The sequence below is a fragment of the Arctopsyche grandis genome, chromosome 11 (genome assembly GCF_051622035.1).
Source record: "Arctopsyche grandis isolate Sample6627 chromosome 11, ASM5162203v2, whole genome shotgun sequence".
In the NCBI taxonomy this organism is placed as follows: Eukaryota; Metazoa; Arthropoda; class Insecta; order Trichoptera; family Hydropsychidae; genus Arctopsyche; species Arctopsyche grandis.
The window spans coordinates 26,300,817-26,589,174 of NC_135365.1; the positions used below are offsets into that span (position 1 = coordinate 26,300,817).

Consider the following 288,358-nt stretch of genomic DNA (forward strand, 5'->3'; position numbering starts at 1 on the left):
TTAGGTTAGGTTAGGTTTTGTGAGGTTAGCATGTTTTAGGGATATTTTTGCAATGTCGAATTCTTTGATTTCGGTGATGGTTAGGTTAGGTTGGGTTAGGTTTGGTGAGGTAAGCTCGTTTTTTGTATATTTTTGCAATGTCGAATTCATTGATTTCGGTGATGGTAAGGTTAGGTTGGGTTATGTTTGGTGTGGTTAGCACTTTTGTGGATATTTTGGCAATATCGAATTCTTTGATTTCGGTGATGGTTAGGTTAAGTTGGGTTAGGTTTAGTGAGGTTAGCACGTTTTGTGTATATTTTTAGAATGTCGAATTCATTGCTTTCGGTGATGGTTAGGTTAGGTTGGTTTAGGTTTCGTGAAGCTAGCACGATTTGTGTATATTTTTGCAATGTCCAATTCGTTGATTTCAGTGATGGTTAGGTTAGGTTGGGTTAGGTTTTGTGAGGTTAGCATGTTTTGTGGATATTTTGGCAATGTCGAATTCTTTGATTTCGGTGATGGTTAGGTTAGGTGGGTTAGGTTTAGTGAGGTAAGCACGTTTTGTGTATATTTTTGTAATGTCGAATTCATTGCTTTCGGTGATGGTTACTTTAGGTTGGGTTCGGTTAGGTTAAGTTAGGTTTCGTGAAGCTAGCACGATTTGTGTATATTTTTGTAATGTCGAATTCATTGCTTTCGGTGATGGTTAGGTAAGGTTGGGTTAGTTTTAGTGAGGTTAGCACGTTTTGTGTATATTTTTAGAATGTCGAATTCATTGCTTTCGGTGATGGTTAGGTTAGGTTGGGTTAGGTTAGGTTGGGTTAGGTTTCGTGAAGCTAGCACGATTTGTGTATATTTTTGCAATGTATAATTCTTTGATTTCGGTGATGGTAAGGTTAGGTTGGGTTAGGTTTGGTGAGGTTAGCTCTTTTGTGGATATTTTGGCAATGTCGAATTCTTTGATTTTGGTGATGGTTAGGTTAGGTTGGGCTAGGTTTGGTGAGGTAAGCACGTTTTGTGTATATTTTTGCAATGTCGAATTCATTGATTTCGGTGATGGTTAGGTTAGGTTGGATTAGGTTTCGTGAAGCTAGCACGATTTGTGTATATTTTTGCAATGTCCAATTCTTTTATTTCGGTGATAGTAAGGTTAGGTTGGGTTAGGTTTGGTGAGGTTAGCTCTTTTGTGGATATTTTGGCAATGTCGAATTCTTTGATTTTGGTGATGGTTAGGTTAGGTTGGGCTAGGTTTGGTGAGGTAAGCACGTTTTGTGTATATTTTTGCAATGTCGAATTCATTGATTTCGGTGATGGTTGGGTTAGGTTGGATTAGGTTTCGTGAAGCTAGCACGATTTGTGTATATATTTGCAATGTCCAATTCGTTGATTTCGGTGATGGTTAGGTTAGGTTGGGTTAGGTTTTGTGAGGTAAGCATGTTTTGTGGATATTTTGGCAATGTCGAATTCTTTGATTTCGGTGATGGTTAGGTTAGGTGGGTTAGGTTTAGTGAGGTTAGCACGTTTTGTGTATATTTTTGTTATGTCGAATTCATTGCTTTCGGTGATGGTTTAGTTAGGTTGGGTTAGGTTAGGTTGGGTTAGGTTTCGTGAAGCTAGCACGATTTGTGTATATTTTTGCAATGTCCAATTCGTTGATTTCGGTGATAGTTAGGTTAGGTTGGGTTAGGTTTTGTGAGGTTAGCATGTTTTGTGGATATTTTGGCAATGTCGAATTCTTTGATTTCGGTGAATGGTAGGTTAGGTTGGGTTAGGTTTGGTGAGGTAAGCACGTTTTGTGTATATTTTTGCAATGTATTATTCTTTGATTTCGGTGATGGTAAGGTTAGGTTGGGTTAGGTTTGGTGAGGTTAGCTCTTTTGTGGATATTTTGGCAATGTCGAATTCTTTGATTTCGGTGATGGTTAGGTTAAGTTGGGATAGGTTTAGTGAGGTAAGCACGTTTTGTGTATATTTTTGTAATGTCGAATTTATTGCTTTCGGTGATGGTAAGGTTAGGTTGGGTTAGGTTTCGTAAAGCTAGCACGATTTGTGTATATTTTTGCAATGTCCAATTCTTTTATTTCGGTGATAGTAAGGTTAGGTTGGGTTAGGTTTGGTGAGGTTAGCTCTTTTGTGGATATTTTGGCAATGTCGAATTCTTTGATTTCGGTGATGGTTAGGTTAGGTTGGGCTAGGTTTGGTGAGGTAAGCACGTTTTGTGTATATTTTTGCAATGTCGAATTCATTGATTTCAGTGATGGTTAGGTTAGGTTGGATTAGGTTTCGTGAAGCTAGCACGATTTGTGTATATATTTGCAATGTCCAATTCGTTGATTTCGGTGATGGTTAGGTTAGGTTGGATTAGGTTTCGTGAGGTTAGCATGTTTTGTGGATATTTTGGCAATGTCGAATTCTTTGATTTCGGTGATGGTTAGGTTAGGTGGGTTAGGTTTAGTGAGGTTAGCACGTTTTGTGTATATTTTTGTAATGTCGAATTCATTGCTTTCGGTGATGGTTTAGTTAGGTTGGGTTAGGTTAGGTTGGGTTAGGTTTCGTGAAGCTAGCACGATTTGTGTATATTTTTGCAATGTCCAATTCGTTGATTTCGGTGATGGTTAGGTTAGGTTGGATTAGGTTTTTTGCGGTTAGCACGTTTTGTGGATATTTTGGCAATGTCGAATTCATTGATTTCGGTGATGGTTAGGTTAAGTTGTGATAGGTTTAGTGAGGTAAGCACGTTTTGTGTATATTCTTGTAATGTCGAATTCATTGCTTTCAGTGATGGTTAGGTTAGATTGGGTTCGGTTAGGTTAAGTTAGGTTTCGTGAAGCTAGCACGATTTGTGTTTATTTTTGCAATGTCCAATTCGTTGATTTCGGTGATAGTTAGGTAAGGTTTGGTTAGGTTTTGTGCGGTTAGCACGTTTTGTAAATATTTTGGCAATGTCGAATTCTTTGATTTCGGTGATGGTTAGGTTCGGTTGGGTTAGGTTTGGTGAGGTAAGCACGTTTCGTGTTCATTTTTGCAATGTCGAACTCATTGATGTCGGTGATGGTTAGGTTAGGTTGGGTTAGGTTTTGTGAGGTTAGCATGTTTTGTGGATATTTTGGCAATGTCGAATTTTTTCATTTCGGTGATGGTTAGGTTAGGTTGGGTTAGGTTCAATGAGGTTACCACGTTTTGTGTATATTTTTGCAATGTCTAATTCTTTGATTTCGGTGATGGTTAGGTTAGGTGGGTTAGGTTTAGTGAGGTTAGCACGTTTTGTGTATATTTTTGTAATGTCGAATTCATTGCTTTCGGTGATGGTTAGGTTAGGTTGGGTTAGGTTTAGTGAGGTTAGCACGTTTTGTGTATATTTTTAGAATGTCGAATTCATTGCTTTCGGTGATGGTTAGGTTAGGTTGGGTTAGGTTTGGTGTGGTAAGCACTTTTGTGGATATTTTGGCAATGTCGAATTCTTTGATTTCGGTGATGGTTAGGTTAGGTTCAGTTAGGTTTCGTGAAGCTAGCACGATTTGTGTATCTTTTTGCAATGACCAATTCTTTCATTTCGGTGATGGTAAGGTTAGGTTAGGTTAGGTTTCGTGAAGTAAGCACGTTTTGTGTATATTTTTGCAATGTATAATTCTTTGATTTCGGTGATGGTAAGGTTAGGTTGGGTTAGGTTTGGTGAGGTTAGCTCTTTTGTGGATATTTTGGCAATGTCGAATTCTTTGATTTCGGTGATGGTTAGGTTAAGTTGGGATAGGTTTAGTGAGGTAAGCACGTTTTGTGTATATTTTTGTAATGTCGAATTCATTGCTTTCGGTGATGGTAAGGTTAGGTTGGGTTAGGTTTGATGAAGCTAGCACGATTTGTGTATATTTTTGCAATGTCTAATTCGTTGATTTCGGTGATAAATAGGTTAGGTTGGGTTAGGTTTTGTGAGGTTAGCACGTTTTGTGGATATTTTGGCAATGTCGATTTCTTTGATTTCGGTGATGGTTAGGGTAGGTTGGGTTAGGTTTGGTGAGGGAAGCACGTTTTGTGTATATTTTTGCAATGTCGAATTCATTGATGTCGGTGATGGTTAGGTTAGGTTAGGTTAGGTTTTGTGAGGTTAGCATGTTTTAGGGATATTTTTGCAATGTCGAATTCTTTGATTTCGGTGATGGTTAGGTTAGGTTGGGTTAGGTTTGGTGAGGTAAGCTCGTTTTTTGTATATTTTTGCAATGTCGAATTCATTGATTTCGGTGATGGTAAGGTTAGGTTGGGTTATGTTTGGTGTGGTTAGCACTTTTGTGGATATTTTGGCAATATCGAATTCTTTGATTTCGGTGATGGTTAGGTTAAGTTGGGTTAGGTTTAGTGAGGTTAGCACGTTTTGTGTATATTTTTAGAATGTCGAATTCATTGCTTTCGGTGATGGTTAGGTTAGGTTGGTTTAGGTTTCGTGAAGCTAGCACGATTTGTGTATATTTTTGCAATGTCCAATTCGTTGATTTCGGTGATGGTTAGGTTAGGTTGGGTTAGGTTTTGTGAGGTTAGCATGTTTTGTGGATATTTTGGCAATGTCGAATTCTTTGATTTCGGTGATGGTTAGGTTAGGTGGGTTAGGTTTAGTGAGGTTAGCACGTTTTGTTTATATTTTTGTAATGTCGAATTCATTGCTTTCGGTGATGGTTAGGTTAGGTTGGGTTCGGTTAGGTTAAGTTAGGTTTCGTGAAGCTAGCACGATTTGTGTATATTTTTGCAATGTATAATTCTTTGATTTCGGTGATGGTAAGGTTAGGTTGGGTTAGGTTTGGTGAGGTTAGCTCTTTTGTGGATATTTTGGCAATGTCGAATTCTTTGATTTCGGTGATGGTTAGGTTAAGTTGGGATAGGTTTAGTGAGGTAAGCACGTTTTGTGTATATTTTTGTAATGTCGAATTCATTGCTTTCGGTGATGGTAAGGTTAGGTTGGGTTAGGTTTCGTGAAGCTAGCACGATTTGTGTATATTTTTGCAATGTCCAATTCTTTTATTTCGGTGATAGTAAGGTTAGGTTGGGTGAGGTTTGGTGAGGTTAGCTCTTTTGTGGATATTTTGGCAATGTCGAATTCTTTGATTTCGGTGATGGTTAGGTTAGGTTGGGCTAGGTTTGGTGAGGTAAGCACGTTTTGTGTATATTTTTGCAATGTCGAATTCATTGATTTCGGTGATGGTTAGGTTAGGTTGGATTAGGTTTCGTGAAGCTAGCACGATTTGTGTATATATTTGCAATGTCCAATTCGTTGATTTCGGTGATGGTTAGGTTAGGTTGGGTTAGGTTTTGTGAGGTTAGAATGTTTTGTGGATATTTTGGCAATGTCGAATTCTTTGATTTCGGTGATAATTAGGTTAGGTGGGTTAGGTTTAGTGAGGTTAGCACGTTTTGTGTATATTTTTGTAATGTCGAATTCATTGCTTTCGGTGATGGTTTAGTTAGGTTGGGTTAGGTTAGGTTGGGTTAGGTTTCGTGAAGCTATGTCGGGTATGAGCAGCCGTGGTGAGCGGACGGGATAGCGGCGGTCTTTGCTGCTTTTGCTGAAGCTGACTGCAACTGCTCTCCAACGTCGCATTGCGGTGTCCAGAGGACTTCATTGACTCCAAAGTAATGTATTAGCATTCTAATAGCATCTGCATCAGCTCCAGACGAGGTAAGGAATCGAGGTAAGTTTTCATTAAAAATCCGTTACGTTGCATAGATACGCTAACCTTGTTTACAGCTGGCTACGCTTGCGGTTGATCATAATACCACTAACTCCGAACAAGTGAAGCATTGCGCATGCGCGTGTTCAAAAAAAAAAAGTAAATAAAAACCAACGGCTACGAAGAACTTTGCGTCGAAAAAATTGCAATCTGCGATCACATCGAATACATAGAAGACGTTGCATGGAAGCAATCAAGTTTATTTCATTATCGTCGCGGTGAATTTTGGGACTGTCAACTGGTGCTAAAAGGCATAGTTGGCGTTCACATCTCAATCACAACACAAACGCCCAACGAAAAGGCATCGATAACAATTGTGTTGCTAACAGCTGTTTTTTAACAGTGCAATCGAGTGCCGATTGAAAAATCAACGACCACGGTGAACGTTGTATCGGAAGGCTTACAACAGTCTTACAACAGCTCATTAATAACAATAACAACTACGTTGCTAACGACTTGTTGCGATTACGGCAGATCAAAGTACCACTAACAACGACCAAAATAAATAGTGTGCGAGCGCGTACCGATTGAAAAATTAACGATCACGGTGAACTTTTTAGTCGGAGAAATTGGAATAATGACATCAATGGCTAGCATATCTTTGGAAATGTGTGAGATTACTGCTAAAGAAGCTCTCGAGCAGAAGGTATTCCACAAATTAGAATTAATTCTAATTGATCTCAATAGCAAAATACGTAAAAATACCTACGTTCCAATCAAGGATGGAATTGAAGAGGCAATGATAGCCTTTAATACATATAAAGACATAAAACTAGACCTGTTAAAGCATAGATTACAAACTAAAACACTAATAGAACTCAATCCCACCTCGAGCGATGTTTTAAAGAATCCTCCAAATGCTTTAATACCGGAAAATCCCGCAATCATGGACTCGGCATCCTCACTAGATCAACCAAAAGAGGATTCCTGGAAAGAAGTAAGGTCAAAAAGAAGGCGGAATAAAAAGAATAAAAGAACAAATGATACAAAGAACACCAACAACAACAACGATCGGCGTCAGCCAAACATTGAAAATAGCTTTCAAGATCGATATGCGCGATTTCCACCAGGCCCCAGAAATGAGGCTATAACAATAAAGTCAGACGGCACGGTGACATATGCAGACACCTTAAAGAAAATCAGAAAAGAAATTCCAATGGAGAATGTAGATGTTGCCGCTATTCGTCAAACAAAGGGTGGAGAAGTTCTTATAAAAATGCAAAAAGGAACAACAAAAACGGAAGAGCTAATGGGTGCAATTTCCGCGATTCTGGGCAATGGTGCGACTGTGAAGAAGCTCGTCCCTGGAGTCGTCATTGAAATACGGGACATCGATGGGGCCACGGATGAGACAGAATTGATGGAGGCATTAGCAAGCGCTTCACCACATGTGGTGAGAAATGCGCGATTGATCACGTTCAAACCGGCTTATGGAGGCACTCAGATTGCGATGGTCAAACTCCCGAGAGACGATGCCACTGAATTGATTAAGGCCGGAAGAATTCGAATCGGATGGGTCAATTGTCGTTTGAGGCCCCGAGTCCATATAATAAGATGCTTCAGGTGTCGGGGATTCGGACACATTGCGGTAGAATGCGCCAGCAAACAAGACAGAAGCAAAGAATGCAACAAGTGCGGCCAGGAAGGCCATAAAGCTGTGATTTGTAAGAACGACCCACACTGCAGCATTTGTGAAGGAGAAAAAATAAACAGCGGTCATCAGACTGGTAGTCGAAGCTGTGCAGCCCTCCGGACTGCTCTGAAAGGACGAACACAACAATGATCCGCATACTCCAGATCAATCTGAATGGATGCCAGGCGGCGCAGGATGTGATGATACAGACAGCAGAGGAGCGGCGAGCGGACCTCGTGATTGTGTCTGAACAGTACCGCAACATTCCTCATCGATGGTATTCGGATGCAAGCTCAAGATCTGCAATCTACACACCAACTGCCCACCTGCGAATCACGAATGCTGTTTCAATTGGCGTCCAAGGCTGGACATGGGTGGAGATGAGGGGAGTGAGGTTCTATAGCTGCTATTTTTCTCCTAGTGCAACAATAGAGGAGTTCAAGAGAGATCTCGTCTGCCTTGAAGATGACGTGAGAACATCGACCTTACCTGTTGTCGTTGCCGGAGATTTTAACTCAAAAGCTCCAGAGTGGGGCTCTCAAAAAACGGATCGCAGAGGTATTTTACTCTCTGAAATGGCATCGCATTTACATCTGCATGCGGCCAACGTAGGAAGTGCTTACACGTTCGTTCGGGGCAGCACCGGATCGGTCATCGATGTCACATTTGCAGGTGAAACAATAATTGGCAGGATCCGAAAATGGCAAGTGCTTGACAGCTACTCTCACAGCGACCATCGCTACATTGGCTTCGAGTTGGAAGATCGCCTCGCCGGGCCACAAATGTTACCTTCTAGTTCTGGCTGGGGAGCTCGTAAGCTGGACATCGTAGCTTTGGACGAAGCCGTTGCAGAACTAAGATCAAAAGTGACTGACGTCGCAAGCAGCGGGGTTGGAGCCGAAGACATTGCCAACTCATTAAATGACCTATTGAGTGAGAGCTGCGACGCATCGATGCCGAGACGCGGAGGTAAAAAGAGGCGCCCGGTCTTCTGGTGGACCGAAAACATCGCCATACTTCGCCGCGAGTGCTTAACCTGCAGACGCCGAGCACAACGACGGTCAAGCAATGAACAGCACAGAGTGAAATATCAAGAAGCCAGGATAGCTTTACGAAAAGCTATAAAAGAAAGTAAAGAGAGATGCTGGAAAGAGCTCTGCAAATCGATTGATGTGAATCCGTGGGGGAGCCCATATAAGATCATAAGGAAAAAGCTCCGAATTGGAACTGTCGATCCATATCTTGAAAATAAGGCGAGTCTTGAATTGGTCATAGATGGCCTCTTTCCGCAACACCCAGTGATGGAAAGACGATCGGCGAGCAGTACTGGTGATGAGATGCCGATTTTCACGGAGGAAGAAGTCGTAGCAGCCGCCAAACGAATAAATATTGAAAAGGCGCCGGGACCGGACTGCATTCCAAACGCAGTTATTAAAAGAATTGCCTTGAGCGATCCTGCGTTGCTGTTGACGACCTTCAATGCTTGTCTGTCGGAAGGAACCTTTCCAAAACCATGGAAAAGACAAAAACTCGTGCTGATTTCAAAAGGAAAGGGAGGCCCACCAGGACCTTCATCATACAGGCCACTCTGCCTACTTGACGGGGTAGGAAAGTTACTAGAGAGACTTCTCCTACAGCGACTACAACAACAGCTAGAAAACAGCGACACAGGACTGTCATCGCAGCAATTTGGATTTCGACCCGGTCGCTCAACTATTGACGCGATCAGTGAAGTCGTAAACACCGTAAGACTTGCATGGCGTGGGAGCGTCAAGGCGAGCAAACATGTTGTGATGATCGCGCTCGACATAAAAAATGCATTCAACACTGCCAACTGGGGAAGGACTCTCGATGCATTAGTCACTATCAATGCTCCGGAAAAACTTATCAAGATGATCGAGAGCTATTTTTCGGACAGAATCCTTCTGTATGAATGCATGGGCAAAAAATACGAACGATCAGTCACTGCGGGCGTACCACAGGGATCGGTCCTGGGCGCTTTGGAATGTAATGTACGACGGCTTGTTGAAGATCCCAATGCCAGATGAAACGAGCCTGGTCGCCTTTGCTGACGATGTCGCGTTGCTTGTCACCGCAAAGAACACAACATCTTTACGCCTAAGAAGCGAAGAAGCCATAAGAAGGGTTAAAAAATGGCTCGTGGATGCGGGCTTGGAGCTCGCCGTCCAGAAAACCGAAGCTGTATTCTTCACAAGACGTAGAAAGCTGCTGCCTCCTCAAATAACAGTCAACGGTTTTGAGGTGACGTTCAGCAGATCACTGCGGTATTTGGGAGTGCAGTTAGATGACAAACTACGCTTTGCAAAACATGCGGAAAAAGCGGGAGCTAGGGCGGCCCAAATAGCAGAAGACCTCGCCAGACTGATGCCCAACATCGGTGGACCGAAACAGAGGAGAAGAAAACTATACTGTGAAGTAGTACACTCAGTCCTCCTGTACGGTGCTCCGATTTGGGCGGAAAAAAACAAAGGTTGAGAGGACGAGGCTCAGCCTCGCTAGAGTACAAAGAAGAGCTGCATTAAGAGTCGCAGCGGCATACCGTACAGTATCTGAAGATGCCATCCTGGTGTTGTGCGCCATTCCACCGATCGACTTACTCGCTCTAGAACGACAAGCGATCTACAGAGGTGAAAAGAAGAGTGCAGCCAGAGAGACAACGATGATCAAATGGCAAGACAGATGGAACAACTCAGAAAAAGGTAGATGGACACACCATCTCATCGGAGACCTAAAAGCGTGGTGCCAAAGAAAGCACGGCGAACTGAATCACCACACGACCCAAATACTCACAGGTCACGGGTGCTTCGGGACCTACCTACACAAAATAGCAAAGGAAACAACTCCGAAGTGCCACCACTGTGAAAACGAGAAAGACGACGCGGCCCACACAACCTTTGATTGTCCAGCATGGGAAGACGACAGAAGAACATTCAGAACTGTAATCGGCGTAGAACACCTGACGCCGATAAACATAATCTTCGTCATACTGGATAGCGCAACTGCCTGGTCAGCGTGGGAAGCATTTGCTTCGATGATAATGAAAAATAAAGAAGAAGCAGAAAGAACCCGAGAACACGAAGGAAGAGCCATAAATGGCTAAGAAAAAACTGCTTTCCCGAAGCAAAACATGAAAATGTGTCCGGGGAGCAGGGGAGTCAAGGGGGTGGGGTTTAGTCGGTAAAAATCCGACACTATCCTCCAGTTCGGGCTGGAGGATGTCTTTGGAAGATTCCCCACCTCCGACGATAAAAAAAAAAAAAAAAAAAAAAAAGGTTAAGTTAGGTTTCGTGAAGCTAGCACGATTTGTGTATATTTTTGTAATGTCGAATTCATTGCTTTCGCCGATGGTTAGGTTAGGTTGGGTTAGGTTTCGTGAAGCTAGCACGATTTGTGTATATTTTTGCAATGTATAATTCTTTGATTTCGGTGATGGTAAGGTTAGGTTGGGTTAGGTTTGGTGAGGTTAGCTCTTTTGTGGATATTTTGGCAATGTCGAATTCTTTGATTTCGGTGATGGTTAGGTTAAGTTGGGATAGGTTTAGTGAGGTAAGCACGTTTTGTGTATATTTTTGTAATGTCGAATTCATTGCTTTCGGTGATGGTAAGGTTAGGTTGGGTTAGGTTTCGTGAAGCTAGTACGATTTGTGTATATTTTTGCAATGTCCAATTCTTTTATTTCGGTGATAGTAAGGTGAGGTTGGGTTAGGTTTGGTGAGGTTAGCTCTTTTGTGGATATTTTGGCAATGTCGAATTCTTTGATTTCGGTGATGGTTAGGTTAGGTTGGGCTAGGTTTGGTGAGGTAAGCACGTTTTGTGTATATTTTTGCAATGTCGAATTCATTGATTTCGGTGATGGTTAGGTTAGGTTGGATTAGGTTTCGTGAAGCTAGCACGATTTGTGTATATATTTGCAATGTCCAATTCGTTGATTTCGGTGATGGTTAGGTTAGGTTGGGTTAGGTTTTGTGAGGTTAGCATGTTTTGTGGATATTTTGGCAATGTCGAATTCTTTGATTTCGGTGATGGTTAGGTTAGGTGGGTTAGGTTAAGTGAGGTTAGCACGTTTTGTGTATATTTTTGTAATGTCGAATTCATTGCTTTCGGTGATGGTTTAGTTAGGTTGGGTTAGGTTAGGTTGGGTTAGGTTTCGTGAAGCTAGCACGATTTGTGTATATTTTTGCAATGTCCAATTCGTTGATTTCGGTGATAGTTAGGTTAGGTTGGGTTAGGTTTTGTGAGGTTAGCATGTTTTGTGGATATTTTGGCAATGTCGAATTTTTTGATTTCGGTGAATGTTAGGTTAGGTTGGGTTAGGTTTGGTGAGGTAAGCACGTTTTGTGTATATTTTTGCAATGTATAATTCTTTGATTTCGGTGATGGTAAGGTTAGGTTGGGTTAGGTTTGGTGAGGTTAGCTCTTTTGTGGATATTTTGGCAATGTTGAATTCTTTGATTTCGGTGATGGTTAGGTTAAGTTGGGATAGGTTTAGTGAGGTAAGCACGTTTTGTGTATATTTTTGTAATGTCGAATTTATTGCTTTCGGTGATGGTAAGGTTAGGTTGGGTTAAATTTCGTGAAGCTAGCACGATTTGTGTATATTTTTGCAATGTCCAATTCTTTTATTTCGGTGATAGTTAGGTTAGGTTGGGTTAGGTTTTGTGAGGTTAGCATGTTTTGTGGATATTTTGGCAATGTATAATTCTTTGATTTCGGTGATGGTAAGGTTAGGTTGGGTTAGGTTTGGTGAGGTTAGCTCTTTTGTGGATATTTTGGCAATGTCGAATTCTTTGATTTCGGTGATGGTTAGGTTAGGTGGGTTAGGTTTAGTGAAGTTAGCACGTTTTGTGTATATTTTTGTAATGTCGAATTCATTGCTTTCGGTGATGGTTTAGTTAGGTTGGGTTAGGTTAGGTTGGGTTAGGTTTCGTGAAGCTAGCACGATTTGTGTATATTTTTGCAATGTCCAATTCGTTGATTTCGGTGATAGTTAGGTTAGGTTGGGTTAGGTTTTTTGCGGTTAGAACGTTTTGTGGATATTTTGGCAATGTCGAATTCATTGATTTCGGTGATGGTTAGGTGAAGTTGTGATAGGTTTAGTGAGGTAAGCACGTTTTGTGTATATTCTTGTAATGTCGAATTCATTGCTTTCAGTGATGGTTAGGTTAGGTTGGGTTCGGTTAGGTTAAGTTAGGTTTCGTGAAACTAGTACGATTTGTGTATATTTTTGCAATGTCCAATTCGTTGATTTCAGTGATAGTTAGGTAAGGTTGGGTTAGGTTTTGTGCGGTTAGCACGTTTTGTAAATATTTTGGCAATGTCGAATTCTTTGATTTCGGTGATGGTTAGGTTAGGTTGGGTTAGGTTTGGTGAGGTAAGCACGTTTCGTGTTCATTTTTGCAATGTCGAACTCATTGATGTCGGTGATGGTTAGGTTAGGTTGGGTTAGGTTTTGTGAGGTTAGCATGTTTTGTGGATATTTTGGCAATGTCGAATTTTTTCATTTCGGTGATGGTTAGGTTAGGTTGGGTTAGGTTCAATGAGGTTAGCACGTTTTGTGTATATTTTTGCAATGTCCAATTTGTTGATTTCGGTGATAGTTAGGTTAGGTTGGGTTAGGTTTTGTGAGGTAAGCACGTTTTGTGGATATTTTGGCAATGTCGAATTCTTTGATTTCGGTGATGGTTAGGTTAGGTTGGGTTAGGTTTGGTGTGGTTAGCACTTTTGTGGATATTTTGGCAATGTCGAATTCTTTGATTTCGGTGATGGTTAGGTTAGGTTCAGTTAGGTTTCGTGAAGCAAGCACGATTTGTGTATCTTTTTGCAATGACCAATTCTTTCATTTCGGTGATGGTAAGGTTAGGTTAGGTTAGGTTTCGTGAAGTAAGCACGTTTTGTGTATATTTTTGCAATGTATAATTCGTTGATTTCGGTGATGGTAAGGTTAGGTTGGGTTAGGTTTGGTGAGGTTAGCTCTTTTGTGGATATTTTGGCAATGTCGAATTCTTTGATTTCGGTGATGGTTAGGTTAAATTGGGATAGGTTTAGTGAGGTAAGCACGTTTTGTGTATATTTTTGTAATGTCGAATTCATTGCTTTCGGTGATGGTTAGGTTAGGTTGGGTTAGGTTTCATGAAGCTAGCACGATTTGTGTATATTTTTGCAATGTCCAATTCGTTGATTTCGGTGATAAATAGGTTAGGTTGGGTTAGGTTTTGTGAGGTTAGCACGTTTTGTGGATATTTTGGCAATGTCGATTTCTTTGATTTCGGTGATGGTTAGGGTAGGTTGGGTTAGGTTTGGTGAGGGAAGCACGTTTTGTGTATATTTTTGCAATGTCGAATTCATTGATGTCGGTGATGGTTATGTTAGGTTAGGTTAGGTTTTGTGAGGTTAGCATGTTTTAGGGATATTTTTGCAATGTCGAATTCTTTGATTTCGGTGATGGTTAGGTAAGGTTGGGTTAGGTTTGGTGAGGTAAGCACGTTTTTTGTATATTTTTGCAATGTCGAATTCATTGATTTCGGTGATGGTAAGGTTAGGTTGGATTAGGTTTCGTGAAGCTAGCACGTTTTGTGGATATTTTGGCAATGTCGAATTCTTTGATTTCGGTGATAGTTAGGTTAGATGGGTTAGGTTTGGTGAGTTAAGCACGTTTTTTGAATGTTTCTGGAATGTCGAATTCATTAATTTCGGTGATGGTAAGGTTAGGTTGGGTTAGGTTTGGTGTGGTTAGCACTTTTGTGGATATTTTGGCAATGTCGAATTCTTTGATTTCGGTGATGGTTAGGTTAGGTTGGGTTAGGTTTGGGGAGGGAAGCACGTTTTGTGTATATTTTTGCAATGTCGAATTCATTGATGTCGGTGATGGTTAGGTTAGGTTGGGTTAGGTTTTGTGAGGTTAGCATGTTTTGTGGATATTTTGGCAATGTCGAATTCTTTGATTTCGGTGATGGTTAGGTTAGGTGGGTTAGGTTTAGTGAGGTTAGCACGTTTTGTGTATATTTTTGTAATGTCGAATTCATTGCTTTCGGTGATGGTAAGGTTAGGTTGGGTTAGGTTAGGTTGGGTTAGGTTTCGTGAAGCTAGCACGATTTGTGTATATTTTTGCAATGTCCAATTCGTTGATTTCGGTGATGGTTAGGTTAGGTTGGGTTAGGTTTTTTGCGGTTAGCACGTTTTGTGGATATTTTGGCAATGTCGAATTCTTTGATTTCGGTGATCGTTAGGTTAAGTTGGGTTAGGTTCAATGAGGTAAGCACGTTTTGTGTATATTTTTGCAATGTCTAATTCTTTGATTTCGGTGATGGTTAGGTTAGGTGGGTTAGGTTTAGTGAGGATAGCACGTTTTGTGTATATTTTTGTAATGTCGAATTCATTGCTTTCGGTGATGGTTAGGTTAGGTTGGGTTAGGTTTAGTGAGGTTAGCACGTTTTGTGTATATTTTTAGAATGTCGAATTCATTGCTTTCGGTGATGGTTAGGTTAGGTTGGGTTAGGTTTGGTGTGGTAAGCACTTTTGTGGATATTTTGGCAATGTCGAATTCTTTGATTTCGGTGATGGTTAGGTTAGGTTCAGTTAGGTTTCGTGAAGCTAGCACGATTTGTGTATCTTTTTGCAATGACCAATTCTTTCATTTCGGTGATGGTAAGGTTAGGTTAGGTTAGGTTTCGTGAAGTAAGCACGTTTTGTGTATATTTTTGCAATGTATAATTCTTTGATTTCGGTGATGGTAAGGTTAGGTTGGGTTAGGTTTGGTGAGGTTAGCTCTTTTGTGGATATTTTGGCAATGTCGAATTCTTTGATTTCGGTGATGGTAAGGTTAAGTTGGGATAGGTTTAGTGAGGTAAGCACGTTTTGTGTATATTTTTGTAATGTCGAATTCATTGCTTTCGGTGATGGTAAGGTTAGGTTGGGTAAGGTTTCATGAAGCTAGCACGATTTGTGTATATTTTTGCAATGTCTAATACGTTGATTTCGGTGATAAATAGGTTAGGTTGGGTTAGGTTTTGTGAGGTTAGCACGTTTTGTGGATATTTTGGCAATGTCGATTTCTTTGATTTCGGTGATGGTTAGGGTAGGTTGGGTTAGGTTTGGTGAGGGAAGCACGTTTTGTGTATATTTTTGCAATGTATAATTCTTTGATTTCGGTGATGGTAAGGTTAGGTTGGGTTAGGTTTGGTGAGGTTAGCTCTTTTGTGGATATTTTGGCAATGTCGAATTCTTTGATTTCGGTGATGGTTAGGTTAAGTTGGGATAGGTTTAGTGAGGTAAGCACGTTTTGTGTATATTTTTGTAATGTCGAATTCATTGCTTTCGGTGATGGTAAGGTTAGGTTGGGTTAGGTTTCGTGAAGCTAGCACGATTTGTGTATATTTTTGCAATGTCCAATTCTTTTATTTCGGTGATAGTAAGGTTAGGTTGGGTTAGGTTTGGTGAGGTAAGCTCTTTTGTGGATATTTTGGCAATGTCGAATTCTTTGATTTTGGTGATGGTTAGGTTAGGTTGGGCTAGGTTTGGTGAGGTAAGCACGTTTTGTGTATATTTTTGCAATGTCGAATTCATTGATTTCGGTGATGGTTAGGTTAGGTTGGATTAGGTTTCGTGAAGCTAGCACGATTTGTGTATATATTTGCAATGTCCAATTCGTTGATTTCGGTGATGGTTAGGTTAGGTTGGGTTAGGTTTTGTGAGGTTAGCATGTTTTGTGGATATTTTGGCAATGTCGAATTCTTTGATTTCGGTGATGGTTAGGTTAGGTGGGTTAGGTTAAGTGAGGTTAGCACGTTTTGTGTATATTTTTGTAATGTCGAATTCATTGCTTTCGGTGATGGTTTAGTTAGGTTGGGTTAGGTTAGGTTGGGTTAGGTTTCGTGAAGCTAGCACGATTTGTGTATATTTTTGCAATGTCCAATTCGTTGATTTCGGTGATAGTTAGGTTAGGTTGGGTTAGGTTTTGTGAGGTTAGCATGTTTTGTGGATATTTTGGCAATGTCGAATTCTTTGATTTCGGTGAATGTTAGGTTAGGTTGGGTTAGGTTTGGTGAGGTAAGCACGTTTTGTGTATATTTTTGCAATGTATAATTATTTGATTTCGGTGATGGTAAGGTTAGGTTGGGTTAGGTTTGGTGAGGTTAGCTCTTTTGTGGATATTTTGGCAATGTCGAATTCTTTGATTTCGGTGATGGTTAGGTTAAGTTGGGATAGGTTTAGTGAGGTAAGCACGTTTTGTGTATATTTTTGTAATGTCGAATTCATTGCTTTCGGTGATGGTTTAGTTAGGTTGGGTTAGGTTAGGTTGGGTTAGGTTTCGTGAAGCTAGCACGATTTGTGTATATTTTTGCAATGTCCAATTCGTTGATTTCGGTGATGGTTAGGTTAGGTTGGGTTAGGTTTTTTGCGGTTAGCACGTTTTGTGGATATTTTGGCAATGTCGAATTCATTGATTTCGGTGATGGTTAGGTTAAGTTGTGATAGGTTTAGTGAGGTAAGCACGTTTTGTGTATATTCTTGTAATGTCGAATTCATTGCTTTCGGTGATGGTTAGGTTAGGTTGGGTTAGGTTTCATGAAGCTAGCACGATTTGTGTATATTTTTGCAATGTCCAATTCGTTGATTTCGGTGATAGTTAGGTTAGGTTGGGTTAGGTTTTGTGAGGTTAGCACGTTTTGTGGATATTTTGGCAATGTCGATTTCTTTGATTTCGGTGATGGTTAGGGTAGGTTGGGTTAGGTTTGGGGAGGGAAGCACGTTTTGTGTATATTTTTGCAATGTCGAATTCATTGATGTCGGTGATGGAAAGGTTAGGTTGGGTTAGGTTTTGTGAGGTAAGCATGTTTTGGGGATATTTTGGCAATGTCGAATTCTTTGATTTCGGATATGGTTAGGTTAGGTTGGGTTAGGTTTGGTGAGGTAAGCACGTTTTGTGTATATTTTTGCAATGTCAAATTCATTGATTTCGGTGATGGTTAGGTTAGGTTGGGTTAGGTTAGGTTGGGTTAGGTTTCGTTAAGCTAGCACGATTTGTGTATATTTTTGCAATGTCCAATTCGTTGATTTCGGTGATAGTTAGGTAAGGTTGGGTTAGGTTTTGTGCGGTTAGCACGTTTTGTAAATATTTTGGCAATGTCGAATTCTTTGATTTCGGTGATGGTTAGGTTAGGTTGGGTTAGGTTTGGTGAGGTAAGCACGTTTCGTGTTCATTTTTGCAATGTCGAACTCATTGATGTCGGTGATGGTTAGGTTAGGTTGGGTTAGGTTTTGTGAGGTTAGCATGTTTTGTGGATATTTTGGCAATGTCGAATTTTTTCATTTCGGTGATGGTTAGGTTAGGTTAGGTTAGGTTTGATGAGGTTCGCACTTTTATGGATATTTTGGCAATGTCGAATTCTTTGATTTCGGTGATGGTTAGGTTAAGTTGGGTTAGGTTCAATGAGGTAAGCACGTTTTGTGTATATTTTTGCAATGTCTAATTCTTTGATTTCGGTGATGGTTAGGTTAGGTGGGTTAGGTTTAGTGAGGTTAGCACGTTTTGTGTATATTTTTGTAATGTCGAATTCATTGCTTTCGGTGATGGTTAGGTTAGGTTTGGTTAGGTTTAGTGAGGTTAGCACGTTTTGTGTATATTTTTAGAATGTCGAATTCATTGCTTTCGGTGATGGTAAGGTTAGGTTGGGTTAGGTTTGGTGTGGTAAGCACTTTTGTGGATATTTTGGCAATGTCGAATTCTTTGATTTCGGTGATGGTTAGGTTAAGTTGGGTTAGGTCCAGTGAGGTTAGCACGTTTTGTGTATATTTTTGCAATGTCCAATTCTTTCATTTCGGTGATGGTTAGGTTAGGTTGGGTTTTGTTTCGTGAAACTAGCACGATTTGTGTATATTTTTGCAATGTCCTATTCTTTCATTTCGGTGATGGAAAGGTTAGGTTAGGTTAGGTTTGGTGAGGTGAGCACGTTTTGTGGATATTTTGGCAATGTTGAATTCTTTGATTTCGGTGATGGTTAGGTTAAGTTGGGTAAGGTTTAGTGAGGTTAGCACGTTTTGTATATATTTTGGCAATGTCGAATTTTTTGATTTCGGTGATGGTTAGGTTAGGTTGGGTTAGGTTTCGTGAAGCTTGCACGATTTGTGTATATATTTGTAATGTCCGATTCGTTGATTTCGGTGATGGTTAGGTTAGGTTGGGTTAGGTTTTTGAAATTAGCATGTTTTGTGGATATTTTGGCAATGTCGAATTCTTTGATTTCGGTGATGGTTAGGTTAGGTGGGTAAGGTTTAGTGAGGTTAGCACGTTTTGTGTATATTTTTGTAATGTCGAATTCATTGCTTTCTGTGATGGTTTAGTTAGGTTGGGTTAGGTTAGGTTGGGTTAGGTTTCGTGAAGCTAGCACGATTTGTGTATATTTTTGCAATGTCCAATTCGTTGATTTCGGTGATAGTTAGGTTAGGTTAGGTTAGGTTTTGTGAGGTTAGCACGTTTTGTGGATATTTTGGCAATGTCGAATTCTTTGATTTCGGTGATGGTTAGGTTAGGTTGGGTTAGGTTTGGTGAGGTAAGCACGTTTCGTGTATATTTTAGCAATGTCGAATTTTTTGATTTCGGTGATGGTTAGGTTAGGTTGGGTTAGGTTTCGTGAAGCTAGCACGATTTGTGTATATATTTGCAATGTCCAATTCGTTGATTTCGGTGATAGTTAGGTTAGGTTGGGTTAGGTTTTGTGAGGTTAGCATGTTTTGTGGATATTTTGGCAATGTTGAATTCTTTGATTTCGGTGATGGTTAGGTTAGGTGGGTTAGGTTTAGTGAGGTTAGCACGTTTTGTGTATATTTTTGTAATGTCGAATTCATTGCTTTCGGTGATGGTTTAGTTAGGTTGGGTTAGGTTAGGTTGGGTTAGGTTTCGTGAAGCTAGCACGATTTGTGTATATTTTTGCAATGTCCAATACGTTGATTTCGGTGATAGTTAGGTTAGGTTAGGTTAGGTTTTGTGAGGTTAGCACGTTTTGTGGATATTTTGGCAATGTCGAATTCTTTGATTTCGGTGATGGTTAGGTTAGGTTGGGTTAGGTTTGGTGAGGTAAGCACGTTTCGTGTTCATTTTTGCAATGTCGAACTCATTGATGTCGGTGATGGTTAGGTTAGGTTGGGTTAGGTTTTGTGAGGTTAGCATGTTTTGTGGATATTTTGGCAATGTCGAACTTTTTCATTTCGGTGATGGTTAGGTTAGGTTGGGTTAGGTTTGATGAGGTTCGCACTTTTGTGGATATTTTGGCAATGTCGAATTCTTTGATTTCGGTGATGGTTAGGTTAAGTTGGGTTAGGTTTAGTGAGGTTAGCACGTTTTGTGTATATTTTTAGAATGTGGAATTCATTGCTTTCGGTGATGGTTAGGTTAGGTTGGTTTAGGTTTCGTGAAGCTAGCACGATTTGTGTATATTTTTGCAATGTCCAATTCGTTGATTTCGGTGATGGTTAGGTTAGCTTGGGTTAGGTTTGGTGAGGTAAGCACGTTTTGTGGATATTTTGGCATTGTCGAATTCTTTGATTTCGGTGATGGTTAGGTTAAGTTGGGTTAGGTCCAGTGAGGTTAGCACGTTTTGTGTATATTTTTGCAATGTCCAATTCTTTCATTTCGGTGATGGTTAGGTTAGGTTGGGTTTTGTTTCGTGAAACTAGCACGATTTGTGTATATTTTTGCAATGTCCTATTCTTTCATTTCGGTGATGGAAAGGTTAGGTTAGGTTAGGTTTGGTGAGGTGAGCACGTTTTGTGGATATTTTGGCAATGTTGAATTCTTTGATTTCGGTGATGGTTAGGTTAAGTAGGGTTAGGTTCAGTGAGGTTAGCACGTTTTGTGTATATTTTTGCAATGTCCAATTCTTTCATTTCGGTGATGACTAGGTTAGGTCGGGTTAGGTTTGGCGAGGTAAGCACGTTTTGTGGATATTTAGGCAATGTCGAATTTTTTGATTTCGGTGATGGTTAGGTTAGGTGGGTTAGGTTTGGTGTGGTTAGCACTTTTGTGGATATTTTGGCAATGTAGAATTCTTTGATTTCGGTGATGGTTAGGTTAAGTTGGGTAAGGTTTAGTGAGGTTAGCACGTTTTGTGTATATTTTGGCAATGTCGAATTTTTTGATTTCGGTGATGGTTAGGTTAGGTTGGGTTAGGTTTCGTGAAGCTAGCACGATTTGTGTATATATTTGCAATGTCCAATTCGTTGATTTTGGTGATGGTTAGGTTAGGTTGGGTAAGGTTTTGTGAGGTTAGCATGTTTTGTGGATATTTTGGCAATGTCGAATTCTTTGATTTCGGTGATGGTTAGGTTTGGTGGGTTAGGTTTAGTGAGGTTAGCACGTTTTGTGTATATTTTTGTAATGTCGAATTCATTGCTTTCGGTGATGGTTTAGTTAGGTTGGGTTAGGTTAGGTTGGGTTAGGTTTCGTGAAGCTAGCACGATTTGTGTATATTTTTGCAATGTCCAATTCGTTGATTTCGGTGATAGTTAGGTTAGGTTAGGTTAGGTTTTGTGAGGTTAGCACGTTTTGTGGATATTTTGGCAATGTCGAATTCTTTGATTTCGGTGATGGTTAGGTTAGGTTGGGTTAGGTTTGGTGAGGTAAGCACGTTTCGTGTATATTTTAGCAATGTCGAATTTTTTGATTTCGGTGATGGTTAGGTTAGGTTGGGTTAGGTTTCGTGAAGCTAGCACGATTTGTGTATATATTTGCAATGTCCAATTCGTTGATTTCGGTGATAGTTAGGTTAGGTTGGGTTAGGTTTTGTGAGGTTAGCATGTTTTGTGGATATTTTGGCAATGTTGAATTCTTTGATTTCGGTGATGGTTAGGTTAGGTGGGTTAGGTTTAGTGAGGTTAGCACGTTTTGTGTATATTTTTGTAATGTCGAATTCATTGCTTTCGGTGATGGTTTAGTTAGGTTGGGTTAGGTTAGGTTGGGTTAGGTTTCGTGAAGCTAGCACGATTTGTGTATATTTTTGCAATGTCCAATACGTTGATTTCGGTGATAGTTAGGTTAGGTTAGGTTAGGTTTTGTGAGGTTAGCACGTTTTGTGGATATTTTGGCAATGTCGAATTCTTTGATTTCGGTGATGGTTAGGTTAGGTTGGGTTAGGTTTGGTGAGGTAAGCACGTTTCGTGTTCATTTTTGCAATGTCGAACTCATTGATTTCGGTGATGGTTAGGTTAGGTTGGGTTAGGTTTTGTGAGGTTAGCATGTTTTGTGGATATTTTGGCAATGTCGAACTTTTTCATTTCGGTGATGGTTAGGTTAGGTTGGGCTAGGTTTGATGAGGTTCGCACTTTTGTGGATATTTTGGCAATGTCGAATTCTTTGATTTCGGTGATGGTTAGGTTAAGTTGGGTAAGGTTCAGTGAGGTTAGCACGTTTTGTGTATATTTTTGCAATGTCTAATTCTTTGATTTCGGTGATGGTTAGGTTAGGTTGGGTTAGGTTAGGTTGGGTAAGGTTTCGTGTAGCTAGCACGATTTGTGTATATTTTTGCAATGTCCAATTCGTTGATTTCGGTGATAGTTAGGTTAGGTTGGGTTAGGTTTTGTGAGGTTAGCATGTTTTGTGGATATTTTGGCAATGTCGAATTCTTTGATTTCGGTGAATGTTAGGTTAGGTTGGGTTAGGTTTTGTGAGGTAAGCACGTTTTGTGTATATTTTTGCAATGTATAATTCTTTGATTTCGGTGATGGTAAGGTTAGGTTGGGTTAGGTTTGGTGAGGTTAGCTCTTTTGTGGATATTTTGGCAATGTCGAATTCTTTGATTTCGGTGATGGTTAGGTTAAGTTGGGATAGGTTTAGTGAGGTAAGCACGTTTTGTGTATATTTTTGTAATGTCGAATTTATTGCTTTCGGTGATGGTAAGGTTAGGTTGGGTTAGGTTTCGTAAAGCTAGCACGATTTGTGTATATTTTTGCAATGTCCAATTCTTTTATTTCGGTGATAGTAAGGTTAGGTTGGGTTAGGTTTGGTGAGGTTAGCTCTTTTGTGGATATTTTGGCAATGTCGAATTCTTTGATTTCGGTGATGGTTAGGTTAGGTTGGTCTAGGTTTGGTGAGGTAAGCACGTTTTGTGTATATTTTTGCAATGTCGAATTCATTGATTTCGGTGATGGTTAGGTTAGGTTGGATTAGGTTTCGTGAAGCTAGCACGATTTGTGTATATATTTGCAATGTCCAATTCGTTGATTTCGGTGATGGTTAGGTTAGGTTGGATTAGGTTTCGTGAGGTTAGCATGTTTTGTGGATATTTTGGCAATGTCGAATACTTTGATTTCGGTGATGGTTAGGTTAGGTGGGTTAGGTTTAGTGAGGTTAGCACGTTTTGTGTATATTTTTGTAATGTCGAATTCATTGCTTTCGGTGATGGTTTAGTTAGGTTGGGTTAGGTTAGGTTGGGTTAGGTTTCGTGAAGCTAGCACGATTTGTGTTTATTTTTGCAATGTCCAATTCGTTGATTTCGGTGATAGTTAGGTTAGGTTGGGTTAGGTTTTTTGCGGTTAGCACGTTTTGTGGATATTTTGGCAATGTCGAATTCATTGATTTCGGTGATGGTTAGGTTAAGTTGTGATAGGTTTAGTGAGGTAAGCACGTTTTGTGTATATTCTTGTAATGTCGAATTCATTGCTTTCAGTGATGGTTAGGTTAGGTTGGGTTCGGTTAGGTTAAGTTAGGTTTCGTGAAACTAGTACGATTTGTGTATATTTTTGCAATGTCCAATTCGTTGATTTCGGTGATAGTTAGGTAAGGTTGGGTTAGGTTTTGTGCGGTTAGCACGTTTTGTAAATATTTTGGCAATGTCGAATTCTTTGATTTCGGTGATGGTTAGGTTAGGTTGGGTTAGGTTTGGTGAGGTAAGCACGTTTCGTGTTCATTTTTGCAATGTCGAACTCATTGATGTCGGTGATGGTTAGGTTAGGTTGGGTTAGGTTTTGTGAGGTTTGCATGTTTTGTGGATATTTTGGCAATGTCGAATTTTTTCATTTCGGTGATGGTTAGGTTAGGTTGGGTTAGGTTTGATGAGGTTCGCACTTTTATGGATATTTTGGCAATGTCGAATTCTTTGAATTCGGTGATGGTAAGGTTAAGTTGGGTTAGGTTCAATGAGGTTAGCACGTTTTGTGTATATTTTTGCAATGTCTAATTCTTTGATTTCGGTGATGGTTAGGTTAGGTGGGCTAGGTTTAGTGAAGTTAGCACGTTTTGTGTATATTTTTGTAATGTCGAATTCATTGCTTTCGGTGATGGTTAGGTTAGGTTGGGTTCGGTTAGGTTAAGTTAGGTTTCGTGAAGCTAGCACGATTTGTGTATATTTTTGTAATGTCGAATTCATTGCTTTCGTTGATGGTTAGGTTAGGTTGGGTTAGGTTAGGTTGGGTTAGGTTTCGTGAAGCTAGCACGATTTGGGTATATTTTTGCAATGTATAATTCTTTGATTTCGGTGATGGTAAGGTTAGGTTGGGTTAGGTTTGGTGAGGTTAGCTCTTTTGTGGATATTTTGGCAATGTCGAATTCTTTGATTTCGGTGATGGTTAGGTTAAGTTGGGATAGGTTTAGTGAGGTAAGCACGTTTTGTGTATATTTTTGTAATGTCGAATTCATTGCTTTCGGTGATGGTAAGGTTAGGTTGGGTTAGGTTTCGTGAAGCTAGCACGATTTGTGTATATTTTTGCAATGTCCAATTCGTTGATTTCGGTGATGGTTAGGTTAGGTTGGATTAGGTTTCGTGAGGTTAGCATGTTTTGTGGATATTTTGGCAATGTCGAATTCTTTGATTTCGGTGATGGTTAGGTTAGGTGGGTTAGGTTTAGTGAGGTTAGCACGTTTTGTGTATATTTTTGTAATGTTGAATTCATTGCTTTCGGTGATGGTTTAGTTAGGTTGGGTTAGGTTAGGTTGGGTTAGGTTTCGTGAAGCTAGCACGATTTGTGTATATTTTTGCAATGTCCAATTCGTTGATTTCGGTGATAGTTAGGTTAGGTTGGGTTAGGTTTTTTGCGGTTAGCACGTTTTGTGGATATTTTGGCAATGTCGAATTCATTGATTTCGGTGATGGTTAGGTTAAGTTGTGATAGGTTTAGTGAGGTAAGCACGTTTTGTGTATATTCTTGTAATGTCAAATTCATTGCTTTCAGTGATGGTTAGGTTAGGTTGGGTTCGGTTAGGTTAAGTTAGGTTTCGTGAAACTAGAACGATTTGTGTATATTTTTGCAATGTCCAATTCGTAATTTCGGTGATAGTTAGGTAAGGTTGGGTTATGTTTTGTGCGGTTAGCACGTTTTGTAAATATTTTGGCAATGTCGAATTCTTTGATTTCGGTGATGGTTAGGTTAGGTTGGGTTAGGTTTGGTGAGGTAAGCACGTTTCGTGTTCATTTTTGCAATTTCGAACTCATTGATGTCGGTGATGGTTAGGTTAGGTTGGGTTAGGTTTTGTGAGGTTAGCATGTTTTGTGGATATTTTGGCAATGTCGAATTTTTTCATTTCGGTGATGGTTAGGTTAGGTTGGGTTAGGTTTGATGAGGTTCGCACTTTTATGGATATTTTGGCAATGTCGAATTCTTTGATTTCGGTGATGGTTAGGTTAAGTTGGGTTAGGTTCAATGAGGTTAGCACGTTTTGTGTATATTTTTGCAATGTCTAATTCTTTGATTTCGGTGATGGTTAGGTTAGGTGGGTTAGGTTTAGTGAGGTTAGCACGTTTTGTGTATATTTTTGTAATGTCGAATTCATTGCTTTCGGTGATGGTTAGGTTAGGTTGGGTTCGGTTAGGTTAAGTTAGGTTAGTCGGGTATGAGCAGCCGTGGTGAGCGGACGGGATAGCGGCGGTCTTTGCTGCTTTTGCTGAAGCTGACTGCAACTGCTCTCCAACGTCGCATTGCGGTGTCCAGAGGACTTCATTGACTCCAAAGTAATGTATTTGCATTCTAATAGCATCTGCATCAGCTCCAGACGAGGTAAGGAATCGAGGTAAGTTTTCATTAAAAATCCGTTACGTTGCATAGATACGCTAACCTTGTTTACAGCTGGCTACGCTTGCGGTTGATCGTAATACCACTAACTCCGAACAAGTGAAGCATTGCGCATGCGCGTGTTCAAAAAAAAAAGTAAATAAAAACCAACGGCTACGAAGAACTTTGCGTCGAAAAAATTGCAATCTGCGATCACATCGAATACATAGAAGACGTTGCATGGAAGCAATCAAGTTTATTTCATTATCGTCGCGGTGAATTTTGGGACTGTCAACTGGTGCTAAAAGGCATAGTTGGCGTTCACATCTCAATCACAACACAAACGCCCAACGAAAAGGCATCGATAACAATTGTGTTGCTAACAGCTGTTTTTTAACAGTGCAATCGAGTGCCGATTGAAAAATCAACGACCACGGTGAACGTTGTATCGGAAGGATTGGATTCGTTTTACATATTGCACAAAAGCACTTCAACTTTTGTAATTTATAGCTGGAATTGGAGGCAAGAGACAGATTTGGGTTTCATTTCCTCAGCACAATACAGGTGGCTAAGGAAAACTTATCGTTACCAACAACAACTACGTTGCTAACGGCTTTATGCGCTTGCAGCAAAACGAAATAATATTAAATATGACCAATGCGCATGTGTGTGCTGTATAAATAATAAACGGCAACGGTGAATTTTTGCATTGGTTAGATTGGATTCGGCAAACGAATTAGACACATTGCTTTGAAAAACTCGAATTACTATCATTTACACACACCCACGGTGAATCGTATCACTGTTGACTGGAGACAAGAGACAAAGTTAGTGTTAAAGTGTCCATCACAACATAAACGTCTTACAACAGCTCATTAATAACAATAACAACTACGTTGCTAACGACTTGTTGCGATTACGGCAGATCAAAGTACCACTAACAACGACCAAAATAAATAGTGTGCGAGCGCGTACCGATTGAAAAATTAACGATCACGGTGAACTTTTTAGTCGGAGAAATTGGAATAATGACATCAATGGCTAGCATATCTTTGGAAATGTGTGAGATTACTGCTAAAGAAGCTCTCGAGCAGAAGGTATTCCACAAATTAGAATTAATTCTAATTGATCTCAATAGCAAAATACGTAAAAATACCTATGTTCCAATCAAGGATGGAATTGAAGAGGCAATGATAGCCTTTAATACATATAAAGACATAAAACTAGACCTGTTAAAGCATAGATTACAAACTAAAACACTAATAGAACTCAATCCCACCTCGAGCGATGTTTTAAAGAATCCTCCAAATGCTTTAATACCGGAAAATCCCGCAATCATGGACTCGGCATCCTCACTAGATCAACCAAAAGAGGATTCCTGGAAAGAAGTAAGGTCAAAAAGAAGGCGGAATAAAAAGAATAAAAGAACAAATGATACAAAGAACACCAACAACAACAACGATCGGCGTCAGCCAAACATTGAAAATAGCTTTCAAGATCGATATGCGCGATTTCCACCAGGCCCCAGAAATGAGGCTATAACAATAAAGTCAGACGGCACGGTGACATATGCAGACACCTTAAAGAAAATCAGAAAAGAAATTCCAATGGAGAATGTAGATGCTGCCGCTATTCGTCAAACAAAGGGTGGAGAAGTTCTTATAAAAATGCAAAAAGGAACAACAAAAACGGAAGAGCTAATGGGTGCAATTTCCGCGATTCTGGGCAATGGTGCGACTGTGAAGAAGCTCGTCCCTGGAGTCGTCATTGAAATACGGGACATCGATGGGGCCACGGATGAGACAGAATTGATGGAGGCATTAGCAAGCGCTTCACCACATGTGGTGAGAAATGCGCGATTGATCACGTTCAAACCGGCTTATGGAGGCACTCAGATTGCGATGGTCAAACTCCCGAGAGACGATGCCACTGAATTGATTAAGGCCGGAAGAATTCGAATCGGATGGGTCAATTGTCGTTTGAGGCCCCGAGTCCATATAATAAGATGCTTCAGGTGTCGGGGATTCGGACACATTGCGGTAGAATGCGCCAGCAAACAAGACAGAAGCAAAGAATGCAACAAGTGCGGCCAGGAAGGCCATAAAGCTGTGATTTGTAAGAACGACCCACACTGCAGCATTTGTGAAGGAGAAAAAATAAGCAGCGGTCATCAGACTGGTAGTCGAAGCTGTGCAGCCCTCCGGACTGCTCTGAAAGGACGAACACAACAATGATCCGCATACTCCAGATCAATCTGAATGGATGCCAGGCGGCGCAGGATGTGATGATACAGACAGCAGAGGAGCGGCGAGCGGACCTCGTGATTGTGTCTGAACAGTACCGCAACATTCCTCATCGATGGTATTCGGATGCAAGCTCAAGATCTGCAATCTACACACCAACTGCCCACCTGCGAATCACGAATGCTGTTTCAATTGGCGTCCAAGGCTGGACGTGGGTGGAGATGAGGGGAGTGAGGTTCTATAGCTGCTATTTTTCTCCTAGTGCAACAATAGAGGAGTTCAAGAGAGATCTCGTCTGCCTTGAAGATGACGTGAGAACATCGACCTTACCTGTTGTCGTTGCCGGAGATTTTAACTCAAAAGCTCCAGAGTGGGGCTCTCAAAAAACGGATCGCAGAGGTATTTTACTCTCTGAAATGGCATCGCATTTACATCTGCATGCGGCCAACGTAGGAAGTGCTTACACGTTCGTTCGGGGCAGCACCGGATCGGTCATCGATGTCACATTTGCAGGTGAAACAATAATTGGCAGGATCCGAAAATGGCAAGTGCTTGACAGCTACTCTCACAGCGACCATCGCTACATTGGCTTCGAGTTGGAAGATCGCCTCGCCGGGCCACAAATGTTACCTTCTAGTTCTGGCTGGGGAGCTCGTAAGCTGGACATCGTAGCTTTGGACGAAGCCGTTGCAGAACTAAGATCAAAAGTGACTGACGTCGCAAGCAGCGGGGTTGGAGCCGAAGACATTGCCAACTCATTAAATGACCTATTGAGTGAGAGCTGCGACGCATCGATGCCGAGACGCGGAGGTAAAAAGAGGCGCCCGGTCTTCTGGTGGACCGAAAACATCGCCATACTTCGCCGCGAGTGCTTAACCTGCAGACGCCGAGCACAACGACGGTCAAGCAATGAACAGCACAGAGTGAAATATCAAGAAGCCAGGATAGCTTTACGAAAAGCTATAAAAGAAAGTAAAGAGAGATGCTGGAAAGAGCTCTGCAAATCGATTGATGTGAATCCGTGGGGGAGCCCATATAAGATCATAAGGAAAAAGCTCCGAATTGGAACTGTCGATCCATATCTTGAAAATAAGGCGAGTCTTGAATTGGTCATAGATGGCCTCTTTCCGCAACACCCAGTGATGGAAAGACGATCGGCGAGCAGTACTGGTGATGAGATGCCGATTTTCACGGAGGAAGAAGTCGTAGCAGCCGCCAAACGAATAAATATTGAAAAGGCGCCGGGACCGGACTGCATTCCAAACGCAGTTATTAAAAGAATTGCCTTGAGCGATCCTGCGTTGCTGTTGACGACCTTCAATGCTTGTCTGTCGGAAGGAACCTTTCCAAAACCATGGAAAAGACAAAAACTCGTGCTGATTTCAAAAGGAAAGGGAGGCCCACCAGGACCTTCATCATACAGGCCACTCTGCCTACTTGACGGGGTAGGAAAGTTACTAGAGAGACTTCTCCTACAGCGACTACAACAACAGCTAGAAAACAGCGACACAGGACTGTCATCGCAGCAATTTGGATTTCGACCCGGTCGCTCAACTATTGACGCGATCAGTGAAGTCGTAAACACCGTAAGACTTGCATGGCGTGGGAGCGTCAAGGCGAGCAAACATGTTGTGATGATCGCGCTCGACATAAAAAATGCATTCAACACTGCCAACTGGGGAAGGACTCTCGATGCATTAGTCACTATCAATGCTCCGGAAAAACTTATCAAGATGATCGAGAGCTATTTTTCGGACAGAATCCTTCTGTATGAATGCATGGGCAAAAAATACGAACGATCAGTCACTGCGGGCGTACCACAGGGATCGGTCCTGGGCGCTTTGGAATGTAATGTACGACGGCTTGTTGAAGATCCCAATGCCAGATGAAACGAGCCTGGTCGCCTTTGCTGACGATGTCGCGTTGCTTGTCACCGCAAAGAACACAACATCTTTACGCCTAAGAAGCGAAGAAGCCATAAGAAGGGTTAAAAAATGGCTCGTGGATGCGGGCTTGGAGCTCGCCGTCCAGAAAACCGAAGCTGTATTCTTCACAAGACGTAGAAAGCTGCTGCCTCCTCAAATAACAGTCAACGGTTTTGAGGTGACGTTCAGCAGATCACTGCGGTATTTGGGAGTGCAGTTAGATGACAAACTACGCTTTGCAAAACATGCGGAAAAAGCGGGAGCTAGGGCGGCCCAAATAGCAGAAGACCTCGCCAGACTGATGCCCAACATCGGTGGACCGAAACAGAGGAGAAGAAAACTATACTGTGAAGTAGTACACTCAGTCCTCCTGTACGGTGCTCCGATTTGGGCGGAAAAAAACAAAGGTTGAGAGGACGAGGCTCAGCCTCGCTAGAGTACAAAGAAGAGCTGCATTAAGAGTCGCAGCGGCATACCGTACAGTATCTGAAGATGCCATCCTGGTGTTGTGCGCCATTCCACCGATCGACTTACTCGCTCTAGAACGACAAGCGATCTACAGAGGTGAAAAGAAGAGTGCAGCCAGAGAGACAACGATGATCAAATGGCAAGACAGATGGAACAACTCAGAAAAAGGTAGATGGACACACCATCTCATCGGAGACCTAAAAGCGTGGTGCCAAAGAAAGCACGGCGAACTGAATCACCACACGACCCAAATACTCACAGGTCACGGGTGCTTCGGGACCTACCTACACAAAATAGCAAAGGAAACAACTCCGAAGTGCCACCACTGTGAAAACGAGAAAGACGACGCGGCCCACACAACCTTTGATTGTCCAGCATGGGAAGACGACAGAAGAACATTCAGAACTGTAATCGGCGTAGAACACCTGACGCCGATAAACATAATCTTCGTCATACTGGATAGCGCAACTGCCTGGTCAGCGTGGGAAGCATTTGCTTCGATGATAATGAAAAATAAAGAAGAAGCAGAAAGAACCCGAGAACACGAAGGAAGAGCCATAAATGGCTAAGAAAAAACTGCTTTCCCGAAGCAAAACATGAAAATGTGTCCGGGGAGCAGGGGAGTCAAGGGGGTGGGGTTTAGTCGGTAAAAATCCGACACTATCCTCCAGTTCGGGCTGGAGGATGTCTTTGGAAGATTCCCCACCTCCGACGATAAAAAAAAAAAAAAAAAAAAAAAAGGTTAAGTTAGGTTTCGTGAAGCTAGCACGATTTGTGTATATTTTTGTAATGTCGAATTCATTGCTTTCGCCGATGGTTAGGTTAGGTTGGGTTAGGTTTCGTGAAGCTAGCACGATTTGTGTATATTTTTGCAATGTATAATTCTTTGATTTCGGTGATGGTAAGGTTAGGTTGGGTTAGGTTTGGTGAGGTTAGCTCTTTTGTGGATATTTTGGCAATGTCGAATTCTTTGATTTCGGTGATGGTTAGGTTAAGTTGGGATAGGTTTAGTGAGGTAAGCACGTTTTGTGTATATTTTTGTAATGTCGAATTCATTGCTTTCGGTGATGGTAAGGTTAGGTTGGGTTAGGTTTCGTGAAGCTAGTACGATTTGTGTATATTTTTGCAATGTCCAATTCTTTTATTTCGGTGATAGTAAGGTGAGGTTGGGTTAGGTTTGGTGAGGTTAGCTCTTTTGTGGATATTTTGGCAATGTCGAATTCTTTGATTTCGGTGATGGTTAGGTTAGGTTGGGCTAGGTTTGGTGAGGTAAGCACGTTTTGTGTATATTTTTGCAATGTCGAATTCATTGATTTCGGTGATGGTTAGGTTAGGTTGGATTAGGTTTCGTGAAGCTAGCACGATTTGTGTATATATTTGCAATGTCCAATTCGTTGATTTCGGTGATGGTTAGGTTAGGTTGGGTTAGGTTTTGTGAGGTTAGCATGTTTTGTGGATATTTTGGCAATGTCGAATTCTTTGATTTCGGTGATGGTTAGGTTAGGTGGGTTAGGTTAAGTGAGGTTAGCACGTTTTGTGTATATTTTTGTAATGTCGAATTCATTGCTTTCGGTGATGGTTTAGTTAGGTTGGGTTAGGTTAGGTTGGGTTAGGTTTCGTGAAGCTAGCACGATTTGTGTATATTTTTGCAATGTCCAATTCGTTGATTTCGGTGATAGTTAGGTTAGGTTGGGTTAGGTTTTGTGAGGTTAGCATGTTTTGTGGATATTTTGGCAATGTCGAATTTTTTGATTTCGGTGAATGTTAGGTTAGGTTGGGTTAGGTTTGGTGAGGTAAGCACGTTTTGTGTATATTTTTGCAATGTATAATTCTTTGATTTCGGTGATGGTAAGGTTAGGTTGGGTTAGGTTTGGTGAGGTTAGCTCTTTTGTGGATATTTTGGCAATGTTGAATTCTTTGATTTCGGTGATGGTTAGGTTAAGTTGGGATAGGTTTAGTGAGGTAAGCACGTTTTGTGTATATTTTTGTAATGTCGAATTTATTGCTTTCGGTGATGGTAAGGTTAGGTTGGGTTAAATTTCGTGAAGCTAGCACGATTTGTGTATATTTTTGCAATGTCCAATTCTTTTATTTCGGTGATAGTTAGGTTAGGTTGGGTTAGGTTTTGTGAGGTTAGCATGTTTTGTGGATATTTTGGCAATGTATAATTCTTTGATTTCGGTGATGGTAAGGTTAGGTTGGGTTAGGTTTGGTGAGGTTAGCTCTTTTGTGGATATTTTGGCAATGTCGAATTCTTTGATTTCGGTGATGGTAAGGTTAGGTGGGTTAGGTTTAGTGAAGTTAGCACGTTTTGTGTATATTTTTGTAATGTCGAATTCATTGCTTTCGGTGATGGTTTAGTTAGGTTGGGTTAGGTTAGGTTGGGTTAGGTTTCGTGAAGCTAGCACGATTTGTGTATATTTTTGCAATGTCCAATTCGTTGATTTCGGTGATAGTAAGGTTAGGTTGGGTTAGGTTTTTTGCGGTTAGAACGTTTTGTGGATATTTTGGCAATGTCGAATTCATTGATTTCGGTGATGGTTAGGTTAAGTTGTGATAGGTTTAGTGAGGTAAGCACGTTTTGTGTATATTCTTGTAATGTCGAATTCATTGCTTTCAGTGATGGTTAGGTTAGGTTGGGTTCGGTTAGGTTAAGTTAGGTTTCGTGAAACTAGTACGATTTGTGTATATTTTTGCAATGTCCAATTCGTTGATTTCAGTGATAGTTAGGTAAGGTTGGGTTAGGTTTTGTGCGGTTAGCACGTTTTGTAAATATTTTGGCAATGTCGAATTCTTTGATTTCGGTGATGGTTAGGTTAGGTTGGGTTAGGTTTGGTGAGGTAAGCACGTTTCGTGTTCATTTTTGCAATGTCGAACTCATTGATGTCGGTGATGGTTAGGTTAGGTTGGGTTAGGTTTTGTGAGGTTAGCATGTTTTGTGGATATTTTGGCAATGTCGAATTTTTTCATTTCGGTGATGGTTAGGTTAGGTTGGGTTAGGTTCAATGAGGTTAGCACGTTTTGTGTATATTTTTGCAATGTCCAATTTGTTGATTTCGGTGATAGTTAGGTTAGGTTGGGTTAGGTTTTGTGAGGTAAGCACGTTTTGTGGATATTTTGGCAATGTCGAATTCTTTGATTTCGGTGATGGTTAGGTTAGGTTGGGTTAGGTTTGGTGTGGTTAGCACTTTTGTGGATATTTTGGCAATGTCGAATTCTTTGATTTCGGTGATGGTTAGGTTAGGTTCAGTTAGGTTTCGTGAAGCAAGCACGATTTGTGTATCTTTTTGCAATGACCAATTCTTTCATTTCGGTGATGGTAAGGTTAGGTTAGGTTAGGTTTCGTGAAGTAAGCACGTTTTGTGTATATTTTTGCAATGTATAATTCGTTGATTTCGGTGATGGTAAGGTTAGGTTGGGTTAGGTTTGGTGAGGTTAGCTCTTTTGTGGATATTTTGGCAATGTCGAATTCTTTGATTTCGGTGATGGTTAGGTTAAATTGGGATAGGTTTAGTGAGGTAAGCACGTTTTGTGTATATTTTTGTAATGTCGAATTCATTGCTTTCGGTGATGGTTAGGTTAGGTTGGGTTAGGTTTCATGAAGCTAGCACGATTTGTGTATATTTTTGCAATGTCCAATTCGTTGATTTCGGTGATAAATAGGTTAGGTTGGGTTAGGTTTTGTGAGGTTAGCACGTTTTGTGGATATTTTGGCAATGTCGATTTCTTTGATTTCGGTGATGGTTAGGGTAGGTTGGGTTAGGTTTGGTGAGGGAAGCACGTTTTGTGTATATTTTTGCAATGTCGAATTCATTGATGTCGGTGATGGTTATGTTAGGTTAGGTTAGGTTTTGTGAGGTTAGCATGTTTTAGGGATATTTTTGCAATGTCGAATTCTTTGATTTCGGTGATGGTTAGGTAAGGTTGGGTTAGGTTTGGTGAGGTAAGCACGTTTTTTGTATATTTTTGCAATGTCGAATTCATTGATTTCGGTGATGGTAAGGTTAGGTTGGATTAGGTTTCGTGAAGCTAGCACGTTTTGTGGATATTTTGGCAATGTCGAATTCTTTGATTTCGGTGATAGTTAGGTTAGATGGGTTAGGTTTGGTGAGTTAAGCACGTTTTTTGAATGTTTCTGGAATGTCGAATTCATTAATTTCGGTGATGGTAAGGTTAGGTTGGGTTAGGTTTGGTGTGGTTAGCACTTTTGTGGATATTTTGGCAATGTCGAATTCTTTGATTTCGGTGATGGTTAGGTTAGGTTGGGTTAGGTTTGGGGAGGGAAGCACGTTTTGTGTATATTTTTGCAATGTCGAATTCATTGATGTCGGTGATGGTTAGGTTAGGTTTGGTTAGGTTTTGTGAGGTTAGCATGTTTTGTGGATATTTTGGCAATGTCGAATTCTTTGATTTCGGTGATGGTTAGGTTAGGTGGGTTAGGTTTAGTGAGGTTAGCACGTTTTGTGTATATTTTTGTAATGTCGAATTCATTGCTTTCGGTGATGGTAAGGTTAGGTTGGGTTAGGTTAGGTTGGGTTAGGTTTCGTGAAGCTAGCACGATTTGTGTATATTTTTGCAATGTCCAATTCGTTGATTTCGGTGATGGTTAGGTTAGGTTGGGTTAGGTTTTTTGCGGTTAGCACGTTTTGTGGATATTTTGGCAATGTCGAATTCATTGATTTCGGTGATGGTTAGGTTAAGTTGTGATAGGTTTAGTGAGGTAAGCACGTTTTGTGTATATTCTTGTTATGTCGAATTCATTGCTTTCAGTGATGGTTAGGTTAGATTGGGTTCGGTTAGGTTAAGTTAGGTTTCGTGAAGCTAGCACGATTTGTGTATATTTTTGCAATGTCCAATTCGTTGATTTCGGTGATAGTTAGGTAAGGTTGGGTTAGGTTTTGTGCGGTTAGCACGTTTTGTAAATATTTTGGCAATGTCGAATTCTTTGATTTCGGTGATGGTTAGGTTAGGTTGGGTTAGGTTTGGTGAGGTAAGCACGTTTCGTGTTCATTTTTGCAATGTCGAACTCATTGATGTCGGTGATGGTTAGGTTAGGTTGGGTTAGGTTTTGTGAGGTTAGCATGTTTTGTGGATATTTTGGCAATGTCGAATTTTTTCATTTCGGTGATGGTTAGGTTAGGTTGGGTTAGGTTTGATGAGGTTCGCACTTTTATGGATATTTTGGCAATGTCGAATTCTTTGATTTCGGTGATCGTTAGGTTAAGTTGGGTTAGGTTCAATGAGGTAAGCACGTTTTGTGTATATTTTTGCAATGTCTAATTCTTTGATTTCGGTGATGGTTAGGTTAGGTGGGTTAGGTTTAGTGAGGTTAGCACGTTTTGTGTATATTTTTGTAATGTCGAATTCATTGCTTTCGGTGATGGTTAGGTTAGGTTGGGTTAGGTTTAGTGAGGTTAGCACGTTTTGTGTATATTTTTAGAATGTCGAATTCATTGCTTTCGGTGATGGTTAGGTTAGGTTGGGTTAGGTTTGGTGTGGTAAGCACTTTTGTGGATATTTTGGCAATGTCGAATTCTTTGATTTCGGTGATGGTTAGGTGAGGTTCAGTTAGGTTTCGTGAAGCTAGCACGATTTGTGTATCTTTTTGCAATGACCAATTCTTTCATTTCGGTGATGGTAAGGTTAGGTTAGGTTAGGTTTCGTGAAGTAAGCACGTTTTGTGTATATTTTTGCAATGTATAATTCTTTGATTTCGGTGATGGTAAGGTTAGGTTGGGTTAGGTTTGGTGAGGTTAGCTCTTTTGTGGATATTTTGGCAATGTCGAATTCTTTGATTTCGGTGATGGTAAGGTTAAGTTGGGATAGGTTTAGTGAGGTAAGCACGTTTTGTGTATATTTTTGTAATGTCGAATTCATTGCTTTCGGTGATGGTAAGGTTAGGTTGGGTAAGGTTTCATGAAGCTAGCACGATTTGTGTATATTTTTGCAATGTCTAATACGTTGATTTCGGTGATAAATAGGTTAGGTTGGGTTAGGTTTTGTGAGGTTAGCACGTTTTGTGGATATTTTGGCAATGTCGATTTCTTTGATTTCGGTGATGGTTAGGGTAGGTTGGGTTAGGTTTGGTGAGGGAAGCACGTTTTGTGTATATTTTTGCAATGTCGAATTCATTGATGTCGGTGATGGTTAGGTGAGGTAAGGTTAGGTTTTGTGAGGTTAGCATGTTTTAGGGATATTTTTGCAATGTCGAATTCTTTGATTTCGGTGATGGTTAGGTTAGGTTGGGTTAGGTTTGGTGAGGTAAGCTCGTTTTTTGTATATTTTTGCAATGTCGAATTCATTGATTTCGGTGATGGTAAGGTTAGGTTGGATTAGGTTTCGTGAAGCTAGCACGTTTTGTGGATATTTTGGCAATGTCGAATTCTTTGATTTCGGTGATAGTTAGGTTAGATGGGTTAGGTTTGGTGAGTTAAGCACGTTTTTTGAATGTTTCTGCAATGTCGAATTCATTAATTTCGGTGATGGTAAGGTTAGGTTGGGTTAGGTTTGGTGTGGTTAGCACTTTTGTGGATATTTTGGCAATATCGAATTCTTTGATTTCGGTGATGGTTAGGTTAAGTTGGGTTAGGTTTAGTGAGGTTAGCACGTTTTGTGTATATTTTTAGAATGTCGAATTCATTGCTTTCGGTGATGGTTAGGTTAGGTTGGTTTAGGTTTCGTGAAGCTAGCACGATTTGTGTATATTTTTGCAATGTCCAATTCGTTGATTTCGGTGATGGTTAGGTTAGGTTGGGTTAGGTTTTGTGAGGTTAGCATGTTTTGTGGATATTTTGGCAATGTCGAATTCTTTGAATTGGGTGATGGTTAGGTTAGGTGGGTTAGGTTTAGTGAGGTAAGCACGTTTTGTGTATATTTTTGTAATGTCGAATTCATTGCTTTCGGTGATGGTTACTTTAGGTTGGGTTCGGTTAGGTTAAGTTAGGTTTCGTGAAGATAGCACGATTTGTGTATATTTTTGTAATGTCGAATTCATTGCTTTCGGTGATGGTTAGGTTAGGTTGGGTGAGGTTAGGTTGGGTTAGGTTTCGTGAAGCTAGCACGATTTGTGTATATTTTTGCAATGTATAATTCTTTGATTTCGGTGATGGTAAGGTTAGGTTGGGTTAGGTTTGGTGAGGTTAGCTCTTTTGTGGATATTTTGGCAATGTCGAATTCTTTGATTTCGGTGATGGTTAGGTTAAGTTGGGATAGGTTTAGTGAGGTAAGCACGTTTTGTGTATATTTTTGTAATGTCGAATTCATTGCTTTCGGTGATGGTAAGGTTAGGTTGGGTTAGGTTTCGTGAAGCTAGCACGATTTGTGTATATTTTTGCAATGTCCAATTCTTTTATTTCGGTGATAGTAAGGTTAGGTTGGGTTAGGTTTGGTGAGGTAAGCTCTTTTGTGGATATTTTGGCAATGTCGAATTCTTTGATTTTGGTGATGGTTAGGTTAGGTTGGGCTAGGTTTGGTGAGGTAAGCACGTTTTGTGTATATTTTTGCAATGTCGAATTCATTGATTTCGGTGATGGTTAGGTTAGGTTGGATTAGGTTTCGTGAAGCTAGCACGATTTGTGTATATATTTGCAATGTCCAATTCGTTGATTTCGGTGATGGTTAGGTTAGGTTGGGTTAGGTTTTGTGAGGTTAGCATGTTTTGTGGATATTTTGGCAATGTCGAATTCTTTGATTTCGGTGATGGTTAGGTTAGGTGGGTTAGGTTAAGTGAGGTTAGCACGTTTTGTGTATATTTTTGTAATGTCGAATTCATTGCTTTCGGTGATGGTTTAGTTAGGTTGGGTTAGGTTAGGTTGGGTTAGGTTTCGTGAAGCTAGCACGATTTGTGTATATTTTTGCAATGTCAAATTCGTTGATTTCGGTGATAGTTAGGTTAGGTTGGGTTAGGTTTTGTGAGGTTAGCATGTTTTGTGGATATTTTGGCAATGTCGAATTCTTTGATTTCGGTGAATGTTAGGTTAGGTTGGGTTAGGTTTGGTGAGGTAAGCACGTTTTGTGTATATTTTTGCAATGTATAATTATTTGATTTCGGTGATGGTAAGGTTAGGTTGGGTTAGGTTTGGTGAGGTTAGCTCTTTTGTGGATATTTTGGCAATGTCGAATTCTTTGATTTCGGTGATGGTTAGGTTAAGTTGGGATAGGTTTAGTGAGGTAAGCACGTTTTGTGTATATTTTTGTAATGTCGAATTCATTGCTTTCGGTGATGGTTTAGTTAGGTTGGGTTAGGTTAGGTTGGGTTAGGTTTCGTGAAGCTAGCACGATTTGTGTATATTTTTGCAATGTCCAATTCGTTGATTTCGGTGATGGTTAGGTTAGGTTGGGTTAGGTTTTTTGCGGTTAGCACGTTTTGTGGATATTTTGGCAATGTCGAATTCATTGATTTCGGTGATGGTTAGGTTAAGTTGTGATAGGTTTAGTGAGGTAAGCACGTTTTGTGTATATTCTTGTAATGTCGAATTCATTGCTTTCGGTGATGGTTAGGTTAGGTTGGGTTAGGTTTCATGAAGCTAGCACGATTTGTGTATATTTTTGCAATGTCCAATTCGTTGATTTCGGTGATAGTTAGGTTAGGTTGGGTTAGGTTTTGTGAGGTTAGCACGTTTTGTGGATATTTTGGCAATGTCGATTTCTTTGATTTCGGTGATGGTTAGGGTAGGTTGGGTTAGGTTTGGGGAGGGAAGCACGTTTTGTGTATATTTTTGCAATGTCGAATTCATTGATGTCGGTGATGGTAAGGTTAGGTTGGGTTAGGTTTTGTGAGGTAAGCATGTTTTGGGGATATTTTGGCAATGTCGAATTCTTTGATTTCGGATATGGTTAGGTTAGGTTGGGTTAGGTTTGGTGAGGTAAGCACGTTTTGTGTATATTTTTGCAATGTCAAATTCATTGATTTCGGTGATGGTTAGGTTAGGTTGGGTTAGGTTAGGTTGGGTTAGGTTTCGTTAAGCTAGCACGATTTGTGTATATTTTTGCAATGTCCAATTCGTTGATTTCGGTGATAGTTAGGTAAGGTTGGGTTAGGTTTTGTGCGGTTAGCACGTTTTGTAAATATTTTGGCAATGTCGAATTCTTTGATTTCGGTGATGGTTAGGTTAGGTTGGGTTAGGTTTGGTGAGGTAAGCACGTTTCGTGTTCATTTTTGCAATGTCGAACTCATTGATGTCGGTGATGGTTAGGTTAGGTTGGGTTAGGTTTTGTGAGGTTAGCATGTTTTGTGGATATTTTGGCAATGTCGAATTTTTTCATTTCGGTGATGGTTAGGTTAGGTTAGGTTAGGTTTGATGAGGTTCGCACTTTTATGGATATTTTGGCAATGTCGAATTCTTTGATTTCGGTGATGGTTAGGTTAAGTTGGGTTAGGTTCAATGAGGTAAGCACGTTTTGTGTATATTTTTGCAATGTCTAATTCTTTGATTTCGGTGATGGTTAGGTTAGGTGGGTTAGGTTTAGTGAGGTTAGCACGTTTTGTGTATATTTTTGTAATGTCGAATTCATTGCTTTCGGTGATGGTTAGGTTAGGTTTGGTTAGGTTTAGTGAGGTTAGCACGTTTTGTGTATATTTTTAGAATGTCGAATTCATTGCTTTCGGTGATGGTAAGGTTAGGTTGGGTTAGGTTTGGTGTGGTAAGCACTTTTGTGGATATTTTGGCAATGTCGAATTCTTTGATTTCGGTGATGGTTAGGTTAGGTTCAGTTAGGTTTCGTGAAGCTAGCACGATTTGTGTATCTTTTTGCAATGACTTATTCTTTCATTTCGGTGATGGTAAGGTTAGGTTAGGTTAGGTTTCGTGAAGTAAGCACGTTTTGTGTTTTTTTTTGCAATGTATAATTCTTTGATTTCGGTGATGGTAAGGTTAGGTTGGGTTAGGTTTGGTGAGGTTAGCTCTTTTGTGGATATTTTGGCAATGTCAAATTTTTTGATTTCGGTGATGGTTAGGTTAAGTTGGGATAGGTTTTGTGAGGTAAGCACGTTTTGTGTATATTTTTGTAATGTCGAATTCATTGCTTTCGGTGATGGTAAGGTTAGGTTGGGTAAGGTTTCATAAAGCTAGCACGATTTGTGTATATTTTTGCAATGTCTAATACGTTGATTTCGGTGATAAATAGGTTAGGTTGGGTTAGGTTTTGTGAGGTTAGCACGTTTTGTGGATATTTTGGCAATGTCGATTTCTTTGATTTCGGTGATGGTTAGGGTAGGTTGGGTTAGGTTTGGTGAGGGAAGCACGTTTTGTGTATATTTTTGCAATGTCGAATTCATTGATGTCGGTGATGGTTAGGTGAGGTTAGGTTAGGTTTTGTGAGGTTAGCATGTTTTAGGGATATTTTTGCAATGTCGAATTCTTTGATTTCGGTGATGGTTAGGTTAGGTTGGGTTAGGTTTGGTGAGGTAAGCTCGTTTTTTGTATATTTTTGCAATGTCGAATTCATTGATTTCGGTGATGGTAAGGTTAGGTTGGATTAGGTTTCGTGAAGCTAGCACGTTTTGTGGATATTTTGGCAATGTCGAATTCTTTGATTTCGGTGATAGTTAGGTTAGATGGGTTAGGTTTGGTGAGTTAAGCACGTTTTTTGAATGTTTCTGCAATGTCGAATTCATTAATTTCGGTGATGGTAAGGTTAGGTTGGGTTAGGTTTGGTGTGGTTAGCACTTTTGTGGATATTTTGGCAATATCGAATTCTTTGATTTCGGTGATGGTTAGGTTAAGTTGGGTTAGGTTTAGTGAGGTTAGCACGTTTTGTGTATATTTTTAGAATGTCGAATTCATTGCTTTCGGTGATGGTTAGGTTAGGTTGGTTTAGGTTTCGTGAAGCTAGCACGATTTGTGTATATTTTTGCAATGTCCAATTCGTTGATTTCGGTGATGGTTAGGTTAGGTTGGGTTAGGTTTTGTGAGGTTAGCATGTTTTGTGGATATTTTGGCAATGTCGAATTCTTTGATTTCGGTGATGGTTAGGTTAAGTTGGGTTAGGTCCAGTGAGGTTAGCACGTTTTGTGTATATTTTTGCAATGTCCAATTCTTTCATTTCGGTGATGGTTAGGTTAGGTTGGGTTTTGTTTCGTGAAACTAGCACGATTTGTGTATATTTTTGCAATGTCCTATTCTTTCATTTCGGTGATGGAAAGGTTAGGTTAGGTTAGATTTGGTGAGGTGAGCACGTTTTGTGGATATTTTGGCAATGTTGAATTCTTTGATTTCGGTGATGGTTAGGTTAAGTAGGGTTAGGTTCAGTGAGGTAAGCACGTTTTGTGTATATTTTTGCAATGTCCAATTCTTTCATTTCGGTGATGACTAGGTTAGGTCGGGTTAGGTTTGGCGAGGTAAGCACGTTTTGTGGATATTTAGGCAATGTCGAATTTTTTGATTTCGGTGATGGTTAGGTTAGGTGGGTTAGGTTTGGTGAGGTAAGCACGTTTTTTGTATGTTTTTGCAATGTCGAATTTATTTATTTCGGTGATGGTTAGGTTAGGTTGGGTTAGCTTTGGTGAGTTAAGCACGTTTTTTGAATGTTTCTGGAATGTCGAATTCATTAATTTCGGTGATGGTAAGGTTAGGTTGGGTTAGGTTTGGTGTGGTTAGCACTTTTGTGGATATTTTGGCAATGTCGAATTCTTTGATTTCGGTGATGGTTAGGTTAAGTTGGGTTAGGTTTAGTGAGGTTAGCACGTTTTGTGTATATTTTTAGAATGTCGAATTCATTGCTTTCGGTGATGGTTAGGTTAGGTTGGTTTAGGTTTCGTGAAGCTAGCACGATTTGTGTATATTTTTGCAATGTCCAATTCGTTGATTTCGGTGATGGTTAGGTTAGGTTGGGTTAGGTTTGGTGAGGTAAGCACGTTTTGTGGATATTTTGGCATTGTCGAATTCTTTGATTTCGGTGATGGTTAGGTTAAGTTGGGTTAGGTCCAGTGAGGTTAGCACGTTTTGTGTATATTTTTGCAATGTCCAATTCTTTCATTTCGGTGATGGTTAGGTTAGGTTGGGTTTTGTTTCGTGAAACTAGCACGATTTGTGTATATTTTTGCAATGTCCTATTCTTTCATTTCGGTGATGGAAAGGTTAGGTTAGGTTAGGTTTGGTGAGGTGAGCACGTTTTGTGGATATTTTGGCAATGTTGAATTCTTTGATTTCGGTGATGGTTAGGTTAAGTTGGGTAAGGTTTAGTGAGGTTAGCACGTTTTGTGTATATTTTGGCAATGTCGAATTTTTTGATTTCGGTGATGGTTAGGTTAGGTTGGGTTAGGTTTCGTGAAGCTAGCACGATTTGTGTATATATTTGCAATGTCCTATTCGTTGATTTCGGTGATGGTTAGGTTAGGTTGGGTTAGGTTTTGTGAAATTAGCATGTTTTGTGGATATTTTGGCAATGTCGAATTCTTTGATTTCGGTGATGGTTAGGTTAGGTGGGTTAGGTTTAGTGAGGTTAGCACGTTTTGTGTATATTTTTGTAATGTCGAATTCATTGCTTTCGGTGATGGTTTAGTTAGGTTGGGTTAGGTTAGGTTGGGTTAGGTTTCGTAAAGCTAGCACGATTTGTGTATATTTTTGCAATGTCCAATTCGTTGATTTCGGTGATAGTTAGGTTAGATTAGGTTAGGTTTTGTGAGGTTAGCACGTTTTGTGGATATTTTGGCAATGTCGAATTCTTTGATTTCGGTGATGGTTAGGTTAGGTTGGGTTAGGTTTGGTGAGGTAAGCACGTTTCGTGTATATTTTAGCAATGTCGAATTTTTTGATTTCGGTGATGGTTAGGTTAGGTTGGGTTAGGTTTCGTGAAGCTAGCACGATTTGTGTATATATTTGCAATGTCCAATTCGTTGATTTCGGTGATAGTTAGGTTAGGTTGGGTTAGGTTTTGTGAGGTTAGCATGTTTTGTGGATATTTTGGCAATGTTGAATTCTTTGATTTCGGTGATGGTTAGGTTAGGTGGGTTAGGTTTAGTGAGGTTAGCACGTTTTGTGTATATTTTTGTAATGTCGAATTCATTGCTTTCGGTGATGGTTTAGTTAGGTTGGGTTAGGTTAGGTTGGGTTAGGTTTCGTGAAGCTAGCACGATTTGTGTATATTTTTGCAATGTCCAATACGTTGATTTCGGTGATAGTTAGGTTAGGTTAGGTTAGGTTTTGTGAGGTTAGCACGTTTTGTGGATATTTTGGCAATGTCGAATTCTTTGATTTCGGTGATGGTTAGGTTAGGTTGGGTTAGGTTTGGTGAGGTAAGCACGTTTCGTGTTCATTTTTGCAATGTCGAACTCATTGATGTCGGTGATGGTTAGGTTAGGTTGGGTTAGGTTTTGTGAGGTTAGCATGTTTTGTGGATATTTTGGCAATGTCGAACTTTTTCATTTCGGTGATGGTTAGGTTAGGTTGGGTTAGGTTTGATGAGGTTCGCACTTTTGTGGATATTTTGGCAATGTCGAATTCTTTGATTTCGGTGATGGTTAGGTTAAGTTGGGTTAGGTTTAGTGAGGTTAGCACGTTTTGTGTATATTTTTAGAATGTCGAATTCATTGCTTTCGGTGATGGTTAGGTTAGGTTGGTTTAGGTTTCGTAAAGCTAGCACGATTTGTGTATATTTTTGCAATGTCCAATTCGTTGATTTCGGTGATGGTTAGGTTAGGTTGGGTTAGGTTTGGTGAGGTAAGCACGTTTTGTGGATATTTTGGCATTGTCGAATTCTTTGATTTCGGTGATGGTTAGGTTAAGTTGGGTTAGGTCCAGTGAGGTTAGCACGTTTTGTGTATATTTTTGCAATGTCCAATTCTTTCATTTCGGTGATGGTTAGGTTAGGTTGGGTTTTGTTTCGTGAAACTAGCACGATTTGTGTATATTTTTGCAATGTCCTATTCTTTCATTTCGGTGATGGAAAGGTTAGGTTAGGTTAGGTTTGGTGAGGTGAGCACGTTTTGTGGATATTTTGGCAATGTTGAATTCTTTGATTTCGGTGATGGTTAGGTTAAGTAGGGTTAGGTTCAGTGAGGTTAGCACGTTTTGTGTATATTTTTGCAATGTCCAATTCTTTCATTTCGGTGATGACTAGGTTAGGTCGGGTTAGGTTTGGCGAGGTAAGCACCTTTTGTGGATATTTAGGCAATGTCGAATTTTTTGATTTCGGTGATGGTTAGGTTAGGTGGGTTAGGTTTGGTGAGGTAAGCACGTTTTTTGTATGTTTTTGCAATGTCGAATTTATTTATTTCGGTGATGGTTAGGTTAGGTTGGGTTAGGTTTTGTGAGGTTAGCATGTTTTGTGGATATTTTGGCAATGTCGAACTTTTTCATTTCGGTGATGGTTAGGTTAGGTTGGGTTAGGTTTGATGAGGTTCGCACTTTTGTGGATATTTTGGCAATGTCGAATTCTTTGATTTCGGTGATGGTTAGGTTAAGTTGGGTTAGGTTTAGTGAGGTTAGCACGTTTTGTGTATATTTTTAGAATGTCGAATTCATTGCTTTCGGTGATGGTTAGGTTAGGTTGGTTTAGGTTTCGTGAAGCTAGCACGATTTGTGTATATTTTTGTAATGTCGAATTTATTGCTTTCGGTGATGGTAAGGTTAGGTTGGGTTAGGTTTCGTGAAGCTAGCACGATTTGTGTATATTTTTGCAATGTCCAATTCTTTTATTTCGGTGATAGTAAGGTTAGGTTGGGTTAGGTTTGGTGAGGTTAGCTCTTTTGTGGATATTTTGGCAATGTCGAATTCTTTGATTTCGGTGATGGTTAGGTTAGGTTGGGTAGGTTTGGTGAGGTAAGACGTTTCGTGTATATTTTTGCAATGTCGAATTCATTGATGTCGGTGATGGTTAGGTTAGGTTGGGTTAGGTTTTGTTGGGTTAGCATGTTTTGTGGATATTTTGGCAATGTCGAATTCTTTGATTTCGGTGATGGTTAGGTTAGGTGGGTTAGGTTTGGTGAGGTAAGCACGTTTTTTGTATGTTTTTGTATTGTCGAATTCATTGCTTTCGGTGATGGTTAGGTTAGGTTGGGTTAGGTTTCGTGAAACTAGCACGATTTGTGTATATTTTTGCAATGTCCAAGTCGTTGTTAGGGAAGGTTGGGTTAGGTTTGGGGAGGGAAGCACGTTTTGTGTATATTTTTGCAATGTCGAATTCATTGATGTCGGTGATGGTTAGGTTAGGTTGGGTTAGGTTTTGGGAGGTTAGCATGTTTTGGGGATATTTTGGCAATGTCGAATTCTTTGATTTCGGTGATGGTTAGGTTAGGTTGGGTTAGGTTTGGTGTGGTTAGCACTTTTGTGGATATTTTGGCAATGTCGAATTCTTTGATTTCGGTGATGGTTAGGTTAGGTTCAGTTAGGTTTCGTGAAGCTAGCACGATTTCTGTATCTTTTTGCAATGACCAATTCTTTCATTTCGGTGATGGTAAGGTTAGGTTAGGTTAGGTTTCGTGAAGTAAGCACGTTTTGTGTATATTTTTGCAATGTATAATTCGTTGATTTCGGTGATGGTAAGGTTAGGTTGGGTTAGGTTTGGTGAGGTTAGCTCTTTTGTGGATATTTTGGCAATGTCGAATTCTTTGATTTCGGTGATGGTTAGGTTAAGTTGGGATAGGTTTAGTGAGGTAAGCACGTTTTGTGTATATTTTTGTAATGTCGAATTCATTGCTTTCGGTGATGGTTAGGTTAGGTTGGGTTAGGTTTGGTGAGGTAAGCACGTTTTGTGTATATTTTTGCAATGTCGAATTTATTGATGTCGGTGATGGTTAGGTTAGGTTGGGTTAGGTTTTGTGAGGTAAGCATGTTTTGGGGATATTTTGGCAATGTCGAATACTTTGATTTCGGTGATGGTAAGGTTAGGTTGGGTTAGGTTTGGCGAGGTTAGCACGTTTTGTGGATATTTTGGCAATGTCGAATTTTTTAATTTCGGTGATGGTTAGGTTAGGTTGGGTAAGGTTTTGTGAGGTTAGCACGTTTTGTGGATATTTTGGCAATGTCGAACTCTTTTTTTTCGGTGATGGTTAGGTAAGGTTGGGTTAGGTTTGGTGAGTTAAGCACGTTTTGTGTATAATTTTGCAATGTCGAATTCATTGATGTCGGTGATGGTAAGGTTAGGTTGGGTTAGGTTTTGTGAGGTAAGCATGTTTTGGGGATATTTTGGCAATGTCGAATTCTTTGATTTCGGATATGGTTAGGTTAGGTTGGGTTAGGTTTGGTGAGGTAAGCACGTTTTGTGTATAATTTTGCAATGTCGAATTCATTGATTTCGGTGATGGTTAGGTTAGGTTGGGTTAGGTTAGGTTGGGTTAGGTTTCGTTAAGCTAGCACGATTTGTGTTTATTTTTGCAATGTCCAATTCGTTGATTTCGGTGATAGTTAGGTTAGGTTGGGTTAGGTTTTGTGAGGTTAGCACGTTTTGTGGATATTTTGGCAATGTCGAATTCTTTGATTTCGGTGATGGTTAGGTTAGGTTGAGTTAGGTTTGGTGAGGTAAGCACGTTTTCTGTATATTTTTGCAATGTCGAATTCATTGATTTCGGTGATGGTTAGTTTAGGTTAGGTTAGGTTTCGTGAAGCTAGCACGATTTGTGTATCTTTTTGCAATGACCAATTCTTTCATTTCGGTGATGGTAAGGTTAGGTTAGGTTAGGTTTTGTGAAGTTAGCACGTTTTGTGTATATTTTTGCAATGTATAATTCTTTGATTTCGGTGATGGTATGGTTAGGTTGGGTTAGGTTTGGTGAGGTTAGCACTTTTGTGGATATTTTGGCAATGTCGAATTCTTTGATTTCGGTGATGGTAAGGTTAAGTTGGTATAAGTTTAGTGAGGTTCGCACGTTTTGTGTATATTTTTGTAATGTCGAATTCATTGCTTTCGGTGATGGTTAGGTTAGGTTGGGTTAGGTTTCATGAAGCTAGCACGATTTGTGTATATTTTTGCAATGTCCAATTCGTTGATTTCGGTGATAGTTAGGTTAGGTTGGGTTAGGTTTTGTGAGGTTATCACGTTTTGTGGATATTTTGGCAATGTCGATTTCTTTGATTTCGGTGATGGTTAGGGTAGTTTGGGTTAGGTTTGGGGAGGGAAGCACGTTTTGTGTATATTTTTACAATGTCGAATTCATTGATGTCGGTGATGGTTAGGTTAGGTTGGGTTAGGTTTTGTGAGGTTAGCATGTTTTGGGGATATTTTGGCAATGTCGAATTCTTTGATTTCGGTGATGGTTAGGTAAGGTGGGTAAGGTTTGGTGAGGTAAGCACGATTCGTGTTCATTTTTGCAATGTCGAACTCATTGATGTCGGTGATGGTTAGGTTAGGTTGGGTTAGGTTTTGTGAGGTTAGCATGTTTTGTGGATATTTTGGCAATGTCGAATTTTCTCATTTCGGTGATGGTTAGGTTAGGTTGGGTTAGGTTTGATGAGTTTCGCACTTTTGTGGATATTTTGGCAATGTCGAATTCTTTGATTTCGGTGATGAATAGGTTAAGTTGGGTTAGGTTCAGTGAGGTAAGCACGTTTTGTGTATATTTTTGCAATGTCTAATTCTTTGATTTCGGTGATGGTTAGGTTAGGTGGGTTAGGTTAAGTGAGGTGAGCACGTTTTGTGTATTTTTTTGTAATGTCGAATTCTTTGATTTCGGTGATGGTTAGGTTAGGTGGGTTAGGTTTGGTGAGGTAAGCACGTTTTTTGTATGTTTTTGTATTGTCGAATTCATTGCTTTCGGTGATGGTTAGGTTAGGTTGGGTTAGGTTTCGTGAAGCTAGCACGATTTGTGTATATTTTTGCAATGTCCAATTCGTTGTTAGGGTAGGTTGGGTTAGGTTTGGGGAGGGAAGCACGTTTTGTGTATATTTTTGCAATGTCGAATTCATTGATGTCGGTGATGGTAAGGTTAGGTTGGGTTAGGTTTTGGGAGGTTAGCATGTTTTGGGGATATTTTGGCAATGTCGAATTCTTTGATTTCGGTGATGGTTAGGTTAGGTTGGGTTAGGTTTGGTGAGATAAGCACGTTTTGTGTATATTTTTGCAATGTCGAATTCATTGATTTCGGTGATGGTAAGGTTAGGTTGGGTTAGATTTCGTGAAGCTAGCACGTTTTGTGGATATTTTGGCAATGTCGAATTCTTTGATTTTGGTGATAGTTAGGTAAGGTGGGTTAGGTTTGGTGGGGAAAGCACGATTTTTTTATGTTTCTGCAATGTCGAATTCATTTATTTCGGTGATGGTAAGGTAAGGTTGGGTTAGGTTTGGTGTGGTTAGCGCTTTTGTGGATATTTTGGCAATGTCGAATTCTTTGATTTCGGTGATGGTTAGGTAAGGTTGGGTTAGGTTTGGTGAGTTAAGCACGTTTTGTGTATAATTTTGCAATGTCGAATTCATTGATGTCGGTGATGGTAAGGTTAGGTTGGGTTAGGTTTTGTGAGGTAAGCATGTTTTGGGGATATTTTGGCAATGTCGAATTCTTTGATTTCGGATATGGTTAGGTTAGGTTGGGTTAGGTTTGGTGAGGTAAGCACGTTTTGTGTATATTTTTGCAATGTCGAATTCATTGATTTCGGTGATGGTTAGGTTAGGTTGGGTTAGGTTAGGTTGGGTTAGGTTTCGTTAAGCTAGCACGATTTGTGTATATTTTTGCAATGTCCAATTCGTTGATTTCGGTGATAGTTAGGTAAGGTTGGGTTAGGTTTTGTGAGGTTAGCACGTTTTGTGGATATTTTGGCAATGTCGAATTCTTTGATTTCGGTGATGGTTAGGTTAGGTTGAGTTAGGTTTGGTGAGGTAAGCACGTTTTCTGTATATTTTTGCAATGTCGAATTCATTGATTTCGGTGATGGTTAGTTTAGGTTAGGTTAGGTTTCGTGAAGCTAGCACGATTTGTGTATCTTTTTGCAATGACCAATTCTTTTATTTCGGTGATGGTAAGGTTAGGTTAGGTTAGGTTTCGTGAAGTTAGCACGTTTTGTGTATATTTTTGCAATGTATAATTCTTTGATTTCGGTGATGGTATGGTTAGGTTGGGTTAGGTTTGGTGAGGTTAGCACTTTTGTGGATATTTTGGCAATGTCGAATTCTTTGATTTCGGTGATGGTAAGGTTAAGTTGGGATAGGTTTGATGAGTTTCGCACTTTTGTGGATATTTTGGCAATGTCGAATTCTTTGATTTCGGTGATGAATAGGTTAAGTTGGGTTAGGTTCAGTGAGGTAAGCACGTTTTGTGTATATTTTTGCAATGTCTAATTCTTTGATTTCGGTGATGGTTAGGTTAGGTGGGTTAGGTTTAGTGAGGTTAGCACGTTTTGTGTATTTTTTTGTAATGTCGAATTCTTTGATTTCGGTGATGGTTAGGTTAGGTTAGGTTAGGTTAGGTGAGGTAAGCACGTTTTTTGTATGTTTTTGTTTTGTCGAATTCATTGCTTTCGGTGATGGTTAGGTGAGGTTGGGTTAGGTTTCGTGAAGCTAGCACGATTTGTGTATATTTTTGCAATGTCCAATTCGTTGTTAGGGTAGGTTGGGTTAGGTTTGGGGAGGGAAGCACGTTTTGTGTATATTTTTGCAATGTCGAATTCATTGATGTCGGTGATGGTTAGGTTAGGTTGGGTTAGGTTTTGGGAGGTTAGCATGTTTTGGGGATATTTTGGCAATGTCCAATTCTTTGATTTCGGTGATGGTTAGGTTAGGTTGGGTTAGGTTTGGTGAGATAAGCACGTTTTGTGTATATTTTTGCAATGTCGAATTCATTGATTTCGGTGATGGTAAGGTTAGGTTGGGTTAGATTTCGTGAAGCTAGCACGTTTTGTGGATATTTTGGCAATGTCGAATTCTTTGATTTTGGTGATAGTTAGGTAAGGTGGGTTAGGTTTGGTGGGGAAAGCACGATTTTTTTATGTTTCTGCAATGTCGAATTCATTTATTTCGGTGATGGTAAGGTAAGGTTGGGTTAGGTTTGGTGTGGTTAGCGCTTTTGTGGATATTTTGGCAATGTCGAATTCTTTGATTTCGGTGATGGTTAGGTAAGGTTGGGTTAGGTTTGGTGAGTTAAGCACGTTTTGTGTATAATTTTGCAATGTCGAATTCATTGATGTCGGTGATGGTAAGGTTAGGTTGGGTTAGGTTTTGTGAGGTAAGCATGTTTTGGGGATATTTTGGCAATGTCGAATTCTTTGATTTCGGATATGGTTAGGTTAGGTTGGGTTAGGTTTGGTGAGGTAAGCACGTTTTGTGTATATTTTTGCAATGTCGAATTCATTGATTTCGGTGATGGTTAGGTTAGGTTGGGTTAGGTTAGGTTGGGTTAGGTTTCGTTAAGCTAGCACGATTTGTGTATATTTTTGCAATGTCCAATTCGTTGATTTCGGTGATAGTTAGGTAAGGTTGGGTTAGGTTTTGTGAGGTTAGCACGTTTTGTGGATATTTTGGCAATGTCGAATTCTTTGATTTCGGTGATGGTTAGGTTAGGTTGAGTTAGGTTTGGTGAGGTAAGCACGTTTTCTGTATATTTTTGCAATGTCGAATTCATTGATTTCGGTGATGGTTAGTTTAGGTTAGGTTAGGTTTCGTGAAGCTAGCACGATTTGTGTATCTTTTTGCAATGACCAATTCTTTCATTTCGGTGATGGTAAGGTTAGGTTAGGTTAGGTTTCGTGAAGTTAGCACGTTTTGTGTATATTTTTGCAATGTATAATTCTTTGATTTCGGTGATGTTATGGTTAGGTTGGGTTAGGTTTGGTGAGGTTAGCACTTTTGTGGATATTTTGGCAATGTCGAATTCTTTGATTTCGGTGATGGTAAGGTTAAGTTGGGATAGGTTTAGTGAGGTTAGCACGTTTTGTGTATATTTTTGTAATGTCGAATTCATTGCTTTCGGTGATGGTTAGGTTAGGTTGGGTTAGGTTTCATGAAGCTAGCACGATTTGTGTATATTTATGCAATGTCCAATTCGTTGATTTCGGTGATGGTTAGGTTAGGTTGGGTTAGGTTTTGTGAGGTTAGCATGTTTTGTGGATATTTTGGCAATGTCGAATTCTTTGATTTCGGTGATGGTAAAGTTAGGTGGGTTAGGTTTAGTGAGGTTAGCACGTTTTGTGTATATTTTTGTAATGTCGAATTCATTGCTTTCGGTGATGGTTAGGTTAGGTTGGGTAAGGTTAGGTTAAGTTAGGTTTCGTGAGGCTAGCACGATTTGTGTATATTTTTGCAATGTCCAATTCGTTGATTTCGGTGATAGTTAGGTTAGGTTGGGTTAGGTTTTGTGAGGTTAGCACGTTTTGTGGATATTTTGGCAATGTCGAATTCTTTGATTTCGGTGATGGTTAGGTTAGGTTGGGTTAGGTTTGGTGAGTTTCGCACTTTTGTGGATATTTTGGCAATGTCGAATTCTTTGATTTCGGTGATGAATAGGTTAAGTTGGGTTAGGTTCAGTGAGGTAAGCACGTTTTGTGTATATTTTTGCAATGTCTAATTCTTTGATTTCGGTGATGGTTAGGTTAGGTGGGTTAGGTTAAGTGAGGTGAGCACGTTTTGTGTATTTTTTTGTAATGTCGAATTCTTTGATTTCGGTGATGGTTAGGTTAGGTGGGTTAGGTTTGGTGAGGTAAGCACGTTTTTTGTATGTTTTTGTATTGTCGAATTCATTGCTTTCGGTGATGGTTAGGTTAGGTTGGGTTAGGTTTCGTGAAGCTAGCACGATTTGTGTATATTTTTGCAATGTCCAATTCGTTGTTAGGGTAGGTTGGGTAAGGTTTGGGGAGGGAAGCACGTTTTGTGTATATTTTTGCAATGTCGAATTCATTGATGTCGGTGATGGTAAGGTTAGGTTGGGTTAGGTTTTGGGAGGTTAGCATGTTTTGGGGATATTTTGGCAATGTCGAATTCTTTGATTTCGGTGATGGTTAGGTTAGGTTGGGTTAGGTTTGGTGAGATAAGCACGTTTTGTGTATATTTTTGCAATGTCGAATTCATTGATTTCGGTGATGGTAAGGTTAGGTTGGGTTAGATTTCGTGAAGCTAGCACGTTTTGTGGATATTTTGGCAATGTCGAATTCTTTGATTTTGGTGATAGTTAGGTAAGGTGGGTTAGGTTTGGTGGGGAAAGCACGATTTTTTTATGTTTCTGCAATGTCGAATTCATTTATTTCGGTGATGGTAAGGTAAGGTTGGGTTAGGTTTGGTGTGGTTAGCGCTTTTGTGGATATTTTGGCAATGTCGAATTCTTTGATTTCGGTGATGGTTAGGTAAGGTTGGGTTAGGTTTGGTGAGTTAAGCACGTTTTGTGTATAATTTTGCAATGTCGAATTCATTGATGTCGGTGATGGTAAGGTTAGGTTGGGTTAGGTTTTGTGAGGTAAGCATGTTTTGGGGATATTTTGGCAATGTCGAATTCTTTGATTTCGGATATGGTTAGGTTAGGTTGGGTTAGGTTTGGTGAGGTAAGCACGTTTTGTGTATATTTTTGCAATGTCGAATTCATTGATTTCGGTGATGGTTAGGTTAGGTTGGGTTAGGTTAGGTTGGGTTAGGTTTCGTTAAGCTAGCACGATTTGTGTATATTTTTGCAATGTCCAATTCGTTGATTTCGGTGATAGTTAGGTAAGGTTGGGTTAGGTTTTGTGAGGTTAGCACGTTTTGTGGATATTTTGGCAATGTCGAATTCTTTGATTTCGGTGATGGTTAGGTTAGGTTGAGTTAGGTTTGGTGAGGTAAGCACGTTTTCTGTATATTTTTGCAATGTCGAATTCATTGATTTCGGTGATGGTTAGTTTAGGTTAGGTTAGGTTTCGTGAAGCTAGCACGATTTGTGTATCTTTTTGCAATGACCAATTCTTTTATTTCGGTGATGGTAAGGTTAGGTTAGGTTAGGTTTCGTGAAGTTAGCACGTTTTGTGTATATTTTTGCAATGTATAATTCTTTGATTTCGGTGATGGTATGGTTAGGTTGGGTTAGGTTTGGTGAGGTTAGCACTTTTGTGGATATTTTGGCAATGTCGAATTCTTTGATTTCGGTGATGGTAAGGTTAAGTTGGGATAGGTTTGATGAGTTTCGCACTTTTGTGGATATTTTGGCAATGTCGAATTCTTTGATTTCGGTGATGAATAGGTTAAGTTGGGTTAGGTTCAGTGAGGTAAGCACGTTTTGTGTATATTTTTGCAATGTCTAATTCTTTGATTTCGGTGATGGTTAGGTTAGGTGGGTTAGGTTTAGTGAGGTTAGCACGTTTTGTGTATTTTTTTGTAATGTCGAATTCTTTGATTTCGGTGATGGTTAGGTTAGGTTAGGTTAGGTTAGGTGAGGTAAGCACGTTTTTTGTATGTTTTTGTTTTGTCGAATTCATTGCTTTCGGTGATGGTTAGGTTAGGTTGGGTTAGGTTTCGTGAAGCTAGCACGATTTGTGTATATTTTTGCAATGTCCAATTCGTTGTTAGGGTAGGTTGGGTTAGGTTTGGGGAGGGAAGCACGTTTTGTGTATATTTTTGCAATGTCGAATTCATTGATGTCGGTGATGGTTAGGTTAGGTTGGGTTAGGTTTTGGGAGGTTAGCATGTTTTGGGGATATTTTGGCAATGTCCAATTCTTTGATTTCGGTGATGGTTAGGTTAGGTTGGGTTAGGTTTGGTGAGATAAGCACGTTTTGTGTATATTTTTGCAATGTCGAATTCATTGATTTCGGTGATGGTAAGGTTAGGTTGGGTTAGATTTCGTGAAGCTAGCACGTTTTGTGGATATTTTGGCAATGTCGAATTCTTTGATTTTGGTGATAGTTAGGTAAGGTGGGTTAGGTTTGGTGGGGAAAGCACGATTTTTTTATGTTTCTGCAATGTCGAATTCATTTATTTCGGTGATGGTAAGGTAAGGTTGGGTTAGGTTTGGTGTGGTTAGCGCTTTTGTGGATATTTTGGCAATGTCGAATTCTTTGATTTCGGTGATGGTTAGGTAAGGTTGGGTTAGGTTTGGTGAGTTAAGCACGTTTTGTGTATAATTTTGCAATGTCGAATTCATTGATGTCGGTGATGGTAAGGTTAGGTTGGGTTAGGTTTTGTGAGGTAAGCATGTTTTGGGGATATTTTGGCAATGTCGAATTCTTTGATTTCGGATATGGTTAGGTTAGGTTGGGTTAGGTTTGGTGAGGTAAGCACGTTTTGTGTATATTTTTGCAATGTCGAATTCATTGATTTCGGTGATGGTTAGGTTAGGTTGGGTTAGGTTAGGTTGGGTTAGGTTTCGTTAAGCTAGCACGATTTGTGTATATTTTTGCAATGTCCAATTCGTTGATTTCGGTGATAGTTAGGTAAGGTTGGGTTAGGTTTTGTGAGGTTAGCACGTTTTGTGGATATTTTGGCAATGTCGAATTCTTTGATTTCGGTGATGGTTAGGTTAGGTTGAGTTAGGTTTGGTGAGGTAAGCACGTTTTCTGTATATTTTTGCAATGTCGAATTCATTGATTTCGGTGATGGTTAGTTTAGGTTAGGTTAGGTTTCGTGAAGCTAGCACGATTTGTGTATCTTTTTGCAATGACCAATTCTTTCATTTCGGTGATGGTAAGGTTAGGTTAGGTTAGGTTTCGTGAAGTTAGCACGTTTTGTGTTTATTTTTGCAATGTATAATTCTTTGATTTCGGTGATGTTATGGTTAGGTTGGGTTAGGTTTGGTGAGGTTAGCACTTTTGTGGATATTTTGGCAATGTCGAATTCTTTGATTTCGGTGATGGTAAGGTTAAGTTGGGATAGGTTTAGTGAGGTTAGCACGTTTTGTGTATATTTTTGTAATGTCGAATTCATTGCTTTCGGTGATGGTTAGGTTAGGTTGGGTTAGGTTTCATGAAGCTAGCACGATTTGTGTATATTTATGCAATGTCCAATTCGTTGATTTCGGTGATGGTTAGGTTAGGTTGGGTTAGGTTTTGTGAGGTTAGCATGTTTTGTGGATATTTTGGCAATGTCGAATTCTTTGATTTCGGTGATGGTAAAGTTAGGTGGGTTAGGTTTAGTGAGGTTAGCACGTTTTGTGTATATTTTTGTAATGTCGAATTCATTGCTTTCGGTGATGGTTAGGTTAGGTTGGGTTAGGTTAGGTTAAGTTAGGTTTCGTGAGGCTAGCACGATTTGTGTATATTTTTGCAATGTCCAATTCGTTGATTTCGGTGATAGTTAGGTTAGGTTGGGTTAGGTTTTGTGAGGTTAGCACGTTTTGTGGATATTTTGGCAATGTCGAATTCTTTGATTTCGGTGATGGTTAGGTTAGGTTGGGTTAGGTTTGGTGAGGTAAGCACGTTTCGTGTTCATTTTTACAATGTCGAACTCATTGATGTCGGTGATGGTTAGGTTAGGTTGGGTTAGGTTTTGTGAGGTTAGCATGTTTTGTGGTTATTTTGGCAATGTCGAATTCTTTGATTTCGGTGAATGTTAGGTTAGGTTGGGCTAGGTTTGGTGAGGTAAGCACGTTTTTTTTATATTTTTGCAATGTCGAATTCATTGATTTCGGTGATGGCTAGGTTAGGTTGGGTTAGGTTTGGCGAGGTTAGCACGTTTTGTGGATATTTTAGATATGTCGACTTCTTTGATTTTGGTGATGGTTAGGTTAAGTTGGGTTAGGTTTTGTGAAGCTAGCACGATTTGTGGATATTTTGGCAATGTCGAATTTTTTCATTTCGGTGATGGTTAGGTTAAGTTGGGTTAGGTTCAGTGAGGTTAGCACGTTTTGTGTATATTTTTGCAATGTCTAATTCTTTGATTTCGGTGATGGTTAGGTTAGGTGGGTAAGGTTTAGTGAGGTTAGCACGTTTTGTGTATATTTTTGTAATGTCGAATTCATTGCTTTCGGTTATGGTTAGTTTAGGTTGGGTTAGGTTTGGTGAGGTAAGCACGTTTTGTGGATATTTTGGCATTGTCGAATTCTTTGATTTCGGTGATGGTTAGGTTAAGTTGGGTTAGGTCCAGTGAGGTTAGCACGTTTTGTGTATATTTTTGCAATGTCCAATTCTTTCATTTCGGTGATGGTTAGGTTAGGTTGGGTTTTGTTTCGTGAAACTAGCACGATTTGTGTATATTTTTGCAATGTCCTATTCTTTCATTTCGGTGATGGAAAGGTTAGGTTAGGTTAGGTTTGGTGAGGTGAGCACGTTTTGTGGATATTTTGGCAATGTTGAATTCTTTGATTTCGGTGATGGTTAGGTTAAGTTGGGTAAGGTTTAGTGAGGTAAGCACGTTTTGTGTATATTTTGGCAATGTCGAATTTTTTGATTTCGGTGATGGTTAGGTTAGGTTGGGTTAGGTTTCGTGAAGCTAGCACGATTTGTGTATATATTTGCAATGTCCAATTCGTTGATTTCGGTGATGGTTAGGTTAGGTTGGGTTAGGTTTTGTGAAATTAGCATGTTTTGTGGATATTTTGGCAATGTCGAATTCTTTGATTTCGGTGATGGTTAGGTTAGGTGGGTTAGGTTTAGTGAGGTTAGCACGTTTTGTGTATATTTTTGTAATGTCGAATTCATTGCTTTCGGTGATGGTTTAGTTAGGTTGGGTTAGGTTAGGTTGGGTTAGGTTTCGTAAAGCTAGCACGATTTGTGTATATTTTTGCAATGTCCAATTCGTTGATTTCGGTGATAGTTAGGTTAGGTTAGGTTAGGTTTTGTGAGGTTAGCACGTTTTGTGGATATTTTGGCAATGTCGAATTCTTTGATTTCGGTGATGGTTAGGTTAGGTTGGGTTAGGTTTGGTGAGGTAAGCACGTTTCGTGTATATTTTAGCAATGTCGAATTTTTTGATTTCGGTGATGGTTAGGTTAGGTTGGGTTAGGTTAGGTTGGGTTAGGTTTCGTTAAGCTAGCACGTTTTGTGTATAATTTTGCAATGTCGAATTCATTGATTTCGGTGATGGTTAGGTTAGGTTGGGTTAGGTTAGGTTGGGTTAGGTTTCGTTAAGCTAGCACGATTTGTGTATATTTTTGCAATGTCCAATTCGTTGATTTCGGTGATAGTTAGGTTAGGTTGGGTTAGGTTTTGTGAGGTTAGCACGTTTTGTGGATATTTTGGCAATGTCGAATTCTTTGATTTCGGTGATGGTTAGGTTAGGTTGAGTTAGGTTTGGTGAGGTAAGCACGTTTTCTGTATATTTTTGCAATGTCGAATTCATTGATTTCGGTGATGGTTAGTTTAGGTTAGGTTAGGTTTCGTGAAGCTAGCACGATTTGTGTATCTTTTTGCAATGACCAATTCTTTCATTTCGGTGATGGTAAGGTTAGGTTAGGTTAGGTTTTGTGAAGTTAGCACGTTTTGTGTATATTTTTGCAATGTATAATTCTTTGATTTCGGTGATGGTATGGTTAGGTTGGGTTAGGTTTCGTGAGGTTAGCACTTTTGTGGATATTTTGGCAATGTCGAATTCTTTGATTTCGGTGATGGTAAGGTTAAGTTGGGATAGGTTTAGTGAGGTTAGCACGTTTTGTGTATATTTTTGTAATGTCGAATTCATTGCTTTCGGTGATGGTTAGGTTAGGTTGGGTTAGGTTTCATGAAGCTAGCACGATTTGTGTATATTTATGCAATGTCTAATTCGTTGATTTCGGTGATGGTTAGGTTAGGTTGGGTTAGGTTTTGTGAGGTTAGCATGTTTTGTGGATATTTTGGCAATGTCGAATTCTTTGATTTCGGTGATGGTAAAGTTAGGTGGGTTAGGTTTAGTGAGGTTAGCACGTTTTGTGTATATTTTTGTAATGTCGAATTCATTGCTTTCGGTGATGGTTAGGTTAGGTTGGGTTAGGTTAGGTTAAGTTAGGTTTCGTGAGGCTAGCACGATTTGTGTATATTTTTGCAATGTCCAATTCGTTGATTTCGGTGATAGTTAGGTTAGGTTGGGTTAGGTTTTGTGAGGTTAGCACGTTTTGTGGATATTTTGGCAATGTCGAATTCTTTGATTTCGGTGATGGTTAGGTTAGGTTGGGTTAGGTTTGGTGAGGTAAGCACGTTTCGTGTTCATTTTTACAATGTCGAACTCATTGATGTCGGTGATGGTTAGGTTAGGTTGGGTTAGGTTTTGTGAGGTTAGCATGTTTTGTGGTTATTTTGGCAATGTCGAATTCTTTGATTTCGGTGAATGTTAGGTTAGGTTGGGCTAGGTTTGGTGAGGTAAGCACGTTTTTTTTATATTTTTGCAATGTCGAATTCATTGATTTCGGTGATGGCTAGGTTAGGTTGGGTTAGGTTTGGCGAGGTTAGCACGTTTTGTGGATATTTTAGATATGTCGACTTCTTTGATTTTGGTGATGGTTAGGTTAAGTTGGGTTAGGTTTTGTGAAGCTAGCACGATTTGTGGATATTTTGGCAATGTCGAATTTTTTCATTTCGGTGATGGTTAGGTTAAGTTGGGTTAGGTTCAGTGAGGTTAGCACGTTTTGTGTATATTTTTGCAATGTCTAATTCTTTGATTTCGGTGATGGTTAGGTTAGGTGGGTTAGGTTTAGTGAGGTTAGCACGTTTTGTGTATATTTTTGTAATGTCGAATTCATTGCTTTCGGTTATGGTTAGTTTAGGTTGGGTTAGGTTTGGTGAGGTAAGCACGTTTTGTGGATATTTTGGCATTGTCGAATTCTTTGATTTCGGTGATGGTTAGGTTAAGTTGGGTTAGGTCCAGTGAGGTTAGCACGTTTTGTGTATATTTTTGCAATGTCCAATTCTTTCATTTCGGTGATGGTTAGGTTAGGTTGGGTTTTGTTTCGTGAAACTAGCACGATTTGTGTATATTTTTGCAATGTCCTATTCTTTCATTTCGGTGATGGAAAGGTTAGGTTAGGTTAGGTTTGGTGAGGTGAGCACGTTTTGTGGATATTTTGGCAATGTCGAATTCTTTGATTTCGGTGATGGTTAGGTTAGGTGGGTTAGGTTAAGTGAGGTTAGCACGTTTTGTGTATATTTTTGTAATGTCGAATTCATTGCTTTCGGTGATGGTTTAGTTAGGTTGGGTTAGGTTAGGTTGGGTTAGGTTTCGTAAAGCTAGCACGATTTGTGTATATTTTTGCAATGTCCAATTCGTTGATTTCGGTGATAGTTAGGTTAGGTTAGGTTAGGTTTTGTGAGGTTAGCACGTTTTGTGGATATTTTGGCAATGTCGAATTCTTTGATTTCGGTGATGGTTAGGTTAGGTTGGGTTAGGTTTGGTGAGGTAAGCACGTTTCGTGTATATTTTAGCAATGTCGAATTTTTTGATTTCGGTGATGGTTAGGTTAGGTTGGGTTAGGTTTCGTGAAGCTAGCACGATTTGTGTATATATTTGCAATGTCCAATTCGTTGATTTCGGTGATAGTTAGGTTAGGTTGGGTTAGGTTTTGTGAGGTTAGCATGTTTTGTGGATATTTTGGCAATGTTGAATTCTTTGATTTCGGTGATGGTTAGGTTAGGTGGTTTAGGTTTAGTGAGGTTAGCACGTTTTGTGTATATTTTTGTAATGTCGAATTCATTGCTTTCGGTGATGGTTTAGTTAGGTTGGGTTAGGTTAGGTTGGGTTAGGTTTCGTGAAGCTAGCACGATTTGTGTATATTTTTGCAATGTCCAATACGTTGATTTCGGTGATAGTTAGGTTAGGTTAGGTTAGGTTTTGTGAGGTTAGCACGTTTTGTGGATATTTTGGCAATGTCGAATTCTTTGATTTCGGTGATGGTTAGGTTAGGTTGGGTTAGGTCCAGTGAGGTTAGCACGTTTTGTGTATATTTTTGCAATGTCCAATTCTTTCATTTCGGTGATGGTTAGGTTAGGTTGGGTTTTGTTTCGTGAAACTAGCACGATTTGTGTATATTTTTGCAATGTCCTATTCTTTCATTTCGGTGATGGAAAGGTTAGGTTAGGTTAGGTTTGGTGAGGTGAGCACGTTTTGTGGATATTTTGGCAATGTTGAATTCTTTGATTTCGGTGATGGTTAGGTTAAGTAGGGTTAGGTTCAGTGAGGTTAGCACGTTTTGTGTATATTTTTGCAATGTCCAATTCTTTCATTTCGGTGATGACTAGGTTAGGTCGGGTTAGGTTTGGCGAGGTAAGCACGTTTTGTGGATATTTAGGCAATGTCGAATTTTTTGATTTCGGTGATGGTTAGGTTAGGTGGGTTAGGTTTGGTGAGGTAAGCACGTTTTTTGTATGTTTTTGCAATGTCGAATTTATTTATTTCGGTGATGGTTAGGTTAGGTTGGGTTAGGTTTGGTGTGGTTAGCACTTTTGTGGATATTTTGGCAATGTAGAATTCTTTGATTTCGGTGATGGTTAGGTTAAGTTAGGTAAGGTTTAGTGAGGTTAGCACGTTTTGTGTATATTTTGGCAATGTCGAATTTTTTGATTTCGGTGATGGTTAGGTTAGGTTGGGTTAGGTTTCGTGAAGCTAGCACGATTTGTGTATATATTTGCAATGTCCAATTCGTTGATTTCGGTGATGGTTAGGTTAGGTTGGGTTAGGTTTTGTGAGGTTAGCATGTTTTGTGGATATTTTGGCAATGTCGAATTCTTTGATTTCGGTGATGGTTAGGTTAGGTGGATTAGGTTTAGTGAGGTTAGCACGTTTTGTGTATATTTTTGTAATGTCGAATTCATTGCTTTCGGTGATGGTTTAGTAAGGTTGGGTTAGGTTAGGTTGGGTTAGGTTTCGTGAAGCTAGCACGTTTTGTGTATATTTTTGCAATGTCCAATTCGTTGATTTCGGTGATAGTTAGGTTAGGTTAGGTTAGGTTTTGTGAGGTTAGCACGTTTTGTGGATATTTTGGCAATGTCGAATTCTTTGATTTCGGTGATGGTTAGGTTAGGTTGGGTTAGGTTTGGTGAGGTAAGCACGTTTCGTGTATATTTAAGCAATGTCGAATTTTTTGATTTCGGTGATGGTTAGGTTAGGTTGGGTTAGGTTTCGTGAAGCTAGCACGATTTGTGTATATATTTGCAATGTCCAATTCGTTGATTTCGGTGATAGTTAGGTTAGGTTGGGTTAGGTTTTGTGAGGTTAGCATGTTTTGTGGATATTTTGGCAATGTTGAATTCTTTGATTTCGGTGATGGTTAGGTTAGGTGGGTTAGGTTTAGTGAGGTTAGCACGTTTTGTGTATATTTTTAGAATGTCGAATTCATTGCTTTCGGTGATGGTTAGGTTAGGTTGGTTTAGGTTTCGTGAAGCTAGCACGATTTGTGTATATTTTAGTAATGTCGAATTTATTGCTTTCGGTGATGGTAAGGTTAGGTTGGGTTAGGTTTCGTGAAGCTAGCACGATTTGTGTATATTTTTGCAATGTCCAATTCTTTTATTTCGGTGATAGTAAGGTTAGGTTGGGTTAGGTTTGGTGAGGTTAGCTCTTTTGTGGATATTTTGGCAATGTCGAATTCTTTGATTTCGGTGATGGTTAGGTTAGGTTGGGTAGGTTTGGTGAGGTAAGACGTTTCGTGTATATTTTTGCAATGTCGAATTCATTGATGTCGGTGATGGTTAGGTTAGGTTGGGTTAGGTTTTGTGAGGTTAGCATGTTTTGTGGATATTTTGGCAATGTCGAATTCTTTGATTTCGGTGATGGTTAGGTTAGGTGGGTTAGGTTTGGTGAGGTAAGCACGTTTTTTGTATGTTTTTGTATTGTCGAATTCATTGCTTTCGGTGATGGTTAGGTTAGGTTGGGTTAGGTTTCGTGAAGCTAGCACGATTTGTGTATATTTTTGCAATGTCCAAGTCGTTGTTAGGGTAGGTTGGGTTAGGTTTGGGGAGGGAAGCACGTTTTGTGTATATTTTTGCAATGTCGAATTCATTGATGTCGGTGATGGTTAGGTTAGGTTGGGTTAGGTTTTGGGAGGTTAGCATGTTTTGGGGATATTTTGGCAATGTCGAATTCTTTGATTTCGGTGATGGTTAGGTTAGGTTGGGTTAGGTTTGGTGTGGTTAGCACTTTTGTGGATATTTTGGCAATGTCGAATTCTTTGATTTCGGTGATGGTTAGGTTAGGTTCAGTTAGGTTTCGTGAAGCTAGCACGATTTCTGTATCTTTTTGCAATGACCAATTCTTTCATTTCGGTGATGGTAAGGTTAGGTTAGGTTAGGTTTCGTGAAGTAAGCACGTTTTGTGTATATTTTTGCAATGTATAATTCGTTGATTTCGGTGATGGTAAGGTTAGGTTGGGTTAGGTTTGGTGAGGTTAGCTCTTTTGTGGATATTTTGGCAATGTCGAATTCTTTTATTTCGGTGATGGTTAGGTTAAGTTGGGATAGGTTTAGTGAGGTAAGCACGTTTTGTGTATATTTTTGTAATGTCGAATTCATTGCTTTCGGTGATGGTTAGGTTAGGTTGGGTTAGGTTTGGTGAGGTAAGCACGTTTTGTGTATATTTTTGCAATGTCGAATTTATTGATGTCGGTGATGGTTAGGTTAGGTTGGGTTAGGTTTGGTGAGGTAAGCACGTTTCGTGTTCATTTTTACAATGTCGAACTCATTGATGTCGGTGATGGTTAGGTTAGGTTGGGTTAGGTTTTGTGAAGTTAGCATGTTTTGTGGTTATTTTGGCAATGTCGAATTCTTTGATTTCGGTGAATGTTAGGTTAGGTGGGTTAGGTTTGGTGAGGTAAGCACGTTTTTTGTATGTTTTTGTATTGTCGAATTCATTGCTTTCGGTGATGGTTAGGTTAGGTTGGGTTAGGTTTCGTGAAGCTAGCACGATTTGTGTATATTTTTGCAATGTCCAAGTCGTTGTTAGGGTAGGTTGGGTTAGGTTTGGGGAGGGAAGCACGTTTTGTGTATATTTTTGCAATGTCGAATTCATTGATGTCGGTGATGGTTAGGTTAGGTTGGGTTAGGTTTTGGGAGGTTAGCATGTTTTGGGGATATTTTGGCAATGTCGAATTCTTTGATTTCGGTGATGGTTAGGTTAGGTTGGGTTAGGTTTGGTGTGGTTAGCACTTTTGTGGATATTTTGGCAATGTCGAATTCTTTGATTTCGGTGATGGTTAGGTTAGGTTCAGTTAGGTTTCGTGAAGCTAGCACGATTTCTGTATCTTTTTGCAATGACCAATTCTTTCATTTCGGTGATGGTAAGGTTAGGTTAGGTTAGGTTTCGTGAAGTAAGCACGTTTTGTGTATATTTTTGCAATGTATAATTCGTTGATTTCGGTGATGGTAAGGTTAGGTTGGGTTAGGTTTGGTGAGGTTAGCTCTTTTGTGGATATTTTGGCAATGTCGAATTCTTTTATTTCGGTGATGGTTAGGTTAAGTTGGGATAGGTTTAGTGAGGTAAGCACGTTTTGTGTATATTTTTGTAATGTCGAATTCATTGCTTTCGGTGATGGTTAGGTTAGGTTGGGTTAGGTTTGGTGAGGTAAGCACGTTTTGTGTATATTTTTGCAATGTCGAATTTATTGATGTCGGTGATGGTTAGGTTAGGTTGGGTTAGGTTTTGTGAGGTTAGCATGTTTTGGGGATATTTTGGCAATGTCGAATACTTTGATTTCGGTGATGGTAAGGTTAGGTTGGGTTAGGTTTGGCGAGGTTAGCACGTTTTGTGGATATTTTGGCAATGTCGAATTTTTTAATTTCGGTGATGGTTAGGTTAGGTTGGGTAAGGTTTTGTGAGGTTAGCACGTTTTGTGGATATTTTGGCAATGTCGAACTCTTTTTTTTCGGTGATGGTTAGGTAAGGTTGGGTTAGGTTTGGTGAGTTAAGCACGTTTTGTGTATAATTTTGCAATGTCGAATTCATTGATGTCGGTGATGGTAAGGTTAGGTTGGGTTAGGTTTTGTGAGGTAAGCATGTTTTGGGGATATTTTGGCAATGTCGAATTCTTTGATTTCGGATATGGTTAGGTTAGGTTGGGTTAGGTTTGGTGAGGTAAGCACGTTTTGTGTATAATTTTGCAATGTCGAATTCATTGATTTCGGTGATGGTTAGGTTAGGTTGGGTTAGGTTAGGTTGGGTTAGGTTTCGTTAAGCTAGCACGATTTGTGTATATTTTTGCAATGTCCAATTCGTTGATTTCGGTGATAGTTAGGTTAGGTTGGGTTAGGTTTTGTGAGGTTAGCACGTTTTGTGGATATTTTGGCAATGTCGAATTCTTTGATTTCGGTGATGGTTAGGTTAGGTTGAGTTAGGTTTGGTGAGGTAAGCACGTTTTCTGTATATTTTTGCAATGTCGAATTCATTGATTTCGGTGATGGTTAGTTTAGGTTAGGTTAGGTTTCGTGAAGCTAGCACGATTTGTGTATCTTTTTGCAATGACCAATTCTTTCATTTCGGTGATGGTAAGGTTAGGTTAGGTTAGGTTTTGTGAAGTTAGCACGTTTTGTGTATATTTTTGCAATGTATAATTCTTTGATTTCGGTGATGGTATGGTTAGGTTGGGTTAGGTTAAGTGAGGTTAGCACGTTTTGTGTATATTTTTGTAATGTCGAATTCATTGATTTCGGTGATGGTTAGGTTAGGTTGGGTTAGGTTAGGTTGGGTTAGGTTTCGTTAAGCTAGCACGATTTGTGTATATTTTTGCAATGTCCAATTCGTTGATTTCGGTGATAGTTAGGTTAGGTTGGGTTAGGTTTTGTGAGGTTAGCACGTTTTGTGGATATTTTGGCAATGTCGAATTCTTTGATTTCGGTGATGGTTAGGTTAGGTTGAGTTAGGTTTGGTGAGGTAAGCACGTTTTCTGTATATTTTTGCAATGTCGAATTCATTGATTTCGGTGATGGTTAGTTTAGGTTAGGTTAGGTTTCGTGAAGCTAGCACGATTTGTGTATCTTTTTGCAATGACCAATTCTTTCATTTCGGTGATGGTAAGGTTAGGTTAGGTTAGGTTTTGTGAAGTTAGCACGTTTTGTGTATATTTTTGCAATGTATAATTCTTTGATTTCGGTGATGGTATGGTTAGGTTGGGTTAGGTTTGGTGAGGTTAGCACTTTTGTGGATATTTTGGCAATGTCGAATTCTTTGATTTCGGTGATGGTAAGGTTAAGTTGGGATAGGTTTAGTGAGGTTAGCACGTTTTGTGTATATTTTTGTAATGTCGAATTCATTGCTTTCGGTGATGGTTAGGTTAGGTTGGGTTAGGTTTCATGAAGCTAGCACGATTTGTGTATATTTATGCAATGTCGAATTCATTGATGTCGGTGATGGTTAGGTTAGGTTGGGTTAGGTTTTGGGAGGTTAGCATGTTTTGGGGATATTTTGGCAATGTCGAATTCTTTGATTTCGGTGATGGTTAGGTTAGGTTGGGTTAGGTTTGGTGTGGTTAGCACTTTTGTGGATATTTTGGCAATGTCGAATTCTTTGATTTCGGTGATGGTTAGGTTAGGTTCAGTTAGGTTTCGTGAAGCTAGCACGATTTCTGTATCTTTTTGCAATGACCAATTCTTTCATTTCGGTGATGGTAAGGTTAGGTTAGGTTAGGTTTCGTGAAGTAAGCACGTTTTGTGTATATTTTTGCAATGTATAATTCGTTGATTTCGGTGATGGTAAGGTTAGGTTGGGTTAGGTTTGGTGAGGTTAGCTCTTTTGTGGATATTTTGGCAATGTCGAATTCTTTTATTTCGGTGATGGTTAGGTTAAGTTGGGATAGGTTTAGTGAGGTAAGCACGTTTTGTGTATATTTTTGTAATGTCGAATTCATTGCTTTCGGTGATGGTTAGGTTAGGTTGGGTTAGGTTTGGTGAGGTAAGCACGTTTTGTGTATATTTTTGCAATGTCGAATTTATTGATGTCGGTGATGGTTAGGTTAGGTTGGGTTAGGTTTTGTGAGGTTAGCATGTTTCGGGGATATTTTGGCAATGTCGAATACTTTGATTTCGGTGATGGTAAGGTTAGGTTGGGTTAGGTTTGGCGAGGTTAGCACGTTTTGTGGATATTTTGGCAATGTCGAATTTTTTAATTTCGGTGATGGTTAGGTTAGGTTGGGTAAGGTTTTGTGAGGTTAGCACGTTTTGTGGATATTTTGGCAATGTCGAACTCTTTTTTTTCGGTGATGGTTAGGTAAGGTTGGGTTAGGTTTGGTGAGTTAAGCACGTTTTGTGTATAATTTTGCAATGTCGAATTCATTGATGTCGGTGATGGTAAGGTTAGGTTGGGTTAGGTTTTGTGAGGTAAGCATGTTTTGGGGATATTTTGGCAATGTCGAATTCTTTGATTTCGGATATGGTTAGGTTAGGTTGGGTTAGGTTTGGTGAGGTAAGCACGTTTTGTGTATAATTTTGCAATGTCGAATTCATTGATTTCGGTGATGGTTAGGTTAGGTTGGGTTAGGTTAGGTTGGGTTAGGTTTCGTTAAGCTAGCACGATTTGTGTATATTTTTGCAATGTCCAATTCGTTGATTTCGGTGATAGTTAGGTTAGGTTGGGTTAGGTTTTGTGAGGTTAGCACGTTTTGTGGATATTTTGGCAATGTCGAATTCTTTGATTTCGGTGATGGTTAGGTTAGGTTGAGTTAGGTTTGGTGAGGTAAGCACGTTTTCTGTATATTTTTGCAATGTCGAATTCATTGATTTCGGTGATGGTTAGTTTAGGTTAGGTTAGGTTTCGTGAAGCTAGCACGATTTGTGTATCTTTTTGCAATGACCAATTCTTTCATTTCGGTGATGGTAAGGTTAGGTTAGGTTAGGTTTTGTGAAGTTAGCACGTTTTGTGTATATTTTTGCAATGTATAATTCTTTGATTTCGGTGATGGTATGGTTAGGTTGGGTTAGGTTAAGTGAGGTTAGCACGTTTTGTGTATATTTTTGTAATGTCGAATTCATTGATTTCGGTGATGGTTAGGTTAGGTTGGGTTAGGTTAGGTTGGGTTAGGTTTCGTTAAGCTAGCACGATTTGTGTATATTTTTGCAATGTCCAATTCGTTGATTTCGGTGATAGTTAGGTTAGGTTGGGTTAGGTTTTGTGAGGTTAGCACGTTTTGTGGATATTTTGGCAATGTCGAATTCTTTGATTTCGGTGATGGTTAGGTTAGGTTGAGTTAGGTTTGGTGAGGTAAGCACGTTTTCTGTATATTTTTGCAATGTCGAATTCATTGATTTCGGTGATGGTTAGTTTAGGTTAGGTTAGGTTTCGTGAAGCTAGCACGATTTGTGTATCTTTTTGCAATGACCAATTCTTTCATTTCGGTGATGGTAAGGTTAGGTTAGGTTAGGTTTTGTGAAGTTAGCACGTTTTGTGTATATTTTTGCAATGTATAATTCTTTGATTTCGGTGATGGTATGGTTAGGTTGGGTTAGGTTTGGTGAGGTTAGCACTTTTGTGGATATTTTGGCAATGTCGAATTCTTTGATTTCGGTGATGGTAAGGTTAAGTTGGGATAGGTTTAGTGAGGTTAGCACGTTTTGTGTATATTTTTGTAATGTCGAATTCATTGCTTTCGGTGATGGTTAGGTTAGGTTGGGTTAGGTTTCATGAAGCTAGCACGATTTGTGTATATTTATGCAATGTCGAATTCATTGATGTCGGTGATGGTTAGGTTAGGTTGGGTTAGGTTTTGGGAGGTTAGCATGTTTTGGGGATATTTTGGCAATGTCGAATTCTTTGATTTCGGTGATGGTTAGGTTAGGTTGGGTTAGGTTTGGTGTGGTTAGCACTTTTGTGGATATTTTGGCAATGTCGAATTCTTTGATTTCGGTGATGGTTAGGTTAGGTTCAGTTAGGTTTCGTGAAGCTAGCACGATTTCTGTATCTTTTTGCAATGACCAATTCTTTCATTTCGGTGATGGTAAGGTTAGGTTAGGTTAGGTTTCGTGAAGTAAGCACGTTTTGTGTATATTTTTGCAATGTATAATTCGTTGATTTCGGTGATGGTAAGGTTAGGTTGGGTTAGGTTTGGTGAGGTTAGCTCTTTTGTGGATATTTTGGCAATGTCGAATTCTTTTATTTCGGTGATGGTTAGGTTAAGTTGGGATAGGTTTAGTGAGGTAAGCACGTTTTGTGTATATTTTTGTAATGTCGAATTCATTGCTTTCGGTGATGGTTAGGTTAGGTTGGGTTAGGTTTGGTGAGGTAAGCACGTTTTGTGTATATTTTTGCAATGTCGAATTTATTGATGTCGGTGATGGTTAGGTTAGGTTGGGTTAGGTTTTGTGAGGTTAGCATGTTTCGGGGATATTTTGGCAATGTCGAATACTTTGATTTCGGTGATGGTAAGGTTAGGTTGGGTTAGGTTTGGCGAGGTTAGCACGTTTTGTGGATATTTTGGCAATGTCGAACTCTTTTTTTTCGGTGATGGTTAGGTAAGGTTGGGTTAGGTTTGGTGAGTTAAGCACGTTTTGTGTATAATTTTGCAATGTCGAATTCATTGATGTCGGTGATGGTAAGGTTAGGTTGGGTTAGGTTTTGTGAGGTAAGCATGTTTTGGGGATATTTTGGCAATGTCGAATTCTTTGATTTCGGATATGGTTAGGTTAGGTTGGGTTAGGTTTGGTGAGGTAAGCACGTTTTGTGTATAATTTTGCAATGTCGAATTCATTGATTTCGGTGATGGTTAGGTTAGGTTGGGTTAGGTTAGGTTGGGTTAGGTTTCGTTAAGCTAGCACGATTTGTGTATATTTTTGCAATGTCCAATTCGTTGATTTCGGTGATAGTTAGGTTAGGTTGGGTTAGGTTTTGTGAGGTTAGCACGTTTTGTGGATATTTTGGCAATGTCGAATTCTTTGATTTCGGTGATGGTTAGGTTAGGTTGAGTTAGGTTTGGTGAGGTAAGCACGTTTTCTGTATATTTTTGCAATGTCGAATTCATTGATTTCGGTGATGGTTAGTTTAGGTTAGGTTAGGTTTCGTGAAGCTAGCACGATTTGTGTATCTTTTTGCAATGACCAATTCTTTCATTTCGGTGATGGTAAGGTTAGGTTAGGTTAGGTTTTGTGAAGTTAGCACGTTTTGTGTATATTTTTGCAATGTATAATTCTTTGATTTCGGTGATGGTATGGTTAGGTTGGGTTAGGTTAAGTGAGGTTAGCACGTTTTGTGTATATTTTTGTAATGTCGAATTCATTGATTTCGGTGATGGTTAGGTTAGGTTGGGTTAGGTTAGGTTGGGTTAGGTTTCGTTAAGCTAGCACGATTTGTGTATATTTTTGCAATGTCCAATTCGTTGATTTCGGTGATAGTTAGGTTAGGTTGGGTTAGGTTTTGTGAGGTTAGCACGTTTTGTGGATATTTTGGCAATGTCGAATTCTTTGATTTCGGTGATGGTTAGGTTAGGTTGAGTTAGGTTTGGTGAGGTAAGCACGTTTTCTGTATATTTTTGCAATGTCGAATTCATTGATTTCGGTGATGGTTAGTTTAGGTTAGGTTAGGTTTCGTGAAGCTAGCACGATTTGTGTATCTTTTTGCAATGACCAATTCTTTCATTTCGGTGATGGTAAGGTTAGGTTAGGTTAGGTTTTGTGAAGTTAGCACGTTTTGTGTATATTTTTGCAATGTATAATTCTTTGATTTCGGTGATGGTATGGTTAGGTTGGGTTAGGTTTGGTGAGGTTAGCACTTTTGTGGATATTTTGGCAATGTCGAATTCTTTGATTTCGGTGATGGTAAGGTTAAGTTGGGATAGGTTTAGTGAGGTTAGCACGTTTTGTGTATATTTTTGTAATGTCGAATTCATTGCTTTCGGTGATGGTTAGGTTAGGTTGGGTTAGGTTTCATGAAGCTAGCACGATTTGTGTATATTTATGCAATGTCTAATTCGTTGATTTCGGTGATGGTTAGGTTAGGTTGGGTTAGGTTTTGTGAGGTTAGCATGTTTTGTGGATATTTTGGCAATGTCGAATTCTTTGATTTCGGTGATGGTAAAGTTAGGTGGGTTAGGTTTAGTGAGGTTAGCACGTTTTGTGTATATTTTTGTAATGTCGAATTCATTGCTTTCGGTGATGGTTAGGTTAGGTTGGGTTAGGTTAGGTTAAGTTAGGTTTCGTGAGGCTAGCACGATTTGTGTATATTTTTGCAATGTCCAATTCGTTGATTTCGGTGATAGTTAGGTTAGGTTGGGTTAGGTTTTGTGAGGTTAGCACGTTTTGTGGATATTTTGGCAATGTCGAATTCTTTGATTTCGGTGATGGTTAGGTTAGGTTGGGTTAGGTTTGGTGAGGTAAGCACGTTTCGTGTTCATTTTTACAATGTCGAACTCATTGATGTCGGTGATGGTTAGGTTAGGTTGGGTTAGGTTTTGTGAGGTTAGCATGTTTTGTGGTTATTTTGGCAATGTCGAATTCTTTGATTTCGGTGAATGTTAGGTTAGGTTGGGCTAGGTTTGGTGAGGTAAGCACGTTTTTTTTATATTTTTGCAATGTCGAATTCATTGATTTCGGTGATGGCTAGGTTAGGTTGGGTTAGGCTTGGCGAGGTTAGCACGTTTTGTGGATATTTTAGATATGTCGACTTCTTTGATTTTGGTGATGGTTAGGTTAAGTTGGGTTAGGTTTTGTGAAGCTAGCACGATTTGTGGATATTTTGGCAATGTCGAATTTTTTCATTTCGGTGATGGTTAGGTTAAGTTGGGTTAGGTTCAGTGAGGTTAGCACGTTTTGTGTATATTTTTGCAATGTCTAATTCTTTGATTTCGGTGATGGTTAGGTTAGGTGGGTTAGGTTTAGTGAGGTTAGCACGTTTTGTGTATATTTTTGTAATGTCGAATTCATTGCTTTCGGTTATGGTTAGTTTAGGTTGGGTTAGGTTTGGTGAGGTAAGCACGTTTTGTGGATATTTTGGCATTGTCGAATTCTTTGATTTCGGTGATGGTTAGGTTAAGTTGGGTTAGGTCCAGTGAGGTTAGCACGTTTTGTGTATATTTTTGCAATGTCCAATTCTTTCATTTCGGTGATGGTTAGGTTAGGTTGGGTTTTGTTTCGTGAAACTAGCACGATTTGTGTATATTTTTGCAATGTCCTATTCTTTCATTTCGGTGATGGAAAGGTTAGGTTAGGTTAGGTTTGGTGAGGTGAGCACGTTTTGTGGATATTTTGGCAATGTCGAATTCTTTGATTTCGGTGATGGTTAGGTTAGGTGGGTTAGGTTAAGTGAGGTTAGCACGTTTTGTGTATATTTTTGTAATGTCGAATTCATTGCTTTCGGTGATGGTTTAGTTAGGTTGGGTTAGGTTAGGTTGGGTTAGGTTTCGTAAAGCTAGCACGATTTGTGTATATTTTTGCAATGTCCAATTCGTTGATTTCGGTGATAGTTAGGTTAGGTTAGGTTAGGTTTTGTGAGGTTAGCACGTTTTGTGGATATTTTGGCAATGTCGAATTCTTTGATTTCGGTGATGGTTAGGTTAGGTTGGGTTAGGTTTGGTGAGGTAAGCACGTTTCGTGTATATTTTAGCAATGTCGAATTTTTTGATTTCGGTGATGGTTAGGTTAGGTTGGGTTAGGTTTCGTGAAGCTAGCACGATTTGTGTATATATTTGCAATGTCCAATTCGTTGATTTCGGTGATAGTTAGGTTAGGTTGGGTTAGGTTTTGTGAGGTTAGCATGTTTTGTGGATATTTTGGCAATGTTGAATTCTTTGATTTCGGTGATGGTTAGGTTAGGTGGTTTAGGTTTAGTGAGGTTAGCACGTTTTGTGTATATTTTTGTAATGTCGAATTCATTGCTTTCGGTGATGGTTTAGTTAGGTTGGGTTAGGTTAGGTTGGGTTAGGTTTCGTGAAGCTAGCACGATTTGTGTATATTTTTGCAATGTCCAATACGTTGATTTCGGTGATAGTTAGGTTAGGTTAGGTTAGGTTTTGTGAGGTTAGCACGTTTTGTGGATATTTTGGCAATGTCGAATTCTTTGATTTCGGTGATGGTTAGGTTAGGTTGGGTTAGGTCCAGTGAGGTTAGCACGTTTTGTGTATATTTTTGCAATGTCCAATTCTTTCATTTCGGTGATGGTTAGGTTAGGTTGGGTTTTGTTTCGTGAAACTAGCACGATTTGTGTATATTTTTGCAATGTCCTATTCTTTCATTTCGGTGATGGAAAGGTTAGGTTAGGTTAGGTTTGGTGAGGTGAGCACGTTTTGTGGATATTTTGGCAATGTTGAATTCTTTGATTTCGGTGATGGTTAGGTTAAGTAGGGTTAGGTTCAGTGAGGTTAGCACGTTTTGTGTATATTTTTGCAATGTCCAATTCTTTCATTTCGGTGATGACTAGGTTAGGTCGGGTTAGGTTTGGCGAGGTAAGCACGTTTTGTGGATATTTAGGCAATGTCGAATTTTTTGATTTCGGTGATGGTTAGGTTAGGTGGGTTAGGTTTGGTGAGGTAAGCACGTTTTTTGTATGTTTTTGCAATGTCGAATTTATTTATTTCGGTGATGGTTAGGTTAGGTTGGGTTAGGTTTGGTGTGGTTAGCACTTTTGTGGATATTTTGGCAATGTAGAATTCTTTGATTTCGGTGATGGTTAGGTTAAGTTAGGTAAGGTTTAGTGAGGTTAGCACGTTTTGTGTATATTTTGGCAATGTCGAATTTTTTGATTTCGGTGATGGTTAGGTTAGGTTGGGTTAGGTTTCGTGAAGCTAGCACGATTTGTGTATATATTTGCAATGTCCAATTCGTTGATTTCGGTGATGGTTAGGTTAGGTTGGGTTAGGTTTTGTGAGGTTAGCATGTTTTGTGGATATTTTGGCAATGTCGAATTCTTTGATTTCGGTGATGGTTAGGTTAGGTGGATTAGGTTTAGTGAGGTTAGCACGTTTTGTGTATATTTTTGTAATGTCGAATTCATTGCTTTCGGTGATGGTTTAGTAAGGTTGGGTTAGGTTAGGTTGGGTTAGGTTTCGTGAAGCTAGCACGTTTTGTGTATATTTTTGCAATGTCCAATTCGTTGATTTCGGTGATAGTTAGGTTAGGTTAGGTTAGGTTTTGTGAGGTTAGCACGTTTTGTGGATATTTTGGCAATGTCGAATTCTTTGATTTCGGTGATGGTTAGGTTAGGTTGGGTTAGGTTTGGTGAGGTAAGCACGTTTCGTGTATATTTAAGCAATGTCGAATTTTTTGATTTCGGTGATGGTTAGGTTAGGTTGGGTTAGGTTTCGTGAAGCTAGCACGATTTGTGTATATATTTGCAATGTCCAATTCGTTGATTTCGGTGATAGTTAGGTTAGGTTGGGTTAGGTTTTGTGAGGTAAGCATGTTTTGTGGATATTTTGGCAATGTTGAATTCTTTGATTTCGGTGATGGTTAGGTTAGGTGGGTTAGGTTTAGTGAGGTTAGCACGTTTTGTGTATATTTTTAGAATGTCGAATTCATTGCTTTCGGTGATGGTTAGGTTAGGTTGGTTTAGGTTTCGTGAAGCTAGCACGATTTGTGTATATTTTAGTAATGTCGAATTTATTGCTTTCGGTGATGGTAAGGTTAGGTTGGGTTAGGTTTCGTGAAGCTAGCACGATTTGTGTATATTTTTGCAATGTCCAATTCTTTTATTTCGGTGATAGTAAGGTTAGGTTGGGTTAGGTTTGGTGAGGTTAGCTCTTTTGTGGATATTTTGGCAATGTCGAATTCTTTGATTTCGGTGATGGTTAGGTTAGGTTGGGTAGGTTTGGTGAGGTAAGACGTTTCGTGTATATTTTTGCAATGTCGAATTCATTGATGTCGGTGATGGTTAGGTTAGGTTGGGTTAGGTTTTGTGAGGTTAGCATGTTTTGTGGATATTTTGGCAATGTCGAATTCTTTGATTTCGGTGATGGTTAGGTTAGGTGGGTTAGGTTTGGTGAGGTAAGCACGTTTTTTGTATGTTTTTGTATTGTCGAATTCATTGCTTTCGGTGATGGTTAGGTTAGGTTGGGTTAGGTTTCGTGAAGCTAGCACGATTTGTGTATATTTTTGCAATGTCCAAGTCGTTGTTAGGGTAGGTTGGGTTAGGTTTGGGGAGGGAAGCACGTTTTGTGTATATTTTTGCAATGTCGAATTCATTGATGTCGGTGATGGTTAGGTTAGGTTGGGTTAGGTTTTGGGAGGTTAGCATGTTTTGGGGATATTTTGGCAATGTCGAATTCTTTGATTTCGGTGATGGTTAGGTTAGGTTGGGTTAGGTTTGGTGTGGTTAGCACTTTTGTGGATATTTTGGCAATGTCGAATTCTTTGATTTCGGTGATGGTTAGGTTAGGTTCAGTTAGGTTTCGTGAAGCTAGCACGATTTCTGTATCTTTTTGCAATGACCAATTCTTTCATTTCGGTGATGGTAAGGTTAGGTTAGGTTAGGTTTCGTGAAGTAAGCACGTTTTGTGTATATTTTTGCAATGTATAATTCGTTGATTTCGGTGATGGTAAGGTTAGGTTGGGTTAGGTTTGGTGAGGTTAGCTCTTTTGTGGATATTTTGGCAATGTCGAATTCTTTTATTTCGGTGATGGTTAGGTTAAGTTGGGATAGGTTTAGTGAGGTAAGCACGTTTTGTGTATATTTTTGTAATGTCGAATTCATTGCTTTCGGTGATGGTTAGGTTAGGTTGGGTTAGGTTTGGTGAGGTAAGCACGTTTTGTGTATATTTTTGCAATGTCGAATTTATTGATGTCGGTGATGGTTAGGTTAGGTTGGGTTAGGTTTGGTGAGGTAACCACGTTTCGTGTTCATTTTTACAATGTCGAACTCATTGATGTCGGTGATGGTTAGGTTAGGTTGGGTTAGGTTTTGTGAAGTTAGCATGTTTTGTGGTTATTTTGGCAATGTCGAATTCTTTGATTTCGGTGAATGTTAGGTTAGGTGGGTTAGGTTTGGTGAGGTAAGCACGTTTTTTGTATGTTTTTGTATTGTCGAATTCATTGCTTTCGGTGATGGTTAGGTTAGGTTGGGTTAGGTTTCGTGAAGCTAGCACGATTTGTGTATATTTTTGCAATGTCCAAGTCGTTGTTAGGGTAGGTTGGGTTAGGTTTGGGGAGGGAAGCACGTTTTGTGTATATTTTTGCAATGTCGAATTCATTGATGTCGGTGATGGTTAGGTTAGGTTGGGTTAGGTTTTGGGAGGTTAGCATGTTTTGGGGATATTTTGGCAATGTCGAATTCTTTGATTTCGGTGATGGTTAGGTTAGGTTGGGTTAGGTTTGGTGTGGTTAGCACTTTTGTGGATATTTTGGCAATGTCGAATTCTTTGATTTCGGTGATGGTTAGGTTAGGTTCAGTTAGGTTTCGTGAAGCTAGCACGATTTCTGTATCTTTTTGCAATGACCAATTCTTTCATTTCGGTGATGGTAAGGTTAGGTTAGGTTAGGTTTCGTGAAGTAAGCACGTTTTGTGTATATTTTTGCAATGTATAATTCGTTGATTTCGGTGATGGTAAGGTTAGGTTGGGTTAGGTTTGGTGAGGTTAGCTCTTTTGTGGATATTTTGGCAATGTCGAATTCTTTTATTTCGGTGATGGTTAGGTTAAGTTGGGATAGGTTTAGTGAGGTAAGCACGTTTTGTGTATATTTTTGTAATGTCGAATTCATTGCTTTCGGTGATGGTTAGGTTAGGTTGGGTTAGGTTTGGTGAGGTAAGCACGTTTTGTGTATATTTTTGCAATGTCGAATTTATTGATGTCGGTGATGGTTAGGTTAGGTTGGGTTAGGTTTTGTGAGGTTAGCATGTTTTGGGGATATTTTGGCAATGTCGAATACTTTGATTTCGGTGATGGTAAGGTTAGGTTGGGTTAGGTTTGGCGAGGTTAGCACGTTTTGTGGATATTTTGGCAATGTCGAATTTTTTAATTTCGGTGATGGTTAGGTTAGGTTGGGTAAGGTTTTGTGAGGTTAGCACGTTTTGTGGATATTTTGGCAATGTCGAACTCTTTTTTTTCGGTGATGGTTAGGTAAGGTTGGGTTAGGTTTGGTGAGTTAAGCACGTTTTGTGTATAATTTTGCAATGTCGAATTCATTGATGTCGGTGATGGTAAGGTTAGGTTGGGTTAGGTTTTGTGAGGTAAGCATGTTTTGGGGATATTTTGGCAATGTCGAATTCTTTGATTTCGGATATGGTTAGGTTAGGTTGGGTTAGGTTTGGTGAGGTAAGCACGTTTTGTGTATAATTTTGCAATGTCGAATTCATTGATTTCGGTGATGGTTAGGTTAGGTTGGGTTAGGTTAGGTTGGGTTAGGTTTCGTTAAGCTAGCACGATTTGTGTATATTTTTGCAATGTCCAATTCGTTGATTTCGGTGATAGTTAGGTTAGGTTGGGTTAGGTTTTGTGAGGTTAGCACGTTTTGTGGATATTTTGGCAATGTCGAATTCTTTGATTTCGGTGATGGTTAGGTTAGGTTGAGTTAGGTTTGGTGAGGTAAGCACGTTTTCTGTATATTTTTGCAATGTCGAATTCATTGATTTCGGTGATGGTTAGTTTAGGTTAGGTTAGGTTTCGTGAAGCTAGCACGATTTGTGTATCTTTTTGCAATGACCAATTCTTTCATTTCGGTGATGGTAAGGTTAGGTTAGGTTAGGTTTTGTGAAGTTAGCACGTTTTGTGTATATTTTTGCAATGTATAATTCTTTGATTTCGGTGATGGTATGGTTAGGTTGGGTTAGGTTTGGTGAGGTTAGCACTTTTGTGGATATTTTGGCAATGTCGAATTCTTTGATTTCGGTGATGGTAAGGTTAAGTTGGGATAGGTTTAGTGAGGTTCGCACGTTTTGTGTATATTTTTGTAATGTCGAATTCATTGCTTTCGGTGATGGTTAGGTTAGGTTGGGTTAGGTTTCATGAAGCTAGCACGATTTGTGTATATTTTTGCAATGTCCAATTCGTTGATTTCGGTGATAGTTAGGTTAGGTTGGGTTAGGTTTTGTGAGGTTATCACGTTTTGTGGATATTTTGGCAATGTCGATTTCTTTGATTTCGGTGATGGTTAGGGTAGTTTGGGTTAGGTTTGGGGAGGGAAGCACGTTTTGTGTATATTTTTACAATGTCGAATTCATTGATGTCGGTGATGGTTAGGTTAGGTTGGGTTAGGTTTTGTGAGGTTAGCATGTTTTGGGGATATTTTGGCAATGTCGAATTCTTTGATTTCGGTGATGGTTAGGTAAGGTGGGTAAGGTTTGGTGAGGTAAGCACGATTCGTGTTCATTTTTGCAATGTCGAACTCATTGATGTCGGTGATGGTTAGGTTAGGTTGGGTTAGGTTTTGTGAGGTTAGCATGTTTTGTGGATATTTTGGCAATGTCGAATTTTCTCATTTCGGTGATGGTTAGGTTAGGTTGGGTTAGGTTTGTTGAGTTTCGCACTTTTGTGGATATTTTGGCAATGTCGAATTCTTTGATTTCGGTGATGAATAGGTTAAGTTGGGTTAGGTTCAGTGAGGTAAGCACGTTTTGTGTATATTTTTGCAATGTCTAATTCTTTGATTTCGGTGATGGTTAGGTTAGGTGGGTTAGGTTAAGTGAGGTGAGCACGTTTTGTGTATTTTTTTGTAATGTCGAATTCTTTGATTTCGGTGATGGTTAGGTTAGGTGGGTTAGGTTTGGTGAGGTAAGCACGTTTTTTGTATGTTTTTGTATTGTCGAATTCATTGCTTTCGGTGATGGTTAGGTTAGGTTGGGTTAGGTTTCGTGAAGCTAGCACGATTTGTGTATATTTTTGCAATGTCCAATTCGTTGTTAGGGTAGGTTGGGTTAGGTTTGGGGAGGGAAGCACGTTTTGTGTATATTTTTGCAATGTCGAATTCATTGATGTCGGTGATGTTTAGGTTAGGTTGGGTTAGGTTTTGGGAGGTTAGCATGTTTTGGGGATATTTTGGCAATGTCGAATTCTTTGATTTCGGTGATGGTTAGGTTAGGTTGGGTTAGGTTTGGTGAGATAAGCACGTTTTGTGTATAATTTTGCAATGTCGAATTCATTGATGTCGGTGATGGTAAGGTTAGGTTGGGTTAGGTTTTGTGAGGTAAGCATGTTTTGGGGATATTTTGGCAATGTCGAATTCTTTGATTTCGGATATGGTTAGGTTAGGTTGGGTTAGGTTTGGTGAGGTAAGCACGTTTTGTGTATAATTTTGCAATGTCGAATTCATTGATTTCGGTGATGGTTAGGTTAGGTTGGGTTAGGTTAGGTTGGGTTAGGTTTCGTTAAGCTAGCACGATTTGTGTATATTTTTGCAATGTCCAATTCGTTGATTTCGGTGATAGTTAGGTAAGGTTGGGTTAGGTTTTGTGAGGTTAGCACGTTTTGTGGATATTTTGGCAATGTCGAATTCTTTGATTTCGGTGATGGTTAGGTTAGGTTGAGTTAGGTTTGGTGAGGTAAGCACGTTTTCTGTATATTTTTGCAATGTCGAATTCATTGATTTCGGTGATGGTTAGTTTAGGTTAGGTTAGGTTTCGTGAAGCTAGCACGATTTGTGTATCTTTTTGCAATGACCAATTCTTTCATTTCGGTGATGGTAAGGTTAGGTTAGGTTAGGTTTTGTGAAGTTAGCACGTTTTGTGTATATTTTTGCAATGTATAATTCTTTGATTTCGGTGATGGTATGGTTAGGTTGGGTTAGGTTTGGTGAGGTTAGCACTTTTGTGGATATTTTGGCAATGTCGAATTCTTTGATTTCGGTGATGGTAAGGTTAAGTTGGGATAGGTTTAGTGAGGTTCGCACGTTTTGTGTATATTTTTGTAATGTCGAATTCATTGCTTTCGGTGATGGTAAGGTTAGGTTGGGTTAGGTTTCATGAAGCTAGCACGATTTGTGTATATTTTTGCAATGTCCAATTCGTTGATTTCGGTGATAGTTAGGTTAGGTTGGGTTAGGTTTTGTGAGGTTATCACGTTTTGTGGATATTTTGGCAATGTCGATTTCTTTGATTTCGGTGATGGTTAGGGTAGTTTGGGTTAGGTTTGGGGAGGGAAGCACGTTTTGTGTATATTTTTACAATGTCGAATTCATTGATGTCGGTGATGGTTAGGTTAGGTTGGGTTAGGTTTTGTGAGGTTAGCATGTTTTGGGGATATTTTGGCAATGTCGAATTCTTTGATTTCGGTGATGGTTAGGTAAGGTGGGTAAGGTTTGGTGAGGTAAGCACGATTCGTGTTCATTTTTGCAATGTCGAACTCATTGATGTCGGTGATGGTTAGGTTAGGTTGGGTTAGGTTTTGTGAGGTTAGCATGTTTTGTGGATATTTTGGCAATGTCGAATTTTCTCATTTCGGTGATGGTTAGGTTAGGTTGGGTTAGGTTTGATGAGTTTCGCACTTTTGTGGATATTTTGGCAATGTCGAATTCTTTGATTTCGGTGATGAATAGGTTAAGTTGGGTTAGGTTCAGTGAGGTAAGCACGTTTTGTGTATATTTTTGCAATGTCTAATTCTTTGATTTCGGTGATGGTTAGGTTAGGTGGGTTAGGTTAAGTGAGGTGAGCACGTTTTGTGTATTTTTTTGTAATGTCGAATTCTTTGATTTCGGTGATGGTTAGGTTAGGTGGGTTAGGTTTGGTGAGGTAAGCACGTTTTTTGTATGTTTTTGTATTGTCGAATTCATTGCTTTCGGTGATGGTTAGGTTAGGTTGGGTTAGGTTTCGTGAAGCTAGCACGATTTGTGTATATTTTTGCAATGTCCAATTCGTTGTTAGGGTAGGTTGGGTTAGGTTTGGGGAGGGAAGCACGTTTTGTGTATATTTTTGCAATGTCGAATTCATTGATGTCGGTGATGGTTAGGTTAGGTTGGGTTAGGTTTTGGGAGGTTAGCATGTTTTGGGGATATTTTGGCAATGTCGAATTCTTTGATTTCGGTGATGGTTAGGTTAGGTTGGGTTAGGTTTGGTGAGATAAGCACGTTTTGTGTATATTTTTGCAATGTCGAATTCATTGATTTCGGTGATGGTAAGGTTAGGTTGGGTTAGGTTTTGTGAGGTAAGCATGTTTTGGGGATATTTTGGCAATGTCGAATTCTTTGATTTCGGATATGGTTAGGTTAGGTTGGGTTAGGTTTGGTGAGGTAAGCACGTTTTGTGTATATTTTTGCAATGTCGAATTCATTGATTTCGGTAATGGTTAGGTTAGGTTGGGTTAGGTTAGGTTGGGTTAGGTTTCGTTAAGCTAGCACGATTTGTGTATATTTTTGCAATGTCCAATTCGTTGATTTCGGTGATAGTTAGGTAAGGTTGGGTTAGGTTTTGTGAGGTAAGCACGTTTTCTGTATATTTTTGCAATGTCGAATTCATTGATTTCGGTGATGGTTAGTTTAGGTTAGGTTAGGTTTCGTGAAGCTAGCACGATTTGTGTATCTTTTTGCAATGACCAATTCTTTCATTTCGGTGATGGTAAGGTTAGGTTAGGTTAGGTTTCGTGAAGTTTGCACGTTTTGTGTATATTTTTGCAATGTATAATTCTTTGATTTCGGTGATGGTATGGTTAGGTTGGGTTAGGTTTGGTGAGGTTAGCACTTTTGTGGATATTTTGGCAATGTCGAATTCTTTGATTTCGGTGATGGTAAGGTTAAGTTGGGATAGGTTTGATGAGTTTCGCACTTTTGTGGATATTTTGGCAATGTCGAAATCTTTGATTTCGGTGATGAATAGGTTAAGTTGGGTTAGGTTCAGTGAGGTAAGCACGTTTTGTGTATATTTTTGCAATGTCTAATTCTTTGATTTCGGTGATGGTTAGGTTAGGTGGGTTAGGTTTAGTGAGGTTAGCACGTTTTGTGTATTTTTTTGTAATGTCGAATTCTTTGATTTCGGTGATGGTTAGGTTAGGTGGGTTAGGTTTGGTGAGGTAAGCACGTTTTTTGTATGTTTTTGTATTGTCGAATTCATTGCTTTCGGTGATGGTTAGGTTAGGTTGGGTTAGGTTTCGTGAAGCTAGCACGATTTGTGTATATTTTTGCAATGTCCAATTCGTTGTTAGGGTAGGTTGGGTTAGGTTTGGGGATGAAAGCACGTTTTGTGTATATTTTTGCAATGTCGAATTCATTGATGTCGGTGATGGTTAGGTTAGGTTGGGTTAGGTTTTGGGAGGTAAACATGTTTTGGGGATATTTTGGCAATGTCCAATTCTTTGATTTCGGTGATGGTTAGGTTAGGTTGGGTTAGGTTTGGTGAGATAAGCACGTTTTGTGTATATTTTTGCAATGTCGAATTCATTGATTTCGGTGATGGTAAGGTTAGGTTGGGTTAGATTTCGTGAAGCTAGCACGTTTTGTGGATATTTTGGCAATGTCGAATTCTTTGATTTTGGTGATAGTTAGGTAAGGTGGGTTAGGTTTGGTGGGGAAAGCACGATTTTTTTATGTTTCTGCAATGTCGAATTCATTTATTTCGGTGATGGTAAGGTAAGGTTGGGTTAGGTTTGGTGTGGTTAGCGCTTTTGTGGATATTTTGGCAATGTCGAATTCTTTGATTTCGGTGATGGTTAGGTAAGGTTGGGTTAGGTTTGGTGAGTTAAGCACGTTTTGTGTATAATTTTGCAATGTCGAATTCATTGATGTCGGTGATGGTAAGGTTAGGTTGGGTTAGGTTTTGTGAGGTAAGCATGTTTTGGGGATATTTTGGCAATGTCGAATTCTTTGATTTCGGATATGGTTAGGTTTGGTTGGGTTAGGTTTGGTGAGGTAAGCACGTTTTGTGTATATTTTTGCAATGTCGAATTCATTGATTTCGGTGATGGTTAGGTTAGGTTGGGTTAGGTTAGGTTGGGTTAGGTTTCGTTAAGCTAGCACGATTTGTGTATATTTTTGCAATGTCCAATTCGTTGATTTCGGTGATAGTTAGGTAAGGTTGGGTTAGGTTTTGTGAGGTTAGCACGTTTTGTGGATATTTTGGCAATGTCGAATTCTTTGATTTCGGTGATGGTAAGGTTAGGTTGAGTTAGGTTTGGTGAGGTAAGCACGTTTTCTGTATATTTTTGCAATGTCGAATTCATTGATTTTGGTGATGGTTAGTTTAGGTTAGGTTAGGTTTCGTGAAGCTAGCACGATTTGTGTATCTTTTTGCAATGACCAATTCTTTCATTTCGGTGATGGTAAGGTTAGGTTAGGTTAGGTTTCGTGAAGTTAGCACGTTTTGTGTATATTTTTGCAATGTATAATTCTTTGATTTCGGTGATGTTATGGTTAGGTTGGGTTAGGTTTGGTGAGGTTAGCACTTTTGTGGATATTTTGGCAATGTCGAATTCTTTGATTTCGGTGATGGTAAGGTTAAGTTGGGATAGGTTTAGTGAGGTTAGCACGTTTTGTGTATATTTTTGTAATGTCGAATTCATTGCTTTCGGTGATGGTTAGGTTAGGTTGGGTTAGGTTTCATGAAGCTAGCACGATTTGTGTATATTTATGCAATGTCCAATTCGTTGATTTCGGTGATGGTTAGGTTAGGTTGGGTTAGGTTTTGTGAGGTTAGCATGTTTTGTGGATATTTTGGCAATGTCGAATTCTTTGATTTCGGTGATGGTAAAGTTAGGTGGGTTAGGTTTAGTGAGGTTAGCACGTTTTGTGTATATTTTTGTAATGTCGAATTCATTGCTTTCGGTGATGGTTAGGTTAGGTTGGGTTAGGTTAGGTTAAGTTAGGTTTCGTGAAGCTAGCACGATTTGTGTATATTTTTGCAATGTCCAATTCGTTGATTTCGGTGATAGTTAGGTTAGGTTGGGTTAGGTTTTGTGAGGTTAGCACGTTTTGTGGATATTTTGGCAATGTCGAATTCTTTGATTTCGGTGATGGTTAGGTTAGGTTGGGTTAGGTTTGGTGAGGTAAGCACGTTTCGTGTTCATTTTTACAATGTCGAACTCATTGATGTCGGTGATGGTTAGGTTAGGTTGGGTTAGGTTTTGTGAGGTTAGCATGTTTTGTGGATATTTTGGCAATGTCGAATTCTTTGATTTCGGTGAATGTTAGGTTAGGTTGGGCTAGGTTTGGTGAGGTAAGCACGTTTTGTTTATATTTTTGCAATGTCGAATTCATTGATTTCGGTGATGGCTAGGTTAGGTTGGGTTAGGTTTGGCGAGGTTAGCACGTTTTGTGGATATTTTAGCAATGTCGACTTCTTTGATTTTGGTGATGGTTAGGTTAAGTTGGGTTAGGTTTTGTGAAGCTAGCACGATTTGTGGATATTTTGGCAATGTCGAATTTTTTCATTTCGGTGATGGTTAGGTTAAGTTGGGTTAGGTTCAGTGAGGTTAGCACGTTTTGTGTATATTTTTGCAATGTCTAATTCTTTGATTTCGGTGATGGTTAGGTTAGGTGGGTTAGGTTTAGTGAGGTTAGCACGTTTTGTGTATATTTTTGTAATGTCGAATTCATTGCTTTCGGTTATGGTTAGTTTAGGTTGGGTTAGGTTTTGTGAGGTAAGCACGTTTTGTGGATATTTTGGCAATGTCGAATTCCTTGATTTCGGTGATGGTTAGGTTAGGTTGGGTTAGGTTTGGTGAGGTAAGCACGTTTCGTGTATATTTTTGCAATGTCGAATTCATTGATGTCGGTGATGGTTAGGTTAGGTTGGGTTAGGTTTTGTGAGGTTAGCATGTTTTGTGGATATTTTGGCAATGTCAAATTCTTTGATTATGGTGAATGTTAGGTTAGGTTGGGTTAGGTTTTGTGAGGTTAACATGTTTTGTGGATATTTTGGCAATGTCGAATTCTTTGATTTCGGTGATGGTTAGGTTAGGTTGGGTTTGGTTTGGTGAGGTAAGCACGTTTTGTGTATATTTTTGCAATGTCGAATTCATTGATTTCGGTGATGGTTAGGTAAGGTTGGGTTAGGTTTGGTGAGGTTAGCATGTTTAAGGGATATTTTGGCAATGTCAAATTCTTTGATTTCGGTGATGGTTAGGTTTGGTTGGGTTAGGTTTGGTGAGGTAAGCACGTTTTTTGTATATTTTTGCAATGTCGAATTTATTGATTTCGGTGATGGTAAGGTTAGGTTGGATTAGGTTTCGTGAAGCTAGCACGTTTTGTGGATATTTTGGCAATGTCGAATTCTTTGATTTCGGTGATGGTTAGGTTAGGTGGGTTAGGTTTAGTGAGGTTAGCACGTTTTGTGTATATTTTTGTAATGTCGAATTAATTGCTTTCGGTGATGGTTAGGTTAGGTTGGGTTAGGTTAGGTTAAGTTAGGTTTCGTGAAGCTAGCACGATTTGTGTATATTTTTTTAATGTCCAATTCGTTGATTTCGGTGATGGTTAGGTTAGGTTGGGTTAGGTTTTGTGAGGTTAGCATGTTTTGTGGATATTTTGGCAATGTCGAATTCTTTGATTTCGGTGATGGTTAGGTTAGGTGGGTTAGGTTTAGTGAGGTTAGCACGTTTTGTGTATATTTTTGTAATGTCGAATTAATTGCTTTCGGTGATGGTTAGGTTAGGTTGGGTTAGGTTTTGTGAAGCTAGCACGATTTGTGGATATTTTGGAAATGTCGAATTTTTTCATTTCGGTGATGGTTAGGTAAGGATGGGTTAGGTTTGGTGAGGTTCGCACTTTTGTGGATATTTTGGCAATGTCGATTTGTTTGATTTCGGTGATGGTTAGGTTAGGTGGGTTAGGTTTGGTGAGGTAAGCACGTTTTTTGTATGTTTTTGTAATGTCGAATTCATTGCTTTCGGTGATGGTTAGGTTAGGTTGGGTTAGGTTTCGTGAAGCTAGCACGATTTGTGTATATTTTTGCAATGTCCAATTCGTTGATTTCGGTGATAGTTAGGTTAGGTTGGGTTAGGTTTGGTGAGGTAAGCACGTTTTGTGGATATTTTGGCATTGTCGAAATCTTTGATTTCGGTGATGGTTAGGTTAAGTTGGGTTAGGTCCAGTGAGGTTAGCTCGTTTTGTGTATATTTTTGCAATGTCCAATTCTTTCATTTCGGTGATGGTTAGGTTAGGTTAGGTTAGGTTAGGTTAGGTTAGGTGAGGTTCGCACTTTTGTGGATATTTTGGCAATGTCGATTTGTTTGATTTCGGTGATGGTAAGGTTAGGTGGGTTAGGTTTGGTGAGGTAAGCACGTTTTTTGTATGTTTTTGTAATGTCGAATTCATTGCTTTCGGTGATGGTTAGGTTAGGTTGGGTTAGGTTTCGTGAAGCTAGCACGATTTGTGTATATTTTTGCAATGTCCAATTCGTTGATTTCGGTGATAGTTAGGTTAGGTTGGGTTAGGTTTGGTGAGGTAAGCACGTTTTGTGGATATTTTGGCATTGTCGAAATCTTTGATTTCGGTGATGGTTAGGTTAAGTTGGGTTAGGTCCAGTGAGGTTAGCTCGTTTTGTGTATATTTTTGCAATGTCCAATTCTTTCATTTCGGTGATGGTTAGGTTAGGTTTGGTTTTGTTTCGTGAAACTAGCACGATTTGTGTATATTTTTGCAATGTCATATTCTTTCATTTCGGTGATGGAAAGGTTAGGTTAGGTTAGGTTTGGTGAGGTGAGCACGTTTTGTGGATATTTTGGCAATGTCGAATTCTTTGATTTCGGTGATGGTTAGGTTAGGTGGGTTAGGTTTGGTGAGGTAAGCACGTTTTTTGTATGTTTCTGCAATGTCGAATTCATTTATTTCGGTGATGGTAAGGTTAGGTTGGGTTAGGTTTGGTGTGGTAAGCACTTTTTTTGTATGTTTTTGCAATGTCGAATTTATTTATTTCGGTGATGGTAAGGTTAGGTTGGGTTAGGTTTGGTGTGGTTAGCACTTTTGTGGATATTTTGGCAATGTCGAATTCTTTTATTTCGGTGATGGTTAGGTTAAGTTGGGTTAGGTTTAGTGAGTTTAGCACGTTTTGTGTGTATTTTTGTAATGTCGAATTCATTGCTTTCGGTGATGGTTAGGTTAGGTTGGGTTAGGTTTCGTGAAGCTAGCACGATTTGTGTATATTTTTGCAATGTCCAATTCGTTGATTTCGGTGATAGTTAGGTTAGGTTGGGTTAGGTTTTGTGAGGTTAGCACGTTTTGTGTATATTTTGGCAATGTCGAATTCTTTGATTTCGGTGATGGTTAGGTTACGTTGGGTTAGGTTTAATGAGGTAAGCACGTTTTGTGTATATTTTTGCAATGTCGAATTCATTGATGTCGGTGATGGTTAGGTTAGGTTGGGTTAGGTTTTGTGAGGTTAGCATGTTTTGTGGATATTTTGGCAATGTCGAATTCTTTGATTTCGGTGATGTTTAGGTTAAGTTGGGTAAGGTTAAGTGAGGTTAGCACGTTTTGTGTATATTTTTGCAATGTCCAATTCTTTTATTTCGGTGATGGTAAGGTTAGGTTGGGCTAGGTTTTGTGAAGTTAGCTTGTTTTGTGGATATTTTGGCAATGTCGAATTCTTTGATTTCGGTGATGTTTAGGTTAGGTTGGGTTGGGTTTGGTGAGGTAAGCACGTTTTGTTTATATTTTTGCAATGTCGAATTCATTGATTTCCGTGATGGTTAGGTTAGGTTGGGTTAGGTGTCGTGAAGCTAGCACGATTTGTGTATATTTTTGCAATGTCCAATTCTTTCATTTCGGTGATGGTTAGGTTAGGTTGGGTTAGGTTTGGTGAGGTGAGCACGTTTTTTGGATAGTTTGGCAATGTCGAATTTTTTGATTTCGGTGATGGTTAGTTTACGTTGGGTTAGGTTTGGTGAGGGTAGCACGTTTTGTGGATATTTTGGCAATGTCGAATTCTTTGATTTCGGTGATGGTTTGGTTAGGTGGGTTAGGTTTGGTGAGGTAAGCACGTTTTTTGTATGTTTCTGCAATGTCGAATTCATTGATGTCGGTGATGGTTAGGTTAGGTTGGGTTAGGTTTTGTGAGGTTAGCACGTTTTGTGGATATTTTGGCAATGTCGAATTCATTGATTTCGGTGATGGTAAGGTAAGGTTGGGTTAGGTTTCGTGAAGCTAGCATGATTTGTTTATATTTTTGCAATGATTAATTCTTTCATTTCGGTGATGGTTAGGTTAGGTTGGGTAAGGTTTAGTGAGGAAAGCTCGTTTTGTGTATATTTTTTTAATGTCAAATTCATTGATTTTTGGTGATGGTTAGGTTAGGTTGGGTAAGGTTTCGTGAAGTTAGCACGTTTTGTGTATATTTTTGCAATGTCCAATTCTTTGATTTCTGTGATGGTTAGGTTAGGTTGGGTAAGGTTTGGTGAGGTTAACACGTTTTGTGGATATTTTTGCAATGTCGAATTCTTTGATTTTGGTGATGGTTAGGTTAAGTTGGGTTAGGTTTTGTGAGGTTAACACGTTTTGTGGATATATTGGCAATGCCGAATTGTTTGATTTCGGTGAAGGTTAGGTTAGGTTGGGTTAGGTTTGGTGAGGTAAGCACGTTTTGTGTATATTTTTGCAATGTCGAATTCATTGATTTCGGTGATGGGTAGGTTAGGTTGGGTTAGGTTTCGTGAAGCTAGCACGATTTGTATATATTTGTGCAATGACCAATTCTTTCATTTCGTTGATGGTTAGATTAGGTTGGGTTAGGTTTCGTGAAGTTAGCACGTTTTGTGTATATTTTTGCAATGTCCACTTCTTTGATTTCTGTGATGGTTAGGTTAGGTGGGTTAGGTTCAGTGAGGTTAGAACGTTTTGTGTATATTTTTGTAATGTCGAATTCATTGACTCGGTGATGGTTAGGTTAGGTTGGGTTAGGTTTCGTGAAGCTAGCATGATTTGTTTATATTTTTGAAATGACCAATTCTTTCATTTCGGTGATGGTTAGGTTAAGTTGGGGTAGGTTTGGTGAGGTAATCACGTTTTGTGTATATTTTTGCAATGTCGAATTCATTGATTTCGGTGATGGTTAGGTTAGGTTGGGTTAGGTTTCGTGAAGCTACCACGATTTGTGTATATTTTTGCAATTTGTCCAATTCTTTCATTTCGGTGATGGTTAGGTTAGGTTGGGTTAGGTTTGGTGAGGTTACCACTTTTGTGGATATTTTGGCAATGTCGAATTCTTTGATTTCGGTGATGGTTAGGTTAGGTTGGGTAAGGTTTCGTGAGGGTAGCACCTTTTGTGGATATTTTGGCAATGTCGAATTCTTTGATTTCGGTGATTGTTAGGTTAGGTTGGGTTAGGTTTTGTGAGGTTAGCACGTTTTGTGTATATTTTTGCAATGTCTAATTCTTTGATTTCGGTGATGGTTAGGTTAGGTGGGTTAGGTTTAGTGAGGTTAGCACGTTTTGTGTATATTTTTGTAATGTCGAATTCATTGCTTTCGGTTATGGTTAGTTTAGGTTGGGTTAGGTTTTGTGAGGTAAGCACGTTTTGTGGATATTTTGGCAATGTCGAATTCCTTGATTTCGGTGATGGTTAGGTTAGGTTGGGTTAGGTTTGGTGAGGTAAGCACGTTTCGTGTATATTTTTGCAATGTCGAATTCATTGATGTCGGTGATGGTTAGGTTAGGTTGGGTTAGGTTTTGTGAGGTTAGCATGTTTTGTGGATATTTTGGCAATGTCAAATTCTTTGATTATGGTGAATGTTAGGTTAGGTTGGGTTAGGTTTTGTGAGGTTAACATGTTTTGTGGATATTTTGGCAATGTCGAATTCTTTGATTTCGGTGATGGTTAGGTTAGGTTGGGTTTGGTTTGGTGAGGTAAGCACGTTTTGTGTATATTTTTGCAATGTCGAATTCATTGATTTCGGTGATGGTTAGGTAAGGTTGGGTTAGGTTTGGTGAGGTTAGCATGTTTTAGGGATATTTTGGCAATGTCAAATTCTTTGATTTCGGTGATGGTTAGGTTTGGTTGGGTTAGGTTTGGTGAGGTAAGCACGTTTTTTGTATATTTTTGCAATGTCGAATTCATTGATTTCGGTGATGGTAAGGTTAGGTTGGATTAGGTTTCGTGAAGCTAGCACTTTTTGTGGATATTTTGGCAATGTCGAATTCTTTGATTTCGGTGATAGTTAGGTTAGATGGGTTAGGTTTGGTGAGTTAAGCACGTTTTTTGAATGTTTCTGCAATGTCGAATTCATTAATTTCGGTGATGGTAAGGTTAGGTTGGGTTAGGTTTGGTGTGGTAAGCACTTTTGTGGATATTTTGGCAATGTCGAATTCTTTGATTTCGGTGATGGTTAGGTTAAGTTGGGTTAGGTTTAGTGAGGTTAGCACGTTTTGTGTATATTTTTAGAATGTCGAATTCATTGCTTTCGGTGATGGTTAGGTTAGGTTGGTTTAGGTTTCGTGAAGCTAGCACGATTTTCGTATATTTTTGCAATGTCCAATTCGTTGATTTCGGTGATGGTTAGGTTAGGTTGGGTTAGGTTTTGTGAGGTTAGCATGTTTTGTGTATATTTTGGCAATGTCGAATTCTTTGATTTCGGTGATGGTTAGGTTAGGTGGGTTAGGTTTAGTGAGGTTAGCACGTTTTGTGTATATTTTTGTAATGTCGAATTAATTGCTTTCGGTGATGGTTAGGTTAGGTTGGGTTAGGTTAGGTTAAGTTAGGTTTCGTGAAGCTAGCACGATTTGTGTATATTTTTGCAATGTCCAATTCGTTGATTTCGGTGATAGTTAGGTAAGGTTGGGTTAGGTTTTGTGAGGTAAGCACGTTTTGTGGATATTTTGGCAATGTCGAATTTTTTCATTTCGGTGATGGTTAGGTTAGGTTGGGTTAGGTTTGGTGTGGTTAGCACTTTTGTGGATATTTTGGCAATGTCGAATTCTTTGATTTCGGTGATGGTTAGGTTAAGTTGGGTTAGGTTCAGTGAGGTTAGCACGTTTTGTGTATATTTTTGCAATGTCTAATTCTTTGATTTCGGTGATGGTTAGGTTAGGTTGGGTTAGGTTTGGTGAGGTAAGCACGTTTCGTGTTTATTTTTGCAATGTCGAACTCATTGATTTTGGTGATGGTTAGGTTAGGTTGGGTTAGGTTTTGTGAGGTTAGCATGTTTTGTGGATATTTTGGCAATGTCGAATTCTTTGATTTCGGTGAATGTTAGGTTAGGTTGGGTTAGGTTTGGCGAGGTAAGCACGTTTTGTGGATATTTTGGCAATGTTGAATTCTTTGATTTTGGTGATGGTTAGGTTAAGTTGGGTTAGGTTTTGTGAAGCTAGCACGATTTGTGGATATTTTGGCAATGTCGAATTTTTTCATTTCGGTGATGGTTAGGTTAGGTTGGGTTAGGTTTGGTGTGGTTAGCACTTTTGTGGATATTTTGGCAATGTCGAATTCTTTGATTTCGGTGATGGTTAGGTTAAGTTGGGTTAGGTTCAGTGAGGTTAGCACGTTTTGTGTATATTTTTGCAATGTCTAATTCTTTGTTTTCGGTGATGGTTAGGTTAGGTGGGTTAGGTTTAGTGAGGTTAGCACGTTTTGTGTATGTTTTTGTAATGTCGAATTCATTGCTTTCGGTGATGGTAAGGTTAGGTTGGGTTAGGTTTCGTGAAGCTAGCACGATTTGTGTATATTTTTGCAATGTCCAATTCGTTGATTTCGGTGATAGTTAGGTTAGGTTGGGTTAGGTTTGGTGAGGTAAGCACGTTTTGTGGATATTTTGGCATTGTCGAAATCTTTGATTTCGGTGATGGTTAGGTTAAGTTGGGTTAGGTCCAGTGAGGTTAGCTCGTTTTGTGTATATTTTTGCAATGTCCAATTCTTTCATTTCGGTGATGGTTAGGTTAGGTTTGGTTTTGTTTCGATAAACTAGCACGATTTGTGTATATTTTTGCAATGTCCTATTCTTTCATTTCGGTGATGGAAAGGTTAGGTTAGGTTAGGTTTGGTGAGGTGAGCACGTTTTGTGGATATTTTGGCAATGTCGAATTCTTTGATTTCGGTGATGGTTAGGTTAGGTGGGTTAGGTTTGGTGATGTAAGCACGTTTTTTGTATGTTTCTGCAATGTCGAATTCATTTATTTCGGTGATGGTAAGGTTAGGTTGGGTTAGGTTTGGTGTGGTTAGCACTTTTTTTGTATGTTTTTGCAATGTCGAATTTATTTATTTCGGTGATGCTAAGGTTAGGTTGGGTTAGGTTTGGTGTGGTTAGCACTTTTGTGGATATTTTGGCAATGTCGAATTCTTTTATTTCGGTGATGGTTAGGTTAAGTTGGGATAGGTTTAGTGAGTTTAGCACGTTTTGTGTGTATTTTTGTAATGTCGAATTCATTGCTTTCGGTGATGGTTAGGTTAGGTTGGGTTAGGTTTTGTGAGGTAAGCACGTTTTGTGGATATTTTGGCAATGTCCAATTCCTTGATTTCGGTGATGGTTAGGTTAGGTTGGGTTAGGTTTGGTGAGGTAAGCACGTTTCGTGTATATTTTTGCAATGTCGAATTCATTGATGTCGGTGATGGTTAGGTTAGGTTGGGTTAGGTTTTGTGAGGTTAGCATGTTTTGTGGATATTTTGGCAATGTCGAATTCTTTGATTTCGGTGAATGTTAGGTTAGGTTGGGTTAGGTTTGGTGAGGTTAGCACGTTTTGTGTATATTTTTGCAATGTCGAATTCATTGATTTCGTTGATGGTTAGGTTAGGTTGGGTTAGGTTTTGTGAAGCTAGCACGATTTGTGGATATTTTGGAAATGTCGAATTTTTTCATTTCGGTGATGGTTAGGTAAGGTTGGGTTAGGTTTGGTGAGGTTCGCACTTTTGTGGATATTTTGGCAATGTCGATTTGTTTGATTTCGGTGATGGTTAGGTTAGGTGGGTTAGGTTTGGTGAGGTAAGCACGTTTTTTGTATGTTTTTGTAATGTCGAATTCATTGCTTTCGGTGATGGTTAGGTTAGGTTGGGTTAGGTTTCGTGAAGCTAGCACGATTTGTGTATATTTTTGCAATGTCCAATTCGTTGATTTCGGTGATAGTTAGGTTAGGTTGGGTTAGGTTTGGTGAGGTAAGCACGTTTTGTGGATATTTTGGCATTGTCGAAATCTTTGATTTCGGTGATGGTTAGGTTAAGTTGGGTTAGGTCCAGTGAGGTTAGCTCGTTTTGTGTATATTTTTGCAATGTCCAATTCTTTCATTTCGGTGATGGTTAGGTTAGGTTTGGTTTTGTTTCGTGAAACTAGCACGATTTGTGTATATTTTTGCAATGTCATATTCTTTCATTTCGGTGATGGAAAGGTTAGGTTAGGTTAGGTTTGGTGAGGTGAGCACGTTTTGTGGATATTTTGGCAATGTCGAATTCTTTGATTTCGGTGATGGTTAGGTTAGGTGGATTAGGTTTGGTGAGGTAAGCACGTTTTTTGTATGTTTCTGCAATGTCGAATTCATTTATTTCGGTGATGGTAAGGTTAGGTTGGGTTAGGTTTGGTGTGGTAAGCACTTTTTTTGTATGTTTTTGCAATGTCGAATTTATTTATTTCGGTGATGGTAAGGTTAGGTTGGGTTAGGTTTGGTGTGGTTAGCACTTTTGTGGATATTTTGGCAATGTCGAATTCTTTTATTTCGGTGATGGTTAGGTTAAGTTGGGTTAGGTTTAGTGAGTTTAGCACGTTTTGTGTGTATTTTTGTAATGTCGAATTCATTGCTTTCGGTGATGGTTAGGTTAGGTTGGGTTAGGTTTCGTGAAGCTAGCACGATTTGTGTATATTTTTGCAATGTCCAATTCGTTGATTTCGGTGATAGTTAGGTTAGGTTGGGTTAGGTTTTGTGAGGTTAGCACGTTTTGTGTATATTTTGGCAATGTCGAATTCTTTGATTTAGGTGATGTTTAGGTTAAGTTGGGTAAGGTTTAGTGAGGTTAGCACGTTTTGTGTATATTTTTGCAATGTCCAATTCTTTTATTTCGGTGATGGTTAGGTTAGGTTGGGCTAGGTTTTGTGAAGTTAGCTTGTTTTGTGGATATTTTGGCAATGTCGAATTCTTTGATTTCGGTGATGTTTAGGTTAGGTTGGGTTAGGTTTGGTGAGGTAAGCACGTTTTGTTTATATTTTTGCAATGTCGAATTCATTGATTTCCGTGATGGTTAGGTTAGGTTGGGTTAGGTGTCGTGAAGCTAGCACGATTTGTGTATATTTTTGCAATGTCCAATTCTTTCATTTCGGTGATGGTTAGGTTAGGTTGGGTTAGGTTTGGTGAGGTGAGCACGTTTTCTGGATAGTTTGGCAATGTCGAATTTTTTGATTTCGGTGATGGTTAGTTTACGTTGGGTTAGGTTTGGTGAGGGTAGCACGTTTTGTGGATATTTTGGCAATGTCGAATTCTTTGATTTCGGTGATGGTTAGGTTAGGTGGGTTAGGTTTGGTGAGGTAAGCACGTTTTTTGTATGTTTCTGCAATGTCGAATTCATTGATGTCGGTGATGGTTAGGTTAGGTTGGGTTAGGTTTTGTGAGGTTAGCATGTTTTGTGGATATTTTGGCAATGTCGAATTCTTTGATTTCGGAGATGTTTAGGTTAAGTTGGGTAAGGTTTAGTGAGGTTAGCACGTTTTGTGTATATTTTTGCAATGTCCAATTCTTTTATTTCGGTGATGGTTAGGTTAGGTTAGGTTAGGTTTCGTGAAGTTAGCACGATTTGTGTATTTTTTTGCAATGTCCAATTCGTCGCTTTCGGTGATAGTTAGGTTAGGTTGGGTTAGGTTTTGTGAGGTTAGCACGTTTTGTGGATATTTTGGCAATGTCGATTTCTTTGATTTCGGTGATGGTTAGGTTAGGTTGGGTAAGGTTTGGTGAGGGTAGCACCTTTTGTGGATATTTTGGCAATGTCGAATTCTTTGATTTCGGTGATTGTTAGGTTAGGTTGGGTTAGGTTTTGTGAGGTTAGCACGTTTTGTGGATATTTTGGCAATGTCGAATTCATTGATTTCGGTGATGGTAAGTTAAGGTTGGGTTAGGTTTCGTGAAGCTAGCATGATTTGTTTATATTTTTGCAATGATTAATTCTTTCATTTCGGTGATGGTTAGGTTAGGTTGGGTTAGGTTTAGTGAGGAAAGCTCGTTTTGTGTATATTTTTTTAATGTCAAATTCATTGATTTTTGGTGATGGTTAGGTTAGGTTGGGTAAGGTTTCGTGAAGTTAGCACGTTTTGTGTATATTTTTGCAATGTCCAATTCTTTGATTTCTGTGATGGTTAGGTTAGGTTGGGTAAGGTTTGGTGAGGTTAACACGTTTTGTGGATATTTTTGCAATGTCGAATTCTTTGATTTTGGTGATGGTTAGGTTAAGTTGGGTTAGGTTTTGTGAGGTTAACACGTTTTGTGGATATATTGGCAATGCCGAATTGTTTGATTTCGGTGAAGGTTAGGTTAGGTTGGGTTAGGTTTGGTGAGGTAAGCACGTTTTGTGTATATTTTTGCAATGTCGAATTCATTGATTTCGGTGATGGGTAGGTTAGGTTGGGTTAGGTTTCGTGAAGCTAGCACGATTTGTATATATTTGTGCAATGACCAATTCTTTCATTTCGTTGATGGTTAGATTAGGTTGGGTTAGGTTTCGTGAAGTTAGCACGTTTTGTGTATATTTTTGCAATGTCCAATTCTTTGATTTCTGTGATGGTTAGGTTAGGTTGGGTAAGGTTTGGTGAGGTTAACACGTTTTGTGGATATTTTTGCAATGTCGAATTCTTTGATTTTGGTGATGGTTAGGTTAAGTTGGGTTAGGTTTTGTGAGGTTAACACGTTTTGTGGATATATTGGCAATGCCGAATTGTTTGATTTCGGTGAAGGTTAGGTTAGGTTGGGTTAGGTTTGGTGAGGTAAGCACGTTTTGTGTATATTTTTGCAATGTCGAATTCATTGATTTCGGTGATGGGTAGGTTAGGTTGGGTTAGGTTTCGTGAAGCTAGCACGATTTGTATATATTTGTGCAATGACCAATTCTTTCATTTCGTTGATGGTTAGATTAGGTTGGGTTAGGTTTCGTGAAGTTAGCACGTTTTGTGTATATTTTTGCAATGTCCACTTCTTTGATTTCTGTGATGGTTAGGTTAGGTGGGTTAGGTTTAGTGAGGTTAGCACGTTTTGTGTATATTTTTGTAATGTCGAATTCATTGACTCGGTGATGGTTAGGTTAGGTTGGGTTAGGTTTCGTGAAGCTAGCATGATTTGTTTATATTTTTGAAATGACCAATTCTTTCATTTCGGTGATGGTTAGGTTAAGTTGGGGTAGGTTTGGTGAGGTAATCACGTTTTGTGTATATTTTTGCAATGTCGAATTCATTGATTTCGGTGATGGTTAGGTTAGGTTGGGTTAGGTTTCGTGAAGTTAGCACGTTTTGTGTATATTTTTGCAATGTCCAATTCTTTGATTTCTGTGATGGTTAGGTTAGGTTGGGTTAGGTTTGGTGAGGTTAGCACTTTTGTGAATATTTTGGCAATGTCGAATTCTTTGATTTCGGTGATGGTTAGGTTAAGTTGGGTTAGGTTTACTGAGGTTAGCACGTTTTGTGTATATTTTTGTAATGTCGAATTCATTGATTTCGGTGATGGTTAGGTTAGGTTGGGTTAGGTTTCGTGAAGTTAGCACGTTTTGTATATATTTTTGCAATGTCCAATTCTTTGATTTCTGTGATGGTTAGGTTAGGTTGGGTAAGGTTTGGTGAGGTTAACACGTTTTGTGGATATTTTTGCAATGTCGAATTCTTTGATTTCTGTGATGGTTAGGTTAGGTTGGGTTAGCTTTGGTGAGGTTAGCACTTTTGTGAATATTTTGGCAATGTCCAATTCTTTGATTTCGGTGATGGTTAGGTTAGGTTGGGTTAGATTTTGTGCTTTGAAGAGAAACAAAACAAAACTTTATCTATTGTTATTACGTACATGTACATAGATAAAGTGAAAAGGCAGTTGGTAGAAATTACGTTAATTGATTGTCTTTTGATGACTCAGTTTGATGGTCGATTAATCTTGACCATGTGAAGATTTGTGGAAAAAATTTTTCTTTTTTCTCTTTTCATAATATTTTTTTATAAATACTTTTTTAAAAATAAGCTTATTTTTTTCATATTTTATAACTCAATAAGGTGTATGCAAAGAATATTTTCCATTTTTTTTCCGATATAAAAAAGATTTTTTGAATTAAAATTCAATTTGACCAATCTTTGCCTGCCCCCCCCCAAGAAAAAGCTGAAATGACGTCCCTGACGTGGTGGAAAGAAGAAAATTTTGTTATATGAGGGGGGGGGGGACGACAAATTTTTTTAACCCTGGGGGGGGGCCCTTTGTCTCCTGGCATGCACTGATTTCAGTCCCAGTCCGCCACTGAATATAATCATTGCTTATATTTTATTTTATTAATTTATATACTTGTATTTCCCAAGGTAGCTATCTGCTAGTATGGCTCCGAATATTGGGAAAAAATATGAAAAGGTTGAGAAAATATGGTAGACTTCGGTAGCTTCATCGTCCGTGTAAAAAAGCTTTTCTCTAAGATACAAATCCAAAAATGCTGCAAACATATTTTAATTAGTTTTGAAAACAAAAAAAATCATTTTTTCCTTATACTGAGCTCAAAATAAACAATAGATAAGCAATTATTTAGATACTCATATCGTGCCCGTTGATTTCAACAGGTGGTTTCGGAAAGGATTTGATACACGAATTAAAATAAATTTATATATTATCTGACCTTCTTTACAGACTTACACACCTGGACAGGGAAGGGAGAAAAGTAGGATTAAAAATTAACGTAGATAAGCCCAAACTAATGTTCAATAGTTATTGCATGTCTGATAGCATGTCATTAGATGATAAACCAGTAGAATTAGTAAATAATTATTTATATTTAGGTCAAATAATTGACATGTCCGGTAGTAAAGATGAAGAGATAAAGAGACGTATGAAATTAGGAAGGAGTGCAGCCGGACGAATGAGTGCAGTCGGACGAATGAGTTGTTTTTAAATCAAAAATGCCCCTCTGCCTGAAGAAAAAGATCTTCGATCAATAAGTTTTGCTAGTGATGACGTATGGATGTGAAACTTGGACACTGAACGCCAAGATTCTGCACAATGTCCAATGTACTCAAAGAAGCATGGAACGCTGTATGCTTTGCATAACGAGGAAAGATAGGAAGCGGAACACGTGGGTGAGAAGTACATATTTCAAGGATAGTGGATAGAGTAAAGATATTGAAATGGCAATGGGCGGGCCACGTGGATAGAAGAATGGACGAAAGGTGAACAAAATAAGTGCTTGAATGGTACCCGAGATAATGCAAAAGGGTAAAAGGAAGGCCGCAGGGAAGATGAGTAGACGAAATTAGGAAAATGTGTGGGGTGAGATGAATGAGAGTTGCGCAAAACAGAGACGAGTGGAAGCGCGTTGGAGAGGCCTTCATCCAGCAGTGGATGGCGAATGGCTGTTGTTTATTGATGATGATGATGATATAAATATATTGTAAGGTAGTTTATAGGCGCGCACGCACACGTATTAATCGCAAAAATGTGAATACGTGCATTACACGCTCAGCGATTCAACCCGTTCACCCGTTCGAAATGATGATTAAATGTGTGTGTGTGTACGCTCCCGTCGCTTGGCCTGACGTTGCACATGTCAAATGCTTCAACCCCCCTCCCACTTCCCCGCGTCTCCTCGACCACTTGATACTGATTGGCGCGTCTGCCACATACCCACATACATTGCGTCCGTTTTTATATATATTATTATTTATTCGGTGAAAGCTAAAAAGCTTTATATAATTTTAAAAATGATTTATATAATTTTAATTGTTTTCCGGAATAAGATTGGTACTCATCTGATCCGCCAACACTACTTTGAATCCACATGACGTAAATTTTTATTAACTTATATAAGTAAAATTACGGAATTACATTACATCAAATATTGTCTGTGTATGAATAGTTCTTTTGTTAGAAGGTCCTTGATAAACAGTACATGTACGAATTGTCCTTTGATGAACAGTCCCAGATTAATTTTTTCATTATGTTAGAAAATATATAAACTCGTAATTAGGAATATTGTTGTGTGATTTAAAATAATGTACGACGAACTAACCTCGCAATACCGAGTAAGAAAACCTCTCGCAAAATTCATTGAGCACGATTAAAACAACAGACCGAGGAAATTTATCAGATTTCTAAAAATGCATAATTCACTTTCATTATTTTAATAAGTAAGAAACTTTTTACCTTTAAGTAATAGCAAATGAGTACCTTTGATTCGATGTGTACAACTTCATTTTCCACTTTCTTGTGAAACATTATAATCGACAATACTACAGTACAGATCTTATACAACTGTTCAGTTACTCTGGAAAATTTAATATTACATTTTCGTGCATAATGAGATAATGTGATCAAATAGTGAAAAAAATAAATGATAACGCGTTATTTTATATCTTTCGACATTACATATAATGATGTTTGAGCGACGGATTGCGAAGAACAGTCATAAACATTATTGTTTTTGGATGACATTGTACTTTTCTAAATGAACTTAAGTTACTACTATAGGAATCTAGCACAACTTGTGCTCTTACGAATCAAAACCAGTGATATAATCATCGATCCTGTAAAAACATGCATAACTCAAGGGCTACGTTCCCCTCGACCATTCCAGAAGAAAGAGTTCATCGCTCGATCGTAAAACGAACTAAACCCAACAGTGATGTCATCAGGAAACTGTAACAAACGTGTACCGAAAACACGTGCCTCGAAAACCACATTCTTAAACGAACGACGTCCTGGCACTGCCCCCACAGCTATAAAGCACGCGCCTCGAAAATAGGTCAACATGTGTCCCCAAGACACGTGTCCTGGAAACGAAGATAAAGCATCTGCACGCGGCACGCTTCAAGCCAGAGCGTATATAAAGCGACGCACCAGCTCCCAACACCAGAGTGGACCTCTGGAGTTCAACCAGCTCACTTCTCCGAAGCTCAACCTCTTCGTACATAGAATAACCATTGTAACAATTGAACAAAAATAAACGATCCTCTTTCAAACTCAACTGAGTTTCCATCGGTCGGGAAACGGTCGAAGCCTTTAACCCGTCCTATACTACAAAATATGATAAATTGATATTTTGCCTTCGCGGCGCCCCGAAAACTAGTGCGCCCGGGGTATCATTACGCCACTGCATCCTCACTTTTTACTTGATGTAATAAAATAAATATATATTTCGCTAGTACGAAGTATTATTGAGTTTTCTTCTATTATATGGAGCCCTAGTGATAGGGTCTATTGTTTGAGAATCGAGAAAGTACAGAGAAGGTTTCTCATATATACCTACATGATGGTTTAAGGTCGCTATCCTTGGATCTATCTAACTAGGAGCACTAGGTTATAATTCCCTCGAGTCACGGCGTAGGGAAACATTTTTATAGATTACTGGTTGGTTTGGTGAGAAATCCTCAAATTCTGGCATAATTGACGGGCTGAAAACCAGACTGGTACAAGTGACATTTAAAAAAAATCTGGTTTAAGTGCTAAAATAACAGCATATATGAAATGCTATTATTTTAGCACTTAAACCAGCTTTTTTTTAAATGTCATTGTACCAGTCTGGTTTTCAGCCCATCAATTGAGATTCAATGTCCCCAGCCAACTCGGGTACATTAGATGCCGCAGATTGTTCTCTTCTCCTAGAGCACGTACTAATTTGATATTTCCGTCGCCTGTTGCTCGGGGCATCCAGCTCCTCAACCAGATTTCTGTTAACTTGGATTTGTTCAATCTAAAATATGCTGATCTGGTTGAGGAGTTATTTAATTTGAGATCTTAAATGTGTTCTCATATTTGATTGTTCATATTTCATTTTATTTTTTCTATAATTTTTTAAATTTTCATATATGTATAACTTTTGGAAAGGTAAATGTCGACTTAACCATTTAATTTTTTTGATATTTATTATTTTTATAATAATAATAACAATAATATAATAATAATGACTGGTTGCCCAAAAGTGTCACACCAGTCTTACAAAAAAAAAAAATATATATATATATATATGTATAATCTCCATTTGACTGATTTTCGACTTGATTAATCGGTTTTTTCCTAAATTGCTGCGAATTACTTTGAATAATTTTTTTGCACCATTACGGCGTATCTAAAAATGTTTTATAGGTAAAAAAGAACATCTATGCAAAGAGTGCATGCATTTTTCTATTATACTAGTGGCCTGGTGTACGCATTCGTATACTTATGGGAGAGGGAGATGGGATGATGGAATGCCTTTTCCAATCGTCACAGCGAATTTGTGACATTATAGGGGGGGGGGGTAAATACATATATGCAAAGATATATAGATTAAACATGTAGTCACATTGAGAAAAATATACGTCACATTAAATACGATATTTATTTTGTATTATATGTACAAACAAGCACACATTAAATTAGCATCAATAAATTTACAATACGTCTACTTTTGACGTATCCACCAAAGCTCTTACGTCTACGCTTAAATTAAACAATCTTTATTTATTTACACCACTACATATTTTACAACTATAATTGGTTTTGTATTTTGTCATTTTGCATTACTAATTCATAACGAATCGGCCCACCATTGTATTTCGCGTCGTTTGCTTTCAGCCTTTCGTGCCGTTTCGTCAAAAAATAAAACAATATGGTCGCCAAAAATACTAAGAAGGCGAAGAAGAAAAATTGTGTCACCTGAAATATCACAAATTATCAAAAATATTATACACTACTTAGGTTATATTTAATATTTGATTTCAGTCACATACTTGACGATAACCAGATCCTAGTCTCGTTACTAAAATGATTATTATATTCCCTACTGCTTCAACCAGATACCAATACGCTTGTAATACTGATTTCATACTTTCCGGAGCTTCTTTGAATGCAAATTCCATTCCGGTGATGGCAAAGAGAACCTGCAGTATAATTTTCAAACACTGGTCATCCTCCAAATCTTAAATAATTTTGTGAAAAAAAATTCCATACCTCTGAAGCAGAAATGATGACAAGTTGTGGTCCTAACCAAAGCATAGACACCGAATTGGGTTTTGTTACCGCTATCAAATTGGCATTCTGTCAAAAATTACACGCATTATATAGTCATATTAAACGATTTTTAGAAGATTGGTACTTCTCTGTTTAGCAACTAGGAGATGGTACTAGCCAAAATGACAACCCCGTCTTACGTGGTTGATAAGCTCCGCTGATATTTCAACTAATAAGTGATACATATATCTGTACGTGCCTATACACATGTAGAAAAACATTATAATTGAACTATATCCGACGTCTAAGCGCTGATGTCATCTCGCAACTGTAATAAAAACGACGTCTAGACGCCACGAAACACCAACAAACAATTCAAGCGGAACGTCGACTGCAAGTATCACGCATGAAACGATCCGGAACTCGAAACACGATCCACGTTTCAGCTGAAAAACAAACGACGTCTAGACGCTAATAGTTCATAGTTCATCTCACAAACCTGAGATACATCTGTAGGAATCCACCCTAACAAATCAAACGGAATGTTCGAGAATGTTCCACCCTAACAAATCAAACGGAACGAACCACATTCCTTGCATCCCTTGCACACGAGCCGCATATAGCGGAGTACTGTATAAACCCGCACAGCGGGATCAACATCAGTCAACACACAGCGGCAGACCATGCTATACTAACAACCAGTCAGCTAGAAGCAGCCGACCACCAACAGAGCCAGACTCACTCAACCTGCAACAACTAACATGGAAGAACCGCTCCAGAACACAGCCGAATCCAGCCGCTTCGAGAACTTCCAAAACATACCCGCTTCATCAACATAATCTTTTATACACCTGTATACCCTAACTATATAATAAAAACAATTTATTCCAACAAAACACAACCGTGTTTCGTTAGGCCGGGATACGGTCAACATCCACTACCCCCGCCTACACATCTGCAACGCTACCGACATTTTTGCATACGGCCGCGTTCGCGTATTGTATATTAACCTAAGCACCAGCTCCAGACGCTGATGTCACCATGCAGATGTACAAACGACGTCCAGACGCTGATTTCATCACTAGTCACCGGACCCAGAAGGTGCCGTGTATTGTTCAAAGGTTGTAAATGCATTGTTAAAGGTTTGCCGAACCTTTTTTACAAAGGATTTACAACAATGGAACAATGGATAGCTCTGTGACTATCCTATCTCTAGTCATCACACAGCTGCAAACGACGTCTAGACGTTGACCCCTACGTGCAGCTGCAACACGCGACCTCCAGATAAAGACGTCTGCACACGGCCACGCATCGGACTACAATATATAAACCCGCACAGTGGGCTCAACGGACAGTTCATTCAGCCACTCCACCAGAAGCAGAGCAACTAGTTCCTTCTCCTCGAGTACACAGTATAAAATCAAAAATTGTAATAACTGAACAATAAAAATAATACTTCCGTCAAACACAACCTTGTTTCGAAAGGCAGGACACTGGTCAACATATCAATCCCTGCCCACACACATTTTTATAGCTTAAGTTCACTGTTAAGGTCTGACCGCACTATACGACAACCGAGCGATCCGACACTTCACAACAGTGTGCGACAATATTAGGTAAACCGCACTTGAACGACAGATTATGTCAACCATTCGTTCGATACTCGGAGCAAAATGGATGAAACGGACGCTATTATAGTATCTTTGATATGCGAGGAGGAAGAACAATCGAGAAAACCCAAAAGATTATGGCTACATGCCATTTCAAAGTCACGATATGAAGAAGGAAAATAATTGTCGCAAGGCAACCCCCCACTCAGCGACACCTTGCGTCAAAGTTGGTCGAAAAGTCAACTTTGACGCAAGGTGTCGTTCTACGTCATGCGACTGTCGCGCAGTGCGATATGTCTCATACAATTTCATACAAACAATATTTGGTCGCGTACTGTTGTGAAGTATCGGATCGTTCGGTTGTCGTACAGTGCGGTCAGATCTTTACACTATTGGTTAGCGTTGGCTTATCAATATATCGCAATAAGGGAGTTATTTTAGCCGGTCTTTCTGCTAAGTAAAGGGATACCCTTTGATTTACTTAACGGCCAGAATAACAATCTCAACTTAAGGTCTGACCGCACTATGCGTCTGCGACACGAACGGCAGTGTGCGGCCAAATATTGTTTGTATGAAATTGTATGAGATATAACGCACTACGCGTCATGCGACAGAGTTGCCTTTTGTATCAACTTTGCCGTGTTGTGTCGTGCTGCAGCAGTCGACGGCCGTATAGTGCGTCAGATCTTTACTCAACTTTTATCTCGGGAGAAAATCAACTTTTATCTTATTACCGATTGGAATTAGTCAGTACCGTCTGCTTGTTGCTAATTAAAGGAGTATCGATGAAATCAAATACTTACAAAAGTATAATTTTCCTTTAGAATCATCAGAGTATAGACTCCGCCAATATTTAAATCGATTTCCAATGGCACGTGTTGCGAATTGACATATAGATCGTACCCTCCTGAGAAAACTTCAAATAATTTTGTCACCGTTGCATTAGTCACCACTTCCAATTGTTGTCTCCGTATATTATACAAGGATATATTCAAATCAGATTTGTCTACGTTTGCCAAAATCCTGCAAAAGTAAACAATTAGAATGTACATAATATCTCTAACTTATGGAATCTCAATTGCAGTCATGCCTTATGTGAGGATATCCTGATCTAGATTTTGCAATATTGTCTTCATATCTTGTCGGTTTACCTTCATCGAAGTCGCTGTGAAAATATGATATGGCTTTTTTTTCTTCTATAGTTATTTGTTCTATTGAATTTGTCGTCGAGTTTTGGCAACTTATGATCTTGTCGTACATCAAGCTTCGGTTTCCTTCTACACTGATAAATTTGTTCACATAAAAATCCAGGGGAGCTATTTTGAAGCTCTCGTTAGTCCAACGATTACTGTACTCCAAGTCACAATCGTATCCGTTAAATATTCTCAATTGGCCAAATTCTGTTGATGGCAGTATGGGATAGGTTTTCTGAAAATTAAATTATATTGTTCGAAGAGATCAGAAACATTTGAAACTTCAGTTATTTTGTTATTGCTGTTTTTCATGAGAAACATCTTAAAAGACTGCTATATTGTGGAAAGTTTGAAGTTGAGAAGTTTGAAGTAAAAGCTTGAAGATTGAGCTTCAGCACGCATACAAGTTCAATCGTTCAACTGCCCTTAAATTGTTCTATTTTTTTGTAATATTACTTCAGGGTTGATATTTGAGTCGAGTAAATTACTTGTGGATACAGGGCCGCGCCTAGGAGTTCGGCTGCCTGTGTGCAAACTTAAATCAGCCGCTCTTTAATTTTGACAGCATTTGTATAAATCATATTAATAAAAAAAATTAAGTGCACGCGAGTAGTACAAAAATCTTACCTTGTGAAATATAGTATTGAAAAATTTAATCACAATAAAAATTAACCAGAAAAACAGGCAAAAATCAAAACGTTTAGTTCTGAACAGGAGCAGACGACAAGAGAGAAGGGACTTTTTCATGAAAATGTAATATTTTTACCCCCAATCCCACATTGTTCATTGGACATTGTTCTTTCGATGACCAACCAATACTCAACATCCTCGAAGAAATATATCTGGCAGTCGCAAATATAATAGAACATAAAAGATCTAGCTCTAAGCTATACCTGCTATCCCGTTATTTCCCCGAATCCGATGTGTTATAAGTAAAGCCCGGACCCAGAGCGGGCTGTATATTATTCAAATGTTGTAAATGCATTGTTAAAGGTTTGCCTCACCTTTTTTACAAAGGATTTACAACAATTGAACAATAAACGGCACGCTTCTACTCCTACCTCTAGTATTAAGTTGTTACTTGCAACAATCCACAAGTATACAACAAGACAACCTAAATGCACTTTAAAAAGTACGATGTTGTGGCGGCTCGCTATATGACATGGTCGAGTTCGGTCACCTTTCTGCGAGTTGGGACCAACTCGCCCGTGTTCAGAGTCGCTACCGCACTCCGCCTTCGGCTTCCATACTAAAAGCACGTGCATCAACATGTCAGTCGTCTCATTCGGTCGTCCCCTATAATGTCTTGTTTCGAATTTATTAAGGAATATATAACTTTTTCGGCTCTCATTTCTTACGGCCGCTTTTACATTTCAACAGCCTGTGTGCGTTGCACACATTTGTACATTTAACTATGACACTGCGAGTAAGTACATAGCATGTGATTTAGTAAATCTATTTTCACTTTCAATTTAAAATGTCTAACATGCTTACGTTGTATAGAAGTGTCTACTTACATATGTCTACTTACGTTGTAAACACTTAAAGGTCTGTTTATATCTATCCAGCACGACCCGTATCATGCAGGTGTCATGCAAGTGTGGATAGTATTCTTTGGTACATTATATGGACGTATTCATACTCCATTCGCGCATGCGCATTTACGTATTCATGCGCGTCCATATAGAATGTACCAAAGAATACTATCCGCACTTGCATGACACCTGCAGGATACGGGCCGTGCTGGATAGGTATGAACAGACCTTTATGAGAGTGTACATTTTTAAAATTAATTATGGATTGATAAATACCTCTAAATTCATTTCCAAACAGCCGGAACATATAAAAGCAACGCCGGCAAGTAAACTTCCAACAATCAACTTATGGAGTGAATTGAACTCAATACCGCACTTTTCCAGACATGGATAGAGTCCCTAAAATTTTAACGAAGACACCAGTTAATATAAAATATGAGATCTGTTATTTTCAATGTTGGTATTTTTATTTTATGCGTATGTTTCATTGGAATTTCTTTTCTTTTGTTTGCAATTCATATTTAATTTTCGTTCACTACTTATAACACATACCATTTAATCACAATGAGATTGAAATAACCTTTTTGAACAACGCCACGAACAATATCACCAAAACAGGCGACATGACTTGCATTTGGTCTGGTTTCGCCGTGAACAATCCAAAATTACCGTCCATTTTCGTCGCTTGAAGCGTCCAGCGTGAACCCTGAAATCCAAACGAATTAAAAAGTAATACTCTTAGAGCATATCTTTCCCGTAACAGTCTCAAATTAGACATTCACAATCTATAGGAGAGAGATGCAATACAGTAGTTGGACACTTGTATGATATTAGTAGCGTGTAAGGCTACCTTTGAGGACACATAAAGTTTCTGTTGATGTTGTTTTTCAACTTTAAAATCCAATTGACCAACTACTATATGTAGATCAGATTAATTATTAGGATATCTCCCATAGTACTAGTATGTTAAAAAAGTTATTTAATTTACCAATTGATCTAGAAGGGACCAATAAACAGCAAGTGGCATGAAGAGAATGAATATTCTCAAAACTTGTTTGGTTTCATTTATGAGAACATCGTCGTATGTGTCTTTTGCATAATCCAACCAATGATTTTTCTTTTTTTCACTATTTTTTGAAGCAAATTTATTTTTTATAGCTCTCTGAAAGTAAAATCACAAATATTTTGAGATACCGCTACTGTTTTACAGATATTTACAGGTAATAGGTTCGAGTAATTTCTTTATTCATAATCGAAGATGCTGTTCGAAACCAACAGAGAGATGTAATAAGAATAGAGGGGCCCTTACGAATAAATAATTGTTGTCGATTTTACGCAGTACGTCTCTATAAATACGCTACATCGCACGGAATACAATCGGATCAATTTACTTATAAAAATGTATCCCATTTCGTTTATTGTGTGTTTTTGAATGTATTGTGCAATTTTTACCGATGCTTGCCCATCTTGCGAGTAATATAAACGAACAGAGAAGTTTTTATCGGACATACGTCGAGCACCAAGCGTCAAATACGACTGATGCTAAAATTATTTAGATCTGTCCGTGGACATAATGTCACTTGACAACAAAAGAACACCTAAAGCCACTTCTATTAATATTACATTTCTCTGGAAACCAACGTAAAACACAGCTGATTATCAAGTGTCATAAAATAAATAAGTACATAAACGTGAATAGCGTATGCCGCCAATCAATTTATGATTTGAATCCGTATCTAATATATAATTTCGAAAGAGACTTTGTATGTATGTAAGGGTGGGAGAATCCGTGACGTTATCGAAACAAATCAAATTTTCTATGACGACGATATCGATATCGATTCCGATGCCTTTTTCAGTTCTGGATTCGGATTCCTTTTTCAGTTCCGGTTCCGGATTCCTGTTTCACTTCCGGATCCCAATTATTTTTTCAGTTCCGGTTCCGGATTCCTGTTTCAGTTCCAGTTCCCGATTTCTTTTTCAGTTCCGGTTCCTCAATATATAGGTATAAAAAACCATTCGTTGTGTGTTTAATTCATTTCTGATTGGCTGTCGTTAAATATTACTTTTTTTCGGTTTAATCTACTTATATATATATATATATATATATATATATATATATATATATATATATATATATATATATATATATATATATATATATATATATATATATATATATATATATGTGTATATAAAAATGAATGTCTGTGTGTGTGTGTGTCTCGAATAGGCTCCTAAACTACTGAACCGATTACGATGGAATTTTCAGGATTTGTTGTATGTATGTCCGGGAAGATTACTGTGAAAACAAACGGGAACAAACGGGAACGGAAACGGGAAAAACGGGAATGAGTGTCACTGCAACGCAATAATTGCAAATGTGTTCGCTGCCTGCGTTTTTCCGACTAATGGGAACGGGAACGAGAATGGGAATCAGAACGGGAACGGAATAGGGAACAGGAACGGGAACGAATGCGTTGCATGCGTTATTATGGCATTGCAACGCATGTAGGGTTCATCTAGTAAATTTTATAAAAAAAAAAATAATGTTTACTATTTGTAGATTAGCCATTTTTAAGCAGTTTTTATATATATATTATACCGTGCGAAGCCGGGTAAAACCACTAGTACTATATATTTTCATTTATGATCAGGCTTGGTTTTTGATATAATGTCACTACAAACATCACAAAGACCCCGACATGTCCATTTGCTATAGACATAAGCTTAAGAACTTTCATTCGATCTAATTATATATGTATACGTATTTTCGATTATATGTCATAATTCCAAGCATATATGTTCCATACTTTCGCTTGTTTATTAAAATTTATTTACTCAAAAATACAAATGAAAATTATTATTTTGAATAAAAATACCAATAATTTTATTTTACTACCGCCATCTATGTTTAAAACTAATAAATACTGGATAGACGTCAGGCACTTTTCAGGAATTCATATTTTAAAAGCGTCTTACACGATATTTTTGCACCATCGTAATGGCGGAGGATCCATTTACTTATATTGATGACCAAAATGAGCAATATGGCAAAGTATGAAAACGATCGGATAAGAGACAAACTTTTTCCTGAATAGTAATCGTAAGTGAAACGTAAAGGAGGTATGTAATATGTAAAAATGGCTTACCGTAATGCACTTCATAACATTTAAAACAACGTTACTCTTGGGTGTTTTAATGATGTACATTTTTTTAGCACATACAAACATCACTAAAAATATTAAAACATACGTATAGTATTCTGAATATTTAACAATAATACATCATGCAATTTAAGATTTCTATTACCTATCGATGACAAAATTAATATTCCCGGAGCGCCAAACGCCACCGAATAACAGTCCTTGTCTCCAAAGCAATGTATTTCAGATCGAAGTATTGGAGATATAGATTTTGAAACCAGGGAGCCTAGGCAAATGATGATATAGAATACGCTGAAGAACGTCGTTAGCTGTTTCTCCTGTTCGGGCAGCTTAAACTGGTCTCCGCCAAAAGCAGACACACACGGCTTTATCCCACCTGTGCCGAGTGATACCAACATCAACCCCAATATTGTGAATTCCCTTAAAATAGCAAACTTTTACAACAATTCAGAATTAAATAAGTCGATTGATCTCGGATGAATATTACATTTTCTTACCTACCGGGAATTCCTAGCGTCGGTATGGCCGTTATCGCCAATAAAAAGTTTCCACATGCGTACACCATCATTAAATATAAAATAGTTCTGTGGTCGAAATTGGAACATAAAATACTAGTATCATTGCTTACATTTCATATTTTTTAAATATATATTTTTTTTTAATATACCTGAACTTCCCGAGGTAGCTATCTGCTAATATGGCGCCACATATTGGGAAAAAATATGCCATGGTTGTAAAAATGTGATAAACTTCTGTTGCTTCATCGTCGGTGTAAAAAAGCTTTTGCCTAAGATACAAAGCCAGGAATGCTGTAAACACATTTTAATTAGAATCTATTAAAAACAAAAAAAATTATAAATAATTTTCCATGTCGTATATTTTGCTTCAACTGAGCTTAAAATACATAAGAGATAAGGTATCATTTGCATACAAGCTATTTATTCGGTTTTATTAATGAAAAAATGTATAAATGCTATAAATTATTCGGGTTTGGTGCAAACGATCGAAAAGCGCCAGACAGATTGAACCACAGATTAACTGGATGGCTGCTTTAAACGCAATTCTCGACTTCACGAATGAAAAATTGCACATCAGATGACGAGTAACCTTTCGATGTGCACAGCCAACTGAAAGCAACCTTCTATATACGGAAATACGGATCGTTTTTCTATGCTTCGATTCTACACACTCTACACACAGTACCACTCCCAAGTGTCAGATCAGCAGGTAAGCTGAAGCTGGCGACCACGGGACCACGGCAAATTAACGACTGCCCCGAACTGAATTCCCAACTGGTTCTGCTCAACGCGTGATGAGCGGGATAAACAAACACTTGTTGACTCTTGACGAGACGCCAACAATATATGTGAGGCGCGGTGCCCCGGTTGCCCTTAAAAACGAGCCGCCACTGAACATATTTATATCGGACAAATATGTACCTCAGTCGTCGGCCATGGTTGAAAAATAAGAACCCTGTGACGTTACTGAGTTCCTTTTGTGGCTTCGGTGGTGCTCTTGTTCACTACTAACTGATAGTAATGTTGTTGTTAATTCAATTGGCCAACGACTATCGCACGGTCAACGATTGTAGTGTTGTCTCTAAGAAGCTTTTTTATTACAGTGTTTTCATGAAGTGGAGTGACGCTATTATATCAGAAAAGTACCAAATGATCAAAGTCTCAATTTTACATGATATATGTATATCCAAACGAGAACTTTTAAGGCAAGGTAAGAAATTATGGCAAGATTCATTTATGAAACGATTACCCACAGACCAGTACGCGACCCGCCATAAAAATTTCAAAAATCAAAATAGTATAAAACTTTAATTTTTTCGAAAAATGTTACCACTTTTGCAATATCTTTAACCCAAGCTCGATGACAAGGAGCGCTGTCGTGCATAAAAATGCTGTCAGGATCAAGGATACCACCAGGCTTTATGTGAGGCACCAGATGTGTCTTAAAATATTGGTTAAATATTGGAAAAATCGAGCGTACCGGCACCTCAAAATTTAGCACTACACCACTGCCACAGCATAATTATTACACAGTAGTATTCAGTGACGGCTCGTGAGAATTCCCAGTGGGGGGCTGCAGAGATGAATCGGGCTGTAGTAGCTCGTTGATCATACCGGTGATCAAATGCAAACAAAAATAGCATGTATATGTACTAAACTAGTAGGGTTGCCCATATAAACGACAAAAATATCATGCATATTTACTATACTGGGAGGGCTGCAGGCCCCCAGCACATATAGACGAGCCGCCACTGGTAGTATTTCAATTCAGTATATATAATAATAAAAATCAAAACATACTCAGTTTATTACAGTTTGTGATTTAAAATAATGTCTGGTGAACTAACCTCGCATTCCCGAGTAAGAAAATCTCTCGCAAAATTCATTGAGCACGATTAAAATAACAGGCCGGGGAAATTTATCCGATTTCTAAAACGCATTAATCCACTTATTTATTTTAATAAAAAAGAACCAATTTAATATTATTATCAATCTATTTTACCTTCGAGTCAATGTGCACAACTTCATTTTCCATTTTCTTGTTCAACATTATAGCCAGCGATGCTGCGGTATGGATCTGGCAGAACTGATCCGTGAGGTAGTCATTTTACGGTGGAAAATTTGATCTTATATTTTTGTACATGACGAGATAATGTGATCAAATAATGGAAAAAAGAAGTGATAACGCGTCATTCGAATGGTGCTCTTTTAATTTTAATGCAGGTCGCTACCGAGATGATAAAACAATACGATCACGTTCAAATCTGTTTGTTCTTATGCGAAATTTAATAAAAATAAAAATCAATTAACTTTATTTAAAACTAGTGTCGTACCCGATGAAATATCAACGCATGGGTGTTGGCATATTAAGTTATTAAATGAAAAAAAATTAAAAGAAATGTGTCAGTCCTGTTTTAGATCCGCATGCGGTCGATTTTTTTTCAAATACATTTTAAATATATTTAATTTAATATTCATATTTAATTGTTTAATATGAAAAAAATGGTAAAAACTACTTACCTACCTACATATAAACAATATAAAACACCAATAGAAAAATTAATTAATTAAGTAAATTTTCAATACATTTCAATGCGCTAAATACTCAGAGACTAATTTCCCTAGAGGAAACATTGGTAGCAAATAGTATATATAGAAGTTTTTTCTTTTGTTATTATATTCGTACGTTTTGTTGTAATTGAGGTACATGTGTATGTATGTATAATCGAAACGACTATAGTACAGCGAGCGTTATTTCAGATACACACGACAGAATAGCGATATTATATACATATGACTAGTTTTATGCCCGTTGAAATTTTAACTGTTGGTTTCGGAAACAAATTGATACATGATTAAAAATAAAGTTACAATACGTATAGTAATAATTAATCGGAAGCGGAACTAAAACAGAAATCGGGAATCGGTACTGAAACAGGGATCGGTATCCGGAACTTAAAGGAATCCAAAACCGGACATGAAAAAGGAATCAGGATCTAGAACTGAAAAAGAAATCGGGATCCGGAACTGAAACACCCCTGCCGCCGCCGCCCCTAGACGGGTGCCGCCCTTAGGGCCGGGCCGTACCGTGCAACTTTGTCGGCCGACACGAAAAAATGTACGGAAATGTGTGCGACAAACAAGTTGACAAGGGTGTAGCATATCCCATCTACCTGTATGGATTGGTCTGGTCGCTCTCAACCAAGTCCACGATGCGGCCCGGCCCTTAGGCGGTCGCCCCGGGGCTATCGCACCTAGACGGCCACCGCCGTCCTAGAGCTATCGCCCCGAGGCTACTGCAAATCGAAATCGAAACGGGTGGTTTCGGAAAGGAATTGATACACAAATTAGAAATTACGAAGTGGTACACCCCCCATTGCTCAAGCTGAAGTCAAACATCAAATCAGATACGAAATGAATCGAAATCGAAATCGCATTCGAAATCGATTCACTCGATCCGTGACAGCCGACGACTGCCGAAGATACGCGACTACGCACCGAATACTCGGCTGTCATTGGTTCCCCATACGTTTTGTACGATTATTGAATATTAACGTTATTTAGAGCATTTTTTCAATCGGTACCGTAGTGTAATGGTCAGCGTACAGTGTTCTGGGCGCGAGGGGGTAGGTAACTGGCCCAACGATTTTGATTAAATTATATTTACTAAGCTTTTCTTCAAACTTAAAAAAATATTGAAATAGTAGGTCTCAACTTAAGGATTACTCCTTTAGGGGATAATTGGCCAAATTCAACCTCATATGAATATTTGCACCTTTGTCTAGGCAAAACACTTATATTTAAGGTGAAATGATTGATTATGCAAATTTTGTTTAAAATAATTTCAAATAAGCTTAAATTACATCCAAATCTTACAGGAAAACTACCCCAGAATAATCCCAATGGTTGACTTTAATTATCTACTATTTAAATATGTTCACGGTGAGTGTGTTGAATTAGATATATGGCGGTTTGGTTGCTGTTCCATTTGTTTATCCAACACTAGTCATTGTAAATCATCATTATGAAAGGGACTAAACGCCAACAAGCGGCTATATTTATCTAAGGCAATGGAAAAATATATATGTAAGTAAAACACACCAGTGTTTACCTGCGGTGCCAAGATTTTTAAGTTAAGTTCAAATATTAGTGAGCAGTGTATGTTTTGGTTAAAATCGGAATACTTTATTTACATACATATATTATCGATTCTCAATTCTAGTGTGTATGATTTAAATGATTTGTCCGGTTCGTTTTTGTAAAAGTTTGATGAATTAGTATGAAATTGCTTGTCGTCATGGGAGATGACTGTTTCGACGCGAACAAGACAGTCATTAAATGTTAATTTTAAACCAATTTAATCAGTCTGAGATATCATGTTGATTTTATTTTATGTAAGAGATTGTACAAACATATTTTTTTTCCTTTCATAACTTACACTTTAGCTGTATAATGTTTTGTCATTGGCTTTTTATGCGAGTAATGAACCCAGCGTGTATTTATAAATAGATAAATATATTTATTGAATTTTATTTTTTCATTATGTGTGTAAGTACTACATTCAGAAGCCAAAATCAACTCAAATATTATGATGTTTATGATATATACTTACATGCAATGAAATTTACAACAAGTCAAGTACGACAGTTGTAAGTTATCACTATGCAGGAATATACATATGTATACAATTAGGTCAAATTGTGAATTTTATTGAAAGTAAAAAAAATAATTGAGATTATTATCATTTTTACATAGATATATACCAGGAAGGCCTAACAGGTAAATCACAATGCAGCTTCATAGAAAATTAATTACAAACATTGCAGCATTTTTTATTACATAAATCAATGTACTTCAAAAGGCTGAAGAACACGAGATTAAAAATTAATTAAATAATTAATTATCCCATAGAGACATCTATGGATTTAGACTTGTACATAATTTTTTACATATTGTACATAAATCAAATTCAAATATTTGTGACATAGCGGGTAGGATGGTTTTTGCCAATTTGATGGAGGAACCGTTTCAACAATGAAATCAGATCAATTGGCAAACTCTGATAGGAAACGATCGATTTGGAGTCACAAATATCCAAGTCTGACCAGCAGTAGTCAAGATTAGCACAGGATGGAACCCGGTAACCTCTCGGTTCTAAACATAAACGCAACCACCGAGCCATACTGCTGGATATATGTAGTATATATCAGTAGCGGCTCGTCCATATGGGCTGCGGGGCTGCAGTCCTCCCAAAACAGTACAAATGCATGCTATTTTTGTTGTTCACATGGACTGCGGGGCTGCAGACCTCCCAGTATATATGTATATGCTATATTTTTGGACAATCGTCTCGTTCTCCAACGAAAGTTTCTCTCAGACTATATTCGTTGTATTGGGGTGGTGGCCTCATGTAGAGGGCTTTATTGGTCGACTTCATTGACCTTTAAAGTGGGCTTGTATAATGTGTAAAAAGTATCAAAAGACTTAAGTATGCATTGTTTGATGTTTTATAGACTTATGTATATGAGTAGGTATTTTATATTTATATACGATTTAACCCTTTGAGTGCTGACGTCTTTTCTATTGAAAGAAGGCCACGCTGAAAATTTCGCCAACATTTCCAACTAGAATTATTTAGAAACCCAATGGAAAGCAGGCATAAAAATTGTAGCTAATCCAAACAAACCCTAGATAACTACCACCGAGGATTTCAAGTTTTGTAATGGTGTGTTTGCACTCTCTAATATATCTTGCAACAATATAAAATAAGCAAAAGAAGTCTATTAATTAATGTATCTTTCCAAAACTAGTTCCATCTTCTTCATTGTTGTTAAAATGTAATGCTCACAATCTAAATGCCAAGCCACCATCTAAAATACTCGTTATAAATTCAGAAATACCAGTCTTTATAAACGTTGACAAATGAATGACACGGATTATACGACCCATGCTCAATGCTTTTTTTTCAATGCTACCTGGAAAGGCTTAACGGGTAGTATTCTTGTTTACTTTGTACATACTCAAAATACAACGCCTATTGGCGTTTTTCAGGCCTATGGACTTGGCATTCAGAGGGTTAATCGAGAGCATACTTCCAAGCTTCCGCGTGAGAAGCTGGCTTCCTTTGGGAACCCCTAAAATATACTACTTCATCCGTCACCATCCTCACTCACTTATCGCAATTTAACATGTATTTTTGATAGAAACGAAACAACATATGTTATCAAAATTACTTAACTCGTAGAAAGCTAGTGGTTAGCGTAAATAATGAATTATCGTCTCCAAAAATAATCGCAGCTAGCGTTCCGCAGGGGAGCTTGCTTGGCCCACTCTTGTTCTCTATATATATAAATGACATACCTATTCCAAAAAACTGTCACATAGACCTATATGCAGATGATACAGCTTGCTTCACAAGTAGCAAAAAACCAGACACTATTCTTAAAAATCTTGAATTTGCAATTAAAACAATGACTGAACACTTCACTAAGTGGAAAATTCAAATTAATCAAACCAAAACAGACGCCATATTCTTTAGTGTTAGAAAGCATAAGCCAAGTTCAGATCTGAAAATCCCCTCTGGAGAAAGTCTGAAATGGCAGTCAGTAATAAAATATTTAGGAGTAACGTTTGATAAAAGAATGAGATGGGCACCTCATTGAGGCAGCGAAATGCAAGGCGATGCGGGGTATATCCTCAATATATCCAATATTTAATCGCCATAGTTCTTTATCAACACTAAATAAAATAACATTATATCGCGCGCTCATATTACCATTATTAACCTATGCTTCACCTGTATGGAATAACGCCTCGAATACTAACCTTTCCAAGCTCCAAGTAATACAAAATAAATCCCTAAAAATAATTTATAATACACCCATATATACTAACCTGAAAAAACTGCATGCCATATATAATATTCCGTTTGTTACAGACATTACTAACAAACTAACCAGTAGATTCTATGACAGAATCACTAATAACCATACTAACACACTTGTGAAGAGTCTCGGTGATTACAACAAAATGTCTATACCCTTCAGGTATAAACACAGATTACCTAAACACAATCTGCTTTAGGTCATCGACTTTAGAGAGTCTTTAATTAATGTTATGTATTAGATGTATTATGAACATTTATAAGGATTGTAAATAGGTTTTTGAGCTCTTTTTCCTATTATGATTTAGATTAACATTAGAATAATATAATACTGTGATTACTAACCAAATTAAATTAAAATTTTAAAATAGAAAATGATCAGTAGATCAGTAGCTATTAAAATAGGTATAAGATGTATTGTGAACATAATTTCGTAATAATAAAAAGCATTTAAAAATCAAAAAAAATGTTATCAAAATATTAAAATAAAATAATTATATTACACATACAAAAAGTAAAATCAATAAATAAGTCGTAAAAAAAATAAATACTATACATAAAAACAGTGAACACTATAGGCAATATACAACATAATTTTTGTCCCATAAACTAATTACACCAGGTAATATCGACATTGCACTTTCCTTGAAACCACATATACATCAATCGATTGGCGGGAGACAACTTCTCCAAGCTCTCATGATCAACTCCTCCATCTTGGACCTGCATAAAGACCAACCTAATTAGTATATACATCTATTAAGGAAGATTCCAACAACCAACAACTATCAATTACCATAGGCGGAGGATACACTCGTCGGCAATCGTTCCGATTGAGATGTTCATTGACGGCTCGTGCCAAATTTTGCCGCGTACCCATCGTCAAGCAGTGGCGACAAGTAGTGCAGACATCTTCGCAGCTTCCGCGACACTCACTCGTACAAGCATCAGCCCATACCATTATATTCTTATCCGACACTCGCATTTGGGTCTCGCCGGCGTTTCTAAAAAATCAAAATGATCTCAATATACATACCTATACAAAGGTCATGTACTATATTAATGTTTTGTATCATTCTCAATACCTATCTGCGAAAGTTGGTGTTTTTGTATATTTACCAACACCGACTAGAGAAAGAATGCTGTATAGTACTTGTTCGTATAGTAGTTGGTTCGGTGGATAGTGTGCTGAGCTTAAATTCGGAGACATATTCGCCTCTAGGGCGTATAAGTTCAGGTCTTCGTCAATCACAAAGTCGAATCGCATCATTTCAAAGAAATTATTACCGCTTCTGTAGTTCTTTAACTAAAAAAATAATAATTATATATATAATATCGCTATTCTGTGTGTCTGTGTATCTGAGATAACGCTCGCCGTACTATAATATTCGTTTCGATTCGACATATGTACATATGTAAGTCACCGGTCTCCGTGACGAGCCAGAATGTTAAATTACAGAAAACACAAATATCGGAAGGCAACGATCGAAAAAAAAGGGTGCATGGTAAACGGTACATACTCACTTAATTTGCGCGAGCAGGGTACAACAGGAACAAGAGGAACAGGCTTTTCCTCCCGTATTCTGCGCGCGCAAATTAATACGGGAGGAAAAGCCTGTTCCTCTTGTTCCTGTTGTATCCTGCCCGCGCAAATTAAGTGAGTATGTACGTGAGTATGTACCGTTTACCATGCACCCTTTTTTTCGATCTTTGCCTTCCGATATTTGTGTTTTCTGTAATTTAACATTCTGGCTCGTTACGTAGACCCGTAAGTCACAGCTAAACCTCTGCCAAAACTTATATACGAATACAATAACAAAAGAAAAAAACTTATATATATATATATATATATATGTGGGATTTTATGTGTGTGAGCGAATTATGTAATGGGTAATGTTAAGGAGTGATGTACAAACAGTGGTACACATGAGTGTACACTGTTTGTGAGTTGGCAGAAGTGTGACGCCAACTGACGGTGAGTAGTCGAACCGTTGGCCGGGCGGCCGCCGGTGGTGCGTACGCGCACGTGTTTATACTCAATGGTATAATAAACGTACATTGATGGACCAACATCGTCTTTGATTATCTCTCCCGCAATCCTCCCTATATCTTTGGATCCTACAAATGGTTCCGGGATAGGGATTAAGATTGCGAGAGAGGAGAAGACGCCGGCAATCTGACAGATGGCGGCCATTCGTGTTCGAGAATATTCCACGGGTGTTCCGGAGAAATTGGAGTCGGCGGCTATCATCATAACATAGTGGCGGACGTGTGCTACGAGGACCCTGATGACTGTGATGACCAACGACTACCAAGATGACAAGGACATCGACGATGACATCAGCCGCGACGGAGTATGACGCGTCAGCGTCGAGGACGGAGCGTGACGTCACAAGCCGCGCGCAATTTGACATCGCCGCGACGATGACAGATGACGAGACGAGCTTACAGACGACCATCAGCTGAGAATCATAGTGTGATTGTGTGTGTGTTTGAATGTGTTGTTCATTGCGAATATAGTGAAGGTAAACGCGTTTTGTTGGCGGTGCAGAGGCGCGTCGAATTCCAAGGCTGACGATCCACGGTGGTCTATCACGACGGCTTGTTGGCACGGTCACTCTTCTATAGGTTTCAACAGACGGTTGGACCTGACGGTACCTGAGGGTTTGGAGAGGGGATCGGTGTCAAGGGTCGGTGGTGCCACGTGTGAGGTGACGCTGAAGAACGAAGAAACGCTAATGTATAGCTGCGAACCACGAATATTTTTATTGTTTACGACGAAATATGTTATTTTTAATGCTGATAAACTATTTTTATTTTAAATGAATAAATAATGAAAGATGAAACATTACAAAGAATGAAAGATGAAACATTACAAAGAATGAAAGATGAAACACTACAAAGAATGAAAGATGATTTGTGTTTTCTTCAATTATTACATATCACCTGTTCTATTGTTTATGTACTACTGTAAATCCGAGACGTATTTATGTCAGGTATGGCCGAATGTGGGATTTTATGTGTGTGAGCGAATTATGTAATGGGTAATGTTAAGGAGTGATGTACAAACAGTGGTACACATGAGTGTACACTGTTTGTGAGTTGGCAGAAGTGTGACGCCAACTGACGGTGAGTAGTCGAACCGTTGGCCGGGCGGCCGCCGGTGGTGCGTACGCGCACGTGTTTATACTCAATGGTATAATAAACGTACATTGATGGACCAACATCGTCTTTGATTATCTCTCCCGCAATCCTCCCTATATCTTTGGATCCTACATATATATATATATATATATATATATATATATATATATATATATATATATATATATATATATATATATATATATATATATATATATATATATATATATATATATATATATATATATATATATATATATATATATATATATATATATATATATATATATATATATATATATATATATATATATATATATATATATATATATATATATATATATATATATATATATATATATATATATATATATATATATATATATATATATATATATATATATATATATATATATATATATATATATATATATATATATATATATATATATATATATATATATATATATATATATATATATATATATATATATATATATATATATATATATATATATATATATTATTTTTATTATTTTTATTATTTTTATTTTACATATATACCAGGAAGGCCTTACAGGTAAATCCCAATGCGCCTTCCTGGCCAATTACAAATACAAATGCAGCATTTTTATTATAAGTCGTTGAATTGCGAGACACTGAAAAAACTCGCAAATTAACGAGACATCTATGAATTGTACATACATTTTTATTGTACATCAATCAAATTTCAAATAATGGTGACATAGTAGGTAGGAAGGATTTTTAGCCAATTTTTTTTTCCGGGAACCGTTTCAACAATGAAATCAGAGAAAATTGGCAAACTCTGATAGGAAACGATCAACCTGGAGTCACAAGTCCAGGTCTGACCAACAGCATACTCTGAAAAATTCATTTTCATTCAGGGATTGAACCCGGCACCTTCTTGACGGTAAGCAGAAGCTTAACGTCCGAGCTATGCTGCTGGCTATATATATATATATATATATATATATATATATATATATATATATATATATATATATATATATATATATATATACATATACATATACATATACATATACATATACATATACATATACATATACATATACATATACATATACATATACATGTACATGTACATGTACATGTACATGTACATATATATATATATATATATATATATATATATATATATATATATATATATATATATATATATATATATATATATATATATATATATATATATATATCTAATCTATAATTTGGAAAGAGACTTTGTATGTATCCTTGGTCGTCGTTTTCGTCGTTTTCGTCGTCGTCGTCCGTAGATCGGTGACGTCATCGAACACGTGATTCGATTTTTTTTTTTTCGATCCATGGGCGCCGATTTGTTTTTTTCGTTTCAATGGATTCACCCCCGCGGGGGCGCAAGGCGAGTAGCTTCATGGGGCCCCGCCAGGGGCGCCACAAGGGGCGCAGCCCCGTGGGGCCCCAGCCTCATGGGGCGCAGCCCCATGGGGCTCAAAAGGGGGCGCCACAAGGGGCGCAGCCCCGTGGGGCCCCGTGGGGCCCCGAAGGGGGCCCGGGGGGCCCAGCCTCATGGGGCGCAGCCCCATGGGGCTCAAAAGGGGGCGCCACAAGGGACGCAGCCCCGTGGGGCCCCGAAGGGGGCCCGGGGGGCCCAGCCTCATGGGGCGCAGCCCCATGGGGCTCAAAAGGGGGCGCCACAAGGGGCGCAGCCCCGTGGGGCCCCAGGGGGGCGCAGCCCCATGGGGCTCAAAAGGGGGCGCCACATGGGGCTCAAAAGGGGGCGCCACAAGGGGCGCAGCCCCGTGGGGCCCCGAAGGGGGCCCGGGGGGCCCAGCCTCATGGGGCGCAAGCCCTAATAGGCATTAACTAAGGGGGGCGAAGCCCTAGACGGCAATTAATCATGGGGGCGCGGAGGGGCGAAGCCCTAAAAGGCAACTGATCATGGGGGCGAAGCCTTAGACGGCATTTAATCATGGGGGCGCGGAGGGGCGAAGCCCTAAAAGGCATTAACTAAGGGGGGCGAAGCCCTAAACGGCAATTAATCTTGGGGGCGCGGGGGGCGAAGCCCTAAAAGGCATTAACTAGGGGGGGCGAAGCCCTAGACGGCATTTAATCATGGGGGTGCGGAGGGGCGAAGCCCTAAAAGGCATTAACTAAGGGGGGCGAAGCCCGAAACGGCAATTAATCTTGGGGGCGCGGGGGGCGAAGCCCTAAAAGGCATTAACTAAGGGGGGCGAAGCCCTAGACGGCTTTGAATCATGGGGGCGCGGAGGGGCGAAGCCCTAAAAGGCAACTGATCATGGGGGCGAAGCCCTAAACGGCAATTGCTCATGGGGCGTGGAGGGGCGAAGCCCTAGAAGGCAAAGGCTCAGGGGGGTGCCGAGGGCGAAGCCCTAGAAGGCAAAAAAAAAATTTGATTTTTTTTTTTGGTTTTTTTAAATTTTTTTTTTGATTTTTTTTTTATTTTTTTTTGATTTTTTTTTTTTTATTTTTTTTTAATTTTTTTTTTTATTTTTTTTTTAAATTTTAAATTTTTTTTTTTTTTTTAATTAAATTAGCTTAGTCATGTTTAAGCGGTTTATATTATAAACACTGAGCGAAGCCGGGTAATACAGCTAGTATATATATATACTCTTTCATACTGTAGCGTATGCTAAAAGGAGCCGCCGTTATAATTGGTTTCAAGGATTATCTCCAGGCTTAAGTGCAAGTTGGCTAAACAATGAGAGACCCCCGAATGCACTTAGCGGCGATGGCGGCACTCGGTCGCATTCCGGTGGAGTTCTTAGAACTGACAACGCCAAAGCGTGGGACTGCACATCCGAGTACGTTGACTAAACAATGGGGAAGTAACCGGACGTCGAAGATGCCCTGAGCGACATGTCCTTTATAAGGAAGTACTTAGACCATATCAAGACATTCTGGACGGAGCACTGGCGGTGCGTGTATCTCCTTAATCACCAATAAAAGCTGTGAAGTGACTTTGGCCTTTTACTTGGTTCCTCCACCCACCCCTACGCAACAATACCAATGTTTCCGCTTGGCAGAGAATTTACCGCCATCTATCGAAAATTTATTTAATTTATTAATATTTTTTTCTATCCGTGTCTTATATTGTTTATATATAAGTAGGTAGTTTTTACCTTTTTTTTCATATTAAACAATTAAATATAGATATTAAATTTAATATATTTAAAAGGTATTTGAAAAAAATTCGACCGCGTGGGGATTGAACATATGATCGATGACACATTTCTTTTAATTTTTTTTTATTTAATAACTTAATATGCCAACACCCATTCAATGATATGTCATCGGTAGAGACACGTATTTTGGGCATTTTGCTATTAATGCATTTTGCTAGCAATATATCCGGCGTGAATTAACTTTTTATATTCTCTATTAATTGTCTAAAAATTGCTGATATCCTTCCAAACATTTCGCCTCTGTTAATACATTAAACAATGGCAGGTTTCTAAAAAACAAAACTGTTTCTTTAACATTATTAGATTGTGAACCTGCCACAGATGGATTGAATAGTTTACTCAATGTTTGGAGGAATAGATTTGTCTCATTTAGTCTTGAGTGCGAGTCTAGTTTTAAGACGCTTTTTTGAGCAGCCTTTTGGATACACAGCTCCAACTGTCTTCTTTTGTTTACAGTAGTAGACAAAAGCAGCTGCTTGGTTTCGACAGGAATAACACCGTCTATGGTAAACTGCAAGCTCTGTTTTATCCCCTCAATTTCTTCACATAATAAATGGGTAAAGGGATAGGAAGACCCTTCTAAATTGTCTATTAATTTTATAAATTTTATGCAAATTTCACTTTTGTTTGTTATTTTAGCATCTATTCGCATATTTTACGAATTTAGCATCTATTCCGAATTTTAGCATCAATTAAGCATTAATAGCAAAATGCTCAAAATACGTGTCTCTAGTCATCGGGTTCAGTATATAAATAGAAACGACTGCTGCATATTTTCAGATGGGGACTTACTTATACCTTACTTCTCAAGAGACGAGGAACATTGATATATAATTGAATTATTAATATATAATTTAGTGAAAATATTAATATATAATAAAAAATTCTTACGGCTGAAATTATCAACGGTTCATGTTTCAAAAAAACTTGGGCCAAAAATTCGTCAACTTGCTTCCAAATAACAGACGGATCCTTTCCCTAAAACAGAAACAACTCTATTACACGCATTAATCCAATCAAATCGACAAATCAACACAACAACACTTACTTGACTTCTGACATAATGATCAAAGGAATCCCTCATCCCGTAACCCATAGCTGTATAAAGAGAGGCCAACGACGGAACTTCCCAAGTCGGCAAATAATCATCACCTATCACGTACTTGTCAATATCCGACGGATCGAATGGATAATACTTCGACGGACAATATCTGAAGTATATATTATATATTGTCTTTATAAATAAATGTTATAATATATTATAATAACTATTGAATAAATGTATAGTATATAATAGTATAGCATTACATGGTAAAAAATGATTTTTGTAACTACAGGATGTATTGAAACAATATTTTTGGAAAATTTATATGGCAAATGGACGAAACCACTTCATAACTTAGATTCCTACTCCGTTCAACTAAACCCTTTAATGATCCTCATGTACTTAACCCTTTGAGTGCTGACATTTTTTCTGTTGAAAGCCCGCCGGGTTGAAAATTTCGCCAACATTTCCAACTAGAATTATTTAGAAATCCAATAGGAAGCAGGTATAAAATTGTAGCTAATCCAAACAAACCCTAGATCACTACCGCCGAAGATTACTAGTTTTGTAAAGGTGTGTCTAGACTCTCTATTATATCTTGCAACAATATTAATGTATGAATGTATTTTTCCAGAACTAGTTCCATCTTCTTCATTGTTGTTAAAATGTAATGCTCACAATCTAAATGCCAAGCTACAATCTAAAATACTCAGCAGTTAGGGATTTCCATCGGGAAATTCTGCTATGGTTATAAATTCAGAAATTCCTGTGTAAACCAGTCTTTATAAACATTGACACGAATTACACGACCCATGTTCAGTGCATTTTTTTTTCAATGCTACCTGGAAAGGCTTAGCGGGTAGTATTCTTGTTTATTTTTTATATACTCAAAATACAACGCCTATCGGCGCATTTCAGACTCATGGACTCGTTGGCAAAACGCTGATCGGCCTTTTATCAGCATTCAAAGGGTTAAATTACTTTATTTTATATACATTTTCCTACTCCGCTCAACAAAACACTATAATGATCCTAATGTACTTAAATTACTTTATTTTTCCCTTGTAAGGTCTCACCTTGAATTTGCCTCAATTATTTGGTCACCTTTTTATATATCCCATATTAATTGTATTGAAAGAGTCCAACTAAAATTTTTCAAATCCTTACTCTACCATTTTCCTATCTATGCCCATACTACTGTTTCCGTCATTTTAAAACTCCTATCCTTTAACAATTTTTCTGTCAGGCGACGACTAACTGATGCTACATTCCCTTTTAAGCTTCTAAATGGTTTCCTTGATTGTCCCGATTTACTGAGTAAGGTTGGTTTCAGGATCCCAGTTAGGTATTCTAGAAACGTTGCCCTCTTTTCACTTAATCCTTTCAAAACCAATTCCCTAAAATATTCCTATCTACAGCATGTTTAACGGAGAGCTGAATGACGTTGATCTATTCGGTATTTCCTTGCATTAATTCAGGACTGCTATCAGGAGAGTCTTGATTAATTGATCCATTTCTATTTCTATTATATAATCTTTATCCAATATTATATCACTTTATGTTTAGATATGCACTGTTCTATTTAGTGATGTTTTAGTTTTAATTATTTTCTTTATCATCTGTGTGTCTCTATTATTATTATCATTTTATGTAATTTGTAAAAATCTACATATATGTAATTGGGTTCAGATGTTATTTTGTTATATTTATACATTTCTACATCTGTTGTCTGTTGATTTTTCAATAAATAAATAAATAAAGGTTGAAACAAACCTAAAGAGAACATCCCCTTTGTATATATAAACCCTAAGAGGATCGACAGAAGTCAATATAGTATATACACCGATGTCGAATTTGTGACCGTCGACTAGGAAAGGATTCTTCATATACTCCTGAACAAAGTTGCCTTGAGTTTCCAAATTAATCTCGGATACGTTCTTCAATTGAACACCTCGATGTTGGTTATCTTTGACTACGAACAACGCTTCTGGTTTCGATTTCGCGTACTTTTTAAATTCCTCACTGTCCTCGGGTATTTTGAAGGCTTTCGGTATGAACTTTGAGCCGGACGTTGCAAAGTCCACTTTATTTGTTATGTATCCCGTTCCGGGAAAGTGGTTGACTAGTTGGTGCCGTTTCAACTTCTTCATCTGAGGTTGCAACACTCGAAATGGATAGTCGTGGGACCATAATAGGTCCCAGTCGGAATCGTTCGTTCCGTGCTCTAGGCCGAGTCTGTTCAGGGTTAAATGTACGTGCTTCATTATGCCTGTTTTGCTTTCCACATCCGAGTGCTGGCTGTATACCCAGTAAGCGGGTGTTCTTTCTGCTGGTTTGTCTTGGCTTTGGTAGACGTTTGCACCGATGATTGCGCTTACGACTATGGCGTAGGAAACGATGATCGTATGCAGGAACAGTTTGGATTGTTCTCCAGAAGGCTTCTCTACATTTTTCTCTGGTGGTTTAGATTCTGAATCCTGAAATCAGTTGTAAATTATATATTTAAAAGTATACATAAGAATAACACTTAAAATTTCTACTAATATTGTATATTTATATGTTAGGAATGTTTGTTGATATTGATTTTTAAATGTTTTTTATTATTACTAAATTTTACAATTTAATTTAATTTGGTTAGTAATCATAGTATTATATTATTCTAATGTTAATCTACAGCATAATAGGAAAAAGAGCTCAAAAACCTATTTACAATCCTTGTAGGAATGTAATTATTATTTGGTGTAAATGTTTATAAGTAAAAGTTCGAATTGTTATTTATATCGTTGGCATACAATATTTAATAATATATAGTAAAAAAAAATTAATCGGATCTACATACAAGTAGTATACTAAATCACATACATTTATTTATTTATTTATTTATTTGGAAAATTTACAGTTTATTAAGTTACATAGATTGATAGTAAAAAAATATAATTATGTTAAGTAAACCATTAATAATTTTCACATATAGGTAAAAAAAAGAAAAGCTCAAACATTTAAAATAAGAAAAGAGTAGGAAAATAAAGCACATGGAAATAAGGAACATGGAAAGTACACAGAATAAAATATAGCAATGTAATAAAAATAAGATAAATTGTAAAACGTAAATAGAATTCGCAATTGATGAGTACGTAGTGATAGACGTGTAGATATCCAGAAGCATAAATATCAGCAGTTATGTGTATATGAATATAAATATACACATACATACTTGCATCCATAGAAGCGATACGGAATTACCGAGCAAACCATCACTCGTGATACCAATTGAGTTAAAATAAAATTAATAAAGCGAATTATATAGTTTTTTGGCAAGTATTTGTTCATAATATAATAATAAACAATGATTTAGATGACAATTGACGATAGAATTGAAAATAAAGTGCGTTTAGAAATATAAGAAAGAACCAATAATTAATAATGAAAACAAAAACCATAATATATGGGCAGAATTGATAGAGTGCGTAAAGATAGACGTATAAGCCTACATGCGTAGGTAAGCATAGACATATGTATACAAATGAACATGCATCAATAATTATAAACAAAGATATAGAACTATTGTTCAAATAATAATCATTGATGGTAGTAAATGAATCTGAACATATATTAACAAAGTGAAATATGGAATTAACCAGTTTATATTCTTTAACAATAATATTAATATTAAGACAATAATCAATAATAGAAGTGAAACTATAGTTATAAATAGAGCAAAAAGTACGGAAGAAATTACAGTAAAAAATGTAATTGCATGTACAAGTATATGTAATTATAAATGAAGATATAGAATCAATTATCAAACAACAATTATTGATGATAGCAATTGAATTGAAATAAGTATTAGTAAAATAAAATATGGAATTAGTTAGTGTATATTCTTTGATAATAATATTTATATTCAAATAATTATTATTAATAAAAGTGAAAATATAGTAAAAAATATGGTGGAAAATACAGTAAAAAATAAAGTAAGAAATGTAGATATAAAATATAGAGAAGAGAATAACAGAAATGATAGTTTGTGTAAATTATAGGTATTGATAGTATCAATTGTAGAAAATTAAATATTGACTATGTATCAACATCTTTTGAAGTAAAACCAGTCAACCGGTGTAAAATGTGGAAAATAACCAATGACTTACATATACATATTCTAAAATATACACTGACTCACCTTGAGTTTTATTGCTAAATTTAAATACGAAATAAACAATTAAAAGTGGAATCTTTCGATCAGTATCAAAGTGTGTAAGTAAAGAGATGAATTACCGTCATGTTGATTGTTGATTGTTGATTGTTGAGTGATAAGAAAGCAAGTTGGTCAAGAAGATGACATATTAACCGAGATGAGAGGTATGCGAGTGCCGAGTGATGATGAGCCGGCTCAACTTTCTCCCGCAACTGTTCTTTGGCCTAAACGCCATCATTCGATGAAAATGTTTTTTTTTTCATTTTCGCTTATTAGAATCTAATCAGTGTCATTTTAAATCATTACTCGAATCTAGGGGTCCCAAATATTTGTAAAATCAATTATTCGAATATCGAATATATTATTTTTATTTTATTTCTTATTTTTTTTTACATAGATATATACCAGGAAGGCCTGACAGTTAGACTTCAATGAAGGTAAACAGGTAGACCTTCCTAGACAATTAATTACTAACATTGTAGTGTAGGAATCTAGCACAACTTGTGCTAATACGAATCAAAACCAGTGATCACATCATCGATCCTGTACAAACATGCATAACTCAAGGGCAACGACCCCTTCGACCATTACAGAAGAAAGAGTTCATCGCTCGATCGTAAAACGAACAGTGATGTCATCAGGCAACCGCGACACGATGTCCTGAAAAGTCGTAAACGCGTGGCAGTCATTAACGCGAGGCAGACGCACGCATTCTCAAACGAACGACGTCCTGACGCTGACCCCATAAAGGTCTGTTCACACCTATCCAGCACGACCCGTATCCTGCAGGTGTAATGCAAGTGCGGATAGTATTATTTGGTACATTTGGCGCATGCGCATTTACGCATTCATGCGCGTCCATATAGAATGTACCAAAGAATACTATCCGCACTTGCATGACACCTGCAGGATACGGGTCGTGCTGGATAGGTATGAACAGACCTTAAACCACACGTGTACCGAGCACGTTCCTCAAAAATAGGTCAACACATGTTCCCAACACACGTGTCCTGGAAACGAAGACAAAGCATTTGCGCGCGGCACGCTCCAACCCAAAACGTATATAAAGCAACGCAGCAGCTCACAACACCGGAGTGAACCTCTAGAGTTCAACCAGATCACTTCTCCGAAGCTCAACCTCTTCGTACATATAATAACCATTGTAACAATTGAACAAAAATAAACGATCCTCTTACAAACAAAAACGGTTTTTGCTTAGACCGGGACACGGTCAACACATCTGTCCCGCGTACTAAAGTAGCATTTTTATTACAAAAATCGCTGTATTTTGAGAGGCTGAAGAACACGAAATTAACAATTAATTGATCCATTGAGACATCTATGGACTTAGACTTGTACATACATTTTACAGGGTGACCGTGAAAAAGTCGAAAATATTCGTTTATCATGCATACATATGAAAAACAGTTAGTATATATATCAGTGGCGTGCGGTAAAAGTCTCTCTCCCCCATCGTACATCCTCACCTAATTTGCGCGAGCAGGATTCAACAGGAACAAGAGGAACAGGCTTTTCCTTCCGTTTTCTGCGCGCGCACATTAAACAAGGCTGTATGACAAAAAAGAGAGATAATTTCACCGCATGCCACTGATATATATTATATATGTATATATAGTACCGTTTACCACGCACCCTTTTTTTTTTTTGATCTTTCGACTTAAGATCTTTCGATTTTCGAACTTTGCCTTTCGATATTTGCTTTTTCGATCATTTCAATTTTGGTCCCATGAGGTAAACCCATTTTTACATATTGTACATAAATCAAATTCAGTTATTTGTGACATAGCGGGTAGGATCGTTTTTGTCAATTTGATGGAGGAACCGTTTCAAAAATGAAATCAGATAAATTGGCAAACTCTGATAGAAAACGATCAACTTGGAGTTACAAATATCCAATTCTTATTTTCCAAATTTGCTGATATTTGAAAATACTATGCTTATTTTTCACCCGATTAATACTATCGGCTCTTTGTATTGATTAGCTTAACGGTTGGCAATGCTATCATTCAGGGAAAGTCCGCATTCTGTTTACACTCTTCGGTGAGGTCATCGTCTACCCATTCTGCTCACGTTCTCCGCCTACGCGAGGTGCGTATACATTTTATCGATATAGTATGTAGTACATATTTACAACTTGTCAATTATTCTTTTTGGAAGCGTCGACAATTGATTAAAGCCTATTCATATCGATTATTGGAAGAATAAATTAACACAATTTATCTATTGTTGCTTATTTGTGTTGTTTAGTATATCTAATTATTAATAATAGTAAAATACTGCATCCATTGAACGTGTTTGGATTTTAAAGTTAAAAATAAGAATTCTGTGATATTGTTGATTACTTTATTTGTATTGTTTTCGGTTTGGTGATTATTCCGCAAAAAGCGATCTCGCGCAAGTCACTAAAATCTCGATCACGGAACATCTGGCACCCAAAACTACATCAATCGAAAGTAACCCATGCGAAATATTATACTAACGAGAATTCGATTACCAGATGTTCCGTGATCGAGATTTTAGTGACTTGCGCGAGATCGCTTATTGCCATAGGCTACGTTTACACTACCGATATCTACACCCGATACACCCGATATTTAGGAATTTTTCCATAACCAGTTCCTAAATAGCAACCATAGGTTGCAATATGGGAACTGGATATGGAAAAAATCCTTAATATCGGGTGTATCGGGTGTAGATATCGGTAGTGTAAACGTATCCATAGAAGTAGAATGCATAGAATCGCTCTCGGCCTCCAAAAATGTTGCTACAAAAACTCTGCGCGGCAGAGTTTGTTCATTGTTTGCTAAACTTCGTCTCTCTCTCTCTCTCTTGTCTCTCTTCTGACTTTCCTTCTCTCTCTTCGATGGCTCGCTTTTAGAGGATACTCTTGTTAACAATGACCATTCTATGCATTCTACTTCTATGCTTATTGCGGAATAATCCGTTTACCATTGTTTTCATTCAAATGGTCAATGTCTTGGGAATTTATTGAATTAACCAATATACGCTTCTATTATAGCTCGTTTGATTGTTTGCGCGATTTAAATAACTTGTATTTATCGTTGAAAAACAACATGAATAAACCGCAACAAAATAACCTTTCGTTTGTTAGTAATAAAATCCTACTGTATATGTAATTTTGAATTATTGTTTACACAATTCTCCATGCAATTAATTAATAGAAAATTTGCGCTACAATTAAAATGAAATAGGGATGTTTAGCATGGTGTTAACCCACATCAATATATTATTATTATAGCGAGTGGCAACATCGTGGGGAGATCGCGTCATACGTCATTTACCCTTCCGGTCGATGATATTCACTTGAAATACTTCGTAAGTAGAACTTTTGTGCTATATTTGTAGCGTTAATTTCGTTAGATTTTCAATTTCCAGTGTAAAAAACACATATTCAATTGGTTTCATAAAGTATTTATTACTCTTGTCAGTGACATAACCTCAATTGTACAATACCGAAAAAAAACTTTTAAACTAATGTTTCTCACATGTCACCTTACTAATGAAGCAAATTTTTGTCAAAATCACATACATATAATGTAAATGTAGTATAAAAATACAGTTTACTAAATTGATTATATTTTATTATTGAATTTTATGTATTGCTATTCTATTGACAACAAACTGATGTCACTTTCGTAGGAAAGTTTTTAATATAAGAAATATGAAAGTAGGTAATTAGTAGAAACACGTATTTTGGACACTTTGCTATTAATGCTTAATTGATGCTAAAATTCGGAATTGATGCTAAATTCGTAAAATATGCGAATAGATGCTAAAATAACAAACAAAAGTGAAATTTGCATAAAATTTATAGACAATTTAGAAGGGTCTTCCTATACCTTTGCCCATTTAATATGTGAAGAAATTGAGGGGATAAAACAGAGCTTGCAGTTTACCATAGACGGTGTTTTTCCTGTCGAAACCAAGCAGCTGCTTTTGTCTACTACTGTAAACAGTTGGAGCTGTGTATCCAAAAGGCTGTTCAAAAAAGTGTCTTAAAACTAGACTCGCACTCAAGACTTAATAAAAGACAAATCTATTCCTCCGAACATTGAGTAAACTATTCAATCCATCTGTGGCAGGTTCAAAATCTAAAATTAATGTTAAAGAAACAGTTTTGTTTTTTAGAAACCTGCCATTGTTTAATGTATTAACAGGGGCTCGAAGTTTGGAAGGATATCAGCACTTTTTAGACAATTAATAGAGAATATAAAAAGTGAATCCACGCCGGATATATTGCTATTGTTGATGCCAACAAAAATTAAATATGAAGAGTTTGGTTGTGCTTGGTCTAAAATCTATTTGGTGTCCCGTCAATAGTGTGGATGTTAATTAATATTTTAGTAAATACAATATAATTGTTACCGATCGTCGCACCAATCTCAAAAAATATTCTGTAGAAATATGCTCCATGTTAAGTTTTAATCAATTTTAATTGGTATTATATTTTTATATTCATATTTTTTGTCTTTGTATTTTTATATTCATGTTTTTTTCATTGTAATTTTAATTTCAAAACATTTTTGAATTTTTCTATTATTTTTTAATGGTTGTGTTGTCTTTAAATTGTATATATATATATATATATATGTATATAAATTTTATTAAAATTCATCGAAATTTTTTATTATTTAAAATTAAACTCTTCATAAAAATAGATACTAAATTGAACATTTTTAATCTAAAATTGACAAAAATATGTGCCCAAAATACGGGTCTCTAGACTAATTAGAAATAAAACACGTTATTCATATAATATTTTTAATTTAAAAATTCCTAATGCACTGTCGGTTTGAATTGAACTCTTGTAAAATAGGAACGTATCGCATTAGCCTATTTCAGACTTGTTCAACACATTTGAATATCTTTAATCTTTCATGTGGGTTTTATCCTTCTGTATTTTACGCTTGCCGTTGCTCTTTCGTTTCTTTTTCTTCTTCGTCACGGTCTTCTCTACATACTCATGCGAGTCGCCGGAATCGGACTGATCCGAGAATGCATCGTGTCTCGTCAGCTGCTTCGTACGAGCTTTCTTCGATTGAATGGCCGTCGCCACGAAAACCCCCTTGCGAAACTTGTGACGAGCCGCACCCGACAGATTGCCATTGGAGAAGTTCGCCGCACCATATTCAGTCTTTATTGTATTCATTATGTTTATGCTAGACGTCGCCGCTTCTTGCTTGCCGGGTTTTAATCTGAAACACAACTCTCATCATACATACATACATACAAAGGATCTTTTTAACCCTTTGCCCGCGGCAATAAATATAGCGAACAAGCCCTGTACTCGGTGGCACCTTTTTCGCGAATTTGGCAATCGAGTTTTCGACCTTAAATACAGATTTTAATATTTACTCAAGAAATCAGATATGTTAATTAACACAAAAAGTATTATTTTAAACAATAAAATACATAATATATCTCTTAGTTTTGGCTTAATTGTCAATTAATCATTCTTCATACAATTGAGACGTATCGTCGCCATTGTTCAACAGACGTGACGTCACATAAACGAGGTTTCAGTATGGTTCCACCAAAAACTAATTTTGACTGGTATATATTCATTTTAAGCAAATTGAATAGATGGCATTCAACTCTCAGTAATATATTCAACCAATTTTGAACCTTAAAACAGTTGAAATAGGCGCAGATAAGGCTCAAAATCCCGTGCAAAGTTCAGAAATTCTATGGAAGACAGCCGCGCTATAGACTTGTCGCGCAAAGCTTCCATAGAAGACGGCCGCGGGCAAACGGTTAAATATATCAGAGACTATACAATACCTCGTTTTCTTCTTCCACGCTCTTGAAACTGTGGGTTGATCGTATTGGATGTACTCGTTGACAGCGCTAGACAGTTTGATTTTGATTTTAGCTTTGGGCTTAATTTTTTTCAACTTCAATTCATTGTCATCATCTCTACTTATGTAATTTTCTATTGATTCTAATTTTTTCGAACACGATCTAAAATAAACGTTGGTTATTTTAGCATGTAATTCTTAAAGTGATGATTTTAGGTTCGGTGTACCTTAATAGGGATTCGCTATCGGTGTAGTTCTTCATTGCCAAATTTGATATACCCCAAGATAGCGGCAGGTATACGTTGGGTTGTTCGGATTGAACTCCCGTCCAAATGTTGTTTCTCAACGTCGTCAATTTTATTTGCAGTTCTGATGTTTGCGCCTTTCTGGACAGCCGCACGTCCGAAATACTCCTCAACATAAGAAAACAATTGTGAGTATAACTTTTTTTTTTTTTTTTAATTAACACTGAGCAAGAAACTTTTATTATGCTGATTTTTTTATATCAATATTTAAAAAGTATAAAAACCATAGATATAGAATACATAGATACGCCCTGACGCTCTAAGCCGATCACCCTGTTGGTGCATGCACACACAAAAAAAAGTACAGTGCATGCACACTCTCTCTCAGTAGCTAGTTAGCTTCTAAGTCGGAAGGTCGATTGACATTTTTCAAAAATGCCAACGTATTCAGTGAAATTGTGTTACAATTACTCAAGAAAACATAAAAAGGCGGATGGCATCACATATCATAAGTAAGAATTAATATATAATGTCGTCAATTATAGTAGTATTTTAACATATAATGAAATATCGGCGCGATGTATGTAGTGTTATATGTAGTCACCGGAGCCTGAGGGGGCCGTGTATTGTTCAAAGGTTGTAAATGCATTGTTAAAGGTTTGCCGAACAATGGATAGCACTGTGACTATCCTACTTCTAGTTATATGCAGTGATGGAACAGCGGTCGACAACCTCTGCCACAGATGTCTCTAAATGCACGCGTATATCTTGTTGGCACTGAAGGAAATTCAGAAATCGACATAAGTTTAAAACTACAAACAATGAACTAAATATTAAAGTGTCAGCTTTAAAATTGATCCTTGTGGAAGTTAGTAATGTTTAAATATTGTAATAGTTAATGATGGTTTTATTATAGTAACATACATTTTTAATAAAGTGTGTATAGCTAAATATTTTTTTCTTAATATGGCTTTATTAGTTTGGTTTACTGTCACGCGGAGTGTCAAATAAAATAAAGTTATAAATAAAATAAAACTTCAGTGCATGTACATATGTACATAAACTGGTTGCTGACCACTGCGTTTATTGCGTTCCTTCCTTTTTTTTCACCACTTCTTCACCACGCACCCCTCAGATAGTGGCGACAAGATCTCCAACGAAATTTGTATGTAAAGGCATATCTAGGTTATTCTACATCTATGATAAAAACCCATTTCTTTTTTACCCTTTGAAAGCTGACCAACGCCGATCGGCGTTTTGCCAACAAGTTCATGGGCCTGAAAAACGCCGATAGGCGTTGTATTTTGAGCATGTACAAAGTAAACAAGAATACTACCTGCTAAGCCTATCCAGGTTAGCATTGAAAAAAAATGCATTGAATATGGGTCGAGTAATCTGTGTCAATGTTTATAAAGACTAGCTTACACCGGAATTTCCGAATTTATAACCATAGCAGAATTTCCCGATTGAACTGCTGAGTATTTTAGATTTTGGCTTGGCATTACATTTTAACAACAATGAAGAAGATGGAACTAGTTTTAGAAAACTACATTCTTCAATAGATTTCTTTTGCTTATGTTATATTGTTGCAAGATATATTAGAGAGTCTAAACCAGAGAGATGTAATAATAATAGAGAGGCCCTTACGAATAAATAATTGTTGTCAATTTTATGCGGTACGTCTCTATAAATACGCTACATCGCACGGAATACAATCGGATCAATTTACTTATAAAAATGTATCCTATGTTGTTTATTGTGTGTTTTTTAATGTATTGTGCAATTTTTAACGATGCTTGCCCATCTTGCGAGTAATATAAAGAAACAGAGAAGTTTTTACAGGACATATGTCGAGCACCAAGCATCAGATACGACTGATGCTAAAATTATTTAGGTTTGTCTATGGACAGAATGTCTCTTGACAACAATATAACACCTAAAGCCACTTCTATTAATATTACATTTCTCTGGTCTAAACACTCCTTTACAAAACTCGAAATCCTCGGCGGTAGTTATCTAGGATAGTGATATGGGGTTTGTTTGGATTAGCTATAATTTTTACACCTGCTTTCTATTGGATTTCTAGATAATTTTCGTTGAAAATGGTGGCTTTCAACAGAAAAAACGTCAGAAAAGGGTTAAATCTTATATAAATATAAAATGTCTACTCATATACACATGTACATAAGTCTATAAAACATCAAACAATGCATACTTAAATCTTTTGATACTTTTTACACATTATATAAGCCCACTTTAAAGGTCAATGAAGTCGACCAATAAAGCCCTCTACATGAGGCCACCACCCCAATACAACGAATATAGACTGAGAGACTCTTTTGTCGGAGAATGAAACGGTTGTCCAACAATATAGCACATACATATATACTACATATAGCTAGCAGTATGACTCGGTGGTTGCGTTTATGTTTAGCACCGAGAGGTTACCGGGTTTGATCCCGTGGTAATCTTTAAAGGTGCTGGTCAGACTTTGGATATTTGTGACTCTAAGTCGATTGTTTCCTATCGGAGTTTGCCAATTGATCTGATTTCATTGTTGAAACGGTTCCTCCATCAAATTGGCAAAAACCATTCTACCTGCTATGTCACAAATGTTTGAATTTGATTTATGTACAATATGTAAAAAATTATGTAAAAGTCTAAATCCATAGATGTCTCTATGGGTTAATTAATTAATTAATTAATTGTTAATTTCGTGCCTCTCGAAATACAGCGATTTATGTAATAAAAAATGTTGCAATGTTTGTAATTAATTACCTGTAAGGCCTTCCTGGTATATATCTATGTAAAAATAAAATTCATAAGAATCGTTAAAAAAATTACTTTGGTTGCGGAAAGCATCGGAACTGATGCCAAATCTTTTTCTGCACAGTTTCGTACCGAGCCGAAGCGCTTTGCGCCCTTGAAATACGACTCGTAGTCTTTTCCTTATCCGACTGTTCTGGAGAATCCGTATTCTACCAACAAATAATAAACAATTAACACATTAGCCGGAAACAACCATCAAAAATCTTGCAATCGAAGCAGTACTTGAGCTGGAACGATCTGAAGTTCTGGCGGCATTCTCTTCCTACGGTGCAACTTTGCCGTCTTCGATGCACGGAATTGCTTATGCAACCGCCGCACTGGACTTGACTCATCGCAGGACTCAAACTCCGTCGAAGCCTCACCCACATCACTCCCGGCATCCGTAGTCAAATCTATAGTAGTCCTGTAAATCTATCCAAACTACTATTAATATCAAATTTTACATATTTTATATGATGGTTTGTAATTTAAACGTACCGGTAAAGCTTGTCGCATTATTTTTGGGCTAATTTTAAGTTTGTCATGCTTTGGACGGGATTTTTTATTGCTCTGAAAATATTTTTCATATCATTAAGTACTCAATAATTGAGGTTATGTATTGATTTTTAATATGAAAGTCATAGTACTCTTTTTGTCTTTAACAAAACTGGTGACGGTGGCGGAGCCGGAAACCGTTTAGGTAAGTTTTGCCGTTTGAGTCGACTCTCCTCATCAGAGCTGCTGCTTGACGTGTCTCCCTCATCGCTAAATATAAATGAAACTTAATTTTGCATTCAAAATAATACAATCGCACTCTAAGTGATATCAAAATCAACCTGGAATAATCGGACAAGTTTATATTAGTCGGCTCATCGGCGCTGGAGCCTTCTTTTAGTAGTCTGTTTATAATTTTATTCCTAAGACGCTCTTTATGAGGATTTTCATCGCAAAAGTCTAAGAGTGTTTCGCAGAACGCTCGTCCCAAGGCTTCGTAGTCTTGTGTTGAAAAATGAGTGGCAACTCTTCCGCCGAGCTCCGATCCTCCGAACGAAGCCTCCATCGTGTAACTGTTGGCGACTCCCATCATCCAGATGACGACCCTTCCGGTACCTTCTTTGCTCCGTTGTATCCGGAATTTGCAACTCTCGAAAGAAAACTAACAAATTGGTTAGACAAAAGTTACACGTCTGAGTTGAAACATATGAACATATATTCACACCTTGTCGGCACAATTCTTATGCAGCATCAGGGGAAAGACCTGTTCGTGGAGACGCTTGTCCAGGCCTCGTCTGTTTTCACAGCCGTATATGAAGACGTTGTGTTTTCTCGAATGTGCATGGAGGTCGCAGTACATTACTACTCCGCATTCTTCGATCAATCTGAATCCATATGTTAGTATTTAATTATTATTCATATCTCTGTTAAAGGTTACAGTTAATACCTTCTTATCATAAGTTTGGTGTGCCAGACTGGTGGGTACGTCTCTCTGATTACAGTCCTATATTGTCTGTTTAGATCTTTTCCCGTTAATGAGCATCTATTGTTGCCGACTATAACCTGAAGTATTCATAATTAATAATTGACATGCTAATATTCAACGGGGCGTAACGTTATATATCTATATATACCCCGTCAGGATTCAGCATGGGTACTAATTTGAATATGAACTTCTCTCTCAACTCTCTGGCTTGGCTTGAATCACCTGTTAGGAAATCCATGAATCCTTTCATCATCCAAGATGACGGCGTTTCGCCTGGATGAACTCTCGCTGTAATTACAATTGCCTTTTTTTTCTAAAAATATACACCGTTCGTTACATTAATATGTCTGTGCTGTCGTATACAGACTATTCATAAGTTGCGGTTAATGTATGCAATTTTTTGTCCGTAAATCTGAATAATTATTCAGTCATTCATTTACATTGTGATTTAAAAACCAACATTTACCTCTGGTAAAGTGTTTTGGTGGAACTACATATCATACATGTGACGTAATGATTAAAATCAAAATAACTATTGGAAACGTCATCCCCTTCCTGATCAAAATGATTGTTTCGAACAAACCTTAGATTCGTTTTCATTAGGCGGGGCCGTGATTGTCAAATAGTAAACATTATTTCCCGCTAAAGTCCTGCACAAAAGCCTCAATTTGGTGAATGTAGATTTGACTGGATGATTTTGCAACTTGCACAAGTAATCTTGCAGATCTGAATATGTGTAGGGATAGCAATGCGCCAGGTATACTACGTCATTTTCGTGAGGAAACTCCACGTTGAACGTCAATGTGTAACTCGGAGACTGCTCTTCTTCTTCGCATCTGAAATTTTACACAATACACGCTAGTGTTTTGTTTGAATGATGATGATTTGATAGGTTATTAGGTATTTTGAACCGTACGTAGGGTCATTCTTGTAATATGATATGTTATCGGCGCATCTCCGCCAACCGATCGAATGTAACTGAGCGTCCTTCTCTGAATACATCAACGGCCTCATTCCTTCGTTGTAGAGACTTTCACCTTTTGACAAATTCACTATAGAAAATCTACAAGAATGTTATCGCAGTTATTGTCGATGGTCGTTGGGCAAATGAACAGTGCATAATATGCCACTTGCAACGCGTATAATCCGGTAATTTTAGACAGTATATGTAATTCATTATATTATATTAGGAAATATGTGGAATGAAAGCAATTTAGAATTTCTTTTATATCTTTTTAGTTCCTTTTCATCACTATGTAATAAAAAACTTAATGTCCTAGTTTAGTCAGCTCTCGATAAATAATAGTTCCGAAGGTTATAGGAAAACTCAATACGGGATAGTGACCTTGAATAGGAAATAACACGACACTGTCAAAGCTGAACAGTAGATGATTATTAATAGACCATTGACATAGCAATTATGTCATCCTGCAAGCCCTCGCAGTTGGAATGACCACTGATTGTTCTAAAAATCTTCAAGTCGTCAGCAAAAAGAAGAAATTCAGAGTGATTAATCGACATACGAATATCATTAACAAATAAAAGAAAAAATAATGGACCTAGGTTGGACCCTTGCGGTACACCAGATGAAGTGTGATATATATACACGCATATACATACATGATAAATACCGCAAGAAACAAATTTCTTTCTGTTTGTTAAATAATCGGTAAAAAAACGGACTAAATTATCAGAAAATCCAAAATTGGAAAGCTTTCGAATAAGAAGGCCACGGTCAACCTAATCGGAAGACTTTTCAAAGTCAGTATAAACAACTCGACCATCAACAGTTGGTGGTTTGAGTCCAATATACCATGTTTTATAATAGCGGGTTGACACGATCTGATTAGCTTGGACCAAGTAGCTTGAGCGAGTAACTTGGACGTTATCACAGCATGTCAACAGGTGATTCAACAGTTTTTCTTCCTGCTAAACTTTACGAAGAAAATGATTACACGCACTCAATTCATCGCGCCTTTAAAGCCATTTGCTAGTCCAAATTCTTCTATTCGCCGAACGGGAAATAGTTTGGTGAAATTTTAACTATTTATCAACATGTCCGCGACAGCTCCTATACACCAAAAAATCGACATAATTCTATGAATCAAACATTTCCCAAAAAGTATTTTTTATAGGAACCGTGTTGTATGGGAGTATGTTGCAGGGAGATTACTGTATAACTTTCATTTCACTGTATTACTCTTTAAGATTACATATACATATTTAAGATTCTTGCAGATTATACATGTTGCCTACAGCATATAATACAATGAGTCAGAAAGAAACGGCACATGCTTTCTGAAAGCAATTGTCTTCCAAGATTTCAGAAAACATTCATACCGTTTTTTTCCTTCTACATATGTAAATAGATATAATAATACCTGTAAATTACATGTTTCCTTGTACTAGTAACCTTAAAGTAGAACCATTGCATGTGTCTATTCGTGTACAGATCCGTCCTCAAATACAACTCGTAGTAAGTGCTGGTGATTTTGACCGCTTTTGCTAGATTTCCCGATTCGAATCGAGATTCAAAGTGTAATTCGTCGTCGCAGCCATTATTCGAGCACGCCGTCATGAAGTACCGACTGCCCCCAACGCTGGATCTGCTAAACTATATATCAATGCCTATGATTATTACCATTCTGTATGCGTCGAAGTCTTAAATATGCGGATTATTTACATAGTTGACAGCGCTCATCGGATAGTATTGGAACATGACTGTGCCGGACTCTTCGCCGACCGGCTTCGGTTGAAGTTCTCGGCCAGTGCGGATGTAGTAGCATTCCGGCACAGGTGGTGAATATTCTATATGATATACTCGATGCTCTAAGACCTGTAAACAGTACAATATCAAGCTTTATTAGTAATTTTCGACCAATGAACTCAATAAGTGAGAAATTTCGTTGTATTCTATTTGGAATCATCCGAAACCTTCCATGGGTTTAGAGAATATACGGTTAAACGGACTCAAACTTCTATGTCATTGTTGATCATATAACATCATTATACCTCTACAAATGTAGTGTAAATTAGTTGTTGGCTTGAGTTCAATTTGCTATATGTTTTTGTGTAGGCATGGAAATGAATTTTCGTTATAACAGCTTTTGAAATGATCATATTGGTTGTAAAACTAGTGAAGTCTCTTTCATAGAATATATTTGAAATAGTCTTTATGTAATAGAAGCTTATATCTTTCCAGATCCCATCACTGGCATCAAATGGAAATGATTGATATAAAAAAAAAATGAAATTGATACATACATAATATACTCTTGAGACTATTATGATTATGAATTATATACCGAAAATGTTCTCATATTCGGTGATCAATTCGCTATTGAAGCAAATACCCCGAAGATATATTGGAATCAACTACAAATCATGCAGTCGTCTTCTGAGTACGGAAAGCAAAAGCGAACGAAAGAGACCGTTCATATTAGGCATTGAAACGTCTTGCGATGATACCGGTTGTGCCATCGTCGATGGCAATGGAAACATCCTCGGAGATGCTCTGCACTCTCAACACTTGACACACGTGAGAAACGGCGGCATCATGCCACCTCTTGCTGAAGATCTGCACAGAACATATATCGAATCAATCGTCGAAGAGACGTTCAAAGCGGCCGGGATGAATGGTCATTACTTGGATGCCATAGCCGTGACTGCAAAACCTGGTCTTCCGTTGAGTCTAGTCGTCGGAATCAAATACGCCAAGTATCTTGCGAGGAAATTTTCAAAGCCTATAATACCAATACATCACATGGAAGCTCACGCTCTGACGGTTCGGATGGAAAATCCAGTTGAGTATCCGTTTTTAGTATTGCTCGTGTCTGGAGGCCATTGCCTTTTAGCCCTCGCTAAGGATGTCGATGATTTTAAACTGTTGGGTAAAGGTACAGATGACGCTCCTGGTGAAATCTTTGACAAGGTGGCACGAAGGTTGAAGCTTCGGAATATGGAAGGATTTTCTGCACTGTCAGGAGGAGCGGCCATCGAATATGCAGCAACTAAAGCGAACAATCCAAATGCTTTTGATTTTCCATTGGTACTTGCGCGGTATAGAAATTGCGACTTCAGCTTTTCCGGTTTGAAGAACAAAGCTTTAAGGCACTTGATGGCAGAAGAAAAAGAGTTAGGCATCGTAGGCGATGGCATTATTCCCGGTGTTTATGATTTGTGCGCTGGACTTCAGCTGAGCGTCACTCGGCATTTGTGCCATCGTACATTGAGAGCTATGTTATATTTAGAAAGGATGGAAATGTTGCCTGATGATAAAAAGACTCTAGTCGTGTCTGGCGGTGTGGCTTGTAATAATTTCTTATTTAAATCTTTGGAAATCCTCGGTGATCAGAGCGGTTATAAAGTGGTGAGACCTCGTCCCAAGCTGTGTACCGACAACGGTATTATGATAGCTTGGAATGGAGTAGAAAGATGGAACAGGAACATAGGCATCGTTCATGATATCGAGAGTGTTGTAATGATGAATAGATGTCCGCTAGGTGAAGATATTACTAAAAAAGTAGCTAATGAAGAAATTTCTTGTAAATGTGTATCATTGAATAGCCTTTTGTAGTGCGTGTTGTTTAAATAAAGTCCTATTAATTATATGCATTTGTTTTAGTGTGTGGTTAATTTGCTTGCCTGACATTCTGTCGGCCATCGTGCTGCTTGCTGCGGACAGTCCAGCTCCTTGGGTAATGCAAACAAATCCCTCGGTTCTTTCAGTCGAGCGATGGTCTTGAATGTTTTGGAGTCGGTGTTGATTTCTATTTGGTTGCTTTTGATTGCATTCTCTAAGTAGTTGCTAATGTATGTGCCTGTGATAATAAAATAAAGAATTTTAGTACACGTGGTATTAATATATGAGATATAAAGTTAGATATGGACGACGAGTACATATATGAATAAGTGGAGTGAGTCAAGAAATTTAAACGGTGGGTATTTGGAACTGTTATGCCATCCGAAGGAATGTAGAAGTTAACGTTAGAAAATAAATTATTGTAGTCTAGGATAGGGAAACTAGAAGCATCGTTAAAAGGATTTTTAATAAGGTCAATAATTTGGACCGTTGGTATTCATGGTGGATGAACATCAATGTAAATATCTAGGCAGAGTTGAAAGTACGTTTCCTCAAACAGGAACATTCAATAGTGATTCAGTCAAGGATGAACCCGGAGCAGCTTAAAAAGAAATAAGGTAACTGTATACATTTCGAAACTCAGTCCCTATCAGTTATCTATCAAACATCCTTTACTTCATTTTTTATTACATACCTCCTTTACGTTTCACTTCGATGACAATTCAGGAAAAAGTTTGCCTCTTATCCGATCGTTTTCATACTTTGCCATATTGCTCATTTTGGTCATCAATATAACTAAATAGATCCTCCGCCATTACGATGGTGCAAAAATATCGTGTAAGACGCGTTTGAAATCTGCCCGGCGAGATAGTCGTTGACGTTTATCCACCGTTTGTTTATTAGTTTTAAACATAGATGGCGGTAGTAAAATTAAATTATTGTTATTTTTATTCAAAATAATAATTTTATATACAAATTATAGAAGAGGTATGTTTTTAAAAAACTTTTTTTTTATTATTATTACAAGGCTATTCTATGTTTCACTTCGCTAATGATTCAGGCGAAATTCCTACATCCTTCCAATCGGTTTGAAACTTTGCCATTTTGCGCGGTTTGGTCAGCGATAGAAATATAAATCAATTCCGCCAGTACGATGGTGAATAATAATCGTAATAGACACGTTTAAAAATGCAAAATTTTTGAAGATGTTGACGTTTGATATTTAGTAGCCTTATATGTTTGACTTTCTGCCACCTACTGTCTTGTCAGATTTTAATTGTTTTTAATTTACTTGTTCACACTATCTTATAAAATTTGCATTATAGGCTCTCATTATTTAACCTGTTTTTTTAAATGCACATTGCAATGAGTATTGGATTTTGGAAATAATCGGCATTTCAAAATTTCCGAAAGATAATAATAAAGAAATGTTTAAATTTAGCCACGTATTACAGTCTGTGTGTACTGCAGCACTCATATAGGTGATGAAGATTTTTTGACCTTTGCTGACGGGAATACGGAAATGTTTTTTGACAAAAAATCTATATTAAATACTTTCACTTGAGTTACAAAAAAAAAAACACAATAGTTATAGCTAGATATTTTCTTTAGACGTTTTTATAAACAGATTATTAGAAGATTTTAAAAATTAAGAATAATTGACATTCTACAGCGAAATTTGCACAAAATTTGCACCTGGCAGACACTGAAACTGTTACCTTATAAAAGTTTTTGTGTTTATTTTTTTTCCAAAATATCATCCCCCCCCCCCCCCCTAAACATTACTGGATTCTTAGCTGAATTTAAATGTATTTAGATTTATGTATGAATGTGTCTTACCAAGCTCGAAAAGTCAACTTCTCTATGAAACTTGCATTACATTACTAAATAAAAGTAAACAAACTACTCAATAATCGACTTTACTTTATCGAGTTATTTAAGAAACAATATTCTACATTATTGGATTCTTCGCTGAATTTAATATATGTATTTAGATTTATTATATGAATGTGTCTTACCGAGTTCGAAAAGTCAACTTCTCTATGAAACTTGCATTACATTACTAAATAAAAGTTAACAAATTACTCAATAATCCACTTTATTTTATCGAGTTATTTAAGAATATTATTCTACTGCTATAAAACTATTATTATACATAAATAATAGAAAAATTTCAGATTGATACAATATAATATTGTACTTGCCTTTGTTGCAAATGGGAAAGAGAGCCGCTTGCAAGTCCCTTACGTGCGGATGGCCTATCACCGTGTCCATCACCATGACTCCTTTATCAGTCCCCACCACGACGGCCCCCGTCTCCTGGCAATAATTAAGCCCCGGCACGGAGGCCTTCACCGAGGGCGTCACACCCATATCGACATGGGCTTGTCGCGATAGTAGCGTCGTCGTCGGCGTCTCATCACCGAATACACTTTAAATGTGCACCGATTTATTTGTGGGTGGGTCGCAACCCTCCCCTTCCCTCCCCCAACCCCACAACTTCAACCCCATCGACCGCTCGGTTACAATATGTACACGTGGCTGTCGTGACGTACCCACCTACGCACCCCAGACGTCTTTTCAAGTGGAGATCAAACACAAGGGCCGGGCAATCGAAATTGGAACTCCGTGCCTGCGGGTGCCCATTGAACCGATCCAATTCGCAAAACTATATTTAAGGCTTCTTTAGAATCGGCTGATCACAGTATGTGGCACGTGAATGCTCAAAAGATCCGAAACTGCTTGTTTTTATCATGTAGAGACCCCAGACTTGCTTGGTTGCATCCAGTGCTGACTTAATTGTATGCGTGACACGATGGGTACAAAGAGTAGGTAAACTCCCACATTAACTGTTGTCTGCTGTAAACTTTTATCTACTGTATATGCGTGTTGGTGTTTTAGGGGTTGGCTTTTTGTCGATATTCCTTTTGTGTATATTATACATAGTCCTGGATAATCTATTTTGAAAGTATCGAAATATTGGTGGCAGCGTAGGGATGTGGTGAGCTTCAATGAAAGGAATACATACATATAGAAAGTGAAAAGCATAGATTAGCCGATACGTGAAGAGATTGAAATGGAAAATAAGTACTGTAATAAAATTTTAGGGGGTCAGAGTGTTTCTCAAAACAAAGAAGCCTTCATAATGATATTATCGTTGTTTTAGTTGTTTACACACGCTACGTGCGTAATCCGGTGTTTCCCGCGTTTTGTCGCAAGGCGATGTTGTCATGTGTCCGTGTCGGTGTTGAGGAAGGTAGAAGGTAAGCCCAACCGGCCTTGTTTCGTGCAAACTCAAGCCGCGGCCAGTACAATGCTGCCCGTTACTGAGCGATATCTCCCCTCCTTTCCAAACTTTAAGCCAAACTACGTAAGCCAAGTCAGTTTTATGTGGTATCTCGTAGAACGCATCTATCGCATAAAAAGAGACCCGAGGGTACATTATTTTGATGTATAACCATTTCAAAGCCTTGCAACAATCTGTTACGAGCTAATTTGCATATATGTATATTTTTGAACAACCTACATATCTTCTTTTCGCATTAAAAAAACGTAAATCGCATTTCGAAATGGTTTTTCTATACGATTTATTTCATCCCTTTGCTGACACCATTGATATGAATCACTTTACTTCGAAGTAAAACATACTCCTTACTATTAGCATGCTTTGTTCTTACACAATTTTTAATACACCCAGATTGTAATATTGACCAGAATTTAGTACATGTAAAGAATTTACAGAATTTAGTACATTTAGTACATGGTAAAGAATTGCTGTCGATATAACCAAAAAAATGACTGGTCAGAGTGGTCACATACAAACATACATACATACATATGTATGTGGCTCAGTAGTTAGGGCCGGGCCGCACCGTGCGACTTGCGAGCGACTTGGTTGAGGGCGACCAGACCAATGCATGCAGGTAGATGGGACATGCTACACCCTTCAACTTGTTTGTCGCATACATTTCCATACATTTTTTCATGTCGTGCAACTAGTTGGCCGACAAAGTTGCACGGTGCGGCCCAGCCCTTAGCGTGTAATGCTTTCAACTGAGGGGTCATAGGCTCATTCCCTGGCCCGGTGTTGCTGGCCAGACCCTGGATATGTGACTCCAGGTCGGTCGTGTCCTATTAGAGTTTGCCAGTTTATATAATTTCATTGTTAAAACGGTTCCACCAATATTGGCAACCTATCATGTCTCGCAAATCCGAGTTTATAGCATCTCGAATTTGTTGATTATGATATTGTTGATTATAATTGTTTATCGATGTTTTTAACTGTCCAGAAAAAGCGCATTGGGTTTACCTGTTAGGCTTTCCTAGTATATATGTACATACATTTATGTATGTAAATATAAAATAAAATACTGGCAAATTTCGTTGTTTTTTTTTCTAACACTATTTTAAGATAAGTTAAGAGGGCTGGACAGCAGCACCTTGTCCATACAAACGTACTATACTTCTCCCTTCCTCAATTATGGCACTAGAGAAAGTATTTTTTAATATGCTATGGATATCCACCATTGGGGTGCATCTATCGCTTTATTTTTTATAGGAGCTAGGAGCCGCCAAACATCTATAAAATCGCCTCTTTTTTACACCCACGAAACGAGTCCAGCGTGCTTATTTAACGGTCGATTTTAAAAAAAATACGCCGATAGATGCACAGAAAGTATCTTTCTCATACCGATGATGAATTTTTTTTAAAAATTGGTCCAGTTTTGGAGGAGAAAATAGTTGAATACGAAACCTCGATTTTGTCAATTTAAAATACGTTTTATCTGGTCGAAGCGCAACTGTTGCATTCACTCAATATATATATTGATATATATTGTAGCATTCACTCAATATATACATACACTCAATATATATATCGAATAAAGGAACGGTAACAAAATTAAGGTTTCGGGTGTACAGCCCTCTTAACAGTTCAAATAAAAAAGATAATTCCCTGATGATAAAAACTAAAAGGCATTCAAATGTGATCAGGGATTAATACTGAGTACAAATCAACCGAATTTCTCGTCGAGTTTTTTCACGATAACAAAACTTCATCTATGTATATATGTACGTATGTATACTTTACATATTTATATTTAAATATATAAATAATTTAAATATAATATTAAAAAATAATCGTGTATAACCTGTGAATAAAATCGTGTATAAAAATGAGTCGCTTATTCACGATCAATCATATCTTTATTTTATGTACATACGTGCATATAACATATATACTTTTATGGTCTCATGAACACATGCTAGCTTTCGTATTATTGGAAATAAATTGGTGTGTATAATACGTTTGATAAGGAAACAAAGATACGCACGGAAATGGAGTTTTCCCTTGACTCGATTCGGTGTTTTTCTTTTTCCGAAGGAAGTTCGGCCGGGGAAATTCAATATTGAAAAGTTTGATTGTTTGGTTACAGCCACAAAAGAAAGTTTATTTAGCACGCAAGAATTATTATTCGCTTCTGAAATATCGGACTGATAAGCCTGTCCATATTACAACAACAGTGGCATAAGGAAATCAATAAATTTTGTAGGTATCATACTGCTATGAAAATTTTTCGAGGCAAATGTTAGCCGATCACGAATTCTAAAATGTTTTTCATTTTACTTGCATTTGCTTACGCTCGTTTGGCTAATTTGATTTTGATGTACACGTTTAATTTTTTTTACTATTACTTTCATCGGCGTGTAATTTGCTATTCGACTGAAAACTACTACCCATAGTAATGATAGAAAATGTCTTTCGATTAATTTACAAACCGTACATAAAAGACGACTTTGACTCGTATTTTCAGTTTCGTTTTATGCAGTGTTTCTGTTCCTATCTTCCTTTTGCTAATACTTCGATATTTCGATGCTTACTCTCAATACACTTAATACATATCTAAATCACACTATAAAGAACACTTAATGTATTGATACTTCTAAAAATTAATAGCAAAATTAAGCAGTAAGACTTCGTTATAACGAGATATAGACAAATTTTTCTTCGTGAAAAATGGTATTGTTACGTACAACGCCGAGTAAGTGCAATCGGATTAGGCCGAGTAGCATCCCAGAGACTGTGTTACCGTTATAATTGGTTTCGAGGATTATCTCTGGACTAAGTGCAAGTAGGCTAAACAATGGCCACCGAATTGGCCGCTATTGGTCCCTTCTCAGAAGTGACCGATACCGTGGGACTGAGTGTCATCGGAATACATATCCGGGTACATGCCTAAACATTAGGGAAGTAACCGGACGTCGAAGATGCCCTGAGCGGCCTATCCGTTATAAGGCGGTACTTCGGCGATATCAAGACATTCTGGACGGAGCACTGCCAGTGCGGGTATCTCCTTAATCACCAATAAATGCTGTGAAACGACTTTGGCCTTTTACTTGGATCCTCTACCCACCCCTACGCAACAGTATTATTTCTATAAAATAATCCAACTCACATGCATTATAGTTCATTTATCTCTTTTGTACAAAATAAAACGTATATTTTACTTATTTAAGCACTCAAATATGCTCGGGTTAAGATTTTTATATAATAAATATACTTTTATAATAATATACATACAGACATAAAAAATAATCTCTGATATGGAACACGTCTTAAATAAAAGTCCTGTATTTAATTTGTTGAGTAAATTTGTTTGATTTGCTCAGTAAATATAGGAGAATATATAATTGAACTTTATTTTAGATAGTATTCACTAAGTACACTGAACTTTTATTCGGCTACTTTACGTTTAAAATTAGATACTATTCATTTGGTACACCTAAACTTTTTTTCGAATGCTTTTAACATTAGGAACACGAGAGCATCCACTGTCTAAGTGCATTCGTGGGTGAACAATAGACACCCCGGATTAGGCTAACGGAACACAGTAAGTTGACGAACAAAGGATTCGCTGGAGTTCTCATAGACCCGGGCGAGTGCGTGCGACTCACCAGGGTAGACTACGTTCCTAGACAATAGACACATTAATGGATCGGGGAAGCTATGCTGTGCAACTTTTCCTTTTTAAGGACACACGGTAGATCAGATTATTCTGGAGTGAGCGGTGATCTCGTGTAGACCTCCCGAATCGTTGCCGTGAAGCGACTTTGGCCTTTCATTTGGATCCTGAACCCACGCCTACGCAACAGTACTATTCACTTGGCAATCCTTAACTCATAAAAACTTAAATTATAAAAACTGATTTTATTAGAAACAAAATACAAACAAAGTTAAAAAAATATAGGCAAATAAAAAAATACTTTTGTCACAAATAAAAACAAGCACAACATATACATAAAACAATTATTTTACAAACATTGTAAAAAAAAATACTGATGACTTTGTGCGATTTAGTTATTTTAAAGTTAAATAAATCAATTCCAGCGATAATATTTTTTCTCACGTGTATATTTCTCACGTGTATATTTGTTGAATGTTGGAATGATTTACATTTAACTAAAGTAAAATATTTGTTATGAGTGCACATTATTTGTATGCAAGTGAGTATGATCAAAATTAAAGTTCAATTAATTAGCACCCGTAAATATCATATTTGAAAGTGGTGGAAGTCCAATTTTCAATTACACTTTCTTTTTGACTTCATTGTTATCACTTCTTTTAATTCAATATGTCCAGAAAATTTGTAAAAGCAGAATAAACGTATTATACATTCCACCACCAGTATATTTTTAAATATTTTTAAACTTAAAACATTATATTTAATGTTTTGCGAAATGAAGAAAAGTGGAGCTTTGCCACTTTCAAATATAACGGCTCATATGATCATTAACTATTTTCTGTTAGTTAAAAAATACTTAAAATAATCGTTTTACTGGCGGTTTATTTTTATCTATATACATATAAACTATTATTAATAAATTTTTGTAAAAGTTTTATTGAAACAACTTACTATTTAAATTGTTGGCCAAATAAAACCACACATTTATATGCTTGGAAGTAATAATAGAAGTTTGATTTACAAATTATACCAATTTCAATATGAATTATTGATACATTTAAACCATATAATCAAGCCCAATAAAAACGCATTCAAATCATTTGCCTTCAACCCAATTACATAAATTATGAGAGCTTCATCCGAGATAAAATTGCGTGTCTAATTTCGCGATCAAATTGTACCATTCGAAACACATCGTACATTATAGAAAATGACTATAATCCAAATCAGCATTGGACTCACCGTTAGAAACTATCTCTTCCATCTTGAAGCCTCCTTTCTAAGTCAACATTTGACCTGCCAAAGTTCGGCACACGTTTCCATGTCACTTCAGTGGAAGCACTTAGGCAAAGTCCAAAAGTTTCGTGCAAGTTTTCACTGTCGTAGCAAATATACGTGCAACGTCCATGCGATCCGAGCTTTGGCCACCGTTTGATCGCAGTTTCGTTTCTACAGTTTTATATTTTGTATATGCAAAGGCTTCTAAGGCTACCAGTCTACTATCTATGTACTACCACTCTCTACCAGTCTACCACTACCACTATCGCATCGGCCCTATCGATCCTGGCGGGCATTGTAAAAAAGCCTCGCGACCGGTAATTTGTAGAGACGTTTCAGTTCTCGGCACGACTTCATTACGAGCTCGGCTTTCAGCCTCGGGCCTGCGATTTTGACCCTTGCCGAACACCGCACTAAGGCTCAGTGACGTTCGCCAAGCCTTTCCGCTTGTGACTTTCTGGGTGTGGAGCTCGCCGTGTACGCAATTTGTTAAAATACGTTCCGAACGATGATTTACGATCGCATTGCGGTGCATCGAATTTAACCCTTTCGTTGCTGGTGGTTTAATTTACGCGATGGCAAGTTTGGAATCAGCTCTAAGCTTTATTGTATTCAATCACGAGTAGGCTTTTGTTGTACTCGTAGTGGTTTTGTTCTAGATTCAATCTTTTTGTTTGTTGTTTCAGTCGTCTGAATTTGGGTAATTGACGGCTCTTGGAATCGATTGTGAAGTTTCAACTACCTAGTCATTGTAATGGGAAAATTTTTAAATTGAATTAATAAATTACCAGCCGGGGGGACTAGTGGTTAGCATATTATGGTCACGGGTTCGAGTCCCACTGGAGTCAGACCTTGGTTTGTGACTCCAGATCGATCGTTTCCTATCAGAGTTTGCCAATCCATCTGATTTTCCTTGAAACGATTCCAACAAATTGCCAATTTTTATTATCCTCTTAGTTCAGAATCGATTTTGTCGTCTGACGAAGTTTGGGTTCTTATTAAGTTGACAGCATCTCGAATTTCGGTGATTCGTATAAAAATACTGAAAATTTGTCCATAAATGTCTCGCGAATTTCGAGTTTCTAAGCATCTCGAAATTTTACGATTTATGTATATACATATGTATAGTAAAAATGCTCCGAAAAAGCAAGTTTATCAAAAATTTGTGGACCATTGGTAGTCACGGGTTCGAGTCTCACTAGAGTTCTGCTGCTGGCCAGACCTTGGTTTATGACTCCAGATCGATCGTTTCCTATCAGAGTTTGTCAATTTATCTGATTTTCCTTGAAACGATTCCAACACATTGGCAATCTTTACCGATTTCTCGCAATTTTTAAGTTTTCAGCATCTTGAATTTCGTTGATTTGTATAAAAATCCTGCAAATTTGTCCATAAATGTCTCGCGATTTTCAAGTTTCTAAGCATCTCGGAATTTGACGATTTATGTATATGTGTATAATAAAAATGCTCCGAAAAAGCAAGTTTATCAAAAATTTGTGGACTAGTGATTAGCATATTATAGTCACTGGTTCGAGTTTAACTAGAGTCCCGCTGCTGGTCAGACCTTGGTTTGTGACTCCAGATCGATCGTTTCCTATCAGAGTTTGCCAATTTATCTGATTTTCCTTCGTTTTTTTCTTTCGTTATTATATTCGTACATTTTGTTGGTCGTATTTTAGCGTGACGTACATATATATGTATGTCGAATCGAAACGACTATTATAGTACGGCGAGCGTTATCGCAGATAGACACACACACACAAAATAGTGATATTATATATGGATATGATATTTCGAATCTGAAATTAAGTTATTATATTATTTATTAAATCAAGTTATTATATAGTTATTAAATTAAGCTATTTTAATTAAATTACGCTATATTGTAGATTTTTTCTATTAATTTAATTGTAAAGCACCCATTTGTGTAATGTAAACGAGTTGACATTACAATAATGGGAAGAACACTCTCATAAGTGCGGCACGGGACGCACACGTGGACTCCAGCGGTGAAAGGCGCATTTTCACACCGCTGGGGTTGCCCATACAGAGATCGCACTGCAGATGCAATTCGCACTATATTATTATTTTGACAAGTTTCTCCTACATTTCTTCAATTATAGGAATAATATAACACATACCTGAAGATACTTAACTATTAATTTCAATTGACTTCTATGAGGAACAGAAAGAAAATGAAAAAAAACGCAGTTCATTAGTTATTAAAAAAAAAAATACAAAGCAACATCAATTTTGAATTTTCGCAATAAGTCAATGAAACGATGGATCAAACATGTATCAAATTGACTACTACATATTTGAAATGCTTTTCCGAAGTATGAAAAATTAAACCACTACTTGACGGCTTGTTTGTCTATATTGCAATACTCAATGGCAATATAATCGATACGTATCGATAAAGTTGCGTTTTAAAATAGGCCGTCAACATATCATGAGTCAACACTAATATATGCAAATATATCTTTATAATACTGCTATATATGTATATATATGATTTTAAATTTATTATGATTCTTTATATTTAAATCGACGTGATGTTCGCTTTCCACGTGCGGCTCGCGATATCTCAATAAATTATGACATCGTTCAAACTTTCGAAATACATTCGAAAGACAAAACACACACACAAGTTCCCCTATTCTCTTTCATTCTTTCTGTCTGTTTGACTTAATAGAATCAAAACTGTGCATTCAAAGTTGCGTTGAACTTACCCAATCCATCATTTTAATGATCACTCGGCCACGTAATTATAATATTGTGATTGAATACACAAACAACTCGTTTAAAGCGTGCGTGCACGCCACTGCTGAAATATTGAGACTTTTTTACGGACAGGTTGTAAGTGAGGTGACAAGTTGCCCGGGGTGACTTTAAAATGTATAGAAACATTTTCGAGAACATGTTTATGCTTATTTGTACGAGTTTCAGATTTATAGCAAACCTTCGAGTTGTTGAAATACTAATGTTGATGCTTTTGTCTTAAATTTGCTTTATATAAATGAGAAAGGCAACAAATTGACGGAGCATCAATTTGTTGTTGTTGCTAAGGGCCGGGCCGCACCGTGCAACTTTGTCGGCCGACTAGTTGCATGACACGAAAAAATGTATGGAAATGTGTGCGACAAACAAGTTGATGGGTGTGGCATGTCCCATCTACCTGCATGTATTGGTCTGGTCGCCCTCAACCAAGTCGCTCGCAAGTCGCACGGTGCGGCCCGGCCCTAAGTAGACTTGGCAAAGAAAGTATTGTTAAATGGTTGATATTTAAATACAATTGTTGGATTTGTGTGAATAGTGCAACACTCAACATTTCTGTCAACTTAAAAAAATGTTGCATATTTGAAGAAAGACTCATAGACTTGTTGTAATTTGAATGTTGACTGGTTTCGTTTTCATCTGTTATATATGTCACAGTGAAATTATATTTCACTGACGTTTCAGTGAAATCATAACCAGTTACATTTTCAGGATTGGTTTTATTCATTTAAGATTAGATTGTCAGGGTTGGTATTATTTAAGGGTTAGAATAGGTTAGGTTAAGTAAGGGTTGGGCCTATTCATTTGAGATTGGGTTGTTGGGGTTAAATTGATAGAGTTAAACGTTGTTAATACATTGTTTGATACATTTTCACTGTTTGAATTGGTGAAAATATATTTTCACTTGAAATATGCTTTCACTGTAACATATACAAAAGAAACACTGGCAAATTTTCTTAAGAGAATTTCTTGCGTTTTAATGCGCTAATTTAATACAAAATTGTAAATAGGTTTTTGAGCTATTTTTCCTAATTATGCTGTACATTAAAATTAGAATAATATAATACTATGATTACTAACAAAATTAAATTAAAATTGTAAAATGGAAAATGATCAGTAGATCAGTAGCTATTAAAATAGATATATTATGTGTTTTGAACATAATTTAGTAATAATAAAAAACATTTAAAAATCAAATGCCCGAAAATCAAATACAATAAAAGCCCGTTGCAATTTAAATGTTGACATGTGTAATATTTAGGCCTTCTTAGTAGATATGTATGTATGTATGTATAAAAAAAACAAAAGTTTTGTCACCAAGTTGAAAGAAACATTACAGTTATTAAAATATGGTAAAATAGAATACATTAAATTAAAAAAAAAACTGAAAATTTTAAAAGAATCGAAAAATACACTATCGGGAAGAAATATGATATACTTTATACATATGTCATTTATTTCACATTAGTACGTTTGATTTTACGGTGCGATATTTCAGCCGGGCGACGCCTAGCGTTTACGATTATTCGAATAAATTTAACAAGTCATTGCTGTATAGTACGGTTTGTATTACACAATCTCGTCGACTTTAATACTTTTGTTTGAATTGCAAAAAGGCACGCGATTGCCGAAAAGTTTTATTGTTTTAACATTTTAAACAAGTTCAAAAGTACAAACACTCAACGCGATTGTACGTACTTGTATAAAAAGAAAAATGTGTATTTTTTTTTATTCAAACGCCGCGCTAACAATTAATTAAATCTCGACTATAATGTAACGATATCAATATATTCATAATTCCAGACTTTTCACTGGCGAATTTTTCATCGATTACTTTATATTACATTATAGTACGATTATTTAATAATTATAATTATTTCCTACACGTACAAAGAGCGTTCTTTTTAAAAAGACCCACCCCCACTCCACGGGCAAGATGCGCACGCTTGACTTGTGTACTGGATTCCGTTTGTGCGCATATTTTTCGAGGAGTGGGGATGGGTCTTTAAGCATGTAATAACCGAGCAGTTCTATTTCAATTTGACATAGACAAATGGCGTCTCACACAACACACTCCTTACTTTATTTAATAAGAACACTCACAATTTCTTATAGTGTAAGTATTTATAATTTTTTTTCAATCGAACATGTACACTTGCCTATACAGATCGCCACAAAGCGACGAGTGTACTAATACAGATACAATACAGTAATACAATTGATACAAGCATTTTTATACAATGCGAATTCATAGAAACATCATCCACAGTGACATCTATGGAGGAGTTTTTGCAGAATATTATTATAGAAATTGGCGAACCTCAAGACGCTGAATAGCTTGAGATTTGCAAGAGAGATTGGAAGGGAAATGCTAATTTACAGGAACCGTTTCAATAAAAATCTGAAAAATCGTCAAACTCTGAAAGGAAACGATCGACCTGGAGTCACAAACCAAGGTCTGACCAGCAGCGGGACTCTAGCGGAACTCGAACCCGTGACCACTCTACTCCAAAGCATAATATTTATTTATATTTATTCTATACCAGGAAGGTCTAACAAGTAACCCCAATGCGCCTTCCTGACCAGAAACATTGTACATTTGATACAAGTAAATACATATCAATTAAAACCCACAGAGACATCTATGGTCAAATTTGTAAATTTGCAGCATTTTAAACAATTCAGCGAAATTTAAAATTGCTGAAAATTCGAGATTTGCGAGAAAATGGATAAGGTTGCCAATTTGTTGGAACCGTTTCAATGAAAATCAGATAAATTGGCAAACTCTGATAGGAAACGATCGACCTGGAGTCACAAACCAAGGTCTGGCCAGTAGCAGGACCCCAGTGAGACTCGAACCCGTGACCACTCTACTCGAAAGCATGATATGCCAACAACTAGTCCACGCTGCTGTTAATACACGTTGAGCGTTGAAATGTTCGCCGATAAAAAGTTCGGATACACGTTCGGGTATACATATATGTACATATGTAAAATGACATGGATATTTTGTATGCATTGACCTGTTAGTCTGAATTATGCATTCGGATTCGTTTCCGTGCACCGAACCTATACAACAAATATGAAATACGGTTCGAATTCAACGTGACCCACATTTTCCCGCGGGAAAAACATCGAGGGGTTCACCGAAAATATAATATGCATAAGCATTCCTCTACACGAATTCTACTTTTTTTTATAGGGTCGTTTTCGGCCTATCGAATATTGATAGATTTCCTATATTGTGTAATTTATGGCCGTGTTATGTATGTATTTTTACGTTGAATTAAATGGTTTGTGTTTTATATAACATATATAACGTAAGGGTTTTCAAAGTTCCAAATATTAATATATAATATAATATGTACCCGTAAACCGTTCAACTTTATTTTTTTTGCCAAACGTTGCACGGATCGGCTTTCTACACACTCCTTTTATGGTTATTATTATTAGTCACCGGAGCCTGATGGGGCCGTGTATTGTTCAAAGGTTGTAAATGCATTGTTAAAGGTTTGCCGAACAATGGATAGCACTGTGACTATCCTACCTCTAATTATTATAGACTACGGATAGAGAGCGTGCTTTTTCCAGGAATCGGGGCGGTTTGGCTCTATTTCCAAAGCTAGAGTGCATTTAAAACAATTGAACAATAAACGGCGCGCTTTGGGTCCGGAATCTAGTTATTAAGAAACTAGTGTTTTACCCGATGACGGTTCCCGGAAAGATGCACTAAATTGCACTGAATAGTAGCGCAGTTTCGAGAAGTCCTAATTTTCAAAGGCGCCGAAAAAGAACTTAGGCAATAGAATTTCACAAAAAAAGGTATGTAGTAGGTAGGATGGTTTTTGCCAATTTGGCGAGAAACCGTTTCAACAATGAATCAGATAAATTGAAAACTTTGATAGAAAACGATCGACTTGGAGTCACAAATATCCAAGTCCAACCAGCAGCACTGCAGAAATACTCGGAATAAATTCCTTTCAATCGAGGTCAACCTAGGGCTAGAACCCAGGAACCTCTCGGTGGTTAACATTAGCGCAAGCACCGAGCTATTCTGCTGATATTCAATTAACATTGACTTTCGACGCCATTTTAATTACAACAACGCGTCTGCACCGAATGGAAGTTCGCACTATTCGAGTCGCCATTTTGAATGACGTGCTTTCTTCACGATGCGCCCGCTTTAGTTGAATTTATTCGTTATTATTAACTGTGTAAACCCTGTTTTTCAGTTTAGTACTCTCTCATACATCAATATAATAGTCGTTGTCATGCGAATTTGGTTCAGCAAACGAGACTTTTTACGATGCACACGTTTTCGTATCTGATATAAATTCCGATTGATACGCTTTTTATAGTCCACGTAAAATTTTCATTTCCGATTTAATAAGTTTGACACGACTCGTGTGTTATTATCGTGCAATATGCTTACCGATCTATTCCTATTTCCTTTCGTACGGAAAATTCGTCATACGTTTACTGCGATGAGTGGATGTTTTGTGTTGTCGACACACGCTCGGAAAATTGGATACTCGGAAAATCATACACGTACCTATGTACCTCGTGGAGTTTTCGCGTACATTTTCCTGTCGTGAATTTCACGAAATTTATAAATAACGATGAACACGCCTTTCCCGTAAATCATACGTCAGTTTGTACTGTGCAAAGTTTACTACTGTCGTGAACATGTTTTTACTACACTTTTCGTTATTTTTTTTTAAGTAAATACCTATTAAGGAATTCAATTTTTATTTACAAATCTTTATTGCTTCATTTTATATATGTACGTACGTAATACTGTCTGATTCGTTTCTTCACGTGAGGGTTCATCGCACTTTTAAGTGAACTTTCAACTTGATGACTACACGTTGCTTAGCTACCTACTGCTATTTGCTCGTTTATCTTAATTGAAAGTAGGTTTTCCAGTTTGCTTCTACTTCTACTTCGTACGTATTTTTATCCGCAATTTATAACTCGACGTATGATTCTGAGGCTTGGTTCTAAAATAACTTATGTAATATTTCTAGTCATAAGTCGTAATCTGTAAACTCCAATTTTGAGAGAAATACGACAGGATTTCCAAATATTTGGAACCGCTTTCAATGAAATCAGATTAATTTGCAAACTATGAAAGGAAACGATCAACCTTGGAGTCACATATCCAAGGTCTGGCCAGCATTAAAGCCAGGGATAGAACCCGTAACCACACACACCATTAAAAGCACTAGACGCTAACAACTGATCTATGTTGCACTATATATCTACATATGCATTCGGTCTCTCTTTAATAGTATTGTTAAACATAAGTGATCGTATACGTTTTAATTCAATAGATTGAATAAAATCTTTAGTGTTTCAAAATTGTTAATTCGCATCAAAAATCTCAACATTTTTCCAAGAAGGGCTGCAGAGCTGTCATCGATGAAATGTCAACGATGACGATGTAATGTCTGGATTGTCGACCTTCCTGGTTGAATTGAATGAGTTAGCAGCAATATTGAGGCGCACTGCCATCAACTCTTGAGTTTTGCTCGATGAATTGGGAAGAGGAACGTCTATATATGACGGAGCTGCTATAGCGGCTTCTGCAGTGGAAGAGTTGAGTGGCAGGGGTAGTAGCACAGTGTTTTCAACTAATATTTTGTGTATAATCATGTGTAATGATGATATTTGCTACTTATTTACAAAAGTTTGATCATACAATGTGTCGCCTTGGGCAACCTGTAGTGGCACCTATGGTCGGGGTCAGTGGCGTAGCCAGGATTTTGTCAAGGGGGGGGGGGGGTTTTGACAGGAAAAAAGGCAAGATAATTTATATTTAATTAATATAAAATCACAACATATAAAAATAAAGTAAATACGTAATAAATATATGGTATGAACAAAATTCAAATAAAATAAAAATAATGAATACTTTAAAAAAGTACGAAATTCACAGATCCAATCTTCGCGTATTTATCTAATATTTTTTCCTGCACTAAAATTTATATCCCTATGAATATCTAATAAATAGAGGTAGGATAGTCACAGTGCTATCCATTGTTCGGCAAACCTTTAATAATGCATTTACAACCTTTGAACAATACACGGCCCCCTCAGACTCCGGTGACTACTAATAAAGCAGGTCCATTTAGTCGATTTTCCGACATCGTATTTTTTAAATATGTTTTTAGTCATCGTAGCTCCGTTCACTTGTGTCTGTTGTCACCGGAAGTGTAGCTAGAATTTTTAGAAGTATGTAAATATTGAAGGATTGCAAATTGCAATTGCAGCTAGTGCGTTTTTTGGTCGATTTTCACTAGTACTTATATATTGCCACCACATTTCCAACTCTCCAGTTTGAATGCAAGGCCCACAAAATATATCTTGGTTGTAAATTTTCCCCGAAGTCTTTATCTTATTTTTTAAAACACTTGATGGTTGAGAGCTTTTTCCATCAGGAAGCAAACGTTGGAAATTTTCAAGTACATACAGTAACGGGCGATGAAAGGTGTCCACCTCGAAAAAACTCATATTTTCTTGTTTTTCGGACTTATAAACGATTGTATTTATTTTTTTTGTTTATTAAAATTGCATTTATGAAGTTTGAAAGAAATTCAAGTAGTAATGCGAAGAAATTAAAACGAAACTACAATGTTATTCAAATTATTAGGAGTCGGTGATGTATGGAAAGATTTAGTAGTGTAATTAAAAATTTTTTTTTTCATAAAACTAATGTATTAATAAAAAATCTAAAAATCACATTTCATTTATTATAATAATACTTATATATAAAATTTGTTTCAATATTTGATTGGCCCCCCCTTATTTTTTATAACAGCCTCAACTCTTCGAGGCATTGATTTAATTAAATTTTGAATATATTCATCTGTGATATCGTTATCCCATATATATTTTATTTTTTCAATTAATTCTAATTTAGAGGAAGGTTTCTTATTATTAATTTTAGAACCCATTATATCCCATAGGTTATCTATTGGGTTCAAATCCGGACTGTTACCCGGCCATTCCAAAGGCGAAATGCCACTTTCCGCAATGAAGTTCTTGACCTAAAATTTTAGATAATAACTTAATGATATATTTTTATTTTTATTTGTTGATTAGGATACATAGCAATAAAAAAAAAGATTACTTTCAGTTTTGGCAAGATGACATGGTGCAGAATCGTCTTGAAAAATGCATTCAGATTCCCACGCATAGTGCATTTCTATTGCTGGTATCAAATGTGGCCAATGGACCAACCCCATGGAAAGAAAAACATCCCCAGACCATCTGGCCCGCACGGTGTTTGACCGTAGGCTGAATACATTCTTCACTCAAACGTCCGCCCGATCTTCGTCGAACGTAGTGGATGCCATCGGACCCAAACAAATTAAATTTGCTTTCGTCCGAGAAGATAACACGCCTCCAGTCCATTTCTGTCCAATTAATAAATTTTTTGGCCCAATTCAGTCGTTGCATTCTCATTTTCTTGGTCAAAAATGGTTTTTTCGCCGGTATCCTGGCAACTAAACTGTATTCTTTGAGGCGACGACGTACAACTTCGATGCTGATTTCTTTTCCCCCAGCTGCTATAAACTCCGATCTAATTTGCACAGCACTTTTGAACCGGTTTTGTAGACACATTCTTTTTAAGAGTCTATCTTCGGCGGAGTTGGTCTTTCTGGGCTTTCCCGATCCTTTTTTCCTCTCTAGGGATGCTGAATTTTTATATTTTCTTATGCAATTAAGCACAGAGGTCTTACTGCATCCTACTTTCTGAGCGATGTAGCGAGAACTAAATTTTTCTTCAGCCACAGTTAGAATTATCGCTTTATTCGCTTCGGTTAATTGTTTTACACCCGACATATCGTACACAAAATCACTTCAAAACGTGCTAATCCTTCGAAAAACAGTGGTCAACTGTTTGAATACCTAAAGATAAGGATCCTTTTCAACAAAAAAAGGTCTTTTACCTGAACATCTGACACGCAAAAAAAATGTACACAAGCTTTTGTCCCTTTTCTATGGGTGGACACCTTTCATCGCCCGCTACTGTACATATATGTTTACGTCCTAAAAATCTGTCATGGATTTGGGATAGAAAACTATCCAAAAATGGTACAAACGATCAATTGCGACAGGAGTGGGATATTTTGCTGCCGACTGCACTCCGCCAAGGGGGGGTCCAGACCCCCTGGACCACCCCCTTCGCTACGCCACTGGTCGGGGTTAATATACATATAATGGATAACCAGCGAAGTGGACTAGTGGTTAGCATATTATGCTTTCGAGCAGAGTGGTTACGGGTTCGAGTCCCACTAGAGTCCCGCTGCTGGCCAGACCTTGGTTTGTGACTCCAGGTCGATCTTTTCTTATCAGAGATTCCTGTAAAAATTGGCATTTCCTTTCCTATCTCTTTTGCTAATCTCAAGCTATTCAGCGTCTTGAAGTTCTCCAATTTGGTTATAAAATGCTGCAAAAAATTCTCCATAGATGTCACTGTAGATGTTTTTTTATGAATTCACATTCGCATAAAATGCTTACATACATTGATTGTATTGTATCTGTTTAAGTGTTCTCGTCGCTTTGGAGCAATCTGAAAAGGAGACTGTTCATGTTCTATGAAATAAAATAAAAAAATAAAATAACGTAGGAACTTTTTTGTGTCAATGTTTTTGGAAAAATACTTAAATACTGCATGTTTCTATTTTTAATAAATAAATTCAATTTTTTTATTTTGCGTTACTTCGCTATGATTAATTTCACTATGATAGACGATTTACCATTCGCAAGTCGCCGACTTGGTTACTATGCGTTGTAAATTATGCCGTGTCTTTTTCAGTTCGCTTTTTAATTTTCAGGAAATAGACACAATGTATTTCAGACCGTTCGATTTGTATTCTAGACACAATGCTATACGTCGTGTAGTTTCACTGCGGAAAATGACTGTGAAAAATGCTGAAATTCGATCGAAAACTTATGTTTAGCAATTCAATGCCATTCTTTCAAATTTTGCATGCCATCACTTCGTTTGTGAATCCATATCAAAATGACCCGTGAATATATTTCAAAACTAGTCATATTCGAGTCCAAATGAAGGTCTCCTCCGGCAGTATATACATACATACATATATGCTATTTTTCAACATATCCGATATTGAATTTTGGAATATATGATTGTCTGTCGTGTGTCAGGGTCGCGTTTTACGTTTGACTTCTTATTTCAATCGACATCTGGTGCAACGGTGGTTAAATTGCATCTGTTTTGGTGACACGCGATTCGCAAATGCAGGGTCAAATAAATAAATATAAAGTATTAGGAAAAGTCATTAGGGAAACTGTCAATTTGAATGGAAAACTAGCGGTGTCGTTGCAAAAAGTTACAATGTGATGTCGTGAAACTTTCGATTGGTTCGTAATTGTTGTTGGCACGACATCATTTTTATCATTACATAATTAGCCAGCAGTTGTTGCGTTGATACTAAAGTTGACCTCGATTGAAAATAATTAAATTTGAGTATAATCTAGGTGCTGGCGGTCACACTTGGATATTTGTGACTCCAAGTTTCATCCAATCTAATGCCTGTTCAAAGTTTTCATTTCTTCCACACATCTATAAAACATACTGTATTCATCTTAACCTTTGAAGGACGGAGCGTCGAGATCGAACGAGTGTCCCGAATCGGGGTCGAGTAAGACCCCGGTATTTTTTAATCAAAATACAGCTTTTATCAATACAAATGGGTTCAATACATATCTTATTAATCATTTTATACATCAACATAAAAAAGTTTTAGTCCTTTAGCATGTTTTTGACTATTTTTGTAGTAAAAAATAACGACAAGCATCAACACGTAAACGCGCATAGGTAAGGCCAACAGGCGACTGCATGACTCAATACCACGCGCCAAAAGCGAAGAAAACAATAGCTTACGAAAATATAGCTGTCTATTTCTCTCCCATTGATTCACCGATCAACAAGAATATGCAAGTGAACAGTCAAAAACATGACTTATCGCTACCGCTTTTAAATCATACTTTGAAACGTAGAAATGTATAAATGTATTTTTTTTACGATTTACACCTATTCTAAATCATACAAAATCTATTAAAATAAAAACTTGTAGTTCATTCTAGGAATACAAGAAATATAGGGTGTATAGCTTTGAAAACCACATAGTTATTACGAAAAACGTAAAAATTGGGGCACTTGCATACCCCACTTCGGTGAGGGAGGTATATATATTTTTTTCCGTGCTATTTTTCATTTATTTGGCAAATTTTTTATTTCACCACGTTTATAAGGATTGGTTTTCTATCTCAATATTTTTTTTTTTGAGATGTCATGTAATCCGACCGCTGTACTCTGTGAGGTGGATTATATGCCATCTCGCTTGCACCTAACATATTACGCGATACAACCATATATACAACGAAAGCATTTAAATTGCAATTACCGCTTTAGTTAGTACGTTTAGATAAAAAAAAAATATTGAGATAGAAAACCAATCCTTATAAACGTGGTGAATCAAAAAATTTGCCAAATAAATGAAAAATAGCAGGGAAAAAAAATCCGTAAAAAAAAATATATTTTTGACTTTTAAAATTCGCTAGACAATTAATTAGAAGTATTTTAAAGCAATGAAATATAACAATTAATAGGAAAAATATCTGACTATTGATTCCAATACTCACTTTGAGCGTAACAATCCTAAATTTTGAGTTAAAGACCGCAAAAGCCAAAAAACTGTAAAAATCGCGGATTTTTTTAAACGCTCATATCTCGTAAACGATCACCCACCAACAAAAATCAATATCATATTCGAATTCAGTGGGTCAAACTTAGTAAAGATTGGCTAGTCTCCGCTCTGGTAACTCAAAAACGTGATTTTTTGTTGCTCAGTGTAATTAATTCTGTGAGCGACATATCGTACGCGTTATGTCGTTGAGTATTAGGTCCGTGAGCGATTTGTCGTGACACCTTATTTTTATTATGATACACAAAAGTTCCATTGAGTACACAAAAGTCTTTTATATTATATTTAACTGGGCTTATCTGCTGAGCTATATATTTTTATACAATAATCTAATTCCAATGGGACAAGAGTCTTTTCATGATATTCTTCTGTCTTCTCAGATTTGACTTCTTTAAATGAAAATCTCTCACATATCCTTTTTATATGACCATAATTCAGGTATCTACTGAGCTACACCTGAAAGTTTTGACCTCAATTTTTCCCCTCGCGATTTATCAGATCGTATACCATATTTTTTATTAGTTAACATAGTCCCGCATGCGGGGTTTGGTATGCGATGTTCCTGTAAGAGCACTGGGTGGTTCCAGAGCGTGTTCTAGGAGTAGCTAACAGTCCGTTGCCACCGCCTGGCACGAAACTCACCCCTTAAATATTGATTATTTTTTGTTGCTTTATTGCACATTTATTCCTTTCGACAGACTATGCTATACGGTGTTAATTGCACGGCAATACTGCAAACTCCAATTAAAATATATCCGTACGCGCCAATTATCTACATCGGGATTATAAGGGAGCTTACGGCTTAACAACTTAGACTTTTCATTGATATACTGTAATAAAACTAAAACAAATTGATCAATACATCATATATGTATAGAAAATCAAACTACATAGATTAGATATCTTATGAATTGATATTACATTTATAAAAATACTCATCGTCATGGTTACAAATACCGTGTATTTACATTACTAACCTCTTTGCTTTTCCTTTGTGCTTTCAATTATACAGTAATACAAGTTGAATATATGCTATTAAAATAATCACTAGTTGATTTTGACCATTTTCTTTTGTACTGTTTCAGTGACGTCTCTCATTTATGACAGCAGTCCTGCCAAAAGATTCAAAATGGGCAGGAAAGTTACTGTCGCCGTGTGCACCCTCAACCAATGGGCCATGGATTTTGAAGGCAACAAGAACCGGATAATACAATCGATCAAAGAGGCTTCAGAACTCGGCGCCACTTACAGGACAGGTCCTGAGCTCGAAGTCTGGTATGCCTCTTTAATGCTCCGATGCCTTTTTTTTATTGATTTTTATTAGTTTCTTATTGTTTTGGTTGATTTTTTTAGTGGGTACAGTTGCGAAGATCATTTCCATGAGCCGGATACTTTTTTGCATAGTTGGCAAGTGCTGCTGGAAGTGATGACTTCGCCGGCTTGTCAGAACATGCTCATCGATGTCGGGATGCCCGTTCAGCATAAGAACGTTTCGTACAATTGTCGGGTGGCTTTTTTGAATAGTAAAATTTTGCTTATCAGACCAAAGATGTTGCTATGCGAAGATGGAAACTATCGAGAGACTAGGTGGTTTTCTCCGTGGAAGAAGGTTTGATTTGTTTCACTTTTAGGTTACATATCTCTTACAGTAAGTTTATATATGCTAGTTATATTTGCTAGGAACGTGAGGTTGAAGATTATTTTTTACCCCGAATGATTTCCAACGTCACCGGTCAAACTACGGTACCGTTCGGTGAAGCTTTGATCTCAACCAGGGACACTTGTCTTGGCTATGAAATTTGTGAAGAACTATGGAATCCTAGCAGGTATTTTTAATTTATTGAAGTTATTAAGGATCGAAATGAAATGGAGTATAGTTATGTATAGTATTTGACTTGGTTTTTCAGTCGTCACATACCAATGTGTTTGGACGGAGCCGAAATAATCTCAAACGGTTCGGGAAGTTACATGGAATTGCGCAAGGCGTTCATTACCGTCGACCTGGTGAAGAGTACGACGTTTAAAAACGGTGGCGCTTACCTCTTCAGCAATTTGAGAGGATGCGATGGTCAACGGGTTTACTTCAACGGTTGCTCGTGCATTGGAGTCAACGGAGACATCGTCGGCAGAACCCAACAGTACTCCCTGATCGATGTGGTATATCAAAGATACTCATTTCAACCGTGTGCTTTGATTTGTTATTGATTTTAACAGAGTGTGCTTTTAGGAAGTCATCGCTTCAACAATAGACCTTGAGGATATTCGATCCTACCGTACCAACTGCAGATCGAGAAGTCACTCGGCAGCTGCCAGTCCTGCCTTTCCTCGAGTCATCGTCGACTTTTCGCTTTCAAGCGATAATGATATTAGTGTGCCTAGTTGTGAACCATTGCAATGGATTTATCACACTCCGGAAGAAGAGATTGCTTTAGGTTAAAATTGCACAGCTTCTGTTGCACGTGTCAGGGCATTTCTTATAATATTTCAATTTCGGTTTCAGGTCCTGCTTGTTGGTTGTGGGATTATTTGCGACGATCCGGTCAAGGTGGTTTCTTTTTGCCGTTGAGCGGAGGTATCGATTCCGCCAGCGTAGCCTGTATAGTGTTCTCGATGTGCACACAAGTCTGTGAATCCATCCAGAAAGGAGGTAATGTCGATGCAAATGTATCATTGCTGCGTTATAAACAAATATATCATTGCAGGTTATGTGAAGGGTTTGTATTGTATTTTAGAGACTCAAGTGTTGAGCGATGTGCGGAAAATCATGTGCCAGCCGGATTATACTCCGACCGATCCGATGGAGCTCTGCAATCGGCTACTGGTGACTTGCTATATGGCGACTGAAAATTCTAGTCAAGAAACTAAGCAAAGGGCTGCTCAGGTCGGTGTTTGTTGATTTAATTGTTATTCTATGTGCTTTTGTTTATTTATTTTAAAAATTAATAACAGTGAAAAAAATAAAATAAAAAACAAAGAAGAAAAGCATCGGATAATGGGATATATGTACAATATACTTATGTACATATGTATTACTAAGAGAAATGATCAAACAATAGAAATTTAAAGTAAGAAAAGGAACAACTAATAGGATCAATATAAGGGGGAATATTGTTAAAAGAATAGCAAGATGTATATAAAAAATAATTACAGGAATAGTTGGTGGAACAGGGATTAATGTGAAATAATTAAAAGTTACGGAGGGATCTGATTAGACATTGAAATAGGATCTTACTTAAGAAATAAGGACTATCAATGATATAATTCAAAAGCTTAAACATAAATCATTTATTTGCCAATGTATAGAAACTCGAGGCTACACTACTATGGGATTTAAAGGGCTGGGATTGTCTAAAAATGAAACCCAAATTCCTGTATGCCTTGCTTATTATTAAATCATTATGAAAACGGAACGGAGTCCAAATCCTTTTGTAAGTTTAAACAATATTCAAAGATGAGTTCAAGAAGCGGGACCCGATATCATTCATGTGGTGACTGGAAAAATGCACTCGAAATAATTGCTCTCTCGAGACATCCAAATTTTCAAAGATGCTCAAGGAGAACTAACGCAATAGAATTCCACAAAAAAGCGTCAAGGGGTATTTGCTTGTTATCCGAGGGTGTTAACCTTTTTTTTGTGGAATTCTATTGCGTAAGTTCTTTTTGAGCGCCTTTGAAAATAAGGACTTCTCGAAACTGCACCACTATTCAGTGCATTTTTCCGGGAACCCATTCATGTAAATAGTAAATAGTACAGGACCCAAATGATAACCTTGGGGGTACTCCTGAGGTTAAATTTTTATAAGACGAGATATGCCCTTAAATATTTACGGTTTCGTAATGATGTCAGATTATCTAATAATTCCGTTGTATTGCTCGTAGCTGTCGAGTCAAATTGGTAGCTATCACTTTTCGGTGGCCATTGATGTGGCCGTGAGTGCAGTTCTGGGAATCTTCACATCCGTGACCAGCTTAGTGCCCAAGTTTCGAACGAAAGGTGGATGTCCCCGACAAAATTTGGCGCTTCAGAATATTCAGGTACTTTCCTATTCCTGATTTACTTTGCGTACACATTATATTTTCCAAAGCAGATGGTTTTCAAAAAAATGAATTCTATGTTACTAGGCTCGTCTACGAATGGTGATATCGTATCTTTTCGCTCAACTCATGCTGTGGGTTCGTGGTCGTCCTGGTGGCCTACTTGTCTTGGGCTCGGCCAACGTAGACGAAGCGCTGCGAGGATACATGACGAAGTACGACTGCTCCAGTGCCGACGTAAACCCCATCGGAGGCATATCCAAAACTGATCTCAAAGGTTTCTTAGACTACGCTAAAAGCAGGTGTTTATCGATTTTTACTATTTTAATTCACTGTCGATCTAATAATGTATAGGTAGGTTGTATATGAATATATATATTTTCAGATTTTTCTTACCTGCTATTGCTGAAATAATGCAAGCACCGCCAACTGCGGAACTGGAGCCATTGAACGACGGCCAACTAGCACAGACGGACGAACAAGATATGGGCATGACTTATGCGGAATTGTCTCACTTTGGCAAATTGCGGAAGATGGCTCACTGCGGCCCATATAGTATGTTCTGCAAATTGATTCACACCTGGGGCCACAAATGTTCTCCGCTTGAGGTTCGTATTATAAAGCTTTTGCCGATTTCATAATCAATATAGGTATGGTAAGCTCTACTGCCATTTCAAATACTAGTTCAGTTGTCGGTGACGATACTAGTAGAGTGTCAGATGCTGATTATGTATTTGCTAAATACTGTTGCGTAGAGGATCCAAATAAAAGGCCAAAGTCGCTTCACAGCATTTATTGGCTGATTAAGGAGATCCACGCACAGCCAGTGTTCCGTCCAGAATGCCTTGATCTGGCCGAAAGTATCTGGTTATAAAGGGCAGATCGCTCAGTGCATCTTCCTCGACACGTTTGTTTACCTATTGTTATAGTCACGTACGCACCGTCTCACGGTCGTCCGCATTCTGGGAAATAGCGGAGATGCTACTCGGCCTAATCCGTGGGTTTTCATTGTTGGCCTCGAAAGCACTTAAGCCTCCTGATAATCCCGATTGCACTTAACTCTGGAGATAATCCTCGAAACCAATTAAAACGGCAGTTCTTTTTTTCATACGCTACAATACCAATCTTGATTATGATTTATTTTTAATAATAATTAGGTAGCTGTGAAGGTGAAGCATTTCTTCCGATGCTATGCTATCAACAGGCACAAGATGACCGTTTTGACTCCGTCGTATCACGCTGAGAGTTACAGTCCTGACGATAATCGTTTTGATCACAGGCCGTTCTTGTATCTCGTACACTGGACTTGGCAGTTCAAAGAAATCGATAATGCCGTGGGAATTTTTCATTTATTTATTGTTTATTATATATATGTGGGTCTTTGTTAATGTTTTGAGTTTTTTTTCAGGTCGCAAAGTTGAAGGAGGGTGTGGTAGAGCAAGACGACAAGAGTGGAAACCGTAGCGCCTCGACGAACCAATTGCTCGGTAAAATATCAAACACCAGCGTGACGAATTTGAACAACGCTTCCGGAGTCACCTCGGTTTCGTACGCCAAAAATACCAATAGAAAAGGAGTGTTGATTTAGATTGTGTTGTAATTAGTGTTTCTCAAATGTGTAGATCTCTTTTGAATGATCAAAACCTAAGCGATATGATTCATTTGATATATGTATGTGCATAGATTTATCAGTTAACCATTTGCCCGCGGCCGTCTTCTATGGAAGCTTTGCGCGACAAGTCTGTAGCGCGGCTGTCTTCCATAGAATTTCTGAACTTTGCACGGGATTTTGAGCCTTATAATGCGCCTATTTCAACTGTTTTAAGGTTCAAAATTGGTTGAATATATTACTGACAGTTGAATGCCATCTATTCAATTTGCTTAAAATGAATATATACCAGTCAAAATTAGTTTTTTGTGAAACCATATTGAAACCTCGTTTATGTGACGTCACGTCTGTTGATCAATGGCAACGATACGTCTCAATTGCATGAAGAATGATTATTTGACAATTAAGCCAAAACTACGAGATATATTATGTATTTTATTGTTGAAAATAATACTTTGTGTTAATTAACATATCTGGTTACTTGAGTAAATATTAAAATCTGTATTTGCCCTTTGCCCGCGTCACCAAATTTAGCGAACATGCCCTGTACGCGGCTGCTTTTTTGCGGATTTTGTTATCGCGTTTTCGACTATAAATATAGGTTGTAATATTTTTTTGAATTTTACAACCTATATTTATTTTTTTGACTACTGCCATCTATTGAATTTGGTAAAGTATACATTTAGTAATATTTTCAACCAAGTTATAAAATTTTAACACAATAGACGGCTCTTATACAGGTTGGAACTTCCAAGACATCTATGCGTGTCTCGCGCGCTGAGGGCTTGTTCGCTAGGACATGTATAGTAGTCGTACGCGGTGGAAAGGTTAAGGTCGAAAACTCGATTGCCAAATATTTATTGCCACGGGCAAAGGGTTAATATCTAATACCAGGCTCAAACCAAGATATAAACATACATATGTATGGTGAATTGAATATATAGTGAAGTAACTAGTAGATGTATAATATGACAGCTCGCTTTTTCGTCTGAATTATATTAATCTGGAAAGTTAACTCGTAGAAATCGTTGTAGAATTTTTCTAGACACTATCTGTTTGTGGAAATTCACAGAGTGCAAATTTGAGAAACACATTTGTTGTACCTGCAGTTATGCGTATATATGAAAGGTTGTTTGATATGTAAGTGAGGTTGTTTGATATGTAATTTTTTTTTTAATCCAATATCAAATGATGTGATCTCACTTGTGTGTTGTTTCCATTCCAATTTTAGTACATTAGAATTTTTAAAATGATATTCAATCATGTGCGCTATGCTTCTGCGGATTTATTATATTGTTAGTTTTGTAAGTAATATTGCACACTATTTTACGGTGCTCAAATTATTATAAAATGTTCTCGAACAAATACTTTTTTAATTGCCTTTTATTGTGCCTTGATCGTTGTTGTGTTCGTATTTGATGTGGGTAATTGAAAGTGCTGTCAGTTAATTTTTTAATTCATAATTTATTTATTGGTTACGACATAATAGACATCACATATGCAACATGTAGTAAAAAAAATATCTTATTCTAGCCATATATATATAAATGTATATAAATAAAATGCTAGAGGAATACTGCGTTTCAATATCTCTACACACAAAAAACGATGACGATGATAATATATACGAATGATGTGATTTGTTCAATTAATTATTATTTGACTGGCATACAATTTTTTTATTTTATTTTAATACTGAACGATCGATTTTGCGTTTTTTTTTTGTTTTAATTTTATTTAAAAAATATATATTCGATTTCAAGATTGTTCAAAAGATTTTTTGGTATGCATTCGACTGCTTTTTTTAATACTTAATAACCAAAAAAGTTCTATTCAATTTGTTCTTTATTATTTTTTAAATATATATAATATATATTACATACAAATGTATAATTTTTTTAACCATTTATTGTTATTTTAATAATTCCATTTAATAAAAATGTTGTGACTAAAACTAAAAGGTACTTAGCTTTAAATGTTATAATACCTATATGTAAACTTAAAAGTATTTTAAATAAATATTTACAATAATTGCATGCGTACTGTTTGAAACACAGCGAAATATCATCATTTGTATAAAAGCGTTAAATACATTCGAGACATTGAGATACATTTTTCAATAAATAAATACAAATACATCTTTACGTCAACAAAAAATATAAAAAAAAAAATAATTCAAATCGATTTTTACAAATAGCTTACAAAATAAAAATAAGTAGGATTTGTTGTAGATTATTATCAAAATAACAAAAAAATCATACAGTTATTGATTGCATAATATAAAATACAGACGTATGTATAAAAGAAATCATTCATATGTAAAATCTCAATTTCTGGCGTTGTATTTCTTTTTTAATTTAAATAGACATTTTTTACTTATCTTAAAACAAAAAATAATAATAATATATTCACAATAGAAAGAACAAAATTCACGTTTTCATTCTTTCCATTGAAATAGCAATTCTTTACCAGCATTACAAAATTATCACTTGAACGGCAACTGTAAATATTTAAAGCATATCCTTAAGATCCATAGAAAGACTGTTTCTCATCGAAACGGTGCAAAATTTAAAGTAAGAAATATCACACATTCATACGATTCAAAAATTAGAAGTTATTCAATAATAATAATAATAAAAAAAGAAAAAGAAAAAAAAAATACTGATTACTAACCCTTCGGGAATCAGTCCATATTTTTCACAATAAAACTTAAAAAGAATAAATTTATTTACGATCAATGAATAACAATAAATAAGCTATATATATAATAATAATAATATACAAGTAACAATAGTTCCAGTTGCCAAATATGCCGGAAAAGAATTAACAATCAATAAATCGCACTGTAGACACAAAATAACTTAATAATAATAATATAACATCTTTTCACTAATCGTAATGAAAAAAAAGTCTATAGTAACTATCTGTTAAAATTAAGCTTATTAAAAAAACCCCAATGACCGACACCAGATTGCACAAATAACCCGATACTTTGATTTTTTGTTTGCTTGCAGTCATGCCAATGATTTGGCGAACCTTTCCGACAGAGCTTGCGCCGAATGTCGGGCTAAATCCCGGCACTTCGGCGCAGCCTCGCCGTTAATTGCAATGTTATTGGAGATTTCTATCACACTAATTCATTTCATATTATATATATATATATAAGAGCTTCAAATTCCCAAATGGAACATTCGCCGACGATATCGAAGATTGCAATGATTGCGTAGAAACTTTTACAAATATACACACATCGTAGTACAATTCCGAATAATAAACTAAAACAAGTATAGTATTGTAATATCAAAGTACTCAAATATCAGTCTAACGTTTTTTTTATTTTGATAAACAATAATAAAGTGAATGTGATTGCTTTAAATTAAATATGTAATATTAGCTATCATTAGTTTTATTTTGATATAAATGCAAAGGCAGTTCTGTTATTGGACGGTATCATGACATGTCTGCGCGACTACCTCACGATGCCGAGATCGGCTGATGGAGTCACCGTCGGACATCTTCGGAGCCGTCCTTCCCCCCCCCCCCCTCTCCCCCCATCTTCTTCCCCTGTGCCGTTCAGTTGTGTACCGGCATCGGGAATGATCCCAATAGATTGTTGGCAAACGTCGAGTTGGTGAATTTGAAGTGCCGCTTATCGTAGAACTTCAAAAGTGCCGGCGAATATGGATGTTTGTCTTTTAAATGGATGTAGTGGACTTCTGGTTCGCTCGTTGTGTGGCCGCACTCCTCACAAACGTACATCTGAAATAACAAATATAAACGGTTGATTATTTCATTTCATACACACAAACATACCCTAACCTAGAATTATTATTTTGAATAAAAATACCAATAATTTTTTTTTACTACCGCCATCTATGTATACAATTAATGACTACCAACTGTCGCCGAGATTAAAAATGTTCAGACTTGAAAAGCTTCTTTATAAAAAGCGATATTTTATCTCTATCGTAATGGCGGAGGATCCATTTACTTATATTGATGACCAAAATGAGCAATATGGCAAAGTATGAAGACGATCGGATAAGGGGCAAACTATTTCCTGAATTGTAATCGTAAGTGAAACCTCCTTTAGGAGGTATGTAATAAAAAGAAGATTTTCTCAAAGCGTCCAAACAAAAAGTTTATAAAGCATTTAATCAAAAATGATTATACTTGGGTATAAATATGACTATTACAAAGATACACTAATCTAATCTGAATAAATAAAAAAATACTAAGCGATCTTGGTTGGACAAATTATTAAAACTTCTAATTAATATTAATTATCCTAAATTCATTTTGAGGTTAAGTACGTTTGTTAGAACTTTATAAGCATATATCAAATTATCATGTTTGCCTAAGATATATAAATATGAATGAATCGAAATGTATTTAAAAAAATGTACATTTTGAACATGAATTACAATTATAATACTCTTGATAGTGTAGTTGTTTATTATTTGATTTTGGCAACTAGTACATTGATATACAGGTTTTTCATTCCAAATTGACCCTTTTTCATTTCAAATTGACCCCTTTTCAATATCAATTTGATATAAAAAAAGGTTTTTATTTTATTTTAATCTTTAATTTATACCAGGAAGGCCTAACCGTTAACCCCAATGCGCCTTCCTGGCCAGAAACATAGTACATTTGATACAAATATATCATTAGTGTGGGTAAGGTTGATTTTTGGAACCGTTTCAATGAAAATCAGATAAATTAGCAAACTCTGATAGTCTGGCCAGCAGAAAGCAGTGGGATTTGAACCCGTGACTATTCAAAGCGTTATATGCTAACCACTAGTCTATTCTGCTGGTTTAATTCGAAATGAAAAAGAGTCAATTTGGAATGAAAAACCTGTATATTATACCCATACAAAATTATTGTATTTTAGAAGAATATGTAGTAAAGTTAGTATTAGAATATTGCATACCTTAGTCCGCCTTTCTTTGTAGGCATACTGATGCTGAACTCCGTGCACTTTCAGACAGTGAGATTCGAGTGAGCATCTTTGTGTGAAGGATTTCTCGCAAAGGTTGCATTTGTAGGGTCGGACGCCGGTGTGCGTCCTCGTGTGTCGCTTCAGGTCGAAGGTGTCGTTGAAGCCTTTGCCGCAGAATGTGCACAGGTACCGTTTGACATCCGAGTGGCACTTCATATGTCGGTTGAGCAGTCTTTGGAGGGTGAAGTTCTTGGAGCATATCCGGCATACGAACTTGTTAGGGTCATCGTCGGATGTGGACACAACGGGTTTGGGTTTGTCGTCTTCTCGGGTGCGGCCGTTCAGGTCCGTAGCCAGTGGGTTCTTGATACCATGGCCACCATTGACAAACTCCAATTGGACTTCAGCGGGCAGTCCCAACTGTAAAGAGATACATAATTATTCTATTTGTATTCAATACTATGAGTTTGATTGAGATTTTATTTTTCTGCACAAACATAAGTTAAACTTAATTCTCATACAAGGTAGAGAGAAAGCAACAGACTGTTCCAAATATACTAAGTTTTCTGACAATTTCAGTTGACGGTTTTAACCTATGTAATATTATTTTTCCCTTTGGATCTTCTGAAAGTTATTTTAAATATATTTGCAATATCAACCCAACGATTAATATTAGTAGTGAAGATTTTATATATTGAATTTATTTATACTAAGTTTGGAATAGTTTGTGTGTTAGCCACACTATTATTTATGTGGAATTAATATAAGGCAATATTACAGTTAAAGCAAACAAATTGATTTTGTGGCATGGCGCATTCTTGATGAATTAGTGTGTAATTATTTTGTATGAAAAAATAAATAAAAACTACCAATCAAGAGTCAATTGGTAAGAAAGCTTCGCCAGTGAATCAATGTGATGCTTACCCTGTGTTGCAAGACTTGCAACTTGCCCTCGCCGGGTGTGGAATCCCTTCGGACACTTACACTGGCTGGACTGAGGCAGGCTGCTTCGTGATGCGACCCTCCGTCCAAGGAGCTGGCTGCTCCAGGAGAAGGCAGGGACATCGTCGTCGGTGAGTCTAAATCCAGACCACTTCCGGAGAATGAAAGCCCCGGAGAGAGGGACTGGTGTTGCTGCATTTGAACTTGTATCTGGAGCTGTTGGAGTTGACCCTCGCCGTTTTGCTGAAGGAGCTGCTGGGTGTTGAGCTGCATGACCAGATCTGAACGATCCCTCGATAAAGGATAATTAGAGGACGATTCGTGATTGGGGAATTGGTGCAAATAATTTTTGGGGTAATATTGTCTATTCATCATCACTTGATCGGAGAAGGAGTCGATTGCGTTTTCTGAAGGTGCGTTGACTACAGAGTCGGGTGTCAACGAGGGGGTGTCTTGGAGATCGTCTGATATGATCTCCTGTTGTGACGAGTCTCCGGGGAGTCTCTGGAGGAAGTTTGAAAGGTCCGCTGCATCTGAGAGGCTGTCTAATAAGGCGTGTTCTGCTGGACTTGAAAATGTGAGCGTTGCTGTGAATTGTAGGGGGTCCATCACATTTCCAGCCATGTCCATCATCATAGAGTCGTTCACGTCGTATCCACCGTATGAGCTCAAATTAGAACCCAGCGATGGGTCAAACTTACTCTCACAGTCAAGGTCTATCTCGTCTTTCATCACTATGCCGTACGAAGCGTTTTGTAGCAGCGAATACTGCTTGTCTGTTTGGTTGTCCCCGAAACCGGAATTGACCAAGTCTTGTCCGGCGTCACAGTCGATGTTCAGAGCGCTGTTCAAGCTGAAGTTGTTCGGTGACAGGAAATTACCATTGGCATTGTAAGCATTGATTCCGTTTTGACCTCCTTTCAAGCTTTCGTAGAACGGTGGCAAGCTGCCTGTAGGTGGGCTGTTGGGTCCGTAGTTGGATCTACCGTCTCTACCTCCCATGCCACCCCCACCGGCTCCACCACCCAAAGGTCCACTTCCAGCTCCACCTCCAGAGGTACCTGAACCACCACCAGGTCCTCCTGTCGATCCTCCGCCACTCTGGCCTCCTCCAGCCTGGCCACTGCCCGCCGATCTTCCATGTCCAGCGGCGGCTACCAACAAAACTGGCAACTTCCCAGGAGGCACGATACTCCTGCCACCAATGACAGGCCTGGCGATTATACTGTTGGCGATCTTTGAACTGCTCGACCGCCTCTGCTCTCGGATCTTCTTTTCTTCCTCTTCGTCCTCGCAATCGCCTCGTCTCTTCGGAATGTGATAGTCGATCGGTTGCTCTTGCTCCGGCTCCGTTATCAGCATAGAGACTGGGAGCTTCACATCGGCGATTTCTTTTCTTTTGTCTTGCGGTAAGGGAGTCCTCTGGATGACAGAGACTTGGTGGCATCGCGGTGGCGTTGGAGCTACCAGAGGAGGAATACGTCTGACTGTGGGACGAGGCAATACCAACGGCTCTGTCACAGGCAGCGCTGGCTTCTCCTCGGCTATTATAGACTTTTCTTCTGAAGTCTTTTCTTTGGGTACTAGTGGCAGGTACTCTTTTCGTTCAGCGCGCGTTAACACGTGTCCTCGAGATCCGTAAGGAACGTCTCCTCCAAGAATAGAGGAGATGAATCTCCTACCGGGTGGCAGCTCCGGTTTGCTTTTGTGGCCACGGGTAGGCGATGAGCCTCCACTGGGATTGTTAGACCTCTTCTCATCGAAGATGTCAGATCCTGAAACAATCAAATGAAATACTTAGACATTTACGAATAAAATTATGTACATTGACTGTGGATAAACAAACTGAATTTCTGCGAATCGATACCGTTAGCATTATAATTATCATAAACCGCATTGTTTATTGCAAATCAGATGAAGGTCGACCGAAACGACGACATAACTAAACGGTGTATTTCAAAAACGTAGGAAAATCTCGTTTTACGACGTCAGTCACGAACAGGTCGAGAGAGAGAGAGATAAAGAAGGCTGACTGCAGAACCAGCAGACTGGTTTCGAAACAATATCTCCGCGGAGGATCGCTTAAATTGCACACTTCGTATGCTAAAAATGTACAACGTTCTGTTAACCTTCTTCGTTCGAATACGAAATAAAGCGTTTTTTGAAAAGCGAAATTTAACGCCAGACAAAGGGCTTTTTATTCATACACACACACCCGTGCTACGGACTCTTCTTTTGTGTGAGAGAAAGACATTCGAAGCGCAGTGGAATTTATTTCACGCATCGGTCATTCCGCTCTTTCCCACGTCCAGTTGAGGTAGGAGCCCTTTCCCTTGCAGCCTTGGTCACCTCCAAGGGCATCAGGTCACGCTTCAGCGACTCCTCTAATAGGGCTCGCACCAGCACCGTAGCCCCCAAGAATAATACCAAACCCTGGACTCGCAACTAATAACAATTTACTTCAATAAAGACAGGTAAAACATCACTTGTTCGAACTGCATATGATAAAATCAACATTATCTGACTTGGCACCACTACTACTTTTTTTTATTTTGCATAGATATATACCAGGAAGTCCTAACAGGTAGACCCTAATGCGTCTTCCTAGACGATTAATCACAAACATTGCAGCATTTTTATTACATAAATCGCTGTATTTCGAGAGGCTGACGAACATGAAATTAACAATTAATTAATCAATCCATAGAGATAGCTATGGATTTAGACTTGTATATAAATTTTTACATATTGTACATAAATGAAATACAGATATTTGTGACAGCGGGCAGGATGATTTTTGCCAATTTGATAGAGGAACCGTTTCAACAATGACATCAGATAAATTGGCAAACTCTGATAAGAAACGATCGACTTGGAGTCACAAATATCCAAATCTGAACAGCAACATCAAAGGATTGAACCCGGTAACCTCTTGGTGCTAAACATAAACGCAACCACCGAGCCATACTGCTGGTTTATGACTTGCATATGAATTAAAATTGCCTATCCTACATTTCATCAGTCCGATTAGCTTCAGGAGAAACTCATCGAAGAAATGACCCATACAAAAGATTGTTTTAACACATTTTTCTATTGAAAGGAGTCTGAGCATGGGTTTGAGGAACTTGTTTTTTACAGTTTGAGTCATTTAAAATAAAAATATTCGTTCTTTTTTATATTTAAAATGAATCAAATGTCAATTTATTTTAAAAAATACTACACTATTGTTCGAAACTGGATATAAAACAGATAAAAAGTGAACCAATGACTCGACTCTTTGTGGGCGGGACAAAGCCCCGATTGGATAAAGTATCTTGACATTCCTCTTTAATGACCGTTATTAAGAGGACATATTTGAATTTATTGACGCATTGTGTTTATGTAAAATGTCTATCCGTTAATGAATTCGCGCAAATATCCGTAGAAATTGACGCGAAAACAGTAAACAAAATTGAAATGTATTTTGAACTGTTTATTAACGTAATCATATGACGTTGGATAGAGTTTGGAATTGTGTGCGTTTTAATGTAAATTTTTTTTCACAATGTTACTACGTGACGCATATGCGAATTATCATTTCGCCGAAACGCTATAATAACCTCGAACCGTAGATTTGTTTTCAATGAAAAAAGTGAATTTTCAAACGCACAAATTCATACATAAAACATGTCCAATTTTGTCAACGACGAAACGTCACGCGCCAACAAACAAAAATCGATCGAATCATCGCAACAATTTCACAATAAACCGACGCAATCTCGGCGACATGCAAATTGAAAGTTATAAAAGTAAAATAAACAATAAAAAAAAAACGTTGGGAAATATCCGGTCTGGCTTTTGTTTTACGAGCAAACTCGTATAGCGAGGGTGAGATGCTTTCGGTTCCGCTAGTTGAGTTCCACACACTCATGACTAAAGAAAGGAAACAATGTTTCCATTGACTAATTGTATTCCTTTCGTGTCGGTGGATTTAATCGAGCAACCTAGGTCATGGAATGAAACATAATAAGTGTAATTTTATTAGCCAGAGCGTTGGACTTGTGATGTGCAAGTAAATGGTTCGATTTCCAGAAGCTTAAATGTATCAGGAAGTGTCATACTATTCATGTCTAATAGAAACTAATAAATAAGCTATTGAAGAGCAGTGGAAACGTAGGTAAGACCAAACAAATGTTAAATAGCTGTTGCAAGCCTGATAGTAGTAGTAAAACTAGTAAAAGTAGTCAATAGTTATTTTTTTTTTAGGACAAATAACACTGTTCGACAAATGACGACTATTTTTTGGTTCAGAGACGAGATATGACAATATAACCCTTTTAAACGAAAAAAAAATAGTGTGGTCAGAACACTATCCCAATAAACATGTTTCAATAGAAAAAACTCAATATAAAAGAGTATTAACAGTGGGAAAAAATCCCAAGTGAAAATACGTACTTTTGACTTTTGATTTGAACTGGACGACTACTTAGAGAGATTTGAAAGCTGAAAAGTACTACAAATGGAGGATAAAATACCCGACTGTAGATTCCAATATTCATTTTGAACAGGAAATTGACAAATTTTGAGACATCGACCGAACAACACCAAGATATAGAAAAATCACGCGATTTAAAAAACACATATCTCCGAATCTCGAGCCAATCAACATTTTTTATTAAAAAAGATGTTCACTAAAGGTTCAAATATTCATTGAAAAAAAAAACGAAATACCAACAAACGCATACTAATTTAGTTTTTTTTAAATTAAATAATACACATATCTAAATAGAGGTCGTCTCAATGACTTTATTAGATCTGATCTTAAACTTTTCATGAGTAATTGTGTCAATTCAAGTACCCAAAACTCATAATCGATACGAGTTCAACCGCAGAAGTTTGGGCTTCTTTCTTAATAGGGGTCGTAGGGTGCGTATACGCATACACGCAGGCAAATACTAAGCATAGTTCAAATTCATTTGCCGGACAAAGAACCGCAAGTGGGTTTTTCATCAGTACGTACATACATATGTACGTATATATGTACACTCATTTATGTTAATTGTATCATCGTCCATTAGCGAGCGCGTTCCATTGTTCGCAGGCGCCATTGTGTGCCACAAAATGACACAGATTTTAGCCTAGAGAGATTATTATTACATGGAGACCACGTGTGTCCACAAAGCATCCAAACACCATGTTGGAACGACAAAAAATAATAATTGTGAAAAAAAATCGAGGACACAATTGTAGCACACACACAGACTGGTGAATATCACAATAATAATTCAAATATAATAAATAATATACGAGGAGTTTTTGCTCTGTCTCGAGACGCTCGAGACTCGAACGATAGCATTGTAAGCAAATATAATAAATGCAAGACAAACAGATAAAAGTAACTGTTATTAATTAAAAGAATAATATTATGATGTTTCCTAGCCATAGTTCAATTCTTATTGTTGTTTGATTTTGATTAATTAGGAATATATTTATCGCAATTTACATACTTTGATTTTATTGTTTGTTTGCATTAAATCGTTATACATTTATTTTACACTTTAATTCGTATTACATACATATATTGAAGTTGAGCCACGTTGAGTCTTAAAAACCTCATAAAAATCATAGATTCGTTCCGAATACGTTCAAACTGAAATTATACGTTACTTAACCCTTTAAATGCTATCCAACGCCAATCGGCGTTTTGCCAACAAGTTCATGAGCCTAAAATACGCCGATAGGCGCTTTTTTTTTAGTATTTAAAAAATAAACAAGAATACTACCCGCTAAGTCTTTTCAGGTGGCATTGAAAAAAAAATTCATTAAACATGGGTCGTGTAATCCGTGTCAATGTTTATAAATACTGGTTTACACCGGAATTTCATAGCAGAATTACTCGATGGAACTCCCTAACTGCTGAGTATTTTATATTGTGGTTTGGCATTTAGATTGTGAGCATAACATTTTAACAACAACGAAGAAGATGCAACTAGTTTTGGGAAAACACATTCATTGATAGACTTCTTTTGCTTATATTATATTGTTGCAAGATATATTAGAGAGTCTAAACACACCTTTACAAAACTCGAAATCCTCAGCGGTAGTTATCTAGGGTTTGTTTGGATTAGCTACAATTTTTATACCTGCTTTCTATTCGATTACTAAATAATTCTAGTTGGAAATGTTGGCGAAATTTTCATCGTGGCGGTTTTTCAACAGAAAAGACGTCAGATTTTAACTACATATGTACCTATATCTGTCTACGCATTTCTTTCTCACCCCGTCTGTTCACCAAGATCTCGTTTACTATGCCATTGCGTATGCAGCCATCTCTTTCACAGACCGTCTGTTATCGGTGAACAGACGGTCTGTGAAAGAGATGGCTGCATACGTAATGGCAGAGTAAACGAGATCATGGTGAACAGACGGGGTGAGAAAGAGATTGCAATTTTATACAATAAAATCTGTTAAATAAGACTCCATAGCATCGAAACTATGTAGAAATCGTTCTTTAGGCTTGTCTTGGAGCTTTCAAACTGCCTTTTGTAATGTTGACAGATGACCTACGACGTCTACCAGTATTTAATAAAACTTTGACCAACTTCTAGAAGTAGCATGTGTATGAAAGCGTTCAACAATAAGAAACACAGTGACGGCATGACATATGATGCAACTTGAATCTTGACACTCGGGCTATCACATAATGAACTGATACGCTTCAAGATCCGATCGAGTATGAGATTGTGGCAAGGGTTAAAAAACAGTGTGAAAAAATTTGCTGTTGTAACTATCGATGGATTAACTTTTGTATAGGCGTTGGAACGAATTTGTAGTCGTGGAATAGTCTGTTTGAGGTGTGGTATCGTAGTCGGTGGACTATGACAACCCTTCGACGGCCTTCAACTTGCACGTTAGACAGGTGCGAGCGCAGAACAGTTATCAGCGACAATGTTTGTTCCTCAATACGCCGACAAAACACCTGTTGTTGTCGGCGATAGCGCACACACGAATACACACAACGGATACGGAAACAGATAACAGGGGCCGCTGAAACAGACCTGAAGACCCGATCGCTTTGTTCTAGACTAGCCTCATTTGAATGTCGTCAAACAAAATAACAACGGCAAATAAAAAGTAAAACAACCCACGCGACGTTGTAAAGTCACGGACATTTTACTGATTTTCGAAAATATATTCGTCGGGTACCCATTTTGAAAGATTCATACAATAATGCTAGCGAAACTAATCCAACTTGGACGAGGGCGAAAACACACAGGCGATGGACGGCACATCGTTTGCATGGCTCCCCGCTGTGGGTGGTCTCCTACGGTGACACGACAACTCGTTCACAGATTTTCCGTAAACCGAGGATGCGCTCCAGGCATTACGTATACGGCCATCTCTTTCTCACCCCGTCTGTTCACCATGATCTCGTTTACTCTGCCATTACGTATGCAGCCATCTCTTTCACAGACCGTCTGTTCACCGATAACAGACGGTCTGTGAAAGAGATGGCTGCATACGTAATGGCATAGTAAACGAGATCTTGGTGAACAGACGCGGTGAGAAAGAGATGGCCGTATACGTAATGCCTGGAGCGCATCCTCGGTTTACGGAAAATCTGTGAACGAGTAGTCAGGTAACCGGTCTCCTACATTTGTTCAAATATTAAATATTTTATTTTATTATACAACATCAATTAATCAAGCACACTCGTCTAACAGATTGCTCCAAAGCGACGAGTGTGCTAAAATGATTAAGAAAGGACAAAAGGAAAAAAGTACATGAAATTTTACAATTAGAAATACTTAAATAAAGAAAAGATAAATAAATAAACATGACATAGAAACAAAATTCGTAACTAAACCTTTCTAAATGGTCGCGACTTCCGTAACTTGGGAAGTGGCACCATCCAGTGAATTTAAGAAACGGAGGCCACGAGGAATGGGAGAATAACTAAAAGTGACAGTTCTAGCCAGAGGAGTGTGAAAAATGGGACGATGGCGGGTCCATATCACACTCTCCGGAGCATGAAGGCCCAACTTAGCCAGGATAGACGGACAGGAGATATGGCCTCTAAATATGGAAAACAAGAACTTGATGAGGGCAACACTCCTCCTGTGTTCAAGAGAAGTGTAGCCGACCATACCCATGACGAATCGTGAAGGAAATAAATATGGGTAAATCCCATATTGCATATAAAAGTATCTAAAAAAAACCACGTGCCACGTGCACCACTGTGTGTTTTCGCCCTAAAATTTGTAAGAAGCAGTCTTCGCTCATTTCATTAACCAGCAACATTCAGCTCAGTAGTTAGCGTGTAATGCTTTCAACTGAGGGACCGACCACAGGTTCCAATCGGCAAAATGAGGGCCATACTAATACGTATTCACAAATAAAAGTCAATCGACAAAAAAAAAGCCCAGGTACCGGTGAAAACGACTCGTTCGCTCATCACAATGGAATGCACCGGTGTGTGCACTTTTGTCAGAGATGATAACACACTAATTGCGGGCACGCATATGTAATGTACGTGTGTGTGTGTGTGTGTGTGGCCTGTTCGGTAACTGTTCATCGATGTGTTGTGTTTTCGCTCTCTACTGGCTGAAAACGAAATGGGATCAATGCCATTTTTGTCCCTAGAGGTCGACCGGGTCACGGTTGTTGGCCGGCCAGCCGGTTTTCATGTGGCGATGATGTTGCTTCGTAACGGATCGCCAATTCAATTTATTCATAAGCGGGTAAACAGTTATAAATATCGCATTTAATTGCTATTTTTCTATGTGTTGTTTTGTGTGTTTGGGCGAGTTGTGCAAGGTGTCGACTTGGGCGATAGGGTTGAGCTAAGTTCACACGATAATTCGTTGTTTTTTTTGCTTGTAATTATTCAAATGTATGGTGTAAATTATAATATGTTAATATATTATAAATAATTCTATATAAAAAAATCATAATACATTTCGAGGCATTGACACTTGATTGTTTTTGGCGATAAAATTTTGCATTTTGGTATATTGATATGTTAATATTTGGTATATTGGAGTTTTAAAGGAATACTAGTAGATATTTTAAATAAAAAAAAGCTAAATAAATTGATAATAACAGCTAAATAAATTGATAAAAATTCGTTTAAAAATAAGAAAAAAGAAAAATATAGTAATTTATAGGTTTTTGATAGAAGCATTGTTTTGATGTAATTTTTTAGTATTATATATTGTAGAAATACGTTAGTTTTAAATATTTGCATTCCTATTTACATATGTATATACAATATATAGATTCGTATTCATTGTGGAATTTTTATATTTATATAAATAAATTATTATTTTGAATAAAAAAAACCAATAATTTTATTTTACTACCGCCATCTATGTATAAAACTGAAGACTACATATACGTCACCCAGATTTAAAATTCAAATGCGTCTTAAACGATATTTTATCTCTATCGTAATGGCGGAGGATCCATTTACTTATATTGATGACCAAAGTGAGCAATATGGCAAAGTATGAAAACGATCGGATAATTTTCCTGAATTGTAATCGTAAGTGAAACGTAAAGGAGGCTTGTAATAAAAAAAATGGAGAGAGCAAAGAGATTGAAATGGCAATGGGCAGGTCATGTAACTAGAAGAACTGGCGGTAGATGGTTGAAAGAAGTGCTCGAATGTCACCCGAGAGAATGTAGAATGGTGCATGGAAGGGCACAAGGTGATGGTCGAATGTAATTAGAAAAATGTTTGGGATGAGATAGATGAGAGTTGTCCAAAATATGTAGAGCCTTATTGGAGATGCTTTCAGATGAATTGGAATTGGATGGCGAATGGTTGTAAATGACGACGATGATGATATATAAAATACCTTGAATGGATAAAGATATGAACAATTTTATTTTAATACTGAAAAAAATTAAAATCAGATTCAACATGACTAATATAGAATCTTTCATGCATACAAAATGTGACTCACAGTATAAAAAAATACGTTTTTCCGATCGTATAATAAACTTTAATGAAATTGGGTCAAACTAATTTGCATAAGGTATTTCTGGTTCTAAACTGGGTTAAGATTTATATCTTCTTAATAATAAAAAAAAACACTACACACATCCAACATAAATACAATCACAAACCGATATGTTGCACAAATTTATTTATATCATCACTTTTGGTCAACAAACGGCATTTTTATTAACTCGAATCGGTTTTTTCTCGCCCCGGTATGGAGCAGGAATCCTCAGTCGGCTACAAAACAGGTGGTATCGTTGTAAGAATGCCGCAAACCACTAAAAACCTATGCTAATTCCGATCGACGATTAGTCCTCGTGTGACTGATATAGCCAGTCCTCAACAATTAGCCGTTTTACAATTGAAATAGGCGCAGGCAAAAATGGCCGACAGCCTTTTGGGGTCGTCGAGAGGTCGACAAATGGAGGAATTCGAAAGAAAAAACGACGACACAAATCGATAATTATGTATTTCAATTGAGGCGATTTGTGAGTCAATGAAGTCCATTAGCAAGTCGTTCCACCTGATTTGCATCGAGTGCAAATAATGCAATACGCGTACAGCTCAATTTTAATATTTTTAGCCAAAAAAAATCGAATTATACTTTCATGCTTTTTGTTAAAATAAAATATACTGCAGGTAGTATTAGATTCGCTGGTTCTAAATTGAAAACTTTATATTTGCATAGAAGACATACAAGAATCTCTGAATGATTGAAGATTCCAAGATTTTTATAATGTATATATGTACTTGAAGACAAGCAAGTATTCACGATTCGCCAACAAGTATGGGGATTTTATTATAAGATACATAGTATGTAGGGTTATCAGATTGAAAAGCGCACAAGGATATCCAGTCTCGTCGGTGATAACTGCGATAAAAAAGGACAATGGTAGAGCGGCCATCGAGCGTGTGTATCCTTGCCGAGCCTCGCGGTGAATAAACCATCATAATATCGCGACTTTGGAAACAATATGGCGATTGTTCCGGTGCTCGACAGTGCACTTATTGTACCCTCACGCAAGAGGAGACAAAGCGAGACGACGTAGGGAAATGTGCACAATCGCCGAGCGAAGAGTCTTCGAAACGAAAATAAATGTAAATCGGGTTTTTAGCACCAGGATCAACGCTCTCGCCATTTTTCCACAAAGCAATGGTGTCGACGAACAACGCGTGTGAATGAATTCAGTGTAGGTAATTTATTTGCATACGAATGTCGCCTAAAGTCATTGTCGAAATTCGACGACAAAAAACCCTGCTAATTTGCTTTTTAACCTTTGTTTTCTCTGATTTGTGATTCATCAGTGTAGGAAGTGGACATTAATCAACTATTGTCACGCGATGATGGAATTTTCGACCGGTTTGTAGGATTTTGAACTTGTGTGTGTGGGTTTAAAAAATCGTGTGAGTTTTAATTTAATTTCGAAAGCATTAAAAAATTATTAATGTATTCAAATAACCCATGTATAATATTATTAACTGCATATTATATGTAATTTTTTTTTTGCGCAATTTCTATTAGGTATTACATATTATATTGTATAATGTAAAGTGGTGCTTACTTTTCCGAAAACATTTGAATTTTTTTATTTTTCAATGAATACAAGTCACTTTGTGAGTTTTTTAATCTCAGTTAATCCGTTTTCGGGATGTAGAATAAGTATAAAAAATGTATATGCAAAAATCTTTACACAAACAATACTTTATATCGAATATTAATACTAGAGTTTCTCGTATATTGTAATTAGATGAAAAAAATTGCATATGCATATTTGAGAAAAAAACACCGTTACTTTAAATCTTCATTTTATTCTATTCTGAATATGCTAAAATATTATGAATACATAACATCCGACGAATATGCATAAAAAATGACAAAATTCGCATAAAAATGACGAATCGACGTGAAAAACACTGTTAGAACGATGAACAGACAAAATTTAACATTGATTACACTGAGCAACAAAAAATCAAGTAAAAGTCAACAGATATTTTTTTCCGTATTATTATGAGCTAATTTTTCACTCGAATACGTTTGTAAGGGTTGGTTTTAACACTCAATATTTGTTTTATTTTATCATGATTTTAAATTAGAATATGAACTGTTCTAGGCTCGCACATTGCTCGAAAGCGAATGTGAGCGAGTTAGATGGAGTGATGCGCTCTCCATTCTCCCTCTCCCCCTTACATCATCAATAATTCAAAATAATTTAACGCTCGAATTAGTGCGTTTCGATAAAACAAAAAAATATTGACATAAATAACCAAGTGAAAAATTAGCTCAAAATATTACGGAAAAAATGTGTAAATTTTTGACTTTTAAAATTCTGTAAATAATTAATTATATATATTTTAAAGCAATAAAAAATCACAATCAATAGAAAAAACATCTGACTATTGATTCCAATACTCAATTTTGGCACAGTAATACTAAATTTTGAATTAAAGACTGCAAAAGCCAACAATCTGTAAAAATTGCCTAATTTTTCTAACACACATAAACGAGAGCAAGCCAACAAGAAGCATTGTCATATTCAAATTCAACGAGTCAAATTTAGTAAAGATTAAATAGTTTCCACACCAGTATTTTTGTTGTTGTTGCTCAGTGTTAACTGTATGTAGCACTTTCATCCGATTAATTATTACGCACCTGAGTCTCCATTCAGTCGTCAAATTAACAGTCTCAGTCAGCATTACGCAACGAGCGGTACACACACTCCAAAGATCACGCACGCACATTAGCGTCGTGGAATAAAATCAGCAGTGAAACGTGCCCAATCACACCTGACCCTAATATAATAATTAGAGGTGATCATGACGAATTTTGTAACAGAAAATAATAATTAAACGAGCGGGGCACAGTAATGGCGCGTGATCGACCACCGCACGGAATGCACAATCGAGTGTTAATTGACGGTTGAGGCCACCGTGGCATTAACCGCTTCCAAACACCCATCCGTCAAGAATCACAATCGGCCAATTACCGCTAATCTCATCGGGTGCATCTACCGAACAATCTCACCAAACAACCACCATTGGCCAACCGACCTTCGGGAGTCACGAAATCGGACAAAGAAAAGTCGCCGCATTGACCCGCGGTAGCATCTTACGGTGGCCATTCACGTATGTGGACACCATTTGTCTGTAGAAGAATCAGCAGGCAAGTCACTAGCAATTCTTCTATAGAAATTTTTATTTTATTTTATTGTTACAAATCAATATACACTCGCCATTACAGATTTGCTCCAATGTGACGGGTGTACGTTAACGAAATACAAAATACATAAACAATCAGAAATACAGTAATACATACATATACAATCAGAATATATAGCATATAACAATTAATCAGAAATAATAATCATAGAGACATCTATGGATTATTTTTAGATTTTTTTTTGTATACAATTTTTATACATATAATAAATACGAAATTATAGAGATGTCGATAGAGATATCTATAGATTTCAGATTACTGTGTATAATTATTACAAATTATACACAGGCAGATTTTGTGACAACAGGATTAGATCTAATACCAATTTTCAGGAACCGTTTCAGCAATGATCAGATAAAATTGGCAAACTCTGATAGAGAAATGATCGATTTGGAGTCACAAAACCCCCAAATCTAACCAGCAGTGGCGAGGACTCGAACCTTTGACCTCTTAGGTCAAAGGTTCAATAGCGTTCAATAGCGTATATATTTAGCACCACGCTTAGTGGTGCTAAATATATACGCTACCACTAAGCCAAACTGCTGGCTTATATATATATATATATATATATATATATATATATATATATATATACCAGGAAGGCTTGACAGGAAGACCCCACTACGCCTTCCTGGACAATTAATTACAAACAATGCAGCATTTTATTATTACATAAATCACTGTATTTCCAGAAGCTGAAGAACACGAAATAACAATTAATTAATTAACCCATTGATACATATATGGATTTAGACTTGTACATAAATGTTTACATATTGTACATAAATACATAAATCAAATTCAAATAGTCTCTATGGATTGTTTATATAAATTGGCAAACTCTGGTAGGAAACGACCGACTTGGGATTCACAAATATCCAAGTCTGACCAGCAGCATTGAAGATTCGAACCCGTTAATTTCTTGATACTAAACAAAAACGCAACTACCGAGTCATGCTGCTGGCTATATCTCTAGAAATTTAGGTTTTTTTGGTATATTGAATTTGGCAACAGAAGACAAATACACATTTTCAAAAATAATGTTGAAAGATTTGTGCCTAGTTACATTATTCCACTTAGTCCAATGTATTTTTATTAAAAAAATGGTTATCAAGTAATGCTTTCAATTGTCTATTCATGGGTTCTATTTCGTATGCTGCTGGTCACTTTGGATGTGACTCCATATTGATCGTTTCCTATCAGCGTTTACCAATTTATCTGATTTTCGCTGATGCAAAAAATTGTCAATAGATATCTCTGTAGCTGTTAATCGTTTGACCATAGATTTCGTGTTTATTAAATATGTTTATATCTGTTTAAGTAATAAATAATTTTTAATCTGTATACCATAGTCGCCTCGTTGGAGCAATCTGTGCATGTGTGCATGCTAGATTGAATAAATAAAATAAAACTATAAGAAACGAAACAGCGGAATACTCGTACGGTATCCCAGAGAGTTAAAACGGATGTAAAGAAGGCCACAGGTGAGACGGGTGGGCTAAGAAGGAAATTGTTTAAGGTTCGGTGGATGATTGTTGCATATAAAGGAGAGGAATGGAATCACTCAGAAGTGTGTGGCGAATGATATATCTTTTAGGGTCTATCTATGGCAGATGTCGTAGTCTTATCATAGATCTGCAGTCAAATCTTTATGACCTATAGTCTAGGTCGATGGCCACCTTTAGCTGGACCACCTACGGCTCACAGTCGCAGAGTCGTGATGGTGTCAAGATGCAGGTGTTGAAAGATGACGTATGCGTATGACCCGTGGGTATGTGTAGGATATATTCACGAGTGTTCAAGGACTAAAGCGTTTTGCATTTTTTAAGTCTGGAAATGTGTGTCGTGACCTGTGCTCGCACATTCCGCTGTGATAGCTCGTCGTTTTACCGCAAGATTGTCAATGGTGGTTGTTTTTGATGCTCTGTGGATGTTTTCTACCGGATGTTGAAGCTACACTACAAGATTGATCGGTCGGTAATCGTGTTTAACATTATATTGGGTTTGAAACGTTCATTTGTGTCAGAATGCAGTTTGATCAACTGTACTTTGGTATATATGTATGTATTGTAGGTACAAGTTCTGCGGAATATAATAGCGTTTGATATTATATGCTTAGCCCATTAAATGCTGACCAACGCCGATCGGCGTTTTGCCAACAAGTCAATGAGTCTGAAATACGCCGACAGGCGTTGTATTTTGAGTATGTAATAAAAATAAACAAGAACACTACCCGCTAAGCCTTTTTAGGTAGCATTGAAAAAAAATGCATTGAACATGGGTCATGTAATTCGTGTCAATGTTTATAAAGACTGGCTGACACCGGTATTTCTCGATGGAAATCCCTAACTGCTGAGTGTTTTAGATTGTGGCTTGGCATTTAGATTGTGAGCATTACATTTTAACAACAATGAAGAAGATGGAACTATTTTTTTGGAAAACACATTCATTAATAGATTCTTTTGTTTATATCATATTGTTGCAAGATATATTACAGAGTCTAAACACATCTTTACAAAGCTCGAAATCCTCGGCGGTAGTTATCTAGGGTTTGTTTGGATTAGCTACAATTTTTATACTTGCTTTCTATTGGATTTGTAAATAATTCTAGTTGGAAATGTTGGCGAAATTTTCAGCGTGGTGGTTTTTCAACAGAAAAGACGTCAGATTTTAACTACATGTGTACCTATATCTGTCTACGCATTTCTTTCTCACCCCGTCTGTTCACCAAGATCTCGATTACTATGCCATTACGTATGCAGCCATCTCTTTCACAGACCGTCTGTTATCGGTGAACAGACGGTCTGTGAAAGAGATGGCTGCATACGTAATGGCAGAGTAAACGAGATCATGGTGAACAGACGGGGTGAGAAAGAGATGACAATTTTATACAATAAAATCTGTTAAATAAGACTACATAGCATCGAAACTATGTAGAAATCGTTCTTTAGGCTTGTCTTGGAGCTTTCAAACTGCCTTTTGTAATGTTGACAGTTGACCTACGATGTCTACCAGTATTTAAAAAAACTTTGACCAACTTCTACATAGAAGTAGCATGTGTAAGGAAGCGTTCCACAATACGAAACACAGTGACGGCACGACACATGATGCAACTTGAATCTTGACACTCGGGCTATCACATAATGAATTCTAACTGATACGCTTCAAGACCCGATCGAGTATGAGATTGTGGCAGCAATGATGGCGACTGCCAAACGTCCTCTGTATGTTTCAGCACAGCACGCAGTTAAGAAACGAGCATGGCATTAGTATTCTGCGTGCGCGTTCCGTTATTATCCAGGCATTCTATATTTCGAGGTTTACGCAAGACGAGCCAACCAATGGCGGCCATTTTGTGACCAGAGAGACAGAGAGGGAGATAGAACGAGAGACGCGAAACGGTCCCGCAGCGCGCATACCTGCACGGATTTGTTGTGCTTTTGTTGTCGATGCCGACAACAAAGGGCCATCATCGTGTTCAGACCCGGTTTCGTGGTCGAAGAGCGGACTCATGAACAAAATGCGCAAAAGTATATAAAACCTCTCTTTGAGGCGCAGACACATAGAATCCTACGGCACGGAATACTCAGATAGACTCCAGCTGTGAATGGGCGTGTCTTCTTGTCAATGTCAATACGTACGATCTAATTACCAGACTTCGGCTAACGCCAGTTGCCTTTGGCCCAAAAAAGGTCACTATTATTAATTTCTTAGAAAAACTACACTTTTGGCTCTTGCTGTGAACACCAATGGTCTATTGTTATTTACAGAGACAAATTTATTATTTAAAAAATTTCTCCTACATTTCTTCAAATACATGATCACCGTTATCGATCAAGGATTAATTGTGTTAATTCAAGGATAAAAATACCATCGAAAACACTCCATGGGGTGAGTTTTGGTCTGGGTCCCGGACCCAGAAGGTGGCGCGTAATGTTAAAATGTTGTAAATGCATTGTTAAAGGTTTGCCGAACCGTTTTTACAAAGGATTTACAACAATGGAACAATGAGCGGCCCCTTGGCTATCCTACCTCTAGTCATAGCATTGATTAGGCGTGCTAACGTTTTTTACATGTGCAAAACTATCTAAAAATAAAAACACGTGCCTTTCTTTATTATTTTACTTGTCTTCGCCTTTATCCATTGCAGATAGATAAATGTCTTAGTTAGTTAGTTTAATTAGAATAATGTATACGAAAGAATCGTACATACTACAATTAGAAGGGGGGTGGCCTCATGTTGAGGGTTTTTTATGTCCATTTATCGGCTTAAATAATGCAGTGTATAATCTGCATATTCAGCTATGACTAAATAAACTGAAAATGTATTATTTTATCGTAGTTAGGTCGATAGAAGAAAAATCGGCCTTTGAACGTCTATACGAATGAAGCTGACAATTGATAATCTTTGTTGGTACGATTTGAAACAATGCGAATGCGCGTGGAATTTTGACAGAGCGGCTGAAAAATTACATGACTAAAGAGCGGCGGTCAGGTTTATGCCATAAAATAACAATAGACCTCTCCGTTGTGCGAGAAAATAGGACAGCAAAAAAAAAATAGTTGACAATTGTGAACCATTTTTTAGCCGTCCTTATACATGACTGCTATTTTTAAATAGAAATGTATGAATTAAGTTTGCCAAATAACCGTTAGTAAATAAAATTAAAAAATAGATTGAGATGTGTAGACGAGTTGAAAAAATTCAAAATGAAGATGATATGATGTAAGCGGTTGCAATCAACTTGAGAAACTTTTTTAATAAAAAAATTTTTTAATAAAAAATTAATATTAAGGAGATATTTAGAGTCAATTTATTATAAATTTTATTAATGAGAATTTTATTTTCATTATTTATTATATAGTTTATATTTATGTACTTCGCATTACAACCGCACGGTGGCGCTGCATTCTACGTAATAATAACGAACGGTCGTCCTTTGGAACGTCTCAATTAGTCGATTTGTAAGACTTTGCACTCGAAGTCGTGAACGTTTAATGTTTTGTACGCAAATATACATTTGTATGTATGCTCACACACCGCCAGTATATGAATGTATATATTAATATGCAAGCAAACATTTCGAAAACACAAAAACCATCGATCGAACAGTTCAAACACGGTAACTGTGTCACGCGTCAAAGTCGACGTAAATATTTGGCGAATGTACGAAATGTCAACGATAAGCCGCAATTAGACATAATCGAGATCGAAGACGTTCACCGGCCAAATGTCAAAACGAAAACGAAATGTGTTATAAATGTATCTTTTTATTTTTTGGAAGGTTTTTAGGGTCAAGTGAAAGGGAGTGTGTACTTTGGCGGGTAATTAAGATTTCAATGCGTACTTTTTACGTCTTTGCGGCTATTGAATTGAAAGGTTAGAGTGCTTAAAATCAGTCATGTATTGTTATTACGAAAATTAGGATTTCCATGTATTGGTTTACACAAATCTGCAGTTAAATTTGCTTTTTGAAGATAGATAAGGTGTATAGAATGAAGCTTTAAAGTGCTACGATGATTGAAATCTGTGTGAAATAATGTTACGTAACTCCATGTCGTGTAAGAAATGTTGAATTAGAAACAGATTAATTAATTGGAATATTTGAAGTTTCCAGACGATTTGTGATCAAAATATTTTAATTTGTATTGAAAATTCTGCGTCTTATTCGATCAATTGATAAAAACTACAGTGATCTTCTTCGTATTCAGTAAGTATTTATTCAATGTAAACATTGCAACAAATTAATATTTATATGGAATAATTATACATATCTATAGTTGTGTGCATTTAAATACATAAGAAGAAGCGTTCACAGAAAGATAATAATTAACAAAATGCATACACAAACAATTTGATAACTGATGAAGCATCCCGGCAATTCTCAGTACCAGTCGAATCAAGCTTCAATTCCAAAAGCAGACAACGCGTATTCAAAATGAAGTATATAGAAGAGTGTCGTTCACACTGTAGACTAAGTTGAATGACCACAAGCCGATATTGTTCACGTTATTTTCTTGCATAGCTCGAAGGTCGTCAGAATTGCATGTCCGAAGAAGAAGAAGAGCACCGCTAACAATCAGCAAGCGGGCGACAAGGACTCTCAAGGATTTTCCTGATAGTGTGTACAAACAAGCCAATTCAAAATGGCCGACCTGCAACATTTCAGTGACACCACTTGAGATAATGTTTCGCGCGAATTGAGTAGTTAACTATGTATGATGGATTCATCCTTGACAGACGCGTATTTGAGTATCTCAAAATCACAAAAAAAAAATAAAAAAAACCGCTTGTTCTACCGAAAAATCACGTTACATAATGACGGCCATTTGCCACAGCTCGCGGGGAACAAAGGAAATATGGCCTGCTCGCGGACTTAAACGGTTTTTAATTGCACAAAAAATTTGTTATACACGAAATCAAGGTTCAACAGTTGCGTTTGGAATTGACCTTCTGAATGGACTGGCTTTTCGAGAGACTTGAATGCTCCTCCACACCCAAAACCCGCTCGCCTTTCTTCGACTCTCAGTTTTATCTTGTCGTTTTTCTTCATATTATTATTAATGTGCAATAATTGGCATGTGCGATCGCGTCGTAAACGTAAACAAAATAAATGCACACGTGATCGTTTGATATTTGAACGGTTTAACAAACGCCTCTAGTGGTGCGTGCTGCTAATACCGGCTAGCATTCCTTTTGGATCGAAATTATCGTAATATATCGACGCGATTGGTAATTTGAATGTTAAGCGAGTAAAAGCTGATGTTTTCAATATCGGCATGGTGCTTTAAATCGCAAGGTTATATATGAAAATTCTATAGGGAGAGTACATATGTAAGTAATACGTAAAGTTGAAATTATTTTATTTTAATCAATCAATCATGCACACTCCTCTTACAGATCGCTCTAATGCGACGAGTGTACTATACAGATCAAGAAATGCCAATTATAAATATATAAATACTATATATTTTATATGAAACACGACATACATGGTCAAGCATTGTACAGAAGCGATCAACATCCACAGAGACAAATTTACAGCATTTATACAAATCAGTGAAAAATCGAGATGCTGAATAATTCAAAGCGATAAGATAGGGATGCCAATTTTAAGAAACCGTTTCAATGTAAACCAGACAAATTTTGATAGAAAACAATCGACCAAGAGTCACATATCTAAGGTCTGGCCAGCAGCAACCAAATGGGATCGAATCCATGACTGATTTATTCGAAAGTATTATATGCCAGCCACTAATCTATGCTGCTGGTTATAAATATACTAAAGATGTTTTTTAGTTAGTATTTTTACTTTCATGTAAATGATTCAATTTCAATTCAAGATAGATACTATAAAATAAAGCCCGCTTTAAAGGTAGAGGAATTTGAATTATAAAGCCCTCAATATGAGGCCACCACTCCTCCCCCCCCCCCCCAAAGAATACAGACTATATTTAAGATACTAAATCAACCACAGATTATGACTAGAGGTAGGATAGTCACAGTGCTATCCATTGTTCGGAAAACCTTTAACAATGCATTTACAACCTTTGAACAATACACGGCCCCCTCAGGCTCCGATGACTAATTATGACTTAAAAGTCTCTCTTTGGAAGTGTTTCATCTCAAACTAGTATTTCATAGAAGTACTCGTGTTTTGATGTGGTTTATGATGCAATCTACATATGTAGTATTAATTAAAGTTGGTTTAGTTTGCTTTTGGTGGTATAATTATTTATTTACTATTTGTTTTTTTATACATATCTATGTACATCCTGTCTGTTGATTTTTCAATTAATAAAATAAAAATAAAATAATATGAGATAAAAATATGTATTGACAAGGATTACTAATCATTGCAACCAACTGGATTTCCATATTCGACCAGCTTATGTGTATGTATGTACCAATTACCATATAGATCGAACGTCTGTAGACACTACCGTTGCATGACAATGCACAATTGTCACCAGGGCTGAGTCACGCCGATCAACCCTGAGTCCACAGTCCGAGCTTTTAAATCCTCACATGGAGACGACGTTGGAGGCGGATGAGGACGGGGGCGGTCCAGTCGGAGATCGTGGTCTCCTTGGCGGTTGCGGTCTCGATGTGGAAACTGGCAACCACCAGCAAGAGTATCGCCTTGTACTTGGCATGGTTACCTCCGCCTCGCCGACTCCATATCCAGGTCAGGGTGAGAGGAAACCAGAGGCCCGCCTCCGCCGTTGCTGCAGTGTGGACCACTCTTCGTTACGTGCGAATTCCACGGTGAGGTAACAGAACCGGCCATTTGAGCGCGACAGGTCTCCGTTTTAAAAAAAAATACGTATCGATTTCGGCTCAAAACGAAACGAAAAAAAAAACGCTTTGAGATTGCCGGTTCAATTTGTCCAGGTACGGTTTCTATGAGTTTTGGATCATTACCGAGCGTTCTCCCTTTTAATGGACAGGTACGATTTTTTTCCGTGTAGGTACATGTTTACCTGAGGTTTCCCTTTCTGGCTTTCAACTGTGCAGAAACGGGCAGTGTTCCACTTTTGAATTGAAGTCGAAACTACAATGCGGGTATTTGAAAATATTTCAAAATATATCTTGGCTCATTCTCAGCTTTAAGGGACCTCAAATTTACTAGAAATGTGCTTTGGCATCGGAAAAGTCATTAAAAACATCATCCATCATCCACTATTGGATCAACAAGCTTACATTCTATTAGAAGTTCTGAGCTAAACTCATTGATTTTACTTATATATTCCTTATTTCGTCTACTTTTGCACCCTTAGATACTACCTATTGTTTATTTATCATCCACACTCATTTCACCTCCATTATGTCAGCTACTCAAATCATTATTTACATTATTAATGCTCGGAAACAAACGATATATTCGTCACTTTTCCAAATACAATCAGATTTTATACATTCCGCGTCACTGGCAAATATTTTAATACATTTTATACGCTCATCATTTCAATAATATTTGATCAAATGACTGACTTTCAGTCCATCGGATCTCTAGATATCCTTGAAATGGCTTGGAATTGAATAGTTCACATGTAAATTAGCATAATTAATGCAACAAAAGCGGTATAAAGTTCAAAACTTAATATTTTCCATTTAAATAAAATAATAGATCGGAAACAAGTGACGGAGTATAGCCATCTCTTTCGCACCCATGCGAAACAGCACGCGCGAAAGAGAGACGGAAGATAGACGCGCCTCCTCTTATACACGCAATATCTATATGACTTCAAATTGTATCGACGAAAAAAAAAAAACAAAAGAATCAAAATTATTTTTAAATGAATTTAAATACAATTAATATTATATAAATATATATACGCGTACAAATTTAGACACATGTATTCATTCGATTTTGAGAATGTGAGTCGGACGACCTTGACGTTTTATTATTATCGTCGTTATTATTATTATATATATATATATATATATATATATATATATATATATATATATATATATATATATATATATATATATATATATATATATATATATATATATATATATATATATATATATATATATATATATATATATATATATATATATATATGTATCGGTAACGTTAAAATATGGCCGAAAAAAAAGCACACGCGTGTGTGCCAGTAGATTGTGTGTGTGTGTGTGTGTCGTCATGTACATATGTAGCGGCACGCGAAACCGTTGCGTGACGTCACGCGCTGACGTTGCCTACTGTAAACTCGTCATGGCACACACGTGGACAACGAAAGCACACACATGCACACTCTCGCACCCACAACATGGCCGCCGTCGCAACATGGCGGCCGATGCACACACGTACACTAGCGCCACCTCACGCACGCCAACGTGAAACACTTACTATTGTATCGTTGCTAATCGTTATGTGTGATACTTATGTACAACATATATATATTGCCATTACACCGCTTATTATTCCTTATATATGAAGATACGATCAGTGGAATGTGTAGTATATATTTTATGCTTCGAAAATGATGCTTATTTGTTAAGCGATTAAGAGGGCTGGACAGCAGCGCCTTGTCCATACAAACGTACTATACTTCTCCCTTCCTCAATTATGGCACTAGAGAAATTATTTTTTAATATGCTATGGATATCCACCATTGGGGTGCATCTATCGTTTTATTTTTTTGATTAATTATTTTTTATAGGAGCTAGGAGCCGCCAAACATCTATAAAATCGCCTCTTTTTTACACCCACGAAACGAGTCCAGCGTGCTTATTTAACGTTCGATTTTAAAAAAAATACGCCGATAGATGCACAGAAAGTATCTTTCTCGTACCGATGATGAATTTTTTTTAAAATTGGTCCAGTTTTGGAGAAGAAAATAGGAGAATACGAAACCTCAATTTTGTCAATTTAAAATACGTTTTATCTGGTCGAAGCGCAACTGTCGCATTCACTCAATATATATATTGATATATATTGTCGCATTCACTCAATATATACATACACTCAATATATATATCGAAGAAAGGAACGGTAACAAAATTCGGGTGTACAGCCATCTTAAGGGCGAAAACACACAGCGATTCACGTGGCACGTGGTTTTTTTTTTAGATACTTTTTACAATACAAAATAATACAAGCATTTTTATACAATGCGAATTCATACAAACATCCACAGTGACATCTGTAGATAAATTTTTGCAGAATTTTCTTATCAAATTGGCGAACCTCAAGCTGCTGAATAAATAACTCGAGATTAGCAAGAGAGATAGGAAAGGCGATGCCAATTTTACATGAACCGTTTCAATGAAAATCATAAAAGTTGACAAATTCTGATAAGAAACGATCAACCTGGAGTCACAAACCAAGGTCTGGCCAGCAGCGGGACTCGTGAATGTGAACTCCACGCTGCTGTTTATGTATGTATGTATGTATATACAAGGAGAAATATTCTAGTTATTTTACAAAAAATTATCAGCAAAAGCTAATTAAACCGAAAACCGGCTTTTTTGCCAGTTTACTTAACTTGTTGTGACAGTTCTGATAAAATCTGCATTAAATTCAAATTTGTTGATTATTTCAAGCATATGCTTACGGTTTGTAATCAATCTCAATACTTATGTATCATATAATTCTGTGTGTCTGCGATAACGCTCGCCGTACTATATAGTCGTTTCGATTCGACATATGTACGTCAGTTAAAACACTGCCGACAAAACGTACGAATATAATAGCGAATCAAGAAAAAACCTCTATATATATTGTTTGCTACCAATGTTTCCTCTAAGCTAAGAAGTCTCGGAGAATTTAGGTGCCATATATTCAAAAATTATTTAAATAATTTTTCTATTGCTGTTTTATATTGTATGTATATATGTAGGTATTTTTGCCATTTTTTTCAAATTAAACAATTAAATATAAATATTAAAATAAATATATTTTAAAGGTATTTGAAAAAAATACGATCGAACACAGGACTGACACATTTTTAATTTAATATGCCATAAATATCGCATGCGATGATATTTCATCGGGCACAACACTAGTATGATATAATAATCGAATATAGTAAAAAAAATGCGAAATCAGAGTCCCTAGATTTTTACCCGACTCCACAGCCCTGATAAATAAATTTATAATTTTTTCATGAATGACTTTCATGCATCAGAAATGACAATTGAAGCGGATATCTTTTTTTATCTGGAATTAAATTAATATTTAAGTTTTTGCATATGTTAAAATTTGGATTGGTACAGCTTTTTATATTGAAGTGTACAAAAAAAAATGTTATGAACACTATTTTTATATATATTAGTGAATGTATTTAAGAAAAAGTTTCTAGACATTTTTTCCGCAATCAATTATAATCCAGTCGAACGGAAAATTTGTAATTCATATGAAGCGTACACTTTTACAAATTTTTAATAAAAATAACGAATCAATCATTATCGTTGCCCAGAAGCGTCTTTTAAGTATTCGAATAAAAGCGTCATTAAAAATCGACTATCGTTTTAAAGATATGCAATTTCGATTAGTGAACACTCCCAGCGATTCCACACGTAATATAACGACCACGTTTATTCATTACAATGTGATATAACAGCCTTAAGTTTGGACAAAAACTTTGAATGAAACGAGCGTGACGTATCCTCGTACTAATTAAGTTAAGATTAGATACAGGCAAAAAATATTTAAGACAGGTTTAGAAGCCGCGATTCATCCAAGTGGATGATTTAGTGCCGAGGAACGGATATCTGGAACGGAATAGGAGACCTTCCTAGAAAAATTTACGACGCCCGATACAAAAACGTGCTTTCAAGATGTAAAGATAACAATATTCCGAACCCGTATTGTCAACGCGTATTGCCGATTTGTTTGAAATTTGGGATTTCGAGCATCCTTTAACGACTTTTCGTACCTGTTTGTCTTCGGAACGAGTTGCTGATTTATCGCGGTCTTGCTTTTCGAGTTCGCATTATTTGTTTGCTGAAGATTTTTTCGCGTTTTGTCCTTGCTTTGCTTGCCAACGAGGTGAACGCACCAACCTGACATTTAAATGTAATTTTCTGCTGGAATTGTTGTTGGAGTAAAATAAAAAAAATAGCATTTACATATTCAACAGGCGAGCATTCGCACACATCTTGATGCGAATTAAACTGTAACTGGATTTGTTTTGAATACATACGTGATAATTTTCGATTTTCAACTCTTGAAACCGGTCAATGTAAAATTCATCCGATGGAGAATTTCGATAAAAACTAGTTATTTAAATTTATTTTTCGAATGAAATTACTGTAAATTCTGTATTTTCGATATCAATGTAATCCATAAACATACAAATTGACACTTTAACTATTCAAACTGCAGTTTAAATTGATCTGCATAAGCAGAATATTACATTTTATTAAACTACTAGACCAGAAATAGACATATATATCGGAATTTTTTTATGAAATTATTTACACATTACTATTATGTTATGATAATAAGCTAAAATTTCGGTCTTTTCAAAGGGAACATGTACTTCTGAAAAGATTGAATGCATTTGCATACGTACAAAAAAATAAATTCAAGGAATATACATATAGTAGGTCAGTGCATTCTCAAACGTATCAACAATACGTTTGAATTATATTGAAACATAGTCAGTAGTTTTCCAGTGTGCTAAAACGGAACGGTTTAGGTGTACAATATGTACGTACAGTAATAAATACATATAAGAAAAAAAACGCACGTACGCAATGCGTTGCGCACTATTTATGTAAATCTGCGAGAAAAGACCTCCAAAAAATATTTGAACGATTTGAATAAATCAAAAAACATTTATGTGCCTCATTTGCGAGTCTAAAGTGGCGGACCAGCGTTTTTGATGTGTCGAAATAACCCGAGGAATCTTCAAGGTTCCAAAACCCTCGTCGATATATACGTATGTATGTATTTGGAAAATGCGCACATTTTTTTCGGAACACGTGTGCTGTTGAAATTTAGGGCTGTTTTTCAATCATACATATGCACATATTGTTCTCAGAGATATATATTTTTAATTTCCAGAAAAGAAATACACATTCGGCTACCATCCCGAGTGGCCAGTTTCGCCAGAAGGTTTTTCTACCTAAAATTTCGGTCCGCACATCTGGCATACAAAAGCGAACCATTTCGGTAGAAGAACTCGCAAAAAAAAAAACGGCACATGGAAGGTTCTTAACAACCCGCCCGCATATGTGGGCCTTTATTCGTGTATTTGGAATTATGCAACAAATATTTCTGCATCTATGTATATACTCGCAAACATATAACTCGCAGTGTCGTCATGAGAAATACGTGAAATCTTTTTGTAAGGATACATATCGATTGAGCCAATGCTTCCATTATACGCATCGATATAAATTACATGTCACTTTATGTAGTCACGTCTGTTCTTTTCTTTCAAACCATATTCAAGATGATTGATACTGCAATATAATTTCAGTTATATTATCATTCATTTCATTCCATTTAAAGCTTTAAAATTTGACTAAAAAGTCTTATAATATTAAGTCCAAAAGTTAAGCATGCATATGTATATTCGTTAATTTTTTTTAAATGCATTAATTTAAGTAATATTTAGTCTTGCTTTGAAATGTTAATTAAGAGTGTGTATTTATTAAAATTACGCTGTAATAAATTGACATTAATGTGTGTATATTGTTGTTTTTCTATGTGACATGTCTGAATAAGATTCCCTACATCTTATGTAAGGGTTTGTATCCTTATCCAAAGATGACGGATAAAATGGATAAAATAATATAAAAAGCGCACAATTTGGATGTATTTTATTCAACTGTATGTATGATTGAAAAGTATCAAGAAAATGTTGAGCTTTAACCTTATCTTGTTAGCAATCGTTCTATTCAGTCTTTGAATGATTGTGTAGGTACTAAAATTACCGATAGAGATGGATTTTTTTTAATTTTGCTTTCTAGGTTTTGTCAATATTTTATTTGAATGAGCGAGGCGTGACTGTTTGAAGTGTAAATGGAGTGAAGTGTAAACGAAGACGTGTGTTTGTATGTATGTAGGTAAAACAACGCACCGACCAACCAGCGTCAAGTGTCATTACTTAACGTTCGAACGTTGATATAACGTACGTGAACAGTGACAAAATGTAATCTCACAGTTTCGTCACACCGATTTGCCAACTTAATCCTCACGAGGTATAACAATCGTTCGTGATGCCCATACGCAATGTGAAAAGTCTCGAAAATATGTGTCGAGAAAACCATAGGAGGCGCGGGACGTAAGCTGTATTAAATATAATACAGAGACAATGCAACGGTGATCTAAATTCGGCCCCCATTTAATCCAACCGTTCTATAAATACATTCCACTACTTGTTACCATAGCACCTGTGCTGTAGAGGATTCTTGTACACAATGGCGAAAATCACACCTCCATAAATCGTCTCTTAGGGGAGGTACGAATCCGATACGGAGTTCAATTGAATACACGTTCGAGACTTGTGAATCTTTCGACGTAAATTTAGTCAATTATTATAGAATTTTTATCACCATTCATAACGTGTGTATGTATTGAAGCAATAAATAGTAAATTGTTATTTTATTCGTTATATATAATATTTAATTAGCGAGTCTGATTACATTCCGGAAAAAGTACTTAAAATAATCATAGTTTCAGCATCATTTTGGGAATAAAAGAAGACACATTTTTTAAAATTATCTTTGATTTAGCATTTAATTAGGAAATGAGTAATCATTAGTCAAGATAAATTCATGGAAAATGTGATTTTTTTATACAGAATCAGATACTTCTAGGTGACCAGATTTATACGGAAATAATTCACGATTTCTACGAAACGTAAGTATTTTTCGTTTAAAACTGGGCTTAATTTTTTGTGAGTTTTTTTAAATGATAGTTTTTTAGGATTCTATATCTACGATATGGACAGGTTTGTAATATGAAAAAACATTGAAGGCTTTTGAGTAACAGTTTTAGTCGAAAAGATTTCTGAAAAACTAAGGCAAACTATTACAAAATTTTAAGAATTAAATGGTAGGTGAACTTTTATTTTTGGTTAATACTTTGTTGTCAAATAGATGAGCAATTGACGATCAATTAAATGTAGCTCAACACTCCAGTAAAAATGCTAAATGGCTGAAATTCGGTCACGATTTTCAGAAATCATTTATAAAATTATACTTCGTCTGCATCGCGTTTCGACGAAAGAGAAGAACACAGTTAAATGAAGCGGACTAAAAAATGAATAAAAAAGAAAATTTGGAGAAGTTGAACGCGCGGTCAAGCGAGAAACCCGCATCTCTCTGGTCGAACACAAGGACACCTCGATAACCGCGGTTCGAAATCCAACCAGTCCAAGTACCAGCCCACAATATATCCACAATTCACAGTATGTGTGCGGTGTATACCTGGTATCTTCTCTGGTCCGACCAGCAGCCGAGCGGGGTGAAAAAAACCTGATTTGACAACGCGCTCGTCCGTCTCGAGACGGGCCTATCGGAATTTTAATGGCGCTCTTCTTCTCCTCTCTCAATAATGCATCCGCACCTCAATCATGACTAACACCCCAAACTGATTAGGATGAATAATTACACGACGCTTTACACCGAGATACGACCGTACTTGTACTACTAATATACATTTGGATTTAAACTTGAAAATTTAAAGTGCTCCACTCGGACTTTCCGATTCGTGTATCGAGCAAATGAGTAACTACGTATAGAGCTCGTGACTCAATCAATGCGTATTATTACATTAAGTATGTAAATGTAACCTTTACGTAATTGTTGTAATAATATTCGAAACAGTTGAACTTGTTCAAATGGACGTGAAATTTAATAATTCGCATAAATGTTTTGCTCAAAATATATAAATCAATTTTAGTATGTTTTCATGTTATAGCTTATAAGATTGTTTGTGATTTTTTTTTAGTGTTGGAATAATTTGAAATATATGTAGATCTTACTGTGTGAAATTTTCAGCAGATTTTCTTTGGAATATGCGAAGTTGTATGATCGATATATTTATAAAAATAATTTGAAGGCTAAAGCTTAAAACAATTAATCTTTATTTGCTCTCAATATTCAATGAAAAAATCAACGTAAAATCTGCGAGGTAATATTAATTGCGAAGATGCAAAGGTTAGCGTTTTTAAATTAATTTATATGATAAATCGAAGGCTGCTGCTGCTAAAATCGTTGACCGTCATTGTATGTATGTACGTACATACGGTACGGGTTGAAAAATCATTGTCACATCGCAAGTAAGATCGTCGAGATAAATTCGTAGACGACTTACCATCTTTCTTGTCTCGTCTGGCGACGAGAGGCAGAGGCTCGGACTCGTCCAAGGGCGAGCCAGGACACAGGGCCTGCTCATCACCTTTGTTGACCAGCAAGCTCTGCGACTCCTGCAGCCTCAGCTGCTGCTGGTGCAGACGGTTCTTGATCAAGAATATTTTCGGCATGTTTGCGTCCTTTCAAATAATCCTTACACTGAATATATAATATATATAATAATATAGAAACAACCACGCGTATTCCAAGTGGGGTCGGGTTTCAGAGTAAGTCACACAATACAATAATAACACCAGAGTAGTAGCACACTAGGATACAATATCCTGAATATCCTCGTGTCTCGCACGGCACTGTTTACCACTTTGACATGACTTTGCCGCTAACATGATTGGCGTGTAGAGCGGACGGCCGCCGGCAACGGACTGTCCGCCGGTGCTGGTGTTTGGTGTTGCTTCGACCCCCCCGCTTTTCCCTCCCCCCACCTCCCCACCTCGGCTTTTCTGCGTTTCGGTTCTGTGCGGTCTTGTGGTTCTCTGGTGGTTCCCCCCTCCTCCAGTCACCTTCGACGTGCGTCAACCGCGCCACACACCTGTAGCGGCCGCATTTCACCGTTAACGTAGCCGATGATGATGACGCGCCGTGACCACGTATTCTAGGTACCGCACTTTCGGGATGGACGTACATACATACATACGTACACATAGGTTCTACAGTTAGCCAATTGTGCTGCTCGATGACGGGATTTGACGATCCTGCAAGTGAAATTTTATGAATTGATTATGTTTTGTTTGTATGTAACTTCGATTGTTTTCATTTTTAGTACACATGACCATTGATGTATAATATACTAGATCCGCCCTCACGTGTTATACTTGTCTCCCTTTTGGCGCATGCAAAATACATGGCGCATGCACAGTTTCTCTTAGGGCGGTTTCAGACTAGCGTATTTTTCTGCGCGTATAATGTCGTTTCGGCATACGCGCTTACACGCGCGCTACTTTTCGCGCTTCAAAAAACCGGACGCGCGTACACGGGCTTATTCCGGCGTTTTCGTTCGAATCGGTAGTGGTGATTTAGTATCAACATGGATAATACGAGCTTATAAGCGCGTCTACGCTCGTACGAGTTGCGCGTATGGAAAACGACGCGCGTATACGCGCCTACATACACTTCAAAAAACGCGCTTACACGCGCTCTACTTTTCGCGCTTCAAAAAACCGGACGCGCGTACACGGGCTTATTCCGGCGTTTTCGTTCGAACCGGTAGTGGTGATTTAGTATCAACATGGATAATACGAGCTTATAAGCGCGTCTACGCTCGTACGAGTTGTGCATATGGAAAAGACGCGCGTATACGCGCCTACATACAAATCAAAAAACGAGATTATACGCGCGTATAAAACGCTAGTCTGAAACCGCCCTTGGTATGTAGGTAGGTACCGCTGCGTCGTTGGGAAAAAGACCCAACTTGCCCGGTAGTTAAACCCCCCGCACGCCTCAGTTAGTGAAGACAAGATCTCCGACCAAAATAACACGTCTGGGCCCATCTAGTGTATTATACATCAATGCACATGACTAGAGGTCGGAATCTGAAGGGGCCAGAAACGTGCCGCCTATTGTTCCATTGTTGTAAATCCTTTGTAAAAAAGGTTCGGCAAAACTTTAACAATGCATTTACAATCTTTGAACAATAAACAGCCCCTTCAGATTCCGGTCTCTACACATGACATTACATAAGAACGGGTGCACCTCACGGGATCGAATTAGAAATGCACAAAAAACCAAATATCGGAAGTCAAAGATCGAAAATCAAAAGATCAAAAAAAAAGGGTGCATGGTAAACGGTACATACTCACTTAATTTGCACGAGCAGGATACAACAGGAACAAGAGGAATAGGCTTTTCCTCCCGTATTCTGCGCGCGCACATTAATAAGTGAGTAAATTAAGTGAGTATGTACCGTTTACAATGCACCCCTTTTTTTTGATCTTTCGACTTAAGATCTTTCGATTTTCGATCTTTGCCTTCCGATATTTGGTTTTTCGTGCATTTATAATTCGATCCCGTGGGATAGACCCCATAAGAAATTATCTTAATATATAATTTCGAAATAGACTTAACTATCGTTGGTTCGTGGAATCCGTGATGTTAAATTTAATAAAAAAAACAACAAATGAATATTCAAATATATTTAAATAAAATGAAACTATTCAAATAAATTTAATAAAATGTTTACTATTAGATAGGGCATGTTTAATCGGTTTATATTACAAATACCGAGCGAAGCCGCGTAAAACAACTAGTAATATATAATTTCGAAAGAGACTTTGTATGCAAGTTTGAAAACATGTCAAAGTTTCTATGACGACGATTTGATTGGTTGAATATAATTTTTTTTTGCGATTCAAATAAATTTAATAAAAATACAAATGGATATTTACTATTAGATTCGCCGTGTTTACGCCGTTTATATTACAAATAATGAGTGAAGCCGGGTAAAACAACTAGTGTTTTATATTTATGTAATCTTGTATTATATTGGGTTTGTATCTTTAATCATTTTTTTAATGCCGTTTTCAAATCTTGTTCAAATGCACAGTTCTAGCCATCTAGCTTCTCAATGAAATTGTTGCTGCTGTGCCCGAATGTAATATTTTCCACCTCAGTGAGCGCAGGTTATCGCAGACTATTTTAACCTATCTGTCTGGTAGCCTGCACTCATCATTATGTTTTTAATTGTATCCAATCTATAATTTGGAAAGAGACTTTGTATGTAAATATCCTTGGTCGTCGTCGTCGTCGTCTTCGTCGTCGTTTTCGTCGTTTTCGTCGTCGTCGTCGTCGTCCGTAGATCGGTGACGTCATCGAACACGTGATTCGATTCGGTTTTTTTCGATTCAATGGATTCACCCCCGCGGGGGCGCAATGCGAGTAGCTTCATGGGGTCCCGCCAGGGGCGCCACAAGGGGCGCAGCCCCGTGGGGCCCCAGCCTCATGGGGCGCAGCCCCATGGGGCTCAAAAGGGGGCGCCACAAGGGGCGCAGCCCCGTGGGGCCCCGAAGGGGGCCCGGGGGGCCCAGCCTCATGGGGCGCAGCCCCATGGGGCTCAAAAGGGGGCGCCACGAGGGGCGCAGCCCCGTGGGGCCCCGGGGGGGCCCAGCCTCATGGGGCTCAAAAGGGGGCGCCCAGCCTCATGGGGCGCAGCCCCATGGGGCTCAAAAGGGGGCGCCACAAGGGACGCAGCCCCGTGGGGCCCCGAAGGGGGCCCGGGGGGCCCAGCCTCATGGGGCGCAGCCCCATGGGGCTCAAAAGGGGGCGCCACAAGGGGCGCAGCCCCGTGGGGCCCCGGGGGGGCCCAGCCTCATGGGGCGCAGCCCCATGGGGCTCAAAAGGGGGCGCCACATGGGGCGCAGCCCCATGGAGCTCAAAAGGGGGCGCCACAAGGGGCGCAGCCCCGTGGGGCCCCGAATGGGGGCCCGGGGGGCCCAGCCTCATGGGGCGCAGCCCCATGGGGCTCAAAAGGGGGCGCCACAAGGGGCGCAGCCCCGTGGGGCCCCGAAGGGGGCCCGGGGGGCCCAGCCTCATGGGGCGCAAGCCCTAATAGGCATTAACTAAGGGGGGCGAAGCCCTAGACGGCAATTAATCATGGGGGCGCGGAGGGGCGAAGCCCTAAAAGGCAACTGATCATGGGGGCGAAGCCTTAGACGGCATTTAATCATGGGGGCGCGGAGGGGCGAAGCCCTAAAAGGCATTAACTAAGGGGGGCGAAGCCCTAAACGGCAATTAATCTTGGGGGCGCGGGTGGCGAAGCCCTAAAAGGCATTAACTAGGGGGGGCGAAGCCCTAGACGGCATTTAATCATGGGGGTGCGGAGGGGCGAAGCCCTAAAAGGCATTAACTAAGGGGGGCGAAGCCCGAAACGGCAATTAATCTTGGGGGCGCGGGGGGCGAAGCCCTAAAAGGCATTAACTAAGGGGGGCGAAGCCCTAGACGGCTTTGAATCATGGGGGCGCGGAGGGGCGAAGCCCTAAAAGGCAACTGATCATGGGGGCGAAGCCCTAAACGGCAATTGCTCATGGGGCGTGGAGGGGCGAAGCCCTAGAAGGCAAAGGCTCAGGGGGGTGCCGAGGGCGAAGCCCTAGAAGGCAAAAAAAAAATTTGATTTTTTTTTTGATTTTTTTAAATTTTTTTTTTGATTTTTTTTTTATTTTTTTTTTTATTTTTTTTTTTATTTTTTTTTTAATTTTTTTTTTTTATTTTTTTTTTAAATTTTTTAATTTTTTTTTTTTTTTTAATTAAATTAGCTTAGTCATGTTTAAGCGGTTTATATTATAAACACTGAGCGAAGCCGGGTAATACAGCTAGTGTAATATATGAGCGGAATTTTGATCTTCTCTCATACATTTGCACCTCACGGGGATTTTTTTTACATAGTCGAACACCAAGCATCAAATACATCTGATACTAAAATTATTTATGATTGTCTATGGACAATCTTCACTTGACAACAATATGACGCCTAAAGCCACTTTTATTAATATAACATTTCTCTGGGCATGAATCACCACATTTTATAACAAACTCTGGCGTACCCCAAGGCTCCAACCATGGACCTTTATTATTTAACATATTGATTAATAACATTGCAGCTGTTGTGAAAAACTCCCAAATACTTCCTTCATTTGTACCATCTTTTCTGATTTTCTTTTTTCTTTCATTGTTAATTTTATTATAAGATTTCATTGTATGTTTTTATTATATAATCTACTTAAATGGGTATTTTACTATTTTTTCTGATTTTCGATTTTCTTTCATTGTTATTTTTATATTATCAGATTTCATTATATATTTTTATTATGTAATTTACTTAAATGGGTTTTTACCTGTATAAATAAATAAATAAATAAATTTCGGATCAGAGCTATACATGTTTAGTTTTTTGAGCAGATTTTAATTGATACATATAATAAGCTTTGACATGTATAATGAAGTTGTTACAACACATTAATGCAAATCCTAATAAAACGACGTATATATTTTTTTCGGTAATGCAATACGTCGAATACGGTTTGCGGTACGCGCGTACAAGGTTACTCTACCGCGACAGTACAGGTTCAAGTGCTGTTGGCGTCAAGTTCTGCAAGTAGAGTGCATTCAAGTCTGGCAGGTAGACACCCTGCTTGCACCACCAACACCACCAAACAACACGATCCTGTCTCGACGACCGCTATGAACCAACAGGACGAGATCTCCACAAGAGGAGGACTATTGTAGGAGATCTCTCAGACACCTATGTATATGTATATGTGTATGTATATATATACATGCATACACGCTCCTTTTGTTGGACAATAACACTGATCTAGAAGTCTTCACACCCAATGAATAACAATACATCCAATGTTTACTCGTCTGCTTTTCCTAGTACCCATTGATATGGCCCCGTCTACGGCAACGTGGTATACACACATCCGTTTTGAATTAATTGTTGACGTCGCCAGTAGTAGATAAACATTCAAATTTTTCTTATCGTAATTTATGTATGTATGTATGTGTGGTTTCAAATACAAATCGTTCGAAATCACGGTAATATATATTCGAGATAAAACTGCATTACAATGTTGCGCTATTGATACATACATACATAGATAAACGTGTGGCAATTATCGCGTCGGCGTTCGTTCGAATTCTCGCAAATTTTTGAGTTTAATTGCAGACCGGTTTCGCTGTTATATTATGGCAGGTAACCGTTAAAGACAATGCGCAAGCTTAATTATCATATTATTATACAATTTATCGATCGACTATTGCTGTGATAGTTTTCCAACTGTGGGATTTGTGGTATTAATGTGTACTGAATTCGGTTCTAATGAGTGCGAAAACTTCAAATCAATAGTCATATTTATAACTTGGTATCTGTCGATCTGAGGAAATGACTAAAAGTTAAGAAAACATTTTTTTTTTTTTTTTTTTTTAAATGCTTTTTATTATTACGAAATTATGTTCACAATACATCTTATATCTATTTTAATAGCTACTGATCTACTGATCATTTTCTATTTTACAATTTAATTTAATTTGGTTATTAATCACAGTATTATATTATTCTAATTTTAATCTAAAGCATAATAGGAAAAAGAGCTCTAAAACCTATTTACAATCCTTATAAATGTTCATAATACATCTAATACATAATATTAATTAAAGACTCTCTAAAGTCGATGACCGAAAGCAGATTGTGTGATTGAAGAAAACATATGATTCGCTACATATATACGTATATTTATTTGAAATTATGTGTACAAATTTTCGTATATATTTTTATTTAAATTGAGTTTATAAAAAAACCATGTCTTTATATAACTGAAATACTAGAATTTAAAAAAAAAGTCAAAACTTAATTAATTATACAAATGATTAATGTTGACGTTTATGTATAAAATTAGCGTCAAATCCATATATTATTAAAAAATACTCTGTTGGGATTCAATAAATTTTCATCGTTTCAATGCAAGTAAGTAAAGCCAAAAAAATCCATAATTATATATTTAATTTAAAACTTATTATATACTAGTTGTTTTACCCGGCTTCGCTCAGTATTTGTAATATAAACAGCTTAAACATGGCGAATCTAATAGTAAATATTAATTTGTTTTTTTATTTGAATTTATTTGAATCGAAAAAAAAATTCGACTCGATCAACCAATGTTTCTTACATAGAAAAGTCTCTTTCGAAATTATACATACGTATATTCGATTTATTTTTTTTAAATGGACTATTTATACGTTATAATATATCCAACTCCAATTATGTATAATAACAACTCCAAATAAAATAAGGGTACCATTTATCGGCCCGGCAAATAAAAAGAATGCCCCTCTATAATAGCTCGCACGACAGATTCGGTTTTCGCCTGGAAAATCAAACGTCAAATGAGTTGCTAGTAACAAAAATAAATACTGACCCTAACATCCTAATCTTAAATGAATAGGGCCAACCCTAACTTAACCTAACCTAACCAAACCCTTAAATAAATAAGTGTTGGCTGCTAAGATAATACGAGTACCAAGTGAAAATTTTATTTTATTTATTTATTTATTATACTTGGGGGAGGCGGCAAAGCCCATATACCCAAGGGGTGTGATCAAACATATTTTAACAAATTATACATATTTGCAAATTAAATGAGAAAAATAAATTAAATCTACGACTTAAGTTCACGCGCATGCGCAGAAGGCTTTGCGCCTGTCGCAGATATAGTACCTGCAAATAGCCAATAATTCGCAGATATAGTACCTGCTAATAGCCACAACCAATAAAAATAGTCAAATCTTAGAACAGCTAGTATTTGTCACTGATTTAAATCAACTTTGAGAAGCACTGGAGCGAACGTTGCACGGTTGGTTGCCAGTTGCGGGGCCATGGCCAAGATCACGGCAACTACTCTTGCTCTTGCAGACACACCTCGAAGCACTATTGCTCACTGATTTGCAATCTAACATCATCTCAAGCCGACAAACAACACTCTGAGAAAGTAATATTTAGGATATATAATATTAAAATTTAATTTCTCAATAGAAACGAGCGACCTTCCCAAGATAAATGTCAAAACTGCACTTCTGCAGCAGACGTTATAAAACATCTAAAACAAAAAAGAAGCATAAATCATCGCCGACATCGAACATTCTATCGAAAGTTCAACTTTTAAAATGGTTACGTATTGTTTTAGCAAAAAGAAAAAACTATCGAATGCATGAATACTTGTATTGTAATTGGATACCATAATTTCGCGCACACGTGTATCACGTTTATGTTGTATAAATACCCTGTTTAAAACAGTGATTGAACCGAGAATATATCTTTTATTGATTTTTCGCCCGTGCAGAATATTCACTGTATAATTTATCTGCGGAAAATGCGATGTTGAAATAACACATCCTGATATGTGCATATATGTACATATGTTTGTCCGAGATGTGATCGCATAAACGACGCAACATTGAATTGAATATCTGTATGTAATACATTATATGTAGACGTACTGTATTATAATTATTCAATATATTATATATGTATGTATGTATGAACTCATAGATACTTTAGAAATCGCGTTGAAGTATGCACTTATGTGTAGGAGGTCATCTGCGTACAGTTAAATACTTAGTTACGTAATAATTCGATTAATTTTGTTTACTAAACGCCATTTGAAATTTGATTTGGCCTGAGATTATTTCTCAGTAAGATTTTTAGTACTTAAAGTACTTCAGATTGTAATAATAGGACTTAACGAACTCAAATAACATTCCAATATAAATATCTCAAATAATATTATGAATTTGTATTATGTTTACACAACTATTCTATTAATTATTGCTATAAATATTACATCGTAATGCTTTTAATGATCTACATACATATATACCTATCTCGGTTTTTAATGATATCAATATAAGTAACTTACTATGGGTGACCGCAACATTGAATAATATTTGCAGTGACAACAACATGGGTCACGGAAACACTAGCAACCTATGCACCTATAATATATATAAATATACATACATACATATGTATGTATATATCGACAGAAAAATAGCATAGTTTTCATTATCGTTTCAGCAACTATTTGTCAAGTGTATTGTTTCAGCAACAAAATGTTAACGATAGCGTTTCATCAACACTTATTCTGCAACATTGTTTTACAAACATTGTCTCAGCAACATCGTTTCAGCAACTATCTGTCAATGGTATCGTTTAAGCCACATTATTTCAGTAACTTTGTCTTAGCAACTTAATGTCACCGATATGGTTTCAGCAACATTTTGTCATTGACATCATTTCATCAACATTAAAACATCGTTTCATCAACACTCGTTTCAAAAACATTATTTCAGCAACTTTGTCTCAGCAACATTGTTTCAGCAACTTAATGTCACCGATATAGTTTCAGCAACATTTTGTCAACGATATTGTTTCATCAACACTCCTTTCAAAAACATTATTTCAGCAACTTTGTCTCAGCAGCATCGTTTCATCAACACTAGTTTCAGGAACATTATTTCAGCAACTTTGTCTCATCAACTTAATGTCACCGATATGGTTTCAGCAACATTTTGTCGACGACATCGTTTCATCAACACTCGTTTCAGCAACATTATTTCAGCAACTTTGTCTCAGCAACATTGTTTCAGCAACATTATTTCATAAACTTTGTTTCAGCAACATCGTTTCAGCAACTTAATGTCACCGATATGGTTTCAGCAACATTTAGTCAACGACATCGTTTCATCAACACTAAAATATTGTTTCAGCAACTTAATGTCACCGATATGGTTTCAGCAACATTTAGTCAACGACATCGTTTCATCAACACTAAAATATTGTTTCAGCAACTTAATGTCACCGATATGGTTTCAGCAACATTTAGTCAACGACATCGTTTCATCAACACTAAAATATTTTTTTAAGCAACATCATTGAAGCAATATACTGGCAACGACAACGTTTCATCAACAGTGTATCAGCAACATTTTTTAGTAACATTATTTCAGCAACTGTCTGTCAACGGGATCGTTTCAGGAGCATTCTGTCAACGACATCGTTTCCTACACATTTTGTCAGCAACATTATTTTAACACATGTAACAAAATAAACATTTTTCATCAATAATGTGTCAGTCACATTCTTTTAATAATATTTTACCATAAATGTAATTCTATCTACTACATTTATATCGATGACTTGAATCTTTAATGAATTTTTAGTGTCTTTCAATTCAGTGCTAGTCAAATTTAATAGACTGAAACTTCATATAGATATTTTAATAGCTCAGTGGGAAATTTTCAATGAATCCTGTTGCATTTTGGATTGTAAAAATTTGTAATTCAAATACCTACGTATTTGTTTTATTGATTTTTATGAAGAGAGATCGGCGGAGAAGTTGCTTTTGTCCACAAAAAATGATTCACTAGTGTCAATTACTATTGTTATTTTTTTTTTGATTTCTTACTTTGTAGTACTGTAGTAATTGACAACGAACCATTTTTTGTGGGCAAAAACAACTCGTCAAACGATCTCTGGTTATGAAACTATTTGCTATCAATAATAAAAAGCGTGTGAAAAAATTTGCTTGACCGAAGTTCGGAGAATTCGTTCGACGCATAATTCTCTCCAAGCAAATTTTGCAGCTGCAGATCAAAAACGCAACTTTTGTCACGTTTTATCGGACTGCATTTTTCTGGAATAATAAAGACAGCAGTAAAAATCCAAGGGCCCGTAGCGGAACACGTTTTCTGCCACCTTGGTTAAAAATAAAAATAAAAGAAATACTATTACTGGACACTGGAAGAAAGGTGGACAAAAAAATTGCTCGAATGGTACCCGAGAGAATGCAAAATGGTAAATGCACTAATGAAAAATTCAGATTAATCAATATATTATATCTAATATGTATATAATTTCGAAAGAGACTTTGCATATATGTAACCTTTGTTGGTTAGTTCGTAGATAAGACATTCGATTTTTCATTTTTTTCGATTCAAAGGATTCGAAGGCGCCGGGGGCGAAGGCGCTGGGATTGCAGGCGCCGGGGGCGAAGGCGCCGAGGGCGCAGGCGCCGGATTCTGGTATACATATAATTTCGAAAGAGACCAGTAGCGTGGTCTAGTGTTGAATGTTGAATTATCTCGTACTTGATGTTACGAGTTCGATTCCCGCTAAGTCTCGCTATTGGCCAGACCTTGGTTTGTCAAGGTCGATCGTTTCTTATCAGAATTTGCCAATTTTTCTGATTTTCATTGAAACGATTCCTGTAAAATTGGCGTTTCCTTCCCAATTTTCTGCTGCGAACCTTTAGTTATTGTTATATCTTAGGTTCCGCCATATTGCTCACCATAGATGTCTCTGTGGTTGTTTATCGAATATAAAAAAAAAAAATTCGTTTTATTACATGAAAGTTATTCATCGTTAGTTATCGTATTAATACGATATTTGTAATATCTGACATATCTGTAAGATATTGTTTAGATTTACATTACATTTGTATCTATGTAATAATTATGTGGACCAGGAAGGCGCATTTGGGGTTTACCTGTTAAGCCTTCCTGGCATATTTGTATATATGTATGTAAAAAATAAAAATAAAAATATGTTTATTTGTTCGTGACAGTCCGTTTAATAAAAAAAAAATGAAAAATGAGTATTCAAATAAGTTTATATAAGATAAAACTATTCAAATAAATTAAATAAAATGTTTACTATTAGATTAGTCATGCTTAAGAGGGCTGTACACCGGAAACCTTAATTTTGTTACCGTTCCTTTCTTCGATATATTTATTCAGTGTATGTATATATTGAGTGAATGCGACAATATATATCAATATATATATTGAGTGAATGCGACAGTTGCGCTTCGACCAGATAAAACGTGTTTTAAATTGACAAAATCGAGGTTTCGTATTCTACTATTTTCTCCTCCAAAACTGAACCAATTTTAAAAAAAAATTCATCATCGATATGAGAAAGATATTTTCTGTGCATCTATCGGCGTATTTTTTTCTAAATCGACCGTTAAATAACCACGCTAGACTCTTTTCGTGGGTGTAAAAAAGAGGCGATTTTATAGATGTTTGGCGGCTCCTAGCTTCTATAAAAAATAATTAATCAAAAAAATAAAACGATAGATGCACCCTAATGGTGGATATCCATAGCATATTAAAAAATAATTTCTCTAGTGCCATAATTGAGCTAGGGAGAAGTATAGTACGTTTGTATGGACAAGGCGCTGCTGTCCAGCCCTCTTAAGCGGTTTATATTACAAATACCGAGCGAAGCCGGGTAAAACCACTACTTAATAGTAAAATTACAAACAAAGGGAAAATTATTTAAATATATGTACGTATGCATTTGGATGACCGGAAAAATATTGAAAAAAAAATTTGAAGATGAAAAAAGTGAATAATCTTGCAAATATTTTCAATCCAATCTCAATCATACATCCTCCACTTACCCTTTCGCGCGAAAACGGTGATTTCATTCACGGAAAGTTTACGCATTACACGTATGTATGTATGTACGTGTAGCCGGAAAAACGGCCTGAAAAATGAGTCGCAGAGCGGTATTGTAGCGAAAGTCAATAGATTCATAGCGGGTTGCGGTACCGTGGAATTACAGTACGAAATGTAAAGTGATTCAGGTGTGTAATATAGCCGGTCTCCTTGACCCCGAACCAGACGACACAACATCACTAAAATGGCCGAACACAACACAACACACGCGCCCGTCTGCAATCGTTATTGATTTATGTGCACACACACACACACACACTTAACATGCACATTAGGTATTTATGTAGACCGCAGACTGCCGCTATTACAATTTCATATTTCATACATTTATTTCAAACATGGCTTTTCGATATTCAACCCTATTTAAAGTGAAATCGTAGTCGGAAATGCGATAATGTGTCTGATGATTTATTTTTATTTTATTTATTTAAAAGTTTTGGACCATTGTGGCATTACAGGAATAACCTAATGCGCCACAATGGCCTAGATAATAAAACAAGAAGGGGAGAAAAATAAAAAAATAAATAGATAGAACAAAAAGCAAAAGCAAAAAATAAGATTTAAATACAATCATAAAAAAAACATTTAAGTAATAAAATAGCGGATAAATGAAAATTTAAATGAGTAATAAAATACAAAGATAATTTAATAAGTAGTAAAAATACAAAGAAGGGAATGTCTTGCAACCATTGATGTACATATGTATAATACACTAGATCCGCCCTCATGCTTTATACTGGTCTCCCTTTTGGCGCATGCAAAATACATGGCGCATGCACAGTTTCTCCCAGTAGGTAGGTAGGTACCGCTGCGTCGTAGGGAAAAAAAACATTTTTTTCCCAACTTCCCCGCTAGTTAAACCCCCCGCACTCCTCAGTTGGTGAAGAAAAGATTTCCGACCAAAATCACACATCAGGGCCCATCTATGTGTATTATACATCAATGCTTGCAACTGTGGCCTGTTCCGGTAAATAAGAACAAGCTACAAATACAAAACATCCCTGCGAGGCCCAAATGGAAGAGAGTAGATTAAAATTCTACTCGTACATCACATTCAAATTAAGAAAATAATGATGAGCGCAGCTTACCAGATACATATTTTAAAATAATATCTGATAATCTACGCTCACCTAGGTGGAAAATATCGCATTCAGGGACGGCTGCAACGATTTCATTAAGAAGTCGATAGCTCTTGGAATAGGAGACATTCGAAAAAGAACTGTGAGAGCAGGAGGTACAACCGTCAAATGATGATGTCTACCAAGCACATATTCGGGACATAAAGTCGTAACTGTTCCAGTTACAACGGGCATGACGTATTGCCACGTAGTATCTGGAGAACGAAACGAATTAATGAAAAGTTTCTCCGAAGTTCAAGGGAATTATACCCAAGCATGCCCAAAAAGGAAAGAGTAGGGTAGAGATATGGGTAATCCCCAAACTCTTTCCTATTGAGAAAATGAAGAAATGCTTTTTGCACTTTTTCGATCATAAGAGAGTAATTTGCTTCATGCGGATTCCACACAATCGCATTATACTCAAGCTTACTTCTTACAAGCGAGTTGAAAAGCAAGCGAGAAGACAAAGGGTTGGAGAATAACCAAGCATATCTCAAGACGAATCCAAGTCGAAGAAAGGAGACGTCAACGACTGTCTTGATGTGGTTGTGAAAGGTGAATTGAGGATCAAAAGTGATACCCAAGTCAACCATATGATGATGTTCTACATAAAACTTCAGTGGTAGGCAACTTCGTAGACATTCACTGACAATTCAATTGTAATATTTTTGATTTTTTTAGATAGATGGCCGCTCTACCATTGTCCTTTTTTGCAGTTATCACCAAGACTGGATATCCTTGTGCGCCTTTCAATCTGATAACCTACGTACTATCTTATAATAAAATCCTCGTACTTGTTGGCGTATCGTGAATACTTTCTTGTCTTCAAGTATATATGTATATACATTATAAAAAATCTTTGAATCTTCAACCATACATCTTGTATGCCTTCTATACAAATATGCAGTTTTCAATTTAGAACCACCGAATCTAATAGGTAAACCCCATTGCGCCTTCTTAGACAATTAATTACAAACATTGTAGCATTTTTATTACATAAATCACTGTATTTAAAGAGGCTGAAGAACACGAAATCTATGGATTTAGACTTGTACATAAATGTTTACATATTGTAGATACATAAATCAAATTCAAATATGTGTGACAGCGGGTAGGATGATTTTTGCCAATTTGAGGAACCGTTTCAACAATGAAAATCAGATAAATTGGTACACTCTGATAAGAAACGATCGATTTGGAGTCACAAATCCTGAATTTGAACCCGTGATCACTTTGTTCAAAGCATTATGCTAAAGCACCGATAGAAATTTGAATCGATTCTGATAATTCGATGGTGAAAAATAATCGCAATAAACACGTCTAAGATTGCGAAAATTTTAAAGACGTTGACGTTTGGAAACCAGTACGCTGTAAGCTGTATATGTTTGACTTTCTGCCAGCCACTCGTTTAGTCAGCTTTTAATTGTTTAAAAGCCTTTAACTTTTTTTTTAACTTTATCTTTTTCACACCATATCTTATAAAATTTGCATTACAGGCTCTCATTATATCTCATTTATATTTTACTTCACTCATAGGTTTAGTAGTATGTATTACTCAACTTAAGTGTCTATAATTTGCTCATTTTTTGTAACATGTATCCTGAATCTTCAACATCGTGCAACAACAACATCAACAACATGTTACATACTTCCCAACACTACCTAGAATCTAGTACACATATACAAACAACAACACTTTTCCTAATTTGAATTAAATTTTAGAATTTTCAGTTTGTTCATCTTATAAGTTATAACTTAATAAGTGAAAAGAAGCCAAGTTATGTACAACATTAATACCCATAAGTAAAGATTTTTAACCATTCTACATACATACATACATACATATATACTTTTACGACTGTTATAAAAATTCCCTACATAAAGTATGTTGGTTCGATCGATCTCGTCGCCGTCTCGATGCTGTTAAATCCCTGTTTTATAATTGTAAAGTGCAGGTATATTATTTATATTACATACATATATAATACATAGGTACACTATCCCCCGCCCACCGCCCGTTAACCTTTATTGTTGGTCGTCTGGGATCGAACTCACCTTATTGTTATGGCTGCACTATATTTTTTTTAACTTGTGTCCATTTTTGTTATTTTTATTTTCAAAAGGTCCTCCCGGGTTCGGTCCCGTTCGTCCACTAACGGAGATTCACTTGCGATGTTCGTAAAACAAACAAAGCGCCGATTAAAAACGCTATATAAATTTTATATTCAACAGAACATACCCGTTGGGATGTTGTAAATGATGTACACGTAAAAATAATTAATTTGTGTGCAAAATTTAATGTAAAAAAGTCGTTCGTACAAAAAAAATGTCATAACCAATTTCCGGCCAGGATGCGTAATCTTGGGATCGAAATTGATCGATCTCGTGTCCTCTTTTTGCGTAGCTATCACGCTGTGATCACAGTGAGCAAAAATTGACAGGTGCATCCGAAAAATAATAACAAAAATTAAAATAACAAAAACTGTCGGTTCAAATTATTTTTATTGGCGGAGCTCGCAACGAGCGGGGACACGCGAAACCCAACCCTTTAACGCTGAAATCAAAAGTGGTGTTCATTCTTTTTTTTATCTCGTCCAAAACACCCTATTCGCAGGTGGCAGGTGAAGATGATGGTTGGTGCAATTATCTTAAGTGCACGTTCGTCCCCTTTGCAAAATTGTAACGAGCTCTGTGATACTGCTGAGTGATACAAGAATGCACGTAAATGATTGACAACCAAGTCACGTTTCGTTATGAATGCGATTTAATTTATTTGATATGTATCTTAAAACTAAGAGGCTATAAATTATATGTACGTATGTATTCAGAAGTATGATTACAGTTTACCCTAAATAGTTTTCTAAGGTTTCGATTAGATAATCGAATCCTATTTAGTTTAGTACGGAGTTGTACACGTTTTGTTTCAATTATTTTATTGTATTAATAATATAGTAGGTACAGCATGAAATAAACTTAAATTTGATTTGTAGAAACTGATGCCAATAGATTTACCATTAGATTTCTATTATAACTAATAGTCGAGGCTGAAATTGCCTTAAAACTGAAATAGCCTGAAACTAAAGTCGTCTGATATTGAAGTTGTCTAATACTAAAATTTCTTGACTCTGAAGTTGTCTAATTGTGAGTTTGCATGACGATGAAATTGCCTGATAATATAGTCGTTTAAAATTGAAATAGACTGGCATTGACTGATACTGAAAACTGTCTTAGGTACGTCAAAATTAACAGTCATAAATTTGACACCTGTCTGACATTAAAGTTACTATAATAAAACTGAAATTTCAAGATATTAATTAACGTTTCACACTCAAATGTCATTTGAAACTGAAGTTGCAGTAAATTGGAACACAATACAATTCCAGCAAGGGGACTTGTTCAGAAACATAATAATTTTCCCCGAATAAAATTGCCAGACGCTAACGTCAAAAAATTGGTAACGTCACTGGTATTACAGCCTGCAGATTTATTTTCAGTTTTACTGCCTTTCAAACTGCTGGACGGTAAATATGCCTTCAGAAACGTTGCAACAATTGACGTCGAAATACATGTACGTGTATGTATGTAAGTGCTAAAAGGACAACACCAGATAAACTCGTCATCGATACTAAAAAATATATCGCAGAATCATTTAAATATATACATTACGGTTTAATCGATCCAAATGGATGAATGGATACTCGTCGACCTTGGCATTGGAAACTGAGACGACCGTGATGACATTCCGAAGAGGCCCCCAAAGGGCGTTCGTTCTCGAGTGCAACAAACACCGTTCACTTGCACATGCACCATGCAAATAATGCACAGCACCTGTCTCACGCTCAAAATAAACACTGTCCCGCACTAAAACACCGACCGGTTAATGGGCTACCTTCGAAAACCGTTCATCAAGTAGATGTGTGTAATTAAAACATGTAAAAAATACGTGTGTCTACTCGCTTATCGGCATATTGAGATGAGCGCATTCGAAAAGGGGCGTTTTCCCAGCAAGCCGTTAATGATCACGTGAGGAAGGCTTAATTGATTGTGTCAACAGACGTGCAGGTCGGAAAGGCCTCTTCATTCATCCCGTGGGTCCTCTGTAACGATAATAGAATATGGTAAGCCAATAAACGATGTTCGACATTCTACCAAAAGTCGTTTCTGACTTGATCGTTGTGCGTGTGTGTGTTTTTTTTGTTATCTTTTTTTGTTTTGTTCTCCATTGAAACTACTTTATTTATGGACATTATTATCCTATCTGTTTTACGGCCGGTAATTTGAGACCATTACTTGCGCACAAGACGATATTGAGGAGGCGAACGTCTCGAAAAATTGGAAATTGGTCCCTTTCGACGCTCTTCGGAAATAGGTTGAAGGAAATTTTAGGCTTCTATGTACCCATGTATGCGTTGGAAAGGTTCAGGATAAGAGAAATTATGTTTTAGAGTGGAACATACATACATAGGTACGCTTTATGTGAAGTTGAAATTGTTAAAAAAATTGTTGACGCATTCTATTATATTTTTTTTTACAATTTCAAATTTTAATAATGAAATTCTGGGATATACGCTATACATATATCGTGTAGTAATTCAAATTACATCAATGTAGTGGATTCTTTTTGACATGTAATGTGAGTAGATATCATTCATTGAGTCAGTGTGAAAATTAATTACATATTTCAAAAATGCTTTACGCACTCTCGTCGAAAATAATTTAAGAATTTAAAACGCATCTCAACTATCTACATATTCCACGTGGGATTGTTTGAAAACTAATTAAGAAAAACGTTAGCACTAATGAACAACAATAAAACAGATAAAAACGCACGTAGCGTTTGATCAACAGGATCTGTGGGCCCTAAGGCTACTAAACACAATGTAAAATGGTATAAATCTTTCTGTTTTTTCTCTCTGGGCAATAATTACGAAGGCACAGGCGTTTCCATCCCATTAAGTGACATAATGGGAGATGGAAAAACACTCGATATGTACTCTGCAGTTTACATACAGTACTCGAGAAGCACTTGCAATACATCAACTCGAATGCTCGCTCACAAGTACTTAAGTGCAGGTGACTTATGTCAAAATTATTATACATTGGAATGTTTATATTTCGTTAGAAGCTTAGCCTACGCGTTTGACGACAAGCCTCCAGCAATTTTTCCGTCGTAATATTTTCATTTTTAAATAATTTAATAATTTTAATCTATACCTATATATGAAAATCAATGTTTGTCTGTCACGTATGCGTTCCTATACCATTTAACCGATTGCGATGAAACTTACATGAGTAGCAGGGGTTGTCAATTAGTGGTTTCAACTGATATTTTGTGTAGAATCATAATGTGTAATGATTAGAGACACGTATTTTGGGCATTTTGCTATTAATGATTATTAATTGATGCTAAAATTTGGAATAGATGCTTAATTCGTAAAATATGCGAATAAATGCTAAAATAACAAACATCAATGTGAAATTTGCATAAAATTAATAGACAATATAGAAGGGTCTTCCTATCCCTTTGCCCAATTATTGTGTGAAGAAATTGAGGGGATAAAACAGAGCTTGCAGTTTACCATAGACGGTGTTTTTCCTGTCGAAACCAAGCAACTGCTTTTGTCTACTACTGTAAACAAAAGAAGACAGTTGGAGCTGTGTATCCAAAAGGCTGCTCAAAAAAGCGTCTTATAACTAGACTCGCACTCACGACTAAATGAGACAAATCTATTCCTCCAAACATTGAGTAAACTATTCAATCCATCTGTGGAAGGTACAAAATCTGATATTAATGTTAAAGAAACAGTTTTGTTTTTTAGAAACCTGCCATTGTTTAATGTATTAACAGAGGCTCAATGTTTGGAAGGATATCAGAACTTTTTTAGACAATTAATAGAGAATATAAAAAGTGAATCCACGCTGGATATATTGCTATTATTGATGGCAACACAGATTAAATATGAAGAGTTTGGTTGTGCAGCTCTAAAATCTATTTGGTTTCCCGTCATTAGTGTGGAAGCTGAAAGGTATTTTAGTAAATACAATATAATTAATTGTTACCGATCGTCGCACGAATCCCAACAAACAATCTGCAGAAATGCTCCATGTTGAGCTTTAATAAATTAGTGTAGAAAAATTTTTGTAAACATATTTAATGTAGAAACATTTTTGGAGTCAATGTCTTGAAAAAATATTGTAATATACTGTATGTTTCTGTTTTTAATAAATAAATAAAGAAGTAACAGTCTCTTATGGTGGGTATTTACATACGTTGCAGACAATTCTTATCAAGACTCTGGATTATACAGAATTGAAATAAATTCAATTGACGATGGTGGTCATGAACAATATGAGACGATGCAAGAAGTCCATTCCCACATATGATATTATAGTTGGCCAGAGCGTTATTCAATTACGGTAAGCATATGGTGGTTATGTTTTATACGCACAATTCCGTTGCTAAGAATTGCATAAACGCGAATAAGAAAGGAAGAAAAATACGTATGATTTAACATTCTCGTATGGTGTGCGTTTCCACGCCATTAGAGCAAGAAGTTGACGTGCCACCACAATGAATCGCGTATATACCATAATGATATTGAACTTTTGAACTTGACATTTCTCGCTACGTAGAAAAATGCTAATGCACATCTTGTGTAATCTGTCAATTTCGCCAATCAATTTTTTTTAATTGTTCAGTTTCGTTTCGGTCCCAGAGAATCGGCTGAAATTATCATATTTAACACGGAGACAATCCGGTTGATTTGAATTTTGTTTTAAATTTTTACACCCCTCTGAACCTGCTCATTATTAGCAGTTTAACTTAAGTGAATAAAAAACGGATAAATATATAATAAAAATCTCTTCCTTATCGAGCGCTACGGGTTCTGATTTGACGTGAAATGAATATACAATTACATATTTCATTGATATGTTTGATTTTTTTTGTATGTACTTTCTGCTCATTAATTTACGATTCTGGTTATTATTATTTTAATTAAAACGAGCTGGTGGTCCGTTAAATTAGCATTCTTACATAATTTAATTTTTGCAATTGACAGATTGATTATCTATGGTGCGTGAACCGTTAAACTATTTTTTATTTATTTATACACATAGGGAAGTCCTAGCTGTAAGCCTACGCAATTTACATATGTCGGCTATTTTTTTTATTTTATTTATTAAAATCGCGTTAGCATTGAGCAATCGAATATTATAATGTATCCTTGTATCTTGAATATAAAACAGTAATTAATTCAGATTTTTATTGCGTACTGTTACAAGTGCTAACTGATACGATTCGAAAATTAATTAACTATATAATGGATCAAACTGTTGCTTCATTATCAATTCAACACTAATTTTATGCAATTAAATCATAATTTTTGTTATAGTTTACATCCTTATCTCTAATTTGTAATAAATCAAAAGTTTTATTGTACGTCGTTTCGGTACTAAATGAGACATTATAAAGCGCAACCAAATTAATATGAAAATTTTAAAGATTAGCGTCAAATTTTCAATTCATATTGAACATTAAACAATACAATATTAGACAATATAATAGTTTATAGTCTGAATAGGAATTAATTGACATTTTTATTATGAAAAGTTTATTTTAATAAGCACAATACAATAGGTCAAATTAACACATCATTATTAAATCAAAATAATTATTAGACAAGCGAATATTGGATACATTAAGATAGTTTATATCCTTGTTTTTGAACAGTAATTTTTTATTTGATATTTTTGAATAATTAAATATATTTAATATATTCAAATTGTCTTAAAATATTATTAGATCTGTATGTAGGTACATATTATACACACATATTTATGTATGTAGTTGACATACAAAAATATTTATGTAAGTATTAACTTATATAAAATGGTCCAAAATTATTATAATACATATAAAAACGGACGCGATGTATGTAAGTATGTGAGTATGTGGGTATGTGGCGGACGCGTCGACCAGTATGGAGATTTCAAAAAAACAAATTTTAGAATTTAAATACTTAAATACACAGGAACGAGACACACAACCAATCAGCGTGAAGTGGACCACGTGGACTAAAACGTTTGACCAATTAGAGCGACGACGATACATTCTGACCAATTAGTGCATTTAAAGCATCCGCTATAGGGATGTGGCGTGACGACCGAACGACGCGGGGAAGCGGGGAATTGGGGGGGGGGGGTTACAGCGTCTGACATGTGCTCCTGATATTGAGCACCTGAATTGGAACGGGTGACGTCATCGTCAGATGCGCCTAAGCATGCGCGGAAGCGTACACACACATACATTCATTCATGATTTCGAACGGGTGCATGGGTTGGATTTGCGAGCGTGTAATGCGCCATTCAACATTTTATTATTAATACGTGCGTTTGCCTATAAATATACCTTACATTATATTTATATATAGCATATAACTTTATTTTAATTCGTGTATCAATTCAAATTTGAAGTTTTTTACTAAGCTCTTCTCACTTTCACTTACGATCACTATTCAAGAAAAATTTGGCTCTTATCCAATCGTTTTCATACTTTGCCATTTTGCTCAGTTTGGTCATCAATATAAGTGGAAGTGTCATCCGCCATTACGATGGTGAAAAAATATCGTATTAGACACGTTTGAAAATACTTCGTCGCATTTCTTCCTGACGTTTATCGAGTGTTTTTTTAGCTTCTTCTTACTTTTCGCTACCATCTGGCCATGTCAGATTTTAATTGTTTAAACGCCTATAACTTTTTCTTTTTTCACTCTATATTTTATAAAATTTGCTTTATTTAAAAGCTAACATTCTTGTTTTTAAATTATACATAAATAAACTTTTAATCGAATAAATTTTTGCCTAAAGAAATTTTTAATGAAATGTAAATATTTTGTATGTTAATTATGCACCTGCAATATTCGCTGCGTTTTTTTCCGAATTTCACAATACAAACACAACGATGCATAAACATACTAATTCCTATAAATAACGAACATTGATTATTATTAAAAGTCACCTTTACGCCAACTTTTTACCCATACAATGAGCCGGATAACGGTGCCAACAAACGAGACGTTTTTCACGTGATTCATCATCGTCATCGCCGTGCACCACAGACAGACAATGCAACACGTACACACAAGTCGCTGAGAAAAACCATATGGAAAAAATGATTAATATGTGCACTCGCAACCGCTGCAAGTTCAAGTGCACAAATGCAAATCGGCAATGTCGTAACAAAAGACATCGCCATTTTTCTCCCACTCGCAACCGAACGCGTTGAAATTCGCGATTAGCGTTCTTTCTTTTAAACGGTGCAAAATTGCGGACGCTCGCGTAACACTTGTGCATCGTCATCATCATCATCATCATCATCATCATTATTGTTATGCGATGTGATGCTTTTCGGAATTTGACTTTGAATCGGTTTGACTGCTTCATTGGCGTTGGTTGACGAATAAGCGATAAACGATACGACCAATGAAATTGGAAATATATTATACTCATTCATTATTTTAAAAAGGATGTTTAGAAAAAGCTTCTTATAAACATTTATTACAAAAGAATTATGTCTTCCGGACTTAAATCACTTCCATACGATATGTGGTAATCTAATTGAAGTCTATAAGATTATGAATAACCATAACAATTGTCCTATAATAAACCTCTTTGCGTTTAATAATAACATTTATCTGAGAGTTCATACAAACTCTCTGGCTCCAAAAAGATATTTACTCCAAAATAATTAGAGAACCTTTTTTTTCAAATAGAGTGATTACAATTTGGAATAGTCTATTAATTAAATGAGTAATTTCTAGAAAACTAATCCATTTTTATAAAATTGATGGTTTCCTTAAAATAAATGTTTATCTTTTGTATATTTTCCTCTATTTTTAGTTCTTTATATTTCTTTTCGCTTCATTTTTTTTTGATTTTTTTTATCTTATTTGATATTTCTGTTTTTGTATTATAACTTTATATAATACTATAACTTAATATTATAAGTATTTTGTATTATAATGTTTGTATTAAAAACTGCTTGAGTCCATCAACTATCCCGCGTTTCCCAAGTATTCTTAAATAAATAAATAAAAAATATTATAAAACTATGTATATTCATTTTATTTTTGAATACATTTTATCATGTATGGTTTATTGCTGTCAAAACGTTAGAAATTCATAAAAGCTCAAACCTCAAACCAAGAATAACTTTTGAATCTGTACCACTTAAGCTAGCTTTTGGTGACGAGAAAAGTCTTAAGTTGTTTTTTTTTTGTAAAAATTCAAAATAAGACAATTCCGATCAAGTTATTAAAAACAAATTATACTTAAGATTATTCAAATGTTTTTGTGCTATAATTCTGTACGCAAATTGTTAGAATATTTTATTAAGAATATTTATTGTTCTTCCGTAATACTTACAAATAACAAAGAGTCGACTTACAAAATTAACGGAAAACTTTCGTATGCATTTTTAAACAAGTAGCCAAAATAATGATAGCCAAATAATATCTTTAGATATTAATTAGTTCAGAATATCTTCATTATATTTGAAGATGATTCAAATATAAATTAAATTTTATTTTTTAAAACGTAGCATTTCTAATGGGTTTCTTATGCATAACGAGGAAAGATAGGAAACGGAATACATGGGTGAAAAGTATGATAAGGGTAGTTAATATAGTGGAGTGTGGAAATTAGAATGAAAATGGACCCGTGGATAGAAGAATAGACGAGAGGTGTAAAAGGGTGAAATAAACCCGAAAGCAATATGTGTGGATGAAATTAGAAGAATGTGCGGGTTGACATGGATGAGAGTTGCGCAAAAAAGAGACGAATGGAAGCGTGTTGGAGAGACCTTCATCCAGCAGTGGATAGAGACAGAATTTGACAGAAAAATAGAGACAGAATTTGAAAGGACATATTTACTCTATAATATGATATGAATTTTAATATCTAATTACAAATTGATATATGTAACGGTAATTGAATCTGATCAAATGATTATATTCAATTCGTAATCTATCGTTTCTAATCTAAACTTTTTTCACATTATCATAAGACCGATGAAGAAATTAGTATTAAAAAATACATACAAATTTCGAATAATCGAATCTTTTAAACGAATAACATTTCCATATTGAATATCTGGCTTAAGGTTCGTAATAACACGTACAATGTATGTACTATGGAACAATGCACATTGACCGTATTGCATTATCGAGCCAATTTACCAGGAAATAATTGCTTAAATTAGCGTATAAAACCTCTAATGAAAACATACGCGTACGCAACAGCAACACAAAACACATAAAAATCATCTGAATTAACACTCGATAAAATATATACGGTACATTTCGATCGAAACGCTCAAATTCACACGAGCATCGATTATACACCTGCAATTAAGCACTAGTCGATTTTACATTTTGTACACTTTTTTTACGGTTCAATGCAATTCGGTTTAAATGAGTTTGCAGATTTTTTTCTTATTATATACATATGTGCATACATACATACATACACTTCTCTCGCCTTCGTTTCGATTCGTTTTAATATTTTTCACCTCGACATGTGGTACCGCGAAGGTTCACATCGCCAAGCTGTTCGCGTTTGGCCAATCAAAGAAATTAGTATTATTTTCGGAACAGCATCTCGTAATAAGGCGTAACGTCGAATTATCATTACGAATGATAGGCGGTTGTGAAAAGCAACAAAAAAAAATAGAAAAACAGTTAATTGTAATAATGAATCATGGCCAGGTTGTAGCGCGAGTTCAACGCATCTTTTCTGTATATATTAATACAAAATATATTGAATAGAAGATGACTTTATATTCGTAGGTGTAAATTAGTAACAGATGCGAAAATCGAGCCGTTTCAATCTCGACGATACGTATTAAGAAATTTAATAATAATCATCGGATATTATAACAATCTTATTATCGTAATGATACAATGATCTTTGCCGAATTTTCTATTGAATCGTCCATTCGTATAATATCTTTTATTCAGTGTGTATTATTAAATACATACAATGCTTATAAGAAGCATCAAGACCATATTTATGATATCTATTGATTGTTGACATACTAAATTTGAAATCCTAAATTGATTGATTTAATTTGAGGCTATGAAAAGTTCGCAACGACTTTTGAAAAAAAAAATCATAAATATTTATTATAAAATAATATAGACGATTTTTCAATGAAATAATAACTTTTCAAACGTTCGAAATGAAATATTGATTGTTTTTTAATTAATATGTATACAAAGTAGCGGTATGTTCATATTGCGTGCAATTATTCACATTTAACAATTAATTTCGTAACAGATTCAATTTAATAACGAATTATTATATAGCATTAACATTTGAAGCGTTCAAAACCATCACGCATTCATTAATTAATCACATGGTTTTTAAACCATTTTTTTACTATGTATTTTAAAATTCAACAGGAAAAATACATGCAGTAACGATTTTCAATTAATCACAATCCAAATCTTCAATTTGCCGAGATGATTAAACGACACAGTCACTCGTTGACGCTTTGATTCTCTCCGACTCTAACGACCTGCAATTTATTGAAAATAATAATCGATTCATCATAGCTTAATTGATGTTGCATTTGAGAAGGATGCATTTTTGATTTGAACATTCGATTTGAAGATCCGCTTATCGACAGTTTTTTTTTGTGACCGATTGACCGTTAACGGATAATTCGACGTATCCTGATGCCTTGTTTTATGATGTTTTTTTTTATTTATTATTATTGACACTAGGGATTTGTGTCCCGTTCGAATAGCTATCGGTGTCTTCTGAAGTGAATCTAAGTCGACTGGAATCGGTGTTTAAGCTTCGTGAAATAACCATATTTTAGTTCGAAACATACGCATTAAACGGACGTCGAACTTTTTTCTTTTTATAACATTACTATTGAAAGGCGCCCGTTATTCAATATGCATGTATTTATTGAACTGTAACGCCAATTTTTTCCACGACTCTTAACAAAATAAATATAATATATTATATACTATCGAAAAAGAAATAAAAAATCTAGGAAGTCTAATCCAGAATAGAATTTTATATTATTTATATATCGCCAAACTATTTCCAAGGTTTCTACAATTCAAGACATTTTACAATATCACTGTCCGACACGAAAAATGGTTCAGAGACAAAATATGACTTTTCTTATAGATCTATGCCCAGTATATACGAATCTGGTAATAAAAAAATATTGATTGGCTCGAGATTCGGAGATATGTACATATATGTGCTTTTTAAATCGCGCGATTTTACTATATCTTGGTGTTGTTCGGTCAATGTCTCAAAATCTGTTCAAAATGAATATTGGAATCTATAGTCGGGTATTTTATCTTTCGTTTGTAGTACTTTTCAGCTTTCAAATCTCTCTAAGTAGTCGTCCACTTCAAATCAAAAGTCAAAAATACGTATTTTCACTTGGGATTTTTTCCCGACTGTTAATACTATTTTATATTGAGTATTTTCTATTGAAACATGTTTATTGGGATAATGTTCTGGCCAGACAATTTTTTTTTTTTGTTTAAAAGGGTTAATTGGAAGTGTGCTGAATTTTAAATCGGTAAAATTTCGAGCTAAAAGCTCGTACTAGTATTTACACGAATCTGAATTGAATTAATAGGGATAATATATTAAATTGTCTTTATATGAGAACTAAATAAAATTCCACTTAGAAAAATCATATTTCGACTATATATGTATATATACATACATATGTTTCAGCGGTATTTTATATAAAATGAAATTGTAAATTATCATTTGTTCCGATGAAAGTTTGCTGTTTTACAAGTTTTATTCGTGAGTCGTTGACATTTGACAGTCAACTTCCTGCGGTCCTAGTAAATCATAATATTTTACAATCAGTATTGTTACTTCGAATAGGAAAATTAATTTGAATATAGAATGTTTTATGTATGTTCAAAGAAAGCCAATTTTTTATTTTTATTTTTTCAATTTAATTATCAAAAAAGAAAAATGGGGGCGCCTAGCAGCGCCCCTTGTCTATGGCGCCCTAGGCAAGCGCCTAGTCAGCTGCACCTTTGAGCCGGCCCTGCATAAAAGCAGTATTTTATTACGAATCCCTTTGCTGAGCTGTTAACTAAACAACAATGAAATAAGTGATAAAAATAAAAGATATATTTTTATACATATTTATATGAAGTCTTAATTAGAATTTGAAAAAAAAAACAGAAGAAAAATTTATAAAGCAAATAAGTTCATATGTTTTTCATAATTTTATTTCGGTATCGTCATTTGAAAAGAAAACATTGACTTAAAAATAGAGAACTTAAAAATAGGTATTCACCTTCTTATCTACTCTTTTTCAGAAAAAATAGTGTTATAAAGTGTTAATGACTTACATACATACATTCATACGATAGTCCAAATTTTTGATTTATTATTATGATTAATTTTTAGGGTTAAAGAACTCGTATGCACTTATTAGGCGTCACGTAGTTGACCGAGTGTGTATTTTCATCTACGTGTTGCTTGCTCTATTCTTGGAACGAAGATGGCTTTTCTGATTGCTTCGCTATTGTGTGCTGTGATTGGATCCTGTAATTAAATGTAGGTATGGACCATATTATTATTATGAGTATATAATAAGAATGCTTACGGACGGGAAGAGGCTAAAATTAGCGTCATAATTTATGTGAGTCACATGTGAAGGTTTTTTTTTGGGTTTTTTGAACGCCTTGTCCTCATTTTGCACGCATTTCCGCGTGCGTTATATGCGGGCTTCAAAGTGGTATTTCGTATATCGAATTTTAGCTTGATTAAAACCATCATGTCTTAAGATTAAATACAATTTTAGAGTATATATAGATTTAGTGTAAATATATGGATGGATTACTATAGTGAGGAGTGTATTCATACTGTCATACTTTTTGCTTTTAAAGATAACTGCGATATACATTGTTAAAAGCTATTATGTGTTTGTAAAAAATAGTAAAAAAACTCTGGATTTGAAAGTTGTTCCTTTAATAATTAACGTGACTAAAAGACGTATTAAAATTTTAAGATATTTTATAGTACCTATGTACTTTAAAAGGCACTGCACAGATTGGAATGATATTAAAATGAATTCAACACATTAGAATTATCAAATTTAAAAAAATAACGAATTTTTACATATATCAACATCATCTACAGCAGCTCACCATCCACTGCTAGATAAAGGCCTCTCCATCACGCTTCCACTCCTTTTTGTTTTGCTGTTTTGCGCAACTCTCATTCATCTCACCCCACACATTTTCCCAATTTCGTTTCCCCATTTTGCCTGCGGTCTTCCTTTTAACCTTTTGCATTCTCTCGGATAACATTCTAGCACTTCTTTTGTCCACCTTTCATCCATTCTTCTAGCCACGTCCATTGCCATTTCAATCCACTATATCCCTTGTCATACTTCTCACCCACGTGTTCTGCTTCCTGTTTTTCCTCGTTATGCCGAGCACACATCGTTCCATACTTCTTTGAGTTTTACATACATATATATTAAATTCCGAAAATTTATCTGTCTTATCGAATCCTTGTTATTTTAATTTTACTTATTTAATTTTGAATATCTCGAATCAGCGTGCCCATTTGAGCATCATTTTATATAAAATATATGTTCTTTTTGCATCCTCTACTGATGCATGGACATAAATAATAATAAAAAAATGATTTTGTCTTCAATATGTAGTTATGATGAATTAAACTCAAAATCAGTACGAGCAATTTACTATGACGTTAAAATGGTTATTATACAGGCAACATTTAAAATCAATTATGCTATATTTAGAAGTCGTCGAAAAAACTGAATAAAATATCTATTTAATTATTAGCATGCAGAATGAATGACGGCGTTTAAAAATCGATGAAAAACGCCGGAAAATTGTTGGGAAAAGGCAACCTTTTGTCTATTTCGCGTCTCACAGTGCGAACAAAGAAAATCGACGCAATAATTGGTCCGCCGAGAGTCGCAAACACTGACTTTGAACAAAACCATTATGTTAATTGTCCTAGACCGGTTGTGTTTTTCCTTGTTCGCTAAGTCAACAATGTTTCTTAGAAACTAGAATCTAGGTCGTTTTTTGTGCCATTTATAATTTTCGTCTTTTCCAACCGAAAAATGTAAAAAAAAAAACAAATAATACGAATCTTAAACAACGGCATCGTACGTGTCACACGAGAACGCGTACCTTACCCGCAATTGCGCAATATATACTCCAAAACTCGAATACTTTCATCAACCTACTTAAAACTACAAATTTAAACAAAAACTTACAAGCTTTCAATATAAATATATAATATTTATTAAGTATTTGTTATAGTAAGCGTGACCATGGGTACTGCTTTTTACCTGCTTTGCATTCTTCCTGTCATTTTCTTTGATTTTGATTTTTAAATGCTTTTTATTATTACAAAATTATGTTCACAATACATCTTATATATATTATAATAGCTACTGATCTACTGATATCTTTCTATTTTAAAATTTTAATTTAATTTGGTTAGTAATCATAGTATTATATTATTCTAATGTTAATGTACAGCATAATAGGAAGAAGAGCTCAAAAACCTATTTACAATTCTTATAAATGCTCATTATACATCTAATACATAATATTAATTAAAGACTCTCTTAAGTCGATGACCTAAAGCAGATTGTGTTTAGGTAATCGTCATTTTGTTTAAATTGTTTGATTTGTCCCGTTTTGTCCGTCCACTGATGTACAGAAGAATCTTTTTGTCCTCTCTTTATTTTACTTGTAAGTCTCATAGTCATAAGTTATGTCATAACTTCACCTAGTCACCGGAGCCTGAGGGGGCCGTGTATTGTTCAAAGGTTGTAAATGCATTGTTAAAGGTTTGCCTAACAATGGATAGCACTGTGACTATCCTACCTCATAACCAGACTTAGGTGGCCAGGATGCTTTAAGCCACAAAAAGTGGTTGCTTTTGTCAATTAGTGACAAAAGTCTGGTCATAACAAAGCAATACACACTTATTTTATGATATGGTGTTGAAATACCAAAATTTGTTACGAAAAGTTACTTTATAGGAGAAATATTCTTGGCATACTAATAGTATTAATAGTTAAATATAGTTGACCTCTTCATTTACTTACCAAATAAGTATTTTAAACTAATAAAGTTAAATATATATTTTTTTTAATTTTCGATAATGTTTTTATTTCCTCGTTTTTCCAAATCAATTTGCTTTCCAAAAACAAATATTAATATTTAAATATACATTTACGTAATATATAATATATGTATATTCACTTTAAAGTAATATTTAAATATTTTGTTACATGATTCATTTTACTTGTTTCTGCGAAAAAATCGCTTTATAAATAACTGTAAAATACAATGTTATATCTTATTTAAATTTTGATCTTGTTTCATTTTCTTTTGTTAAAGAAATGTACCTACGATCTGGTCAAAATTATAGTACTTAATAAAATAAGAAATGAAAATTAAATAAATCATAATTCACAAAAATTATTACACCTAATATTTGCAATTAAAAAAACTTTTTTAATTTTACTGGAAAAAACCAGTCTGCGGCGCATGTACTTGTTATTTTGTTATCTTGTTTCTATTTTCCTTGTACACAAGAATTGTACATTCTGTGAAAAATATATAATTCCTTGACAATGTTATAAAATTTTCGGCGTGCAATCGATTTTTGGAGGGGAGGGGACAATTATTTTGCGGAGCGTCCCGTTTTGAGTCTTGGGAAAGATAGCCACCCTAGTTATAGTATATGTACTTATAATATTTTCCGCGTGCGTAAAGTTTATTTGAAACGTGACGAATCACCGGTACGAATGTTGCAATAATAGGAAATATAAAAATTATTTGTATTGTGTCAATGGATTCAATATATTTTTTTCGTACGTTTATAATATGCAACCTCACGATCTTCAACATAAATTTACGATATAAATAGAGTCGAAAAAATCTAAAAGCAAAAAAATACGATACGGTCAACAATTTTCATATGTAGATACATACAAGAAAGAGAATAAGGTGTGTAATTTTTTTCTTATATTTGTATGTCAGTCATTGTGATTTTTCCTAATGAAAATACATAATTTGAAGAGAAAATAGTGCTTTCAAGTCTTGTATATATAAGATAAAAATATTTGTCATAAATATGAAATCTTAATCAACTCAACTAAGTATGTGTGCGTACAAAATGTACTACTATAATACACCTGATTTATTTATATATGTATAATTTTAGCTATTTAATTTAAAAATACATTCTTAATTACTTATCCCTAAAATGTTATACATATATATACTAAATTTATATGTACTATCCTTCACAGAGGTGTTTCACCGTTGAATGTATCCACGGTCTTAGAAGACCTGATGCATTCAGGAAGGGCATTGTAAATGAGTACACCCCTGTGAAAGACACCACCAGCTGTCTTCTTTTTCCTTACTCTAACTACGACTAAATTGTTCTTATTTCTAGTATAATAAGTAATAACTATGGCTATCACTACTTCTTATTGTATAATCCTTAAAATACTTAGGTAATAACTAGAGGTAGGATAGTCAGAGTGCTATCCGTTGTTCCATTGTTGTAAATCCTTTGTAAAAAAGGTTCGGAAAACCTTTAACAATGCATTTACAACCTTTGAACAATACGCGGCACCTTCTGGGTCCGGTGACTAGTAATAACTTATGATCTAACGTCTAAATAAAAGATAATGTACTAAGGTTTAAACTATTTCTAATACTAATCCATCCCAATTCATCTAACATATGTAGTTCTAATACTTTTTAATCTACCAAAATTCAAAATACCTTTCATAGCTTTATTTTGTAACGTTTGTATATAACTATTTCAATAATTTTATCATATATGATTTATGTATCTTAGTCGAAAATTTTCATCCTAGTTTGTCTGATTTTAATTTTCACTATCGTTGTTTTCTTAAAACACTTTTAGCAGTCTTCGGATCATCAATTGGCCATCGCTGACGAAGCGTAGGTGTTTGTTTGTCAACTGCTCACCGCTTCAATGTTAGGTCAGTGTTCGTCCAAAATGGTGGCATTGTATGGAAACTGTTACGAGTGAGATCATCACGGTGTATTTTAAGAATCGAACGAAAGCCACTGCTGAGGTCCGACACGTTTTATGGTTAGGGTCCAAAAACAAAGAGTCGCGGTCCAGAGCTCGCGTGCGAGATGGGCGGCCATTTATGACCATGTCTTGTGGCAATTCGGAGAAAATCGATCTCACCTAGAACGGATTTCATAGGCTTCGATTCGATATTGATATCAAATGGAAGCCTGAAAGGTTATCGGTTATAAAAGGTAACTGGTAATTTTTTGATTTTTAAATGCTTTTTATTATTACGAAATTATGTTCACAATACATCTTATATATATTTTAATAGCTACTGATCTACTGATCATTTTCTATTTTACAATTTAATTTAATTTGGTTAGTAATCACAGTATTATTATTATTCTAATGTTAATCTAAAGCACAATAGGAAAAAGAGCTCAAAAACCTATTTACAATCCTTATAAATGTTCATAATACATCTAATACATAATATTAATTAAAGACTCTCTAAAGTCGATGACCTAAAGCAGATTGGGTTTAGGTAATCTGTGTGTTATACTTGAAGGGTATAGACATTTTGTTGTAATCATCGAGACTCTTCACAAGTGTGTTAGTATGGTTATTAGTGATTCTGTCATAGAATCTACTGGTTAGTTTGTTAGTAATGTCTGTAACAAACGGAATATTATATATGGCATGCAGTTTTTTCAGGTTAGTATATATGGGTGTATTATAAATTATTTTTAGGGATTCATTTTGTATTACTTGGAGCTTGGAAAGGTTAGTATTCGAGGCGTTATTCCATACATAGGTTAATAATGGTAATATGAGCGCGCGATATAATTTTATTTTATTTAGCGTTGATAAAGAACTATGGCGATTAAATATTGGATATATTGAGGATATACCCCGCATCGCCTTGCATTTCGCTGCCTCAATGTGAGGTGCCCATCTCATTATTTTATCAAACGTTACTCCTAAGTAACTGGTAATGAAATTAATGAATTGTATCAAACTGGAATTGTGATCTTAGCCATTGGAAATTTAGCGTCAAGGCACTTACAATTATTTATACATATATAAATAATCAGAAACAGATCTCACGAGAGACTTGCCTACTCAGTTCTCCCCATTTTCGTTTTGGGATGTTAATCCATGAATCTATGCCCATCATGATTTTTGGAATATCAATGTTATTACAGTTTTTACTTGTTTTAGTTTGTTTTAATTGTTATTACAGTTCATACTTTTGATGTAAGGAAATTCGAGTGTTGAAAAATTGCATCAGTGTGTGCGCGATAATGGCGCGCACCTGTCCGTCTATTTCTGCACGCGTTGGCATGAACGAGATGAGTACCGTTATTCCTCTGGTCTCTGGTTTTAATGTGAGAACAGCGACGGTGGTCTCGTACAGAAGAAGACGCCCCCCTGGGGGCCCTCGAAGTCGCTTTTTTACCGTCAGGTCAATTTCACTGTTGCTCATATCTGAACAACTCTCGCCGAACGCGTAACTATTGAGTAATCCGCACCAGAAGAAAGTGTAAACAATTAGTCCGTTTATGCCAATAGAGGTTGCCGTTGTTTAAAACTGTAACGACAAGATCTGCTCGTATGATATCCGCTCGAGTGACTATACCATACCGATGAAAGAAGCTATTGACTATACTATGTATAGTCAATAGCTTCTTTCAAACAGGAAAGCTTTTAGGCTTTGTGTACGGTGCAGATTTTAAAAATAGTAGTTTTATAAGTAGAAAATAGTCGAAATGCTTTAGTAAACAAATGTTATTAAATATTTAGAATCTAAATTTTAGATCAATGAAGGAAATAGTAAGCCATATAGTTGAATTTAAGAATAAAAAGCTCAAGAGAAGTGATCCCTTGGACCTCCAACAGAGAGTGAATTGCCAATGGGAATTTCACCCACAAGCTAGGGAATAAGGAACAGGAAATGCGCAGAGTTTCCCGAGGAGGACAGATAGCTGCATGTAAATTGGAAGAAAATCTTTTTTAGATCAATGAAGGATATAGTAAGCCATATAGCTGAATTTAAGAATTACTTAAAGATAGTTTTTAGAAATTTTAGGTAAATAATATGTACGTATATGTATGCTAAATATCTATTATTCTAGCCTTAAGGATTGGCGCCTTTTGGATAGTTCTATTATCAAAATACGTACTTAAGTATGTACATATAATATATACATATGTAAGTAAAGTATGACAAGAGTAGTGGACATAGTGGATAGAGTAGAGATTGAAATGGCAATAGGCGGGCCATGTGGCTAGAAGAATTAACGAAAGGCGGACAAAAGTAGTGCTAAAATGGTACCCGAGAGAATGCAAAAGGGTAAAAGGAAAACTGCGGGGAAGATGGGTAGACGAAATTAAGCGTGTTGGAGAGGCCTTCATCCAGCAGTGGATGGTGAGTGGCTGTAGATGATGATAATGCTATGTAAGTAAAATATGTAACATATTTAATTTATAACACCCATTTTAAGATTCAAGCTGTACTTAATACAATAATTAAAATAATAGGTACTCGAACATTATCAGTAAATTTTTGTATGAAATAAAGCTATGTTTTTTCCCTGAATAAGCGATCAAAATAAATGTAACGTCTCAGTCAAAGTATTAAATCAAAAAGTTATTACATAGATGTAGATGTAGATAGGAATGAAGTTTTTAATATTATGATATTAAGTGCATGTGCTTTCTTTTCCTGGAAACATCAATGGGTGGATAGGTTGCAAACCCTAATCCGAGCTTTTTTAACTATTCAGATTCAAACATATTACTAAAAGTGAAAATATTCCAGAAATGGTCTTGTAACCTTGTTTAGTTGTTTTCACAAATTAAATCACGGCACGGGTCAATCGGATGTAAAACGAAAACTAAAAACACGTTTCTCACTCCCGTGTCACGTTCTCTTTCTTCCCCGACGTGTGCTAAATCACGAAATTGGAAACTATTTAGGAAACGAGAAAACAGTCCTCCAGATTATTCAAAACACGATCAATCAATCAATGTGAATCGTAAACGACGGAAAATATCCTTTCCCGCTTTTGCATTTTGACTTCTAAGACAGGTCAACGCAGATGCTGAACCGTGTTTAAATTAGGACATAAAATTTATTATTTGTTGACGTTAGATTTTCCGGTTTAGACGTTCAATACGCCCGTATGACATTTTATACACTGGTTTATTTTTTAAATTTGAATCGATTATGCAAATTTCAATAAAAACCACCACCTGTTCGTTTAAAAGTTTAATGCGAGGCATATATAAAATATGTGGGGTGAATGAGCCTATTGAATTACAGTGTTAGAACTTCGATTTGACCATTTTGAACTCCGGTTAATGTCTAGACTAGTTTTTTTTTTTGGTCATAAATTAATTAGAATATGTTAAATCGACTCTGTTTGTCCAATATCGAGAGATTTCATATAAATAAAAAAAACCTTATATTGAATGTGTATGTTCATTTACTGATGCGATATTCTATTGATATTTCTAATTAAAGGAATATTTTTATACTTCTAAAATGAAAAATAGATTTGGATTTATTCTTCTTAAGAGGGCTGGACACCAGCGCCTTGTCCATATAAACGTATTACACTTCTCCATTCCTCAATTATGGCACTAGAGAAATTATTTTTTATTGTGCTATGGATATCCACCAAAGGCATGTTTCTGTGGTTTTATTTTTTTGATTAGTTATTTTTTATAGGAGCTAGGAGCCGCCAAACATCTATAAAATTGCTTCTTTTTTACACCCACGAAAAGAGTCCAGCGTGCTTATTTAACGGTTGATTTTTAAAAAAATACGAGCACGCAAACACAGAAAATATCTTTCTCATACCGATGATGAATTTTTTTTTTAAATTGGTCCAGTTTCGGAGGAGAAAACGGGAGAATACGAAACCTCGATTTTGTCGATTTAAAATACGTATTATCTGGTCGAAGCGCAACTATCGCATTCACTCAATATATACATTCACTTAATATATATATCGAAGAAAGGAACGGCAACAAAATTAAGGTTTCGGGTATACAGCCGTCTTTAGTCTCGACTGTTCCCACTGTATCATAAAAACATATGAGTGATTATCTGGAAATAAATATGATTGTCTGCCATGCAAATTTACATTTTTTTAAATTTAAAACAAACAAATTTTGTAAGCTATCTCAGGATTCTTTAACTTTCTACAAAATGTTGTGAAAAGGTTCATTTTTTTAAAACTTTCATCAGCCTGCGCAGTAATTTACCTAGTGGTGGAAAACATTGTCTGTATTTTAAAAGGTCAAATTTAAAATCTCAAGACTGACCAAAAAGTATATTTTAAATAATAAGCAACGAAATAAGTAGAGATTAATGTCTAAATAATAACAATAGATACATAATTTTCTAAGAGTAATTAAAAACATATTTTCGCGCAAGTGCAGATAAATATTAATATACAATGTGCGGTAATAGCATGCAAATTTTAACATTTTCGATTATGCAAATGCGATGGGAGCTGCTCAAAAAAAAAAAGGTAATGTTTTCATGAATTGCGTGTACAGTTACCGTACTACACGACGGATTGTTTCCCAAGTTTTCGTGAGAGCTTTCCTCTCGATTGCGCATTTACTTGTGAAATTACACATATATGTATGTATACGACTTATGAGAAATACCTGGCCAACAACAATAATAATAATACATAAGCAGCAAACGGCGTGACCTTAGCATTGTTGTTTGGCACATGAACTTCTTCATTTTTCTCATCGTTCATGTTACGTAAGGCTCGATTAGATGGTTAGATAGCGGTATTTAATGAGGTACCTGCTCCATTGTAACACATTGTTTCGAAACGGCAAGCTTTTTTTTCAGGGTCTCGTCTTCTACGTATAATGTAATCGGCGCCTCTTGGGATTCTTTTCTATGAGGCTTTTTTTTTTGTTTTAGCTCGCTTTCGTATCGATAAATGTCGGCTAACGGAAATTAATGCGCTTATCGGTTGTAAAAATCGTGACTTAAATTGCACGGAATTTTTATCAATATTTGAACGTGTAGTAGTGAATAGAAGGTTTCAAAGAACTCGATTGTTTTGGGTTGTGTTACTTTCAAGACATACTCTAGAATGCCTGTTTTTGTTGAAAAGATTCAATACATTTTGTAAATGTGCGTACATTTTCGGGCACGTTTAAGAATGTCTTCATATGGATGATATTGAGTATAAATTATTGAAAAATTTTATCTTTAAGAAAATATAAGCTTCTGAAATTTCTAAAAGTGAATTTCATTAAGAAAGATCTGTAACTTTAAGAGCTTTAGGAGTACATATAAATTTTTTATAAATTTATTGAGGTTATATTGCTTTATATACACTGTGAAATGTGCTTTTTGAAATTCTATTAGAAGGGTTATTAAATTTATTTTTAATTGAACATACTCAATCTTACAAATGTGACGTTTGAGTTAGATATTAGTGACGTTTGAGTCAGAAATATCAATGTTTTGAGTTGTGTCACTTTTCGGACTAGTCTATAAAATGCTTTCTTTTGTTATTGATCTTGTTACGTTGTTAACAAGTGTTTTCAAATATATACATACATAGATATTGTTAATATGAAAACATTACTACTACGGGTAAATGATTTCAATTATAAAAAAAAATGTTCTAAAAATAATAATAACCTAATTTTTGTATGTAAAAATGTATTGGAATTCTTATGATATTGTTAGTATTATTATGTATTATGCTCTCTCAATATGTTGTATAGATTTGTTCAAGGTATTAATTTGACATACAAAGCGAGGTTGTGTTTAACTTGTATTATAGATATTTGGTCACCCATGAAAGTAACGAAGACAAACGCTTTCTCGGAAATGACGCAACACAAAACAAATATTGCGAAAATTGGCGTAATCTCCATGAATCACGAGTGATATTATGAAAAAATCCTGTGTACAGTTATGACCTTGTACACGAATTTTCTCGCAAGCAAAGAAAACAGTCGGAGACCAAGTGAAATTTGATTCGATACGTCCAGTATTTCCATACAATAGAGCATGCCTATTATTATTTTTTCCAAAACAAACGCACTTACATATTCTAGAAATGTTCAGTTCCAATTTGACGTATCAAAAATGACCTAATTCAACTTCGCACAAACAATATGTAATGAAGTAATTTTCGTATCATTACGACTCAATTGCATGCGTCTTTAACGTACGCAATTAAGTCAATTAAAGCAAATCTTTGCTGGACATGTAATATGAAATTACGCCGAGGAAATGGAGGGAATGATTAAGTGGGAAGATGGAGGAGAGAAAGGGGGGAGAGGGGGGGGGGCTTTTTAAATTCGCAAATGCGCAATTCATTGACCGAGAAGCGAGTCATCGAAATGGAAATGTGGTGTTTTTTTGGAGGCGAACACTCGTACGATGGCGAAAATCAATAGCGACGAGCCGTTTGTACCGTTATTTAAACTGAATACGAGCGAAGCAAGACATGGAGGTGGAGGAGGTGGATGTGGGCGTTGTTTCCGAGGACATCTCAAGGGCGTATATATTTTAGCATTCTAATGATCCGATGTGTATGTGGAGTTGGACGGGTTAAATGACGCGTCTGAAGTGACCTACTTGATTTTTTTTTCTTATTCAATATTTTTAACAAGTATGTTGTATGTAGGTATGTATTGATGAGATCATATTTTGTGTTGTTTTATATGTAATTCTATTTTATGGTTTTTTTCCAACAGTTCAATTGATATTGGAGAGTGTTGTTGCTTAATACTTATTGTGTAATTGTGAAATAATTGAAGAATTATATAGTAGATTCAGTTAAAATATTTTTCTTTTGTTATAAATATTTCCTATAAAAATACGAAAGTATTTTTTCTGCCTTTGATAAATAGTATGTATTCAAATTTTGAAAGAATTTTGCATTCGATAAATACCTGTATAATAAAATTACATTTAATTCAAATTTACCTTATTTAAGGTATTCATCCAATTTACATGATAAGTTAATCGTTATAATTTGTCTCCGAATCTATTATAAAGTTGTTGTAATAATTGATTTTTTTTGATTTTTAAATGCTTTTAATTATTACTAAATTATGTTCACAATACATCTTATATCTATTTTAATAGCTACTGATCTGCTGACAATTATCTATTTTACAATTTTATTTTATTTTCGTTAGTATTATTCTAATGTTAATGTACAGCATAATAGGAAAAATAGCTCAAAAACCTCTTTACAATTTTTATGCAATATAAAGGAATGTAGATATCTTTTAGTAGATTTTTTTATCATTGTGATTTCATAGCACATTGTCAGCTTTTCAGTATTTTCAAATCAATTGAAAGAATATGTATATGTGTAATTATATAATGATAATTTTATATTTGTAATATTGATCGATACTTTTTTATCGCAAGGTAAAAAAATCCATTACGTATTTTTTGTAATTTTTTTAAGGAGTTTATAAAGTTCGGTAATCTGGTATTAATATTGTTAGTATAATGAAATTTTTGTTTTTGTTTTTATGTTTAACAAAAAATTTGCAATGTTGCAAATGTTAAAAAAATTTATCATATTATTTGATTTCATTAGGTAAAATAGTTTTCCTTTTCTGTTTTGGTTGAGCATGAATATTATTATATATACCAGAATTAATTCAATACTGTCAAAGTTTGGTAGGTTTTGGTATATTATTAATTATTAAAGTCATAGAACGAAGGATGAAACATTTGTTGTAGAAGAAAAATAGTCGAATAATCGATAGGTTGATCTTTAATGAAATATAGTATTATATTACACTATCAATAATAGCATTAAATATATTCAACAAAATTTAACATTAAAAAAATACTTTTATGATGTTTTTGAAGACTGACTTTTCCATATTTAAAAAACAAAACAAAAAAAAAAGAAAAAAAAAACACCATAAACTATAGAGCTTAAGATTTTAATAAGGTCACTAGACTTTCGGTCATCCTCTCGTTATAAAGTCAAATTTATGATCTTTCACCGTAAAATTTTCCTCATATTTAGCACGTCAACGTATGTACGAACAGATTAACACAATAAAATGAAACATTAGCATACAATATTAAATATATTAAATAAAAATTTCCCCAGCTTATTATAATTCGCACGCAAAAAAATAATCAGATTACAACGGTCAAATTCCAAAGCTCATCAGCCAAACATTTAAACTTTTACAGTGTAGTTTATGATGCGAACAAATTACCGACTCAACTGATGCTCGTTTGCCCATCATGAGATTACAATAGACATACGTGCAATGACTAAAATAAAATAAAAACATACGTATATGGTACGTATCGCAAATGTTATGCCAGATTTCCATGCGAAGATACAGAGATCACCTCGGGGCTTTCAATCTGGAAATACCGGCTCAAGAGAAGATGAGATTCGCAAAAAACGAAAAAAATACACAAATTCGCTATTTACATTCAGATTCAACGGTCAAATCGTTACAGACGTCAAACGATTTAAAACCATTTAACGAATCGAGTTCATATCGACCATATGCCGCGAGTAATCATCGCGAGCGTTATTTCACACGTGTCTCAACAACACAACCTGCCAACTTATCCGTCAAACGAGACGATCATCGTCTGCACGTGTCCTTGAACCTGCATCGGGTCGTGTCCTGAACATTCTCAGGTGATTATTCACACGAGAAAGATAACGATAACGCTTCCCCGTTAACACTTATAGAAGGGTCGAGTCGTGAACGTCAAATTGACGGGATTTTTCCCATCAAACCCCATACTTATTTCAATTATTTATTGTTGAACTCTACTCAAAAATGTTCCAAGCAGGTATTTGAATAAAAATTGTGACACAATTTAGTGTAGAGATTGCGAAATACGCAGAAGATGGGATGATTCAGAGCACTCGGAAGTGAGTCGCGTTACGTTCAATGACTCAAACCTCAACTATTCAGGTCAAATCTTACGAGAATTCATACAGGAATAGGATACAGAAAGTCCTGTTATGATTTAAAATAATTTACATCGTGATTCTCCGGTGACAATCCTTGACCTCTGCAGATTGGACTCATGTATGCAAATTTTCCGTTGCGCTTTTTTTTAATATGTCTCAGGGTATCCCAAAAGTTTTGTTAGTTTTTTTCATTAATTTATTATAAATTTATTCACACCGGTTTCTGATAATGTTAAAGGTCGGTCAAAGACGCAAAACTCCTAACATGAATTTATTCTGACGTGTGTCGTTATAATCAATGTTCGTGTGTGTGTTCGTTTAATTATGGTGTTCTTGTATTCTAACAGTAAAAATGTGATATTTGCGTAACCTTCGCAGTTCGCATTAATCTGCACGATTGCGCATTTGATCATTATTATTATCATGATTATATTATTATTAGGTATCCTATCGGTAGCCGAGTAGTCTCGAAAATGATAATTGACCGCAGTGGTCATGCGATTACGGCATTAGTGCAAGTCGACGTTCCCATGAACGAGAACGTTCCCAAGATTGGGGGTAAAAAATCGTGTGGTAAAATCAATTCGATTTTTTTACAAGGCTCTTTTATCTGCGCAGAAATTATGGAAAAAATTGTACTGGTTAAGATGGAATTGATTGCTTTATAATAGTGGAGTTTTGACATCTCGGGTTTGTCTTGTATTAATCGCGTGAACTTTCTACGTGTAAATTATTCTTTTTGCGCCGATTGTAATGTGGCAATGACCGTCAATTTAATACAGAATACTTAAGCGATTGTTTAAGTCAGCGATGATTAATGACTGTTAAAAATTGCCGAGCACACGATAGGTATATAAAAGTATTTTATTTATGAGACACGAGAATTTTGCATTGTTTTAACTCAAATACAGGTAGATTTTTCATAATATATATATATGTAAGCATTAGATATATGGAGAAATATTTTAAATGATTGAAATTTAAACAAATGAATAATCCTTTTAATTTTTGAAAATATGTATGTTGTTTATTCATTCTTATATATCTCTCTACCATATAATATGAAAGCTTTAAATTAAATATATGTTATGTAATACATATTTACAACACTTATCGCGGTATCACTGTCACCGTCTCCATCAGTGTCACTGTCACTGTTACCATCTCCAAAATTTTTGTGTCCTTAAACGCGTTTATTGCGATTATATTTCACCATCGAATTAGGGGAAGGAATTGAAATCTCTATCGGTGGCCAAACCTCGCAAAATGTCAAAGTTTCAAAGCGATCGGAAGAATGTAAAACCTTGTAATAAAAATTAGCTTAATCAAAGGGAACATAAAGGGTTAAAGTTTTCATAACTTTATCAACGTACATACATACATTAAATATAAAATCAAATTGTACATTAAGATGTACATATGTATTATATATATAAGATGTTTATCAAAGTTTTCTACTGTAAAATATTTTTGAAATCAATTAAAAGTGTATTGCAATTTCCAGAAGTAATATGCTCAAAGTATTTAAATCTATTTTTCCTGTGCAACTTTGTAAGCTTTCAATGTAATGTTTTCATTTGAACATGAGCTTTTAAGCTTCGTAATGTATCTAGTACGTACTGTTTAATGGGCCATTAGCATTGCACTTGTACACATAACATGCAACAGTGTTTTAATTACCTATTTGAATGTAAAGGACAATATGTTTTATTTTTACGAAGATCTATGTATGCATATGTACTTGTGTCTAAACTTCTATCATATATACAGACATATGAATGTATATTTTTATATAATATACATACATATATGAATGGGGTCTACGTGACGAGCCAGAATGTTAAATTACAGAAAACACAAATATCGGAAGGCAAAGATCGAAAATCGAAAGATCTTAAGTCGAAAGATAAAAAAAAGGGTGCATAGTAAACGGTACATACTCACTTAATTTGCGCGAGCAGGGTACAGCAGGAACAAGAGGAACAGGCTTTTCCTCCCGTATTCTGCGCGCGCACATTAATACGGGAGGAAAAGCCTGTTCCTCTTGTTGCTGTTGTATCCTGCTCGCGCAAATTAAGTGAGTATGTACCGTTTACCATGCACTCTTTTTTTTATCTTTCGACTTAAGATCTTTCGATTTTTGATCTTTGCCTTCCGATATTTGCGTTTTCTGTAATTTAACATTCTGGCTCGTCACGGAGACCGATATGAATGACATGTGGAATTTTTTGATTGTCGTTTTAATGAGAAGAGTTTTTGTAATTGTTTGATAAAATGAAAATGATGCATACATATAGATAAGTTCTAAATATAGTTCCTATTTTTTTTAATTATATTTAAAGATATGACTACATTTCATTAAACTTTTTACATATCTACTCCTTGCTAAAACAAATCTTTCACGCCGACCATAAAACATCTGATAATATAATCTTGTAGGCATGTTTCGTCCTTTGAAGCAGATTTTACTGCTGCTCTTTACCAAAAAATAGTCATATGACGATATAAAAATCTTAATATGTACCGTTTTCTTTTAATTTATCAAGCAGGCTGTTAAGAGTAGCACGTACAAGATCCAATCATAACTTTTGTCAATGTTCGAATTTTTTGACCACACCTGACACATAGAAGTATCATACACATGTGTATATAGATATATACATATACGAACTTATATCGTGATGTACGTCTTGGCACGTTCATGCAAATAAATATATATGTATGCAGCAAATGGTGAGAGAGCGTGTTTTTCGGTTCGGTTGCGAGAGAGTATTGACACTTGCGAAGGCCACAAACAGTGTCTTTCCGTGTCGGTACAGACATTACAGACACACAGACATCTTGTCGGTCGATCCGCCAACTCACCAGAGTACATCTCTGCTCTCGAGTCGATTTTTTTCTAGTTATTTCGCCGTGTTCTTCTGCAAATCCGTTACGCAAACAGAGAGGCGCGCAAAAACTAAATCAGACCATTGGAAGCTGTGTATATGTATTTTCGGATCGGAGTGATATTTCATGTTATTCTCGCACACTTTTGAATTTTGCTCGCAATTATGCGGTCTACCGTTGATAATATATGCCCCGTGTAAATAGACATAGCTATGTATGTATGTTCAAATAACATGATCCTGATTCTTGATAATTCACAATGTTTTTTTCGGACAAATATGATGGAAGATGTTTAGTATGTATTGCTTTTAAGCAATTCAAATCCCTTTTACTGTTAAAATCTCACTATTTTTTTTTTAATTTAGTGTATATTTGAAGCGATTTCAATATTTAAAATTATATCTGATCAATTTTATACATCAATATTTCTTCATATCTGCTTGGCGATACTTGAGTTGGTGAAAGTTGATAAAAGTATAAAATTGAAATTTTCCACATTGTTTTTTTAATCTACAGTCTAAGTTAAAGGAAAATGCAGGGCTGTGGAGTCAGAGTCGTAGCGTCAACCGACTCCGACTCCTTTTTATTATTTTCTTTAAATAATAGTAATACGGTATGTGTCAACTTTTTATTATTTTCTTTAAATAATAGTAATACGGTATGTGTCAACGGTAAGTCTCCAATTTTATTGAAGAAAATCCAATTATACATTATTAATTTCTTTATAAAAATCATGAATTGAATGACATTATAAATAAAATCGTTGAATTGCACGTACATATTTTGATGTGTAATGGCGAAAACCCGTCTCATACTTTTAATTCTTATTTTTTAATTAAACTGATTTGTTTGTGTATTAAAATAATAAATGATTTTTATTACACAAATCACTGTATAAGGAGAAGCTGAAGAGCATGAAATTAACAATTCATTAATTAATCCATTGAGACATCTATGGATTTTAGATTTGTATATAATTTTTACATGAAATACATAAGATTTGTCACAGCAGGTAGGATGATATTTTTGCCAATTTTAAGGAACCGTTTCAACAATTATCAGCTAAAATTGACAAACTATGATAAGAAACGATCGACTTGGAGTCACAAATATCCAAGTCTAACCAGCAGTATTAAAGATTAGCCCGGGATCGAACCCAATAATATATTATACCTATTTCATTATCAATAATTCAATAATTTGGGTTACAAGTCAATTTTTAGATTTTTTTTTAATTCCTTTAATTTTTTTATATTTTGAATATCGCAATTATTTTTACTACTAAAAATTAAAAATAAAAATCAAACAAGTTGGTGTCTAAATTTTGAAGCCCTGGTAAAATGAGACATTAAACCAAATTTGGTGGTTTTAAATATTAGAGACTGCATTTTAATATCGGACAAAAATACAAACAAATATCTATATACATACATATGTATGTATGTAAATGTGGATGTATTTATAGTGATATTTGAAGTTTGATTTTTTCTATTTATTTTTGATGAACCCTATAATGTAATCGTTATAAATCAAAATGCAGTTATTTATTATCAAAAAAATCTATTGATTATGACTCCAGTAATACAGAATACGAAGATGTGAATTGAGAAGAATATCCATTTTTCATATTTCCAAATTTTTCAAGAAATGTATTCCAAGCATGTTAATTAAATATTATAAACGTGTCGAAGAATTTCCGTGCCAGTAATTATATGGTAATGGTTCGCTTAAGTGGACGAGTGTTTGCGAAAGGATTTCTTCTGTAGGTAGGTGCAGGAAACGACAAAGTGAAATGTAGAAGATCCTGTTCTCAATGAGAGACAACTCATTATAAATGCTATCGAAACGTTTAAAACGTATCGATTTCAAGAAAGATCACTTTGATTTATGTAATATGTAAAGATATGTATGTTTCAAATTTGATATGAATACCTACATATATACTGAATAATCTCACACGAATACAAACTCATTACACATATGTATATATAAATAAGTCGTATATTTTTAAAATTGATTAAATAATAATATTACACGCCGATTAACTGCAATAGAATATCATATCAATTTAAGACTGTTACGAAAGTAATTCATTGAAAATCGTAAAATTTTCATCCCGAAGGTTCAAATTGATACGCGATAATAATAAAACGATTTAAATAATTTAAATCTCTTTGACAAGGAGGCCAAGATAATACGATTTTAACGACGCCATTTTACATCTCGAATCAAATTATAATTTTATATTATATTAAATTGCTGCAAATGAAATCGTAAAACTTCAACGAGTCTTTTGGCGGTGACTTTACGATTTTAGTATTTTTTTTTGTAAAGAAAAAACAGTATTAATTCAGTGAAACTTAACTATCATAAATATGGACTGATTTATGTATTAGTTTCGTCAGGTCCATGTATGCTGCGGATATGATAAATGATATGACAAATTTATTCGAACGTATCACCTAATTTTTCATAATGTAATATCAATAAAAGTATACCCACACGTGTAAACACATCGCTCATCTATAAATGGCTATTCTTATGAAATTTGAGCTTTATATTATACTATGTTACTGGCATTGTGTGTTATATCAACATTTTTAATACATACCTAGGAAGCTTATTAAATTTTATTGTAATTTAATTATGAATAGGTTTTTGAGCTCTTTTTCCTATTATGCTGTACATTAACATTAGAATAATATATGTAATACTATGATTACTAATAAAATAAAATTAAAATTATAAAATAGAAATTGATCAGTAGATCATTAGCCATTAAAATAGATATAAGATGTATTGTAAATATAATTTAGTAATAATAAAAAGCAATTAAAAATAAAAATCAATTATGTACTCCTTGGGTGATTCGTGAAACTTTATCATATAAGCTTTCATTTGTCTAATGATTATCGAGTTCTAATTACGTTGAAAGCTTAAAATGATCTAGTATACATACATATATGAATGTATACATTAAATTTTGCAACGCAAATTTGCGTATTAGTACGATTTTCATACGATTCTCAATATGAATTTTCTCATTAGGATTTCAGCTGTTACAAGGAAATAGTCACAGCGTGTTTCCATAAAATCGTTCAGTTATATGATGAGCTTACTATCAGACTATAATGTAAAAAATCTTCGCAGCAAATTTTAATTGGAAAGCCCTATTATATGTAGTACTAAAAGTAATTCATGCATTATTTAACGGTGAACGGAAAAATGCACTCGAGATAGTTGTACTATCGAGACATCCAAACTTTCAAAGATGCCCAAGGAGAACTAACGCAATAGAATTCCACAAAAAAGCGTCAAGGGGCATTTGTATGTTATCTGAGGGTGCTAACCATTTTTTGTGGAATTCTATTGCGTAAGTTATTTTTGAGCGCCGTTGAAAATCAGGACTTCTAGAAACTGAGCTACTATTCAGTGCAATTTAGTGCATGTTTCCGGGAACCCTACACAAGACTGGTGTAAAAAAATGACTAGCTAACATTTCAAAGTTTCAACATTGAATTTCATTTTATCACTGGACTATATTATAGTTCTTTTTGAGCGCCTTTGAAAATCAGGACTTCTCGAAACTGTGCTACTATACAGTGCAATTTAGTGCATCTTTCCAGGAACCTTATTTAACAATGGGTTCATCATAGTGACTTTACAGGTTGCATCAACGCATCCATACATACAAATATAAAAGAAATATGACAAAGCATCCATAATAAGTATTTCAACATGCATAGAATGTAGGGATTGTAGGCATTGCCCGTAACCCACAGGCGTTTTCGTGCTGGCCAGAAATATGTGTATGACGACACCCGCATACGCTTTTCCATTTGTGTCGACGATAATATGATAATTTTGCAGACAGGTGATAAATAATAACATATACATTTTCGGTGTGACCTAGCTTAATAGTTCGAAATGCAAGTGGTTAACTGTAAAATGTGATAATCAAAACACGCACCGCGAATTCCACACCGAGTTATGTCACATGCAGAAATGAGAAAACCGTGCGCCAATTGTATATGAAAATAATAAATGAAAATTCGTATCTGAAGGACTACTGCTACTGCCTACATGTGTAATTGTGTAATGCGAAGAGATCAAACTTGGTCGTGTGTAAATTTTACACGTGTGAGATTTATTACCCGCTTTGTTGTTTGAAAAGTGTTCATACGACCATGACCCGGCAATTGAATGTTAGATTATTGTGTTCGTGTTTTTTTTTTGTTTCTCTTTTAAACGTTTTGTTTTCACCGCGTTTCCTCAGAGAATCTATTTATAGAAAATATCTACGTATGTAAGTGGATTTTTTTATTTTGTAATAAATACATATGTAACGAGACATATTCAATTTAAACTAAAGCGACAGGTTCTGTGTGTTCGTATTAAACGTATCTTCCATATATGGATACATAGGTATATACATATAGTAGCCAAATAAGTATATACTACATACATGGAATTGATCAAGCAATTGAATTTTTAGCATTTTAATGCTAAATTCCAGAGTTCAAATGTCCAGGGGTTAAGCGAAGCTTTTAAACTCTCAAAACCAAACATTCAGTTGCCGAAAATGTACGAAATTTATTTTGTAATTTATGCAATACAAGGTATACAAGATGTTTGTGGTTGTATTTTAAATTATACAGCTTCTCCTGCATATCTTTTATTCCATTTATGTGAAAATTTTAAGTAATTGATTCCATTTCCGAGTGTTATAATACATATAGCTGAGCTTTATGGTTTGACTTTAAATTGAATATTCTGTTTTTTGAAGAGTATGTATGTATGTATGTAATAGCAAAATTTTCCGGCGTCGTTTAGGTGGGTAAAAGTAGGAAAAAATTAGCTTTTTTGGAAAATTTTGTATGAGAGTCAAAGTCAGGATATGTATGTACATATGTACTACCTAAATATGATACTTGGTGATTCTAAATTTTATGTTTAAGTTTGAATTTGATTGCTTAATCACTAAGTAGAGTTTATTGTTTGAAAAACCTAGAGTTTATTGCTTGAAAATTTATATGGAAAGGCACGAAGACAGCGACTGGAATTTAAAAAAATGACAATGAAATAATGGGGTTTAATAAGTGTATAAAATTATCTAAATGTATAAAATATATGAAGTGACCGAAAGTATGAATTTATTAAAAGAAAAAAACACATCCTGGAAATATTGCGTAATTAACACAATATTCACGATCAATCGTATGTAGATTTTTACCAATGGGTCAGTATATAATTATATAATATTTTTCATCATGAAATAATATTTTGATTCTTAGCAAATATCATATTTGAGATTTATCATTAGCTAAATATTATGAATACGGAGACATCGAAGAGCGGGTAAACGGTGAAAGTATACTTCGGGATTTGTGCGCAACAACAAAATGTCCGTTATATTCCGGACATTACTAACCTTGTGGCCGGCTAGGATTGCGTTGTGCATGTGCACACGTAATCTTTATTCGCATATAGAACCATACACATATATGCATAAACTATACAAATGTGCATACATACATTTATAAGTAGGTTTACATAGCGAACGGTTCATCTTCTGTGGGCGCTAGAGTCCGCCTCTTCCATTTACGTAAACGACTCATTGTAAGGTTAAGGCCATAGATAAATGCTAATATGGCCGATGCATCTGAGTATAAGTAGAAGATGTTTATTTTACATTGTGATGAATTTTTCTTTTTTTTTAGTCAACTTTTTTCAGATGCTAGGAAAGGATCTTCTCCACAGTACAGAGTGGGAGAAGATAAACAAAGGCAAGGTGTCTCTGACCTAATATTTTCTCAAATACATTTTGAGGAAATTTTAGACAGCCACATTCATTAGAATACATGTATAAATATTCCACGCTGTGTTTAATTAATTAAACACAAACAAATTGCTGTTATTAATATCTTTCACGAAAGATACCAATAAGCAAAAAAACTAATAAAAACACAGCAATATTTTACAGTCATTGATCAAACGCTATCGACACTGAGATCGTCGTGAATTTACATTAAAAAACAAATCGCCAATCGTTCAATATACCAACGACTGCGTGTACCTCATTATACAGTGTTAATTGACGCGCAATCAATTATGTAAATCTTCGCAAAGTTGAATTTTAAAAATTAGAAACATACATCTCGTCTGCTTATATGCTTAACGATCGTACATCATAATATATGTAGGTACATACTTGTATGACGAAAGACTTTTGTATAAAAAAAAAATGAGTAGGTTGAATCTTTTCAATTAGTAACACACGTTGATAATTAAAACGAGCCGAAAAAAATCATCACATTGAACTCTCGACTCGATATAAAAGCGATGTAAATAATGTGCAATCCGTTACGACTGTTGAAAAGTTTGATTGACAATATGGACTCGTTAGTGTTGATGTCAAATTTTCCGACAATCGTCTAACTGTTGTGTCCACTCAATCGGTGAATCTTTTATCTATATGATTATGATAAATAGTAAAAATTAATAAAATGATTCATATGTCGAACTTAACCTCAATTGTGTAATTCAATGTAACGATTGTCAACTCGGCGATTCGAAATTCAACTCATGCGAGTATGCGAGTATTTTTTTCATCAAAAGCTAACGTATTAAAGTCGACATGATAAAATGGAGTCGTATTGTTTTCTTTAGAATCAATTAGATGTTGAATGTAAATTGAAATTTATTTGAAAACTGTTAATTTTTGGTCATATCATATGTACATACATATATACAAAATTGTATGAGGAATGTCTTCAATAATTGTGTCAGCTGTGTTTCATTAAAATTGTTAAATATTATATATGGATAAGTCTATGAATAGACTCACGTGGTTTTAAAAGTAGCAATTAATTGTTGTGAAAAAATAATTTTCAAAGCAGTGATAAAATTTTTCGGCAAAGTGAGAATATATTTCTTTACTTTCCGATATTTTTAGCAGTTTTCTTATTTTAATGATAATCATTTTTTATGTGTACATAAATTACATAATACTGTTTTACTAACTATTTTATAGCTTTTCTTAGATAAGATTACATATGAAAATATGTTTCGGAAAAGCTTTTTAGTATCTCTTTAAGACAATAGTAACTGTATATGTAGGTATACCTTACCCTCTTTTACAAAAATATTCTTACTTATACATCTTCAAATTATATAAACTGCATCAGCGGATCGTACAATTTCTTTCCATTTTACTTATGCGCTTTACGTACTTTTTATATATGTATATAGTATATCATAGTTATAATTATCGTTTTTGACATTGGCCTATTAAAAAACCAAGTCATCGGTCTAGTCTTAAAAATACACAAAAAAAAAACTAATTGAAAGCTTTAGACCAATAAAAACGTATGTATTATAATGGTACATTCACACCGTCGATTAAAATCACAATTAACTCATATCCTCATGTCGGAACATGTGTCGAAAAGCTTCGATAACAATAAGCGGCGGCGGCGCCTACAATAAAACGTTATATACCTATTGTGTATAAATTAAACATTCCGAATTCGTATTATCCGCATAATGAACATCACAAAAGAGACGCATAACTTACGGACAGAATTGCGTGACGATTTTTAAATATTTCCTCTACGGTCGATATATGGCCATTTCAAATATACATTTATTTTATATTTTGAATATTCTCAAACGTATTTCAATTTTAGACGCACATATACACACTATTACATCGATAAGTTCTGCGTATAAAAATAAATAATAGACGACGTGTATAACACGTGGGCTGACGGCAATTTAACTCCTACGCGATATGAAATAAACTTCAAAGTCATGAATTCAATAAAGGTGTTATTAACATATTTTTCAATTCACGCACTCGCATTTAAAATGTAACGGATGGATTTTTCATATATAGATGTAATCCTTGAACCATTTATTCATATTGGAACTATTTACATATATAGATACCTACATATCTAAAAGTTCAGGCATTTTTATGTCACCTTTTTTGTATACGTGATCTATTTATTCATCGACCCATTTCACAATTGTTCGATCACTGGTTACTTCTGGAATACGTTTAACATAATAACGTCTGTCCTTACTTGAATTATTCAAGAAATTATTTGCAATTTTAAATTTCATACGATCTGTATACGAACATACTCTCATAGATAGATTTAATCGACACGTGCCGGTTATGCTGATTTTTCTTTGTCTCGATGGTTATTAGTGGTAGATTGTGAAAAATTGACCCTGACTACGATTAGATTGATACTGTTGTTGAATATGATCAGATATTCAGTATGAAACCCTCTTAAAAACGATTATATACAACCCTCTTAATAACGATTTATATTTAAACCCTCTTAAAAACGATTATACAGACTTATAACTCTGATCCAGTTAAATTTAAATTGAAAAAACGTGTCAAAAATATACCACAGAAAAACGTTTGTAGTTTGTCTTATAGAATGAAGATATGTATTTAATTTAAAGATTCAAGTGTACATTATATAGATCATCATGTAAACATAGATATTTTGTAAAAATCTTATCAAAAAATAGTCGTAATAGTAATAATAACGTTGATGAATATTGTTCTTAGATAAATTTCATTTCTCTTTCACACGTTCAAAAACTCATTTAAAAACTCACACAAAATCACTTGAATATGCTCTTTCGATTCTTAAACTTCCATAAGTCAAATGTTCAAATGTAAATAAGGTAAATTAAATAATGTACAAGTAATACCTATATATGTAAGTACATATGTGTAAGTTTTACATTTTCATAGCAAATTTCCTTATAAGCGAAATACATGTACTTTGGTTTGCATTTGGTTGCATTTTCCAATGAATTACCTTATTTATTCCAACACGTCTTTGACGCAAAGTCGAAAATGCTACATATACGTTTTATACCTATACATATGTACTGCTATCATGACATAGTGCAAATGTCACAAAGAAAAGTGTCACAATCGTGAGGGCGCCTGCATTAAATGCAACCGACACTAACACGGTGCAGATAACACGCCTACTATCAACACTCGTCGACACGATTTTATCACTTTCTAAAACGCATTCATATGTACTTATTAGTCGTGTATAATTTTTAACACTTACCAAAATTAAACCCCACATGTAAGGTATAATCAAAAAATTACAATGGGTATACATACAAGATAGACTGAATAATTAGTATAGTTAGATTGCAATATACTGATTTTTACGAACCTTTCTATTTTTGATTGTAGAAATGATCTTAAATTTTAAATAATTAACATGCATAAAATAATCACTTAGATCGATATTTAATGAAGTTATTTCATTAATGTCAACAAATGTTAGAGCTATAAAAAATATAAACGAAAGTATACATTGGATCTCAAACGATTCGAAATATATACAAAACCATTGAAGAAAATCTTATTAAGGTCTTATATTTAATTTAATTTGGTTTGTAATCATAGTATTATACATATTATTCTAATGTTAATCTACAGCATAATAGGAAAAAGAGCTCAAAAACCTATTTACAATCCTTATAAATGCTCATAATACATCTAATACATAATATTAATTAAAGACTGTCTAAAGTCGATGACCTAAAGCAGATTGTGTCGATGACCTAAAGTTTTCAATAATATAAACATTATTAATACTAACAACAATATAAAAATGTTTGAAACAGGTAATGATCACTGAATTAGTAACTATTAGAATATACCTTTTATGTTTTATGAACAATGAAAAGCTTTTAAGAATCAAAATTCAATTCTGTGGCTAATTTGAAATAAAATTTAATGTGTGCTCATTCGATGTCACAGATTTTTCGCTACAAAGACATAAAAATCTTATTTATAGCTGGCTCTATCAGTCTTTTATGTTAAAATTGTAAATTAAAGATATTCAAAATAAGACCCAATCATTAGTTTTGTCATTCATTGTATTTTTTAATCACTTCTTGTACGCGAAAGTACACGGAAATATAAGAACGTCCGGCTCACTTCGCGATACGACACGTCTCGCAAAAACCCCAACCACGACATACCCCACGAACCGATCGTATTCAAATTCGTCGATCCGATTGAGAAAGGCACTCGGCAAATTTTCGGTGACACTTTGTACATATATTGCAACGAGGAAGCGTTTGAATGGGTAATTTTCGTAGGGCACGCGCGCGCTGCCAAATAGTGGACAATGGTTTGTATTCGGCGGTCAATTTTGTCGGCGTCGTGACAACGAGCAGACAATGGGGTTTGCGTTAACGACGGACAATGAGGTCGGATGCTACACCATAACGGGCTGGACACGTGCCTCTTATGTATTGAAGATATATATGTATATAAATATGTATGTATACTTCCGTGGAGGGCGTCTTCCGCACAGGATGCTCGACACGTCCGCCTGTCTAGCGTTCGATGACGCAATCGAACTCTATAATAGGTACGTTGTTAAGTCAAGGGTGGCTAGTGGTAGTTCAAGGACAATTACGGTAGTTATATGTAGTCCAATTTGAGGAGTATGTACATTTTGACGCGAAACGTCTGTTACATACATAGATATATACCAGGAAGGCTTGACAGGAAGACCCCAATGCACCTTCCTGGACAATTAATTACAAACAATGCAGCATTTTATTATCACACAAATCACTGTATTTCCAGAAGCCGAAAAACACGAAATAACAATTAATTAATTAATAAATTACAGAATAAATCGATTGAGACATCTATGGATTTAGATTTTGTACATGATTTTTACAAATAATACACACAATAAATAAGATTTGTGACAACAGGAAAGATGATTTTTTTGCCAATTTTGAGGAACCGTTTCAACAATGATCAGATAAAATTGGCAAATTCTGATAATAAACGATCGATTTGGAGTCACAAATACCCCCAAATCTAACCAGCAGTATGGCGGATCGAACCCACTGATCCCTTAGTGTTAAACATACACGCTACCATTAAGCCACACTGCTGGCTATAAATGTACATACATATTATTGATAGAAACAGTATCACTTTTAAAATTGTTAAAAATCTTGAACTATCTCAATTATCTTTATATTTATTTGTATGTACATACATTTGTAGTTATTGGGAGAAAGAGTGATGATTTGTAATAATAATGGTAGATTTAAATAAATCCGTAGAATACCGTTAAAGTTATGCAAAAAATGTATGAGAGTCTGTATGACTGTAATGAATGAAACTATTGTTAAATCCAGGGCCGGCTCAAAGATGCAGCAGACTTGGTACGTGCCTAGGGCGCCATAGACAAGGCGCCCCCATTTTTATTTATTATTATTAAATAGCAAATTGCTAATGAATTATTTCACAACTAACAATTTTAAACTAAAACTAGCAACTATAATATAACATAGTTAACAAAATTAACAAAACTATAATTAGTAACCCTAAAATAATATTATATAATTCCAAACATAGTATTTTATTAAACTTACATATATGATTACGTCATCTTCCACAGAGGTATCCATTAACACCCCTCAAGAAAGCACCAATGTTACTAGCACCTCTAATGCTCTCAGTAAGGGCATTGTATAGGTATTTTTGAACACCTGTTTGGAAAACACCTCCTGCAGTTTTTGCTTTCTTAACTCTACCTATAATTAATTTATTCCTATTTTTAGTTTTATAATTATGTATATCTCTATTCCTAACTATATGATTATTAAAATATTTGGGTAATAGAATCTTATCAAGCTTATATAAAAATTTTGAAGTGCATAATTTAATACTATTTCTAATATCCAAACATTTCAATACATCTAACATTCTTACGTTTCCTCACATTCAAAATTGCACGCAATGCTCTATTCTGCAGTTTATCAATACACAATTCACTAAATAGATTGAGCACTGTAGCGCAATATACAGTATTAAATTGACAAAAAATGGCTTTCTTTGAACTTAAACATTCTATATTCTACTTAATTTTTCTACTGATTGTAAAATATTTTTAATTCACGAGGAACGCAGGAAGTTGACTGTCAAATATCAAAAACTGACGAATAAAACTTGTAAAACAGCAAACTGTTGTCGGTACAAATGGTAATTTGGAATTGTATTTTATATAAAATACCGCTGAAACATATGTATGTATGTATAAATATATTTTAGGGATGGATTTGCTTCCCGAAATTAAATTTCTTAAGCAATCTTATTCTTAACTAATGATGTTTTTAGAGAAAATTTGTAAGATAATTGTAAAACAAGTGAATCTTTATAACATAGCAATTCTGGTATTGTCATTTCTGTAATAAATCTTGAAAAAGGGTATACGGTATACGGAATAATGTTTGTAGACTTTTATGAGACGTTTTTGTTTTCTGCTATAATGTAGTTTCTAGAAAGAGATAATTTGCAGTGATTTTTCATTGGAAAAGTTACAAGGAAAAGTCAAAGTTAATATTTGCGTCTCTCAGTGAAACAATCACGTATTCGTGTTGTGTCAATAGTTTTACAAAACATTTCAATAGATCATGAATTTTTCAGTAGCGTCTAGTAAAAATAAAATAAAAAATATTTTGCCTTCCAAGGGAGATTAAAAGGAAAAGAATGTCAATATTCATGTGTTTATAATCAATCCATATGTAATTGAGCCATTATATGTATTTGAAAGTGGAGGAAGTTCAATTTTCAGTTCCAAAAACACTATTTCTGTTTGACTTTACAAATTGTTATCACTTATTTTAATTCGATATGTCCAGAATCTTGGAATAGCAGAATAAAGGTATTACAGGTCACCAGTGTTTTTAAATATTGTTAAACCCATATTTAATATTTTGCGAGATATTTCTCGGAATACAGAAAAATGGACTTTTGCCTCAATTGATCATACACAATTGAGCTTTCAACACTACATATATGAATTAATAGATACTTTTTAATATTGTAATATATTGTATTCTTGCTTTTTCATATCTAAATGTATGTCAAAATTATGCTAAGCAAAGAGTATGTCTCAAAAATTCATAAATCTGTTTAAAATCTCAAAGTATGCATATTTCTAGTACCACACATTATGTTAATCATAAATACTAAATGGGCAAACTAGACAGTCGCCTCGGGTGCTGATTTTCAATAAAAATACCAATCTACGACGAATTTCTGAGACTTTTATAGCTAGCTTTGGGCGACAATTACAGGATCACCTTCATATAATTTAATAAAATAATTAGCCTTGATATGGACCGATCTTTCATCAAAGACTACCCACCGTCATATTTAGACGGTTAAAAACAATAAACGAAAACCTTTACGGAATTAATCGAAGACAATCACAATACACGTTAAGTGGCCACTGACCTAGACATTTATCTTAAGACTAGTATCTTGTAGATACACCGCTAAAGACCGAACGATAGATATACTCGTATATTGAAACATCGACTTTGTTGCTGAGATTCCTTTGTCAATAGAAAAATTCTCTTATGGGGAATTTGCAAGAAGAATTCCACCAAGTCAAAATCAAATGTCTCAAAGTATCGCATAATAAATCAACAGTGCAATTTACTTACTAGTTCTATGGATCTTTGTCTATCTTTTCGGTGATCGGAAGTTCCTTCTATTGATCTAACAAAAAGCAACAGCTTAATTGGGCCTAATTGGTTATGTCTTAAAGTGTTATTCATCGAGAGATTTGTCGGTAGAGGATTATTTTGACAATAAACTTCACTTTGTCGTCGCATATTGTACTTACACATGGTTTTGTTTGTTTTTAAATGCTATTTATTATTACGAAATTATGTTCACAATACATCTTATATCTATTTTAATAGCTACTGATCTACTGATCATTTTCTATTTTACAATTTTAGTTTAATTTGGTTGGTAATCATTGTATTATATGATTCTAATGTTAATGTACAGCATAATAGGAAAAAGAGCTCAAAAACCTATTTAAAATTCTTATAAATGCTCATAATACATCTAATAAATAATATTAATTAAAGACTGTCTAAAGTCGATGACCTAAAGCAGATTGTGTTTATGTAATCTGTGTATGTATATACCTGAAGGGTATAGACATTTTGTTGTAATCTCCGAGACTCTTCACAAGTGTGTTAGTATGGTTATTAGTGATTCTGTCATAGAATCTATTGGTTAGTTTGTTAGTAATGTCTTTAACAAACGGAATATTATATATGGCATGCAGTTTTTTCACGTTAGTATACTTATATGGGTGTATTATAAATTATTTTTAGGGTACTTACACATGTACAATAATGGTTATTGTTGAAAAAATATGATGAGTATAATTTTCTGTCTATTGAAAGTCCACTCTAAATCTTACCTACGAACGCCATTTTGGAAAAATGTAAATGCGGTCCAATCTCAACATCTCAACGTCTTCCAATAAGGAATACGCTATGCAGAGTCCGTTCGATCGTGATAACCCGAGGGATTTCCTACTGTTGGAACAATAATTTTCGATTTCTTACAGATAATAGATAGAGTGGGTCAACGCCATCGGGCTCCATATATCCACAGCAAGGGCTCATTGAAGTACTAGTTGGTAATTTTTGCACGCACCTCGTCCGGTGACCATAATTGGTCGTCCAGGTGGGTCAGCGAACCACCGGGACAATGGCGTGTCTAATAAAGGACCTCTAGATCGTCACTATATATGGAATAAGTTGCTCTTGATGTCGAGACCGAAGTCTCGGCTCGTTAAAATCAAGCAATTATAATATGATATCATATGCGGTTAGCGTTGTGTGAATTGTTGCATTTTTTCTATCAATCTTTGTGAAGTTGCGCTATTATAATAATAATGTACGTATACCTAATAATATAGAAAAAATATTTACGATGCTTGAGCAATCGACGCAAAACCGTAACAGGAATTCTGCGAGCCGTGACAGGAACTCTTGAGTCTTGACTATTTCACCGCACTGTGACTATTGTTTAAAGGTGGTAAGTACAATGCTTCTAAAACTGTGCGACAAAGCTTAAACAACGCTACTTAAAGCTTAAAGACGACATACATATGTACATATGTATTCTTGAGTTATGTTTATGGTGAATCTAAAATGTCATATTCATTTTGCATTAAAGACTGATGTTTAATAAAAATTGAAATGCTCTGTAAATGTCATATTGTTTGTGTACAATATGCTATTAAATGGTTTATTTACCTATAGATTTGATTTATACCAATTGTATCATGAAAATATCAGTGTTCGTGCTGAATTTACCATTATTATGTACTTCAAATTGTGAAAATGTTGTGTTGTGCCCGTTGATTTCAACGGGTGGTTTCGGAAAGGAATTGATACCTACACGAATTAAAATCAAGTTATACATATGTCATATATAAATATAATGTAAGGTAATTTATAGGCGCGCGTGCGCACGTATTAATAGAAAAAGTTGAGTGTGTGCATTACACGCTCGCCGATCCAACCCGTTCACCCGTTCGAAATGATGAATTAATTCATCTGATGCTGACGTCACCCGTCACTTGGACTGACGTCCACATATCCACAAAAACACTTTCATCGTCTTCGTTTTTATATATATGTATATTACTAGTATTGTGCCCGATGAAATATCATCGCATGGGTTATGGAATATTAAGAATATTAATATTACTTTAAAAAAAAATTAAAAGAAATGTGTCGGTCCTGTGTTCGATCCGCACGCTGTAAAATTTTTTTCAAATACCTGTTAAATACATATAATTGTTAAATTTGAAAAAAATGGTAATAACTACCTACCTATGTACATACATACAAACAAAATAAAACACCAATAGAAAAATTAAATAAATTTTCTATGGATGGCGCTAAATGCTCAGAGACTTGTCTTGAGGAAATATTGGTAACAGACAGTATATATAGAAGTTTTTTTTTGTTGTTATTATATTCGTACATTTTGTTGGCAGCTGTACATACGACAAATGTACATACGTACATACATATGTATGTATGTATGTATGTCAAATCAAAACTACTATCACATATGTAGTACGGCGAGCGTTATCTTACAAAGACACACAATAGCGCTATTATATATATGATAATGCCATAAATTATATACATACATATATATTATCGCCATAAAAATTTAATTTTTTAGTTTTGCCTTCTTACATATTCAACATTCTTACTTTTTTGCTGTGCATCTTAAAATATAATGGAGGTATTATTTTAGAATGTATTTAATTTATTTGTAAATATGGATGTATATTAGATGTACTATGTATTTGTAGATTGAAATTTCAAATAAATATTCCGGCAAAAGTCGGAATTCTCAATAGGGTGGACCCTCTAGGCTCGGTCGACCCACTCCTTCCCAAGATTGGCTACTCTTTGCGATGCCAATAGTATTGCGGTGCCCTGAATTAACTCGACTTTTACCTGATGAAATACTCGGACATATACTGCCTGGTTCGCATTCAATTTCGGACGGTTGGGCAGCGTACGGAAATATTCCGAATTCCGGTAAAAGTGGTTCACCAGGATAATTTCGTGGATCCAAATTATAGTGAAATACATACGCAAAATGTGGAAAATATGTGGATGCGTGTGTGGAAAAGAAATATGAACCGTCATTTTGGCACAACGCGTACCCGTTTTGATTCATATTTAGATGCATTTGTATTGAACCACAAACGAATGCGTGTATATTCCATTCGCAATATGTGGAATATTTCCGTACGCTGCCCAACCGTCCGAAATTATATGCGAACCAGGCGGTATACGTCGGAGTATTTCATCAGGTAAAAGTCGAGTTAATTCAGGGCACGGCAGTACTATTGGCATCGAAAACAGTAGCCAATCACAGGAAGCCTTACTTCCGAGCCTAGAGGATCCGCCCTGTCGAGAATTCCGACTTTTACCTTTCTTCGATATATATATTGAGTGAATGTGACAATATATATCATCAATATATATATTAAGTGAATGCGACAGTTGCGCCTCTGACCAGATAATACGTATTTTAAATCGACAAAATCGAGGTTTCGTATTCTCCAGTTTTCTCCTCCGACACTGTACCAATTTAGAAAAAAAAAATCATCATTGGTATGAGAAAGATATTTTCTATGTTTGTGTGGTCGTATTTTTTTTTAAATCAACCGTTAAATAAGCACGCTGGACTCTTTTCGTGGGTGTAAAAAAGAGACGATTTTATAGATGATTGGCGACTCCTAACTCCTATAAAAAGTAACTAATCAAAAAAATAAAACCACAGAAACATGCCAATGGTAGATATCCATAGCATATTAAAAAGTAATTTCTTTAGTGCCATAATTGAGGAAGGGAGAAGTGTAATACGTTTGTATGGACAAGGTGCTGGTGTCCAGCCCTCTTAAGACCAACCCACGAAAGAGTCCAGCGTGCTTATTTAACGGTCGATCTAAAAAAAAATACGCGCATAGTTGCAGAGAAAATATATTTCTCATACCGATGGTGAAATTTTTTTCTAAAATTGGTCCAGTTTCGGAGGAGAAAATTGTAGAATACGAAACCTCGATTTTGTCGATTTAAAATACGTATTATCTGGTCGAAGCGCAACTGTCGCATTCACTCAATATATACATATATGTATATATTGATATATATATATATATATATATATATATATATATATATATATATATATATATATATATATATATATATATATATATTGTCGTATTCACTCAATATATATATATCGAAGAAAGGAACGGCAAAAAAATTAAGGTTTCGGGTGTACAGCCCTCTTAAGAGAGCTGTACACCCGAAACCTTAATTTTGTTACCGTTCCTTTCTTCGATATATATATATATATTGAGTGTATGTATATATTGAGTGAATGCGATAATATATATCAATATATATATTGAATGAATGCGACAGTTGAGCTTCGACCAGATAAAGCGTGTTTTAAATTGACAAAATCAAGGTTTCGTATTCTACTATTTTCGCCTCCAAAACTGGACCAATTTTTAAAAAAAATTCATCATCGGTATGAGAAAGATATTTTCTGTGCATTTATCGGCGTATTTTTTTTTAAATCGACCGTTAAATAACCACGCTAGACTCTTTTCGTGGGTGTAAAAAAGAGGCGATTTTATAGATGTTTGGCGGCTCCTAGCTCCTATAAAAAATAATTAATCAAAAAAATAAAAGGATAGATGCACTTCAATGGTGGATATCCATAGCATATTAAAAAATAATTTCTCTAGTATCATAATTGAGGTAGGGAGACGTATAGAACGTTTGTATGGACAAGGCGCTGCTGTCCAGCCCTCTTAAACATCATCTCAAAAAGAATATCGAACAAAATTAACTATGAAGTTATTGAATAAGAATGCCTATTTTTAGTTTTAAATATTTTTCTATTTAAATAAATCCTATTAGAATAATATTCAAAAACTTCAGAATATTTCAACCAAATTGAAAATTTAAACTACATATGTATAAAAAGTCAAAGTCTCAGCCGACTAACAGCCCGGCCATGCATTTTACAATAAAAATCACCCCAACTCCAAATCGATCCCACACTTCTAATGAACCGAACGCGAGTAAAAAAATTGGCAACACGACTTTTTTCGACCGGACGCGTCCAACCAACATTCGATTAATATAACAGTGCATAATATTCATATAATATATAATTTATAATGGACGTAATCGAAAGCCGACAGAGAGTTACGCAAGTCGCCGTAACCCGTAAGTGGAGCAACGGCGATGTTGCGCGCCGCCATTGAGTCGCTCTGCTGCTTCGCCAAGTTCAACTCGCAAGTTCGACAACAACTCACAAACACCTCTGCAAAACACACCATATACATACATGCATACAAGCACTCACACACCGAAGATCGAGTATGGTAGAACTACGGCCATCGACTACGACGACGGCTCCAGTGCAAGTTCTCGTACCGGAAATAATTGCTCTGCCTGGATTCGCCGAGAACCGTTCGCTTTTTGCTTCACTTTTAATGGCCGTTATACACGTCTTCGTCTTCCTCGGAGCAGATTCCGAGGCGTGTCTGTGGGAAAAAAAATGTACGTGTGTGCAGCAGTCGATTGACGGTGACACAATGTTGAAAAGACGCTGTTGAAGTTGGCGAAACCGCGAAAGGCACTCAAGTGTTTGCAACATTCAACGCGCACTTTGGTTGACTTTGAGTGCCACTTTGAATGGTCGCTGATTGTTTTTCATTTTGGCGAAATGTGTCAGCTCGTAATTGCGGTGATGGGAGGGTTTTCAAGTAAACATGGTGGAGTTGTGGGTAGGCAAAGTGATGTTTTTTTGGATACCAACATATCCATGTACTCACACAATTCACAAAGACTGAAAAGCCTCTTCTATACTATTGTAAATTGAACATGTGATTGAACATAAGAAACGTTCTAGAAAATAATTTAAAATTATATAATTCAATTCTAGATATGCATATTTTCATAATGCTTTTTATTATTACTAAATTGTGTTCACAACACATCTTATATTTATTTTAATAGCTACTGATCTACTGATCATTTTCTATTTTACAATTTTAATTTAATTTTATTAGTAATCATAGTATTATATTATTCTAATGTTAATATACAGCATAATAGGAAAAAGAGCTCAAAAACCTATTTACAATTCTTATAAATGCTCATAATACATCGAATACATAATATTAATTACATACTCTCTAAAGTTGATGATCTAAAGCAGATTGTGTTTAGGTAATCAATCTGTGTTTATACCTGTAGGATTTTCCGATATGAAATGTGCAGAATTCAGAATTTTTCCCAATGACAAATGTTTTGTTTACAAATTTCAATGCGCAATTTTTAACTAGCCACTTATTTGAATTTCGTTAGTAAAAATATCATCGAAATTTGTTGAATTATTTTTTTAAATATATGTGTATGCAAATTTAATACCAAAAATAACAAACTTTCTTTTGAAGTTTTCAAGTGCCGAAACGGAATTGTATTCGTGTAATGAATTTAATTAAATAAACCGCTTTTTCTAGGAAAATTCCAGTCAATGATGATGTATAAGTACTTGGAATTGCGCATTTTGTTTTTTTTTATTGCATTTTACGACTTACTATTATATAGCTTTTATCGGTGTGTTTATTAAATATCGATGCTACATACATTGTGTGTTCATATCAAAATCATATGAAAATTTATAATCGAATGTTCTTAGTATTGTGCGATCAATTTTAAAAGTTATATACATAATCATCACCGTTGAGAAATATGTACATAGCATTGGATTAATCGTCAATACATACGTTCAAGAATCTATTACCAACTATATTATTATTCAAAAGAAAATTATTTATTACATAATGCAATTGCTATACAATACAATATTATATACAAAAAAGTTTATAATGAATACATTTTTTATAAGGAATTTTAGAGCCATTAACAGCGAGACGTAAAGTAAATCTAACAGTAAATATATTTCAAAATATATTACGGAAAAGTTCTGGAGCTGACGATATTTTGTCACAATTGTAAATATATGTATGTATGTGTACGTGGTTTTGCAATTTTCATTTATATTTTAACCGGAAGTTCCATACATTTTTCCTTCACGTCGCCTTGAATTTCAAACACAAAAACTTTGCATCGTCTCGTAAGTAATTCACAATGGATGTATTTTCAAGACAAAAATAAAGAATCGTAAATGATCTCCGAAAGTTGCACTTTGTTTTGAAAGTCGAACCGGTCAAGTTCGATGTTATCATCGTTTTTGTTGCGAATGCAATTTTCCGAATTGCGCAAAGTCATCGACAAATGCACCGCAAGCGATGCGATTTTTTTCCCACCGTATTATCCGAAGATTTGATTTTTTTTATATTCAGTTTTAACTCAAAGCCAAACGGTAAAAGCATCCGTTTATTTTCAAACAAAACCAAAACATGCAAACCGACTTAAAAACGCACACAAGCTGCATATTGAGGCGGGAAAATTAATTTTTTCAACACTAATGACAGATCTCGCAGGAAATGCGGCAATTTTCGGGCCGATGCACTTTTTAGATCCTTTTGCGGTCAGCAGGTGTGTGTGTGTGCGATGATTTTGGCGATTAATTAATATTTGTGGCACGATGTCAAAGTTTGGTTCGCACGATAAAACGAGAATCGTGATATCGAAGCTCGTTTGCAGAATTCAAATTAGTTTTTTCCCCGTCTTTGATATATCCAAACGTATACTAAACAAACATTTTCGCGATGACCCGTTTCTGCTGGTTTTTTTGTGGATCAAATTTTCAAAATCCGTTAAAAGCTAACGCGGGAACGAGTGGGTATTTATTTAAATATGCGTTTGCAAGTTCGAAGTGTACAATTTTGTTGCGGTATATCTCTTACAAGTTCCATATTTAATCCCAGTGTAATTTATGATCTAAACTGTTATGTCGATTTGCAAACTGGACGATTATGTTAATCGGACGAATACTAGTTATTCCTGTCTATGCAGGAAAATCGTTAGTTTAACATAAAAATCTATACTCTATGTACATACGTGTGTGTATTTTATTTTTCATGTATATTGGAATCGAAGCTAGTTTACATCATTATAGATTCATAGAAAATCTCACCCTCTCCATATAAAAAAAAGAACAAAATAATCTTACATAAGCATTTGATACGTTATATTAACGACTAATTTTTGCATTCTTGAACTCATTTTTATTTATTTTTTTATAATTTTTTTTATTTTTACTAGCCTCTTCTTAGTTTGGAAACAACCGATCGGAAGAATGTAGAAAAAATTCCGGAACCATTAGCGAAGTGAAACATATAAAAGCCTTTTAAAAAGCAAGCAGATCAGAGATTCGTTGTTGAAGGATTTAATTTCAGTTGCTGCAATCACATTTAGCAAATAAAATATTCAAATTCCATTCCATTATCTACTTATTTTTATATATTAAATAAAGCTGGCAATATCTGGCTTCGCCCAGAGTTGCTCGAGCAGTTGAATGTTGGAAAAAACCTTCAAAAAGCTATCCATGCTAATTGGTGGAAAATCCTTGTCATGAACAAAATTTAAATCTCAAATCAGAACTTCTTAACTACCATTGGAAATCGCTAATTATTATCCCTACTGTCAACAGGTTTGAATAAAACATAAGTGAGGGTACCAAATTTGGTGATTTTGTATTGCAAACTTTGAAATTGTAATACAAATTCATATTTCCGGCGTTGTCCAAGTATTTATATGTCCTTCTACAATCCGTCTACGATCTACATAAGTTAGAAACTATGTATATTAAATATAACTTTAAAATGCAGACAAACAACCAAAACTTCATTTTAATTCAAAAGAGACATTTTTATAGAATATCGTCATCATTTTATTGTGTATATGTATGTGCATATGTATTTATAATCATCATATCATCATTATCATCATTATCATCATCATATACAGCCGTTCACCATCACCAACACGCTTCCACTCGTCTCTGCTTTGCGGAAATCTCATCCATTTTCCTAATTTCGCCCACCCATCTTCCCTGCCGTCTTCCTTTTACCCTTTTGCATTCTCTCGGGTACCTTTTTAGCACTTCTTTTGTCCACCTTTCGTCCATTCTTCTAGCCACGTCACTTCCTCGTTTTGCCGAACATACAGCGTTCCATCCTTTTTTGCGTTTTACATACATATATACATACATACATATGTTAAATTCCTAAAATTTATCTTTCTTATCGAATCCTTGTTAATTTATTTTAATTTTACTTGTTTGATTTTGAAAATCTCAAATCAGCGTGTCTATTTGAGCATTATTTTATATTTATTTATTTATGTATATATACACGGTCAAGAAAAAATGACCATTTTACATAAAGAAAAAAAAATTACAATAAAATTAGTAAAAAATAAATAAGAATAATGTACACATACACACATACACATATACATACATATATCATTATTTTCTTCTGAATGTGTTGTATGAGTGGAATCTTAATCTACTCTCTTCGATTTGGGCCTCATTTTATTGTTTTTTTTTCGTTATGTACATTTTCTATACTATTTTTCTTTTGTTCAATTTGAAACTATGAATGGGATTTGAGGATTTTATTTATTCTTTTATTTGATTTTTTCACCTTTGTTCATTTTTTTTATCATGTTTTTCTGCTTTTGATTTTTTTTATTTATTTTTTATGTATTTTACTTTATTATTCATTTTCATATGTAGGCCATTGTGGCGCATTAGGCTATTCCTGTAATGCCACAATGGTCCAAATCTATAAATAAATAAATATACATACATACACACTTGTATATATGTACATATACATGCATGCATAAAAAAGAAATTAAATTATATTAAAAAAGTGTTATAAACGGATATAAAATAAATTTTCATTTTGCATCTTCTACTGATGCATCAACATAAATAGTCAATAAAACATAATTTTATCTTTAACAGTTATGTGGAATTATCTGCCATTTCAATCTCTTTACTCTGTCCACTATGTTCACTACCCTTTTCATACTTTAAGTACCGATACATATATACATATATAATGTATATGAATACAGCTTTCTTTATAGTTTGAATATTATATCGATTTCAGTCGTTTAAATTACGCAAATCGAGCAGGAAACCCACAACCCTGATTATTGTCGACGAGGTGGCAATAGATTAAGCAAAGTGCAACAGTTTGAAACGTCGTGCAAATTGGCACCGTTAGACGCGTGCACGTAAATCCGGTAGGCTTGCATGTTGCACACGTTGTGCAATTTGAGTTGCCCGCAGCCACCGCAGTGCAGTGAAGTGCAATCTGGCAATGTTGCACACACACACACACACACACACATAATAATAATATAATTATTGTCGTCGAGAGGTCCGGTCCTCCCACGCCGATGGCGGGCCAGCTCTGGGCCAAGTTCATGGCGAGACATTAGCATTGACCAAGGTTACCTTGCCGTTGCCGTTGCCGTTCTGCTGCATGGCTGCTGCACGCTGGTGCATCTGCCGGTGCAGCGGCTACCACTTTTCGGACGGTTAATTGCGAGCCCGAATGTTAAGTGAGTCCCGAAAGCGATTCGTGTCGAGTCGATTTTTGAATGCAATAAACGTAAACCTGTCCCCCCGTCGTCGATTTTAAAATGCCTCAAGTTTATACAATGAAAAAATTCTTGCATAAATGTGTGGTCTTATAGAGCAGGGAGACTCAATCTCTTTTTCGTATATATGTAATGTAAGGTGACCATTTTTTCCAAAAACATATTTCTAAATACTTCAATTATTTAAAACGAAGATTAAAGAATAATTTATGAAAAAATTAATTCTCTTATAAAATTCTACTGGTAAGACTGGTTAAAAAAAAGTGACTAGCTAACATTTTAAAGTTTCAATATTGAATTTCATTTTTTCACTGGACTATATTTTATTTATTTTTTACATACATACATACATATATATATACCAGGAAGGCATTACGGGTAAACCCCAATGTGCCTTCCTGGCCACTTACAAACAATGCAGCATTTTTATCGCACAAGTCGTTGACACTGAAAATTCGCAAATTCTATGAATTGTACATAAATTTTATTGTACATTAATCATACTTAAATAGTGGTGACACAGTAGGTAGCCAATTTTATTAAGGAACCGTTTCAACAATGAAATCAGAAAAATTGGCTAACTCTAATAGGAAACGATCGACCTGGAGTCACAAATATCCAAGTCTGACCAAATGCACCAAGCAGCACTATAGATATACTGATAAGAAACGATCGATTTGGAGTCACAAATACCCCCAAATCTAACCAGCATTATGGCGGATCGAACCCACTGGATCACTTGGTGCTAAACATACACGCTACCATTAAGCCATACTGCTGGCTATATGTTATTTTTATTTATTTTATTTTTTTACATATATACCAGGAAAGCCTTACAGGTAAACCCCAATGCGCCTTCCTGGCCAATTACAAACAATGCAGCATTTTTATCTTTGAATTACGAGACACTGAAAAACTCGTAAATTAACGAGACATCTATGAATTGTACATACATTTTATTGTACATTAATCATACTCAAATAGTGGTGACATAGTAGGTAGGAAGGTTTTTTTAGCCAATTTTAAACGGGAACCGTTTCAACAATGAAATCAGAGAAAATTGGCAAACTTTGATAGGAAACGATCGACCTGGAGTCACAAACATACAAGTCTGACCAGCAGCACTACAGATGTACTCAGAAAAATTATTTTCAATCGAGGTCAGATCATGGAATCGAACCCGGCGCCTCTCGGTATGTATTGTTCATCAAAGTAAAAAATCCTTCGGCTGGTGCATTTGTTCCAGATAAATGGAAACATTTGACTAATTTGCCAATATTTTTGTAGGAGACATCAGTTTCGCCGAAGATTTTGTATATTTGTCCATCTATTAGGTAAAAAGATCTATTACATAAAAGAGTGTATTGGTTTTATTTCACGAATTACCAGGACAGATACCCAAAAACTCATTCGCCCGAATCAGTACGAATGGTCTTTTCAAATTCTTTCATGAATTTTTCTTAGCGATTTAAATTATAAGCTGTATACATTATGTGAAAATGGTTCTCAATTCGAGTGTTTCCTTTTTCAAATTTTTCAAAAAGTACAGGTCTTTCGATGAAAGTTTCATAGTCCATTATATTTTTTCGTTGGCAAAATGAGGAATATTCCAATACATGGTGATTTTATCTCACGATTCACAATAATAAAAAGACGTAATTTTTCCGTTCGAATGTTCCACAAATGTACGTATCAATATTTTTGTTTTATATAGTTTCAATATACGTACATATGTACACATTTAAAACTAATCTCTATAAAAATTATTTTGAATACCTATTTCGAAAGTAGAGGTTTTATATTCTTGTGCGTTGATATCTTTTTATAGCGAATTATTTTTTTATTTTTGTTGATTACAAAGTTATAAATTTTTATTGCATTTATATTACGAGTATAATAGCGTTAAGTACCTAATCGTATTACTACGATTGAAATAAAATTATATGGTTAAACTATTATTTAAAATTAACTAAAATCATTTCATATACAAATTATGTAAGCTCATTATGTGTGTGAACTTTGACTCATTTCAAACATTCACTAATATAAATTAAATTAAGGAATGGAAAACCACTCATTAGCGTCAATGTAACGACAAGACAATACATATGTACATACATACATACAATTCTAAAATGAATTATTGATTATTTATATTGAATATACACTAACACATATACATACACACATAGACACTGAAAAAAATTCATTCATAGCTTCCTCTGTAAAAACTCATAAAAAATACACATCAAGTTTAATCTCTGACGTTTAATCAATCACTTATTGCGAACGGAAAGGGTAAATCATACATTGCTAAATAATGAAATCTCCCTAACTGTAATATCAATTTCCCGTTACAGCAGGGTGGTAAAGCAACATTAGAAACGACCAGTTCATAGATACAAGAAACACTCAATTGGGTGATCGGTGTTCGCCGTTAGCACTTTCATGTCGTTTCCTTTCCTTTTAGTCCATTGCATATGCCATCGATCAGATAGTCGCCTTGCATCTATGGAAATCGACGCAAGACCGGATTTAACGCAGATTATTAATGCAAGAACTCGTTTTCGATTTGAGAATTCGCCTCAAGAAATTATGTGGAAGAGTAACTTATCTATAGGTTTGATTTTCACGAATGTTGCTTTAATTTGAGAGAAAAAAATGTGTCTTATCGGGTGTAAAAATCATTGAAGATATTATATAGTATATAAACGTTGGAAAAAACGTGTGATGTTTGCGCTAAAGGGCCCTCGTATGTTGGCGTGTGTAATTATAATGGCGATTGAGTGAAAGATAAAAGTTCCTGTTCAAATTAGGTTCGTAAAAAACGAAAAGATAAACAAGGCGTTATAAATTCAGAGGAGAAAAAAAATGGACAAATGTGTACAAAACGAATCAGAAGCGTTTTAATTATACGTGTAATATAATATTATATTAGTAATAAATTCATAATGCATTTGAGAAATCGTTTCCAAAGAAACGAATAGCATTGAATCAAACAAATACGTATAGTATTTATAGTTATTAATTACATCGATATTATTTAATAGCAAGTGTTTTTCTTACGTATGTTCGTAAGCATTTATATCAATGAATTCAAAATTATTTCTGATAATGAAAATATAATGACTGTGATGCAATCGTTATAATGATTTATTCAACTATTATCTAGAAACTGACATTTAAATTTATCAGCATAAATGACAGCTACATATTTTCATAATATATATTAAAATATGAGATATACATATGTATATTTTCTAGCTTGAAACTAACAAGATTTCACTCAAATTTGTATGTAAAATAGTACATAGTTTTTATATTTTATAGTATAGATTCATTGAAATGAGCTTTATAAGTATATAAACGTGTCTTTATATTAGTTTAAATATTTTTCACTTGAGTTTTTCATTTCAGAATGTTGCAAAGCGATCGCACACTCGAAATGAAGTATTAGCGAAATGTAGGTCAAAAGTTGTTAACCCTTGCTTTGCTATTGCGCTTTGCATCTATACAGTGTTTCTAAACCTTTCAATATTCATAAGTATAGTGTAGAATTATCTATGTTGTAATATTCATGGATTGTTGCATTTAAGTTCAGCCTCAAGATCTAATTTTATTTATTCTGTATTAAATTAAAATATATATATATACATATGTACATATTAAAAATGGAAATGATATAAATTGAATTCAAAGTATATTTTTTAAATATATTGGTTAGTTTTTTTTTTTATCAAAATGATCTAACCATACTAACACACTTGTGAAGAGTCTCGGTGATTACGACAAAATGTCTATACTATTCAGTTATAAATACAGATTACCTAAACACAATCTGCTTTAGGTCATCGACTTTAGTGAGTCTTTAATTAATATTATGAGCATTTATAAGAATTGTAAATAGGTTTTTGAGCTCTTTTTCCTATTATGCTGTGCATTAACATTAGAATAATATAATACTATGATTACTAACAAAATTAAATTAAAATTGTAAAATAGAAAATGATCAGTAGATCAGTAGCTATTAAGATAGATATAAGATGTATTGTGAACATAATTCAGTAATGATAAAAAGCATTTAAAAATCAAAATGATCTCAAAATCGGATTTGGCAAAAGAATTTTTGTTCGACAAAATATTATTAGAATCAAAAATGAAAGATGAATTTCTGACAATGGTTCAGAGATTAAAAAGGTAGGTTGTGCGGTTGAATTGCCATGCAATATTTTGAGGCATTTGATTTTGAACGAGCAGAATTCTTCTGGCAGATTTCCCACAGCTTCGATGGGAAGTCAGCCGGGAAGAGACCTTTGTCTTATGGTGTTAACAGGTGGTTTGGTATTGACAATGGCTACCACTAGAGCCAACTAGAGGCAACTCCTACCTATGTCTACCTCCGCGTGCAGCGAATGTTAGTAGGTTCGCAATGGCTAACGGTACTCGTCACGTGGGCCACCATTGCCAGGTTTATCGACCTTTCGCCATAGCCATCACCATTGCCATCCCCGACACGTGTACCAGCCAGCTTCCTCGCTCGTCGGAAATGCAGCGCCGACAATTCAAGTTGAAGGTCCGAATCCGGAATGGCCTGGAGAATTGCGGACCAATGTTTAAAGTTCTTTCGAAATTTGTCAAACGAAATTTTATTCATCTGTGGCAACAAATATTCATAAAATACTCAACTTGGTTTAAGGATTAATGAATTTTAAGTTAAAGGGCGTAAAAATTATTGTATAAAAACGACATTTTATTAGCAATTATTTATTTTATAACTTGATGTATTTGAGATTTTCTTGATAAATTACATCCAAAATTGAGTCTTATGAAGGATAGGCTTTCAATAGGTTACTTACTACGTACATATATACATATACTAGTGAATAGCCCGATGAAATATCATCGCATGGGTATAAAATTATTATATACTCGTATAAAACTAAAAAAACAAAACCCGGAACCGGAACCGTTATTTTCGTAGACTCTCATAGATAGTTTTCAATTCTTTATTTGTAATAATTTTCAATTCTTTAAGTTAACGTTAACAAAATGTTAATTGAAGTTAACAAAATGTAATATTTTCCGATTATACACAAACGGTCATTGACCTCGTAACGTTGAATATTATTATTACACATAACAAATTACGTGCATATACATATGATGTGTATTTACAACACGTATTCTGGGCGAGGATATGGCGTGCGACGCCGGCTCGTGAGAACATTTCGTTTGGATTGGAGGGTCCGAGGTTCGATTCCCGGCGCCCGCGGTTAATGAAATCAATTTTTTTCTCGAATATCGTCAAAATATAAATAATTTAAATTTAATTAAAAATAAATATATAAAAAAACGGTTCAAAACCTATGATTAGGGTATGTGTACATATTTTTAATGTATTTCTATTATTATCTCTAAAAGAAAAAAAAAATAGATAAAATAAAAGTAGATATATATTCTATGAAACTTACACTAAAATTTTATCCTTATTACAATAAGGAAACTAATAAATGAAAATCTAATATAAAATATGATAAACAAAACCAAATTTTTTTAAATAAAATATTACACTTCGACAAAATGAGATCACATCCTTAGAGAGATGGTAGAGATGACCCACGATTTGCCTAAATTGAATTATTTATTTAGTTTTATTCCTGTTTTCTTATTTTATCAGAGCACATATGTAGATATTTCATTTGCTGTTTTGGAATACAATGTAAAAAATTTATAAGTTTTAGCTTAAATTTAGAGTCAACGAGCAAATCACCAATAGAAAATAAAAGTCAAAGGGACTTAAAATATTGAAAGATAGTCGGTTGAAGTTAATTTTGCAAAATTCTTACTTTTATAATCAGTCTTATCTTATAATCAGTTGGTTGCGATCTCTAACCCTCCCTCACCGAAGTAGGGTATGCAAGCGCTTCAATTTTTATGTTTTTCGTAATAACTATGTGGTTTTCAAAGCTAAACACCCAATATTTCTTGTATTCCTAGAATGAACTACAAGAAATTTATTTTAATAGATTTTGTATGATATATAAAAGGAGTACATCGTAATAAAAATACTTTTATACATTTCTACATTCCAAAGTATGATTTAAAGGCGGTAGCGATAAGTCATGCTTTTGACTGTTCGCTTGCATATTCATTGTTGATCGATGAATCAATGCGAGAGAAAGAGACAGCTATATTTTCGTATTGTTTTCGTCGCTTTTGGCGCGTGGCTATTGAGTCATGCAGTCGCCTGTTGGCCTTACCTATGTGCGTTGTTATTTTTTAATACAAAACTAGTCAAAAACATGCTATAGGACTAAAACTTTTTTATGTCGATGTATAAAATGATTAATAAGATATATATTGAACCCATTTGTATTGAGAAAAGCTGTATTTTGATTAAAAAATACTGGGGTCTTACTCGACCCCGGTTAGGGACACTAGTTCAATCTCGACGCTCCGTCCTTCAAAGGTTAAAAAGCTACCCTGAGCAATTATATCATATATAAAAAGAATAACTGTAAATTTATTTAATGAACATAAAATCACACATCAATGATTCACTCCCGATCTTCATAATTAAATAATATAACAACGCGTTTTAAATTTCCAGTTTTATTCAATGAACAGCACACTTCGCAAGTGCTAATGAAATTTTACAATAATTACATACAAATCATCACTGAATCCTGCTTACGGTAAACCGTAATACTAGTGTAGACTCTCGAGACGAGAATACTAAATTTATATATTACAATAATAATCATAATTGCAGTCGGTTTGATAAAATCGTCGCAGTGCATCTGCAGCATTCTAATATTTAATAAACTGTTATTGCAGTTACGTGTCCGTCTTGCCGAATCGCATAGCTGATGCCAGATTGCAAACGGCAGCCTAAATCTGGAGAATTAATCTCAGGAGTTAATCTTTGAAATTTATTATTTGCGCTCGCACTGCGCGCATAACAATTAAAAGCGTTTTATTTCGCCGTACATAAAATATATACCGTAACTGTCGTTCCGGTACACGGACCTCGCATAAAGTACACCTGACTCGCATTAAAAAAATGTACATTACAGCAGTTTGGGGGTTAATGCCACGATTTCGCGGATGCCGTCAAAAGATGACGATGTGCTTAAGCAGATGAAGCGGATTCGATGAGGAATTGCATGTGAATGTAAATCCATTGTGAATAAAATGCAATTTATTTTAATTACTATGCACTCTTCGGTCAACGTTGATAAAATTGGCCATCGGATTTTTATGTAGAAATTAATTTCAATATTTGTCGTAGCTCACTGGTTGCCACGCGAGCTATATTTGGGCGTAGTTCATTTTTACAGGATTATCTTACTGGCCAATTTTTTTCTAAAGATGCAGTCGACAGGGGCTTTCAGCATGAAATATAATAATATACATATTTTACAAATATACCAGGAAGGCTTAACAGGTAAACCCCAAATGCGCTTTCCTGGTCCACATAATTATTACATAGATACATGTAAATCTAAACAATATCTGACATCTATCGTCAGATATTACAAATATCGTATTAATACGATAAATAACGATGAATAACTTTCATGTAACAATACGAATTTTATATTCGATAAACAACCAAAGAGACATCTATGGTGAGCAATATGGCGAAACCTAAGATATAACAATAACTAAAGGTTCGCAACAGAAAATTGGGAAGGAAACGCCAATTTTACAGGAATCGTTTCAATGAAAATCCGAAAAATTGGCAAATTCTGATAAGAAACGATCGACCTAGACAAATCAAGGTCTGGCCAACAGCGAGACTTAGCGGGGAATCGAACTCGTAATATCAAGTACGAAATAATTCAACATTCACCACTAGACAACGCTGCTGGTTAAATAATATGTATTTTAATAAAATAAATCAATAACAACGTTAATATTTTCGTGTTAAATATTTTATAAAAGATCTGTCGTCTGAAATTGATAATGTATGTGTGCAAAAGTCCAAAAAGAAGTAGATGTAAATCCCAATAATTGTTGCATTTCTCAGTATAGAATAAACAAGTGGTTCCTGAGAAAGCATAATTATGTCTGCTCAATAAATAAAATACATACATACATAAATAAAATAAAATATAAATAAAAAGTTTTTGTGACGGCAATATTTGTCACCTGAATTAGTCTCGTTTTAATCGTTAAAATGAACGCACTGCTTTCGAAGTTCTTAAGTGTATTTTTTGTTTTAAAACTTTGGAGTTTTAATCTACAACTTTTTAAAAATTTAATAAGTATGTACATTTAAAATTATTTTTATTGTTGATTTTATTTATTGGTTTAAATATACATAGATTCAGCGATACTTAAATTCAACTAAAAATAATAAATTATTAATTATGTACTTGCGTATTAAGTTTGACGGAAGTTTATCTATATTTTTTTTTTATTTTTTATTTTTACATATATACCAGGAAGGCCTTACAGGAAAATCCCAATACGCCTTCCTGGCCAATTACAAATACAAATGCAGCATTTTTTTATTATAAGTCGTTGAATTGCGAGACACTGAAAAAACTCGCAAATTAACGAGACATCTATGAATTGTACATAAATTTTTATTGTACATCCATCAAATTTCAAATAGTGGTGACATAGTAGGTAGGAAGGATTTTTAGCCAATTTTTTTTCCGGGAACCGTTTCAACAATGAAATCAGAGAAAATTGGCAAACTCTGATAGGAAACGATCAACCTGGAGTCACAAATCCAGGTCTGACCAACAGCATACTCTGAAAAATTCATTTTCATTCAGGGATAGAACCCGGCACCTTCTTGACGGTAAGCAGAAGCTTAACGTCCGAGCTATGCTGCTGGCTGATACTGATATGATACTGATATCTAGTTTATGAACGGAACGAGTAAATAAATCGAGTATTATATCTAAGGTATTAAATATTTTATATAACGGATACTAAACTTTATAAACGATAAAATATAAAAAAGTCAACATTGTGAGAATATCGAGTCAGCAGGTATGTATATTAATATTCGCATTTAGAAATTTAAATTCATTAATGGCAATTTTAATATAATTTAATTTCAATTTAGGAAGACATGAATTTTTCGAGACGGGCATTGGTATAAATATTATCAATTTATTTAGGTATTCATCGTTTTATTTTATAAGCTACATTTGTTGATACATATGTATATACTTGAGTAAAACGAGTAAGTGAGTCGAAAGAGTAAAAAGTTTTAGCTTTTTTCGAAGAAAATTGGAAAATTTCCGTCTTTCTGATAGCAATATTCGCTGTATTTGTAATACAATACATATGTTTTTAATAAAAATTACTTAGAAGCAAAAAAAATTAATTAAACTTGCCAAATATCTTCATAGTAAAGATAAAAATATCTTCAATAATTTTGCACTTTGCAAATTTTAATATCTGATACAAAAAACAAATAGTATAATTAAATAAATTAAATTCTACATACATACATATGTAAGTGTGTCTTGTTATATTATATCTAGCACTCATTACAATACAAATATTAAAAAAAAAAACAAATACACAAACTATTATTATATAAGAAAATTACATATGATTACTTTTTTAGCATCCATACGTTCCGCATCAATATTTTTTTCATCAAAATTAATTATTTTTTAAATTACATTAAAGAGTCGCAGTACAATATTTCCAGTTATTTACGATCGAAAATAATTACACTACATATATTTATGTATATTTTAATGTTACAGTACACACATACATATATGTAGGTACATTATTATGCAGAAGGCCTTCACATAGTGAAAAGTGACTATGAATATTATTATTACCAAAACCCGAATGCAGTTAGCAGTGAAAAATGTTATTATATTATAATTTATATCAACACAAACACTCCCAGCGTTATTTAAATGTCAACTGAATATTCTACATTCACCGATTTTGTTATTGGAGCTACCTATTATATGTATGATACGTATTATGGGTGTATTGTGCTATTGTTCCGAATGTTTAAAAGGCGTGGTCGAAATAATTGCATTCGTAAAAAATAAATGACCTATTCAACGTCTTATTTATTCTTATTTCATTCAAGAAATATATGTATCAGTTTTATTATTTAAAGGCATGCAATTTGAGTCCATTCGTCTCAATTGAGAGATGACAAAAGATTATTTTTATTACAGGTGCTTCTAGCGTACTTACATACGTACATACATCTCAGTCGATTAAACTGCAATTAATTAGTATTATGCAAATATATTTTATGGAAAAGCGTTGCAACAATGTCCTTTTATGTGAGGTCAAAAAATTACCTTGAAAAACTTGCATATTTGGCTTGTGGTTGCGTTTTTAAATGAGCGTTTGCAATATTCGAATTTTTTCGTTCGCCTATTCACACACATCTTATAAAAAAATTATAGGCTTATAAATTAATACCATGCTATTTTATATAACCGATTATAACATCAATGTCCTTCATTTTAAGTTCAATAGATGACCTTCGATTTCGTACACGTGTTTGCATACAGAAGACGAGATTTGCGGTTGCGTTTTAGAATAAACATGTCAATCGAACTTTGCATACCTGCAAAAACTTTCGAGAATATTTATGCAATTTTTTTTAATACTAAATTATTGCAATTATATCCTTCCGTTCAGGGTCAATCTACAGCCTTTGAAGGCTTACACGTGTAACGTAAATATAATACATATATGTATGTCAAAGTTGGTCTTCGAGATTTGGTATGTGTTTCAATCATTTTTATACGTTTATTTATTTCTCATTAACATATGTAATATTATGTTAGTTCATAAAACGTCCTTCTATTCAAGGCCAATATATGAGTTATGATCTAAAATTTACATGTTTGATACAAAAGAAAACAATTGGTGTACATTTTTAATATTAATCAAAATACAGCTTTTCTCAATACAAACGGGTTCAATATCTTATTAATCATTTTATACATCAACATAAAAAAGTTTTAGTCCTATAGCATGTTTTTGACTATTTTTGTATTAAGAAATAACGACAAGCATCAACACGCAAATGCACATATGTAGGTAAGGCCAACGGGCGACTGCATGACTCAATAGCCACGCCAATAGCGACGAAAACAATATATTACGAAAATATAGCTGTCTCTCTCTCGCATTGATTCATCAATCAACAAGAATAAGCAAGCGAACAGTCAAAAACATGACTTATCGCTACCGCCTTTAAATCATACTTTGAAACGTAGAAATGTATAAATGTATTTTTTTTACGATGTACCCCTTTTCTAAATCATACAAAATCTATTAAAATAAATTTCTTGTAGTTCATTCTAAGGATACAAGAAATATAGGGTGTATAGCTTTAAAAGCCACATAGTTATTACGAAAAACGTAAAAATTGAGGCACTTGCATACCCCACTTCGTTGAGGGAGGGTTAAGAATGTTTTTCCGTACATTTTATTGAAATCTATCTTCTTACGCAAATGTTAACTAAAAGTACTATGCAAAATATTTTGACTGAAAACTTCTTAAATAAAAGTTCATTTATTCAAAGTCAACCAATGACCTCTTCGAAAGCTTAAAATGACCATTTGGGGATTCGTCTACAAAAGAATCCATCGAAGCTTATGAAGATGTTAAGTCAGATCTTACAAGGGACGTATCGAGAGACAAATCTCTCACTTTCATTACTGAAAATCACTTAGACAAAAAAGCCATATAATATGTATCTAAATATGTATGTAGGATTAAAAAAAAGGGTCTTTGAAAAGCAGTGACAGTAATTTTACAGTGTTATAAACAAAAACCTGATCTGTTGGCGGACAAATTGCCAGAGACATGTCTGCAGATAAATTCATCTAATACATTTGAATGCTAACCTTAAAAGTCTTACCTACAGAAGTCTTCGATTACACTTAGATTTCAAATTGACCACATGATAGTATTGAAAAATTAATTTGGTTCAGCACCATTTAGCGTACACCGACTATCAACGTCTATCACATGTCTATTGTTATAATAATACATATGTATATTAATATAAAAATCGATCGACCAAAAACATACAACACGAGTAGTGCACTGTTGTTCGCAGTTCTTATTCAATCCGAAGATAAATGATAGGCATTAGACTTCAGAACGATGAGATCATTTGAACATCAAGAGTATCCTGGGTTGATGCACTCGATCCACGTGTCCTTGAATGGAGTATATATGTATGTACACGTAGAGTATAGTTTTTTTTTTTTATTTCAACACAATCAAGTCATTGTCTGTTGAACTTGAATTTGTGTAAAATCGCGATACGGTGTTACGATTTTTTTGCGCTACGATCCAGCTATAGATTCGTGCGAAAATCTGCGAGTATTACTGTGAGAAACGGTGGTAAACTTTGAAGGGTGGTTGATGTGAAAAAATTCCACACGTACAACATATAACGAGTGAGTGACTAGAGATTGATAATAAGGAAGTCAGATGATGTTCTGTCGTAGGTATATTAGCGAATGGTCGTAAAAAATCTCGACGCAAATGATATTTTCATGTTTCGATCATTACGCTTAATGGCATGGTACGTGTTTCGGTCGAGTATTTCCTAGAAGGTATGTATCGACACGTGTATGTATGTATAATATACGTATGTGTGGTGTACATATAGCACGTGACTTTGAGATTATGGATTTTCATCATCGGTGTGTGCATCCTGAGAAGAGTGTTGATGTAATTATAAGATTTTTCCCGTTCTGTAAACGGTGTGTTGTATAACATAGGCTAATACCGAAATGCAATGATTTTTTTTAATGTCGTTTTTGTGAATACGGATTTTGTTTTAGCTGTAATTTTTATGTAAATGCTAAATGTTAAATACATTTCATGTAATTAATTAATTAATTATTTGTTATTTCGTGTTCTTCAGCTTCTGGAAATACAGTGATGTATGTAATAATAAAATGCTGCATTGTTTGTAATTAATTGTCCAGGAAGGCGCATTGGGGTCTTAACTGTCAAGCCTTCCTGGTATATGTCTATGTAAAAGTAAAAATAAAATAAATACATGTATATTTCAGTTGGATGTATGTAAGTTGAAAAATCTTCATTTTAAGCACCTATACGTATATTGGAATAAGAGTGTGTTTATTTGGTCGGTTTTTCGTGTAAACACGTACCGGTTTTTCCGTTTGGAAATGAGGTTAGCGAGTGCAGCGGCCAGTGGCCCGGGTACAAAGGACACAACCAGAGGACTCTCATACATACTATACGCACATACATTGGAGACCGGAGCTCAAAACCAGCTCCTTTTTGCTCCTTCTGGTCTGGACAGGACGTGACCGCAATGCCGAGCCGGAGGACAACCGTGCCAGGACTTGAAATTCGGCCGTTTTTATTTTTTTTCCATACACTCAATACCCGTACCGGGCCGATACGAAACAGTTGGCCACGCCAAATTCATTGAAATTTATTCGCAGAAACCTTTTCGACATTTTATATTATACCCAAGATACCTACGCGTTTCAATTCTATAGCCCAGTGGATACCGGCATTTTTTGAATCGCCTACCCCTAGACAGTCCATTTCATAGATATATAATACATAGATCCGCCCTCACGGTTTATACTGGTCACCCTTTTGGCGCATGCAAAATACATGGCGCATGCACACTTTTCTCTCAGTAGGTTAGTAGCTTCTAAGTAGGAAAGGTCGATTGCGGAGATCTTGTCGATAGATATGCGGAGATCTTTTCATCTTTTCGTCACTAACTGAGGGGTGTGGGTGGTTTAACTAGCGGGGGGAAGTGAAAAAAACATTTTTTTCCCAACTTCCCCCCGCTAGTCAAACCCCCCGCACCCCTCAGTTAGTGGCGACAAGATCTACAACGAAATTTGTATGTAATGCCATATCTAGTCTATTCTAGATCTATGGTCCATTTCCTTAAATCGTACCATTCACGTAAGAAAAATGCTAGATATATTTAAGATTTTGTCTCAGACATTGAAGATTGACCTAATAAGTGTTACAATTAGTTTATTTATATACATATATACATACATACATATTTTATTTATTTTAAAAATCAATACCACAGAGACTTGACAGGTAGCCCCAAAGCGTCACTGTGGTTATAATACAAACATAAGTTAAAACAAATCAAGAATAATAGTCATAAAAAAATAATAAAAATCAAGTAAGAAATATTTATTTACTATTTATTTTTTACATACATATATACCAGGAAGGCCTTACAATTAAACCCCAATGCGCCTTCATGGCCAATTACAATGCAGCATTTTTATTACAAGTTGTTGAATTACGATACACTGAAAAACTCGCAAATTAACGAGACAATTGTACATAAATTTTATTGTACATTAATCAAATAGTCGTGACATAGTAGGTAGGAAGGATTTTTAAACGGGAACCGTTTCAACAATGAAATCAGAGAAAATTGGCAAACTCTGATAGGAAACGATCGACCTGGAGTCACAAATATCAAAGTCTGACCAGCAGCATTACAGATGAGCTTAGAAAAATACGTTTCAATCGAGTTCAGCTCATGGGATCAAACCCGTCGCCTCTCGAAGCTAAGCAGAAGCTTAACGACCGAGCTATGCAGCTGGCATATATATGTATATACAAATATGTACATATAATAAGAAAACAAATAAATAAGATGGAAAAATTATATCGTGCTATTTTGGATGTGTTCCACCAACTTTTTCAAATTAATGGACTCTTACATAACAATAACCACTTTCAAATCGAATCCAATAACTGCTCTCATTTCATTTCATTTCATGCCTACATTATAAAAACAAAAAATCCAATCAACGATTAATGCATGGAAAGGTCTTGAAAAGACTTAATGGTTGAGATTCATTGTAATAGTAAAATAAATAATAAATCTACTGATAAATTCGATTCCA

The 288,358-nt window shown here is 36.2% G+C and overlaps 8 protein-coding genes across 9 annotated transcripts; 3 read left to right on the forward strand and 5 right to left on the reverse strand.

The window, feature by feature from the left end:
- Positions 1-27,556: 27,556 nt before the first annotated feature.
- On the forward strand, positions 27,557-95,937 carry LOC143918625 (uncharacterized). The gene is made up of 2 exons (XM_077440567.1): positions 27,557-28,276; positions 95,875-95,937. The coding sequence occupies exons 1-2, from the start codon at positions 27,557-27,559 to the stop codon at positions 95,935-95,937; spliced, it is 783 nt and encodes a 260-aa protein (XP_077296693.1).
- Positions 95,938-99,814: 3,877 nt separating this feature from the next.
- Positions 99,815-110,648, reverse strand: LOC143919486 (peptide transporter family 1-like). Its single transcript, XM_077441842.1, has 14 exons — positions 110,508-110,648; positions 110,353-110,434; positions 108,655-108,796; positions 108,485-108,571; positions 108,133-108,407; positions 107,973-108,055; positions 105,809-105,982; positions 105,401-105,526; positions 105,097-105,219; positions 103,183-103,520; positions 102,896-103,115; positions 100,483-100,569; positions 100,263-100,412; positions 99,815-100,188 (listed from the first exon to the last, which is right to left on the reverse strand). Exons 1-14 carry the CDS (start codon positions 110,553-110,555, stop codon positions 100,021-100,023), a joined length of 2,103 nt encoding a protein of 700 aa, XP_077297968.1. The 5' UTR covers positions 110,556-110,648; the 3' UTR covers positions 99,815-100,020.
- A 5,192-nt stretch (positions 110,649-115,840) lies between these two features.
- TTLL15 (tubulin tyrosine ligase-like 15) lies at positions 115,841-127,203 on the reverse strand. Its single transcript, XM_077441741.1, has 7 exons — positions 127,080-127,203; positions 124,578-125,281; positions 122,808-122,970; positions 122,651-122,737; positions 116,474-116,694; positions 116,185-116,392; positions 115,841-116,111 (listed from the first exon to the last, which is right to left on the reverse strand). Exons 1-7 carry the CDS (start codon positions 127,083-127,085, stop codon positions 115,998-116,000), a joined length of 1,503 nt encoding a protein of 500 aa, XP_077297867.1. The 5' UTR covers positions 127,086-127,203; the 3' UTR covers positions 115,841-115,997.
- A 3,069-nt stretch (positions 127,204-130,272) lies between these two features.
- On the forward strand, positions 130,273-142,222 carry Tcs4 (Threonyl-carbamoyl synthesis 4). The gene is made up of 3 exons (XM_077441743.1): positions 130,273-130,356; positions 133,207-133,272; positions 140,575-142,222. The coding sequence occupies exon 3, from the start codon at positions 140,659-140,661 to the stop codon at positions 141,946-141,948; it is 1,290 nt and encodes a 429-aa protein (XP_077297869.1). The 5' UTR covers positions 130,273-130,356; positions 133,207-133,272; positions 140,575-140,658; the 3' UTR covers positions 141,949-142,222.
- Positions 130,273-171,304, forward strand: Nadsyn (NAD synthetase). Of its 2 annotated transcripts, XR_013261242.1 has the most exons (15): positions 130,273-130,356; positions 133,207-133,272; positions 164,797-164,986; positions 165,065-165,320; positions 165,392-165,537; positions 165,619-165,868; positions 165,939-166,143; positions 166,212-166,358; positions 166,444-166,592; positions 167,591-167,746; positions 167,834-168,048; positions 168,132-168,354; positions 168,904-169,080; positions 169,155-169,831; positions 170,231-171,304. XR_013261242.1 is itself a non-coding variant. In XM_077441740.1 (14 exons), exons 3-14 carry the CDS (start codon positions 164,841-164,843, stop codon positions 169,332-169,334), a joined length of 2,250 nt encoding a protein of 749 aa, XP_077297866.1. In that variant the 5' UTR covers positions 130,273-130,356; positions 133,207-133,272; positions 164,797-164,840; the 3' UTR covers positions 169,335-170,867. The 2 variants fall into 2 exon arrangements, 1 of the variants encoding a protein (XP_077297866.1); XM_077441740.1 differs by having other exon boundaries at positions 169,155-170,867.
- On the reverse strand, positions 131,791-144,327 carry LOC143918626 (cytosolic carboxypeptidase 2-like). The gene is made up of 17 exons (XM_077440568.1): positions 144,159-144,327; positions 142,017-142,192; positions 140,056-140,208; positions 139,754-139,986; positions 138,289-138,435; positions 137,956-138,208; positions 137,521-137,685; positions 137,334-137,449; positions 137,112-137,271; positions 136,729-137,048; positions 136,540-136,657; positions 136,391-136,462; positions 136,136-136,324; positions 135,929-136,062; positions 133,067-133,252; positions 132,823-133,002; positions 131,791-132,236 (listed from the first exon to the last, which is right to left on the reverse strand). Exons 1-17 carry the CDS (start codon positions 144,325-144,327, stop codon positions 131,909-131,911), a joined length of 3,099 nt encoding a protein of 1,032 aa, XP_077296694.1. The 3' UTR covers positions 131,791-131,908.
- LOC143918627 (transposable element Tc1 transposase) lies at positions 160,155-160,820 on the reverse strand. Its single transcript, XM_077440569.1, has one exon. The coding sequence runs from the start codon at positions 160,818-160,820 to the stop codon at positions 160,155-160,157; it is 666 nt and encodes a 221-aa protein (XP_077296695.1).
- Positions 171,305-172,881: 1,577 nt separating the features above from the next.
- Positions 172,882-205,400, reverse strand: ovo (transcriptional regulator ovo). The gene is made up of 6 exons (XM_077441030.1): positions 205,232-205,400; positions 201,502-201,521; positions 198,505-198,515; positions 175,225-176,977; positions 174,292-174,720; positions 172,882-173,114 (listed from the first exon to the last, which is right to left on the reverse strand). The coding sequence occupies exons 1-6, from the start codon at positions 205,398-205,400 to the stop codon at positions 172,929-172,931; spliced, it is 2,568 nt and encodes an 855-aa protein (XP_077297156.1). The 3' UTR covers positions 172,882-172,928.
- Between the last annotated feature and the right edge of the window lie 82,958 nt (positions 205,401-288,358).

Excerpts from the sequence above, each read along its gene's own strand:
- LOC143918625 (XM_077440567.1), top strand. The coding sequence starts at position 27,557 with ATGATCCGCATACTCCAGATCAATCTGAATGGATGCCAGGCGGCGCAG. Across the intron at positions 28,277-95,874 it reads TTGCAGAACTAAGATCAAAA|CTATCTGCTAGTATGGCTCC; the intron begins GTGACTGACGTC and ends TTCCCAAGGTAG.
- LOC143919486 (XM_077441842.1), bottom strand. The coding sequence starts at position 110,555 with ATGTTGAACAAGAAAATGGAAAATGAAGTTGTGCACATTGACTCGAAG. Across the intron at positions 105,983-107,972 it reads ATGTTATGAAGTGCATTACG|AGAGCTATAAAAAATAAATT; the intron begins GTAAGCCATTTT and ends TTTTACTTTCAG. Across the intron at positions 105,527-105,808 it reads GGTCCCTTCTAGATCAATTG|GGTTCACGCTGGACGCTTCA; the intron begins GTAAATTAAATA and ends TTTGGATTTCAG.
- TTLL15 (XM_077441741.1), bottom strand. Across the intron at positions 122,738-122,807 it reads ATCATTATGTCAGAAGTCAA|GGAAAGGATCCGTCTGTTAT; the intron begins GTAAGTGTTGTT and ends TTTCTGTTTTAG. Across the intron at positions 116,695-122,650 it reads AACCGTTGATAATTTCAGCC|TTAAAGAACTACAGAAGCGG; the intron begins GTAAGAATTTTT and ends TTATTTTTTTAG.
- Tcs4 (XM_077441743.1), top strand. The coding sequence starts at position 140,659 with ATGATTATGAATTATATACCGAAAATGTTCTCATATTCGGTGATCAAT.
- LOC143918626 (XM_077440568.1), bottom strand. The coding sequence starts at position 144,327 with ATGGGTGTGACGCCCTCGGTGAAGGCCTCCGTGCCGGGGCTTAATTAT. Across the intron at positions 137,272-137,333 it reads ACCAAACTTATGATAAGAAG|ATTGATCGAAGAATGCGGAG; the intron begins GTATTAACTGTA and ends ATATGGATTCAG. Across the intron at positions 132,237-132,822 it reads GCGTGGAAGAAGAAAACGAG|ATTAAAACCCGGCAAGCAAG; the intron begins GTATTGTATAGT and ends GTTGTGTTTCAG.
- LOC143918627 (XM_077440569.1), bottom strand. The coding sequence starts at position 160,820 with ATGTCGGGTGTAAAACAATTAACCGAAGCGAATAAAGCGATAATTCTA.
- Nadsyn (XM_077441740.1), top strand. The coding sequence starts at position 164,841 with ATGGGCAGGAAAGTTACTGTCGCCGTGTGCACCCTCAACCAATGGGCC. Across the intron at positions 165,538-165,618 it reads GAACTATGGAATCCTAGCAG|TCGTCACATACCAATGTGTT; the intron begins GTATTTTTAATT and ends TTGGTTTTTCAG. Across the intron at positions 166,359-166,443 it reads TGAATCCATCCAGAAAGGAG|AGACTCAAGTGTTGAGCGAT; the intron begins GTAATGTCGATG and ends ATTGTATTTTAG.
- ovo (XM_077441030.1), bottom strand. The coding sequence starts at position 205,400 with ATGCCGAAAATATTCTTGATCAAGAACCGTCTGCACCAGCAGCAGCTG. Across the intron at positions 201,522-205,231 it reads CAGACGAGACAAGAAAGATG|AATGCACTGACCTACTATAT; the intron begins GTAAGTCGTCTA and ends GATACGTTTGAG. Across the intron at positions 173,115-174,291 it reads ACAAAGAAAGGCGGACTAAG|ATGTACGTTTGTGAGGAGTG; the intron begins GTATGCAATATT and ends TTGTTATTTCAG.